Below are 219758 nucleotides of genomic sequence, written 5' to 3'. Positions count from 1 at the left end.
TCTGAATTATGCATCAATACATTTTAAACAGGTACTGAAATACGAAAGTGTTTCAGTTAAATTTATGCAGCGTCACATGTTCAGCAGAACTTCTCAGATGACTGGAGCTGGTTTTTCTCTGGTTAAACCATGAGAATAAGGTACAGCAAAGCGCCCAGATGAAAGGTTATTAAAGTATGTCAATATAAACATGTGGCCATTTGTTTTGGTACACATCAGGCGTCCAGTATTAACGTCTATAGATGTTCAGTTCTTCACCTTTGTACATCTCATCAGCAATAATAGCGACCGCACTCATGATGCAGTGTATCTGTGTACATACATACTCATACAGAGGTATGGTTCTTGTGCTTGCCATCATAAACACTGTCCTCAGTGACTGCGATGGCTGTGGTTCAGATATGGAGCATGAAGGGGACATATGCATGTTGACATCCAGGTTGTTGAACTGCTGCAAACAGATCGTGATAGGAACAACATTGTCAGTGGTGATGATGCCCCCCTTCTCCCCCATACATCCCTCCCCTCCCCATGGCTAATAATGAAAAGGTGTAAGCCTCTACCTACCAGCCAGAAGCACAGCTGCAGGTGGTCCCTAAAATATATCTAACTCCACCACTTTGGGAAGCGACCCCTGAGTGGGCATTTCACTCAGACCAGGAGGAGCTAATAGTCACCTCAGGCACTTCACACGTGACTGCAAACCACCTCAGTGCAAACTGAAGGTCATTGCTCAAAAGCCGACTAAGGCTTCGTCCACACTAGCCCGGATAGATTTGAAAACAGAGTTTTCGCCTGAAAACGCTCCGCGTCCACACTAGTGTTTTCAGTCGTTTTCACAGAGTTGTGCGTCCACATTGAAACCTCCGAAAACTTACGTTCCAGTATGGCGCATGCGTGAAACGCAAGAAGATTCATTTCTGTCTGCCGCTTATTTACTTTCCGGCTCTTTGAAACGTCACGGCAAAATGTTGTTGAAAAGCACCGAGTTTTTTTAAATGGACTAACAATGAGGTGGAGTTATTGCTGCGAGTAACACAAAAGTACAAAGTTGCAAAAGCGACTGAGAATTAAAGAATTTGAAGAAAAGCTATCTGGAGCATGTAAAAACTGATAATAATCTTTAATAGGGCTGTCAAAATTGAAAGCAAACAAAACAACTGCTGTTTAATGCCCTCCGCTATCTTTGTTTAATTGGTCACATGACTGCATCACGTGACTAAAATGCGTCATCGTTTTCGAAGGTCTGCGTTTTCGCTGTCCACACTGCGATGCGAAAGCACTGTCTTCAAATGTATTCGTCTCCGAGAGCGTTTTCGTTGAAGAAATAAACGCCGCCTCAGTGTGAATGGGAGGCCAAAGTGGAGAGAAAACGCATTATCTGCCAAAAGCTGAGGTGAGATCCTAAAACCTCTGAACCCAACACCTTCCACGCCTTGGTTACACCTAGAAATTCTGTCCATAAAAACTATGAATAAAATCAGTGACAAAGAGCAGCCCTAGTAGAGGCCAACACCCACCAAGAATTAGTCTGTTTTATGACTTGCACTACAGTGACGGGATAACTGGAACGGATAAAAACTCTCACGAAACCATGATTACTTCAAAGGTTTACTGATGGCACATAATCTGGATATTCTTATGTTTGGGAAAAATTCTGGATTAAATAGGTTACAGGCTGCTGGGGAAAACAAAACACTGACACACAGTAGGAAGTTTAAAAAGATTTGTGGAATTTTTAATGGATAATGTGTGTTGAATTTTCATTAAAGTAACTGAACAAGTAAAAAAACAAAGCCTGTGTTCTCACGTGTATAATAAGATGTAATAAGTGGTTTTAAAGAGGAAAAACATAAGCAGACAGGAGGTTTTCCGCAGAGAACATCAACAGGAAAAGTAGGTGGTCTGTATTGTCATTGTATGATCCAATGTTTTGCATTTAAAGTGCTCTATTAAAACCCTACGATAAGTCATGATGAGCTAGGAATGTGATCTAGGAATGTGATCTAGGAATGTGATCTCTCAGGCCTTGCTTTGTAAGTTGCGGAAGCTAAGTTGGTGAAATTGGTATCATCTTCTTTTGTTTTATTCATCTCCTGACAGGCTGGGCTGAGAAAACAGCCAGGCCTGTCAGAACATGTGTTCTGAACATGCCAGTGTCATCAAAAGCCATGATATTGTTCATCCATATGCAAAACAGAACATCCAGACTGACGGTATGCCATGAAAATTCTTTGTCTATTATTTGCACATTATCTCATCGGTCCTTTCTGTCATAAATGAATATTTAATATTCACTTAAGCTTTTGTAGTATTTTGCCTCATTTTGGAGTCTTTTTTCTGTGAAATCTCCGCACCATTCAGGTCTTTTCTTTTTATCATGACCACATGTTCCCAGAGATCCTGGGCATCCAAAGCATGTGTATTATTTGATTAACCTCACATCCTTAAAATTCAGTTAGTCAGTTTATAAATTTCATTTTATGCTTTCCCCACTCCAAAATGTTTAGGCACAATTGTGAGCAACCCAGAACCTAATGCATTTTGTCTGGTGATAAAATTAGTAAATATCATCACAGACTCACTACAGTGAGAGTTAGAAGCAAATGTTTAAATGTCTCAGATATGCAAAAATGATCATCAATGTATTTTAACCTCTGCAGAATTCATGTAACCATGAGGTCTTTGCTCAAATCAAATCAAACATAATCCAAATCATATCATAAAGCAAATTTAAAGTGAAAAGAAGCATATCCCCAACACTAATCTTAAAATAAATACAGCAGTATAGATACAAGGAATCAAAGTTGCTCCACACTCCACATGACAAGCCCCTGGCCAATGGCCAGCTTCTTCTATCTTGACTTGAGATACAAGAGATTTCTGATCCAGCAGTTACAGTACAGTACATTGCACCATGACCTGACAAATATTCACACTGCAGCAAAATCCTCCCTCTGTAGACGTATTCTTTTTACGTCTCAGCACCCATCCAGCGTCTTCCCCTTATCCCTTCCCCGAGGCGCGGTGCTGTTTTATGAATGAGCTGTTATGCAAGAAAAAGTGACCTGAATACAGACAGACAAAGAGGAGGGAGGGGGAGAGGAAGGGAAGGGAAGGAGGACTAAAAGTGCTGAGTGGCTGCATTTCAGGTGACATCACTCTGTTACAAAGAGAAAATACCAAATCATATGATTCATTACGGCTGTAATTGTTAGTACTATTCGGGCATTGTTATAAGTACGTGTTTCACCGGCTGGCATAATCCTGCTAAAACTGGAGATTTACAGATGATTATCATAATGTTTAAGGTATAATCATCACAGTGACCTGATAAAGACCAGCACAGATTTCTGTGGTTATCACTGGATTTCTGCCAGGATGCAGTGACACCGGGCTTGGGCCCATGCATCTATTAGTAAGAGGGCAGCAGTTGCTCTTAAAATACAGTTTTTCATTGTAAATCCAAATGAGTGAGAACATGATTTTTTTTTTTTTTTATCTTGAGAAGATAAAGATTTGTCTGTGAAAATGTGGAAATAGATGAGAAGTCGAAGCATCCTTTTTCTGAACTGCTTATCCAGTTCAGGGTCATGAAGTTGCAGGGGCCCATTGAGTTTTCAGAAGGCAAAAGGTGAAGCGCACCCAGGCCATGTTATCAGTCTATCGCAGAACTAAGATGAAACGCTTTGTTCCAAAATCTTCCAAAATGAATATTTGTTTACAACAACTTAGATCCCTGTGGATCTTAGGATTACCAAGATGACAATAAAGCTTCCAGCTTCAGGTGCATAGACACATATCAAAAAACATCCTGCATGGCAGCAGCTTCACCAAAGCTGACAAAAAAAGCCCTTCAGTGTGTATTAGAAACAGCACAGGGTATTATTGGCACAGAAATGCCATCACAAGTGCGTCCTCAAAGCACTCTCTGCATGATGAGGACAGAGGACATCATAAAAGACATTCCACACCCTGGACACCATCTGTTTGAGCTCCAGGTCAATCCTCACACAACCAGGCCGGAGGAAAAAAAACTCCAAATTCTGCAGCATGATTGAACTCCGAGTCTCCTCTATCTGACACGCTTATGTTTTGCTATCACTGAAGTGTGTCCAACTTTTACTATTTGACATGCTTATGTGTACAATGTGATCCCAGCTCAAATACACTTGATACTTTTCTACATCCTGAAGAGCTTAGTTGCATTCCTCTTTTTCAATAGCTGTATTTATACTTTTAAAAAACACTTGATTTGATTTATATCTCTGTATCATTGGTCTCTGTCTTGCCATGTCGTGTTCCTGACTTATTTATTTATTGAAATATGCACTAAAAGTGAGGATGACACAACTGGCTCTTGAATCGTAGTAAATGGACACCTGCTTTTTCTAACTTCAGTGCTTTTGCACTCGCTGTGTTATCTTCCTCCTTATGGCACAACTTATCTCTGATGATTGCGAGAGTTCTGGGTTGAGTCAGTTCTCTGTGCAGACATTTGATTGTTGCGCACTTAACCTTTTCTAAAAGTGTTATGCTAAAATTTTCCTAAGTTATAAACATGGCAAACAATAAAGCTGCTAAATTATTTGCACGTGTCTGTGCCTCACAGACACTAGCACTGCTGTAGACCATAGACTGATAACAAAACATAGATACGGCCACCAAGACATCACCCAGTGGTTTGTGGACTACTTATCAGAAACATCGAGTTGGCATTTTTGCAGTAGCCATTAGGCCATTTACCGAAACACTAGAGCAGTACAACTGCATGGTCATATGATAATAATTAGCCAGACATGAATCATACTGCCTTTTTGTTGATTTTAATCTACATGGGGTCATAAATTAGAAAATTTAAAATCATGTAAGGTTAAAGAATATTAGAAATTGAAGATCATGAACTCATTACCTTCACCAAAGAGGTTATGTGACCGATTCTGTTAGTCTGCCTGTTAGCAGGATTATATAAAATGTTATGCAGCGAGCATGTTCCCAGATCTTGGGACCGGCTCATTTTAAGAAGGGATCCATGCTCAGGAATTTTTGAAACATAACTTCACAAATACATACTAAATTAAAATGTGTAAAACTGGGAGACGTGCTCTTCTCAAGAAAATATCTAACGCATTTAGATCAAGCTACAATTCTGTATCCAGGCACTTATTTCATTTTTTTGGCCAAGAGTTAATCACTCTCGGACTCGGAAGAATAACTCAGACGAATAAACCAGACGAGTGACAACTGTTAATTGATATTGAAGCAACAAGCCAGAACACAGGGGAAGGCCTCACTGAGGGTCAGCAGCAGCTCCCAGTCGATGACTAACAAAGAAAAGGGATCAGGAGCGTGGGGCATCGAAACAATAGCAAATGGGTGTGTGCACCGATAGACGTATAACTGGAAGAAGAATGTTTGACATGTGGTTCAGCTCCTGATATTCACATATATTATTTGCAGTAGGACTTCTTCGTCTCAGATGTTGCATATTGAAGATACTTCAGCTTTATGGTTACTTTTACATCCATCTTTTATATACAGTCTATGCCGCAGTATCCCTTTTTAGTTCTTTGGTTATTTTACAGCTCAATCTGGAAGAAAAATCTGGATTAATCTGTACAGGAAAAATAGATTTTTAGGTTAAAAATTTAGAATATCACTCCTTATCTCTTCCTACAAGATGGTCAAAGGTCATAGGTCAGAATCTCAAGTATGCAGGAGCATACAGATAACTGATAAAATGCAGGCAGGTTGAACGTTTCGTTCACTGCCTGAGATTTGAGCAGTACAATGGGGACACGGAGGAGGATCAGTCTTATTGATCCTGAAAGGGTGAAACATGGAAAACCACTACAGCTCAATTTGTCAAAACAAACGTTGTGACTGCTAAAACCTCACTGTCAGCACTGTCTGGCAGGTTATCGATCAGCACTGTCACCACAAGGATGACTCCCTCTGATACAGTAACACATTATCTTTTAGCACACAGTTGTAGGTTTGTTTACCAGTCTGGGTGGAGGTTACCTTGCCCAGGCCCCATGAAGAAATTCAGTGAATGGAAGCTATTAATTATTTACATTTAGCACTGCTGAGTTGGACTACCAAGCCCCATCTGATTCTATCTATAGTCTATGAGTGGGTGTGCCTGTTTATTATCTGATGAGACAAAATTAAATGAACTGGCACAATTTCAGGGTTGAACTGTTTTGTTCCATTAACCTCAGCTCCAGCCGCAGGGATCTGTGTGTGTTGGAAATGATGAGAAGTTAAACAAGTTCAGGCTCATTTCTGAGCCATGCTCTCCTGTGCCAGTGTCCATGCTATCATAAAGGCTGGCATAAATGTTTTTACTATTAGTTAAAGTATAATGGTGTTACAGGTCACACAATATTTCACAGCCACTACTGCTAAGTCAAAGTGGCATCAATGCACTGGTATCTTGGTTAAATTCAGCGCAAGGCTGTCTTACATTTTGGAGCTTCAGCAATCATTTCAAGACACACACACACACACACACACACACACACACACACACACACACACACACCACTCTTTCTCTGCAGTAGCTGTTACAAATAGATATGTGGAAGGATGGCCTGCAACAGCCTTGTGAGTTATGGATGAAAAACCCACAGGAATAGAAAAGCAATCCGTGTCACTACCTCACACAAACACGCAAACACTCATGGCTGCAGATATACAGTGGGGCAAAAAAGTATTTAGTCAGCCACCGATTGTGCAAGTTCCCCCACTTAAAATGATGACAGAGGTCAGTAATTTGCACCAGAGGTACACTTCAACTGTGAGAGACAGAATGTGAAAAAAAAAAAAAAAATCCATGAATCCACATGGTAGGATTTGTAAAGAATTTATTCGTAAATCAGGGTGGAAAATAAGTATTTGGTCAATAACAAAAATACAACTCAATACTTTGTAACATAACCTTTGTTGGCAATAAACAGAGGTCAAACGTTTACTATAGGTCTTTACCAGGTTTGCACACACAGTAGCTGGTATTTTGGCCCATTCCTCCATGCAGATCTTCTCGAGAGCAGTGATGTTTTGGGGCTGTCGCCGAGCAACACAGACTTTCAACTCCCGCCACAGATTTTCTATGGGGTTGAGGTCTGGAGACTGGCTAGGCCACTCCAGGACTTTCAAATGCTTCTTACGGAGCCACTCCTTTGTTGCCCGGGCGGTGTGTTTTGGATCATTGTCATGTTGGAAGACCCAGCCTCGTTTCATCTTCAAAGTTCTCACTGATGGAAGGAGGTTTTGGCTCAAAATCTCACGATACATGGCCCCATTCATTCTGTCCTTAACACGGATCAGTCGTCCTGTCCCCTTGGCAGAAAAACAGCCCCATAGCATGATGTTTCCACCCCCATGCTTCACAGTAGGTATGGTGTTCTTGGGATGCAACTCAGTATTCTTCTTCCTCCAAACACGACGAGTTGAGTTTATACCAAAAAGTTCTACTTTGGTTTCATCTGACCACATGACATTCTCCCAATCCTCTGCTGTATCATCCATGTGCTCTCTGGCAAACTTCAGACGGGCCTGGACATGCACTGGCTTCAGCAGCGGAACACGTCTGTCACTGCGGGATTTGATTCCCTGCCGTTGTAGTGTGTTACTGATGGTGACCTTTGTTACTTTGGTCCCAGCTCTCTGCAGGTCATTCACCAGGTCCCCCCGTGTGGTTCTGGGATCTTTGCTCACCGTTCTCATGATCATTTTGACCCCACGGGATGAGATCTTGCGTGGAGCCCCAGATCGAGGGAGATTATCAGTGGTCTTGTATGTCTTCCATTTTCTGATGATTGCTCCCACAGTTGATTTTTTCACACCAAGCTGCTTGCCTATTGTAGATTCACTCTTCCCAGTCTGGTGCAGGTCTACACTACTTTTCCTGGTGTCCTTCGAAAGCTCTTTGGTCTTGGCCATGGCGGAGTTTGGAGTCTGACTGTTTGAGGCTGTGGACAGGTGTCTTTTATACAGATGATGAGTTCAAACAGGTGCCATTCATACAGGTAACGAGTGGGGGACAGAAAAGCTTCATACAGAAGACGTTACAGGTCTGTGAGAGCCAGAGATTTTCCTTGTTTGAGGTGACCAAATACTTATTTTCCACCCTAATTTACGAATAAATTCTTTACAAATCCTACCATGTGGATTCATGGATTTTTTTTTCACATTCTGTCTCTCACAGTTGAAGTGTACCTCTGGTGCAAATTACTGACCTCTGTCATCATTTTAAGTGGGGGAACTTGCACAATCGGTGGCTGACTAAATACTTTTTTGCCCCACTGTAAGAACATGCACTAGCTCTTTTTTACTTAAGTCAGCCATTGAGATGATCTGTTTTATGGTGCGCTCTTTGCACCAGTACAGCTAAATGATGATACGAATGCATTTGGGTTAACAATTTCTTGAATGATGTGACAAAAAATGTGATGCACACTGTGACAAATGGTGGTTTAAAGGTAAAATTTGTGCAGTAATGCATTCTTTTGTGAATATAGTGTGTCTCGATGTGTTGTCATAATTTAAGGAGGTCGAACTAGATTCAGAGTACATGAGCTCAGACATGAAGATGCAGCATGAGGACTGATGCTTAGGTATAAGTCTATAGTTCCTTAATACATTTTATTTTAATAAACTATTGGGACTGGAATGTACTGTAAAATTTCTATTCATTGCATACAGTGGATACTGTAGTATATTTTACTGTAACTGTTTAGATTACAGTGAGTAGACTTCCCAGCTGCCAGGACTTTGCCATAATTTATCCATAAAATAAATTACAGTAGCTGTTCATGTACTTTGTTAGGTACGGCCGTGCAACAGCTGATTACCACAAATGTCTAATCAGCCAATCAAATGAGAGCAACTCAATGTTTTTAGGCATGCAGACATGGGTCATATGATGTGCGGAAATTCAAAGTGAGCATCATCATGAAAATGAAAGGTGATTTAAGTGACTTTGAAGGTATAGAGGCTGTTGGTTCTAGACTAGTTGGATCGAATATTTCAGAAACTGCTGATCTTCTGAGATTTCCCCCCATAACCATCTCTAATGTTTACAGAGAATAGCCTGAAAATAAGATAATATCTATTGAGCAGCACTTCTTTGGCTGAAGATGCCTTGTTGATGCCAGTCAACAGAGGAGAATGGCCAGACTGCTTCGGCCTGAGGAAGGAAGGCAACTGTAACTCAAATAAACAACTCTCAACACATTGAAGCAAATGGGCTACAGCACATGACCATAGTGAGTACCACTACCATCAGCTAAGAATAGGAAACTTAGCTGCAATTTCCAATGAATCACCAGCATTTCAATGGCAAAAGATTGGAAAAGACATCCTGGTCTGATGAGTCGTGATTTCTGTTGCAATATTTCAGTGGTAGAGCCAAAATTTTGTGTAAACAACATTGCCTTGTTTGAATGCTTCATGCTGGTGGTGGCAGTGTAATGGCATGGGGAAATCTGGGCACACCTTTGGTCTCTTAGTAACAACTGAGTGTTGTTTAAATGCCACAATGTACCCGAGTATTGTAGCTGACCATATCCATGCCTTTAGGACCACAGGGAATCCATCGTGTGATGGCTGCTTCCAGCATGATAACACACCATGTCACAAAGCTCAAATTATCTGAAACTGGTTTATTAAACATGACGATGAGTTCACTATACTCAAATGGCCTCCACAGTCAGATCTGGGATTTGGGAAGTGGTGGATCAGGGTATCCTAATTATGGCTGTGCAGCTGACAAATATGCAATCACGTCAATATGGATCAAAGTCAATGAGGAATGTTTCCACCACCTTTTTGAATCGATGCCATTAAGAATTCTGCCAATTCTGAAAGCAAAAGTTGTAACCAAAACAGTGTAGATATACAAGTCTACTAACTGTGGGAGAGATAATACTGACTTTTAAAGAACATATGCATTTATAACTTGGTGGTCTCGTGTTTGTAAATGTCTAATCTGAATATCTTGTTCATGTGTGATATAAAGTAGCATTGTGTCATGTCATTACTTTGGACCCACTTATGCTAAATTATTCAGAGCAGCCCACCCTGTCCTGAAAATGAAAACCTGCTAAAATGCCCAGCTGAAACGTGGGTTGATGTAAAAATGAAAAGAACCCACGAAGCTACTTCAGGTTCAAAAGGTTAAGGATTTATAAAACCCAATTATTCAAAAGTGGTTTTAAAAAAAATGCCAAGTCCTAATTTGTATTCACAACAAGCTCCTCTAATCACTGCGTTCATTAATATTCCACTGCAGCTGTCTTGTATAACATCTCCTTTACCTAAAGCTCCTGGTTGGTTTTTGGGTACCTGCAGTGGCCAAAAGGAGGGATTCCCTTTTGGGTAGCCGACGTTTGTTTTTCACGCATGGAGGGTAACAAGAACAGTTATATAACTTCAGGATGGTTCAGGTTAGATGACTCTGACTGCAGTCTCCCTATACTTCATTTGCAGTGGGATAGAGAGGAGGCGTGGGGAATTGGGAAACAGAGGAGGGAAGATGTAGGATGAAATGGGGAAAAAAAGGAAAAGGGAAGGAAGAGGAGGGGAAAAGATAGGGGGCGGTGAAGAGGATAGGGAGAATAAAAGTGGAGAATGAGAGAAAGTTGGAGAAAAAGAAGAAGAAAAGTATAAAGGAGACAACGTAAAGGGAGAGAAGGGAAAACTCGAGGACAGGAAAGGGCAAAGAAAAAACAGGAAGGAATGCAGAAGGAGGATGAAATGCAAGTATTTACACAGTGTGGAAATATGATGAAGAAATGGAAAAGTAAACAGAAAAAGTAAAAGAGTGAGTGATTTCAAAGAAGACCAGCAAACTCACCACTTAGAAAACTGAACCATATCCTCTGAGTACTGACCGACACGGGGTTTGCGTTTCAAGTTAGTGGTGATTCCGATTACAAGCAACAGTCAAAACAGGATGTCTGCCATCACCTGTTGGTTCAACATCACCAGCATGTGACCGGAATGTTTTCACCTGCAGTCAGCAATCCCTGTGAGACATGATCCGGTGTGTCACAGGAGCAGGGCTATGTTTAGGATTTTGGCTCCATGTCCTCTAAAGCAGCAATCACTGTAGATGTAACTCAGTATTGTCACGTGCTTATATCTGTACACTGTACTTAGTGCCAGATTAATGGCCTTTTGTAGTATAGTTGTACAAACAATTGTAGCTCCAAAGTGCAAAACAACAAAACCAAAAACCAAACAAAAAACAGAAAACATGACATTTTGCACAACACAATATTAAAATACCCAACAAACATGTTTGCTGGGCTAATTTTCCCTCCCATAACAACAATTATTTGCGGCTTGGTTGGTCTTGGACTAAAAATGAACACCATTATCTGAAGCCAAGAGCCCGCTGAAGTTTATGCTGCACTGATGTTTCAAATATTTTATCCATACATTATACTCACTACTAATTATGAGGTATCTTTGTGATGCACCTCCAGAATTTACAGATGCATCTTGCTAAGCAGACATGCTAGCATTGGCAGCTAACATAGCTTTCCATTGACAGCCCCAAAATGGCTATGTTCGTCTTTAATAAACTCACCAGCCACTTCATTAGGTACACACATTTACCTGTTCATCAACTCAAATATTTAATGAGCCAGTCACATGGTAGAAACTCCATGGCATGTAGACATGGTCAAGACAGCCTGGTGAAGATCAAACTGAGGACTAGAATGTGGAAAAAGTGACTTTGAATGCAGTAAGGCTGTCGCTGCCAGACTGGCTTGAATGAATTTCATATTTTACTGCAAATCTTCCCGGGTTTTATCCACAAGATCATCTCTCTGGTTTACAGGAAAATGATTTAAAAAGAGAAAGGATCCGTGAGTCAAATAATCACTACAAATCACACCAATATATTTAAAAATCTCATAAGTAGTAAAGTCTTTCAATATGCCCTATGAAGCTAGCTACAACAAACCATAAAATGTGGTTCAAGTAATACAAGGTCATATGTGAGGTGATGATTAACCATGTCTCAGAGTAGTAAACCGGAGAAGGACCCAGATTCTTAAAATCAAAATCAACCAAAATTATATATATATATATTTATAAGAACATGTAATGCTTTTGATGCCGGCATGTTTGAACTCATATGTAAATGTGAGGAATGTGACAAGTTATAATGATTAAGACTTTGAAATCTGACTCCGAGCAGAGATTTTCTGAGGATGACCGCTGCAACAACAAACCCTTCCCTTTCCAGAGACAAATGCCTCTGTAACTAGTTAATGTTTTGCAGAAGCTACAGATAGCAAGAGGGGATCGTTTACTGCACATTCATTCAGAGAATGGCTACATACCCGCCTGAATGACTCACAGTTGTCATATAAACTAAGCCATGGAGTCATAAAACATTGTGAAACATTTTTCACAGGTGATGAAACATGAGGCCTTCAAGACAGGTGACTCCTGCAGATAGTTAAGAGAAACTACTGAATGCATTCCATGAGGTATTCAGATGTTTAAAATACCTGTTAACTCATTCACTGCCATTGACGTCTATAGCCGTCAATTGCAGTGAATGAGTCAATGGGTTTAACTCATTCACTGCCAATGGCTGGCAGTGAATGAGTTAAGATGTGACCAAACTGAAAAGAACACAAATCTTGAGGAAGAAGTCTCAGGCTCCAGGTACCTTTGCTTGTAGCGCCATCTGGTGACAATGGTGATAATATATGGCTGGCTAATACACACACAATAAATGATGATAATAAATTTAAACGATTTTCTAGGCTTTATAAGATGCAATAACCTTTGGATTATGTATACAAACTCTATGCCCACCTATTTATCACAAATCAACCAATCACATGGCAGTAATTCAGTTAATTTAGACATGACATAACTGCTAAAAATGCACATCAGAATGAGGAAGAAAGGTCATGTGTCCTGGTGTGAGAATTTCAGAAACCAGTTGTCTTAAACTTGGACGTTGCTCACAGGGTTTCTGACTCAGTATTTTTGGGTGTGCCCACAGCGAAAAGGTTTTGTGGATGTGCATACTTCTCCACCCCGAGTTATGAGTAAAGAGTTCACTTTGTGTGACTCAGCATGGTTAAATCTGTGGTTGTCTCCCTCCGCTGGACATGAATGGTCCTACTGCTTGCAAAAAATACGAAATGTCTTAAGGATGGAGTATTTAATACGTTGTTCAAAAATTAGCACTCGGTCATCAGAGTATACCTCAAACTTAAAGGGCGTCCAGTTATGAAGCAAAAACCAGTGTGAATCAGTTTCACCTACTGTGGTCCAAAGGAAAGTGACAACATGTGCAGTGGAGAGGCAAGAAAAGCCAGCTACCAGAAAGGGGATTGTTTTACAGGTGTTGGCCACAGATCATTGCTTTCCCTTTATTCTAATGAATTTTTCTCTAGTTTTGTTTTTTCTCAGTGTGCTTGTCACCCGTCAGGGGCCATCCGTGTGTGTTGTCACAAGGTTTGCTGTGTCTCCTGGCAGCAGGGCTGGTAACAAAGTTCCCACACGTGGGACTAATAAAGGTTATCTTATCTTAACATGAAAAACTCATAAGCCTTGAGCTCGTTTTGTGTTTTTTTAGAGTGTAGAATAAATCTTAGCTGTAAGCTTTCAGCTCTGGAAACATCCATCCATCCACACATTAAACAAAGACTCCTCTTACTTACTCAACTCAGTTTATTACCAGAGTGTTTGAAGAGCCATGTATGCAAATGCACTGAAATTACTGACAGAACTTTTTTTTTTTTTTTTAATTCATCACATGGGGAATTGATTATTCACTTTGAGCTCAGTATGTTGATCAATATATTTCAAAAATCCAGTGACTGTTTTTTTTCCTTTAGATTACCATCAAGTCCCTCAGGGAAACAATAAATTAACCAGGTTTTAAGCCGTGCTCCATCTTCCAGGCTTCCGCAAATATAGCAGTTAGAGTTAATATTTCTGGACACCATCAAATCTAAGCAAAGCCTGTGATAATCCAAGAAAAAAAAAAATAAAAAATGAAAAGCTACAAACAGGTTTCGGTCAGTCCTCTCTCAGATGAGCCACAATGAAGCAACATGAAGGGTACAGGCAATGTAGCAGTGAGCCTTTAACGTTATTTGATCTCTTTTAAAAGGAAAGTTTCTATATTTTCTGAAGTGTTCATCAAATTGAATCACACCCTGTGGGATTATCGTACAGTGTGCGTGACATCCATTCTCTTTAGCCAATCAAAAATCCTTTTGAAGTTGAACACGTTTTATTTGTAACACCGCTCTTCCTGCTTCCACAGTGACCAAATTTACCCACGGGAACTGATTAAATGTAAAAGCAGAAAACTCTGAAAACAACCTTGTAATCAATGGCAAGAACTGCAACTTCCCCCTTAAAGAAAACACCCCCTTCACCTCTGGCGTCTAGTTTGAACCGTCCTGTTATCAGCTTGGTTATGATACATGAAGTAACACTGAAAATAAAATCGAAAACAGGCAACAGATACAGCATGGACAGATAGTTAAAAATGAACATAAAACCAACAAGTTAACTTCCTACACTTAAAAAGCTGACGTCATTTTCAACACACGCTACTCTGCTATGATATTTACAGTTTCTTTCAACACTGACCATCATCTGCCTCCCTTAATGTGTTGGGAATGACTTTTTAAGGCTGTGGAAGTACTCCGCCCACCCTCCCCAAACTAAACAAGTTCTGAAAACTGAGAAGGGAAAAAAATGAATAAAAGAAAGATTGAATCAAGTTTCTGAGACTTGTTGAAGCTTTCGGACAACAGGCTTACAACCAATCAGCAGCACTTGGATTACTGCAGGAATCCCCATTCAATGGATTCTAATCAGAACATTTGTGTCATCTTTTCTACACGTCTGACTCCAATGGTAAGGTGTGAATGAATACACAAAACCTGCAGGATAATAGGCACTGACTAAATTCTTTAAAACATGAGCTGTGGCTGTGAAGGAATATGTATTCCCCATTAGCAAACCCGGCACTTACATTAGGGGCAGCTTTTATAAAAGTTTGAGGAAGCATTTCCTGTGTGAAATCCTTCAGATTCACCCCTGCTGTGCATTTAAACTGCTGTTTTTGCTTTTCCCCCCTTCCAATTGTTTTGGGTCCCCCCCCCTCTAAATCAAAGTTTTGGGAACCTACGTTATTAATAGTTTGTGTCATTTACTATTTCTACCGGTGCAGTGCTGAATTAACACATAAAGACATACAGATGTGTTGACAAATAATGCATGTGTTAAAAGAACGACAGCTTTAATGCATGTACACTTTGCAAACGTACCAGTATGTGCCTGGTTAAAGACAACACATTGTATTGTGAGTTTTAAGACTGTAATGGGGAGGGTCTCATTCTCTGTCCATGCATTTAAATAGCAACACAGGGGAAAGAAAACAAACAAACAAAAAAAAGAAAAAAAAAAAAAGAAAAGAAAGAAAAAAAGGCTAACACACATTTAACACGTCTTAACATATGTCACCCAGAGGTCTGCTGCTCATGTCATTTCTTTCAGATAGATTTGGACTTATAATATTTTTTTTCTCTTTTTTTTGTGTCCGTTAAATTCAAATGACAGAATAGGAGTATATTTTGTGGATCACATTCAGACGCCTCGATTCTCTTCTTCTATACTTCACTGTTGCCTGCGTAGAGCCTGGTCCATGTTCGGGCTGAGGAGGAAACAAAACAAGAGGGTTTTGTTTGGTATGAGGGCCATCAGCTGAGTAAATAACAGTAAATAAGTAAAGTGCTGCAAGGTCCCAGAACAGGCAGCAAAAGCACCTGAGAGGTCACAGGACTTCCAAATACAACATTTTAATATTTAGGCTTTTCATTTCTGTGTTGCTTGTTTTTGATGCTTTACATACTTTAAACTTTATTATGTTTAGAGTTTGGATTGTAGATAGAGGAAAACAAGAACATCATGTTGAGCCACGCGAAGCTGATTTCACACAAATAACTATTGATATCCTAAAACAAAACCAAAAAAGGCTTCTGATCTCATTATGTGTTTCTGCTTTTACAGTCAAACCACAAGCAGAATATTTAAATGATGTATTGGTTTGGTTAGTCACAAAGATTTCCATGGAAACTGGCAGAGAAACCCTGTTTTTACAGCCCATCTCAGACTGCCTTTAACAACACGTAAGAATTTGTTTCATGATTGACTGATGCGCATACACGCATGCATTTTATTATCTCTCTTATTTAGCGGGTTTCAACTGATACCATCAAGTGAGTCACGACCGAGGAATTTCATTGTCATTGTACACTCAGAAGTGGCATATCAGCCGAGACAAACCAATCAACTTCTTTTACTAGACTCTCCAACAAGATCATTAGGTGCAGACCTCCATGAGCATCAACTTATTTTCTTAAGCTGACAAAATATATGCTTCACAAAATGTTGGGAGAATAACAAATATATGCAGCTCTCACGTGCGCCATCTGCCAAGCAAACTTGAGAACTGTTACTATCACCTGGCTTTATTTACAGTAGGTCAGCGAGCTGACCCCTCCTACAAAGTCACCAACAGGTTTGTTGTTTTGTTTTCTGGTTGCTATTCTTCTCCTCCCAGGAAATGAACCATAAAGAAAACCATCATCTCAGCTTTGGCTAATTTGCAGCTATTTGTAAAGTGGCTGACAGTTAAGGTCAAGACCTGAGCTGTTGTTTGTTACCATCTGTCACAGCACTTCTCACACTGAAACCTGTGACCACCTGTGGCAGCAGAAATACAGTTTAACAAAGCCCATCCCGAGTGATCTAATAGAAAAAAATAAATCTTCTCCTCACCTGTCTCAATGGCTTGGCTTTCATTTTTCTTCCACTGCTCTGCAACATCATTTGCCAGTGGATCATCTGGATTGGGAGCACTTAATAATGCCTGGATAGATAGCAACACTGTACGGATCTGCAGGGCTGGAGACCACTTGTCTGTGGGAAGATCAGGAAAAAGAGGAACAGGCTGGTGGGTTTAATGGGAAAAGAAACAAATCTGAGGGCAAACCTATTGTCAACAACTTGCTAGTGGCAGAAAAGGAAAGCAGTCAATATCAGGGCTCAGCTGATCAGAAAGGCAAGGTAAAGAAAAAAAACCATATGAGGGAGTAGCAGTCCTTTAGTGCTGATCAGTTTGCTAAACAATCTCTTCTATTTTCCACATTCCCTTCTAAACATATATGCAAACACAGCTGCATGATACATTTTATATACCAATTTGCTTTCCATTACCACATAATATCAAGATAATAAAAATTAAATCCATGATTCTATCATAAGTATAATAATGCTTATGTGCTCAAATAAATTATAAATACATTTGTTTGCTCAACAGAAAATGCAGAGACTTTGGGATTGTCATCATCTACGCTGCATATGATCGTTAAAATAATCGAAAGAAATCAGTGAACACAAGGCACGAGAGAACTGAAACAGACTTGATTCTGCAGCAGAAATCAGTGCACGGGCTCAGGAACAACCACTGAACAAAGTTTGTCTCTGCACTCATAAAATAAAGAGAAAACTCAGCTGCTTAAAGAAAAAGTATTTAGAAGCAAGCTGTCGAATGGCAGCTTTCTTCCTGTGGACCTGAATTGTGAAATTTTATTGCATTTTTTAAATCAAATACACCTCTAAAGAGGAAACACCTCGCTTGTCATCAGAAAAGCTGATGCAAAACAAAGGCTTTGTCTCCAATTATTTAAAATGTGTTACAGATATAAAACTTAAAATGAGCCTTAAAAAAAAAAAAAAATCTGATATATTGTCTTTGCAACAATTTCACTTAAAATAGTTTAATCATAATGAAATCATCACATAAAATATGGCTGTACAGTGTTCCAATCTAATGTTATCTATCCCATCCCCCAAATCCTGATCTAGAACACATGTCATGAATTAATCTTCCTTTTTCTTACAAATACAATTTAAAAACTCATATTTTGACATTAACAATAAATCAGTTCAGTATAACATGAAAATGGTTCGTATTATTTCCACGCCCTACTGAATGTAATCACCTAACTTCATTCTTCTTTCAGACGATGAGTTCTTTATATAAAACCGAAGGCATACTTTTCTCTACAACAGGCTTTAACATGTCGGATGTTCACTGCCTGCTCATTGCAAAAACAGAACAATGCCAATGCAAGTAAGTGTTTTCCTAAAGCATTATTATTATCTCTCTTATTCAGTGGGTTTCCACACATTTGTACTTGGAATTGCAAGTAAATGAACTTGTGACTGCTATAAAGGCATAAAAGCCATAAGCTTTAACAGTTTGATGCTCCTCACTTTTACAAAGCAATAAGAAAAAAGCTGCAATCAAGTCCTGCAGAATGCTGTCAGTGTTGTTTCACACCAACATCAACCAGAAAAAGAAAACAGGATGTAAATATTTAAAAAAAAAACAATCATGTAGATTATTTTTATCTCACGGTTTTCTTACCTTTCAAAATGTCTAAACATATTCTTCCCAGTTTGTCAACATTGGGGTGATAGATTTTGGTCATGAATCGCACTTTGGGAGCTGCCATGGGATACTCTTCTGGAAGAAATAGTTCAAGTTTAAATGTGCCTCCTTCAAAGGGAGAATCTTGAGGCCCTGCAATGAACACATGGAAGTAGCGTGCATTCCCTTCATCAGGCGTAGCAGTGATCCCTGGAACAGGCTCTGCCATCAACCGCTGCGTTTCCTGAGCAAGGTCATAGTGAGAAACACAGTTGTTGACATTTTGAATTTAAAAAGGAAGAAAAAGTGTTGCATGAAGAACTGTAGGAGGGTGTCAACAACAGACTTTTAAGTGCATAATGGTTCATAATACACAATTTCACCCCGCTTAGTCACACAAATACTTTCCACTTTACCCTATATATAGACAAGAAAACATTTCCACAAGTTATTTAAAATGGAAACTAAAGGCAGTCAAGTGTCCGTGCAGTGCCTCGCACTGACAAATAATTCAGTGGCTCCACTTTATTTTAATCTAAAATATTTTTTGAAATTCAACCAATCATTTCACAATACCTAAAACAAGCCTTCTCTCTCCATTGCCTCCTTAATTTCTTGTAGTCTTTTTTCCCTTCCTCACATTGTACTTCTGTTCGTGCTTTAGAGAACTGGTTCTTATCTTTAATATGGAAATATTTTTGTGGCCGAGTACAAACATTTTTTTAAGCAAAAAATACAGTTGCAATAAAGAGTATGTGAGCCAAAAACTGTGGTTTCAGACTGCTCTAAACAAAACTGCAGTTCAAACCTTCCGTTTACGAGGGGCAGCCAATCAGAATCACATTAGCTTAAAGGGAGCTCTTCAAATAGCTTTTCTTGCTAAAACTCTGAGACATCAACAAACAAACAAACAAATTAGCCAATAAATAATCGCTGTTTAAAGAAGCAACCAGTTATCAGATTGACTGCAGATTTTTTTTGCCTGTCAGTCTGAATAAATTTGTCCAGATTACTTTTAGAAACTGTTTCAGTGCAAGGATTGTTCCACTTTACTGGGTGTATTAACAGTGTATCTGCTAAAGAGTTTTACCGCAATGAACACTGCGAAAATGAACAAGGAGGAAGTAGACTATCTATTTAAGATTTCTGCATTCGCTTGAGCAGGTGCACCAAAACATCTGCAATAAACAGGAAGGAAACTGATTCACTCTTAGAATTAGAAAAAACAAAAACGTTTCTTTGCTGTGAATGTAAAGCAAAATGCCACAGGTTTATAAACAGAAGCTGATTCCGGTTTTCCCACTTTGCCTACGGTCGTGTTACTGGTTGTGAAAACCTGTTAAACCTGAGGAAGAGCTGCTAGACGTAGCGGAAAAGGCTGATCGCGCCCACTGCCGGGCCTGGCCCAGCGAAGCTGCGGTGAGGCTAAGGGAGGAGACCGCAGCCCTTAAGGCCTTGCATTTCTGTTTTAGTTCCATATATTTTAATACAAAAACTAAACAAAAGATGACATGGTGACATGCTCGCGTAGTTGGGCTCGAACATATGTTTCGTGAGCACAAGGGCAGCGCTTCACATCAGCATCAGACATGTGTACGAATCGGCAACGCTAAAACTGCTAGCCTAGCTCACTTAGCAAATCCATTCATAGGGCGACTGGGACAAATTTCTACAATCAGTCGAGTCATACTGAAAATGTAAGAAAGCAATAACTTTAACATTGCAAATTAAGCGAGTTAAGAACTCTTCACGTATAAAAAATTCAACCACCGTCACAGCAGAATTCACTAAACGGAAGTGGCAAACAAAACACAGACAAGCGAGCTAGCTCGACAGGAGCTAAATGTGCTAGCCTTGCTAACGCCAGGCTACACGCGAGATGACTGCACGTCTATGTCCATATTGGCACTGAATAACCGCTATAAAAGACATTCAACGGCTCATTATGATATATACATATTGTCCGATGACAGGAGTACCTTTACAATCCTACGAGGCAGACCGGCCATCTTGTGTTAGCTATTATATTTTTAGCCGTTGACTCGCCTTCTCTTCAGGTTGGATTGACTGAGCTGCTGGGGCGGGGACAGATAACTCACGCTTCCGGTGGCTTCAGATGACGTAGACAAGTATGCTGATGTCTAAAGACTTCCATCTAAAATATAAATGCTGCAATACTAAATAAATGAACAAATAAAACATATGAATCTGAAATTTTAGTTAAATGTTTTCAAAGGGTTCTGAATATATATATCTTTTTAATGCTGCTATTACTATTTTAAGAAGACAAAATAAAAGGGCCATTCTACAATTGCAGGAAAATTTCTGTCACACCCCAGAATTTGAAAACAGTCTATGCACAAAATACTAAAACTTTAATTTGTTGTGTAAATCACAGCTGCTCTTGTTAAATAAGTGGTTCACACATATGGTTTAAAATACATAACAGCCTTGGAGACTTCCCCAAATCCCAATTTGTCCCAACGTCTTAACAGCCAAACTGGTTGTCAAGTATAAGATTTTTTAAAAGTTATGAATCAGCTTTCTTTATTTTATGAATGCATGTATCTTGTAATTGTTGAACGACATAACAAAGAAAAAGTGACATATCAAGTCACATGCACACATCACGAGTAGACCAAAGGGCAGTCCACTTTATTATCTTTTCTGACTGCATTGCGTGTATTACCTTAACTAGTGCAACCCTATTGCCATATTACCAAAGGAAGCTAAATGAATTTCAAAGATTTCTTCCTTTATTTGTATAACGACATTCATCTTTGACTTTCACAGTCCATTTCACTCCACAGCTTGCATCTTTTCATGAGAAAACATTAATGCTAGCACAGATTTGCAACCTTGTTACTTATACTTGTTTCCACGCAAACTGCCATAGAGTTCATCTACCAACTGGAAGATAGATGGTTTGATTCTCAGCTCCTCTAGTCTGCCTGTCAAAGAATTTTAGGCACTAAATCCTGAGTTGCCTTGATGCATCTTTTGGAATCTAAGTGTATGGACAGCAGGCTAAAAAAGGTGGAGAATTCAGCTCTGTGGAGTGGGCTTCTTCTATGTTACACTCAACAAGATTGCAAAACCAAGATGTTGTTAAAAAGCCTTAAAAATCAATAGAGACATTTTTCACCCTGGACACTCTATGTTTGACCTGTTGCCCAACAGACTGAAGAACGGTTTTTATCCAAGTGACACATCATAGCCACAGATCTACCAAATGCGGGTCAGATGTGAGGTGCATTATGACATTTGCGTTAAAACTGACACACTCATCACTTGCCACAACCCACTTCAAGCGGGTGACATTCAGGCCACAGTTCACCCACAAAATACATCCTAAAGAGAATGAACTTTTCCCCTCTTCTTCTGCTGCTGTGTTGTACAGGTAGTTGTGCTTTGAAAGTGATTCACTTTCCCCACACACGTTGTCCTTTATGCTAACAGTTAGGTAGCAGAAGTAGTGTCTCTTTAATGGGCTCCTATATTTTTCAGCATAGCTGTTCAGCGTACCTCTTTAATGAGAACTAAATGTCTGCTGAGCACAAATATAGTAAATTTAATTTTCATTCATTATGTTTACATTGCTACAACACTCTTTGGTTGCTAGGCAACACGTTGACATCATAAATCGTTATTCATAATTAAAGTTTCAGGGATATGAACTAGATGCTACCATCATGAAATGAAAATGATACGACACCTTTATAAAAGGTGTTTACATGTGCATAAAGGAGGTTGGTAGGTGGCTGCTAGCCAACATAATGACATCACAATATCTGATATGGATCTGTACACCTGCACACCTGGAAACTCTGAAGACACACGTGTGTGACTTGCCAGGCTACTTGAGAACCCCTGCTTTATATCATCAGTCTAAAGAAAATTCTACTGCAACTGTGATGTCCAGTGTAGTGGCTGCATAAAAAAAATAGTAACTACTAACTTATTATTTAACAGTTTATTTAACATTATAGTGACAACAGAAGGATATCATTTGCTGTTTGGTAGCTATCTGTCCTTCGGTGGGTCCTTATTTATGCGTCGCCTTCGATACCTGTGAACAACAAAACAGAGGACGATCAATACAGAACAACAAGTACAGACGCATTTTTAAAGAGAGAGCACATTTTCTTTCAGCTCTTTTACAGTTTCACAATCATCCAATGAATAAAAACAACAGAAGGAGCGACAGAGTCTCCTCATCAAAGTTGGCAACTCATCTAAATCTGCTGTGCTAACACTGTTAAATCAGCAAACCAGACGAAACAAGGTTGAGTAACCCACTTTCAAGGGAAATTTCTTCAATATGTTATTTCTGACCTCCAGCTTGCCAGTAAATATGGTGATGAAAAGCTTAAGACCACTTGAAAAATTACAAACAAACATGGTTGGATCTTAACAAGGTTCCAGGTAGAGCTTCCACATGCAACAAGAAGAAATGACAGTGAGACAAAACCTTTTTTTGAGCATGCAAAAAAACAAAAGACCTGTAATCACCCCAAAACAGAAAACCCAAACTCAGTAATAAGTAGCTCCACCGTTATTGCTGATCACTTAAAACATTTTTCAAGTGGTCTTAAGCTTTGATCGGGACTGTGCAATACCAATAATACCTGTAACATAGATATATCCAGATAAACAATTTTCTATACATAATTCATCTTGTTGATCCAAATGTAAACTTTGGAGGAATAAATCAACAATAAATTACTAAAGGGAGACCAGATGAAGAACATCGGGGCAAATCTCCCACCAACCTTTTCATCACAGACCTTTGCCTATGTGTGTGCTACTTGTGTACTTACTGTCCAATTGGATAAAAGCGGTGTTTTGTAGTGAAGAACATCTTGCTCAGCTCTTCTATTGTGGGGCCGTTGTCCTTGAGCACCTCCTTGCTGAGGTGGGCCTTTAAAACCTGGTCGTGCGTCTCGACCTGGTTGGCCATTGGGTCTGGTCTTTCTATAGGCTGCAAAGATTAATTTCCCGTTTTGTAAATACACAGTGTTTTATTGCAATCCTGAAGCTTTTTCACTTGTTGTGCACAGAACAGTTACATCATTTCTAATGGCTGTAAGTCTGATACTTCAAGTTTATTTGTTATAAAATAATAACAGGTCTAAAACTATACCCAGAATACTTCTGAAACCTACACAGTAGTGCCTTACCTGGGTAAGCTCATAGGGAATGTCCACAGTGGGATGGTAGCACACTATGGTTTTTCCATCTGAGGTCACACCCATTTCCACATTACTAAAGCCAAAAATTTGAAAGATTAGGATCTATGTCAAACTTAAGTACTTAAGTAGTTGTCACATTTTTTTTTAAAAACTTCATTAATTATTCCAACAACACAACTACAAAAATGTTACATATTTCTGCAGCTACAGTGCTTTGCAAAAGTCTTGAAGTAACAAATTCTTTATATTTTGCTAGTTAAATGGGAAATATGTACACCAGTTTTAAGTTTATACAATTCTAATGGGCTTGAAAGTCATTATTTTGTATGAACACCTTTATTCTTCAACACAGCCTGAACTCACTTAGGCAGCTTTCTTGTAATTTCTTTAATTATTCTTCAGGAATAGTTCTCCAGGCTTCTTGAAGGAAATTCAAAGCTCTTTTTTGGATATTGGCTGCTTTTCTTCCACTAGCTGTTAAAATGATCCCACACTGCTTCAATAATGTTGAGGTCTGGGCTCTGGGGAGGCCAATCCATGACTGATGGTGTTCCATTGTGTGTTTTGCCATACTTTTTCTGCACTGGCAGTGTGTTTGGGATCATTGTCATGCTGAAAAGTCAAGCCGTTGTCTATCAGACTCCTTCCTGATAGTATTATGTGATAAGCCAAAACATTATGACGCTTTTCTGAGTTTGTTTGTTCTATTTTGAGAAGATCCCCAACACCCCCAAACAACGACAGACCCTCCACAGTGGCTGTTGTACTTCTCTCCTGACCTCCTCTGCACATATTGATGATGATTTGAACCAAAGATTTAAAATTTAATTCATCATTCCATAAAACCTGATGCCACAAATCTTCAGTCCAGTTTTTTTGTAATTTGGCATACTTCAGCCTTTTCTCTTCCTTAAGAATGAACTGAACTTCCACTGAAACCATTTCTGATGAGGCACTGGTGAACAGTAGATGGATCGACCGAGGCATGCCGTGTCAAGTCTTTGCTGGATTTTTTTCTCCACTTGTTCAGTTTCCTTCGATCTTTTAAGGATACACTTCATCCCTTGAGTTGGTTGTCTTTATAAGGAATTTATGTTTCCTTATGTCATGCATAAGAAAGGGAGTGAATTTACTGTGAAAAAGGCACCAATGACCAAAGAAAAACTTTCAAAGTTCTTCAGAAAGAAGGAGAACTACCAATTGAGGCCTCTTTAAAAATTACAACACATTACATCTGGCTGCTTGGAGTCAAAATTCAAAGTAATGAAATAAATTGTTGCTCAAGACTTTTGGACAATACAACACGCAGTGCTAATTCTAATCCACAAGGTAAGCTAACTACTTTCGTCTTTGTTCATCTCATCTTAATTTGACAAATACAAACCATTCAGGTCCATCAAGAGAAGTAGTACCAACACTGGACTTCTGGCGAGCTGGGACCAAACAAGCTGCAGCAGGAAAACAAACACAACCAACACAGATGTAACACAAGTCCAGACAACTAATGACACAAATGGACACGGTTCAACTTCTTAGCAATAAATGAAACTCTGAAAGCTTAGAGACCATAACACAAGGATGGAGGCAGCAGCAGGAACTACTAAACACAGATACTAGACATGATGCTGCTACTGTGCCCAACATGTGGTACGTTTACAGTCACTAGGAAACGTGTAAACTTGTAATATATTAAATTATTCGTAGCGAGATTTTGTTTGTTTGTTTGTACAGACACACTGTGCTTTGGACAGTGAAGTCAGACTCGCCACCTAAACTGTCAAGGTTAGCCCGTTAGCTTTCACCGCTACCATCGCTGTTAACCATTAAATCTGTAAACTCGCGTACACTCACATGACCGCCAACAATGACAAATAAAGCATAAAACTTACTTTGTACACACGATAACCGAGTGCGACCGGAGAGTTGCGTTAGGAGACTGGTTAGTCTGCACAAACGACCCGACGCCATGCTTAATTATTTTGTATGTGCAACACTGTAATATTTCCGTCTCTGCTTTCTGACTCTGCTTCAATAGTTCCGCTGCTACACCCATCTCCTTCAATATTTCTACTCTGGCTTTATTTGTAACTCCTGCATTTCACTTCAAATTTCTTTGACATCGAACATGTTTGGATTATTTCAAAATCTCCAAAATGAACTGAACTTCATGCTATTACATAAAATATTTTTAAATATCTTAGAAATGTTTTTTTTAAAATAAAATACAATTGAACCCTGGGATCCCCACAAATACTCACAGTTCAAATTCCCAGTGCGCACATGCATCATGTAGTACTTGTGATACCTTTATTTTCTATGTTTTTCTTTAATATGATTTAAAAACATTGATTGCTCATAGTCTGTTACTACTCAGCCCTGCTGGTGACTAACAGTAAACTGAAACATTTATGAATTCTTACATTTCATACTTTACATTATAGGTGGTTATTTTTCCATATATTCTTAGTATTAGGTCCAGTTTTTAAATGCACTACATTTTAGCACAAAACACCAAAAGAAAGTCTTTTACTTTTTTTTTTTTTAAAGATTATAGGCTAATAATGTACAGTACAACCACATAAATATTTAAACACCGCACATCCATACACATCCTTAATACATCCATCTAGTGGTTCATAAGTGGTTTGAAAACCAAAGAACAAAATCAACACAAATCTAATGAACTGTGTTTATTTCTTGAATATATGAAAGTTGGATGAGTCCATTAATTATTTATTTTTACACTTGAGCCAAATCAAATAACTGTACAGACTTTCCCCCCCAAAGTTTTTATCTATTAGCAGAAAAGGGTATAAAACCACTGTTCAGATCAGTGTGCATGGCTTTCTTGAGAAAGTAATCTAAGCAGCATATTACATTGGTAATGTACATAAAAAAAAACTGCCTTGATTTTAAATTTCACCCAGTCATTCAAAAATCCAAAGAAGTCCACTTATATTAATATAAGAGCAACTGTTCCTCGACTTTCCTGAACAAGTCTTTAAATGTTCTTGTCAGCGGCCTCATATGTGGAAAGAGAGAAGCTGAACTGAGCTCTTTGGTTCCTTTGAGCCTGGTTTTCAAAGGTTGGCCAGCCTCTCAGTGGAGCTTCCACAAAGAAACCTCAAGCATGGCAGCTTGATGTGTTTCCACATTAGCTCAGTTTATCCATTTTAACCAGACTGTCACTAGGAGACCTCCATGTCAGATGTGGCTGCAGTGCTGGATGCCTGTGATCCCGTACTTGCCACCAAGCGTTCTCGACTGCCAAAGACCTCGGCCACTAAAAGCAGTCACAACAACATTATAGCATCATTAACTGAAACAGCATCAAAAATAAATGTTTGCCACTTTAGATAACCACAGAACAAGTCGTGCAGTTGCTTTTGGAACTAACTTCACATGATTTACAAATGATTTAACTTTACCTGCTGCAACATCACTTATATCCCAAACTCGCAGACCTTCCTTCTGTCCCCCAAAGGCATAGATGAAGGGCAGGTCGGGGCAACATGACCCGCAAAACAGCACACCCTGATCACAGGTTACAAAGTCAGGTTAAACATCTTTTAACAACCACTTTTTATACACATGGAAAAATAATCCACAACACACCACAAACTTACCATTTTCATATCCCGCGAGTGCACCAGGTTGGGTTTGTTGCCTAAAATGTCCCAAATCTTAACATGTTTGTCAGCTGAAGAGGTGACCATGCATCCTTTAATCTGGCTGCTGAGGGCCAACCCTGCAGGAATTCAAAGGGGGTTAGGCGTGGTTTCTATAGCACAGTCATTACTGTATCTTTTCAAGAACACAAGGAAAGGAAGGCTCCACTTGGTTGGGCTAAATCACAGAGCCTCAGTGTTACCCAACTGTCTTCATGATTTCCTCCAGAAAGGAAGTGGTTTTGAGATGATGATGGAAAAAAGCCAACCACGAGTTTTCCCACATTTCTCTGGTATGTATGAATAATGTCAAGGAATGCTTTCATATGTTCCCAAATGACTCATTTCCAAGAAAAAAAAAAAAGCCTCTTACAAAAGAAAAGCTTATCTAGAGTTTAAACTGAAAAAAGGGACTGAACACACACACACCTGACACTTCTTCATCGTGTGCCCTCAGTGTGAACACCGGTTTATCTGAGCGTGCATCGAGGCAGTAGACAAAACCATCCTCTGTACTCGCCTGAAAAATAAGAAAAAAAAAAAACAAAAACCCACACGTAAATCACACAGCTTATGAAGAACTGACAAAATCAACAGAATGAGATACGCAAAGTCATTTGCACAATGACCACACACCAGCTGGAGTCACAGCTGCTCAGCCGGGTTTTAAAAGGAATGTGATTTAATGCGGTTAAGCTTTGATGCTTTTGTATAATTTTGTTTTTCATCCTCTGATGAAAAATCAAAAAACTGAGCAGAAAAAAAAAAATCTGTAATTTATTGTCTGGTGAAAACAATGCGACTGAAACAAAAGTGGTTTCCCTAGCATAAACCACATCTCCACATGTGATTATGCTGGTCGAGCTCTGAAAATGACCTGGACGTCAGCCAAAAACATCAATGTGAAGCACCAGTGCTGGGAGAAGGCGTAACAGATGGGTCATTCTGTGTCAGCTGAACAAATGCTTCCCAAGCATACATTTACATTTCCCTGAAAAATTCCAAGGGAGTGACACAGTTCTTAATAGGGAAAATGCCAAATTTATCTCTCTACTGTTATGTCATGTTATGTTATGTCATAGCATAGCAATATTCCAAGTCAGCACCTTTTCAGGCCCAGGCAAAAGCTTCAACTTTGATGTGAGAGTCATTGTTACAGTTAAAAACAATTTGTATGTAAAGAAAATTTAAATAAACTGTTTTACAAACAGTGGCGATGACACTTTGCATATTCAGACATGCCCCCCAAAATTAAACAAATGACATTTAATATGAGCACTGGCACTTTTATGGGAGCTGAGAATAGCACTTGTTTCTTAGAAAACTTGGGATGCTCTGTAAATTGAAATGCATTTTACTGTGTTCTGCACAGCTTGTCTACTAAAGAATCCTGGAGGATGTTTTAAGGACTCACCAGGAAATTGCAGGGTGAAAAGTGGTTCCAGACCAAACGTTCCACTTGTCCACTGAACCTCCACGTCCGATAGCTGCTGTCTGGACTCCGACAATCATAAAGTACAGCTGTCCTGTAAAGAGAACACGTTAAGCCTCCAAACTTTTGTCAATCCAAAATTTTCCTATAAAATCTGGTGGTGAGGAGAACAAATGACACGAACTTGTCGTAAGATCCCGATAGCAAAGTCTGGGCTTCAAACGGGTGGAATGTTAACGTCTGGACCTGAAAGACAAACATGTTTGTTACCCAGCAGCTCAATGCTGTAATTTCTGGGAATGCAACACTCAATATAAACTGTGAATTGTATTTTTATTTCTCATTGAATACCTTATCAGTGTGTCTGCGCAGGGTTGTGGCTGGCTTGCCTTGAGACATATCCCACAAGATAACAGTTTCATCTGCAGAACCGCTAGCCAACACGTTCCTAAGAAAGAGGGGACTGTGTTTCAGGAAAGACCCACTGATGTACAGATACGTACAGTTATACCACATGCATCTAATATAAACAAAGTATATGCACATCTCTCAGCCTCAAGTAAAGGAATTCAAGTATCTCTGAGACTTGTTTACAAGTGGAAGGAAGAGTGGATCGTGTGATTGAAAGATGAACTGATGCAGCATGTTTAAGTCTGTTGTGGTGAAGAGAGACCAAAGTGGGAAGGCAAAGCTGTCAGCTTACTGGTTGACTTGCTTTCCTACCCTCACCTATGATAAGAAGCAGGGGGTAGAGACTGAAATAATAAAAGCTCAGATACAAGCTGAGGAAATGAGCTTCATTTGCAGGAAATCTGGGCTCTCCATTAGAGATGGGTCAATTTTCCGAGAGTAAACGGAGGCCTGTTCATCTCTGTTTAGACTCCTGGCACCGCAGCCCACATGAGAATAGGTGGTAGAAAATGGATGAATGCATATTAATGCAATCTGATACTGACCTGGCCAGCTGGTTCCAGGATAAATCCAGCACTGCATCTGTGTGCCCCTCAACAGGTTCTGCTGCTGCCCCCTGTTATTTTTAGAAGAACAGACAGAAACCGTTAATTACTAACTCAGTCTCAGCCTATATTAAACCCTTCAGAGTTTACTAAATGGACTGGCACTAATATAGTGCTTTCTACTAGAGCTGGGTATCTATTTGATTTCTATAACTGAATCGATTCAATTCAATTTTGACTCAAACAGTCAGAAATATTATAATTATGATCATTTATCAGTACATATTCATATATTTTATATGTACAAAAACAAATCTATCACTTGTGAGACTTCATTAGAGGTGCCAGCATCACAGCAGAGTAACTGAGGATAAAACACAGAAAAACATGAAGATTTTCCTGTCCTGACTTTTTATAGCAGATAACCGCCTTAAAAATATTCTGCAGTAGATCAAAAACTGAAGAAAACCACAAATCAACATATGAATATTATCTGATACTGCTAAAGTGAAGCAGAGCAAGGTTACAGCGGCCGACAGCACTGTACACAACGGTAGACTGGTGCGTAATGAGCAAATGAATAATGCAGAAAATGGAGACTTTTGATGGTAAACTGGTCTCTGAGTACACTGAGAGAGAGGGCTGTGCAGGAAGTGTGAATTTTATCTTGGTGGAAGCAAAACAGTGAAAGTAAGAGGGAATTCATGACAATGTTTTTCAAACGTGAAGCGTAGTTTTGATCTTCTTTGGCTGCTGGTTCAGTAAATTTTGGTCAGAGAGTGACGAAACCTGCAGCTTTCGAATCTGTAAGACGTCAGCTTTCACCTGATGGCGTGTCTATGTACGTGCTGTCGGGTGAACGGGGGGGATCCGCACACATTGTTTACATCTTTTTACCTGCTCTCATTTCCTTATTTAGTTGTTTGGCAGTTGTTGAAATAGTTTTGTGAGTTTTAACCTGAGATTCTGATATTTCTTGTAAAATACATTTACATTTAAAAATCAATTCAGGATTTAATGAAAGCGATAGAAATTCACACACTCTCACTCTGATGGGCATCTGAGGGTTCAATTTCTTGCTGAGAATAAAACCACTAATTAGGTTTTTACCTTTTTGCTCTTCTTTTTCTTCTTGGAGGCTTTTTTGCTCCCCAGAGAGAAGGCCGGCTCTAAACAGTCCACCACATCCAGATCCCACACGTCTATCTGAGGGGTCATGTTGCCCACAGCTGCATAGTTAGCTGCAGGGTAACACACACACACAAACAGGAGACAGTGTTTGCTAAAAGGTCCTATACAACGAAACAAGAGACTTTATCTACATTGCATTTATCATTGATGTTTTCTTACATGTTCCTTCTGCAGGATTTGGGTCAAAATTTAGCCACTCCACACACAGTGGATAGGCTGGCAGCAGAATATCGTGATGAACATAAAGGGAGTCCTCCTCTGAGTTGTAAACTGCAAAGTAACACATTTAGCTTATTTTAAGCCACAGCAGCAGTATCCAATGAACAAAATTTCCTTCTATTTGCTGAAGACAATCCTCTGTTATCTGTCCATTAGGGTCAGTAAATGAAGGCCTTTACCAAAGATTTCCAAATTGCAGCAATCCTTCTCTGCTTTGCCTGCCAGGATCAGGTTGTCAGTGGGTTTGATTTGAAAGTCCTCACGCTCATACTGGTCCTAGGAAGGAAGTTATCCAAAACAATTAACACAAATTTCTTGCACTGGAAAACAAATGAGGGGTTTTAAAGTTTATAGCAGCTCCTCAGGCACAACACAGAATGCATGCACTTATTTTTGGAGGCCACTCACTGTGTCTTTGATGGTGATGTAAGGATCCTCCTCATTAGAGCTGAACACTGTGAGTCCAGCCAGGCTGTCACCAAGATTAGCGGTCACTAAAACAGAGGCAGAGCACCAGAAGATATGGGATGAAGCGGCAAATCTACTCAAATAACCAAAGAGCACCTTGCCCCTTCCTCACCTGCGTCTTCTTCATCATATTTATCCAGGCCATACTCTGCTAGCTCATCCTCCTCCTCCTTTCCTTCTTCACGCTCATCCTGTGGCACTTCAGCAGTATCACTCTCTTCAACAGGTACACCCTCAGCATCTTCTTCTTCGTCCTCAGCTGCCAGTTCCCTGGGGGCATTCAAAGAAGTAAACAAAAAGTACATGACAGCAGGCACAGTGTGATGGGATACACGGGAGCAGTGAGCCTTTAACATACCCCAATTCTTCTTTCGCTTCAGTGATGATTCGCTGGAGCTCCTCCTGGCTCAACTCAACCTAGAGTTAAATTTTAAAAGTGGCTTTATTATTTTAAAATATATATGCCATTTGCTCGAGGTTCAATACGTGTAAAAGTTTGGGCACTGCCATGTTGACAGATTAGCCGCCGGTCGGCTAACATACTAATGTTACTTACTTTATCCGGGGTTTCCTTGGCAACGCCTCGTTTTACCCACCCGATACAAGTAATCTGGGAGCTCATTGCGGATAAACTGTGCGGTTTATGTACTCAAAACTTTATAAACTACACACTAAAAGACTATTTAACCTCAGACACGCACACTGGGGGCGTACATGTGAGTTTCACTGGGTCCTGCGACGCGTCTTGATGGCGTTGGAGGAGCGTTGAAAAATCTGCCTGATCAAAAATGTAGCAGAGAAACTTGACACACAAAGACTTCTGAATTGAGATTTCTAAGAGGAATCCCTCAAAAGCAGAATGTCAAAGTAAGCCCACTTTGAAGAAGTTTAATTATACATGTAACGCCTGAGATTTATATAACAAAAATAGTGTAATTTCAACAGTATGTTTCAGTTTTACTATTTGTTGAAGAAATTCTGCTGTAGTACACGAAAGAAATCTGTCAGCACGACTTAAATAGCAAGAAATAAATAAGCTGTAAATAAGAGTTCTCTTAAAAAAACCCACAAAAACTCTGGACCCATTGCTAACACAATTTCCATAGCAGGTAGTGAAAAAGGGAACTTTTCTGTCATTTGTGTATCAGTTACTTACTTTGGTGTAATACCAATGGCCACGTGGGAGCTATTTATCAGTAGGGAAAACTGTAAAACTTAAATGAAAAAGTAGTAAAAATTCTTAACATTTTCCAAAGCCGTCTAGTAGGCTGGATTGTCTTTGCAGGCCAGGGTCAAGCCCCCCAGCCTTATGTTTGACATCCCTGCTGGTTTTAGAGTTTATTTGGTCAGGTGACCATTAAAATTAAGGATAATTTAGACAGTGCTGTGAGGCGTTCTAAGGTAGCTGCTTCTGCTAAGTATCACTGAGAAGTTTTTGCTGAGTCTTTGATTTTTGCCTTTCTGTTGTGATTTAAAGGTGCACCCCCCTCATCTCAGTATAATGGCCGTGTTTAATTTTACTAACATGAGCACTACACTTGTATTCGTATCAGAGTTGAGGGCTAAATGAAATGTATGACGTAAGACACGAAATATGCTTTTTATAGATATATATAAAAAACAATTTAATGACCGTATAAAACAACAAGACAATAAAGATATTGATATATGATACTGTTACTGGTGATTATACTTACGTTCAGGACAAAGTGGATTAAAAGAGGTACTTTCATGACTGACACGGGATAACATAAAAAGGCCTGAACCATCATTTCAGAATAAAAAATGAAGTGCAGTGGTCATACACAAGACTTATATTCACCAAAGTTTTTTCATAGAATATTATGTTTTCCCCACTTCAACATATTTTTTTATATACAAAACTTGTTGATTATTCTCCTTACTAGAACCCCCACCTCACAAAATAAACACATGTAAAGTTTAAAGGGGACAATCTCCTGCACATTTATGCCGTGCAACATTGTGAGCTCTTTAACAGAGGTGACAAAAGCATTATACCAACACTGCACATCTGCATTTTGCAATATTGGTGATTATTAAATGTGTGTGAAAGCTGTGCACACCCATGTGGAGGAAGGTGGACAGAGTGAGATGCTAAAGTGAGAACTGCTCTAGTCTGATATACCCAAAACAAGCAAAAAGAATAGCATAACTAAAGAAATGCTTAAAATTAATGTATCCTTTGGTATGACTTGAAAGGTCATCTCTGTAACAGCCAAGAAAAATATGTGAAAGAGCTGAAAGAAGGGAAAAAACACTAAACGATTCACAGTTGAAAGCACTGATTTGACGTCCTTACCTGCCTTTTCCCCCCTTTTGAATAAATCCGGTTGCAAAAGTCAATGCATAAAACATACAGCATGGCAATTAATTTAAAATTTAAAAAAAAAAAAATCACCAATGTGCTAAATGTTACATTTTTCTTGATTTTAGTATTTGTGTTTTGGTCTTTAATGTCAAGAGGGATTTGTGTTTTTTTGTAATTAAAAAAAAAAAGATTACAATTCACATTTCTTGAGCCAAAAGTTCATATTCGGCATTCTGCTGCAGCCTTTTCCACCTGTGCTCTTATCTTTATATTTGAAGGGACAGCTAAATTTATTTCACCAGAAAAACAAGACTCTTAAAGTGCGTTTTCACCACCAAACACATCAAGGCAGTCCAGGGCAAGAAAATAGTGGTTAGGGAAGACTACACATCAGTGGTTTTTCTGGTTATTCCGTTCGCCGTCCTGCAGTTCCTCAAGGATGGTGTTTCCTGTCAGGCAGTTCATGCTTTATTAACTTGGTAATCATAATATTATTGTAGGGTCTACATTACAAGATAAAGCCCCTTGAGGTGACTGTTGTTGTGATTTGGTGCTGTATAAATAAAACTGAATTGAATACAGAGAAAAAGAACACTCTTCTTGTGACACACTTAAAAGGTTCTGCTTTCGTGTCCCATCCGTTTTCATCCACCTCCAAGTCCTTCTTTTGTAAATGCTCAGCTTTCAGTTTCAGTTTCAGTTGCCTTTAAACGTTTGGACACCAGCTTCAGGTTGGTCTCGTGGAGGATCACCTGGGTCAGGTATTTTTCCCGTTTGATTTGTTCTTTAACAGCATACGGGACGTCGGGGATTATGTAGGCCAGGATGAACTTGGTAAAATAAACAATGTGCTGCGAACACACACACACACAAAAAAAAGAAGTGAACACTTCCATTGGCATGTTCTTAAATTATCCTTTTCTGACGTGATCGGTTTCTGTTTATTTAGTTTCTACTCACCTCCACAACAATTATAAAAGCCATTTTGGCAGCGATCACATGCCAGTAGAACATGTTGTGTTCGTACTGTTTTCGGTGCCCGGGGGGAAACCGATAATCTCGATACCTGTAAGAGAAAAGTTTTCAGTAGTTTTCTTCAAACCCGCACTGATTTGCCACACATTTGTTTCTGTAGTTCTCAGCTTTAACCTTTTTTTTATGACTGCAGAATATAATTTGTCTGTGCTTGATTATATGAGTATAAGTCAGGCCACAGCTGCTCTTCATCCTTCTCCACTCTTTGGTTCGAGCTCAACAGTTTTTCAGTCGTTTCTGGAATGTTTTGAAGCTCATTTGTGTTCACACGCTACTAAAGCCCGTCTCGTCAACCTCCAGCATTACTCGGTCCATTCCTCAGCTCTGATCTGGACTCTGTCTTTGCCCTGCTGAAACCAAGCCCTGCCCCCATGCCTAATACCAAAATAGCTTTGGTCTGCATTCCTCTCTTGTCCTTAGTCTGTACTCCCTCCCTCAGCTTAGTTATTCTCCTTGCATTTTTCAAGGCTACAGATAAAACTTCTTTTCAGTAAATCTTATAACTGTGATTAAATCAGGTTGTCTTGCACACACTTGCAGGGACTGTTTGCTATTTACTTGCACTTAAACAAACACATATGCGTGTATAGGTTTCTGCATGTTCATGCATATATGATCTAACTAAGGTTAAATAAAAACTCACACTCAACTCACTTAATTGGAACCTTTTTTTTCCCCAAGTTACATACATTCAAATACGCTCACTGGCCACTTCATTAAGTACATATTTTTCAACTCCTAATTAAGGTAAATATCTTATCAGCCAATAACCTGGCAGTAACTTACTGTATTTAGGCATATACACAATATCAAAACGCCCTGCTGAAGTTCAAAGTGAACATCAGGATGGAGAAGAAAGGTAATTTAAGTGGCTTTGAGTGTAATAAGGTTTTTGGTGCCCAATGGGATAATCAGAAACTGCTGATCTACTGGGATTTCCCCACACAACCATTTCTAGCTAGTTTAGAAGATGGTGTGAAGAAAATAAAATATCCAGTGAGCTGGAGGTCTCTGGGGAAAAAACACCTTTGATGTCAGAGGTGACCAGTCAGACTGCTTTAGAGTGCACAAACTCACGATATTGGAAAAACATTTCCTGGTCTGATGAGTCTCCATTTGGAGGGTACGATTAGAACTGAGCGTAAACAACATGAAGGTATTGCTCCATCCTGCCTTTAGATCAGTTTAGGGTGCTGGTGGTGTAATGATGTGGGAAATATCTTCTTGGGACACTGAGCGTCATTTAAATGTTACATCTTACCCAAATATTGTTGCTGTGGTCTTTTCTCATCATAACTAACCATGTCACAAAGCTCAAGCAATCTCAAGCCTAAAAATGACAATAAATTCACTGTACTCAAATGGCCTCCACAGTTACCAGATCTAAATCCTATAATGCACCTTCATAGTGGAGTTGATCAAATCTGCTGTGTGATGTTCTTATGTCCAAATGGACTAACAAACAAAAAGTTTAAGCCCTTGTCCTTCCAGTCCACCTCGCACTGTCTAGAAAGTGTGGAAGCTAATTTTAAATGAAAATGATGATTCAGTCTTTGTACCTGCAAGTGGTTAGGTTAGGAGGCGTGTAGATATATTCATCATCAACTGGGTGAAAATCGTTGGTACTGAATACCGACAGCGAGCTGTTGATGTAGCCCTTCATGGTGTTTTCAGTATTATTTCCGTAGGGGTACACTGAGAAAGACCAGTAGTAGACCAGCCGTGGGATCATGTCCGACGTGAAAGCAATGATCATGGCCTGTTGAAACAGACAAACATCAGGGCACAAAGTTAATGCAGAAAAAGCAGAAAACTGGTTGTAAAAGTTAAAATGAGAGACTTTTGTTTTTGCACAACATTTTTCTTGTTTTTTTGACAAACATATAGTCATTTCGGGCTGCAGATAATAACTGTGGCACAGTTATAGTAGTTAGCTAAACTGAAGGGCTGAGATTGTAATCGCCTGTAAAATGAGTTAAAAAACTAGCGTCTGGGTGTAATTATCAGCTTACATTTGTTACCACAGCCAGGATAGTGATGCCTTGAAGAATGGGCTGCCAGGCTCCTATGTGCTGTGCCTTCTCTGGCACATCACGGCGAAACTGAGTGGTGGTTTTCCAAGCATCAACCCGAATTTCTATTATATTGTTGAGCAGAGCCAGGGCCGGAGCCAGAGGGAAGGAGGCCACAAACAGGGTCACAAAGCCAAATTGGATGGCTGTAAGGAACAAGAGGTTTCCCAGTGCACCAGGTATTAATAAAATAATCGATTATTCTGTATATTCAGGTTCTGTTATCAACAACAGCAGCTGCAAATATAACAGACAAAGTGCCAATAATGTATTGCCATCTCACCCATCTCAAGGTATTCATAGAACAGTCCTAGTTTTGAGCTGGGTTGGAGCTGGTAGTCCTGCTCCCAGCGAGGAATCAATTTCTCCGACGTCACATGGACGCAGTGGCGATAAATTAAATTCTTCAACCACCTTGAAAGGATGGAAGAGATGGCGTAAAGTAACAGTAAGTAAGTATCGTTGCCTATTTATCTAGTCGATTTGAACACTGTTGTAAGCGACATATCGTGTTTATTGAGCTAAATCTTTCTGTGAAGTCACGACCTTTGAAAAGAGACATCCCTTTGTCTAAATTGAAAGAGATGCTCATGCCAATTAGCAATTTTCTGTTCATTAGAGGTTTGGCAGCTGTCCAAATGGCTGACTTAGTTCAAGCTTAAAATACGTAACGTAACAGATAAAAATGTAGTTGACGTATAGACCACATTAGCTCAAATGGACTGGATTTAATTGAAAAGTTCGTAGAATTGTTGAGGAAAAAGTGGGTCCATTCACTTTTCAAGCAAATGCATGTATACAGTAAAAGGACAGCTTTTTAAAAGATGGCTAGTTAGCGTTCAACCTCATCTCAACAAAAACAGGTCCTAGATTCCGAGTCCTTACGGTATCAAGACCTCCTGGATGTTGTTCCAGATGGCTTTTCCACCCATGATGATTGCCAGCTGAGTCGTCAGCTCAATCAAACAACCACCCGGATCACACTGCAAATCAAAGACACACATTGACAGCCATGGATATCTAGCTATTTACTTGGCTATGTAAACACTTTATGGACTAATAGTACCTCCTCATTTCTGTATTTTCCCAAAAGATAAACAGGCTTTCCTGGATGGCCAACTGCTTTCCCCTTTGCAAAGGCGATGTAGAAACATGAGGAGTAATAGTTGACAAATTGAAAGAGGAACATCTTCAGAGTCAAGCTGTTCTCATAGTCCGTCTTGGTTCGTGGAAGCTCTGTTATTGTGTCGGATATGAAAAGACTGTGGATTAGGTTATTTTCCATTGAGGAAAGACAGTACAGTTGGATGTTTAACTCACCGAAGTCTGTGATCCAGATGGCGACCCGCTCATATAGAATATTGAGGATCATGATTACAACAAAGCTAATCAGTGATGCTGTGACAGAAGTGGCCATCTGAGGTGTCACATACTCCTTTATTGGCTCAGCAATTGTCAAGTTTGTATTCCTCAGTTCACGAGAAAAAGTAAAGAAGACAGCCAGGCGGTATACAGTGATGGCCACAACAGATGCCAGGATCAACATTATCTAAAGGACAAAATCAGTAAAATAAATAAATAAATAAATAAATAAATAAATAAACAAAACAAAATTATTACAAATTCTTTCTGACAGTCAAGAGATGTGGAGAAAGACAGCTGGAATAACAGGATGCTTGAAAACATGTGGAGTCAAAGAGGAAACTGTTCCATGTACCCTAACTACTTTTATAGATCAATACTTCCTGCTCAATATTACATTGGTTAAAATGGACATTTTATTTTAAAGCAAAATTTGTTTTTTTGTGAACTGAAACCATATTATATAAATAATAGTATATAATTATTGTAAAAAGGAAGTAGTAAGTGAAATAGTTCCGTACATATCTTGCTGCAGCAAGAGTCCTGACAGGGACTAGAAAGAGAGAGCATATTTCTCCTGTTTTGGCTTCCCTTCATTGGCTTCCTGTTAAATCCAGAATTGAATTCAAAATCCTGCTCCTCACATACAAGGTCTTAAATAATCAGGCCCCATCTTATCTTAATGACCTTGTAGTACCATATCACCCTATTAGAGCACTTCACTCTCACACTGCAGGCTTATTTGTTGTTCCTAGAGTATTTAAAAGTAGAATGGGAGGCAGAGCCTTCAGTTTTCAGGCCCCTCTTCTGTGGAACCAGCTTCTAGTTTGGATTCGGGAGACAGACACTATCTCTACTTTTAAGATTAGGCTTAAAACTTTCCTTTTTGCTAAAGCATATAGTTAGGGCTGGACCAGGTGACCCTGAATCCTCCCTTAGTTATGCTGCAATAGACGTAGGCTGCCGGGGATTCCCATGATGCATTGAGTTTTTCCTTTCCAGTCACCTTTCTCACTCACTATGTGTTAATAGACCTCTCTGCATTGAATCATATCTGTTATTAACCTCTGTCTCTCTTCCACAGCATGTCTTTTATCCTGTTTTCCTTCTCTCACCCCAACCGGTCGCAGCAGATGGCCCCGCCCCTCCCTGAGCCTGGTTCTGCTGGAGGTTTCTTCCTGTTAAAAGTTTTTCCTTCCCACTGTCGCCAAAGTGCTTGGTCATAGGGGGTCATATGATTGTTGGGTTTTCTCTGAATCTATTATTGTACGATCTACTGTACAATATAAAGCGTCTTGAGGCGACTGTTGTTGTGATTTGCCGCTATATAAATACAATTGAATTGAATTGAATATCAGAACAAAATTAATTGGCTTGTAGAACAAACTTTCACTACAATAATTAATTTTTTTCTTTGTGACTTTATTAGTGTCTCACAGCACTGTGGAAGAATTTTGGCCTGCTCTTCTTTACAACATTGCTTCATTTCATTGAGATATGTGGACATTTGCTTGTTTACAGTTCTGTTCAACTCCCACCACCGCATTTCAATGAGGTCGAGGTCGGACTTTGTCTGGGACATTGTGACACCTTGATTCTTTGGTCCTGTGGTTGCAAAACAAGCCCAAACCATCACCCATCCACCGCCATGCTTCACAGTTGGTATGGGGTGTTTGTGTTGAGATGCTGTGTTTGGTTTTCTCCAAACAATTATCTTGTGGATAATAGCCAAACAGCTCCACTGTAGTCTCATCTTTACAAAAGGGATCGTTACAGAAATCATGTGGTTTGTTCAGATACAACTTTGCAAACCTAAGCTGTGCTGCCATGTTCTTCTTAGGAAGAAGATACTTTCTCCAGGCAACCTTCCCAAACAAGCCATACTCTTTTGTCTTTTCTTTGGCTTTTACTTTTATAGTAGCGCTCTCACTTGCTAAAGAGCAGTTAATAGTGCATTTGACTAGCAGCACCTGGCTATATATTTAACCTCTTAATTCCTATAGAAACAATAAGGTTGTACATAGTTTTTCAAATACTGTTTCTTTGTTTGGCTTACTTTCTGTTAAATAAATAATAATCATTTTAAGGCTTTCTAAGGATTAGACGTTTTTCTTTCCATGCTGTTATGTAAAATAATAAAATTAAAAGAAGGGTATACCTTAAAAGGAGTTTATATATTGTTCTCACTATTCCTGTTGTGTATTTCTTCTTCTTTGTAAAAAAAAAAAAAGTAGACACAAAAAAGACATTTAATTCATGACTCACCCAGAAAATGACTGTTGTCATTCCTATCGACACACGGACACATCGTCCACAGGCTGTGTATGGCACATTTTCCTTCACCTAAATAGCAGACATAAATAAAATGAAATTATGAACTTCAGCAACAATATTTGAAGAGGTGAAACTCACTGATGCATTGTAAATGGAGAAAATCAAAACTCAAGCTGAGATTAGCTGGAGAAAAAGTATGTGGGATTTACCCCTGTAATGGGGTTTTTCCTCTCATAGATACATTTGGCTTCATATTCTGGGCGAGGTGGCTCTTCCTGTTCCAGGAACTCCACAGTGTCCCACTCGTACTCCAGCTCTGCCTGGTAGCGCTTCCAGAACTCTAGGAACAAAGTCACTGCACAAAGCGAAACAAACACAGGAAACAACAAGCCAGGCAGTTATAAGAGAAGGAAGCGCAATATAAATAGGGTGTTCTATTAATAATACCAAAGATGATGCAAAAGCAAAGATAATAACAGAAGATAAAATCTGGTAGAAACTGTATCAAACTTACCCCAGACTGACATGAAAACTGCAAACACTAACGTTCCAAAGTTATCAAATATGCAAAGATTCTAAAAAAAGAGAGAAAGAGATAAAATTTCAATGGCAGCTGCAGCTGTGTCACAAAGTAAAACAGCAGCCACACATTTCACTATGCAAATCTGGCAACAGTGCTACCTACTGTGAGGTGAGCACTGTGCTGCAAAGTATACTGAGCAACATTAAAGACAGGAAAAGATGCATTCAAATACAATAAAACAGAACTCACTTTCGAAGTGTTACAGGTGCTGTTTAATGTCCAGTATTGGCACGTGTCACACTGTGGACACATGATTATTTTTCCCCCAATATCAGGGTCGCACACTTCTTTGCTGCAGCATTTCAAAGACACAAGACAGACCATTAAAGAGCTTTTTTTTTAAAAAAAATTTAAAATAATTAAACAGAAATAAATTGTTTGTAGTACCTCCAGGTGCTAGTGTCCCGGGTATAGTACCCGTAGATGAAACAGCCGATCCCAACAACAGCAGCCCAAGTGAGCATTCTCGTGTAGAAACCCAACCAGGCAAAGTAGATGCCAATCTTCTCCCCGTAGTAGTTCCTGTCGATAAAAATAATTAGAGTTATTAATAATTACCACTAATTTTTCTTGAACAAACAGAGAAGACAATTTTTTATGCACAGAAAAAAGATTTACCGTATGAGGTCCAGCGGTTGGATCTTGTAGAAGCTTTTGGGATGAGCCCATTCTTCATAGAGCAGGTATCTTTCATTGGGACACTCTGGTTCTTGGGACTTGACATTGAACCGACACTGACATGACGAGCAGTGAAGCCATTAACATAACATAGTACAGCTTGGCTAAACAAGACAATACGCAGTATGCAAAATAAAGCAGAAAATATTGTGGCTTACATCGTGGATGGGATAGGCTGCTTTGTAAACTCCACTGTCCAGCAGTTTGGTGATGCCAAACTTCTTTATGTTGCCTCGTATGTCATAGGGGGCTCGGCTCAGGATGTAATACGCCTAAGAAAAGAGAAAGAGTCAAAAAGTTATCATTCTACTATTTTATAATACATTCAGTTTGTCAGTGATTTTTTTCTTCATAGACAAAACCATCTCTGTCAATCTAAAAGGAGCTCTTGACTTTTTCAAATCAAATAAAAAACTATAAGATAATTATATAATTTCTAACAACGGATATTTGTTATTTTATTTAAATGAGTGTCTCAAGTGTTCTAGGTTTGGAATCATCACTTTGGAAAAATAAACTAATGAGGAAATTGTCCAATTGCATGCAGTTCTTTCTGTACTGCAGTTGGGGAAAAAACTGGATTCGACAGAGCACCCTGCGTCTCTGACCTCTTTGCATTTAATCATTAGTTATTGTATATCTCTGGCTCTCTTCCACAGTGTGTGTCTTTTGTCTTTTTTCCCTCCTCTAACCCCCAACCAGCAGATGACTCCTCCTGCTTGAGCCTGGAGGTTTCTTCCTGTTAAAAGGGAGTTTTTCATTCCCACTGTCGTCAAGTGCTTGCTCAAAGGAGGTCATCTGATTGTTGGGGTTTCTCTGTATTATTGTAGGGTCTTTACCTTACAATATAAAGTTCCCTGAGGCAACTGCTGTTGTGATTTGGTGCAATATAAATTCAGCTTAACCAGAGCAGATTACCTTCCTCCACCTCTACTCCAACATCCTCCTCTGTCACACAAACCCTCTGCATGTCCTTCTTCTCTATGGTCTTGCTCTTTTCCTCCTGCTTCCCAGCTCCATCTTCAACTTTGAACAATGTGTCCACTATCCCTCCAAATGCAGAAACCACCTTCCTCTCTAGTTTTGTCTCCAAACTGTTCAAACTGAGTTGTCTATTTGACATACTCATTTCTAATCCTGACCATTCTGGTCACTCCAATGAAAATCTGAACATCTTTAACTCTGTTACCTCCAGCTCCACCTCCTGTATTTTTGGAAGTGCCATAGTCTTCAAACCATACATCATATCATCTTGTAAATCTTCCTTTTCACTCTTGCTGCTGTGCTTCTATCACAAATCACCCCTGACACTCTTCTTCACTTGCCTTGTGCACTGCCTGTTGCCTTGGATGCTTGAACCCAGGTATTTAAATCCATGTACATTTAATATCTGGACTCTTTAAACTTTAACATTTCCACCCGTCTCTTTCTCAGTCGCACATGCATTCAGTCTTGGCTCCACTGATCCCTTGTATCCGGTGCATACCTCCACCTCTCCAGAGTCTCTTCCACCTGTTTCCTTACATACCACTTCAAAATAAATTGTTATGGCAGCAAACCATTACTAAATCACACCTAGGAGCATAAAAGTTTTTGTTCTTGGTCCAAACTTGTATTTTCCAGTCCTGCTAACTTTTTCTCCACTATTTTAATGTGTGATTTGTGAAAGTATACGCAATATGTTGTACATAAGACTTAAACCACAAATTCATGGAAAAAGTTAAGTTAAGTTTTAAGATGATTATTATTTCAAATATAGTTCCTTTAAAATGAAGGCATTTTAAGGTTGTCTGTGAACCCTGACTTTAGTGATTTTAACATGAAATCCATAAATCCATTGACATATTTATGTGTAGGGAGAGTTGCAGGCAGCCTGAACTTATGGCAGCTACATGGAACAACCTACCATCCTGCTCCTCATCGATGGAGTGAAGAAGAGATCTTTGTCCTTGATACAGAAGAGATCTTGTCGATCCTTCTCAAAGGGGGCGGTGAAGAACTCGGACTCCTTACTGATCAGTTTCTCATCGGGATAGAAGTGCTTGGTGATGCAGGAGAAAAAGCGCAACGGGGAGGGGCGGGCCGGCATGTCGTTGAGCTGTATGGGAAGCTTGATATGCAGGACCTCGGCATAGGTGCACAGCACATCCCATGGCATGTGAACTTTCAAAAACATGAGTTTTTCATCTAAAACCTGCAAACAAAGAGAGAATTCAGTTAAAGTAAGAGATACGGGGACAGAAACAATAACTTCCAGGCAAGGACATCCACTTACAGATTGTGTAGCCTCCAACTCCATGCCCATCTTCATCAGGCTGGCCTCAAAGTATTCTCGCCGTCTCTAAAGAATAAGACAATAAAAAAATAAATAACAAATGCAAATTAATCGCTGGATACAGCAGATACTTTCATGGCCCCTTTAGTTGACTGATTTATGTATTTATTATTCAAAAAGATGTACTAAAAACTCGATATAATACTGTAATACTGCATCATGTTGCTCTCCTGGTGCAGGAACTGCGCTCTGTCTTCGGTGTATTCATTTGGTGAATAATTTGAGATCGCTAAATTGTCACATTCAGCACCTCATGGACACTTTCAAGGAACTGTTAACGAAGCAAAGCTAAAAAATAGCTTCAGTCTTTATTACTGCTAACTTTGTTAGCAGAAAGATTACTCATTGAGAAACAGGAAATACCACGATTGCATGCGATGTATATAGACAATCATAATAATTCCATTTAACCAACAACATGTGAAAGAACCACGACTTCCCAGCAGTCAGAGCAGAATAAGGTTAAGCAACCTGTGTTTGACCAAAGTTATGCTCTGGAACAACAAAGTTAATCGAGTGACTTCTGCTTCTTCTTGCTGGATTTCTTATGAATATAATGTTTCCTCAGTTCTAACAGACTTAGGAAATTTGATTTCCTGTCATGTGCTAAACAAGGGATCAAAATAGGGAAGATATCAAGATATGCTACAGATTCCAAACAGGAAAGCTCCCAGTAAGCTGCTACAGAGCTAAAGGGATGACTAGACAAATGTTAAAGGGAGACAATAAATGCAAGGAGTAATGTAGCAAGTGGAAACAAGGGAAGTAGAACTAAACATAAAGTGCAAGTGACAAGACTATCAAAATGAAAGAGGAAGCAACTAAACACAGAGACCCTGACATCTGAACCTGACACAGAAAGGAAAGGCTAAAAAAAACCCTCGAGACCAAACCAAACAACCTAAAGCAGAATAGTAACTGAAATCAGCATTAACGGAAACACAGAACTAAGACTCAAGATGTTCAGGAACGAGTCAATCAAGAATAAACAGTCAAACTAAGAAACAAACGCAACATTAACGAATAGAGAGGAAATCTCTAGTCCGGAAACTGAGTCCAAAGCCCAGGACTGTGATACTTCCAGTAACTTTTTAGGCAAATCTTTTCCAAGGAACTCAGTAAAACTGGCTGATCGGCTTTTACGGACTTGGAGCTGGGTTGCAGCTGTCTACACCCACTGCCTGTATTTATTCACAGCTCTCATCTCAATCAAGTGGAAAACATGTGGCACTTCTTTTCTAACAACAGCATATTCATTTCCAAGCATTATATTATATACAAACCTGACTGTAAACCTGTTGTGAAAGAGGACAAACAAGCCTGGATATGCCAGTTCATCCTTCAGTCTAATACTAATAACAGAAACCAGACCAGGAAGAGTTGGTCTTCTTTCTTTCTATTTTTCCTTCTCTTCAGTTACAAACCAACTGACTTTGTTTTGTGGCGGTTTAACATTTTTGCACCACAAAATCTAAAAACATAAATTAAAAATTACTCATGGCCAAACAGATCTGTTCTGATGATGAACTTTGAGCATCTAATTGAAAAAATGATGCTCTTCATTAGCTCTCTCAAGGAATATAAGCCAGGAGCACCTCACAGTCAGAATCTAATGCTTCATATCCTGGATAAATAATATTTACAGACAGAGGGGAATAATATGAAGCCACAGACTGACAGACTAATCCAAGTGCAAACAAAAACTCCATTTACAAATAAGAAACAGACTCTGCCATTTGTATGAGTAATAAATCAAACACTGAGAAAATTTTGGCTATATACATTCGCCTGCATGCACTCTGTGTATACGTTATGATGTTAGATTATTCTATTAGAAGAATGTTGTTATATAACTCATTAGGACAAATAAAATGCAGTCAGATCTTAAAGTTAAAACGAAGGCATTCAGATAAAACCCATTGGGAATCGAACCAGAGAGTCACTGGTGAAAAGAATAGACGCTCAGAGATCAAATGTCAATACTAACACTCTAAATCTAACATCATAACTACTCTCCATGGATTCTGAATGCTGGCATAGCAGGCTGTTTGCAGTCCCCGAGCCTTTAACACCACTGATCACACCGGTCTTATATGACAGGTTGTTGAACTAGGTTGGCATCACTTTTCTTAAATGGTTTTCATTATATTCTGATAGCTAAAAATCATTAATAGCTAAATATTCTCACTAGAAGCGCTTTGGTCCAACTCTCCAACTATCTGCTACTCTCCTGGCCATCTACTTAAGAGCTTTAAAGGCATCTCATATGTTACTATGTTGACGATGACAACCTTAACATTACCATTAACAGTTGGATATCTTTAAATGTCCTCCATTGCAATTCTTTTTCACCCGGACAGCTTCTTGAAGGTCAGTAATCACACTGACATAACAGCTAGGCTTGCCCGCACTCACACGTCACCTCGATTCTTGCTTCCCTTCACCAGCTTCCAGTGAAATTTAAAACTGATTTTATCATTTTATTAATGAGATATAAAGACCCGTATATCCAGGCTCCCACATACATACCAGAAACCACCGTGTTTTACAAAGAACTATGCAAATTAAGCTTTTTATTACTATAATGTCATCTCTCTGCTATGCACTATTTACTCCACTTCGCACCGTTTGCAGTACACCCAGTACCTTTGGATTTAATGGCATGGTGCGTTTTACTAAAATGCTCAATAAGGTTAAAAGAAAAACAAGCTTACCTTGCGTCTCTGGAACGCATGCCTCTTCTCATATTCCTTCTTGTCCTCATCTTCATACGCCAGGACAAAGTCAATCCTCCTAACACCATCATTGAAGAACAGGGAGTCTGGTTTGTCATTAAACTCTACCTGAGGGGAAAAACAAGGCTCACTGGGTAAATCTACAGGATGAAACTCATACTCCTCTTCCTCCATAATGTCATACTTGTTGAACATAATCACAAGTAAATGTCCAGCTTGGAGACAGTCGCAGCAGAAACAATGTTAACGCTGACCTGGACCTGCCTAGTCAACGTGTAACGTAGGTCAACAAACACTGTAACGCCCTGCTCTCCTCTCCCTCCCCCTCTCTCACCACACAGTCCGACCCACTAAGTTTCAGTAAAGCTCATAATATTACGTTAGGGGTTTAATGTTACTTCATTGTCTGTTGACTCACCTCTTGTGCTTTAATTGCGTTTCCTCCTTCTTTGATAGAGTGATAAGTTGGTAAAAACTCCTCTGGGTATACTGCAAAAAAAAAAAAAAAAGAAAGAAGAAGAAGATTGCATATATAAATAGGAATGCAAATGCAACAATGAACAAAGAACAGACATGCAGTTTTGGACAGAGGTTTGCATAAACTTATCATGGGCATGAATATCAGGGAATTTGGGGCTTTTAAGGATTTCTTTGGCTTGTTCTTTCTCCAGAGTGGAATGATGATACAGCATTCATCTTTAAAAACAAGAGTGTGGTGCACAAGTTTGAGTTTCTTTTGGATTTTCTCACAGAGTAAAAATTATACATACAGACTCAAATATTCAGATACTCAAATTAGAGCAGGGCAATATGGCCAAAAATATTTATCACGATATACATTTGAAAATTTGCGATAACAATATAACTGACAATATAATTGACACTAGACAAAATACTTTACAACTCCACAACTTTATTAGTGGAAAAAAAACCCATCAATGTATTTTCACTTAAACAAGCAGCTGTTTTTTATGTGCATTAAAGTTATATAAAAATGTAACAGTGCAAATTCCTTGCTGTCAGTTTAACCAAAATGCATTTCCAGTGGAAATTGGCCGACATATCCTCAGCATAACCATGTATAATATCCACAAAACTTAGAAAGAGGCTATACACACACAATATGATAATATTATGTTGAAGCACAGTACGTATCACTCCGAGAGGCTCCTGCCTACGATAGCCGTAATGCTCCGACAATCCATCAAGCGGTGCGGCTTCGTAGCTTAGCAAAGTCGTACTAAAATGTCTGACAGATTTTCGAGCGCTGTGTACCACATAAAATCGTTTCGAGGTCAGTAAACACAACCAGAATTCATACATAAGGCACACGGGATTATAAGGGGCACTGTCGATTTTAAGAAAAAATCAAAGGATGTATTTTAAGTGTGTCGTATTTTCCAAAAAACACGGTAATAACGACGGCCCGCTAGCATGCGCTACCAAAAATAGTGCTTTGTTGTGTATCTGATGGACGAAAGATAAACCAGTTCCACACCACTAAAGTTGCAGCATTTTTACAAACCAGTTCTGGTTCATCCGTTTCATTCAGTGATCCGCTTTCACTCTTCTCATTCTCCGTCGCCGGCACGCTTTTTTCTCCATGTGCATATGAAAACAAAGGCACTGCGCATGCGTGTTTTACCCATATTCTATCGCGATATTTCATTATTTTATCATTGCCCAACATTATACCGGTATTACCGTGAACGGTATGATATGGCCCAGCCCTAACTCAAATATATAAATGCGCTTCAATCTTTTAATAACTTGGCAGAGGTTATGTGATTGTGATTGACTAGAACTGGTAAATGGACTGGTTGGGTGAATGAGGATTCACCATTCATATAAGCACTTTTAACAGTGGTTAATTGCTTTCTGTTTAACATTCACACTCCGATGGATGCATCATTGAGCAACTTGGGGTTAGTATCTTGCCCAAGGATATTTTGCACATAGACTGAAGCGCCAACCGATTAGTGGATGACCTCCTCTACCTCCTGAGCTACAGCCACCCCAAAATGGTAGTTTCTCTTTGCTAGCACAGAAATTATTTGTTTTTGTCAGCAATCTTGGACCAATACTTAAAACAAAATTGAAGGAACTCTGAAAATCTAAGTGTCACAGTCCTGGGTCAGTGACCCAGTGTTTTGAATTTAGTTTTTTCATTTTTGTTTTCATCGTGGTTCATGACTATTAGGGGTTTGGTTTCTGTTTTGTATTTCTAGATCTTTAGTTCTCCTGGCTTTGTGATTTCTAGTTCTTCGGTTTAATTCTGCCCTCGTGTTTATTCTCTTGTTCCCCTGTCGGTCGTGTCTCATGTCATTCCTGTCCCTGTACTCCGTGTTCCCTCTGTTCAGTATCAAGTCTGTGTCTCTGTGCCTGTCCTGGTCCCACGTCTCCTGTCTGGTCATCTCTGTCCTTATGTTCCCTCTGTACCGTATCAGTATTATCGTAGTGTTAAGCTTGTGTCTCTGAGTCCGTGTCTGTGCGTACATGGCGTATTTCCTGTTTTATTTTGATAGTCTGTCTCCTATGCCAGGGTATCTAGTTTTGCCTTCCCTCGTCTCATTATGTCTGATTTGTCCCAGCTGTGTTTCTTCCTGTTTCCTAATCCTCACTTCGTGCTGTGTTTTCAACCCTCATTTTCCTGTAAATTTCCTCACTCTTAGTTCTGGTTTGTTTCCTCAGGTTTTCTAGTTTTAGGTTTCAGTGCCCAGTTTAGTGTCTAGTCCCGTATTGGTGATTTGAGTTCGTTTGGTGATGTTATTTCTATGAAGAATTTTCCCAGCAATAAACCTGCACTCTGAGTTTAACTCGCTAGTCTTGACACTAAGGAGGAAAACTGTCATTGTCACTAATTGTCACAACTTTGGAAAGACATTTCTAATTAATTGCAGATTCCAAGATCGTGCAAATGCTCCCTTCATTTCCCCAGATTTGAAGGATAGGTCGGGTGTATACTTCGTGGCCCAACCTATCCCAGAATTCATAGCGCGGCCCAGCGCGGCCCTGCTCAGTTTCCAACTAGTTAGTTTTTATATTACTCTTATTATTCTTTCTGGGTCACAAAATAAACGTTTAACATATTTTCAGGCGAGAATGTAGCTGTGTGAACTTCAAATATCTGCTCAGTTTATCAAGACACCACATATTTTCAAAAGCGCTCCGATGTTTTCGGAGGCGTTTGTTACTCACCAGCTTGATAGCTAGCCGGGGCTCAAGGCTCACTAGAGCCGGTGAGAACACCGGACTCCCGGTGTTGTGCCAAAAAGTGATTTCCAATGTTTCCGTGTGTTTTTTATGTGTAATATTGTTACGTATGTTGCTAAATAAACTTCGGTGAACAGGTATTACAAAGGGGTTATATATAAAATTAAAAAATTACCTGTTTCTCAAGTATCTTTGTAACTGTGTTATTGTAATTACATTATAATCAATCACCTTCCTTTTGTCCACTTAAAATATCTTTACAGAACTATTTTTGCATTTGTTGCAATTTCAACTGTCCTCTTGGCCAGATTACTCTTAAAAGAGACATTTTTAAAGTAAACAAGATTTTTTTTTAACTGCATACATAAAGGATACATAAAACTCACTGCCAAAAACTGATTGCAGCTTCTACCTTGTTACAGGAATGGTAACTGGCCTGTATTTGTATAGTGCTTTACTTAGTCCCTAAGGACCCCAAAGCGCTTTACACTACATCCAGTCATCCACCCATTCACACACTGGTGATGGCAAGCTACATTGTAGCCACAGCCACCCTGGGGCGCACTGACAGAGGTGAGGCTGCCAGACACTGGTGCCACCGGGCCTTCTGACCACCACCAGTAGACAACTGGTGAAGTGTCTTGCCCAAGGACACAACGACTGAGACTGTCGGAGCCGGGGCTCGAACCGGCAACCTTCCGATTACCTTCCGAGGTGGCTGTAGCTCAGGTGGCAGAGCAGGTCAGCCACTAATCAGAAGGTCGGCGGTTCGATCCTAGGCTGCCTCCTGGCTGCATGTCAAATATCCTTGGGCAAGATACTAACCCCATGTTTGCCTACTGGTGGTGGTCAGAGGGCCCGGTGGCGCCAGTGTCCGGCAGCCTCGCCTCTGTCAGTGCGCCCCAGGGTGGCTGTGGCTACAATGTAGCTTTCCATCGCCAGTGTGAGAATGGGTGAATGACTGAATGTAGTGTGAAGCGCTTTGGGGTCCTTAGGGACTAGAAAAGCGCTATACAAATGCAGGCCATTTACCATTTACAAGACAAACTGCCAACTCTTGAGCCACCAAATGTTGTTTGTTGCTCAAGATGACTTGATATAATTCATGAGGGATATATTTGACATATGTTTCACATATTATAGACCAACAAGTTTTTGGCAAATACCGGAAATCAGTTTTTGGCACAACACCAGCAAATCGTTTTCAAACCCACGGCCGTCTTTCGCTACTCAGGTTAAACATGATATATAAGTCACTTACAAAACTTAAAAATGTTATTGTTTGGCTTTTTTCAGTATATTATTTGTTCCTGATTAAATCTGTTTGGCTGAGATTAAAGTTATAGTTTTTACACAGCTGAATAAACATCAAGCAGACAATTGATTATCAGAAGTGTGACATGCTTTACGTCCAGTGGATGCATGATCTGATTAGTCGACTAATCGCAAAAATAATCAGTGACTAGTCAACTATCAAAATAATCGTTTGTGGCAGCCCTAGTTAGGATTTTCAGGAGAACATACAAACCAAGGCTAAACACTGCTTTGAACTGGAAACTGCTGGAACACCACAGTAGAGTCTGTTTTGCATTGCCGTTGACTGAGAGGAGGTGCAAGGTCAACTGAAATTTGCACCTGCCCACATGAACCAGATTACGCCTGGCGAAAGGTTTTATGGTCTGAAGGAGAAAAGTTGTATAGCCATGACAGCAATGACAAGAGGTGTGCTTGGAAGAGTAAAGGTGAGGCTTTCAAACCCAAGAACACTGAACACGCTCTGGGGGCTGTTATGCTGCCAGCGTTACTGGTGCATTACAAAAAGTGGATGGAACAATGAAAAAGGAGGACTAGCCCCAAATTCTTTAACTTTACCTCAAATCTGTGGCTGAATTATTGAAACAATTGGGTGTTATATGTGTGTAATTTTCACCATGTGTAACCAGTTCTTGTTTATTTTAAAGCCATTAAATATGCATGCTGTAAAATCATTCCAGTCAGATAATTCACTGAAAGCCTGAAATTATCCATGTCCAGCCAAACATCCAAATGTCCATGATTAAGTGGATGCAGACTAAGTACTGCAGAAGATGCATTACTAGCAGATTATATAGCTTTTATATTGTAGCTTTTTTTCCAGAAAAGATTTGTACAGAGAATGTATGAACTTCTGTTGCATTTATAGCACAGAAGTTATGCTGCTATTATTTCTCTTTTAGTCTTTTATTTGCAGTTTGACCTGCATCTCATGTTTGTCCTAATACATATCTTTGTCAGCCACAACAGAGAGGATGAGTGTGTCTGTACGCCTGCTGGGGCATGCACATAAAAACAGACACGGGTGTTCAAATGTCTGTGAGGAGATTTTGATTTCATTGGAGTTCCACAAGATAAAATCATGGGAGGGCGCAGCTGTGAAGGCAATGGCAGATATGGACTGAAAGCACGGTTACAACGCTGTTCTTTTACAGCGTTGTCATATGGTCATAAACCTGTTATGAAAGGGCTGATGCTCATATACAACTTTAGCAGAATAGCGCTTTATGATTTACAGTTCAGAATGGTCCTCATATATCTCTATATCCGAACTCTCTGTCACTCCAGTGTCTGAAACAGGCCATTTTGGGTCTCGTCCCTTTAAGTTATCTTTGACCAACAGGTGGGTGGGGACAGCCATGACTGAGTGAGGGGATTCCCCTTAAAGTAGAATTAAACAAACATAAAAAAACAGAATAAAAGTGTGTGCCCTAAGCTTTTGACTCATAAGGACTGGATGCACATATTCTGACCTTATTTTGTGAGACTTTTGGCCATGTTTAATGTGACTATCTCTCATACTACAGCAAAAATGTGCCAGAGAATAAGGAAAAGCATGTGTGCCCTTTAAACTAAATGTGTCTAAAATATCAGTTTAGCCCATAAACTACAGTAGGTAAATTATGCTCTCTAATAGGTGTACATATATGTTTATGCATATACTACTGATTATAACAGTTCTGTATAGTTAAGTACAGTACAGTAACTTATAGTTACACTGAGTTAAGGTCCTACAGTACAAATAGTTTAGTCACCTAAGGTAAACAAAGCAAAAGGTAAGATCCCATATATTATATTAAGAAGGTATCTACTTATAGGAGCTTATTGTTGATGGAAATATGCATCAGTAGGCTGAAAGAGCAGTTATTCTTGAACGTTTTTTCTGGCATTCCCCACTTTAGAGCCCAGAAACAGCTCACATACTCCACCCAACCACTTTTTCAGATGCTGTAGAAAACAACTGAAGTTCATTTTCAATTAAACCAGTGAACTCTTGTTTGTTTTGCCTACAAAATGACTCAACTGGAGCTTCATTCCCTATTCCATTCCAGCTTTTTATTCCCCACCAGTCTACAGCATTCTTAAGGACTACTGACCCGCTTTTCTTTAACCTTTGTTTTCCACTGAGTTATAGCTAATGCTCTAGCTCTGCAGTGCTCACTGAAGCACCACAGACTGCTTTTCACTTCCTTTAACATCACACTCTCTCGCTGATTTATTGCTTGCACAAAACGTCCTACTCACCACAATTGTTCTATAATCCCCTGATACAAAATAGAAATTCCGCTGCTCAACATACATACTTTCCCACAACAGACTACGTCAAAAGAAGAAAATACATAATAAAAATAACACTGCAGCCTCTCCTATTTGCCTCATAAATCTTTTGTCCCTTATTTCAAAAAAACAGATGACCTAAAAATCGAATATGGGAAGTCTTGCAGTGTTTCCATATAAAGTGGAAAAGAAAACTAACTGGAGACAGATGTTGTTTTCATAACACAGGCCATAGTAACATGCTGAGGGAGCGTGAGGAAGAAACACTGATCTTAAAATCAACAATTTCTCCTTTGAAAGTCTTCAAGCAGGCTCACGGTCTGACTTCTATACTGCAGTCATCCCACAAAGTGCAGTGACATAACATACAGCCCGGGTTTTAAGCAGTTCAGACAGACACACATTCATCTGAAATCGTCAGTCTCCGAACACAAACGCTGTTACAGAACCTCTGCAACCATAACTGATTCAGAAAGTGTGAGTCATTTGAAAAGCATGCAACTGAAATCTTTTATTTTGTCAGAAACCACTAACCCAGTCGCAGGCTACTTCCTTCCTCAGAGTACATCCGACACATCAATGTACAAAAAAGAAAAAAGAAAAAAAAGGCACATGTAACAATGAGAGGAAAATGGATTATTCCTTAAAAGAAAAAAAACAGCTTTTGAAGCATTGTGGTGCCTAGATATGTGACCTTAAGGCGTACATAATAATAATTTTGAATGGTAAAAATGGTAAATGGCCTGTATTTGTATAGCGCTTTACTAGTCCCTAAGGACCCCAAAGCGCTTCACACATCCAGTCACCCACCCATTCACACACTGGTGATGGCAAGCTAGCCACAGCCACCCTGGGGCACACTGACAGAGGCGAGGCCGAAGATGGTTAAAAAAAAAGTATCTTACGAAACGGCAGGAGTTGCTTTTCTGCTCGATCTCAGGGGAGGTTTCACAACAGATAAGAATCGAGAACCAGCTCTATTGCAAGTCAGGACACAAATCTGGCTGTATATTTTCATGAAAAGTGCTTAAACCTGATTTTCTCATCTTCGTTCGATCGGTTCAGTAAAATGGGTACATCCAGTGCACCTTCAGCAACTGTGTCAAGCCTGTATTGAGATCAAGCATCATGCTTACTGAAGCATAAAAAAGAAAGCTGGGTAAGAAGCCAAAGTGACTGACACCACCTCAACCACAGCCAGTGTGACCATTTTACATTTGACGTTCATTAAGACTACTTTGTTGGTGAATGCACTGACCACCACAGTCCTGTAAAATGATTGTAATGAAACGAACCCTCCATTAGACTAGAGTGCCTTTACAGTGAGATGCTCTTCATGATCTATTTTATGATCTTATCTTATGATCTATTATCCAAGACATCAGTGAACAAAGGGAGAGAGAAAAAAACATGTCATCGATAGGCCTGCGTCACTTTAGATGAGACAGACATGATATAGATTTCATAGAAACACTGCAGCAGAATCTACTCTGGGTACAGAGATGAAGACGAGCCCAGGAGACATTCTGTTCAGCAGCGGAGTTATGGTTTCGGTTTGCAGAGTGTGAAAAATCCGAACAACAAAAGCTCGCTGAGAGGTGTTTCTGTGTGGTAGCAAGGGAGATCTAGGAATACCGAGAAACTATAGTCATTTGTAATCTTGGGTACTTGGATATGTCCGAAGCTGTATTGTGCACCACACCTCCACTGGTGCTCAATTGTCTCTCTGCACATGCCCATTCCTGATCAATCTGTAACACTGCACACCGTCATCTATCCTTGAGCAACACTGTATTTGCGCCATACTGGGACTACATATTATAGAGTAAAAAGTAAATATCTTAACTATACCGGAGTGCAGAATACATAAGAGAAAGGGGACTTTGTTTAAAGGAGTTACAATAGTAATAATTTCTCCACTACAGAGTAGCAAAAGATGAGTTCCCGGAGATAACGTGGCCTAAGAATATCGACAGCTGTCTCGATAAGGACCCACAGCATCACGAGGATAAAACCCAGACCGAGTCCGCGCTCCGGAATAGCATGCAGACAACTGTTGCAAAAGAGCATGTTCTCTCACCAACTTCCTCATCTATCATGCCCAGCTCTATATCCCCCAGATCCTCCATGTCGGACTCCATCTCGAGGATGTCGTGGTCGCTCATAGTCCTGCCGACAGCTCCAGTGTCATCACTTCCCAAACAAAAAGTTTAAAAAAAAACAAAAACTATACACCCGGAAACCAACAAGCGTGCCGATTCTCACTTTGATTTCAAGGCACAGCCTCCGCGCATTCTTGCTTCAGTTCACAGCGTTGGTTCAGTGCGCGTAAAGTTTTCATGCAGTGACTTGTACGAGTGTGAAACGGGTGGGGCTGGAGGGGGGCGGGGGAGGAGGAGGAGGAGAGTGTTCAAATAAAAGTTGGTTATCTGACGCTGTGTAGCTTTCTTCTGGTTTATACCCATCAACATTTTTATAATTAATAATTCTGCGCATGGACCTCAGCTCTCCAGGCCTTGACCAGATACTTGTTGATATAATTCACATTCAATTTAAGAGAAAATCTTCTATCAGTTACACAACTTTCTTTAAAAAAAAGTCTCCAGTGTTTTTTTCCCCTCTAATGAAACCTTTTATTAGCAACTACAGTAAACAATGTCAGCAACTAATACAGGGACAGGGGAGTAAATATGTAATGTAATCTTTTATCATAATGCTCTGTTTCCTTTTTAAATGCTATAAACTGTTTGGAGTGACTGCATTTGGGTTTGCGGATATGATACAGCGCTGCGAAGAAGTAATTCCAGAGCATCTCAACGTGATTTAAGTCCAGATTTTGATCAGTTCACTTCAAAACACTTTATTTAACCTATTTATTTAACCTATTTAACCTACATAACCCAGGTGTCTTCTGGCAAATGTGAGACAAGCCTCTGTGGTTTTATTCTTGGAACTCTTCCATGGATGCCATTCCTTCCCAGCCTCTTTCTAATTGTTGAATCATGAACTCTGACCTTAACTGAGGCAAGTGAGGCCTGCAGTTCTCTTGATGACGATTTTTGTTTTCCTTTTTTTTGTTTTTAAGCCAGTTTGCCAAAAAAAAAGAGAGAGAGAGAGATTGCCAATATTTATATGGGCTTTTTTTGCCCATCCCCAGTGGCTCCCTGTGGCTTTGACTAAAACAAAAACAAAAACCACTAGATATTATACTTAAAAATAAAAATAATAGTATTTACTTTACATTTTTTAAAGACATTAAGCTGCTATATGTTTTGTTTATTTATTAAAGTATCATACTTCTAATTTGATTTCTTTGCACAAATACAAGTTGGATTGAAAGTGTGCCCTTAGATTTTTAGGTGGGCTCTTGAAACAGGGGGCTCAAGGTAGGTGGTGGTGCATATGGTACTAAGGTGTCAGAGATGTAGCTGGGAGGAAAGGCCTTAAAAGTTCCAGTATCAAAAAGCTAAAACAGGAGTGATGTGATCTCTGAGTTCTGCACAGCCTAAACTCATTAAACATATTCTTTTGTTTTCTTTTTCTAAAGAAAAAAAAGGCTGTTAGCACAATCCAGACATGATAGATCTTCAAAGTAGATCTTATTTGTGAAATATATCCTAAGATGATAGAAAAACGATTTGAAGAATTTCACGGTGTAATAATTTTTTTCTCAGGCAGTAAAAGAAGTATATAGACTCTATATTTAAAGTAAAAGTCATATATGACTTTACTGCATTATAATGCAGTAGTAGCATAAATTTATTAGCATCAAAATACGCCTACATTAAATTACAGAGGAATTTGAACAGGGAAAAATTCAATTTAGGGACAGACGATTGTTAGAGAATTGTGGATCAATATGGTTGTCATTGTGTAAGATGATTAGATCTTTAGCACCTTGTTTTCTACACACACACACACACACACACACACTCACATTTCACTGATCACATCACATGCTCACAGACACATTCACTGTTGCAGATACACATGTTCTAAACTATTATAGAGCAAAACAGGGCCCGATGGCTTGGGGATAGAAGCTCCTCTTGAGTCTCTCTGTCCTTGCCCGGATGATGTGAAACCTTCTACCGGATTGCAGAAGTTGGAACAGTTTGTTGCCAGGGTGGGACGGGTCCTTCAGTATCTGCGCTGCTCTAGTCCGGCAAGAGGGGGCCGGGCCAGAGCTGGAGTCATCTGAGGTTGGGTGCAGAGCTTGTAGCTCTGAGATTCCGACTGGGCTCCTCTTGTCCAAGTTAAAACCAACTGATATCTGTTTGTCTTGCTTTGTTCACGGGAATAAGTCTCTGAATCAGCAAGGCCTGCAAGCGCAGACCTAAAAACGATTATGGAAAGTGTGTTATGGAAAGTGTGGAAAGTGTGTCACTCAAACAGTGTTATAATCTCTAGGTGAATACTTCTGGAGTCAGTGCACATGAAAGAAAATCATAGCAGGATGTTGTTTACTACAAATTACAAAATAGGATGTTTTGATACCCAAGGATAACTCTGTTTCCATGCTGTATAGTGTAAAATCAGGCACCTGCATGTATGTATAAGCCAATCTTAACACTAAGTGCCTGCAGTGTTTTCATGAGCATTGCAAGCAACAAGAAAGGAAACAACAAGCCGAACCAACAACCAGCTAATCTGCTGAAAGAGAAAGGGCAATTCTAATGAATATTAAACTGTCCGGGGCAGTACTGGAATCAACAGACAGAAAAGAATATGCATGGCACTGTGTTGGTTAAGAAACAGAAAAAAGTAGGCCTTAAAAAGTTTATTGGAATTTGGTGACCCTGAGAACTGGTCTGTCAATGAGAATTTTAATATATCTTGAAATGCTGATTTACTCAGAAAAAACTCCAGATTTCAGGATACTTGGTCAGTTAGTCAACTTTTGAGAGCTATATAACTCATAACCTTTGAGTTATGAAATTATATATCCTTATATAGTATATATTCTTTAAGTTACATTTAAGTTTTTAACTTACTGATGATGAAAAAGCTTTTTCTTCAGTGGCTTCCATAGAAGATAGAATGAAGAAGAAGAAGAAGAAGAAGAAAACTATACAGTGCACATAAAAGAAGTTTCAGAAGCTTTTAGTAATGACTTTCACGTATTAACACATTCCTTACGTTCACACAAGGGATTATAAACAAAACAATGTCAGACAAGCAAAAACAAACAAACAAAAAAAAAAACAAATAGGCGGGAAAAAAAACTATGCATGTGACTAATAAATCCAGAAGATGGCAGTAATATAGCGCCACCTCTGTGAGCTGCTTTAGAACGTCAAAGAAGAAGAAGAGGCGGAACACCTCTCAACACATTTCCGCCAATAACAAACCTGCTAGCTTGTAGCAACTTGAACTGTATTGTTTGTGTTTTTTTCCCCCAAGTGTCTGCAAAAAAATTGCTAGGCAGCGGTTGTTTGGAAGTTGGTTAATTAGAAGACGTGTTTCCTGGAATTACGCAAATGCTACCATTAACTGTTTAAACCGCCGGTCATAAACGTGAATCAGCAAATAAATGGTTGCGACTGGTGTTAGCTGACAGGCTAAAGTGCTGCTCGGTGACATGCTCTTTTTAGCAGGTCGTTGGACGTTCGCATATTAATTAACATGTCCTGAAACGCGTCAGGATCATCGCGCCGCAGACGGAGAGGGGGTTTAACAGTCAGAGTGTGACCTAGAAAAATACAGATACCGGAGCTTTTCAGACGATTCATGTTGTTTCCAGACCGGGAAGCGTTACCTTCCCAAGGTTTCCACCAGGTGAGTCAAAATAAATAGCTGTAAAACGGAGGTGGAAATTGACCCAACCTGAATATGAACAGTCATAGAGATTTGTTGTAGTAATATATAATCTATGCGTACTTGGTTTAGGTCATATGAGGTCATAAATGTATTCTTTCTAAGTTTAGCGCATAGGTTTATTTCACTCCAAAGACATCTGGGTTGTTTTATCTAGGCTTCTTGGGATGTTTTAACCAGGTTTTGTTTATTAGAAAGCTTGAAGAAGTGTATGTCCCAATTTAGAGATCATTTCCTGTCTTGTGTCTAAATAAGATACAAGACAGGACAAAACATAACAAAACAAAACAACTACTTCTTCTTCTGGGTGCTCATCTTCCATCTCACCCCATTGCTGGCATTCACGTCTGTAAAATCAACCCTTTGTATCGCTAATCCTGTCTATTTTTTTCAATCTCACTTGAAATCTTAGCATCTTCAGTTCTGCCACCTCCAGCTTGGCCTTCTGTCTTTTTGTTAGAACCACCATCTTTGAAAAATACATCATAGCAAGTCTCAATACCTGTGAACCTATCCTTCTCACCCCTGATACTCCATCCACTCCACCCTGTCTGCACACTATTCTTCCTATTGCACTTTTAATTAAAGAAAAAAAACAAGCAGGTTGTATTGGAAAGTGTTGGACTATGTAGAACCACAATAGAGGGGTGTGGCACACTGCCTAAATGTCAAGTGTAGGTGTTTTATACTGCTGAGATGTGGTAGTTGCAAAAGCCATAGCATAATGTCCATGTTAAGGATAATAGTAGCCCCAGATCATGCCAGAAATAGACCCTTCTTGGGTTCTTCTAATCTCCTCACTGTAAGGGGTAGGTTCAGGTTGTTCCTTTAATGTGTCAGGGGCCTACATGTTTCCTAACAAAAATAAACAAACAACAAAATATATAGACAGCTAACATTCCTGTCTGGCTCTGTTTTTCTTATGGTTTATCTCACTCTGCAGATTTGCAAAATGAAGATGTTCTCTGTGGCACACAAGACTGTCTTCGTAGTGGATCACTGTCCCTACATGGCAGAGTCCAGTCGTCAGCAGGTGGAGTGTGATGTGCTGACAAAGAGCCGAGCTCAAGGGGTCATTCCTTTGGCCCCGGTGTCAAAGTCTCTGTGGACATGTGCTGTGGAGTGCTCCATGGAGTACTGCCGGATCCTTTATGATGTTTATCCAAAGGACAAACTGGTTAGTGTCTGTTTTTTATTGTTTGTCCATCTAAGTGATATAATTATGAGACTGGGCATGCTGGATGTCCACCTTTTGATGTCATCCATGCCACTGACATTTTCTGCCTCTTTATTTTCCAGGTTAATTACATTGTGAGTGATTCAGAGTTTCACATACTGAATAGCTGGAGGAGGGAAGATCAGAGCACTCACGAGGTAATCCACTGCACATTTAAACGGAATAAGCTGCCTGAATTGAATTAGTTTCAGTATCTAACATCAACTTTGCCACAATTTGGAGACATTTCCTTTGAACTCAGTGTTTCTCATCTTTCGTCACAGCTCATGTCAGCTCTGGCAGCTGTTGGGCCACCAAACCCTCGCGAGGACCCGGAGTGCTGCAGCATCTTGCATGGCCTGGTAGCTGCAGTGGAGTCATTATGTAAGATCACAGAGCTGCAGCATGAGAAGCGTATCGCTCTGATGGACACAGCTGACAGAGTTGCTAACAGAGGCCGTATTATCTGCCTAACTAATGCTAAAAGGTAAACAGAGGCCACGTGTTCAGTGCTTCAGCTCTTTATTTTGTTTGAGTCATAAGAATAACTTATACAACTGTGTCACTGAAAACCTTGCGCAATGTGAGTTAAAGCTATAATAAAACTCTCATCTATACTTGAATGAAGGTTACCACACAGCTAATACAGTGATGGAAAGCCCATAACAGTCAGCTAGAAAAACAGTCCTTTTACACGCGGGATACTAAAACATATTGGCTTCACTTACCTGCTGAAGAAGCATGTTTTACCAAATGTGCAAGACATGTTGCACTTCTGGCAAAAAGCATTGTCTGCATCAACTCTAGTGAGGTGTAACCAGGCTTTCTAAACACTTATTTTTTATTTATTTTTTGTTTCCTCATTGTCGCTAAGAGAAGAGTATGTGCTCTTCCGTCACAGGCTCAGAGAGAGAGAGAGGTTTGAATGCATCAAAACAGATGCTGAACAGTTTCTGAACTACCCTAAGTCATTTTTTTTTTCAAACCAGTTTTGTCAGGTAATATTTATTTTAATTTTTTTTAATCATAAGAATGTATCAACGGAAGAATTTTGTTTATAAAAATAGAAACTGCATTGCTTTCTCTCTGAGGTAACATAAAGTAACAAGAGTCAGTCTTAGAACCTGCATGTTCAAAAGCTGTCAGATGGATTGGAAGGAGTGCATGTCTGAGGGGGGCTTACATCGAAAATGGGTCCTTTGTCAGCAGATTTACAAACACATGTGCCTCTTTGCAGCCATGTACTCTTGTTACACTTGTCATTTTACTTGTCCATAAATGTCCATAAATTCCTGCTCTTTTTGTTTTTTGTTGTGCAGCGACACACATGTGCGCATGCTGGAAGACTGCATTCAGGAAACTATTATAGAGCAAAACAAGCTGGCAGCAGGCTCAGACAGGTCAGTACGCAGCAAAGAAAGACTTGTCCAGGTGATCCTGACTTGGTTATAAAAAGTGAAACTCTGGTATTGCTTGTAATATTAAAACTCATTGTTGTGGGTTTTAGGCTCATGGCCATCCAGCAGTGCGAGCTGGTTCTAGTTCACATCTACCCACAGGGTGAGGACACACTGGTGTCTGACCGGCCCAAGAAAGAGGTGGGTGAAAAGCTTGACAGTCAACGTTTAATTAAAATCAATCACAATAGAAAGTGAAGACGTGTTAACACTGGATTTCACCCAAACCCCATTTAATCTATCACAATCCAGCTTTTCACTGTGTCCCTCTCTTTGTGTCTCAGATCTCTCCTCTGCTCACCAGTGAGGTGCACAGTGTTCGAGCTGGGAGGCACCTGGCCACCAAACTCAACATTTTGGTCCAGCAGCACTTTGACTTGGCCTCCACCACCATAACGAACATCCCCATGAAGGTAAAGGCCATCTTCGTCCTGCCTTTTATCTGCTCTTGCACATCTTTTGCCAAAATGTTGATTAAAATAACATGTTTGTCTTTCCATTCTGCTAGTTTAGAAATCTTTTTTTAGAATACAGTGCACTTCTCACTTTTTTTTTTTTTTTTTATTGGACTGATTGGTTTTATTATTTTTTTTATCCTCTTTTCTCACTCATATCCACATTTTGTTTCTTTGCTTGCTTATAAAGTGTGAACCCTTGCTTCACTAAAATAACCCAATGCACTCTAGTCGCATCTTTTGTTTGATCTCATCTGCATGTCGATGTGACTGTGAACCTGCTGCTGGTTTCATGCTGTATTTTCTGTTTTGCTAGCCCACATTAAATGTTTGCGAACAGGTTAGTACTCTGATCACACACACATCAAACTGAGGAAGGGGGCAGAGTTTGCATCATGTAGTGTGTATATTTTGAGCGTTAGGGTCATGAATTTATCCTGATGTGTCAGTTGGATCAAGTAAAGGACGGGCAACTCTGGTCTCATGTGGACTTACAAAGTTCAAATGTAGTTTTAAAGGGATTTGATTTGTGGGGAAATCTTTTTGGTCTGATTGTAGAGATTATTTTTATGACAAAAACTAAAAGAAAACTTCAGAATTTGTTGCATTCAAGTGTTCATAAGTGGAAACATCTGTGACCAGCGTTGCCTCTTCTGATTTATTAAATTCTGTCAATGTGTAGATGCCCTAAAAGTTTATCAGACTTCCCCTGCTCTCTATCCACCCCTTGAAAACGGTCTCTCTTCCTGAGATCTTCCATTTAGTGTCTCAGTGTGTTCCATTGTGCTTTCTTTTTTTTCTTTTTTTTTTTGTAACTAGTTTTTGAGCGCATCTATCCCTTCAATCTGGATTCCAGCTTTTCCAGCTATCCATGTACTGACTTTTTTTTTTCAAATTGATAGTAGTGTTGCCCATATTCAGAAGTAAACAAGTCCTATTATCAAAACAAACCTTTTAAACACATCAAAGCATGTTTAAACTGAATAATAATTTCTGCTTTAAAATTTGGGTCATTGAATGAACCAACATTTTTCCTTTTACTTTGTTTATCGTTTTGCCCTTTGGGACATGAAATCAGCAGTGTCGATATGTGTTTGTGCATTTGTGTGAGTTTGAACCTTTTAGGAGCTGACTTCACGCTGACCTTTGTTTGTTAATGTCTCTGTGGGTGGACAGGAAGAGCAGCATGCCAACACATCGGCTAATTATGACGTTGAGCTCTTGCATCACCGAGACGCCCACCTCGAGTTCTTTAAAAGTGGTGAGTGCCCACGTTACAGGTCTGCCTAGCTCTAAATGAGCCAGTTAAACAGGTCAGGAGGTTGAAACTGTTGTTTTCCTATTGTAAGAAATGCTGTTGAAACCTCCAAACCCTGCTACACAAAGTAAAGTATTTCAGAAATCTTGCAAGAATTAGGTGGAGCGTGTGCGTCCTAGCTTTAGTTGGGAGGCGAGGTACAAGCTGGACAGCTCAATGGGCTCCTTGTTGGTGTTTTGAGTTCTTAATCTTCGAAATAAATAAAATATGTCAATGTTGTGTTTGTGTTGTGTAGGAGACTTACACATGGCGGGGACCAGCACTAGAGAAAATGGACTCAAGGAGACGGTTACGTTAAAATGGTGTACTCCACGAACAAACAGCATAGGTGGGAAAAATTGCAACAAAGAATAACCTCAGTCATTCTTCATTTAAAAGGTTTTGCAACACCATGCATTGTTTTTTTTTGTTTTTGTTTTTTTTAAAATCTCATAAACCTATAAGTTATGTACAAAAGTACACAGAAAAAATACCACGTTTAAACTGAGACATGGCTACTGTCTCTTCAAATGAATTCGCTCATTTTCAATTTCATGGCAGCAACACGTCAGTGATACTTAAAAGAACAAGCTGTTTTACAGCTATTTATTTTAACTGACTAACAGGTCAATTTTCAGAAAAATTGTAAAAACCTCCACAGTACGTAAGAACAAAAATATTCCGAAAATGTGGAGAAATCTCTGTGCACAAGAGACGAGGCCCTCAGGAACGCCACTGGTTATCAGCCTTAGGCCACGCTTTCTTGAGTTAGAATATTTATCCTCAAGTCTAATTTAAGCAGCGACATTTGTTCAGTATATCGTTTTAATGTATTTGTTCTGTTAATTTGCAGACTAGGTATACACAGTATATTGGCAAATATTGGGATTGTGGACTGATATTAGCATTTAGGCAAATAAAAAGGCTTTTAGTGATGACAGTGGCTGGTCCTAATATGTTGTCTCAGTGATTTAGAGCTGGAGAAATCAATAAGAACAGAACCATAAGAAACAAAGAAAAACAGAACAGTATCTGACCAGAATTGTACAACCTGTGCATCTCTGTTACAGCGTCCTTCTGGGATCTTGTTATAAAATAACAATAATGGTTGTAATAGACAAATAGTTACCATCTAGGGTAAAAAAAATGAGTCATCAGTGAACGAGGCATTGTTCATGTTTTATGTTGTAATTAATGGTGATCAAAAGATCTGTTTTTTTTCCACTTCAGAGCTACATTACTGCACAGGAGCCTATCGCATCTCCCCCACAGATGTCAACAGTCGTCCCTCGTCATGCTTGACCAATTTTCTCCTTAATGGTAAACTGGATTCATCACAATTTGTTTATTTTTTGTGTTGAAGTCCTATTTTTTGACTGTTCCTGCAAACCGCTGATTATTCCTGTTGATGTGCCGATAACAGGTCGGTCCGTGTTGCTGGAGCAACCGAGGAAGTCGGGTTCGAAGGTAATCAGCCACATGCTCAGTAGCCACGGAGGCGAGATTTTCCTGCACGTGCTCAACAGCAACCGCTCCACCCTAGAGGACCCGCCCTCCATCAGCGAGGGCTGCGGAGGCCGTGTGACAGACTACCGCATCACTGTATGTACAGCTCCCATCAGCTGTTCAGAAATATTCAGCAAAGTTGATCTGATGCTAAATGTTTTTTGTTTTTTTTACATTTTTTCCTCAGGATTTTGGTGAATTTATGAGGGAGAACCGGCTCACTCCTGTGTCAGAATCTTCCCACGATCCCTCAGGGAAGCTGCCAGCTGAGAGGGCCAAAGCTCAGCTGGAGCGCCACACTCGATACTGGCCAATGATCATCTCCCAGACGACCATCTTCAACATGCAGGCAGTGAGGCACCATCCAGGAATACTAGTCTTCCTGATTATCAGTGTTCTTTCTTATTTCTACCAAAGATTTGTCTTTTTCCAGTTGGCCCACATCCCCCTTTAGCACACGTCTGTGTTGTTTTTGCTCTATTAGGTGGTTCCTCTGGCTAACCTGATAGTAAAAGAGACTTTGACAGATGAGGATGTTCTCACCTGCCAGAAGACCGTTTACAACCTGGTAGATATGGAGAGAAAGAACGACCCACTCCCCATTTCCACTGTAGGATCTAGAGGCAAAGGCCCCAAGAGGTATTACCTCAGTTTTGATCATTTTACACTCCCCAGTCCTGGCTTACCAGCGGAAATCAGCATTAATATTTCCACATAATTATTATCTCCAGGGATGAGCAGTACCGCATAATGTGGAATGAGCTGGAAACATTAGTGAAGACTCACGCCGGGGCGACTGACAGGCACCAGCGAGTTCTGGATTGCATCATCGCCTGCCGCAGCAAACCTCCAGAGGAGGAGGACCGGAAGAAGAGAGGGAGGAAGAGAGAGGAGAGGGAGGACAGGACAGAGAAAAATGGCAGCAAGGAGACTGACGACAAAAGCTGGCAGGACTCGGAGAGGTCAGTAGTGCCCAAGAGCCTTCAGTTTGTTTTAGCAAAAATAATTTCGTCTATCATTTTTCCATGTGGATTCACAGCTTATTTTTATTGAGCTTATTGGATACAACAGAGAAGAAAGAGATAAAAGAACCCAACTTTAACATTTGTGATGTATGCTCCTCTGTCTCAAAGACTAAAGGGTTTGATAGATAAAGATGAGCAGGAGTCGGAGGTCATCAAGGATTCCCCAGATTCCCCAGAGCCGCTCAACAAAAAGCCTCGCTTAACCTCAGAGGAGATTCAGCCTCCAGAAAGATCGAAAGGTACCAACAGTTGACACCTGACCTCCTTTCATAATACCATACAGAAGCGCGGATACATTTTCACTCATTTATTGACATTTTATCACAGTATAAGGCACATTTTTAAAAGAAAATAACACCACACAAACTATTTGTATGTTTTTGATTCGCTGTCTTTGCAGGTCCTGTCTCACTCCTCACTATGTGGAGCAACCGAATCACTGCAGTCAATTCCAGGAAGCACCAAGAGTTTTTTGGAAGAGCCAGTTCTGTGAACAGCAAGTTCGAGTTGTACCAGCACCTCAAAGATGAGAACGGGTGTGTTCAGTCATCTGTGAAAGTGTCATTATGCTGAATGAATACCATTCTTGTTAGTGCGGTTTGTGTTCATGCTCAGGATTTTAAAAAACTTGACATTGTCCTTGCTTACAGGATGGATGTTCATGAAAATGGGAAGGCCACCAGATGATGTTTCCACAGCTCCAGTGCGTCAGCCGTTCTGCAGATGAGATTTTGGACCACAGTGATTTTAAGACTGCCCAAAAAAGGACATCAAATTAAAAGAGATGGTGAACTCTTAACAAGGAATTTCTAATTTTTTTACTCCTAATTTTGTAGTTATGCTGTTCACATGTTGCGTAACACAATAAAAACTGCCAGTAGAGAATGTTGCTGTTGGCTTTTGCACAAATCATGCTCAGTTTTATCTTGTCATTACTTCATTTGTCTATAGAGTATTTTGTTTTTCATTGAGGAAAGATGTCTGCAGTGTTCAGTGTAAGACTCTAAGTAGGAATTCATAATACATAAATGTGTGTAACCGTCTGTAAAAGCCAAAATCAGAATAGAATTTGGCCATCTCATTTCTAGGTCATCTCCTTCAAAAAGCTCTGGAAAATAATTTTAGATTTCTCTCTGGAAATCAGGCTCTGACCACTTACACTTTGCCAGAATACCGAACCGGCGGCTTGAATTTAAACCAGAGGAAGAGCAGGAAAGTCACAACGAGAAAAATCCTGAAAGAAGAATGGGTCCTGGGAGTGTTTTAGCTGTTGGATTTGCGCTAAAAAAAACACCCATTCATTCGAAACAACCTGCACATAAAGACTGCCAGGCATTAGGAAAAAGTGGAAGACCACATAGAGGATTCACACAGAGGGATGGTGTCACAGATATGGTGACACTATCGGTTTAAAGAGGTTATTTAAGTGTTGATTCATGAATCACTGATCTTTTGTGATGGGGAACTCTGGGAGCATTCATTCTCTGAATTCATGGATTTATTTGTGGAACTCATTGCAAACCACACAGTCTTTTTATTTGATTAGTGTGGTTAGTCTGATTTGGCCCATTTCTCACAGGCTGTAATATCATAGAAATGAATTGTTAAAGAATCTAGGTTATTTATGCAGCAGTAATGTGGTGCAGATCCAAGATCAGAGGTGGCAAGTTGCTCAGGCCATGTCTGTCTTGGGCCACAAGGAGGAGATCCTGAGGTGCAACTTGGAGGTCCACTTTTAGAGAAGCACCATGTATCACCAAACCATACAGAACTAGCCAGGCAGCCACAGAGCATCCACCTTATCTACTTTTGGATCCAAAAAGGTTTCGGGGGGGATTGTGAAGTGAAAGGGGGAAAAAGTGGTGGAACCGACTGCAATGCTGTCAGTGGGAGCGTACGAGATTATGTTCTAGGTTTCATTAAACACAGAAAATAATATTTATGTGAATATGAAAATGTCTGTGGAGAACATGAATATTTAATGGCCGTTTTAAAAGGCATGAGAAAGTGGGCATGTTTGGGTTTTGGACTGCTGTTGGACTAAAACTATCGAGGGGGGGAAAAAGTCTGTCATTTTAAGCCTCAACAGTTGTGCTGACAAATATCGGAAAACTGAGACATCTCAGGCATGATTGGATAGTTAAACTTCTTTACACTGACGGAAAAAAAGAGTTTCACTGGACCAGCCGGTTGAAGACCAAAGAGGCTGCACGAGTTTGACGTTTCTCCTCTAGGCTCCGTGTCTGAATGCAGTGACCGGCTCCTGAGCAGTAGGGGGAGCCACTGAATCAAAACATCCTTCAGATATTGGCCTTCTACTCCAAATGATTGAAGCTGCACAAGTTGCACTCTGCACTGCTTATTTTGAAAGACTCATCTTTGAACATTGATGAGACTCAAGCCATTTAAAGGAGGTTTGATGAAGAAATGCTGATTGGCAAGACATATATTACAGTAATAGTGAAGCCCTGAATTTAACGTCTGTGTGCAACAACAGAGATGACAGTATTTGAGAGGGGCTACAGTTAATACCACATTTGGAACAGCAGATGTCTCAGGCTGTTCACTGAAAACGCCAGGCTGTGGGGGTAAGTTGGTTTAATTGTCCTCTATCAGGCCTTCCACTCTGTACATGGCTGATTTTGAGATCAAAGGCTCCAGCTCAGTTTGTCTAGACACGTTCAGCTGATCTAATAATGTGGGCAATGACGCATCCCGAACATCAAATCCTGATTTGTCCCAGATGAAACTGAGGTTAGATTATGAATTGTATCAGAGTGCTCATCTGGAAATAGCCGAGTAAGTGGTACATTGTTTGATGATGACAGTGCCTGTCATCCTCTTTTGAAAGTAGATGAGAAGCAGACAGGGTCTGTGAAGGGTGGATTTGGCAGTGTTTTAGTCTTTGGAGAGAAAATGCAACACTTCAGCTCAGCCCCCTACAAACAGAAAGAGTGTAATATTATATTTAACCCTGGAATTTAGACTTTATAGAGTCAATGTTTTTACATAAATTAACACAGAGAAATTGCTTTTAATTCAACTCGTACACCTTGAGTGATTTTTGGAGCGTTCCAGCTGTTTGCTATTTCATCAACTGCTCTCATTTTTTCTTTGGAAAAAAACTAAAAAAAATTAGCTCAACTTATTCCAACATGATCGTACTGTTCATTCACTATTACAGGTTTCACAGCATAGGTTAACTATCATTTTATAACTATTTATTTTATTATAAATCAACATTGAGAAAGACTGCCATCTGTTATTCACCAAGAAAATGTTTGCTGGGAAGTGTTGGAAGATATTTTGTCACTCCTTTGTTTTTCTTTCCCCCTGGCAAACATTTCAATGTTGAATAACTGTAGGCTGTTGGTCTGCTGACATTACCACAACGTCGGTTCAAGGTGGTCATCCACCCATCCCTAACTCTCATGCTGCCATTATAATTACTAGAATAACAACTCAGAGGTGCAATCATAGCTTAAAAAGTGACTGTGTTAGTGTGGTGTTGTAATCAATCTTTATGTGATTCTCAATAAAAAGGCAAGACTCTAACACAGTGATCTGTTTTCCACGTGTCCTATGCTTGTCGTATTTTTCTGACTACATTAGGCCACATATGTCCCTCCATTCATTCATCCACTGAGCTCCATTCAGCTGTGGGCTCTCTTTCAAACAAGGTCAAGTCATTACAACATATGATCTGAATGACTAAGAACCTGGAACAATCCTACATAGTCATATAGAAGTCAACAGCAGCACACTTACCACGTGAACTCACTGTGGATTGGCTCTCTGAGTCAGTGTGGTTTGTTCTGTAAGATTCTGTCTAGAGGGGGGTTTCCATCTTATGAGGTCTCGGGGTCAGACAAGTGGTGAGCGGTTCTCCGCTGATCGCCCTCTGTGGCAGCTTGGAAGTAAGAGGTTGAGGTCAGCGGCAGTGAGGGGTGAATACTGTGTGGTCTACAGGATGGAAACAGTGTTGAGAGAGCTTTGGTATTGCAACTTTCCCCAGTCATTATATGAGTCTTGGACTTTGAAATTGGAAACATGAATTCCTGCCTTTTGGGGTACATTTAGGTAAAAAAAAAAAAAGAAGCAAATATCTTGGGTCTATAGTGTGACTGCAATTTCTTCTGTGCAATAAGTTGGCTGATTGAGAGTTCTTATATTTGCATGGGCAGTGTATGTTGGCTTAGCTAAATCAGACAGTCATTCCTCATCTTAGCAATGAGAAGGCCCCAGAAGCTGAGCAACCCAATCTCCCATGGCATCTTGCTTCTCAGCAAGCTCACCTTGCCTATAAATTCGGGGTTTCTCTTGTTTTAGTAAGTGAAAACAGGGGGACAAAACTGAGGAGCAAATGCAGGCATAATTCAAGAGTCGCAGAATGTCGGCCCAGACGATCCTCTCCCTCTCAAAGCAGGACAAAATGTCTCTATTAGAGACGGAGGCAAAACAAACTTATTTTTATTGACTTTAAATATCTCTGGCAATATTCCAAAGATAAAGTGATGCTACTAAAAAGGATTTTATAATTTCCCACCCTCTTACCATGCTGAGCTCTTCTCAGTCACTCTTTTGTTCAGCATTATCTAATAAAAGTGGGCAGTGCACTTCTCTCCATTGCAAGACACTTTCATGTGGTATCCTGCAATCCTTTATCAAAGGCAGAGCAGATAGACTGTTGGTTTATTGACTGAATATCATCTAGTGGGTCAAAGTGTTATTTCCATCAGCCAGTGATAGCTGGAGGTCAAAGGTAAACTTGATGTTTAGCAGTCTGGGAGACCAACACTTCTGGTTTCAAACCTCCTGGTGATCAGTTAATCAATTAACAGCACCTGGCTGCTACTTACCCTCTTAATTCCTGTGGAAGCAGTAAAGGTGTACCTATTAATTATTTATACTGCATTTAACGCCCATCTACTTGAAATTATATCAAGAAATATTAACATATATGATTGCTTTTTGGTTGGAGTTCTTGCATAAACAACATTGATCATCCCAACTACACTTACCATGGTTATGTTAAGTATGACATGTATCTGTGTGTCTGTCTTTATGTAATGGTCATGTAGCCCAGTTTCTGGAAATAAGCAGAATGCGTAGGAGGTGCCAGGTGCTGTCAGGTGTCAATTTCACACCAAATTTCACACCCTGCTCAACATTTTCTAAAGACCACACATGTAAATAAAAATAAACAGTCTTATAAATCTGTAAGCAAAACAGTTCCTTCCAATATTTTTCATGAAAACATCATTTCTTTCAACTCCTGATAAAATCCTTTTTGGAGTTCATGGCTGCGACTGTATATTCCACTGGCTAAAGATGAGACGAATCTGTCTTGTGTGAATGCTTCACCACATTTGTGATGGTACGAAGTTGCACATGGCAAGGCTAATTAGCACATCCATTAAGGCACCATTAATAATGAATGACATATGCTGTCATCCAGGTAACATCTTTGTTAGAGAAGCTGCTGCTTATTTTCAGCAGGAATGGGAAACAAGGGAAACTCTAGCAGTTGGTCTTTTAAGTTTCTAAATCCTTGGAGTAGTTTGGAATTATATTATATTTAGAGGTACGCAATAAAACAATAAACAGACAAATAGAGTTTGAGCTTAACTTGGGACTTGCTGGTCAAAAATAGAATTTTGCAAAGGAACCATTAATCTTAATAATTAGTTTTTGAGTTTAAATCTTGTTGGCTGCATTTGTATAGTGCTTTACTCAGTCCCTAAGGACCCCAAAGCGCATTACACTACATTCAGTCATTCACCCATTCATTCACACACTGGTGACGGCAAGCTACATTGTAGCCACAGCTGCCCTGGGGCGCACTGACGGAGGCGAGGCTGCCGGACACTGGCGCCACCACCTCTGACCACCACCAGTAGGCAAACACGGGGTTAATATCCAAGGATATTTGGATATTTGCATGCAGCCAGGAGGCAGCCTGGGATCAAACCACCGACCTTCTGGTTAGTGACTGACCTGCTCTGCCACCTGAGCTACAGCCACCCCATGATGAGCGAAATCTAGGCAGTATATAAGATATAGAGTAAAAACAGACAGACAGCACTGTGATATGAGAGCATATGAGAGCTTGCTCCTGTGCTGCCATGATTAGTGTCTTTCAGTCCAGCTTTGTCCAGCCATTGGTAGGATTTTTGGATGTCAGCCACTTCCTCTATCTACCGGTGGTACATACCGCGTAGGGGCTTCCATGATGGTTCTTGGGTTTCTGCTACCTGAGGTATTCACTGAGTACACGGTCGGTTGGGGCCATCTTCCTGACGTATTCGTGGATGTTCGTTGTCTCATCCTGGACTTTGATACTGACATGAAGCCCTGGTCCCTCGACACCTGACACAGACCTTGTTGATCCGGGCGACGTCCATTCTTGGCATCTTATCGCTCATCATTGGGGCAGTGGCGGCATCTACCAATACCTAGTCATTTCTTTCTTCTCATTTTCTTTAGCATCGCTGTCAGCCTGAGCAAGCCTAATCAACAGTTACAGCTGTAAGCAGTTGAAATCAGTCTATGCTTGAACTCTTTAATTATGTAGAAACAGAACACATAAAATGGTGTTGAATAAATTAGATTACATTTATTTTAATCATATATGTTTTCAGATTGGAACCAGACCACGTATGGTTCACCCAGCTCATACGAAGAGGGCAAAGCTGGCATGATCTTGCCAGTATTTGTGGTATGGTTTGGGGGTATGGTAATTTTTCATAATGGGCAGCTCTGTTGTGTCAAATCAAGAGTCTTCATATGCATTGCTGCTAGAGCTTCTATATCTATTCCCAATGTCACCCATAAACATCCATAAATCTAAATTTTAGGCATCAGAAAATGGATTGTTGTGGTGGTTAAGGTTTCAGTCATCCTGTGTGGACTGATGGGAGCAGGCCTTGCTATGACAAGTTCCGTTCATCTGTTCTGGATCGTCAATGCAGACGTTTTGTATTCAATGAGTCCCCCCCCCCAGGTGATATGTATATTCTTCTTACCCTGCTGGGTGACCCGGTACTGGGCCTGTTGTGGCTTTGTGTTGGGTGTATTGCTAAGAACTCTGGGTGGGGAACCTCTGATAGGCCTACCTGACGTCCTGCCTCTGCCATGGGACAACATCCAGGAGGACGGCCATCAATATCACCTGTTTTCTTTTCGCACTGCCATTATGCTCATCAACACTGGAACTATTTTACTAATATCACAACTCACTGAGTGGCTGTATGAGAAGAGCTTTCTGAAAACGAATCCTCATACCGACTACAACATAAACTACACAGCACCAGTCCTGGTGTCTCAGTGTCTCACTGATCCTCTTAAAAGCACTAAAGAAAGGGAAAATTGTTGTGATGCAATTTTCATGGCAGGAAATAAGCACAAGTGGAAAACAGGCCCCTGAAATAAATCATTTGGAGACCTAAGAGTCACATATGTTTCACATTTTTCAAACTGCTAAAATGTACTAATGTTTTTATTATACAGATTAATGTTTCAGAACGACATTTGGTTGTGCATTGTGAATTTCTTTGTGTCTTGTTTTCCTTTGAAAACATTGTGTTGATGAGACAAAGAGAAGCAGCGGATCAGACGTTGAACCAGAGATCAAGAACATCTGTGGAGAATCTTGATTTAGATATTAGATATTTAGATAGTTGACTATTTAGAGATTTTGTTCTTATAATTTGGCTGAACTTACCTTCTGATAACTATACACTTATGAACCCAAATAAAATTGACATTTAAACTTTTGTTATTTGATTTTTACTCAAAGTAGCAACAGCTTTTATTCATTAACAAATAACTTCAGTTTGTAGCTCACACAAACTTTTAAAGTTACCTGTGTGCTAACCGGACTGTTTATGGAATACTAGCTTTACATAGTTTTCAAAAACTTGCCTAAAACCCAACAGATCCCCAGTTTGAGACCAGGAGGAGACACAAAATGTGCCCTCGGTATTACAGAAGTAGCCGAAAGAAACACAGAGTTACATCGTTTCCAGCAATTAAGCTGGTTCTTTAAGCAATAGTGGAGTTATATAAGTGAATGAGAACTTTTAAATTCAACTGCTGAAACTAAAATATTTTACACTGCCATTCTTTTAAAGGAGACCTATTATGCTCATTTTAAGCTCCATATTTTTTTTTTTTTTATCACAGATACTGTTAGAGCAGCTTTGAATGACTTGTAGTTGAAAATATACGTTATATATCTCTGTGCAGCCTCTTAGTTTAGTCACTGCTAGCTCTCTGTTGGCTCCTCTGACTGTTTGCCCCTTGTGGGTTTGCTCTAAATGACATCATAAAGATCCAAGAGAGGGAAAAAAAAACCTCATTGGCGCAAGCCAAGCATTTATAGCAGTCTAAAGCCTGAGGTTTTGGCTTCTTTGTCTGTTTGAACGCTGACCTCACAACTTGAAAATTTGGACAGAAAATAAGTGGTAGCATAATAGGTCCCCTTTAAATCATTTGTGAGTCTCAGCATGTGTTTTGAAAGTTTCCTCTTGCCGGAATATTTTACCACACTTCAAACACTGGAAAGACTTTTTGCTTGAGTGTATCACCAGGTGTCTTTTCTGCGCTCTCAAAGTGCGGAAGGACTTCGGACACAGCGAGCACCTATAAGGACTCTCCCCTGTGTGCTGGCGGGTGTGAACAGTCAGCAGGCACTTTGCGATGAAGCCTTTCCCGCAGTGTTTGCACGTGTACGGCCGCTCGCCTGTGTGAAACCTCATGTGAAGCCTCAGCTCCCCAGAGGACAGAAAAGCCTTCCCGCACTCGGTACACAGATAGTTCTTTTCCCCTCGGTGCATGCGCATGTGTCTCGACAGATGCTGGATTGATGTTTTTCCGCATATGGGACATTTGTATCGGCGGTCTCCTGTGTGTATACGGACGTGCAGAGCAAGGATATTTGAAGACCTAAAGCCTTGACCGCAGTACGAACACAGATATGGAGTCTCGCCTGTGTGAATCCGACGGTGCACAGTCAGCGACCACTTGGAGGAGTACTTCTTGTCACACTTGTCACAGTGGAATGGAAGAGTGTGTGTTTTAATGTGGCTGGTTAGGGCTGATACATCCTTAAAGACCTTCCCGCAATACTCACAAGTGTCCGTTATCCTCCTCATCTTAGGAGTGAACGTTTGATCTCTGACTCTCTGAAAGACACAGTCTTTCCCAGGATCTGTGATGGGATTAGATTCCTGGATCAGATGCTCTTCTCTGATGTGACTGAGAAGTCCTGACACATGGCTGTCAGAGTAGGGACACAGAGAGCAGGTCTGCAGCTGCAAAGGTGCACAATTTAAATCTGAAAATGGGAAGATAATGAGGACTCATAAGAATGTGGAAATTCAATGGAAAACAGTTATTCTCAAAGGCGTCAGTGCTTGCATACCTGAGCAGTATGAAGATGCCATGCCATCGCTTTGTTCATGTTTTAACTTTAGGCCTTTAATTTCTTTCCCACAGTCCTTCACAGGTGCTTTGCAATCAGCTGGCTCTTTGGCCTCACTGTAATCAGACTGTCTTTCATCTTTGCTGCTTGAAAGCTCATCCAGTTGTGCTGAAACATGCTGGAAGTTTCCTTTGGGATTAAACAACAGCTTTGGCAAAAACATATTCTCGTCAGCCTGAGAACAGCCTATGAGAGACAGAAAAACTCACATTAAATACTGATGTGCAGCCTTCCTAATACAAGTTTTGTTGTATTCCAATAGATTTAACTTCTGAATAGTTTTATTTCCAGGCTGAAAATTTAAAACTTGAGTTAATTTTGAAGCTTATTTACTTATTAACAGTTTAGCAAGCCCAGTCAGCTGATCATATTTTAACCAGGGTAGTAACCTATTCACATTTGCTTCCGTTTCCTGACTGTTGCTGATGGAAGTTCAGTAGCGCCTTCAGCTGATCAGGTTCCAGAATAAGCCGTGCACATTCTTCTGTGACAGAGGGAGCGGAGCTGAGCCACTGTGCAGTCTGTGAAAGGTTTGCAAAACACTTCATGAGAATGCGGTGCACAATCAACAGAATAAAGCATGCTGACACATCGCTGATCAATTTGTATTCAGTAGTTTGCTTAAGGTCATGGAGCACTACAGTGTGTGTGTATTGATATGAAAGACCACACATTTAAACCTTACCTGTCTAATATCAGGGATTGGTAAGAGATTATCCAGCCTGGAGATGAATTTCCACACCAAAGTTTGCAATGTGACATCATACTGTTTGCCATAGTATATGGAGAAGACCTCCTAGAACAAACGGGAAAAAGGTCATTTCATCTCACTTTACCAAATTTGAAACAACTCTCCAACTCAGATTTGTCCAGTGGATAAACACTTCTTCACAGGAATTTTGCAAAATGTCTGGATAATCCAGTTAATCAAGATAATCTAGTTTTCTAGTTAAACAACATCATTCTTCCATAATGATAGCAAGGACTGGAAATTTTTGTGTAATTCCTACTAAGACGTGTATCTTTGTCCTGGATGTTTTTCATGAAAGTCTGAGATGGTAAAGTGGAAAGAATTGAACTAACAAACTGAAACATGAACTTGTTGCAAAAACTGAAATGGAAAAAATAGTTGAGCTCTTTCTTCTCAAATAAAGTTCACTCATTACATATTTTTCAATTATGATAACTGTGTTACTGTGTGTCTCACCTTATAAAACCTCTGTCTCTCCTCTGGGTCCTCCAGTATGGCATGAACAACCTCCACAAAGTTGGACTTTGAATTTTCCAGCTCGGTGGCATCCTGTCAAATGGTGTCAAAGACAAACATGTTTAACATGTATATGCTGGGTTCTTTAAACATTAAATTTTTTAATCATTTGATAATTGATAATGGAGTGTGAGAAATGTGCTGAGATCTGGTCAATGTGTATTATAGCTGAAGGACACAGCCCACAGTCTCAGGATCAAACATTTGGAGGCTACTTTTAATTTGTACAGAAATATTAAATAAACAGAGTTTTCAATTTGAATATGTGAAAGTAAACTAGGATTTTAAAAAACAAACAAACATCAAAAGAGTTTATTCAAAGCTCAAAAGCTCAGTGAAACATCAGTAATAAATATGCTATGAAAAAAGCAGGGAAAAAAAAAATCAAAGAAGCTCAGCATAACTGAACAAACATGGGACCAACGCTGATCTTAAATCGGAAAGGCGTGTTCAGTGTCTCAGGCGAAGTATAGACTAGCCCTACTTTTTAAATGTTCAAGGGGGTTAAGGAAGGAATGTTACTTAATTTGAGCAGGCAAAGAGCAAAGGTGCAAAATAGGGGTGCAAAGACTGAATGAATGCATGTTATACACATGTTAATTTACCATTTGATAACAACGGGGCATCCATTTAATGACCACTGTGTTTGCAAAATGGGAAATCGAAATAACTAATGCGACTACTTCTTTGTTGTTTGCTTATTTTCATATTTCACTAAGGTCAGTTGAGAAACACGATTGTTTTTGATTTAAAAAACATGTTGCTCAAAGTTACTAAAAGCTCAAGGCTTTCAGAAAAGAGCTGGAAGCCAACCCAATTTCATCATTTGTGCTAAATTCTTTGGTAAAGACGTTTTTAAAAGTCTGAAAGAACATAAAATGTATACAGAGTGAAACTGTACCCGAGAAACCTACCTCCTGTTCACAGCTTAAGGTGAGGTCTCGGATGACATTCAGGTGGGGCTGGATATTCAGCAGGTCAGTTGTGTTCTCGCTGAGACACAACTCCAGCACAAGCTGAAAGAGACATTTTCAAATGCTAATTAATGATCTACACTAATAAAGTATTTTTCCCCTTAGTTTGTTGTTGAATATTCATAAAATATACTCTAATGTGGGCCTCTCACCCTGGCTCTCAGTCTGAGTAGGAGTTGCACTCTCTCTCTGGTTGTCAGCAGCTCTGGAGCCACCTCCGTCACTAACTTCACCAGCTCCTCCACCTTTCTGTACTGCGCCACATTACAACACTGAACCACCTGCCAGGCAAAGGCGCACATCAGTCGCAGAGTTGGAACCAGGAGGCACAACGAGGAGACGGACAAACGGCAACCTGCAGAGAGAATAAGAAAGACTGAAAAATCGAAATTAACAAACAAACGAAATTGGCATATTTAATTATCAAGCTATTATTTTGTGTCTGTAAAGTCTAAAAAGAGCATGTTTTAAATTGCAGGAAGTGAAAGCGGAGTTAGTGGATTGAGAAAAGGTTAGTTGATGTGTATGAAAGCAGGGGGGGGGCTTTGAGATTTGCTCCCTGGCTTGTTTTTAATTATTACCGTGTTACAACAAGGTTGTTTGGAATTCACAGGGTGAATGCTTTGCAGGAATGCAGCGTTGAGTTTCTATTCATGGATCCTGCATAGTTTAGGTGGAGCTGATCTTGCTTAAGAGGTGTCTTCAGTTGTGGAAGGTCATTTAATCCGTAAACAATTAATTGTAAAAATAACACAAATATTTGATCGTACTGTAACTCACTTTACTGAAAGCTACAGCAAATTTAGTCATCTTGGCTGCGATAATCCCTTCCACACAGAGACCCACATCCCATCATGTTTACTGCAGCTGCCACTGTAAAGTGAATAAACAGGAGCTCATTTTACCCTCCGCTGTGTCAGGTAGGCTCTGCTGTGATGTCTGCAGAGATGCACGCTGTGAATCTCTGACTGGTTTAGTTTCAGTCTCTGTCTTGCTGCGACTGAGGACTTTATCCATGATGGCAAACCATCTGCTTTTTTGCTTTTCCGGGTCTTCCTGTGCCTTGATCCTTCTGTACTTTTGTGTCAGGAGTGCTATTTTCGACCTGCATTGACTCGTGGTCTTATCAAAACCCTGAGTGGCGAGCTCGGAGCTCAGCTGAGCGAAGGCTCTCTCGTTTCTCGGATTTGATCGAAGCTGCTCCTGGACCCTTTCCTCTGCCCATCGACTGAGCAGAACTCTGACTTCGTCTGGTGTCCAAACAGCCCGCAATTTATCTGCTGGAATCAAAAAAAAGAATATAGCAACAGATCACCAAATCTTTTTCTGCACAAAACCATTTATTATTAAGTTTTAAACAACTTACCATCCACGTGCTCATGTTGTGGTGATTTAGGCTTTTTCTGCACAGCGCATGAATTCACCTCTTTCAAAGTCGCTCCATCAGCGTCAAAAACACTATCCAAAATAGCAAACCAGTCGCCTTTAACAACTCCATATGGCTCCATGTGCTTAATTTTTTTGTACTCCTCTTTAAGCTCATTCACTTTGATGCTGCACTGACGTGGTGTCTTGTTAAACCCCACCAGTGATAGCTCACTGCTGAGGTACGTGAAAACCTGATCGCTCGCTGCGGTGAGAAGCTGTTTCTGAATGTTTGGTTGTGCCCAAAGTGTCACCAGCACTTGGACTTCATCAGGCAACCACGGCGTTTCATCTGAAAATGCACAGAAATTTAAGAATTAAAAAAAGGGCATGAATTATGACTTATGTTTACCTAAGAAACACAAAAATATTATTTATTATAGAATTAAAAGTAATCAATTTGAGAGATAACTTGTCAAAACCACAGTTATGAGGACACAGTTAGGTCAATAACTACTCTTAATGGTAGGAGTATAGTCATAGTAGTTTATTTCCAACTTACCATCTGTATCCACATCCAGGACAACGGCCTGTACAGCTAGGGAGTGCACTGTAGAGGAATTCTGCACTGTCTGTGAACGCTTTGCTGTGAGAGCCTGGGAACTGAGGACTTCATCCATAATGGCAAACCACACACTGCTGCTTCCACCCCTGTATTGGCCGTTCTTGATCCTCTTGTACTCCTGCTTTAGCTTTTTGATCTTCTCCCTGCATTTCTTTGGTGCTTTGTTAAAACCGAGCAATGCCAGTTTGGAACTGAGGCAAGTGTAAACTTTATTATTTCTCACATTGAGGAGAAGCTCCTGTTGAACCTCGGGGTTTGCCCAAAGCGTCAGCAATGCTTGGACCTCTTTACTCGACCAACAGCACAAGGGGGTGTCTGTGAAAGTAACAGAAAATTATTTATTCAAGCCGTAAAGCAGCCTTACTTGTAAATATGTTTGGCTTGATAACTACTTGCCTTTGATTGATGTTTGTACAGCAGTGGAGGTGACTGGATTGCTTGTAGAAGGACCATCAAATTCATGAAGCTGAACAGAATAGAAAGAAGATACTTGTGGGGTCCCTGCAGGACAAGCTTTTGGTCTGGGCAGAGTGAGTTGCAGTGAATGGGTGGATGTCGTACAGCTTTCTGGAGTGTCTGTTACAGCGGGTGGACCTTAAAGAGACAAATAACTAATTAAAATTGGCAAAGCTGGGAAGTTAATGTGTTATTCAGTACTGTCCAAAAGTCTTGAGCCACCCTCAGTTTCTTTGTTTTTCTATGTAAGTGCCTTCTCTCTCAAATTCACGCACATTCATAGTCCGATGGATGCATCGGAGAGCAACTTGGGGTTACTCCAAAGACATTTGGCATGCAGACTGAGGATTGATGATTAGAAAGAGTAGTAGCTCTACCTCATGAGCTACAGGCACCCCATATAAGGCATAACAGAGTTTGTACAGTTCTAAGGTGCTTGAAAGTCAATATTTGATATGACCATCTTTATTCCTCAACACACCTTTTACTCTCTTACGCAAGCCTTCTTTTGGAAATTAAATGAAGAAAAAAACTTTTCCTCTGAAAATGGTCAGGTCTGGATTCAAAATAAGTGAAAAAGCAGCCAGTGCCCAGAGAAAAAGTTCAGAAAACCTGGAGAACTGTTGCTAAAGACCACTTTTTAAAAAAATTAAGAGGTGAGGAGTGACTCAAGCCTTTTGCACAGTAATGAGCAGCAAAAACATTAAACAGAAACTATAACAAAACAGCTTGCATCAAGTTCAACAGCTGAGTAAACTAAAATACAACATAACATACAAAAACAAACTAAACAGACAGTAAAATAGAGAAGAGAAGCAAGAATCCATATAAAATCTAACTGCTGTTAGTATTTGCTGTACTTTGCATCTGTATTTAATTTATTTCTCTCCAACTTACTTGCTTCCACATCAGGAACCATGACTTCCAGTACCACAGAAGACAGCCGCTCTCTGCTCTGTGTCCGGGCACTCTTGTCACCCATGATAGTGTCCATAGCATCATACCACCTGAAGGTCTTTGTGACTGCCTCACTCCTTTCACCGTGTCTCCTCGTGTTTCTGTATTCCTGTTTAAGTTTCTTTATCTTGGCTCTGCACTGTTTAGCAGAGCGGCTTATTCCCAGAGCAGCCAACCTGCCTGACATCTCCCTGTAAACGGTCTCGTTTCTGAAGGATTCCTCCAGGTCATGCTGGATTTTCTCCTCTGACCACACACCGATAAGCGCTTGGGTCTCTTCATGAGACCAGTGCACCAGCGGCTCCATGATCTCTCCTTCCTTGCAGTTCAGAAATCCAGAGCAACTAAGAGAAGCTGGGATGTTTTCACTTTTTTTTTTTTTTCAACATGGCGCTCCTTCCTCCTGTCGCCTAAATGACGTCACCTCATTGGAGCCAGTGAAGTAGAGCGTTGCCTGGATACGGCTCGGCTGAGGGCGGAGATAGTGGTTGATTACGGTTTGGCTCGTATAGCGGACCAGAGGCGTGCCATCCTGGGCCAGTGGAAATGCGCGGTTAGGTGCCACATTGGTGACGGAAACCGCCCCGTAGTTATGGACTGAACTGAGACCAGTATTGCCAACTTAGCGACTTTGTCGCTATATTTAGCGTCCTTTTTTCTAAAAAGCGACTAGCGACAAATCTGGCGACTTTTTCTGGTGTTATTGGAGACTTATTTATGACGACTTTTTGGCGTGAAAGCGCGTATCGCTCTTACTCTCAATAAGCAGCGGGTGCTGCGGTGGGCACCTCGCCTGTGCCAAAGCGCTCACAGGCCGAGGATAGTCCTCCCCCAGCTGCTATCAGGGCAGGAGATGTTCACACCTATGCGTCCAAACTGTAAATGACTCGCGCATGAGCGAAGCCGCTGCTCCCGCACTGACTGTAACAGTCAGTTCTTCTTTTACTGTTATGTTGTTTTGTGGACCACAAGGTTTAAAACTACTTATAAACACACACACACACACACACAAGGTAACTCCACCAGAGCGCCTATTTCGGGTCACTTTTACCGGTCCAAGCCCGGAAAAGGAGCAGGGTTGGAATTGTTACATTAAAAAAAAACCAATAATTGCTAAAAGAAATTTAATTTGTAGTTCTAAATAAATTATAAATGCATTTAAGACGTTTTTTTTTTTTTTACTGACTTTATGTCTCTTCCACGATGTTATTTCTCTCTCCAACAGCGTAGGTTACAATACATTAGGATGAACAATTATATTAGCATGACCAATTATGCTAATTAGATGATGACGTCATTTAGCGACTTCTAGCGACTTTTAGGACAGCCAATAGTGATTTTCCTTACTGAGGAGTTGGCAACACTGGACGGCACCGCGACAGGGCGTTTCCATGAAGTTAAAAAAGAGCAAGCGGCATCATTTTTACGATTTGGTTGGAAGTGGCACACTTAAAATTTAATACACATAAAACATTTGTCTCAGGATAAAAGAAAACAGAAAACTAAAAAGGAGTGGCATTTCTTTACATTTTACTAGGTGAATGGGAAACAGTTGCAGCAATTTATTGAAACATATGCAAACATACTTGGTAATATAATAAAAAAAAAAAAGCAAAAAAAGACTTCAGACACAGTCTTGTAATTTCTTGAAGTAGTCTTCAGGAATAGTTTTTAGGGCTTACACATCCCAAGCGTTTGGTTATTACCTTCAAGGTTCAAGGTTCTTTATTTGTCACATGCATAGTTATACAAGTATAACACACAGTGAAATGTAGCCTGACACGCTCCTCGACATGTGCAAAAAAATTGGGGGGGGGTGTAGAGGAAAAACATTATATATATATGTAGTATATACATTGGGTGAATGTGCAGTAGTAGCAGCAAGCAGGTGAATTCTGTACATTAATATGAATAGACATCTGACTATTTTACAGGATAGACAATATAAACATATTTAAAATGAAAGGAATTGAAATGTACATTGTGCCTTGGTTTAGTGTCTGGAAGAGTCCTGTCTCAGTCAATTATAGATGATGTGAGAGGGCGGGTGTGTGTGTTTAGGGCACGGATGGCTTGGGGATAGAAGCTCCTCTTGAGTCTCTCTGTCCTTGCCCGGAAGATGCGGAACCTTCTACCAGATTGCAGAAGTTGGAACAGTTTGTTGCCAGGATGGGACGGGTCCTTCAGTATCTGCGCTGCTCTAGTTCGGCATCTCCTGGTGTAGGTGTCCTGAAGCGGGGGGAGAGCAATCCTGCAGCAGCGTTCTGCTGTACGGATCACTCTCTGGAGAGCTTTTTGGTCCTTCACACAGCTGTTCCCAAACCACGATGTCATGTTCTGTGTGAGGATGCTCTCCACAGCGCCTGTATAGAAAATCCTGAGGATCTTTGGAGAGACCCTGAACTTCCTCAGTTGTCGTAGGTGATACAGGCGCTGCCTAGCCTTTTTGGTCTGGACCTGAATGTGGGCAGCCCATGTCAGGTCTGAGGAGATGTGGACACCAAGATACTTGAAGGACTGCACCCTCTCCACTGGAGCTCCATTGATGATAATGGGCTTGTAGTCTCTGTGCTGACCCCTTCTGAAGTCCACCACCAGCTCCTTGGTCTTGCTGACGTTCAGCTGGAGGTGGTTGTCCTGGCACCACGATGCCAGATTCTTCACTTCATCCATGTAGGCCGCCTCATCGTTGTTGGAGATGGCACCCAACACCACTGTGTCGTCAGCAAACTTCACAATGGTGTTGGAGCCATGGGTGGCCACACAGTCCGAAGTGTAGAGGGAGTAGAGCAGTGGCGAGAGGACACATCCCTGAGGTGCTCCTGTGTTGATGGTGATGCTGTTGGAGAAGCACCTGCCCACCCTCACCACCTGAGTTCTGCCAGTGAGGAAGTCCAACACCCATGCACACAGACGGCTGTTAAGTCCCAGATCCCTCAGCTTTGTGAACAGTCTGCAGGGCACTATTGTGTTAAAAAAAACCTCTATTGGAATCACAGTTTTGGTGAACAAGTTTTGTTTGTGTAACAGTCTGCTAGTGTCTAAAATTCAGTTTAAAATTGTTTCTTTGCTAACGTGTCTGTTACGTGTAGATACAACACTGGTTCATCTCTTGAATTAGGTGCATTTTGATGCTTGAATGACTTGAATTGATGAAGTGGCTTAATGGAAGAACTCATTTGACAATGGTCAGACATGGTCAGGTCAGAGAATGGTGGAAAATGACTGAAAATGCAGCCAATATCCAAACTTTGAAAGTCACTTTAAAAACACTCAAGAAAGCCTATCTTGTTGGAAGCAATGAGGGCTACTCAAGCCTTTTGCACAGTACTGTTTAAAAAAATGTAGCTCTTATACTTGTTTGAATACTTGCAATTATTTTGAAGTGCTGTTTAAAGGAAATCCTTAAAATTCCCTTAAAACTAAAACTACTATAATGGTTACTAGGATATTAAAACTGATTCTATGCATATGGAATCTCATTAGTTATACTTCTACCATTTTCCTTACATTTAATAACATATTCTGCATCTCTTAAAGCCCCCACCCCAACTACATTACATTAAGAATATAAAACAATACTGAAACTAATAAAAAGATAATATATACTTAGTATAGTAGTTCAACACTACTAGTAAGAACTATAATAAATCTACTGCCTGTATATTCAGATACACTAACAGAGGCATATTTCTTTATCATAGTTATTTTATTTTTTTTAAAGCATGTTATTTACATACTAAAGCTATCTAAATTCAGGACATTCAGAAGACTGTATGGTGGGCATATTGTTGTCGTGAATTAAAATTTAACAAAATACACCAGTGAGAGATATTTGTCACACAAATATTTATTTTACTGAAAAACATCACAAAAAATACTGAGAGTAGGTATATTTCTTTGGGGGTTACATAAACAAAAATGGAATTCACAGAACAACCTCATCACATATTTGCATAAGGTTAAATGGTTGTGCACAGATGAAATAAAGGTCGTCTGTTTCTTGATATTACGTGAACACACACACACACAAAACTATCAGTTTTAAATCACAAATACATGAATTATATCACTAAAACTATTTGAAAGGCTTACAGTTCATGTTTCATTTACAAAAAAAAAAAAAAAAAAAAAAGCATGTGGTGGAAGTAGTTTTAATTACTAAAATTTCCACAAGAATAGGACAAGTTAAAATGTTTCGTGGCAACACTACAGCATTTTATTACACAGCAGTTTATCTACAGTCACATGCGCTGAAATACTTTTATTGTTTATATGATACTCATCTCTTAAGTGTTTGCTATATTTAGATAGCCTCTTCAATAGCATGATGCTGGGAAAACATTTTTATCAATGAACATGACTTTTTTTTCTACATAAAATGATTAACAACATTTTAATTCACAATCAGAAATGCTCTTGGCTACCTTAATTTCCAGATAATGTGACATTTTGGCTAACTTCATCACCTAAAGTTAATTTGTCACATTGCCTTATTTTAAGAACATAAACAGTGGATTCTTCATTAAGATGCTCCAGCTAGTCAGGCACTGATTATAGCACGCTATAACTCTGATCTGTAGAGTCAATGATTCCTAACATCACTTTAATGACTCAGTGCCTCAACATTAAAAACACTTATTGAAATGTCAGTGTTTCTGCAGTTAATAATCATCGCTGACCTCCTCTTCCTCATCAAACTTCCTCTTGAGGGAGAGCTTCTTTTGCTTACCCCTGTGCCTCCGCTTACCGGAGAAATCAGGGTTGGCTTCTCTCGTGTGCAGCTGTTCGTGTTTCTTCAGAAGTCCGGGGACAGAGAATCCCTTCCCGCATGTGTCGCACGTCCAGGGCTTCTTGCACGTATGTGTCCTTTTGTGGACATTCAGGTGGGATGCCAGCTTGTAAGTCTTCCCGCACACATCGCAGCTGAAGGGCCGCTCATTGGTGTGCAGCCTGATGTGGACCTTTAGATTGCCAACCTGAGTGAAGGTCTTTTCACATATAGTGCACCGGTAGGGTCTTTCTCTGGTGTGGATCCTCAGGTGAACCCTCAGGCAGTACTTGCTGGAGAATTTCTTTTGGCAGACAGGACATGGGATCTTTGCTTTGGGGACATGGTCCTGCTGGTGTCTCTTCAGGTCAGACAAATAGACAAAGGTCTTTCCACACTGGGAACAGAGATACTGGCGGTCGCCAATGTGGTAGCCCATGTGTCTCTTCAGCAGGCTGGGGACGAGGAATCTCTTCCCGCAGCGCTCACACATGTGAGGGCGATCTCTGGTGTGCCAGCGCTCGTGGTTCGACAGCTTGAAAGCCGTAGGAAAAACTTTATTGCAGTGCTTGCAAGGAAACGTCATCTGGCTTGTGTGGCACTCCATGTGTCTTTTGAAGTAGGTGGACTGCGTGAAACCCTTGTTGCAGATGTTACAAAAAAATGGCTTTTGCCCACTGTGGGCGAGAATGTGCTTCGTCAGGCTCTGGAGTTTTGTGAAACACTTCCCGCACTGCCCACAAGCGTAAGGACGAGATGCGTTGTGGGTCTTGAGGTGGTTGTTGAGGAAAGCCTGTGTTCGGAAACTTTTGTTGCATGCTGAGCAGAGGAAAGGCTTCTCTCCTGTATGAATTCGTTCGTGGTCCATCAGCTTGGACTGATAGGGGAAGCTCTTATCACACACACTGCAAGTAAACCTGTCGCCCAGAGGCCTAAATTGCTTTTTTCTTCTTATGCTTGGCCTTGCGTCATCTCCAGCACTCAGCCTGGGTGGAGGAAGAGGTGGCAGGGCAGGGAGTGACAGAGAGTTGGAGGCTATCTGTGACACCCACTGATGCAAAGTGACACGCTGAGTCTGGGGCTTCTGGCCATCTTTTGTTCCCGCACCATCTGCATTTGGTAAAGTGGGAGCAGTTTTGCACGGCACCGTAACTACCCTGAAAGGGATTGATTTCAAAGGCAGTGGCTGTGGTGCTGGTTTCTCTGCTTCTGATGGTGACGGTTGGGGTGCATTATTCTCTTTGCTCTGCGGAGTTGGAGCAGGCTGTTCTTGTGCAGAACTCTCTTTCTGCACCAAATTCTCCTTTTGAGCTGCTGTTGTGACACTCCTTTCCTTTGATGCAGAGCTATAAAGTGTTTTAAAATCATACCGCCCCCTGAGCGGAGGACTGTAAATGTTGACTGCTGGGCTGTCAGGGTCATCTGAAATTACAGCCACGTCTTCGGTGTCACTGACGGAAGTTTGGTTTGTTTCTTTAGCTGTGACCTCTACTATTTTTGGAGATTCTGGTGGTGGATCAACAGGTTTGGGCCGGAAGGCAAGTGAAGAGAGGACACAGTCGCCCACTGAAGACGAGATAGTGGCTGCACAAAAAGAAGTGCACATTTTTTAAATTGAACTGAACGAGTTATAATACCAACAAGCTTAGACACCCATATATCTGTTGTTATATTTTGATAAAAAAAGGAATAAAAATTAAAAAAACAAAAACATTCAATCTTTACACAGCCTAAAGTATACCTTTAACACCAAGGAGTCCTTTGGCCTGCTGGTGTAGAAGGAGTGTCTTCAGATCCACTGGATCAGGGATAAAGCCTCCACATGCCTCCAGAACACTGGGCTCCGTTGAAATCATGGCACCAAGCTGAAGTTCAGGCATTAAAATTAATTAATGCTTCTTTCAGTTGCTTCCTCATAAGAAAAGACTTGGCACAGTGGATGGATGCACATTAGGGCTGGGCTATATCATACCGTTCACGATAATACCGGTGTAATTTTGGGCAACGATAGGAAAATGAAATATCGCGATAGAATATGGGTAAAACTCGCATGCGCAGTGCCTAGGTTTGCATACGCAAATGGCGGCGACGTAGAATGTGAAAAGCGAAAGCGGATCGTTAAATGAAACGGATGAACCAGAATTGGTTTGTAAAAATGCTGCAACTTCAATGGTGTAGAACTGGTTTGGCTTTCGTCCGTCAGATACACAACAAAGCACTATTTTTGGTAGCGCATGCTAGCGGGCCGTCGTCATTACCGTGTTTTTTGGAAAATACGGCACACTTAAAATCAATCCTTTGATTTTTCTGAAAATCGACAGTGCCCCTTATAATCCCGTGTGCCTTATGTATGAATTCTGGTTGTGTTTACTGACCTCGTTTTATGTGGTACACGGCGCTCGAAAATCTGTCAAATGTTTTAGTACGACTTTGCTAAGCTACGAACCCGCACCGCTTGATGGATTGTCGGAGCATTACGGCTATCGTAGGCAGGCGCCTCGCGGAGTGATACGTACTGTGCTTCAACACAATATTACCGTATTTTGTGTTTATCACCTCTTTTTAAGTTTTGTGGATGTTATACATGGTTATGCTGAGGATATGTCGGCCAATTTCCACTGGAAATGCATTTTGGTTAAACTGTCAGCGAGGAATTTGCACTGTTACATTTTTATATAACTTTAATGCACATAAAAAACAGCTGCTTGTTTAAGTGAAAATACATTGATGGGGTTTTTTGCACTAATAAAGTTGTGGAGTTGTAAAGTATTTTGTCTAGTGTCAATTATATCGTCAGTTATATCGTTATCGCAAATTTTCAAATGTATATTGTGATAAATATTTTTGGTCATATCGCCCTGCTCTAATGCACATATTTGATTTGGCACAGATTTTTATATCGGATGCCCTTTTTGACACAGCCCTTCCAGGGATTTGAGTCTACATTTGTCTACATTTTCACATTAGACAAATAAAAACCTTTAAATAGAGACTTTAAAATTTCTGTTATCAGTGTCAAACAGACAGACAATTAATTTTCTAACTCTGACCTACATTTATGATAAAAAATAATTAGGTGCTCCATTATGCATGGTGTAGAGACGTACAGCAGACACCCTAGCGTGTCTGGACACTTTAATGAGTGTTAAGATGAATAAGAATTATATTCTGCTTTAGTTGTGGCCAATTACGGAACCAGATAAACACTCTGAAAGTCTGCAACAGCATGTTTTGCAACTGAATTTAGATCCTGAGAAAAGACATGTCGGATCTCTAAAAAGTAGCCCACCCTGCTGTGAGAGCCCTGGGATAAATGTCATAAATGTATCACAAAGGCATACCTGGGACAAATTGGGCATAGGAAGAAGTTGCTCCAGCTTGCACACTAAGCCTGCAATCAGAGTCTGCAGTGCTGTGTCAAACTTTGTGCCATACTGAACAGGGAACACTTCCTATTGAGGGAAAAAAAAAATGTTTAACCATGTTGTAAACAGTAAATGGCATATCTCTAAACACTATACTGACAACAAAAGAGGAAATACAAGGGTTACAACCAGTGCCTGTATAATACCACATTAGCATGTTTACCCTGAAGAAGCGCTTCCTCTCAGTAGGGTTTTTAAGCAGATTCTGGACCAGTACCATGAAATTTGTTTGCGATTTTTCCACTTCTGCATCCTTCTGCAGCAGAGGAAACACTTAAACTCAGATTTAATCCACGCATTTAAAAAAAAAATGCAAATGAAACTTTCAAGCAGAATAGTTTTTTCACACCTACCCCTGATAATGTGGAGACCTTTAATTTATTTATAAGAGTCTGTATCGCCTTAGAATCCGGTGGACCGTCTTTACGAAGCAAATCCAAAATGATCTGCAGCACAAGAGCACATTAGTCACCATACAGATTGTATTAACTGCCCCCCGCCACCACCACCAATTGTAGTGTAAAGGAGGCTTGTAAAAAATAAATAAATAAAAAAAAATCACTAATCTAGACTCATACAATTTATGGATTACTCTCAGCTTCATAATCATCAACTAGCATTTGATGCAGACACACAAACAGCTCACCCTTGCTCTCAGCCCCAAGATCAGCTGGGCAGTCTGTTTGAAACTCATGAGGTCAGGAACAGTCTGTACCACCATGGTCACAAACTCCTCCACTTTCCCATACTGCTTAACGTTTTTCTGCCGTACGACCTGCCAGATGTACGAATACGTCAGCTGCAGAGGAGATGCCATAAGGCGAAGGGAGGCCAAGGGAAGGGCACCTGAAAACGAGTTTGAAAACATTACGTTGCACAATGTGGCTCTTACTGTGCTGTTATGAGGCCAATATTAAAAAAATGTAATCTCCGGCATCCACACCCACAAACTTAGCACAAATCCGCCCTGTGTCAGTGATAGCAAATTGGCGAGTTTTGGTCATAGAAAAACTTCAGACGTTGTGCCATTTGTGGGGTTGTGCCATTGCTGCCTGTAGGGGGCGCTGTAGCGCACGCGGGAGGCTTTTGAAGGCTGCAGAGAAGCCGCAGAGGGTCTGAAAAAGTGCACGCCTGCGTGTGCGTGTGCAATAGTGTAGAGAATGAGCGCCAATTTTCTGCAGAGCTGGATTCAAACTTCAAGTAGATGTTGGGCTCATTTTACCGTTATTCGTGGGAGTTAGCGTAAACAATAATATACAAAGACAAACGAGTGCATCCGGAGGATGGATGTTTTAATTTAAAAGCTTTAGCCTCCTGAGCTAGTTAGCCATGTAACTACCTGTCAAACAGCGCTCAAAAATATCCTGAGAGATGTAACTGCATTCAGGGTGGCTATAGGTTTAGAGGAAAGTGTCTGCTTACTGCAACAGATGGATGGCGTTGCATCTTCTTTTCTCACCGCCTGTCTCGGTGGCGGATAGCGACAGATAGCTTACAAGCGTTAGCTTAGCAACTTACTTGTAGTATGAGAGCGTTTTTCCATACTGTGCTCAGGGTGCGTCACCACTTCAAGAGACGGTCAACCGACAGCACCAGACAGACTGTAACAGTTTAAATCGAAATGTAACGTTTTTAAAGTAATAAACCGTCTTTAGCTTGAGCGTCAAGCCAGGAAGAATAATGGCGACCGCTTAGCAGCGGCTTTCCAAAACAAAAGTCCGTGTACATCCGGCGGATGTTCCTAAACAATATAAAAGCACCAAAATCTTCATTGTTCAGGAGGAGGAAGAAAAACTATGAAGTTTCTTTAAATTCTTACATTAGTGAGTCAATTGACAAGGAGGCGAGCTTCATATAATGAATCCAGTGCAGTGTAAACCAGCATTAGGAACAGGCTGTGTATAAATATTTAGTTGGAAATCTTTTTGTTTTTGACTGGGACAAAAGAGAAACAAAACACCCCCCCCCCCCCCCCAAAAGAAAAACCAACTAGCTGTTCATATACACTCACTTGCCCCTTTAGTAGGATGCACCTGTTCAACTGCCTGTTAACCCAAATATCTAATCAGGCAATATAAACCAAGCATTATATTGAGAGTCAACAAAGCAACGTAATATAAGTAACTTTTGCATGGTTTTTGCTACCAGACAGGTTGTTCTGAGTACAGAAACTGCTGATCTGTTGGGATTTCCCCACAAACATCTCTAAGGTTTATAGAAAATGGTGCAGAAAATGAGAGGAAATTTTTGGTACTCGGATGATATAGGGTCAGAGTTTGGCATAAACAACATAAATCCATCCAGCCTTTTATTAACAGTTCAGGCTGGTGGTGGCGGTGTAGTGCAGTCAACAAATCTGCAGTAACTGTGTGATGCTGTTATGTTAATATGAAGCAAAATCTGAAAGGAATGTGTCCAGCACCTGATGAATTATTGCCATGATGAATTAAAGCAGTTCTGAAGGCAAAAGGGGGTTGAATCCAACACTATCAAGGCGTACCCAAGGAAGTGGTGATTTAGCATATACACTATTTGCCCTATAAATTAAAAGGCTGAATAGAATATTTACCTAAAGCTTTTCAATATAACCCGATTTCTGCTGGCCATGGTCTGCAAGTAAGAAAATTAAATGGTCAATTAAAAGTTAATTATTCTATATTATTAGGTGTGTCTTAAAGACATGTAAATGTCAAGTATATCTTGTGTACTCCAAATCTTACAAGATCTTAGGTGCTTTGTTGAAAAATTTAATCATTTATAGTCTAATAACATTTAGCCCAAATGCACTGTTTTGTTGAACATAACTTCATGAATTTGTTTTATTGCAACAGTCACAGAGACATTTTATGGGTGGTAGTGTCGTTTGTGAAGAAAAACAGAATGTGGAAAAATTCTCCAAATAAACCTCTGTCCCTTTGGAATAACAGCATTCTCTCTGAATACAATACTTTGTTCAGAGGTCATGCATGTCGAAATATTCCCCCGAAGAAGAAATAAGAAAAAAGAAAAAAGAAAAGAAAAGAATGGAGGCCTTTTATCAAGCCCAGTGTTAAATAAACTTCACATGCCTGAACATGAAGTCTACCATTTCAATTACAAAGATTTCAGGAAGGCAACAAACTTGGTTCACTTTGATGACAAATCAGAATATACGCACAATATTGGCAGAACATCTGCTTAGTAGCCATTTATATGGATTAGCAAAAATAAAGTTCCTTAAAAAAAAAAAAAATCTATTGCAATGAAAACTACAGTAAAAGGCGACAGTATCGTATACACTTTATGCTAATTACAGATGTTACATCCAGCTTTCCCCCACTTTTGCCTCCTCAGCAACAGAATAACCAAAAAAAAAGGGTGAAAGACACGAGGGAGATGAAACAACATTTTCTGATTATTTCACTGCGGTCACCCTATAGACAACAAACACAGCCACACCTTTACACACCTTTGCAGCAAGGTGCAGCATTGCCAGTTGGCCACTCTGCTTTAACTATGTGCCTCTGGAGGAACAGATGCACAGACATTCACAACACAGACGGAGAGCAGAGGAGAGAGACGGAGGCGTGTAATGTTGTCACCACGTTTCCCCACCCTCAAAGCCAGAAAACTTTTATTGGCTGGGAGTTAAACACCCACTGCTGGAGGGCTGAAGCCCAGAAACCTCCTGAGCACAGCAAAATGTGGAGAAAATAAGAAACTACAAGCAGAGGAGAGTGGAAAGGCTCTCTGCAAATAATTACACTGTAAGAGATTTATAGTAGGTCCAATGTGGTGGCTGACATCTTGTAAAATTTGCTTTCGTCTAGGTATAAAAGATACTGAACAATCAACAATGTTACATGTGAATTATCAATATGAGGGAAAAAAACAGTTAAAATGCTCCTCCCAAGCTGCAGCCATGTCAGTCAGATGAACTGTATAGGTGAAAAACCTCAGGAAAAAACAAAGGAAATCCAAGACAAACAGTTTTCAAATATGGGGACAGTATCTAAATATAGTAATTTGTAAATGTGATCAGACCCCTGCAGTGCAAAATGATGGATTTCTGAATTTGGTGAGAGTTATAACGCGCTTTCCTTTCTGCGTTCACAGTATTTTGTCTAGCTCCTGTACATTCACAATATAATTGGGCGTGTTCATCATTTGCATCACTAAAACAGCTGGAAACATTTTTGTAAGTGAAACACGTAACCAAATAACTTAAATACTTCACACACAAATAACATGTTTTCACAAAATACAAATATGAAACCTTTACAAACGGTTCACTATAAAGACAACACTGTTTACACAAAGTCTACGACAGAAAGACATTTTACCAAAGATATATCCATATTTCATGGGTGTGTTTTGGAAGTTAATCATTCAAATACAGTCAACTGTTATTGAATACTAACCGGGCTCTGTAGGGTGCTTAGCCTGCGGTCTAGAAGGATTCTTAGCCTGTTGATTCATAGGGATCTGTGCACATCAGTCGTGTTTGTAACTGGCATTTCCTCCAGCCTACGGCCAGTTCTTTTGTGACGAGAACAAGCCCTCCTTATGCTTCTCACTGAGCTCATCCGTCCATCCATCTATCAGTCCCTATCTCCCTCACTTTCCCTCGTCCTGTCTGCACTGTCTCTCGCTCCGTCTGTGACACATGCACTACAAGAGCGCTCACACTCGGGGAGTCATGTTCTCATGACTGAACATGATTGACCCAGTGAATAAGGCATTAAAACCTCTAACACACTCACTGCGGCTGAGCAGCAGCTATAGATCACTGGGCAACGGCTTTGAAAATACAATGACTGGATTCAAAGTGCCTCTGGCGATGGCTATCTGCCATCTGGTCAGATCTTTGATACACAAAGTGGGACACTTGTTGAACTGCTCAGTGTGTTGTTTGTGAGTAGCAGGTTTGCAATTTGCGACAGATCGCAGATCATAATAATGTCAACAACAAGTACAGGACAGGCTGCGTGAGATAAAACGCAGCAACAGCATTTTAGTTGTTTGCTTTCAAGATAGCATTAATGTGACTGTACGTCTTTTTCTGCTTGTAGAAATCAGGTTGTTGCGAAGCAGTGAAAGGGCGGTCTTGGCAACCGCCCAGACAGAGTCAACAAGTGGATGACGTGTGATGATTACATGATTTTAAGCTCCAGCGATACTTTTTTTTGATTGCAGCTTCAAAGTGAAGCACAAACCCCTTAAAGATATTAGTCCAGAGTGTGAGGAAAAACAAACTGAATCTGGTTGTCACAAAATAGGCCAGCGGAACCCAAGGCAGGAAAATCTGTGCTTTGCTGGCCATTTTGAAAGATAACCAGCTACCAAAGAAGTGCCGATGGGGAATTTTGTAGTACACCTGCCTCCACAACAGCTTGGGTTTGCTCTTGCAGAGTAGCTGTGGACCCTGCGCTCAGATGAGTGAAAGCAGAGGAGACCACTCATTTATCCAGCTGACTGGAGAGTGAGTTGGTATGCTGCTGTCCGAGTTTTTCCTTCTTTATTAAACGTCCTTCATCCACTTTCATGTTCAGCAATCGCTTCCCGCTCTGGCTGAGCGTCAGCAGCGTGGGTGAGTGTTTGAAGTGGGATGGAGATAGACACAGTTGGGATCGTGTCAGAAGGTTCCATTTGGCTATTTTCAGTGTTGCATACTGGTAAACGCTTTCCAGACTTGACCTAAAAATTAAAAAAACAAGGAAAACAAGAAAAGCACCAAGCCTGTGTTGATCATACAGTTTCATATGACAGAAAGTAAATCTGAAAAGTGGGTTTTATTACGTTAACAGAGTCTCAGATTACTAATGAATTTTTGATGAGCTGTTAACCTTACAACTTCCTTCCTGGAAGTGCTCAATATAATGAGGGCACATTAACAGCCAGGCTTTTTTAGCCTAACCCACAAAGACCAGCAGACGGAAGCCTCAAGTCTAAATTCACTTACCAACCACACTATGAGAGCAACACAAGTGATGAAGGGGATGAGAACCAAAAGCAGGGGAGATCTTCTCGACCAAGCATCCCCACGATTCCCTTCATGAACCCCTGCAAGGAGGACGTTATTGACAATGTAACCAATCACACTTACACCTTAGAAATATGATAGAGGGCAGACCAATCCCCTTATTGAATGTGTGACAGAATACTCTGATGGAAATCAATCTTAGTTACAGCTAGGGACTGGTCATTTCAACACCTTTTGTTTTTGAGAGGTCATCAAATTACTTTTTTTTTTTCTCAAAAAAAAGCTTCTGCCTTAAGGCTGCATATCTGATTACTGTACACAGCTGGAATCCTAATCCTAATTGAATGCCTCCCCCTCCAATAATCTACTTTAGTTTGGAAGCTTTCACAAAAATCTGAACTTTAAATGCAAGTGAGGACTGTACCTGGTGTTTGTTCAGTACTAAGGCATGGTGGTGGCTCACAGGAGAAGTCAGTTGGTCCTTGAGCAGCGGTGTGTAAGAAGTCTCTGATGTAGTCAAAGTAAGGACCAGTCAGTAAGCCATGTTCCTGATAGTGACACTGGAAGCTCTGCATCGCCATTTCCTGTGGGAAATCAGACAACAAGCCAACCTTAAATACCTCAGTTATTCAATTAAATGTTCCTTAAAACAGTCCCTCACTGTCTAGGTTATTACATTAATTTGGCCTAAAATTAAGCTGCAGGGCTTATTTGCAAAACTAGCATAGTGTTAGTGTGTTTCCACATGCCCTGTAGGCCTGAACATTTCTAAGCGTTACCTGATGGAGATATACATACGAGTGCAGGCACCCAACGGTCTGCGCAATATCACAGGTAACTTTGATTTTACAGCATGTTGTGCTACACGCACACCAACACACTGCCAAAAGGGCTTTCTACCTGATCACTGATACTTTAAATTTTACAATCAACAAAGGCACAAATTCAAGTACTGTTTGCAGAGAAGATGAGCAGCATACACCACAGTGTCTGATTACCCACCAGCCTCTCGTGGTCTAAGGTGAAGCGTAAACTCTTGAGCATTGCAATGAAGAGGAGTACGTTGTCTTTGTTGGTGGAGATGGTGCCAAACGTGCTGGCCAGCTTCCGAAGACTTTGCTCCAGTGGATAGATATTTAACACCACCCAGCAGGTGCCAGCCTGAAGACGGAGAAACAGAACTATGAGCAGCTTTGATTCAATTCAAACCAATTTTATATTTGATTCTCTCACGTTGCCTTATACATACCACTTCTTTGGGAATGTAACTAACAGGAATCTCATAATCATAGGGGATATTCTGCTTCTACAGAGGAATTAATGACAGGGAAGGATTTTTGTTTTTACTACAAATGATCAGGAATGGAAGCTCTTACAGAGATAATAATTTAACATGAAGCATAAAACAGAAGTTCATGTGTCAACGCACTATAAATATGATATGTATCAGTCTTGTAGTAACTCACCAATACTGGCAGCTTGTTCACATCATCAGTTATTGGTGACCCAAATTTTCCAGAGCAAAGATTCAAACTTGTTACCAGACTCAGGAGGAGACAAGGTGCTTTCAAGATCTGAGGGGGAAATGTATACCTTACATTACATAAGGTACAGCAATCGACATCTGCTGCGGTGTTGAGTTGTTACTGAGCATTGATTTACCACATCCCTGAAATGAAAGTTGACCAGTTCAACCTCAGTGTTTTGTTTGAGGGTAGTGTGGTTGTATTACAGGATAATCAATTTCCCCCCTTACTTAAAGGTGAGGATTCCAATGTCTTTGCCAGGCATAAAAGCCATTAAATAAAAGGCTGGGCAACATTTTAAGACTAGAAATGGAGCTAAATCTGTGGATCCAATTATTATTTTTAAATTTGATCTATAAACTATTTTAATGATCTGCTTTACCTAGTATAACCTTTTTCTCATTTTTGTCAATATTACAGTAAATTTACGATACATATATTTTTAGACTGTCAGTGAAGTAAAGTGACACTCCCAGTTTAAAACTCACTGCTTCAAACGATAAACAATGAATTAATAAATGAATGCGCAAACTCGTTAGTGTCACATTTAATGCAAAATGCATTTTATCCTTTATAAAAAAAAACCAACAATCTTTTTTTTTTTTACTCCTCTTAGCGTGTCACGTTACTGCCTCTTGAAGAGTGCTGCAGCAGCAGTACGTGCAGCATTTACTGTAGATCTCTTAATAACATTCAACTGCTTTTAAATGCAGCTCAAAAAGGAAGCATGCTTCATAACATGAACTTTTTGATGTAGTCCTGTAATGTTATAGGATTGTAATATTCCCTTTATCAGTTTAGCACTTATCTAATAAAACTGTCAGCTTGAAGAAAACCACAAGGCTACATTTCTTTATAAAAAGCACACAGTGGCATTTCATAACAAGCAAGCAGCTGACAAAAAAACAAAGAATGCAGGAAATATTAATATAAAATAATATTCCTGTTATTTAATGAGCATAGATAAGAAAAATCAATGCCAGTCTGGAAGCATATACAGTTACACATATTACATATGTTAAAAACATTAAAAAAAAAAAAGAAAATTAAAGGACATACTTACTTTCTTCCTCATATGGAGAAAGAATCCCAAGTTTCTCAAATGCAGTGCATGAAATTCAGTTTTTTCAGTCCAAAGACAGAGCTCATCTCTGTGTGTCTGTGGGTGTAATGTCCAAGCGTGTAGTGAAACTTGAGGATGGGCCGGCAGTCTGCTTTCACTTCAGACAAACTGGCGGACTTCTGACGTGTTGGAGTGGCCGCCTACAGGCTGAGTCATTATGTCGCACACTGACGCTGTCTGAGACTTTTCCATAAACTCCCACATATCAATTTGTTCGTCAGGATAAAGTGGGTGCTTGTTCTCTCGAGAGAATATTTCGCTTAGAATATGTCAAGGTTATTCCTCAAGCTGTTGTTTGGAAAGTGAAAATCAGATGAGGTAGTTCAGACGTTCAGCCGTGCTCTTTGATGCAGTACTTTTTGCTGTAACCTATTACCGTTTACATATTTTTTTGATTATTTTGGACATACTTGGGCTCAAAAATACACATTATTGCACGTATAGGTGTTGCATAACCCACTTGTGAAGTGCATTTTTATACATTACATTTTAGAAAGCATGTGTGGACTTGCGTAAATATACTCCAGTTAAAGGCCGATCTCTAACCACAGGGAAACGGCCAGTTGATGACAGTGTAATGATATTTTGATTTGAGGTTTCAATGATATTTTTAACTGCGACTCCCAAACTGAATCACCACCTGAATGGCTCCAGTTCAGAATAGCAGATAAAGAACCTGGTCTTTTCAGAAGCGTCAGACAAACTGATTTAAACAGCAGCCAGGATGAGAAGCAATTTTTGACAGCTATCCAGCCACTAATTTCTCCATTTGTGCCTTGTCCTGCCTCTGACCCGGAAATCATCTCCGCGCACAATCATGACGAACAACGCTATGACTGTACGAATAAGTTAATTTGTATTTAAAAATATTTGTCATTCAAAGAGATCTATTCTCAGTTTGTTCATGACAAATAAATGTATGACATCCATATTCTGTTTTCTTGTGCCATACAAAATGCAAGAACTTTCATCAACTCCATTATGTGACAGCAGTAAGCTAGTGGAGAGAAAGAGACACATTATGCAGCTGTGCATCATCTCATATTTAATTCACATTGGTTCAAACACATAACTAAAGATGTCCCGTTTTGTTGCCACGGTTCCCCTCTTCTTGCTTCACTTGCTCAGATATCAGGTTGGAGGAAAATAATTGAGAGGTAAAAAACATAAGACCGGATTCTTGTGGCGTTGTTTGCGAGATAGCACCAGTTGAATTCCGCAATCTCTCATACAGCAGCTTTAGTCTGTGCCTTGAAGCCATCAGATCACTCATTTATCCAGCAGACTCGTGCCAACAACCGAACAACCTGGAGAGTGAGTCGTTCTATTGCCGTCCAGTTTTTTTCCCTTCCTTCTTATTAATCATGCTTCAGAGAGGCAGTCGGAGTTTGGCTCATTTTAGTAGGTTGCATTTGAATATTTTCAGTGCTGCAAACATGTAAACGCCTTCGGGACCTGGACTGGAGAAAAGAAAAAAAGAGCACCCAAATAATGTTTATCATACAAAAACAGCCTCAAAGTACTGCTGAATTTTTGATGAGCTGTTGAACTTTAGAATTGCCTTCCTGGAAGTGCCAACTAAAATGAAGACTCATTAGGAAATAGGCTTTATTAGACCACACAGGCCAAGAGTCTGTACAGCTGAGTTGAAGTTTTAACACTAAGGGCGATTCTCTTTAGAAGAGGTTCAAAATAGATACCCCAAATTAGGGTTTCTTTTTCCAGAGAGGACCGTGCAGTCCTCTTTGAACCGTTAAAAAGCAGCAGCACAGCTGTGGTCCCGTGCTTTCTCAGCTTGCATTACGGACCATTTCTGCACTAATGCAGTTATCTGCCTGAATAACTGAAAGCCAAGAGTGCACTTCTGGAGAGGTTGTACACAGGAAAAAGAGTTTTGAGCTTAATGCTTATGCCATTGTGCAACAAGCCATCCATCTTTCACTGCTTATCTGGGTTTGGGTTGCAAGGGCAGCAGTCTGAGCAGAGAAGACCAGACTCCCCACACCAGCTCGTCCATCCGGGGGTGACACCAAGAGATTCCCAAGCTAGCCGAGAGATGTAGTCTCTCCAGCGAGTGTTTGGTCTGTCCATCGGCCTCTTCCCGGTGGGACATGACCACAACAACATACCTAGGAGGCCTAGTCAGTAGCTTGAACAATCTCAACTGACCCCTTTCAATGTGTAGCAGCTCTACTCAGAGTTCCTCAAATGACTGAGAGCCCATTCTTAGAAGGAAACTCATTTCTGCTGCTCGTATCCACGAACTCAAACTTTTGGTCACTACCAAAAGCTCATGACAATAGATGAGAATAAAAGTGTGGATTGATCAGTAAATTTAGACAGCTTTGCTTTTATGCTTAGCCCTCTTATTACTGCAAACGCTACTCCCAACCAACCAGACTCGTGGAAGTAATGCTTCCTGTGAAGCTACATAGCATGTCCTAAAAGGAGGTGTTACACCAACATGCACACAATTTAAATACCAAATAGGAATGTCTGGCAGGTTTGTTTAACATATTGATCATATTTTACTGATAAAAGTACACCACTATAAAGTGTTTTCTATCGGTATTAAACTCAAACATTTTGTTGGCATTTATCCATAAGCCAGCATGGATGAATGAAATTGTTGACTCAACAGTACTTGCTGGGAAAACAAAACAAAACAAAACGATTTGATGAACTGTTGCATTCTGTTAGAGATTTTACTCACTAATTTTTTGGGAATTTCAGGGCAAGGAAAGTTGATAAACTTACTGGGTTAGGGATTTGATGGTTTACTCACCAGCCACAAAAACACACAAACAATGACACAAACTGCAATGGAGATGGTGACAAAAATCAAAAGCGTCAAGTTGTCGTCCTCCAGAAACTCTGCAAATGACAAAAAAAATAAAAAATAAAAAATAAAAAAAATAAAATAAAAAATACACTGAGTACACTTTCCCCCCATTATTTTCTAAGTTACATAAGGCACCCAAGTCCGGTGCATTAACTGCATTGACATTGTACCTGGTGTTTGTTGAGTTCTAAGGTTAGGTGGTGACTGGGATGTTTCTTGAGGAGTCGTAAATGTTTGTCGAGTACTTGGGCACGGTGGTGGTTCACATGAGAAATCAAATAGTCCTCGATCAGCTCCACGTAAGAGGTTTTCCATGTAGTCAAAGTAAGGGCCAGATGGTATGTGCTGTTCCCGATAGTGGCAATGAAAGTACTGCATCAATATTTCCTGTGGGAATCAGATAACATGCTCATTTGAAATAACTAAATTACACAATTAAGTGTACAAAAACAAATTCTGCCTAAAACTGAGTTTTAGTGTTTTCTTGCACAGTGAACCAGTGTGCTTCTACAAATTAAACTACATCTCATTTTAAAACTATGCATGTCACAGTCCAAACACTATTTAAAATAAATATGCTGTCAGAAATGCATATAATGAATGAGGTCGATGATTACCCACCACTTTCATATGGTCAAACTTCAGCCACACAGTTTGGAGAATTTCAATAAAAATAAGCAGGCTTTCTCTGTTGGTGGATTTGTCACCAAAATTGTTGGTCAATCTCTCAAGACTTTGCTCCAATGGATAGATATTTAGCACCACCCAACAAGTGCCAGCCTGGAGAGGCATGTACAAAAACCATGAACAACCTTTGTCAAACAAAAATAAAATTAAAAATAGTAAAAGAAATTTGCTCATATTTCTTCATTTCATACATACCACCTCGTTGGGAACATAACTAATGGGAATCAAATAGTCACTGGGAAGATCCTGCTTCTATAGGGGAAATAGGGACCATCAGAGAGGTTTTTGTTAAAAAAAAAAAAAAAATCCAACAGAATTGTGATTAAAAATTAAAAATTTCTTTTATCCAAGCATAGCAGACCTCTTTGGTTATCATATTGTCAGAAATAAGAAAAAAGATTTCTGTAAGTTCTCCAGAGGTTAACTCTGGGCCAAGAAAAGCCCCGCAACATACAACAAATGTGACATACATGAAGCCTGTAGCAACTCACCAACAGTGCCACTCTATGGAGATCGGTTACTGGTGACCCATATTCAAAGCAGAGAGTCAAATTTGTCAAGAGACTCAGGAGGAGACAAGGCACCTTTGGGATGAATATGAAAGTATTGCTACATCATACAGTGTATATGCTTTACATTATGTATAGTCATTTAGAGTTATAAAAATAAATTTGGGATTGGTGACGTTTGTGTGCAGCAGCAGAAATGAGATTTCTCCATAGTCTCACATTTAAGTCTAACAGTCCCAGTATTGTTAAAGCTATACAAATGTGGCTATATATCATTTTTTAGGGTTTAAAACCAGTATAAAACTAGCTGATGACAATAAAATCTTGCTCCAAGTGCCACCCCTTAAATTTACTGTCAAATATAGCATAAATAGTACAGTTTGACATAAGCATGGGCCACTGTTTTAAAAAATTAAATTATAAGGGAATTCAATTAGTCACACTGTAAAAATTTACACAAGCAAAGCTACTGCCAAGTTAGCTGGGATTACTTGTAAGAGTTGCTCTGATATTTTGTTAAAACCAAGATAGCTAGCTCTAGTTTACGTTGAACTTGCCAGCGGGCAAGCTAGCAGCCCATCCCAAATACAGTAGCATCGTTTTAAGTAAGATACGAGATCAAATCCCATCAAACAAGGTCTCACTGCCCGTTTGGCCTACCTTGACATCCATTACCAACACCTGCACCCTCTGACTGACAAAAGTGAGGGGGAGGAGCTGCAAACGGCCTTTTATGGAAACCCTTGGACGCAGGGAGGGAAACCCCATGAAATATACATTACTCTAGTTGCAAGATCTATGCATCAAAAAATAAAAAAATAAAAATTATTTAATGACAATACTGTTTATAGCCACTTTATATTAAATGATTAACCATGTTTTTGTTTTGTTTTTTTGCTTTCTTAAAGCTCTCGTTAAAGTCATTAAAAGAATTTCATTGAATAAAAAAATATTGAAATAATTTAATTTCAATATGCCGTTAACATAATTTGATATTTAATTACATTTTTGGTTATTTTGGATTTGATTAAAGCTATCTTAAATTGTTTGTTTCTTTGTAGTTAGTTAATTTGTTAATATCCATTTCCCTTTTGTATCTATTTTTCCAAAAATTCTCCTATGTCAGTTCCCCAGACTTTGGCAGCTTATGGTTTTTAAACAATTTGCTGTAACTGCTTTCCCTTTTATTACTTTATGATCAAATTTTACTATGAATCATGATCATCAAATAATTAGGGGGCAAAATAAAACCCACTTTTTCAAAACTTCAAACAGGCCAAATCCGCTCAGTCCCTTTCTGCTAGATATGGGCATAAGTGTAATATACTTAAGGTTGAGAGAATGTTAATGTGGAGATCATTCTGGGCTTTGAGAAATTACCACTGACATTTTCCACTATTTTTTCCAACATTATACAGGAATGAATTATGCAAATCAATCAGAAATCAGCTGCAGCCATGTGTCCTTTCACTGTCTTTCCATGTAAGCAGCTTTGGAAGGGAAGTATCCCTTCTTTTGCATACATCTGATTCAACTTCTTCATTCACATTACTGGGATGTATATTGTTAAGATTATTAATTATATGTAGAACTTCTTCATCATTTTATTATTTTGAGCTAATGCAATGAATGCAGGTTTCCAAAAGTCAGGTCTCAACTTCTCACAAGCTTGCGTGTTTCAATTACATGGGAACAAATAACTTCATTCGACTGAACACACAGTGCAGAAGTACTTTGTCTGCTGCAGTTGTAAGAGAAGACGTGGAAGGCATAGTCTGAGCTGAGGCAGGTCATCTAAAGCAGGTCACATCTAAATATAACCCAAACAGCTTAACACACTGCAAAACAAAAACACAACCAGGCTGTGAGCTGGAGACCTCAAGGGGACTTATTCAGATCAACCGGTGAGACCGACTAATATGACTAACATGAAATGCAAGTTAAGGTTGTTGTGTAATTTCCAATAGGACTGCTTTACATTAGCATGCTTATGTCCTGCATGAATAGTGGTGATACCGTGCCAGAAAGTTGCATGCTGTGCAGAAAGCACGATCTACAGACTGATAAGGTTTCTACATTGTATAATTCACCTTCATACTGTACGCAAAACTCCTATTTATGAAAAGAATTCAAGTGCCCCTTTCTCTTGCTTTTGTCTCTACATATAGAAATGGATGACTTTGAACAGGAGGCCATAAATGAAGACTTGATTGAGTTTGCTATTCGAGAGAGCATTCAAGATGCCTACAAGCTGCCATGCTCAGTGCAAACAGATAGGTATGGAAAACCAAGAAGGGTCTTTAATGTTTATTATTAATGAAAATTGACAGTTAGGTCAATAAGTATTTGGACAATCATACAGATTTTGTAATTTTGCCCGCATACAATGTCACAGTGGTTTTAAATGAAACAATCCAGATGTGATTGAAATGCAGACTTTCAGCTTGAGTAGCATTCCCAGTATGCTTCAGATCACGATCTGTTTTCATTCTGAAGCATCATCCAGTCACTTTTGCAGCATTTGGCTGAATCCGAGCAGAGAATACAGCCCTATGCACATAATTCATCCTGCATCTAACCAAGTCAGAACACTGTTGAGGAGGTAGGCGTACCATTGTCAAAGTCTACAATCAGCAGAATGTAAATACAGAAGGTTTACAACAAGGTGCAAACCACTGGTTATGCTCAAGAACAGGAAGGCCAGATTAAAGTTTGCCAGAAAACATTGAAAAGAGCCTGCACAATTGTGGAAAAAACCAAGATTATATGAACTTTTACTATACTTAACCTGTACTTATGGACCTAACTGTATTGTTAGGAGTTGTTTATGTTCCAAATTAACAAAATTTTAAGGCAATCAGCAATCAAAAGTATAATGAAGCTCTATCATAGTGTTTCCAGAGTAAACGCTTTCATTTTCATAGGAAAAACACAAATAGTGTGGAGTTTATGAAGATTATGGCAGCCATTCAAAAAGGTAACGTTCCCTTTAATCATGTTTGCCTTTTGCATGCGGCATTAAGGAAAGACGTACAAGGTGAGCGCGCCTACATTTAAACTCACTGTTGGTCAAAAATATTAAAAATGTTTCCCTATGAGTCTCCTTGTGGCTCTTGTTTGTATCTTGGCAGGTGATGTGGATGCGCTGCAGGAGCTGTCAGGTTGCGCGTCTCCCTTCAGAGAGAGTGACAGCAGGGGCTGGCTGCCTCTGCACGCAGCAGCTGTGCAGCTGCAGCCAGATGTCCTCCACACAGTGCTGCAGGGTGAGAGTGAAAACCAGTGTGATGTCAGCTTGATCAAACTATTTAGTGGAATGTAAGCTACAATTACTGGAGCAGTGGGCTGAGTAGATTTCCACCTTTAATGCAGTCTTAATGGTGTTCTTGTTGCAGTGTTGGAATCCACCGACCTGACCCTGGAGGAGCAGACGGAGGACGGTGATACGGCTCTGACTCTGGCAGCTGAGGCCGGTCAGGTGGAAAACATCAAGCTACTTCTGAAGCACGGAGCTTCACCGCACAACAACAACAGCAGGAATGAATCACCTCTGCTAATCGGTAGCACAACACACTCAGACAGCTGACGCAACACCTTCATTATTATGTTTTTTTTTAATGGAATCATTTTTTGTTTTCCATTTTTGCAGCAGTGAGACAACGCTCATACGACATGGTTCTTTCCCTCATCATGGGCGGGGCCTTCGTAGAGCAGGTGTGTCTCACCAAGTGGAGGGCCATTCACGAGGCAGCAAAGGTGAATGGAGCTGAATCTAAACTCAAAGTTCAGGTTTAAGTACAAAATTGTATTTTTCTCTAGTTTTTATTACCTTTCTTTCCTTCTGTGTTCATGTGTGTCCTATCCCTCACCCCAGGAGGGTTGTGCAGCTATTATGATGCTGTTACTCCGACATGGAGCCAAAATAACAAGCAGAGACGGTCATGGCGTGACACCGCTGGGGATCGCAGCTGAACATGGCAACTCTGAAGTTTTAGACATACTCATACACCACGGTAAAACAGTATATGTTGTATCATGCCTCATAAAAACCTCCTGACGGGTCAGACATTGCTGTATTTTCTCTGAACTCCACTAGGTGGTGATGTGAACGCCCAGGCAAGCAATGGAGACACAGTCCTGTATGATGCAACCGGATCTGGAAACCTGGACTGTGTCAAGCTGCTTTTGGAGCACGGAGCCAACCCAAATGTTGCCAGCTACGCCTGCCAGCTGCCCATCCATAGAGCTGCGTATGAAGGATACATACTGTGAGTTCATGCAACTTTAAGCTCACTCTCAAACCCAATAACATCTGACTACATTCAACAACATTCTAACTAATAATCCCCAAAATAAATAACTTGACCAAAAACACTTTCCTCTAATTTTGCAGCCAATTTGAATGTAAAGCATCTGTCTCCGCAGCTGCAGTGCTTTCTCTGTACTCATCGCCACAAAGAGCCCTCTGTTTATCACTGTTTTTCACTTCTGTCACTGAATAACAGTAGAGCTCACACCACGATCTAATGAACATTTTTGTCTCTGTTCTGTTTTGTGTTTTGCCCCGCTCTCTTCCTGTTTATCTCCCACCCACCCGATCTCTCTCTCCTTCTTTCTCTTCAGAATCCTGAGGACTCTCATCCCTATCACCACAAAGAGAGCTATTCGCCTCTCAGGCCAGAGCCCTGTCCACTCTGCTGCAGACGGGGGGCAGGTTCAGTGTCTAGAGCTGCTTATCCAGAAGGGTTATGATGTCAACGCCCTGCTACATGCACACATCTCTGGTACGAATCAGCTGGATGCGCACGTGCACACAACATCAACTCAGGCCATTTAGTTATCATAGTGAGTTTCTAAATTATGCAGGACTAAAGCGGTACACGCAAATACACACATTCGGTAAATGCAAAGATGCACGCACATGCAAAAAACAAGTGCAGATGAAAACATCTCTTCAGTGACTTGAAGGGTGCTTCAGCCCCCATCACTGATAAAGTTGTGGTTCATATTTGCGACATTGCACTGCAAAAAATGCAAATCAGTGTGAAGTTTATCCATCTGAACACAGGACTAAACATCTATACACTGGACTATATATGTAGAGCAATATGCAAAGTCAATGCTTGGTGATGTTGGGATTTTCTAAAGTGATGAAATTTCCAGTCCTCTTAAAAAAGTCGTTTATATTTGTAAGCACAAGTACTGTAAATGCTGCAGAGAACTACGGGGACCTCAGGAAGACTCCTCTCTACTTCGCTGTGTCCAACGGTGATGTGACCTGTTCGGAGAGGTTGCTGGCGGCTGGCGCGAGAACTGACCTGGATCCACTGCGATGCATACTGGTTGCTATACGTGCTGAGAGGTAAATAGCGTATGTACATACAGTGCTGTAAAAAAGTATTTACCCCCTCCAGATTTCTTTGTCACACTTGCATGTTTCCTATCGTCACACATTTTAAAATTAGACAAAGCTAACCCGAGTAAATACAAAGTACAGTTATTTAACAATGATTTAATTTATTAAGGGAAAAACCTGGTCCAACCAATCTGGCCCAGTGTGAAAAAAGTAATTGCACCTTCTCGGTGCAATTTAACTGTAATTAACTATATTTTTATAGAAAGCTGAATTTAGTCACTATTCACTATTCAAACCCAGGCCCGATTATTATCTACTGAATGAGGAATTTGTGTGAAAAAGTAAAGGAGGCTAAAAGATCTCAAAAATCAGCTCATTGTTTTAAAATTTAAAGAAACTTAAGAACAGATGAGAAACAAAGTCATTGCTATATATCAGTCTGAAAAGGCTTACAAAGCCTTTGTAAAGCCAACATTTCCTGGAGTGCTTGGCCTACCAATATTACTTCAATGATTATGTCATGTTTACCAAAATGTGGCCTAGTCAAAGCCAACCACTTATTAGATTTAAAGGACAATTACTGTGTAAAATATTTAGTGTTTACACAGGTTACCTTTGTCTATTATCTGAAACATGCTCACAGGCAGTGTGACAAATATGCAAAACAGTAAGAAATCAGGAAGTACGATTAGGCAAATATTTTTTTTAACATCACTCAAAATGTAATTTGACTATACAGTACATGTAATTTCTGACTATTATCATTTCTGGTATTGGCAGCGCTGTGTTACAGCAGAGGCATTAAAATCTTCTTTTTTTATTTCTGTAACCAGGTTCGACTTGGTGGAGCTGTTGCTGTCCCATGGAGCAGAGGTTAACTGTTATTTCAGAGTGATCAGCAACACGGTGTTCCCCACAGCACTGCAGTACTGCTTCAGAGACCACGTCATGCTGCGATTGCTGCTCAACAGTGGATATCACGCTTACAAGCACGTATACCTGCTGTGAAATTAGTCGTTATTCAATTTATTTATAGAGGATATGTAGTTCAGATTCATCAATTTCATTGTCAGATTTCTGCAACCGTACAGGTGTTTCCAGTGCGGTCATGGTGACAGTGAAGAATTGGATAGTACCTGGACTGAGCTGCATAACCAAGCCTATCAGATTTACAGTCAACCTAAAGTCATCTCAGTAAGAGGCACTACAGGCAGACACACAGACCATCTGTTAGCTAACCTCTACAATATGTCACTTCCCTTTTCTTTTCTTTTTCAGTTCTGTGAGTTTGTGTCAGTATCATGCCTTGCTCACGTTGTAGGCAAAGTGGTAAGGATGCTACTGGACTACGTCAGCAATGTCAGCATTTGTTTTAAGCTCAGACAAATCCTGCAGAGGAGGCCGGAGTGGGATGAGATTTCTGACATACTGGGTAAAACTGCAGAGACAAGTCTGTAGATAAGAAAAACGTGCAAAACATGCACTCTAAAGCAGAGAAAAACATGACATTTTGAAAAGTGATTTAAATAGCTGGAGGTTATGTGTGTTTCTGTGTCCAAAGGGAAGCCACGGTCTCTGCAGCACTTGTGTCGACTGGTAATCAGAAGTCACATGAGCCTCAGGACCTTGAATGACCCTGAAACTATGGCTGCTGGTCCCTTCCCCCCAAGGCTGATGAACTACCTGACCTACAGAGAGCGTGACCTGTATGGTGACCTGTTATCTGTGTGAAACACGTTTTATTTATACATGTGACTAAAGTGTGAAAACAGCCAAAGTGCTCATTTAATGCAATACCTTATTTCAGTTGTTTTTTTACAGACTGAATTAAAAACCAAAAAATGAATGTCTAGTATATGAAATAGATGTCCCTCACACAAGTGTTTCAGTTCATGCACGAGGAGAGCGGAGCAAGTGTGACCTGGTCCTGGACCTTTGCAGGGTGACGCGTGTTAACCCTTGGATGCACGAGTGACTGGACCCAACATTCTTCCATAAGTGGGTCAAAAATGGCCTGTGTTAATTATGCCGCTTTTGTTATTGTGATTAAAAATAATCATTTGTGTTATATTTTATACTATATTTTGGTTCAGACAAGAATGATTTGATGTTTGAAATATTTTTTTCACATTTTGAAAATCGGAAATGAAAAAAAAAAAAAATACAAACCAGCAACAGAACAATGTCAACATCCATTTTGTTTGTGTGTCGGTATGAGAGATACTTCCTCTCTTTTTATTTTCTTTGTCCTCCTGTCTGTATGAAGTTTTGACCTATTTCTGGCTGTAATCCCTTCACACAGGTACATTGATTTTGTCGCACCGACTGCTGACTTTATGATCTTCGTTACTTGGATCTGAAATCTTGTTGTCTTCGATTGGCTTTTTTTCCTGGGGCCCAGTTGTGACTTTTGTCACTGTGATTGTGGTTTGCCGTTGGGAGCAACCTTCCAGCCGGCTTCTCATATGTGATGCAGCAAGCTCCTTTGAGAGCTCGGTGAGGACGACCCGTCATGCAGTTGCGATACCAGATACCAATGTGAAGCTGCACCACAGCACCATGGGCCACCTCTGTGTTTTACACTGGCAGGTGTAGGTGCCAACAAACCGTAGAATGTGATTAATTGTGGGGTTTTTTTTAATCCTTTCTGGTATTTTCCTCCATGCCGTACCGCTGAATGCAAACTCTGTGCTGTAAACCTCTTCAGAAGACACTGCACAGGAGGCAACATTATCTGTGGTGATGTTGCGTCTTGTCTTTTTGAACCTAGTGCAAAACTGCTGGACCGGGATTTCCCCCAGATTCTGAACTTCTTCCCCTGACTGTCTCCCAATACAAACCCGTCCAGTTCTTGCATAGGCGATGCATGCATCACAGACTCAGAAGAACTTTTGGCTATGACAAGCTTGTTTGGCATCTACTGTAGAAATTTGAACCTCCCCCTGAACAGCACAAGCTGTTTATCTACAGTGACACAATCACTCTAAGTGGTAAATGTGTGCTGCCTGCTAGTTCTTGCTGTTTAAAATAATCTTCTTAACGTGTTACACTCTTTGTGTTCAATAAAATATATTTTCCTGACAGTCGCAGTTGACAATAATCAAAGGTTCCCATGAAATTCCATAGGAAATGATTACGGGTAATTTTTGGCCCACTTATGGAAGCTTGGGGTAGTAACACAAAAATTAAACTTTGTACATGTATAAAAGGTAAGTTAAAAATGTCATTGGCGTAATATCAAAAACACTTTTTTTAAGGAATAGTTGGAACATGAAATTATAACAACTTTTCATTAATTAGATATTGCAAGGAAAAGACCACTCCAGATCCTTTTTGACCCACTTATGTGTCAAAGGGTTAACAAAATCTCAAGCCCACATGGCCATTAAAGAGATGACGGGTAAACCTCGCATTAATTGTTTCATCCTTCTTTTTTAGTGTCTTGACAATCTGGTGTCTTAAAATGTAAACATAAAAGTCATAATATCAGTGAAATATAATAAACTGTGACATTTACAAAGTTGTGTAACCTCTGTGTCTTTATGATCTGATGACATCCAATTACCAAAGAATGAATTTATTGTTTTCTATTTGAGTTAATAGTCAGGAGTCTGTGCACAACCAAAAGAAAAGAAATCAAACGAAATCAATTCGTGCAACTGATATTTTTAAAACCAAAACTTTTAAACAAAACGAGGTTTAGTATTAGCGGACATTAGTGAATGAAGAGACAGAATCGGTGGTGAGCACTCTACTGAATTTAAAGCCTGATTTCATGACCAGTAATACCCACTGTTCACCCCCTAACACAGTTTAATTTTCCTCTAGGTTTGAATTATTGGGAGGTATTGAAAGGCGGGATCTGAGTATCTCAGATCCTGACCTGGTGGTTTAGCACTAACTGATGGGGTTATGTGTGAACTTTCACATTTTCCCCCCTTGCTTGTGTGGGCGTCCTGCCGCAGTCCACAATGTTGTAGTCTGTGTGTTTGATTGTAGTACTTTTGGATTTTGGTGAGATATTTTGACGTTTCGTTATTTTGGGAGGCTTTTTTCCTTCTTATTAGTTTTATTAGTTGTTTGGTTTTGAATTCTCAGTTATTACTAGTGTTTTGAGTTTTCAGTCCTACTTATATTTAAGTGCCATTTGTATTTGTTCCCTAAGTGTTATCTGTCTCATCATCCACTGTCATTTCCCCTAGTTTTAGTTATTTATGTGTCTGCATTTCCTTTCCTATCACCATTCTCACTTCCTGTTTTATTTTTATAGTCTTTTGTCTCTTGTATTCTCTTTCACTTCCTCCCCTGCCTTATAGTATCGATTGTATTCATCACTTGCTTGTTTGCCTTTCTTCCCTTCTTACCTGGTATCTGTGTAAGTTTGCCTTTGTTGCATTTTACTGTTTCCCTGCCTGCCTCTTCCATTGTGCGTTTCAGTTTCAGCATCACCCAATGTTTCAAGCCTAAACTTAAATAAAAGTGTTTTTGAGATAGAGGGTGGGCATTATTACTCTTGAAATTGGGATTTAGCCCACAGAGGATCTTTTTTATTAACCACCTAGGTCTGGCATTGACATATGTGGACATCACATTTTGGGTTGTCTAGACCACAATACTAAATTTTGCTCTACAAGGGCCTGATATCCTCTTACGAGGACATTATACTGTCCCTGTTCTATCAAAATATAAAACAAATGTCCTCATATGTGGATATCAGGCCCTTGTAAAGAAAAATCAGGTAAAAAGATATTTCTTGGTTTTTACATTCATCAGATCCCAATCAGCCCAAATAGCAAAGAGAAATTGATGACATACACCCATCAAACTTTTCCCATTTATCCAGGACCACGCCTCTCTGAAACAGCTCACCAAGAAGGCACCCACTCATCCTAGCTAACTGCCCAAAGCACTTCAATTGGCTCCTATTGATGTCTAAGAACATCATCTTCCACATTGCAAGGGTCCTCCCCATGTCCCCAAGGGAGAGCCCAGCCACCTTTTGAAGGAATCTCAGTGGCCACTACCCAAAACTTGTGGCTAATAAAATATATGTAACATTTTAGGTCCCATTTCTTTGGTGGGTAAACGAACTAAAGTTGGCAGAATTCAATATAAATAAGGCTTTTGTCCCTCACTCAATATGTTTAACTACTATTTTATGTGTTTATAGAATCATCAAGACTGGCATAAAAGAGAAAGAGAACTTTTTGCTGAAGGATATGTAGCGGCCAAGCCTGTGCCATTTTTTCAACTATATGTCATGTGTCTTACTTCTTGTGTTGACTATATGCTGAGCCCAGTTGGCTATAAACAAAGGTGACAGACTACTACATTGACGGGACACATGGTCTCTGAGCTCACAGGCTTTTTGTGTCTCTGCCTCTCAGAGCAGCACCTCCCAAAAAAAGATGCTGCATCATGGTGCCTACACTTTAGTACGTTCCCCTCTGATCCCTCTCTTAAGGCCTGAACAGCAGCTGTGGAGATTAGAGAGGAGAGGCCACGGACACACACGGAGGATCTCCGTCACATAAACTTGGTTGGCCAGGACAGATCTGGTTCAGACTGGAGTGGGCTTCAGTGGCAGAAGACTGGATCCAGAATGTGCAGACAACCTTTTTCTTTGCCATTAAAGACCTGAATTAACTTTGAATTTCTACTAGTTTCATAGTGGACCGTATCTTTTGTTGGAATTTCCAATCCCAAGCGTCTTCATTTTGGGGTCTACACCAGATCATAAGCAAATCAAGAACCGGCCTGTCTGCATTTCTGTGCTTATCACACTTTGGCCATGAGCTGTTTTGGGTATCGTCGAGAGCTGAGTAAGTATGAAGACCTTGATGAAGATGAGCTTTTGGCTTCTCTCAGCGCCGAGGAGCTGGCTGAGTTGGAAAAGGAGCTGTCGGACATCGATCCTGATGCCAATGTGCCCATAGGACTCAGACAGCGAGACCAGACAGATAAGACCCCGACAGGCACCTTCAGCAGAGAGGCCCTCATGAAGTACTGGGAGAACGAGACACGTAGACTGCTGGAGGATGAGTTAGGTGGAGCAAGTCCAAAACTGGTTAGTGTTAACATTTATTTTATTTTTATGTTTTGGTTCTGGTGTTCTATTAGTTTTGCCAAAGAACAGAGTAACTTAAAGTAACATTATTACAAATTCTTCTAGTAAGACGCTGTCCATATCACATGATCCTGCTAGCATTTCAAGATTTTATTAACTGTATTAGTCTAAAGAGATTGGAAAGAAAAGCATCTGGACTTCTTTAGGTTGCTTGAAGACATTTCACCTCTCATCCGAGAAGCTTCTTCAGTTCTAAGGTCAAATGGTGGACAGTCCCAGATTTAAGTCCTAGGGGAGTGTCCCCCAAGAGGGTCATGAACCCCCTGTTGATCCTCTACCTAGATCTGACCTTAGAACTGAAGAAGTTTCTCGGATGAGAGGTGAAACGTCTTCAAGTAACTTAAAGAATCCAGACGGTTTTCTTCCCAAGCTCTTTAGACTACGATGGTCTGGATGACTGAGAACCTTCACAGACATTAACTGTATTAAAATACAGGATGAAGAACAGGAGGAGGACTGTGTGACAGAAGAAACCAGTGAAGGAGAAGAGGACAAAGATGATGAAAATGAGAAGGAGCAAAAAAAGAATGAAAAACAAAGTGAGGAAGAAGAGGAAGCAGAGAACAGTGATGAAGAAGAGGAAGAAGAGGAAGAAGAGGAAGAAGAGACGGCGAGTGAAGAAGAACCTGTAACAGAAGAGGAGGAAGAAGAAGACGAGGAGGAAGAAGAACAAAATAATAAATCAAAACCTGAACCGTCAAAAAATTCAGGGCAGGTGACGTCGTGGGCCGAGAACCTAACCCTACTCAAGCCCCAGAGGGTGGAGCCTATTAGGCGGACTCCTCCTCCTCCTCCTCCACCACCTGCCGACCCGAACACCACTGGAAACCCAACTGTCGTCGATGACGCTCTGCAGCGAGTGCTTAGAAATGACTCTGAACTCACTGAGGTTAATCTCAATAATATAGATGACATCTCACAGGTACAAATAAAATTCTTTCATAACAAACTATTTCACAAAATATCTTCACCAACATGTCACAGGAAATGCAGATAACTATGGTTATAATAACAATAATAACAATTAGCTGCTGACTAAGAATTGCATGAATCACAACATTAGGTTCATTTAAGTTTTGATCCTTCTGTGTGTTGCTTCACTTGTGTTATCATAAGGCAATCAAACAAAACAGGTTTGCAATCAGCTCTATCGTGAGTTAAACAAATTTGTGACTTTGTGAAATTTAAATCTATAAGCCTTGTTTCCAAATCCAGCAGTTTTGCTCAACTTTTAGCTAAATTTCACAACCAGGCAGATGAAGATACAGGAAATTCTTTACAGGAAACTTTGCAGGCCTTTTTTTTAGCAAAAAGGAAAGAACTGAGCAAAATGCTAATCAGCTATCTTCTGATGATGACTACATTTTTTAGCAGCTTTTTTAAATTTATCCACAGTAGCGTCCTAGAAACGAAGTCATGAGATGATCACGTTAGTTTCCAAATTGTTTCTCATTGACTAAAATAGATGCTTGCAGCTGTCACCCTGGCTGAGGCTGGCAAGTCCAAACCACCCATGAGATTCAGGGGTCGGCAATCGATTTTCCTAAGGAACCACATGAAAAACTGAATGTGTTGGAAGGCTTGGAGTGGTGTGGCTTTCCAAAACAGTCCCAGTTTCTCATGTGCTCTAAAATCTGTGTTTGATGCTAAAGCCATTCCGGTGGGTTGCACAATAGAAGCAGGAAAGTTACTCATACAAGTTGCGGCTAATTTTAGTATTGTTGTAACAGCAGCTTGGGACCAAGGCTTTGTGTCAGTGTGGTAAACACTGGCCTTTCTGAAGTGTCAGATGACTTCAGGAATGTCCTGGCTTCTATGTGGTGGTGGCAGTGCTGAAGGGAACAGAATCATATTATCTTTCACTTTTTATAATGCTCTGTGCTTCAAGGTTCTGATATGTCTGAAGAATATAAATACTAATAATTTACTTCTCAGGAAACTCTCATCCGATTTGCTGAAGCATTGAGGTCAAACACACACGTGAGAACCTTCAGCCTCGCAAACACTCGAGCTGACGACCACGTGGCTCTGGCCATTGCTAAGATGCTAAAGGAGAACTCCTCCATCATCAGCCTGAATATAGAGTCTAACTATGTGTCTGGAAAAGGCGTGATGGCTCTGGTTCAAGCACTACCAGGAAACAACACCTTGACGGAGCTCAGGTTTCATAACCAGAGGCACATGTGTGGAGGACAGGTTGGATTTCTTCCTTCTCATTCCTATTCTGTGTCTGTGCTGTGCTAATGACATCATGACATCATCACGAGCAAACACGTCTTGCAGGTGGAAATGGAGATGGTGAAAATTCTGAGGGAAAACTACACCTTGATCAAACTGGGTTACCAGTTCAACCTACCTGGGCCGAGAATGAGCATGACAGGGATCCTCACCAGGAACCAAGACCGCCAGAGGCAGAAACGGCTGCAGGAGCAGAGGCAGCAGCAGCAGAACCAGCAAGGGGCACAAGAAGGAGCTGTTAACCCCAGAACCACTGCACTGGTTTGCGGCTTTACTTTGTCTAGCTGGACAGCATCCCGCAACCCACTTATACTAAAATTTATACTAACATTACTGTTTTCAAAGTTCTTATTTTTGTGAAAAGGAGTAAGATCTTCATCATAAATGTTAACTCCAGAGCCGACGATCACTCCAAGGTCATCGTTGACACCAAACTACAGAAGGAAAACTGGGGATGCTAGAATAATAAGGAAATTTAAAAGAGAATGCAAAAATTAAATGAACACAAAAATCTCCTGAAATCTCATTAAAATGTTCCCTGATGGGTTTATGATTTCAATCAGAAGTCATATTTAATAGGTCATGGTATTTATTTTGCAAATTATGTCCAATTTTAGAGTAAAATAATAATAATGGATTGGATTTATATAGCGCTTTTCAAGGCACCCAAAGCGCTTTACAATACCACTATTCATTCACTCACTGGTGGAGGCAGCTACAGTTGTAGCCACAGCTGCCCTGGGGCAGACTGACAGAAGCGAGGCTGCCATATCGCGCCATCGGCCCCTCTGGCCAACACCAGTAGGCAAGTAGGGTAAAGTGTCTTGCCCAAGGACACAACGACCAGGACAGAGAGCCCAGGGATCGAACCGGCGACCTTCCGGTTACAGATGCGATTCCCAACCCCCTGAGCCACGGTCGCCCGTAAAATAAGCAATAAATCAGGGTATTATTGAGGGTGTAGCTGCCTTGTTATTGATAAATTATTGATAAATTGCTACGTCATCAGTCTGCAGTGATGTCACAGTCTGATACTACTCATTTTCGACACCTAGTTCAAAAACAAAAAAACAACTCACTTTTAAAAGTTGGACGTCACTAACCCCTGGGTGAATGAATTGTTGGCCATTTATTATATACATATTTTTATTTTTCACAGTTCCTCTACAATGCTAAATGAACACCTGCTCAAACTTTAATGCTCACCCTTTCACCTGCACAGCTTTTCCAGAAATATTACTTTTTCTGTTTATCCATTTATTTGTCTATGCGCCTTTCTCTGCCAGCAGAGAGGAACACCAAGTTCATCACCTTACAGCTCACCCAGGGCCTCTCCCTGGTCCTCACCTAAACTGCCCCGAAACGACCTGGCTAAAAAACAGACACCCCCTGCGCCACCTCCTCCCCCACCTCCACCCCCGCCTCCTCCGCCACCTCCTCCTCCACCTCCTCTCCCGCAGCAGGAGAAGAAAAAGCCCACGAGGATGATTGCAGAGGTTATCAAGGCGCATGAAGCGGGCAAGAAAAAGACGGTGAAAACAAAAGGGAAGAAGGGGAAGAAGGGGAAGGTGTCGGGCAATGATGAGACAAATGGCATCCTTAAGGAGCTCAAAAATGCCCTTAGGCCAGTGTCGGTAGAGAGGAGAGGGGAGGAGGGCAGCAGGCCATCAACGCCAATGAGGTCAGCCCATGATCAGCTGATGGAGTCCATCCGCAATAGCAGCATGCGCAATCTGAAACGGGTAAGTGGTGTTAAATTGATGTTTTTCCAGCCCCAAATTTGCTTCTAATTACTAATATTCACATTATAAGTTGTATCAGACTGAAACTTGATTATTTAGAAGTGCACTCAGCCAAACATTGTGTGAGGTTAGAGTGCTTCGAGCTTCAGTGTGAGAAAAGTTCAAAATTCAACACTCAAGCAGAAACACAAGCAGACGAGCAGAGCTCTTGAAGCAAAATTGCAGAGTCTCTCGAAAGCAAACTGAACAAGCGGGGAGTTTAATTTAGATGTGTATGACACAGAGTCAGCGGTGTCTGAGTCATCTCTGTGGCTGACATGCTATGTTCTGTCTGTAGAGGGTAGGCAGGCAAAAGGCTACTTGCTGCCATCCACCACTTTGGCGTGATCACAACGCTTTTACAGCCAGTAAATAATAATGACGGCCAAACAAGTCAAGTATTTTTATCTTGAAGAGGCAGATTAACTGATATGGAGGAAAATATAATAGGACAAACAAGAGGGAACTGCAAATGAACCCATCTGGACTTTGTTTTTCTGCTATTATTCTGAGAGCTAAACTATTTTTACCTCCGAGAAAAGAGATGCTTTTGAAGCTTTATTACAGCTCTTCACATTGTTAGAGTGGAAAATTAGCTCTGCCCTCAGATAGCAGGGTCTCCAAGTGTAGCTGTGAAATTCCAGCCACTTAATGCAGGTATTTATAGAAACTGTTGACTGAAACTTAGATAAAGACAGACACAACACCTTACCAGAACACAACACGGACCAGCAACACACATTTAACACATCTACTGACACCAGCGAGGACGTTACACACATCACTGATGCAATGCTCCAGTTTGTGTTAGTCAGAAATCATAATGACACAATGAAAATGCTGTATCCTGCTATTACAACTAGGAAAATAGTTCATCAGTGGTAGCCAATGCGTCTGGGTGATGAAGCTAATACATGTAGCTAGCTAGCTTAGCATTAGACTGGGGAAGGGAGAAAACATTAGCTAATGTACAATACCAAACATTTCATAAATATGTGAACCGATAAAATTACTTGTCGTCATGAGTTGACCACTAGATTGCTTTAGATGCTAGCAGGTTGCCGCCATAGCCTATAGTGTGCGTGAAAGACAGCAATTTGTCTGCAAACACTTTCTAACTACTTACTGGGTGGTGGCAAACCGTGAAAAAGTGCAGCGCAACCTGGAAACAGAAAACGTTTGCCTTCAAAGTAAAAGTTGTGCATCCAACAGATTATAAAAGGTGGTTTACAGTTTGCGAGGGACTCTTCACAGTTTCACTACTGCTTGTGGAGTAGTTGGCAAGTGTTTGCAGACAAGGTGGCATCTGCCATGGAAAACAGGCAATCTGCTAGTGACCAAAACAACTGCAAGGAGGTTTTTGCCAAATGGTTGGGGAATAAACATTTTTGCCCAGGCATCCAACCGCCGTGCTTTCTTGCTTGATTTGGGTCAAACAAAATGTCAGACAAATGAAAGTCACGTGGTGAGCAGTAATGCGTATTAATACCTCCTAGCTTGATTATATCATTGTCTTTTCCAGGTGGAAGTCCCTCGTCATCTACGATAAAAGTGTCATAAAAGACATCATCTTGTTATCATTTGGATACTGATGACGATGGACTGACCGACGGTGGTGAACAATGACAGGTGAAAACTTGGGTTTTCTAAGGAGGCCGACGTGAATTCTTACTCATAAAAAATACACTGGAAATTTGCACTGCAATGACAGCTTTACATTTTAAAAATGTTGAATTTGTTTTTTTTAAGTATTCACAATAGGAATTAGGTACATGGCATTTGTATTTTAATTTGTGGAAGGAGTGAACTAATTTGTTTACTGACAAGTTTTCTAAATCGCTGTTTTCTTAACTGTAAATATGATTTGTTGTGGTTGAACTGATTTAAATATAGCTAAATATAGCCACCTGCTGTTTACAATACCACTTGTGGAAGGATGCAGACTCTTTTCTGACTCTTTGGTTTCTGGATGAGCTCCATTTGAAAGAAAGGGGTCAGGCTGTTAAAGGGAAGAATGCAGTCAGTCCCACGGAGCCACTGTTTTTGTGTTTATCAGTGAGTCAGCTTACTGGTCAAGCGCCACTGATGCATATTCCCACTTCAACACACTCACAATACACCCACTCAAGATAACACGCATTAAAGCAAGGCTTTTGCGCTCTTTGAACAATTCACAGTGCATGACAAGCGAAGAAACTATGCAAACAAGCGTGATTCAAAATTTTATAATATCAAATAAAAACCGATGAGCCCCATATTTGTACAGCCCAGTGAATGCCAGTGAACGGCACAGCCTATGACCAGTAGCCTAGCTTGGGACGACTAATGACAACTAATGTTTGCTAATGTTAGCCACCTTTAAATAACTTTTTGTAAGTACCAGCTGTTTTTTAGCAGTGTGTGCTGAAATGTATTTTTTGGATGTGTGTTACTTTCTAACAGTTGGTGTTTCTTTTAAGCTACACCGAGTTTCTCCAGAGGTTTTGCTTTTGGGATAGGCTGCCATTGTAAACAAGAACGTGCTCTTCATGACTTGCCTGGTTAAATAAAGATTCAGTTGACTCACTACACCATTTTGTGGTACAAAGTGGTATTGCACAAATGTCCAGCCCTAGTTCAACTTCAGCTGATATCACTTCAACCCAACATGCAGATGTTTGAGATATAAAGTTATAGAGCAGCTTTAGTTAACTTTGGAAGGTTTTAATCCTCTGAGGTGTAAGTCATCATAACCTTAACCTTACCCAATAAACCCTGTTGAATAGATTTTTTTAAAAAGAATTTGAATAAGAAATAGAATAGATTTGACGCATGTCTGTAATTCAATTGAATTCAATTCAGTTTTATTTATATAGTGCCAAATCACAACAACAGTTGCCTCAAGGCGCTTTATATTGTAAGGTAGACCCTACAATAATACACACAGAGAAAAAAAACACCCAAATCAAATGACCCCCTATGAGCAAGCACTTTGGTGACAGTGGGAAGGAAAAACTCCCTTTTAACAGGAAGAAACCTCCAGCAGAACCAGGCTCAGGGAGGGGCAGCCATCTGCTGCGACCGTAAAAAGAATGATTTCTGTTTATCTTGATTTGAAGACTCGGGAGAGCATTTTAATAAAAACAAGAGGTGGCATCATGAAAGTAACAATAAATATTTTTAAATGCAGGAATTTATTGTAATCCTCCGTAAATTTAAAAGAATAATACTAATACAGTGCAAAAGTGGCATAAGTACATTCACCAGTCACTTTGTGAGGTATATCTGACGTGTACTAGACTGAACTCCCTTTTAGAACACTGCCTCAGTTCTCAGTGGTATAGATTCAAAAACCTGCTGGAAACATTCCTCAGAGATTAATAGTCCATATTAACTGTCAGCATCGCACGGCTGCAGGTACACATCCATGATGCGAATCTCCTCTACCAGACCCCAGAGATGCTCTATTGGCTTCTATCTGACTGTGGGGGCCGTTTTAGTACAGTGAACTCATTGTCATGTTCAAGAAACCAGATTATCTGACTTTTGTGACATGGCAACAGTATCCTGCTGGAAGCAGCCATCACAAGATTGGTAGACTGTGGTCATAAAGGGATGAACAAAGGGCAGAATGGATCCATTCTTTAAGGTTGTTTACACCAGAGTCTGATCCTACCATCCGGATGGCGGAGCAGAAATTGAGATTCATGAGAGCAGCCAATGGGTTTTCCAATATTCTATTATCAAATTTTGAGAGCATCAGTTTCCTGCTTTTAGCTGACAGGGATGGTACCTAGAGTGGCTTCTGCTGTTATAGCCAATGTACTCCAAGTTTCAGTTAAATGCAGGCAGAGATGCTCTTTTGCATTTGGCTGTAACAAGTGGTTTTTGAGTTACTGTTGCCTTCCTATGACCTCAAAGCAGTTTGACTATTCTCCTCTGACCTCTAACAAGAAGGTTCTCTCATCCAGAGAACTGCCACTCACTAGATGTTTTGACGTCTTTTGGGTTACTTATATTACCTCTCTTCCCCATTCTGATCCTCAGTTTGAACTTTATCAGATTGTGGTATGCCCTGTTAGAGCAGTCACACTGACATGATAGTCAGGTGCTAGTGAGATGACAAATCAGACATGGAAAGAAGGAATGACGTGTCAAGAAGAAGATCATATGAGGTGGGGGATGAGAGTTGAGAGAGTGAAATCAAGAGACTGAGAATTGTGATCTATTAGTGTCAGCCATCCTAATCCTGGTCTTGTGTTTGTTTATATGTCTTGGAAGAGTTCCTCAACTCCTAAATCCACAGAACAGCTGTTCAAAGACAGCAGTGTCAGGCCCTGAGAGGTGGCAACGGCCAGAAAACTACAGATTTGATCAGGACCGACAGTCTCCAAAGCACCAGTCACTTGATCATTGGGTTTATTGTGCATCAGAAGGCTTAGGTTTCAACATTCAAGATTCAAATTTGCTGAAAAAAATATGTTTTTTATTTCACATATAGCCACTGAGTCTGAAGACTTCTTCTCATTGGTGGAAAACAGGATGGAAGACATAAAACGTATTTCAATAAGCTCACTACATTGCACAAATTTGCACAAATGAAAGCTGCAGAAGTTGCAACAATAATCTAGATGTGAGAAGTCTGAATATAGTTAAACTGGGCTCCTATGGAGGGGACCATTTATACTGGAAACCATTCTATCAGTGGCATCCGATGCACAGCAGCTCAGTATACACAATACTAGCTAAGTGTCCTGCAGTTTAAAAAAAAAAGAAACAACTTCCTCTACTCAAGCACAGCACTTTGTCATGTCTGTCAAGCTGTAAATAGAGGCATTCTTCCATAAAAATCATCGATAAAGAGCAGAGACTTCCTGCTTGTAGATGCACTCAGGGTGGTCACTACACTATCCCATATGGAATTCTTGCCATGATTTTAAGGATGTACACTGGGTTTAATGCTCTGCAGAGAATTTTAAAACCCTTTTCTGAACCACAAAAAATGTTAAGCAGGCAAGTTTTCATGTATCACATATTTTGCCAAAGCCACACATAACCCAGAGCTGTTAGGCCTCTGAGTCACAACATTCGGGTTGTTTGAAATATTAACATAGGCAGCTACTGCTGCTGTTAGAAGAGTACAGTTAACTATTACAATGATGAACTCCATTGATAAAATGTCAGTGGTGAGTCAGGGGTGAGCAACATTTTATTTTTTGTAGGGTCAAAAGCTGACACACGTAGTGCCGAATTATGTTAACGTGGTAGATTATTTTACAATAGACTATTTACTATCGCAGAAAGGCTGACTGTTTAAGGAACACTTTTTAAAACACTTTTATGTGTTATGTGCCAATTCTGATATCCCCGTGTTGGCTTTGTTCTATATCATCATAACAGTGTCGCTCCAGGATCAACTTACCAAGAAATTAGCTAATGGTTTTAGCTTTTTCCACCAGATCTCAAACTTATGACATCACAAGAACATGATTGGTCAGTGGCTTTTAATCTTTTAATCTGGCTTTCAATGCTGAACCAACATTATTATGATATAGAAACAACACCAATGCAGGGATATCAGATACACCGCATTTAGCTGTGCTGTCACTGTGTACAACAATCTGTGGGTTGATGGATGGGAGTATCACATTTAACCTTTGATAAAGGAATTATATTGGCATAAATATAATTGAGTAATTTATCCAGTTTGTCTCATTGGCCAATGAACTTGCCCAACATCCTTTTTGTTTTTTCAATAAACTGGCTCAGGGTCATTGAAATATTAGTTACAGTGAAAGTGGTAAGGACATATTTAGTGGTCCTCTGCATTCACTAACTTAAAAATTCAATATTCAAAGGAAGAAAATGACATAATATCTTTGAAAGCATTCCCATTAAACACACAAAAACTTCACAGAAGTGCTTCTGCTTATATAAAAGCTTTTTCTCTCTTTGTGTGTGCTGGTCTCTGTGGAAGTAGTCTATCAAAGTAGCACACTGATGGAAAGTGCCATACCTGCCCTAATCCCTTTCATAAGCTCAGCACAAGACAGGGAAGATAACAGACCAGCTGATGTGGCTATTTACTAAAAATAAATGACCAAAGCACAGAGCTGTTGTGGTCAATACATGTCTATAAATAACATGGAAAGGCCAATTATTATTTCCTCAGTCTTTCTTTATTGTGTTTGTGTCTGTCTTGTGTGTGTGTATATATAGCTTTCTTCATTTACTTAGAGTATAATGCATTTTGTTATTCATCAAATGGCACCAAATACAAAGAAATGCATGCTTAGATTTACAGACTCCTGTCAAATAAGGTAACACAGCCTCAATGGACTGGACTACTATTATCTTGTTACCTCACATGAGCTCATTCTGTTCACAAGGGGGGAAAAAAAAAAAAAAAAAAAAAAGTCTTATTTTTTTTTTATTTTAAGAATCAACAGCTGAAATTCACAGTCAGGACTGCAGCCATGTTTTGCCCTTTATTCTACCTGGGTCAGTAAAGGCTGTGATAATCCTCTGTCCAGCTGTTTCCAGATCTGTAGGTGATGGGACCTACATTCCTTGCTCACATTACATGCTGGACTGACATGATTGTGATCTCCTTTCATTTTACCTCTTCATTATAGAAAAGGAATGTTACCATGTCTTGTGAGACCTACAACAAAAAATTTTACCAGTGGTTTTGTACGAAAGGCAAAGATTGGAGGAGACATCCATTGTGACAAGATGTGAAGGTTAAAACAAACAACAAACATAGCAACCAGCCCAAATAACAAAATACGTATATATCAACCTTTTATTGGAGTGTACATTGTAAGAGTCATTATTCGTCCAGCCTTTTTGGTAAGACTTGGCATTCACAATGTCTTATTAACCGAGTTACCTACAGAAGCTAACATCAGCAAAACATGGCTAGTTTTTCTCCCAAGAAGTATCTTAGTATTTGACAAAAAAAAAAGAAAAAGAAAAAAAGAGGTCAGTTAGAAAATCAAGCAAGTGGCAATTTGTCTCTCAAAGACATAATTTGAAGGAAATATTTGTTTTCTTAAACAGCAAACAGAAGGAAAGAAGTTATAGTTTGAAAAGCTTTAAATGTTTTCAATCACAGTATTTTTCAAGAAACTTCACGCACTGCGAGTGTTGTATTGGTCTTTTTTTTTTAATTATCCAGAAACGTATTAGCAAAATTATCCTGACTGGAATGCTAATATGCTTTTTTAAGGTTTAGTTACTAAACATGACAACTCATGACACAGCAACAGGTTTTAGATTTTTCCCCCTTTCTTGGCGAGCGGTACTCCTCACCCTTACTTAGTTCGGTTCACTGTTTTCTCTGCCACGTTTATTGTTCTGGCATAAGCAGCTAGCATATGGTTAGCTAAAATTTGAAGCCTGAAACCATACCACTCAGTCTTCATGATGCTTCACTGATTATGTACAGGTTGGAAGTCAGGTTATTTCTATTTTTGAGGCCAAGGGTTTAATGTGTGCTATAAACATATGCTAATGGCTAATGTTAGCCAACAATAACAGAAAATATATTACTTTATGATAAATGTTAACATTTTCCATTTATGGCTGCTGTTAGAGCTAATTTTATAATACAGGGTTTACCAATAACTGTCATTTGTCACCATTGCTCACTAGTAGAAGTGACTTGCCTTCTTTATTTTCCATTATCTGTCATAATTTTGTTTAGCTTTTAAAGCCATTTTCTGCCAATGCAAAAAAACAAAAAAAAAAAAAAAAAAAAAAAAAAAAAAAAAAAAAACTTGAAATTTTGAGATATATTTAAATCAAAATTTTGACAGACCCAACTTGAAATTTTAACTTGATTTGTAATTAAGACCTAAATTTGTAGGAAATAAGCAAGCTATTTCATACATTCAGGAAAAGATGGTTTGTGCTGACGGATAATTTTAACCATATCTTGCAGAACCTTTCAGACAGAAAGCACTAAAGGAAAACTTATCAACTGCTGTTTAGCTAAAGTTGTTATACAATATCACTTTAGAGACAAACGGGTTAGAAGGAATTTGCACAACCATGGAAATTACAGTTCTCTAACAATTAAGCAGATTTTTAACTAGTTGTGACTGAAGTATTTTGTCCTATTTAACATTAAATAAAAAATGTTAAACTTGCTGATAACAGTTTTCCTTTTTTTTTTTTTAGTTCAGATCAAATGACAGCTTGAATCTTTAGTCTTTGTAGAGAACTGTTAACCACAGAGTTCTTTATGGAAGTGATTCCTATGTTACACCTCATGATTTACAGTTAGCTAAAATAACGATACTTGTTAGAAGAATGCCATGAATGCATTTCTTCCTATAGCAGGAAGTACATGATGTTAGCCCTGGTGTTTCTGCACAGTAACTTTGCATATGGACCCATGATAAGCATCAGGGTATGAAAACTAAAATGTCTTTATTCCACAAGTTTTACATGATGAATGACCTGATTTCAACAAACAGGCATTTATTAATACTCTGCTTGCCATTGTAAAAAAACAGAACACAGATTCAGCTGAATCTTTAGTGTTGTTGGAGAAGAAAAAAAAAACAAAAAACAAACCCTAAAAATCACAACAGATAGCCTGCCATAACACTGTGGGCTACCTCCATTCATGTACTCTATGTAGTGTTGTGTGTTTAAAAACAAATGAAATAAAAAAGCTTCATGTTCAGGTGTATTTCTGTCTCATTACCTAAAGCGTATGTAATTTCCATAATGAAGCAGACCTGAAAAATGTCCTGTATTCATGCAGCGAGTCTCCTCTTTTTAATCTGTGCAAAAATATAACAAGACTCAAACTCTGGAGAAAATTTACAGTCCACAACAAATGAAGCTAAATATTCCAAAAATCCTCTTTGTTTTAAGAAAATATGAGTGCTAAACTAGGATCATTTGAATACGTAAAAATAAACTACAGAGCAGTAGGGTATGAAAATAGTTAATTCTTTTCCCTCCTAATGAACAACGATGATACGACTAATCAAAAGATCTGTGGCGACCTGTTTTGTAAGTTACCACCCCAAAACTACATTTAACTCTGAAATTTGAAAGACAAATTGATATAAAATTGCACGTTAAACTGACAACTGGGAACGTGTGCAATGGGAGGCAGCGGATATGAAAGATGCCTGAGTGACAGATGAGGGAGTGATGTGGGGGGGCAAGGGACACTTAAAATGAGAGATGAGACATATTGCTATCAAGAGACAGATCCAGCCAATAAGGCGTAAAGGGAGAAGATGAAGGGCCGACGACCGAAGATGACAATGACAAACATTTACAGATTAAATGAGGTATTGCACAGATTAATAAAAAGGCATGAAGGCAACAAAAAATATACAGCAAATCAATAGAACATTTACATTAATAATTTTGAAATTAACGATTTCTTTTTCCAAATACAATTTTAGTGTTGTGATCATTTGGTTGGGGAATTGAGGAATGGGGGGTTTGGGAAGGGGAGAAAAAGAAAAAGAAAAAAACAAACAAACAAACACTAGTCATCCCACTCATCCTCCTCCTCAAAGTCTTCATCATCTTCATCATCATCATCCTCATCTGTAGAAAGAAAAATCATGTTATCTAGGCTGAAAGAGATGAAAAGTGCTTAATGCAGGCAATAAAACAGCAATATTTACACAGAGGCTATGTATGATGAATTATACTGTTGTTCAAAATTCTCTGAGGGTGACTTTCATGTTTTGTTTTGTTTTTAAATGAGAAAGTGAAAAACAAAAAATCATGAGGATGTTCGACTGATGAGGAAGTGGTTCCACAATTTGGTTGTACGTGTACAATGACAATAAAGGGCTACTCTTTTCCATTGTATTCTTTAAATGTCATCAGATTTAGAGTAAATGACGTTCAGATGACTGCAGTTGGTGTAAACTTGGTGGTGCTGACAAGCCTCTTCAGGGAAAACGCTCCGAGATCGATGACAAGCTTTTTTTTCCTTGTTGTATTTCAGTTTATAAAACAGTTTGATGACTGCGTAGCACAAGAATAGCTTAAGAAAGTTTCATTACTTTGCATTGACTTCATGTGAAACCGTTTTCGATATATGGAGCTGAATTTGTGTGAATGCCAACTAAAAGTGGAAAAACACTAAGAGACTCAAGGCTGCCCTACCTTGTTCCATGTAAAACAGCCAATGAAATTAACTGATAAAGATCACTTCCATTCCTTTTTTGCAGGGTGATTTACATCAGTACTTATTATAGGCTGCTAACAGTGTGTCAGGTAAGCTTGAATTTAAATGCTTTACTAATAAAATCATGTTCAATACGGGTGGAAAACTTGACCTCTGACCTTCAGGTCAAGGCCACTGAGATAGAAACTCATCTGAGATTTTTAGTAGATGCATCTAAGGTATCAGTTTGAAAATCCTACACTGCCTCATAGTCAGTCAGACAGGTTTTTTTCAGTCATCGCATTCACAAATGCCGGGGTCATACCCCATCGGCCTTTTCTGGCTGAGAGGTAAAAATTGGTAGTCAACAGGAAACAAAGATAGTCCTAGTTTTAACTACAGATATATGTTGTAGCGATAGCTGAGTAGGTGATAAAGACTGATATATTTGAAAGTACCTGAAGAGTGAATAGCCCTTTTCCTTTTCTCCATCACCTCCATGAGGGCCCCAACAATGCCTGATGATGGGGCTGGTGTGGCAGGTGCTGAGTCATTATTATCGTCCCTCTGTAAAGACAATACATAAACGTGGTGGTTAAAGCACGCAAAGAAAGCACAGCGGATGGAGAGATGCCGTGTGGGATGGATGAATACTCACAGTTTTAAGTTGGATTCCTTGTCGGATTTGGTCCAGAAGCGCGTCTCTGCCCACGTTGGATGCTGGCCTCTCTTTCTGCTCCACCTTTTTAAGCTGGGTTCCTTCTCTGATCTGACTCAGCAGCGCCGACTTGTTTCCAGATCCCGGCAGGCTGCTGTCCCCTCCGTTAGCTTCTGTGGCGAGTGGAGGAGCTGGGGGTGGAGGGCCAGGAGGAGGTGGCGGGGGAGGAGGAGGAGGTGGTGCGCCAGCGCCAGATGAGGGGGGAGGTGGGGGTGGTGGGGGAGGTGCGACGGGAAGGGATGCGTGGACCGGTGGAGGGGGTGGCGGGAGTGGGCCGCGGCTGGGAGGAGGCGGCGGCGGTGGAGCAGATATGCCTGGCCGTGATGGAGGGGGAGGCGGGGGTGCAGAGACGGGAGCTCTGGAGGGGGGAGGAGGTGGAGGTGCACCTCGTCCCCGTGCGGGAGGTGGTGGTGGGGGAGGGGCGGAGCCGTGATGTGGGGGGGGGGGAGGAGGGCCGCCTCTGGATGGAGGTGGAGGTGGAGGTGCTGAAGAAAAGGAGGAGAAGAAAAAAGTTAAAGCAGAAACTTGTGATTGAACCATTTGTAGTTCACACTGTATCCCCTACAGGTTATTTTTCCTTTTTATTCTCTACATATAATTTTAATGAAGGGCAGAGGAAAATCTGGACAATTCCTAAAGATTTTAAGGAATCTCAGTCAAGAAGTGCTCGTCAGGTCCTCTTGCGCAAAGCCATGCAATTACAGAGTTGAGTGAAGGAGCAGCCTTCTTGCAAATAACTGGTGGGGTTTTTTTGTTCACAAAATCTGTATTGAGAAAAAAAAATGTCCACAAACTTTCAAAGAAAGATGTTAATACTCCCAAATTGGACTTCGTATCCCCATTCCAAGTATGTGAACACCATTTAAAAACATGCTTTCCAAAGCTCAAAAAGCTAGTTTGGCTCTGCTTCACTGACGACTAAAGCCTGGTTAAACAAACGTAAATTCACGTGCAAAGTGTTTAAAACATGACGGGCCAAACATTTACAAGTGTGGCTGAAGTTCATGTGAGAGGTTAGATAGAAACAAAGTATTTAAAGTAGTGTCATTGCAGGACAATGTTTCCGTGAAACAAAGGAAACCTGTCTAATGTGAACAAACAGCTGGTATGTCTCCAGAGAGTCGACAGCACATCCAACTTGAGAACAATCAGGTGCAAAACAGCAAACATCTTACTAAAAAGACTGAAGACCTGAAACAGCTCGGATTCATAGTTTGACTCTACATGCACAGTCACAGCAGGTCATGCACAGAAACCTACCACTCCACCTGGGCGGACCTGGGGATAAAACCACCACACTAGTTAGATTGTCTTTAATTGACAATCAACCCATTAAACACATTTTCAGAGGGTGAGTGTCCTGCACAAACACGCACATACATCAAATTTAACAGTATAGTTAAATTCCTATTTCTTATATCAAGATATGAAAACCCGGGCTACATATTCGTTTCTGTGGCCGTACCTTGTTTCCGCAGCTCATCTTTGACAGCATCTACACCTCCGTTCTTCTCGATGAAATCATAGATGACCTTAGAGGTCTCTTTATCCTTTAGCTGAGCCTCAGAAATGCCACACATATCAAACAGGTTTTTCAGCTCTGGGTCCAAGTTATTCAGCTGAAGAATAAACAGAGATTTAAACATGACATTTAGCCTCTGCACCTACACTTTAGGTTCAGGTTATCCCACAGATAATCAGATTATGTGCAGCTGCAAATGTACAAACAGGAATTTCAGACAAACATCAACTAGAAAAATACCTTTATCGTTCACGGAAATAAGATAAGGAAATATTTTCAAGAAAATATCAAAGAATATTTTGAAGTTTTAGGAGATGCACTCTGAGCCAAATCAAAAGCTGAATGTGAGGAGTAACTTTCTGTCAATGTCATGTTGTTTTGGGGAGACATTTCTAAATAAAAAGCTGAAATAAGAGTGGGCTCGAGAAAAGGCCAGAATATCAGCCGTTATGGTGCCACCTGGTGGTTTCAGTTCTGAGCTACCAAAGGTCTGTGTAGGACTTGTTACAGGAGTAGTGGACTCTGGAAGCAGAAAATGCTCTGTTGCAAGTCGAGATCAAGTTGCAAGAGATGAAGACCTCAATATGACATTTAATCTGGCTTTCTAATAATATGACAGGTTTGACAAATTGATTCAAGCAGACTATTAAAAAAAAAAAAAGACCTTCCCTTTAAAGGGAAGTTCTTTACTTTGAATTTACTAAAAGTACCTGAAGAACAGATTATAAAATATATCCCTTAACCTTTTATGAATCCTCCAATTTGTGCCTAGGTTTTAAAAGCCTGAGGATTTAAGAGGTGAGCAGGTTTTGTTTGACTGACGTCACTCATTTAAAAAAAAAAAAAATCTCCTTGAAAGCATTAACTTATGAGACCAAAATCATCTGAAATTCATTTTTTCATTTACAGGGAGACCAAGTCTCTTTGACCTGTATAATCTCAGAGCTATCATCCAGAGTCCAACAGAGTTACTGATGAAGCTTTTTGGGAACGAGTCCATGGATTATGCAGATGTGGGTTGATTCCCTACATCACCAAAAAAAATGAATAAATAAAAAAAAATCTCCTTGTGTAACACTCCCGATGGCTCAGCCACACAGCTCAGATTAATATTTGGGAGCCAGTATTAAAATTTAAACTATCTGTCAAGAAGAGGGATGCCTACTTGACATATGGATGAGCTACACACAAATGTCTAGAGGTCACATAGCTGACATGTGCAGACACACACAACAAACATGTACGTATTAGTGTTAGGTTCTGTGGATGCTGCTTACATCAAAGCCTGTGTTTGGATCCCATCCTACATGTCCAATGTGCCTGTGAGAAAAGGAGAAGAGAGAGCATGTGAGACATGATGTGTTCAGGAAGGGGGCAGAATACATAGACAGTACATGATGTTTCCTATATTCAAATAAAAAGCAGACATAAAGATCCATTAGCTATTAACTGCAAAGCCAATCTGTGTTTGTCAGGGAAAAGCAAAGATATTTGTGTTTATTTATTCTGTAGGATGGCACTAAATGGATTAGTGCTGCCACCCCCTCACCTCTTCTTCAGATGCAGAAGTTCATCAGTGCAAATGTGTCAAACTTTTATATCAAATTTTAAGACATCTGAAACTCATAGCATAGCTTTAAATGCTACTTTTGACTTTCTCAGAGGACTACCTTCAACGTTAGCGCTGCTTAAAATTCATTTAATTATTCCTGCTGTGTCTTAAAAACCACATTATAAAATACAACATGTGTAATTTCTCCAAGTGCTGCTTAATTAACTAAATGTATTATTTATAAGGGTAAGTGGGTGATTGACTAATGGCTATTAAAATTTTGGAAATGAAGTAATAGTGCAGCAGTTCATGCTGGCTGTGACGTGGGATTATTAGGCTTTGTAAAGAGCAAATTGTCAAAGCGGGAACCAGGATTACAGCTGACCTTTTAAGCTTTTTGTGTTGCTGTAGCGCCACCTAGTGCTGTCAAACTCTGCAGCGCTGCTCTGATTTAATTTATGCATGACAGTCCAATTTGTTGCACTTATGTGAACTCCAGGCATTTGTGTAGGACAAGTATGGCATTCAATTTATATGAAATTCATGGTAAGTGGTAAAAACACGACCTACAAAAAAATACAATACTGGAAAAAGCACAAAGTCCAGGGAAAACAGTTTACCAAGGAGACCAAAGGTCAGCGTTTACCTCTGACCTTAAACAAACAACCCTGGGCTCACTCACTGGAAGTTGCTCGGTGTGCCGATGTCTGCCTTTGTCAACCTCTTCTTCTTCCCCCCTTTGACTTTTTTCTCCCTCTTAGGAAAGGAAGAGTGCACAATGTTGTTCATCTGAGAATTGTTGTGATAACGCTGAACGCTGTTGATCTCTGGGTTTTTGATATCGACAGTCGCCATGGGCAATGCGGGTCCTGGAAAATGAAGAAGACAGTACTAAAGTTACAGCTCATATAAAACAACAAAGGATTTTCCTCCTACATCTAAAGAAGTGTCTTTAAATGCCTAATGCACGAACTGTCTTCAGATTAAAATGCCATAAAAGTGTTTAACAAGCCATAAAACATGACCTGTGACCCTGGCTCTATATAGAAATAGAGTTTGTGCTTTTACTTTATGTGCTTAAATCATCCTTTAATGACTATTACAGACTGTGTGGAGATCTGCACATGTTATTTAAATCTGTTGGTGAGAAAACAATGTCAGAATATTCAGTATATGATAAATAATAGCATTTTTCATACTTCCCTGGGGTATTTAAACTAAATAATCACATTAGTTAAGACAGAGAGATGAAGCTAAACATCATTAAGACTAAAGACTTTGTACATTTTTGTCTAAAACGTGTTCAAAAACTTGTTCTCTTCAGTTTTGGTCCTCATCAATTGTCTAGACAATGGGTCTCAAACACAAGGCCCGGGGGCCAGAATAGGCCTGGGGAAGACCCCAATCTGGCCCATTGGATGACTTTAGAAAATGTGAAGGAGCACATAAATTCTAGACTTTTAACTGTATTTTCACAAGTGTTACACCTTTTCCTGCTAATAAAGACATCCATAATAGCAATACATACTACACTGAAATAATTAAAAAACTGAGACATACTGTTCTTTTTTAATACAGTAAGACATCTCATTGATTAAATGTGTGGCTAATTCTCTGTACACTCACAGAAATAGGAGTTTCACTGCTTCCGCCAACATAAGATTAAAGTAGCCTGTGTTTGACCTGTGAGGTAAAATGAGTTTGACATCCTTGGTCTAGACAGTTAATAGATTTGCTCTTATTATGGATTACATAACCAGGCAGGTCCAAGTGGAGAAGGCATACACAGAACAGAGAGCACACTTTATTTGACCACAAACAACGAAGAATGTTTGTTTACATACTAAAGTAATGAACAAGTTCATTTGTTTTCCAGCTATTAAAATGAAGCAGAATGGACACAGGCAATGCAAGATTACCAATATAGTCAATAAGTCACATGGTAATTTTATCTGCAAACCAGCAGTCACACAACAAGCAAGCACTACTACTGTCTCAACCACAGTGGTTCTCAGAATGGGGATTTGGGAACCCAAAGCTAAGAGGTGTGTAAAAACATTTACCGATTAATGCTAATATTGTGCTGTGTAACTGAAAGCTGCAAAAAACTGTTTCCATTACTCTCCCAGGTTAAAGTAGGGACAACACACTTTCTCTGATATGATGACACATCATGTCATCAAATCACTCACTGCTCTTAGGCTGCAATAAAACACACTTGCTGCTGTGTAGCTTGGACTGTTAATAGCTAACTGGCATCGAAAATCATTTGAATCACTCTGGTACAGTTAAGCCCAAGTCAGCTACATCAGTGGTGGACTTTTCAGGGGTTCCTTAGAAATCGCCTCTCCTTTAAAGGATCCTCAACCAAAGAAACCTACAATCACTGTTCCTAGCCCAGCAGTCAGCATCTCTGATCCCACCGTGCGAAACAACTCCAGCCTTTACAATAGAATTGTACAACTTTCAATTGGCACCTCAAATGAAAGACATACCTCCGACACGCTTGCTACAAGGACTGTTGGGCGTTTTGCTGGGTGAAGGCGATGCGGACCGACTGCGTCGCCTTCTCAGGTTATCCCAAATACACCTGCTGCTTCTTGCATTGCAGGTGGTCACACTGATGTCTACAAGCACTTTGTCCACCAAGTTGCAAGCTCGGTCTTCAGAGCAGATGGAAAGTCGAGCAGTGGGGTCAGAAAGAGATGGGTACAGTTCATCCTGGGGGAGAACCAGGCAATGTAAGGAAGACAGGCAGCTACCTGGGCTCAGCCCTCCACCTCCCATAGTTGCTCCTCTTCCAGAAGCTTCACAATTACGTTCCTCAGAAGGAGCAGAAAGAAAGGTGGTGCAGAACATCATCGTAGTTGTTGGCTTGGCATGAAAGATAAGGCGGGAACGAGGTCGGATTTAAAGGCAGCAAAAAGATCTCAGGTCTTCTTTCTCAATTTAGAAAAAAAAAAAGGTGCAGAAATGTCTGGTGAACAATACGTCTGAGCTATCAATCAAAGACTATCCACTTGTTGCGTTGTGTCAGATGTGAATCCAGTTCAGAAGGATGTTTCTGCTTCCAAAACGATACAAGAAGATGTGATGGATCTGAGTCTTCATTTACTGAATAGATTTCCTGCATCTGGTGATGATTATATGGTTCCTTCCTCAGCTGAAAAGCTAACATCCAACAATGCATTTGGAAAGGGGGAAAGAGCCAAAACTTTGCCAGCCAGCGGCTAAAGCTTATTCATCCTCTTCGACTCCCTACTGTCAAGATTGTAATGCCCGGATTGGCTGGCTGTGATCATTTCACCACCAGTCTGTCCACTACCTCCTCCCTTTTCCTGCAAAACATATCTAATCCCAGCAAGTTATTCTGGATTTTGTGCCTCTGTTTTACGTAACCATTAAAACCCATCCATGTCATAATCCCACAATAATCTCTGGGGTTTCTAAAACATGATGAATCAGTGGAGAGAAAGAAAGGGAGAAGGGCAGGGCGATAGATAAAAACATGAGAGAGAAAACAGACTGATTAAATGAAGAGAGAGGGAGGACAGATGAGGATAACTGATGAGCAGGCAAGTGCTCAACCAGGCAGCAGGAGTAGTGGAGAGGACAGCAAAAACCAGACTAGAGATGACAGTAACAGAGTGATGATGCAGTGATGGGAAAGGAGAGAAAGACAGTTAGGAATGGAGAGGAAATTCCAAAGGGATTTCCTTTGGAAATTGACTAACTTACATATGCAAAAAGTACCTTTCCACAAAAAGAGACCATGCACGGCAAATCCAAGATAGAAATTGGCAGAACCATTTATAGGTGGCTGCTTTACTGGGCACAGGTATATAGAACAAGTTGCCTTTAGAAACCAGTTTTTGAATTGTCATTTCCAACTCTGACCTTGAAAAAGCTGCATATGAATACCAACTCAAAGTCCAAAATATGAATCCTGAGCTGATTTACATGATGTTTATGTATACAATCAGAATACCATCATGCCCAATTCCATTAACCTACCCCCAATCTAAGCATCAGCCAAATACTTGTCTAAGTTAATACCTATTTATGCTGGCACACAAACAAATATATGGGCCAAATCTTCCAGTCAAAAACTACTTCATCACTGCTGTCTCAAACTAGGCTGTGCGTCTTGTGACACATGTCCAGAACACAAGCGTCTGCACATCCACAAATGTATTCCATCTGTTTACTCAGACCATACTAAGCGGCAGAATGACGCTACACCGAGGGCATGACTCCACTACGGGGCAATGTCGTGTCATGTTATGGTTTTGCTCTACATTCCAACACCGACCAGGATTAAAAATACCAAATCAGACATTTCTTAGAAGTTCTCAAGCCTTCATTCAAAGAAAATATTTATGAAACTTCCTTGAATCGCCTCACAAAATGTTGATGTTTCTCAGGCTGTTTTAAAGCTAATTTAAAAGGAGTAAGACAAATAATAGGAAACAGAGCATGTAGTTTCTTTGCTGTGTTTTTGATAACACCCAGCAATGTGTTATTTACTGTATAAACAGTACACAATTTATTATTCATTAAAAAACAAAACAAAAAACAAACAAAAACACCCCCAAATCAAAACAAATAGCAGACAACCATTGTTTATGAGAGAAAAAAAAAAAGACACCCCAAAAAACAAAACAGGCAACATCAAAAACCTTGAGATGATTCATGTCAAACACTTCACTTTTTCTTGAGCTGCTCCTGGAGCTGTTTCACAACTAGTCTTTCCAGCTATAACCAGCTTCTCTATTTACTTTGTACTTCACAAAGGGGAACAGCTCTATGCTGGCAAAATGTTCTCAGGATGCATACTGGCTGTTTTGACTGTATATTATTATCACTGTCATAATACAAGCAGCGAAGCCACTCAATCTTAAAAGTAAGTATTAAGGATTACAAATGTGTTTCAAGGAACTTAGGGGTTTCGTAGAGGAGCTTTGGGTTTCTGGAATTTGTGCTTGTTGGGACTTTTGATAAAATTCTAGTGACATTTCAAGTTTTTAGTTTTCAGGTTTGTTTAGTTTTTTCCCGTGCCATTTTCATTAAGTTAACTGTAGTCTCGCGCTTCTGTACATCCCCTTTTAGGAAGGTCATCGGTTTGGGTAACCAGTGCATGATAAAGGTTTATTGTTTTTGTGTGGGAAGTAAGCAACTCTCCCTCATTGTCACAAGTGTTTGAGAACTAACGTAGCAAAGTATGAATCCATAGTGTCACACATTGAACAGCATTCCTCTTCACTTCTTTTTATCACAACAGAATTGGTACCAAGTGAAATCTGGTTCCCAGCTATGAGCTGGGCTACCGTAATTAAAGACACTTAAACCAAACTAAAACCAGATATCGCCCAACTATGGTTAGAAGCCATAGATCAGGAAAGGGGGAAGCTTGTTGAAAGTTTTGCCCTATGACTTGTCAACTGGCAGGTCATTCCAGCTGATAGCTTAGACCTCAGTCACATAGGCCCAGAGACCAGTTGACAACCTTCCGGCAACCTCTGGTTGCTAGGGAAAAAACCCCAGTATATCCCCTGAGTGGTTGCTGTGTGACATCGGTCGCAAAGTGATCAGTTTTCACCTTGTGACTACTGGCAACTTCCAGTAGCCACTCATCAACTGGTAAGAGAATACACATTTTTCCCAAGCAACCACCAATTGCCAGAGGGTTGCCAATCAGTCTGTAGGCCTGACGTTTTCCTTGTCTGTTTCAGACCAAGTCACCTCTTTTTGCATTTCTTGTCAGCATGAATTTCAGTAAAATAGACAGATGCTATGCTTAAGTCTTTCTATGTGACATATCCCACAGCTTATGTCTTAATAAACTATACAGGTGTATGTAGTTTGCATATGTAGTTAGCATTTTACATTTCATGTAGGCATTATCAGTTAAACTGCAATGTAGGCATGTAGTTTCCTCCACAGTATAAGAAGAAATGAACTATCGTTGAAACCATGAGCTACGCAGAAACCATGAGCTACGCAGAAACCCTGCCAGTATGACACAGTGAGCAGACTGTCACAAATGTTTGCCAACACCATCAGACACAAGTCTGACTCTGGCTTTACACTTCTTTTCTGATCATTTCAGAAAGAAACAGTGGAAAACATACCATTTGCAGGGTCGCGTCTCTTCTCTGTGAACACACAGACAAATTAAGTCATTACACTCCTGTGCTAAGTAGTGGGCTGTGTTAATGTGAAGCGGATGAGTGTGAGCGCGTCAGAGTACAGACGTTAAAAAGAGAAGAGAGCCGATTTGTAGGTTTCGGCGGGATTGTGCGTGTATTGCACTGAATGGAGGGTTATTCAGAAAAAAATAAATTGCCAAGCAGAGTTCAGTTAGTGTGTTTAGAAGGAGTAAATCACACATTCTTACACACACACACACGCACACACCAGCTAGAGTCCACGCTTAAAACTATCAACAACTCAAGAGGGCTTTACAAGAGATGTTGCATCTCATATTAACACTAATACATTTAGTTTCTAGAAGTTCAAAGGTTATTAATTAACATGGGACACACACACACACACACACACACACACACACACACACACACACACACACACACACACACACACACACACACACACACACACACACACACACACACACACACACACACACACACACACACACACACGTTTTCCTGAGGTGGAAGCTCAAAAAGAGGAAGCCTTGTTGATAAGATTAAGCACCGAATGCAGCGGGCTGAGGGGGAAATATGAAAGAGAACGATCGATTCAAAGGTCAGGAAATGACCCGCAGAACAAGCAGAGTGGAGACGGCTCTGTTTTAATCAAGCACAAGATAATCAAAGTTAAGAACTGAGTGCCAAGTCTGAGAAGGCATCTGGTATGGCTGTGGATAAGAATCTCTTCAGTTTCATGTTCAGTCTGAGAGTCTGTGTGGATGACTTTGTCTTTAGGTGGAGAGTTTTAGAGTTGTTGGTGCATGAAGAAATGAACTGAAGGAAAAACTGCCTGACCCTGTTTTGTTTTAATCTGGAGCTATTCAAGTGTTACTGTAAATACTGACACAATAGTTTAGGGGTACAATATTTAAAAACTGGTTTCTCAAACCAATCGCCATGTTCAGTAAATTACAAGAAAGCACTGGAAATGCTCTACTCCTGAGAGATGAAGCAGGAATCGTTGATTGGTTCTGCACATTTCATTCTGAAACTGCAGTGCCCCCCTTGGGACAGTCAGCATATTTCTTCCCCAAAAGCCTGGGTGCAGTATTATGATGCATTTGTTTTGGTTGAAAAGTCATGTGATGGTATTTGTGTCAAAAGAAACATTTGGAAGAACCATTTGGAAGTACGTGGCGAAAACCCCTAAAAGCTTTCAATTTCTGTTAACATGTTTGAAAGTTTTTTGGCAGCACCAACTTTATGAGGTTTCTGTTAAGATGACTCTGAAGATCTGTTTTTTTTTTTTTTAAAATAAGACTACGTCACAGTAGGGCAGTATTCTGATCGTACTCTCACTGAACGTGTTACCAACAGCTCTGAAAACTTTATAAGATGAGGAGAAGAGCAGATGATAACAGCAGACAGACCCAGGCAAAAAAAGACAAAGGAAAAAATTAAAAACATAAGGAACAGCTAAATGTGGCCCCAAGGCACATCTTCCATCAATTGACTACCTCTGATTAAGATTGCCTATGTATTGAAATTTAGACCTTTTTTTGCCCAGTTCTGTCATCCAACAGTTTCAAAAATGACAAGTTTAGAAATGTATTTGATCTTGTGCTCCCACTTAATGATGAATGGTGATGATTTGGCTTGAAATATAATCAGACAAACCAGATTGTTGAGCATAAGACAAAACTTTGCTAATCATGTCATTTTTCTCTCCCCCCAGCAAGTTAGATCAGTAGTTAGGACCTAAGGTGAAGCAGTGATAGCACTAAGTGGGTACCGGTTTTCCTCTGTTTTCTCCCCATTAGCTCTCCCGCAGTGTTCCGGAAACGCTTGCACTCATCTTCACTGGAAAAGTTCAGACCCACTTGGCATGTCTGTGAACACACAAAACAGAAAAGAAATTAAAAAACTGTTATAAATAGAATTTTGGTACTTCTGTATATCTATGGATAGTCTCTGGCAGCGGTCCCCAACCTTTTTTGCGCCACGTACCGGTTTATGCCGGACAATATTTTCACAGACCGGCCTTTAAGGTGTCCCAGAAAAATACAACAAAATAAAACTAGTACCGGTACTGAAAAAAAAAGAAGAGTTATTCATAACACACATGAAAAGACCCAGGAAAACCGAGTTAACGATAAAAATGATAACAAAATAACGCTGAAAACTGATAAAAACCCTGAAAACCACACCTGAGCCTCAACTCTCGTGGCCGGTACCAAACGACTCACGGACCGGTACCAGTCTGAGGCCCAGGGGTTGGGGACCGCTGGTCTATGGGTTTCCAAACACACTTCCATTATGCGTATACTGCAACTGAACAACAGTGCCGTAAAGCTTACGGTCAGCTCAAGTCTAATCCACCGTGCTAACAGTTTGTATTCTCTTTAAATAAAGACGTCTTGTGACATGAAAAGCTTTAGAAGTGACACAAAGCTCAAATTTCTAGTTCCGTAACTTTAATGGTGGTGCCTTTTGGTAAGCACACCTGGAAGTTTGGTCACACATGCTTTCCATGGCAGGTTTCCATCAGAATTTCTGGACTGAATGAAGATTATGATGAAGGAAATATGCTCTGTGGTAAACTTTAACTGATGTAGACATGCTTTCAGGAACATTTGAACAAAAAATAAGGAACCAAAACAGGCTTATGGTTTTCAATGCCACATACTGGCTACAGAAAGTACAACTTGTACCTACTAATTCCATTAAAATGTGAGACTGCATGGGTGTAATGTTTACTCAGCAGTACACAAAAACAGAGCCACACACAGCTGAACAATCCCCCCCCAAAAACAAACAAAAAACCAAAAATCCACATTAGTACATTACTGTGTTAAAGTCTTGAGCCACCCCCCTACTCTAGGTATCGCTAAAACCTTATCGATGTCCTTTCTTGGTCACACACACTGCAGACCAATCTAAATGCTGACTTTCTTTCAAGAGACAATATTTTTCAGCAACACTAACAGTTAACACAAAAGAAATTTAAAGCAGGGGTCTAAATATTATCAACTAACCTGAGGTTGAGAAAGATAAGTAAAAAGACAAATGTAACTGCCGAGGGAAAAAACTTACATCTCCAGCAAATGTGATGAAGTATGGTTTGGGGACACTAATGCTAAAGTTGTTGTACAGCTCCTGTTCATACATCACCTTCCCATCCTGTGGAGAAACAGAAGCACGGCTGAATACACAATAAATAAACAACCAACTAATAAGGCAAGTAGAAAGTTGAAATTTATTATCACGATAACTCAATAAGAAGCCATCTTTTACACACAGAATTGCCCCTTGCTTCCCATATACCTACCCTGATGTCAAAGACCCTGATGAAGTAGGATCGTTGGGGGTTGTCTTTAACCAAACAGGCCACCCCGCAGCATTTCTTGTTCCAGCTGGAGCTCCTATCTGCTGTGAATACCTGGACCACACCTGAAGACAATGTCTGGAAAAAAGGACAGAGGGAGGAGGAGAGTGAGAATCGCAAATATCTGTGTTAATGTTCTATACAAAGCATGTTTTATACAGCCATGTGCCACAGATTTACAAGCTGGATCCTAAAGGAATAAAGCAATAATTAGAAATGAAATACAGATAGAGAACAGAAACACCCCACTTGCCTTAAAATAAGTAAAAAAAAAACAACAAAAAAACCCTGATAGTTTCACTAGTTTTTAATGATATGTACAATATAGACTTGATGCATAATTACTCCAATTATGTATTATGAATATTGCATGCATTTCAGCATCTCCTTAAATTAAATATTCCAAAGAAATTCCAGCTATATTAACGCATAACCCATATACACGCCCAATAAAAGGCATAGAAAAAGGCAAAGAAGCCAACATTTGTTTAAGACAAAAAGGCATCATATGTGCAAACACACTAAAAACACACCTGTAGTGCACACAGAGACATGATCATAAGGCAGGGTTAGACACCTGCAGTTTTTACAGGTTGCTGCAGGGAGTTTCTAACACTGAGGGGGTCCACGTTCACAGCCATTAACACATACATGAAAGCAATACCATCATGACAGGAAATGCCTGGTGAGCTTCTCATCTAAAGTGAGTTCCAGGATGTACTGGAGGTATTAAGACAACATACGGAGGAGCCCTTAGATTATTCTTTGTAATTTAGTGGGAATTAGAGGTTTTGTTAAAAAACAAACAAAAAAAACCCAAAACAGGGCAAGTAAATCACCCTTTTCTAATATACAAACATTTGTTGTGGGGATTTTTTGGGAGGGGGGTATTTTTCTGGCTTTTGTGGTTTTGTCCATATCTTCTTTCTTTTTTTTTGGACAGATCCTCGAAAGTCAGTCACAGTACAAGATCAGTATCATCAGAAAAATTCCTATTCTACATGTAATACTGAAACGGGTAACAACCACACCACAAGGCTCGTCTTTGCAGTACAGCAGACGTCATCATGATGATTCTTGGAATATCTGGATGGACACCTCATTAGCTTCCACTTCCTTCTACCATTGAACTGAAACTAAAAGTTTGATTTTGCAGTCAAAATGCAGATAAATTTTCTTCTGCAGATGAAAAAAAAAAAAAAAAAAAAAGCCCACTGTACTGGGTTTAACTGCTAAAATAAAACACAGGGTACTATTGAGCATTGTTTATTGCCCTCATAATGCCAATTCTGATATCTCTGCAAGAAAAAGGCTTCCAGTCAGTGACTCCACACACCACACTCTTCCTACAAGCTGAGTTTAGCTAAACAAATGGCAGTCCTGGCCTTTCAGAGGAACTGCTGCGATACTGGGCCAAACTGATCTCCTATTAGGATCTGATACTGATCCCATCCTGGTTTAAAAAAAAAAAAAAAAAAAAAAAAAAAAAATACAGATATCTGACAATCTATTCAATTCAATTCTATATTGGTCTGTCTTTATCATGTCACGGATCGGGAGCAGTGACTGGGTCAATAGCGGGAGAGACAACTCAACATTACAATAAAGCATCGACTTAAGTGCAATTTGTGTTGGAGCCTCTCTTTCTTGCTTATTCACTCTCACTCTGGTCACTCTTAGACACTTTCAAAATCTGTTGGAAACCCCACTTTTGTATGAGAATGAGTTTGTACTACTTTTGTCTTACTTCTTACTGAAATCTCTTTTTATGCTTCTTTTCTTAATGTTGTCATGCACCAAGAAATACTTGTCAGCAAACATTTACTGTACTATCATGGCAACATAATGTGATGTCAATATGATTGACATCATTTCCTTTCACCTGTCTCCCATTAGCTCAACTAATAGACTAACAGCAGGGAAAGGTAAGGCTATTGTTACACTCAGTTGCAACAGTATCACAGCAGTATGCAGTATTGTAGTATGACTCAATCTTAGCTGAAATGAGCAAAGTGTAAATTATGAGATGCAACATTAAATTAGGTAAATAAATTCTTAATTTATCATAGCACTTGTTTTGAGCCTGTTGTAATTTATTGTTTTAGTGATGAATGCCAATTTAGTACATTTGTATTGCTGATTGCATTCATTTGATACAGTTTAACTTAAAAAAAATTACACATAAAAGATGATTCACAGTTTCTTACTCAGAGTGAAGAACACAGCTTATTAAATTAAAGCTCCTCTCTAACTGGATACCTCTAGCTTAGCTTAGAAGTCTGTATTGTTCAAACTGGAAAAAGCTGCATCAGCCCATTCCTGAAGTGGCCATGATAGCCACACTAACTGCATGACTAAAACACAACATTAAATGAGACAACAGAAAACAGGCAGTTTTATTTTTCAGCTCGTCTGCAAAAGATATTTTTATCTGTATTTATGTAAACATTACATTTCTTAACACTACAACTCTTGGTGGTTTAGATTTTGATCAGAAATAGCCATGATTGAAAGAATCATTTAAATTCTGTTTTGTAATGCATTTTCACAGTAACAGGGCCTGTGTGGTATCCAAGGTCTGAGGCTCTATGGATTCATCCTCCCATAGAGCGCTGATTGCTCCTGACAGGGCCAAAGGCTGCAGGAAGTGGGGCTCTGACTATGGCGTCATTAAACCCCGGCCAAAAGGACCCTACACACCAAACCATTCTCTAGTGAATTAATTCCCTCTTCTTCTCTCTTATGCACTTATCCTCAAACACTTAGTTTCTACATGTGTACTGACCTCACCATGCAATTGCCCAGGCAGCACACAATCTAATGCAATATAACTATAAACATGGGGTCGATTAAAAGGAAGAAACGAAAGCTAGTATAAGCAAGTAATGACAACAAGTAAAAGATCAAGTAACATAGTAAACTATCTGTATTAGTAACACATTACAATTTTTCCTTTCTATTTTCAATTCCTCAGGAAGCAATTTATGGTTAAAGAGCACTTCCACCCTTGGTGATTGCAGGAATCAAATGCAAAAATTTAACAGAAATTTAATAGAAAAATCAGACCACCGCTGAGATGAATCAACAGGAAAAGAGAAAGCATGTGTAATGTTTCAGAATTTGGTAGTCAGCTATAGTGATAATTAGAGAGACCATGTCACAAACTATCCATATTAGTAAGATACCAACAGTGTATCAACTGTAACTGTATGACAGGTCACCTGTCGAAAGTAAATGCAGCGTATTCCTTTTAGACTGATCCGCCCTCAAAAGTGTGGAGTAATAATTACGTTGTTTTTGTGCCATGTGTGTAACACATGTACAACTACTACAAATTGATTCTGCTGCTGTGTGAGTCTGTACTAATGTAGACTAATAAAAACAACAGAAAGACTTCTAAAAAACAGCAGGAAGCAACAACACTGAGACTCTGCTCCTGTAATTATTTTGTTAAAGCTTTTTCATTATTGTCATTACTAGATCTTCTTCCAGCTGGTAAAGATATGAAGGTAAAGTACAAAAAACCCCAAACAAACAAAAAAAAAAAAAAATCAACATGGAGAGGCCTGTGTCCACACCTCAGACCACTAGGCTCATGTTTATCTGTTAAACTTGGGACAATCAACGCTATGTTTAACGGGGAGTAGGAAGAATACAAGAAATACAAAAGACAGCCAAGGAAAAGGGAAAGAAACAGATGACATAAGACGTAAAGTGAGACTAAAAAGAAGGAAAGAAGAAAAAAAAAAAAAAAATCACAAAAGGGGAAAGGTGGAGTGAAAAAGGAGTCACGTTCCCCTTCTCCAGCACAAATCACCAGAGGAGGCCGACCACGGGACTTCCTGTAGGACAGGACTGCTGATCAAGCAGTCTGTGCATGTGCACATGCACACGCACACACACACAGCGTGAATTGGACGCCTTCCACCTTTTGCCAAGTCAGTGTTGCTGATGGTAAAACAGCACAAGGAATACCAATGAGTAAAACTAATGAGTGAGACCACTGTGTGTGAACCTGTAGGTGTCTCTTTTTCTCAATGCATGATTTTGGAGGATGAAATGTGTTTAATACACAAGGTTATGCTTCAGGTGGTTTCACAGTTTTAAATCAGGGATTTCTACAGTTGATAATCCATATGTATGTGCACCACTTCCATTCTTATTTTGCAAGATTAACCCACTTAACACATATGGCATATTAGAGCTGGGCGATATGACCCAAAATTCATATCTCGATATTTTTTAGCTGGATGGCGATATATGATATATATCTCGATATTTTTTTTAAAGCCATAAAGTAAGAACAAAAAGAGAGTTCTTAGTCAAAGCTGCGTCCCAGATGTCACATAGGCACTTTTATTAACATACAGCATGTTAACATAGAGTTAACCACGCTAACGGCATGGGCTGCATGGCGTTAGCGTGGTTAGCTTGTTAGCGTGGTTAGCTCGTTAACACGTTAACGCTGTCCAGCCCCACGCACGGGGCGATGCGCAGTAACTCGTTAACGGAGATTTGCCGTGTCCATCTTGTCTCTGCCTGCAGGTGAAGCGATGGGGGAGGAGGGGGAGTTGTGTTTAGTGAAGGAAAGAGGTGAGGCCGAGTAAGGTTGCGTAAAGACAAAAGTGGACGAAAGAGAGGCAAACTTGTGGCTCCACAACTATAATTATAACGTAACATAGACTATATCGATATAAAGGATATTGTCACATCTTATATCTCGTATAAAAATATCAATATATTTTTATAAAAAACTCAATATATCGCCCAGCCCTATGGCATATTACAGCTGGGCGATATAAGATTTTTTTCATATCATGATATGTTTTTTTCATTTCAGGCGATAACGATATCTATCACGATATAAGCCAAATAACTATATTTGTAAGATTTAAATGTGCCGTTGCTCACAAGTAAAATGTGAAATAATCAGCAGCTTGTTTTGATTTAAATATTTATTTCCCATAATAAATTCAACAGGGTAGATGTACTTAAGGAACATGAGACTTTTTCAGATAAATAAAGGCAAATATTGCAAACTACACAAAAGGCAGCCACGTTTAAGTTTCAAAATAGAACAAACAAAAAAGACTACTAAATTTTCAATTCCACTTAGAAACAAAATATTAATTCTAAAAATAAATCTTAGTTTGTTTTACAAAAGATCAAAAATGGTAAATGGCCTGTATTTATATAGCGCTTTACTAGTCCCTAAGGACCCCAAAGCGCTTTACATATCCAGTCATTCACCCATTCACACACACATTCACACACTGGTGATGGCAAGCTACATTGTAGCCACAGCCACCCTGGGGCGCACTGACAGAGGCGAGGCTGCCGGACACTGGCGCCACCAGGCCCTCTGACCACCACCAGTAGGCAACGGGTGAAGCGTCTTGCCCAAGGACACAACGACCGAGACTGTCCAAGCCGGGGCTCGAACCGGCAACCTTCCGATTACAAGGCGAACTCCCAACTCTTGAGCCACGATCGCCCCACAAGATCAGACAAAATTGACTAACTTTTGTCAATATCAAATAAACTGAGAACTAAAAGGAAATTCTCAATCTCTCCTTGTTGTATAGCTTAGGTTGTCAAACAGTTTTAACAGTTACTTTAGTCTGACAAAAGCCGAATGACGAATTAGTGCTTCCAGTCAGAGATTGACCATGCACCGCTTTATTGTATTTCCAGACTTGCTTTCGGCACAATTTACAGTGTGCGCTACTCTGTTTTTTTGTCAGATTTGAAATAGCCGAAATACCTTCACACTACGGAACTTCTATGGCTCTTCCTTTCGACAATCTCTCCGGCATCGGAACCATCATCTGTTTTCTCTTCGGTAACCTTCGGTCATGCTCTCGGTTGATTTTTCTCTAGTCGGCACACTCATTTCCTCCATTACCCAGGCGGCACGGCGGCTGGCTGCTTCCCAAACAAATACACATGTGCGGCTTGGCACTTGTGCTGTACGTAACAAGTCACGTGACGTGACGCTGCGGCTGTGATTGGTTCGGCTCTGCGCTACTTAATTTGGATTGGCTGTTCTTTTTTTAAGAGGACAAGAGCGGTGAGGTCTATCGCAGTAGATAAATTTTTCTATCGAGAAAAAGTTATTTCGCAATACATATCGTTATCGTTCTATCGCCCAGCTCTATAGCATATATTACATTTTAAACGTTCATAGAAGCAGGTAAATTCATATTTTAAAAAGGTGTTGTAAGGGAAACAATCTGAGGGAAACTTTCATGCTTTAGATATATTTTATATATAAAAAGGTCTGTTAGTTTGTAACAAGGAATAGTATACAAACAAGGCTGTTACAGATACAGCAACTCTGGTAGGTAAAAGCTGTCTCGATTAGAAAGATGATGGTGCTGAAAAAGGTTAAACAACAGTTATTGTGGTTTTTACATTTTCTGATTAACAATTGTGTTGCATGAGCGCCAACCATTCGGTCAGCCACTACATCACTTGGTGGATATTCTAATTAGATTGAGACACACACAATGTCTGTCTCTTCCAGCCTCCCTCTCCCCCGAGCCTCTCTAACACACACACACACACAAATACACACACACACTTTGTCTCTTCCAAACTCACTCTTCAATGAAAAGACGTGTAGAAACACACAAGAGCGTAGGACTGTGAGGAATGTTCCTCAGTGCACGTCTCTGTCACATGCTGTATGACACAACTGCCAGAAAGCCAGATGAAGCCTGTCACTGGGGTTTAAAACTGGTTACATAGTTGTCAGGCACACCTTAGAAACCTGTGTCTAAGGAGGAGGCGGGACATCCAACCGTGTGACCTCATACAGGCTTGATATACTGTGTCATGGGACAGGAAGTATGGCCTTTCCAAAGCAAACATGTGTGCATACGCACACACAAGCATCTCAAACGGCATGGTTGGTTTAGTGCAGCAAAGAGGAAGACACAGTTGTATGTCAATCAAGCGCAACACCTTTACTATGCACAATTACAGGAAACAATGATTACTATGAGGAAGTAACCCAGGAACAGATTACATGCAAGTCACTAAGAAAGGGCAGTGGAGAATTTAATATCCCTGTTGTTGACCTCGCCTCCCGTCCAGCGCACAAAAACAGACCACTTTATTGAACTGGAAAACCTGGACTTTAAAACCAGCCTCCTCTGCAACGGTAATCAATAACAGGTGAAGGTGTGCCATTCTTTCATGATGAAACCACAGGGTAACATTTGCAACATAGTGGGACCAAACTGCTCCACAGCAATACAAAAAAAAAAAAAAAAAAAAGTATAAATCAAACAGTAAAACTGAAACTCAAAATAACCTGTCATACGCTTAATTTTCAACAATTTTGTTGACCTTAATTAGGAAGTAAACTAAATACTCTTTGCCAAGATTACCCAACTCTGGAGTGTGATAAGTGGTCTAATAGATTAATTTAACAGATAGCAATATGGGTGTGACACTATCGAACATTAACTAAATGTGGGCTGTGGTAAGCCACAGACTCTTTGGAAGGCAAATATCTACTGATCTAAGCCCCCAGTTTCTTTTATGGTCAGCTGATGGCCATTCTGTTGTGTCAGCCCACAAAGAAATGAGGAATCATAATGTCAATAGAATGAGACATGCAACTTTTAGAAGACATGCAGACATTGCTGTGGAGAAGTGAAGGTGCAGCTGCATATCTGTTACTTGAGATAACACTATGATCTACTGGATGTGGGTCGCTCCAAGACATGGTGCTTAATGAGGACATAAAAATGAATCAGCTGAATGCTAAACATGTTACGTAACATTAGGCTATTTTACAACATTGAGTCGTGACACTGCACTAGTGGTCTTGACTGCAGTCCCACCGGTACATCGGGCTACTCCCACAGATTCTCGTCAGATTTTTTGTGACTGACAAGTCCTGCATTACCAGAGGGCTTCTCGGCTCGTCAGCTTTGTCAAGAGCTCAGCCAAGCCTGCTCGGCACATTCTTTTCGGGGGACACACTTCCCGAAAACAACCTAGGTTCAGCCACGTTATGTAATGCCAGTGCAAAAAAAAGAAAAAGAAAAATCATTCCTTTGCCCCGTTTTCCGCTGATGGGTTTAACAGCTCCAATACCCCGACTATTAACTGCACTCTGCCAGTGCTAGGCTCGATGCGGTTAGGCTAATGACAGCGGAATTTCAGGATTTCCTGAGTGATTTCAGGTGTGTCCAGCCTTCAAGATAAAAATCATACCGGCTCAGGCCAGAGGGTAAAATTAAACTTGTCGTTTCCCAAATGTCACCGTCGCAAACGGGACATTTGACACAATCGCTACACCTACTTGCCCTCTCCGGCCGCCTGGACTGTCAAAACAAACCTTACAAGTTAGAAATCCCAAATGTTTCTCAGTCAACACAAACCCTAAAATCAAAACAAAAAACTGTAGGCCATAAACGCACTGTTACACCTAACAGCTAATCTTTATTTTCCTTCTCGGGACGGGATACACGGTGCAAGTTAGCTGCATTAGCCTTTTTTTTCTTAGCCCGCTATCACAGAACAAATTAATGGGAAAACTTACGATGCATTTCCTGCCGAGGTGGTTGAAAAGACATTCATTCTCCTGCGAAGTCAGTAGTGTCGAGCCGACATTTGTTTGCCGCCGTGGCGGCGGATGTCCACTCATTATTGAGGATCAGTTTATAAAGTATATACGGACTCTAACTCGTTAAGAGATCCAAAAAGATACATAAACAATCCCTCGGTCATCCGTGGCCTGGCTCCGACCCCGCACACCGGTTCACTTTATCCCAGGGGTCGGCAAGACTGCAGAAACAAAAAAATATGCCGCTCAGGAATGTATTGCGAGGTCCCCCTCCTCCACAAAATAAGGTCAAAACTAGAGCAACCGAGCGAACACGGAAAACGGCAAAAACTTTCCTGGGAAGTCCGGCCGCCAGAGAGCCCAGCGCCAGTTCCATCCAACATGGCAGTGTTAAGACGAGTCCACTATCCGGGAATGGGGTGCAGACGTATCCCAACTGTGTGCTGCATAACCACTAAAAGAAAACTTTAGAACAACAAACAGGTAAAAGTTTATTTATACATATCTAATTTTTTTTATCATTCACATTTTGGTGAGAGCCCGGTTATCAAATTCTATTTAATGAAATCACAAGTCCAAGCCGTCTACATAGAGATGGTTTAGTCCAGTCCGCCCCTGGTTTTCACGACAGGAATGCGAGTGCAGAATGGGAGGAGAAAAGAAACAAGGTACAAGTTTCACAAATACAATGACATAATGCTGTTTACCAGAGGAATTATTTAGTTCAGAATTAATACAAAGGTTTACCCTACTCGTTAAACCGATACTGATAAGGATAAATAGGTTTTTATTTTTTAAAAATACATTCCGTCTAATGTATGTTTCTAAATTCTTGAAGTCAGAGAAGTAATGCATCCAGTTATTCTGGCCTTATGATGTTAAACATCCAATGGGAGATGATGACCCCCCCTTGAACGGAAACTTTTTAAAGGCAATGCACGCTGGTTTCATCACACTACAAATGACCTATAAATAACACAGGGTAAAATTAAGACTGCTCCAGTTGCTATATATACCCTCAGGGGTAATGCCCAAATTGTGCTTACATATGCTGTAAACTCAAAGTCTGTTCTCTCTCTTCATCCCATGCCAAGTGACTGCCATATGGCCCTTAATGTATGGCAGAGTATGGCACAATAAAAGAAGTCACACTCCCAATAAGCAGGCGGTTTGAAACCACGGTAACTAGCTCTGAACATTGACAGCATGCATGACTTGTTCATATTTTAATAATGCACCTAAGGGGATTTGTTATACTCGTGTTCAGCCAGGCTCATAAACAGGTCTGTCTGCAGTATGGCAGTCCTAGCGAGTGGATAAAAAAAGGGGGAACTACACTGTCATGCAGGAATGCACTCCTGACGCTACTTTGCATTTCTGACGCTTGTGCGAACATCATGTATTTACTTAAACAATTCACGACAGACCTGTAGTTGTGGTCAGACGTTTTCATACACTCATTGTGGGCATGAATATCATGGTCATTTTGACCTTTTAATGATTTCTTTGAATTTTTTTCAGGGTGGAATAAATGTACAGCTTTAATTACTGATTTTCTCTGGGTCACAATTATATATACAGGCCCAAATATGTATGCTCACTTTAATCTTTTAATAATTGGTGCTGGTTCTATAACGGCTTTTAGCTTGACAAGACCAAGGACTATTAACTTCTCATTAGTGATCATGATTGTTCTACAACTGATTTCTTTTTGAGACCCAAACTCTCATATGAGAGTAAACTGGTTAGGAAGTTCAGGAACAACCCAAGAACCATGAAATGGAAATGGCTGGAACACCAGCGTCTCTATCCACAGTGAAGCCAGTTTTACACCGCCCCATCATGCAGACCAAGAAAGAAGCTGCTCTAATACTGACATCTTCAAGCTTGACTGAAATTTGCATGCGCCCACATGGGCAAGCTAACTGCTTTCTAGAGTAAAGTTTTATGGTCACATGAGACAAATATGGAACTACTTGCTACAATGACAAGGTGTGTGTTATTGTGATATTGATACATTGCACAAAGTGGATGGAATAAAGAAGAAGGAGGACTTCTCCTTCATATCTACAGCTAGATGTTTGAAACTTGGATGCACTTAGGTATTCCAACAGGAAAATGATCTCAAACACGCATCAAAACTGCTTTTGGAATGTATAAAGCAGGCTAACATTAATATTCTGGAATGGCGTTCAAAAGCTCCAACCTCAACCCTATTTAAAATTTCTCAGTTATGCTTAAAAGCCAGGTCCATATGAGAACACCAACCAATTTAAATTAACTTCCCCAGTGCTGCCAAGAAGATTGGTCAATTATCCAGCAGGAATTATCCCAGAAGCTTGGTCTAAGGAACTCGGAAAGAATAAAGTGTCTGGAATTCTTAAAGTTGCTTGAAAACTTTTCACCTCTCATCCGAGAAGCTTCTTCACTTCTAAGGTCAAATGGGGGGACAATCCCATAGGGTTTAAACCTGGGAGTCTCCACCATTTGACCTTAGAACTGAAGAAGCTTCTCGGATGAGAGGTGAAATGTCTTCAAGCAACTTAAAGAAGTCCAGTTCAGTTCCAGCTTGTTCATGGTTACCAAATCATCTGGCCAAGGTGCAACTTGTTAAGGTGCATATAAACAAAGAGTAGTGTGGGTGTATGTTTATCTTTGAGCCTGTATGTAAACCTTTATGTAAACTGTGTCAATGAGAGAAAAAAACAACCCAAAATCCAAACTTGTACACCCTATTCTCGTTCTTCTATGTAATTATTCCACCCAGGGAAAAGCCCCAAATTACTATGACATTCACGGCCATGATGAGGCAAGATTTAGGCAAGCTTCTGACTAGAGCTGTGCATATAAAATAATAGTTACATCACCACTACTGGTGATGTACACCACAAAGCCTACACTTTGAAAAGATTTTGGTTAAAATTTTCTCTGGTGTTTTCCATATAACTAATAAATAAAGTTGTTCCAATTTGCATTTTGATTCATATGCAAGTACTTCATATTCACTGGAAATAAAGATCATCCATAATCTCGCTGACTCGGATTAGAAATCCTGTTTGACTCTGATATATGCGTAGGTGGCACAGAACTTTAACTCCTATCATCTTCATACTCGTGTCCTTGTCTAATTGTTGCATTTATTTAAATCACTGCAGATGCCTTCAGCTGTAGAATAACTTAAGCAGTCTGCCTGAGTGGCATGAAATGTAACCTCACACTAAGTTCCTTAAGCATAAACCTTGACAAAACTGTATCTAACCTGGTACTCAGTTTGCAAAAGCGGCTTTTTCGTTTGGACACATTCTGCACGCCTATTCTTGTCATCAACATTACACAACACTTAGTTTTGTTCTTCTCTTCAAAGAAGAACGTTCTGGTTTTGCTCTGAGATTCCTGAACAGGAGTGTGTGTGTATGTTATTGGTTTGTGTCTGCTTGTTTTACTGCATACAAGAACATGTGATTCTTTGTGCGTACGTGTGACTGTGTGTGTGTGTGTGTGAACAGGTGAACGAGTATGCCTTTCAGATTAATCATCCTCTGCCTGGGTCAATGACAGGCTCAATTATCACTGTTGACATCTGCAGTGTAAAGCAAAAAACATAAAATCTGCCTTTGGCTTGCTGTCTGAGTTATGACAATATATTATAGAGTTAAAATAATATGTTTGGTCAATTATTTCACTTTGTAAATAAAGCAGAAGTGATAGCGTCCCAGTAAACTGCGGTAATATAGTGCCACATAGATAAGAACAGTGAAGGAGCTGTTTCTCAGCATAAAACACACCCATAGGTATAACTGCTTTTCCTGTTTTCCCACTCTCTGGTTTCTATTTCCCACCCTTCTTTCTCAATCACTGCTCCAAAATCCTTTTTCCCCCTCTATTTTTTAAAAACGTGTCTGCATAAGTGGCCTATCAACTGAGGGTGAGTCACATATAACACCTCTATTGCGCATTAACCAGAGACAAAGTGGGGCAGTGCTGAGTTTCCTTAGGTGTTTCTGTGGCTGTCAGTCAGGTTTTTCAAGTTAAACAAGAGACTGGTGGAAAGCAAGGAGTTTGTTTTACCCATGTAGAAGCAAATGCAGGTCAGAGCCCATGCAGGACAGGTTGAGTGTGCTCAAGCTGAGGTTTTGAGAATGAATTCATACATTGAGTAAGAGATATGTTATCTATGTGGCCACGCAGCGGACTTAAACAACCACCTTGTGTCTAGGTGTTTCGAGATGACTGATTACATTGCTATCTGGAATCACTCTGAAGATGTGTGTGATGCTTTTGCCAATATGCCAATATGGTAATCTTCAATAGTATAAAAAGCAACCACAGTCTTGCTTACTTTATTGTTAATAAAAGAGAACTCAGAGTTCTTCGGTTCCTTTTGGTTTGTGAGACTTCTGCTTTTAAACTCGTGCTTTACACGTTCAGTCAAGTGCAAAAAAATAATCTAAAATCTAAAATCTAAAGACTGAGTAAGAGATAACATAAGTCAGTATAGTCAAACATAAGGAAGTGCATTCTGCATCTATGAACACGTCAGAATGAATAGACATGCACTATCCAGTTAATTTTACAGAAACTGACAGCTAATATTGGTTGGTATGAACTTGCTCAATAAGACAATTGAATTGGGCAGATCCTGCTGCTGCTTGTGTGAGACACCTTTGGGACATTTCTGAGCAATGCAAACAGGAATGTGTGAAACACAAGCATGAGCAATGCACAAGAAATCAGGTTTATATGCGGGTTTCACGTGGATTTATATTTAAATGTGTATTTTCTCCCATCACCCCCAACCGATTGTAGCAGATGGCTCCCTTTCCTGAGCCCGGTTCTGCCAAAGGTTCCTTCCTGTTTAAAGGGAGTTTTTCCTTCCCAGTGTTGCCAAGTGCTTGCTCAAAGGGGATGGTTTGATTATTGGGCTTTCACTTTATCATTTTAACGCGACTATTGTTGTGATTTGGCGCTATTTAAATTGAATTGAATTTAAAGAGAGAAACCCTTCATTACGTAGGTGCAGTTCTACTTTATTATGCTGAAAGTGCTCTATTTTGTTTATTTTGCTTTGGGGTTTTTTTGTTGAGGGGTATTTCTAGTACTGCTAGTAAACCTTCTAGGGCTGCCCTCCCAACATTTTTTTTGACCCACTTTTTACAGTATGCTGGGAATCGAGGTTATGAGAGAAAGAGGGGGAGAGGACGGCATCAATATTATATTTTGGATTCTGGAGGAAGGCGTTCCCCACAGGCCTTTTTATGAATATTTAACAGAGATGGCCTTTCAACATCCCTACAGAATCTTTAAAATGCAGTTTTAGTTTGGAAATATCACAACGGGGTCAGCTAAACAAAAATATTTATTCAAACTGGCAGGTGTGTTCCGCCGAGGGCTCCGCAAATTAGGCATGGCAGCACACACACGAACTCATGCATGCACACGCATATATATACACACACTCTTAGAGCAGAGTTTTATGGGTCTGATATGACTCCAGGCCTATAAAAACTATTTAAATAAAACAATTATGTTAAAATGCTCACAGTTAATTGGCAGGCAGAGCTGTTATTCATCAGTACTCTGTGCTCAAAGTTAAGTGAGAACTCGTATGCAAACCAAGCACTCATCATACCCATGTTTGTAGGTCCTGCAATGACCTAATAAATGAATTATTTGCATATAAAATGTTAGAAAACTCTCAGAATTTCTTGTTTTGTCTGCAGCTAAATTGTTGTTTTTTAACTTATTAAAAAGAGTAACGAGGGTGCCAGAGCCTATCCCTGCTGAAACAGGGCGTTAGGCAGCGTACACCCTGGATGTGTCACCAATCTATGTCAAGCATGAGTACTCGGGGAGCGTGCAGACTCCACACAGAAAGGCCCAGCCTGGCCAGTGAGTTCAAACCCAAGACCTCCTTCGAGGCAACACTGCTAACCACTGCACCACCTTTTTAGTAAATATTAGAATCATTAAGAATCAGACATTTATAGTTTATTAACCAGGTGCACTGTGAGACTTTGGGAAAACAAGCACTTTTATTACAAAATACAACTGCACAAAACACGACCAATCAAAAGAATTTACTGTGTCAGTACTTTGTGTACATGGATTTCTTATACTGGCCAAGGCCAAACTCTGCCCAAGAAATCCTTTAAAAACAAGCATCAAAGGAAACGCCATTCCATTCACACAGGTCTGGATGTGGGAATTAGGAAGTAATGAGTGCGTCATCTGTTGGAAGAATTTGGTAAATGCTGGTGTGGTGCCAAGCAAGCAGACTAATGAGTCACTCAGAATCCAAACAATCCATTGAAGGAGAAACTTGTATGTCAGACCACAGGCAGCTTTGTTGGACTGTGTGAAAGTGATATAGAGGTGGAGCTTCTTGCAAAGCCAAAGAATCTTTAAGCAGTAGCAGCAATGTTCTAAAAAACACTACCAAAATAGTTGCTGCCATCAGGATGCTCAAGATGATGCAAACAAGCTCTCAAACTGCTTTCATCTTTAAGTAATCATAAGAAGAACTCATGCAGCTATACATTACTGGTGGACCTTGAAATTTTGGATTGCCCTTTGGTGTTCCATAGACAATGATTTACAAGAATGACGCCATAAAGCCAGCCTGCTTTTAACAAAACAAAATCCACGTCAATGTAAAAGCAAAGACTCTTTCGCATGGCAACTTAATTGAGTAGGAAATTTAATTAAAGAATAGAAATAAATGGAAGATTGTTTATTTTGCAGCCTGCATGGACCCCACTGTCCAGAGTTCTGGCATGAAATTGGATGCACATGAGAATACATTTTGCCTTTACAGCTTCATCACTTACAGACTGGGCAAGAAGAATGTAAACTGTTGTGTGTAAAGCCCATGTTACCTGTCTGAGACTCCATGTCTCTTCTGCTATGTATGCAAAAATCAATATGAAAAATGAAAACAAATACGCACTTGGTAAAGCTGTAGTCTCCTCAATGTCCCACCTCTACCGTGTCTGTTTTAATCCATACAAGTGAGGACTGGTGCTCATCGATAATTACTGTTAACACTGTAAGAGACAGATGAGAGCTTTTACAGCTACGCCACAAGATGGCAGCACTCAACTAGCTATTATGTTACTTAAGCGGCACATTGGTTATTGAATCATGACACAGTACATTAACCAAACATGCATGTCAGGATGCATTCCATGCTATTCTGCATACATGCATCGTCATGGGAGGCTAACAAGTGGATGAGATGCAGTGATGCAGTTGCTTTGTCTGGAAGGAAACAATGCAGCTTATGCAACTGCTCAAAGCCTTTGGTAGACATGGATCTTACGGTTTGGAGCTCCTTTAAACTGGTGGGCTGTTCTTGACAATGACCAGCTGCACATACCTTGGAATAAGGAGCTCTCCTGTAGCTGCCATTGTGTAAACCTACTGCCCACGGCATCCACTTCAAGGATTACAGTGTGAAATAAAAATAGTGGTAAGCATGTACTCTGTTGAATGCTGTTGAACCTTTCTATAGAGCAGCTGGTTTCTTATCGTGAAGAAATTCATGTAATACCATTTTCCTTGATATAATTTATCAAGGAAAATTTTATGATGTAATGGGGATGTGAAAGTGGCCTGTGGGACATAAAATAGCTTTCCTAAAAATCCTTTCTGGCCCACAGGATGGGTTTAAAGAGAGTAGAAATCACAGAAAAGGAAAGTATGATATTTGACAATTTCACTGTAGGAAGCATTGTGCTGCAAGTTATTTAATGGATCACAGCCTTTTACAGCCTCCTTTTCACTCCTGGCTTTTCACACCACACCAGGGGCGATATTAGCCCCTTTTTCGGGGTGCTTCAGCACCCCTAGATACCCCCCCCCCCCCAAAATGGTTTATTCCAGCTCGCCTCTCCCCTGCTCTGGCTCTAGCGCCCTTTCTGCCAGAGCGATGGTGGCTGAGCGGTGGTATGAGTGCCTGGCTTAAAACAGGACATAGTAGCTGCATTTAACCTTCAGTTACTCTTTATATAGTTAGGTAGGAGTCAGACCATGTTTCTTTTTAGCTGAAAAACATTACACCCAGGTAACCTGCAGTGTGGGAAACGTGTTTTCCGACAATGTTTGTTACCTGCAATTCGTCCTTGTGTAGTAAAATCAGCGACATTTGACCGTCCTGTTGCTCCTATTCACATTTATAAAGCCTATTTAAAATCTAAAACTTAAAATTGTCCGTAGCCTGCTGTTGTTACCACTGTCCTGTTTGAAATGGAATGAGAGAAGCCGGTTATTTTGTCATATGTTCCGATATTAAACCCAGGAGCCACATTCAGGTAAAAGTGTAAGAAATGATCCGTCAATAGAGGATAATGTTGGATCAGTGTTTCAATATTTATATCTTTTATTAGATGTACATGTGGTTTGGTTATTTGCCTTTTGTTTGAAAGTACACTGAGAGAGGACTTTTTATTAGTGGTCTTAATAGTATTTTTTTTTTTCATATTAATGTAATTTTTTCATCCAATTGAATACAATCTATTTTTGTATGATTGTTAGTCCAAAGAGAGAGAGAGAGGAGGAAAGAGGGGAACATGAGGAGAAAATACAAGGTCATGAAGAACCAGGTAAGGAAACAGACAGGGAATAGTGACAGGCAAAACCGAAACCGTTAAACTGCTTGAGAGAGTTGACCAGCAAAAGTAATTTGCCAATCTCAAGGTGAGGTGACATAGGTTAAAATAAAAGAAAAAAAATCTGCAGAGCCATAGTAGTATCTGCGGTAAAGATCTTTTCATACATTGTATACATTGTACCATAGGCAAAGTTGCCTCCATTTTATAGTGTTTTTATCAATATTTTGTACATTTGTACATTTCAAGGACTCTATTTTTGGAGTGTATTTTTATGTATCTGTATTTTATTATGCATACATATTAAAAGTGAATCTCTGTCGAGTAAATGCACTCAGTTTACTTCTTACTCATTATGATCATCATTCATCATTTCCCCCCAGTAATTAAGGTTACCATATGTATTTTTTTTTTTATTCCAATCCATTCTTCTTTTGCAGCATTTAAATAACCTTTATCAGATTTGATGGGTTTTTTTTACAGACTTTAAAAAAAGTGCTTTTCTTTTTTTTCACAAATGTGGGGATTGTGTTAAAATGTACAAAACAATGCTTTCATGTTTTGAGACGAGGACCCAGGCACAGAGAGACTTGATAAATTTAAGAATCTTATGATTTAATAAAGAAATTTGCAGATTTGCACAGAGATGGTAAAATTATGATGACTGATAACGGAGATGAAGACAACAGACGATGAGGACAGGGAGGAACAGGGGTTTAAATGCACCAAGGAGACAGTCAGAGGGAACTCGGGACAACTGGAGGCATTTAAGGATCCAGGGACTCACAGAGACAGAGAAGAAGTATCATCGTGACGAGTAAAGTTTATCTTGCCTGGCTGGGCAGCTCTCTGGGTGCTAAGCACCCCCAAAGCTAAAAACCAGCTTCTACCAACTACGCCAAATTTCGAAGGCAATGCCTTACCTACGACACAAGGACCTTGAAAGGCTCATTCATGCTTTTATAACCTCTAGACTGGACTATTGTAATTCTCTTTACTTAGGCCTCCAACTCTCCCTCATCCAACGCCTACAATTAGTCCAGAATGCCGCAGCACGCCTTCTAAGCGGCACTAGAAGACAGGATCATATCACTCCTATTCTAGCTAACCTCCACTGGCTTCCTGTCAAATACCGTATTGTTTTTAAAATTCTTCTATACACTTTTAAAATCTTAAATAACTTGGCACCCAGTTATTTGATTGACCTTCTTAATTTATATATCCCTACAAGGGCACTCAGATCCTCTAATCAGGGGCTCCTAATGCAACCAATGTCTCGACTAAAGACGAAGGGGGATCGTGCCTTTGCTTTTGCTGCACCAAAACTCTGGAACAGCCTGCCGGTTGATGTCCGTGCGTCGGAAACTATTCAATCTTTCAAATCACGGTTAAAAACCCATTTGTTTAAGCTCGCCTTTCAAACTACTTAGCTTAATTTCTTCCTGGTTCGTGCTTGTTGCAATATTACCATCCTATAACTGTATTTCTTTGTTGTTAATTGTTTTCTTTTGCTGTAAACCTGCAAGTATGGCTCGTCTGTGAAGCACTTTGTTGTACCTGTGACTTTTAAATGTGCTACAGAAATAAAATTGAAATTGAAATTGAAAGCTCTGATCCTAGACTCACCCCTGCACCACACCAAAGCAAGATGGTCAGGCCAAGAAGGCAACAGCTTCCTTTGATTTACAGCAGCAGTGTTTCTTTGTGATGACAGAGAACTGACTCTGGAAAGTTGAAGACGTATTGTTAAAACTGTGCTTACGTTTCATGCTTTTCATAATCTGTAAATGTTTTGAGAATGTGATTTTCGATCTTTTCTTTATATATAGGGGTGCAACGATACACAAAATTCACGGTTCGGTTTGATACTTTGGTGTCACGGTTCGATATATTGCCTTTTTAATTTGTTATTTATTAAAATTATAAATATATATTTTAACTCAGAAGTACAGTTTTTAAATTTAATGTTGCTGAAACAACAAAACAATAATAAAAAAAATCTGATCGAGAAATCACTCATCTTTGGAAAAGAGAGTTTATTACAGAGAAATGGCTCTTTCCGAAATAAAAGCTATACTATACGCTTCTTCTGGGGTATACTCTCAGCAGCATATTAAACATATCAGGTCCCCATAAGGAGAATCATGTGCTAACGCAGACCTTCCCAAAGTGTGGGGCCTGCCCCCCTAGGGGGGGCGCAGAGCCATTGCGGGGGGCGGTATGCCAAGTGGAAGAAAAAAAAAACAATGCTTGGACACTGCTAGCACGGGGCGCCCACACAAACGCAAAGCAGGAGATGAAGCATAGCTGAATATGTTTCCAAACCAACTTCTTTCTAAGCCAAAGACTAGAAGATATGGTGAAGCATATTTTCCCTTTGGTTTCACCTGCACAAGTGCCAAGGTAGGTCTCTCCTGCATAATTGGTTTTCCCTTAGTCGGGAACATGCACTGGGGGACAAACAGTATCCCACATTCTTGATTTTTAGTTTACAAACACTTGTTGTAATGACTAATTACTCCTGACATTTTGGAGATGTTAGCTCTACATACAGTAAAGTTACAGTGGGATACAAATAATATTAGGCTGATCCTGCCACAATTTGTTCCCCCTGTCAAAATCACGGACTAACAGTATCCCACAGTTGTTTAAGTTTTTAAACCCCTTTTGCACAGAGAGGCTGTTAGATTTGTGTTCTCACGAGTAAATATATTAATTTATCTTATGTTGTAAAAACTGTTTTCTGATTGTCATTTTATTTTGGAAATGATTTTATTTTGGTGATTATAGGTGACTTCACTTCCTGTTCCGTATGTTGTGAAGGGCGAACTGCTAAAAATGAATGTATGGTTTTCCCTCCGGCGTTGCTGTCAATAAAAGAAACGGGAAAAGTAAACAACAAACAAAGGGTGTGCATTATTGAGAGAACATGGCCGAAGAAGAAGAAGAAAACTCTTCGAGCTCAACAGAGGCATTTTTTGAAAAATGTATTGATAGCAATGTTGAATATTATTACACAGGAAAAAAACAACTACATATATTTACACCATGATGCCTCTGCCTTTCTAAACAGAGGGACAGTAACTGCGTGTGTATAAGTAAGCGTGTATAACCTGAAGATAGAGACAAAATACTGTTAATCTGTCATTCTGCAATTCATCTCATGTAAACAATAACATGGTGCACAGCGTGACGTTGCCTGACCAACTCTGTATTCCTCGTCCACATGTAAACGCAAAAAAGGAGTTTTAAAAAAATCTCCGTTTTCGGTGATTCGAAACGCCGTTTACGTGTGGACGAAACAGCTGCGTTTTAAAAAATACCCGTGTAGGTGTGGACCTAGCGTAAAAGAGTTAATGGTGTATTTCCTTACTACCTGTAATTTATTGCAGATTACTTGTATTTGCTTAATTGTTTACTAAATGTTTGAGGTGTGAAATAAACCGCAATGGAGCAAAATATGGGTGTGTGTGGTTGGAGGATGTGTTTGTGCTGTGTGTGGGTGGGCAACATTTTTTTTTGTAAAACAAATAGTAATGGGATTTCCGGCTCTTTTTAGAGAACCGGCTCTTTCGGTTCGACTCACTAAAAAGAGACGGCTCTTTCAGCTCCAAACCGGCTCTTCAGGTTGTTTTGTTGCTTTAATTAATTTATTATTAACAATAATATAAATTTATGCACAAAAGGAATTACTAATGTAAAAAAAAAAAGTGGTTTATTTATATATGTTTATATATAAATATATGCGGTGGCCCCTAGAGACAAAACACGTACAAACTCCAAAAAGCACATACAAACTCCAAAACACATTTCTAGCATGAACTGAACTTCCAAAACAGACCTACCTAGATCACTTAAATTACACAATTGAAAGCATATGTGTATTGTTTGTGTATTTATACACAAGCATTCATATATAGTCAAATAATTTTTTAAAAAAAAGTTCATTTACCTGTTATTACCACACACCAAATCCGGTCATTGGTACTTGCTGGCTTGTGTAGCCACTAGGTAACAAAAGCTCAACACTGCGCCTAGCATCCTGGAGCACTTCTGTTGTGTTTTGTACGTGTTTTGAGTTTTTACGTGCTTCTGAGTTTTTACGTGTTTTGGAGTTTGTACGTGCTTCAGAGTTTGTACGTGTTTTTACTTTTTTTTTGGAGTTTGTACGTGTTTTGGAGTTTGTACGAGTTTTTACGTGTTTTGGAGTTTTCATGTGTTTTTACGTGTTTTGGAGTTTGTACGTGCTTTCAGGGTTTGTACGTGCTTCAGAGTTCGTACGTGATTTGAAGTTTGTATGTGCTTTGTCTGTTGGGGCCACCGTAAATATACTTTTATTTATTCACTCCACATAAAATGTAATAAATAAATCATATAATACAAAAATTAACTATTCACATTTCAACTTTTAACTATTTAAATTTTCAGCTTTTTCCTTTTTGCTCTTTCTCTGTCTCTCCCTCCTGCTCTGTTCCTGTGCTACTGAGTGTAACTACCGCCCCTCCCCCCTCTTCCCAGCATAAAGCACAAGGCTGCATGCTGAGTGAAGCGGAAAAAAAGTGTGAGAGAGAGAGGGTGAGAGAAAGAAAAAAAAAAACCAAAACCCCACGGCTCGCGATAAGGAGCCGGCTCGCGTCGTTCACGTCAAAGATCCGGCTCTAAGAGCCATTTCGTTCGTACGGAGCCCCGCAGGGGACATGGGAGAAAAAAAATTAAGATGGACTTTTGCGAGATCTCGCAAAAGTTTTGCGAGATCTTGCAAAACAAACTCAGGATCTCGCAAAACTTTTGCGAGATCTCGCAAAACAAACTCGGGATCTCGCAAAACTTTTGCGAGATCTCGCAAAAGTTTTAGCCGCATTCTTCGGCCTTCGACCTTCCGTTAGCTCGAAGCTAACGGGAAGTCGAGACCTACTACAGCCGGGAGGAACACCGCTTTCCCGGCACATCGTGCCTCGACCTCCCGGTCGGCTTCGAGCTGGCGTCCGAAGAATGCGGACACCTCTTAATCTTTGGTATATGGCGAGGCGCTGTGGACATCCAAGTTTGTGATTGTGTAGATTTTTCAAATCAATACCATGGTTGCATCTACTGAAAATCTCTGTGAAGCTTAAATCTCAGTGACCTTGACTTCAAGGTCAGAGGTCAATTTTTTTGAAAATCGGAGGAGTTTCACATTTATAACACAGGTATGTCTACTAGGAGGCTGAAGGGTAGCACTATATATTTATAAACAATCAAAAACAACAATTTATTTCCAATTTGTATGGAATTTATTTCTGTAAACATGGTGTTTTAGGTCGGATTAAAGGACTGATGTGATGGTAAGGTGTCCGCTGCTCTGCTTTGAATATTGGTAGGCTTTTTTTTTTTTTTTAAATTTTCACAAGAATTGCTACTTCCCCTAGAGTTTTGGCCACCCCAGCAATCAGAAGATTCCCTATGAGCAAGCATTTAGCGACAGTGGGAAGGAAAAACTCCCTTTAAAAAGGAAGAAACCTTCGACAGAACCAGGCTCAGTGAGGGACAGTCATCTGCCGCGACTGGTTGGGGTGGGGGGAGTGAAAGTTAAAAAAAAAAAAAAGCCAAAGTGATAATTATTGGAGCAGCTTAATTAATATTTCCAGTGTAATTTGCTGTTAATATCCTTTTCCAACCCCAGTTTGTGTTTTTATCACTTTTGTCCAGGGTGGAAGATGCCATGCTGGAGATTGACTCTGTATGGTTTTTCAATGTTGATACTTGGGAACCTGTTGGAGAGGCCAGGGTTGAAAAAGGGATGCCGGAGAACCTGAGAGGGTGTTATCCGCTGGTGTGCATCCAAGGCCAACATCTCTTTAATTAGGCTGACAAATAAGCGTTGGCCATCTTCTGGTCCTCGTCTAAACATCATTATTTGTTCGAGGTCATCCAGACGTGTCAGTTTTATGTATCTTGTCTCCAAAGATTCATATCCTGTCTCGTATTTAAATTGTTGGGCGGTCTTAAATGTCCAGCGTTGTTGGTTGTAGTAGTAGTTGTCTTTTGTGAAATAGTCTTCAGTGTACACGCCAGGATCGAGAACATGATCTGGTGGCTGACCCTGAGTCTCTATGATGAATTTCAAAACATCATAATATTTTTTTCCAGGGTAGAGTGGCACCCCTGTAACAAGCTCCACAGCCACCAGCCCCAGAGACCACATGTCACATGCTTCGTTATAAGGAAGGCCAAGCATAACCTCAGGTGCACTATAACCAACTGTCCCCACACGGTCACCAGGCATCACTGCAGACGCAGGACATGCGAGGCCAAAGTCTATAAGTCTGACTTTGACTGGAGACTCATAGCGATTTACAACCATGATGTTTCCAGGTTTGAGGTTAGCGTGCACTATTCCCAAAGAACCCAGGTGGGACAGAGCATTTGTGAGCTGACCTAAAATTGGCCTCACTTCGCTTATGGGGAGACCCTGGTTTTTCCGGTCCCCTATATAGTCCCACAGGCATTGATCAAGGAGTTCGAACTTTAAGCAAACCCGCTCTCCATCGTGGAAAAAGCCGTTCCATTTAACAATGTTGGCGGCATCTGGATCCAACCTTCGCAGCTTCTCCAGGATGAAAATTTCCAGTTTTGCCTGTTGCAGAATATCAGGGCGGCTCTTGTTGACTTTAATAGCCACAGCTTGGTTGGTCATGGTATCACGACATTTGGCTACAATACAAAAGCCCCCTTCTCCAAGGAAAGCCTCTACCTTGTAGTGGTTTCCCAAAACGCTCCCTTTAACTATTCCAAGCTCATTTGAGCGGAAGGATGGGTTAGCTGACATGGTGAGATGTGTCGGCTTGGTCAGTGAATTGCTAAGTAATGCGAAATTCTCTCAAAACTCTCCAAAAGGGTTTGCTTACTGTCAGGTCAAGGTCCGTTGAGCAGCAAAGTTTAACAGAGCAAAGCTCCTACTTAAGGGTTTTTTTTCCTCAGCAAGATGATGACATCACAAAGGATCAAAGGCATTCTACTTTGGATCAAAGGCATTCTAGTTTTGATCAATGGCATTCTATTTTTTCCAGTTGAAACACTGAAAAAAAATAGTGTTTCAACAGTGCAGGCTGGCGCCCTGTGGGAGGCAGAGGTGATAGGGTAAGGATGCAGAGGATAATATCCAAGAAAAGATTTACTTATCTGTCAGCTCATCAGCGAGCAGCTGCAGAATCACAGGTGCAGCTTGGCAGAGGATGGACTCAAGGTGAAGAAACAAAATCAATAATGACTTAAGGCAAAGTTACAGTCTCAATGTTATTCTTTATTTTTTCTCAGTGTCTTCTTGAGGGACATTATGTGTATATGTGTACGTGATATTAAAATGACATTAACGCCATAATGCGGCAAATCTCCATTAACGAGTTACCGCAGATCGCCCGTGCGTGGGGCTGCACGGCGTCAACACGTTAACAAGCTAACTGCGCTAACGCACTAGTTCCCACCAATTGAGCATTGCGTGGCACATCTGACATACTGTTTTACTTTTGTCCATGACGCGCTTACCATCAGGGTCATACTTCACATGAAAACCAAAATAGTTCCAAACACCAGATCTGAATGAGGGTGGGGGAGGTTCATTTTCAGGTAGCGTTGAGGCAGTTGCCATGTTGCAATGAGCTTAGCTTCTGTCTTGCTAGCTTGCACTGCGCTCAGTGGATCTGCACTCGACAGTGCAGCCTAGGTGGAGTAGTCAAATGCAGATCCACTGAGCACTCAACACAGACAGCATCGTCAGAAGAAAAGTTGATAAAATAAATAAAAATTTTTGTATTGTTCGATACATATGTCTACCGAACCGAAAGCACTGTATCGAACGGTTCAATATCGATACGAGTATTGTTGCACCCCTAATATATATATAACATGACCAGGCCCACGTCATATCAAATTCAGCTCTATGTGGCTCTAAAGAAGTCACAACTTTAACAAAAACACACGTTGTGCGTGTATAGCATCTGTATGTGTGTCAAAGAAGTACCTGTGTTTACACTGTGCCACTAACGTGTGAAATAACTACCACCAAATGGTGTATTACACATGTCTGTCTAGACACATAAATACATAGAGCACATACAGAGTAAACAGGGTTAACATTTGTAACATGGAGGCAAAACAGTGTAGCCGTCAGTTACATTTTTCGTTATTTGTTCCTGTAAACTTCAATGATTGTGCCCATATATTTATTTATTTTTTTTGCCTGTGTTTCCTATTAGGAGAAATGTGTCCTAATATTTATTTATTACTCTTCTCTTGGCACTTGGGTGTCAAACTTTTGTGTCTCCTCACTGCAGGGACAGAATGAGCTGCTGGTCATGATAGCATTAGTGTGTTATGCTTTTTTAGTTTTTTTTTAAACTAGCTTGCTTATATATTTACAAGTAAAAATAAAAGTAAAGCCAGTAAACACTTTTTTACTTTGCCTCAATTCTGTTCTCAGCATTGGATCAGTTTTTTACTGTATCTTTACAGTATGCAACCAACAAAGCTCACACTGAAAAACACATGACGAAACCCCCAAATCAAACGAGATGACAGCGTATTTTCATTTTTTTTTTGTTTTAAATGTATATTTGAGTTATGTACCTTTGTTTCTGTTGTTTTAATTGTTTCATTATAACTAACTCAAGGTCATAAGCAGCCTAAGCTGTGCATTGAAACACTATGCGTGCACTATGAAACATGGCACGCTCCTTAACCTCACACCCAGGTGTTCCCCCTTTCTGCTCCAGGTCAAACTTGGCACTGGGCGGTCAACACATTTTCTTGTCTTTCCTGAGTCTATCCCGGTACACAGCGATACTCATCATGTTACGCCGCCTCCTTCATACTTCTGTTTATGTCTTCCACCTTCATAACATCGGTGCCCTTCTTGTAAGGACGTTCTCACTCTGTGAGACACATGCAAAGCTGGGACATTTGGATAAAGGCATGTCCAGGTACTGTGCTTCTGTTCTTTACATAGTCTAAGTCAGCCTTGAGCTTGTATTTTGTGATTACTAGTCTATTTATATATGTAACAGAAATCATCATGCATAGAAGTAACATGCTTTGCAGCTTGAGGTTATTTTTAGCAAAGTAAGGGGATTAAAATCAGGCCAGGTTTGTCAGGTTGGATTAACATTTGGGAGACTTCTATGCTGGAGTTATTAGAGAAAAAATTTGATCCATGCTAGTACTGACACTGATAGATGTGCAGAATTAAAAACAGCCTTGACATATTCATGAATACAGTACAGTAACTAAAGAAAGTGTAGTAGCCACTCAGAAAAAAGTAGACATTATGCACAGAACTGTGCTCTGAGCATCTTAGTGAAATATGCACTATACTGATTATATATTAATATTGTGGGGTATGAGTGTTTCTTTTGTTTATGTTCTGGTTTTAAGGCAGGTTAAAGGATGGTTTCAGTTGCACAAAGCAGCAGAAGATGTGTGCTGTTGCTTCTCTTTCGTACCCGGTCAGTCTTTCCCATCTCTTTCTTCACATTAGCGTTAGCAGCCCTGACGGCGCCAAAAACCGTGGCACTTCCTGCTGCTGACATTAACAAATCAATCTTAATCCTGCCTGCTACCATTTCCACTCTTTCAGTGGAAAAATCTTACAGCGTATCACAGTCCTACTCAACCTTCTCTTCTCCTGCACGTACCCCACAAACTTTGTCAAAACTCCCAATCAAGACTGACTCAAATGCCAAGTCCTCTACCTCTGAAACATCAGTTCAACTCATCAACCCAGCACCCCACAGAGATGTTGCAAACTCACTTATAACTTCTAAAAATATCCATCTGTTTGGCAAAGAGGTCTCTCCTAGTCCTTATTCAGGCCATTGTCGCCACACATTTTTCTATCCTGTTCAACCCCTAAAACAAATTTCATGGTTGCCATCTAACCCCTGCAAACATCTGAATTTGTCCCACAAAGCTACAGCACCTTTTTTGCACAAACACTCTCAATCACCTCACACCAAGAGCTGCCTGTATCCTCTTTCTACTGGAAAAGTTCATCTTCAACTTGCGAAAACTTCTAAAACTCAATCTCCTTTGCCGCCAGCCTCACTGTCTCCCCTTTCCAACTCAACCTCACCTCAAAGTGCTTTAAAAAAGCGTCTGGCCCCTCTTCCAGTGTCACCCCTTTCCGCAGCTTTAACCTTCAAAACAACACTGCCTGCCCTTTCTAAAACATCACCCCTCCTTCCCTACAACACCACGTCATCTCCTCCGGAAGCAACAACCCCTCGCCTTGCACCTGCCCATCTTCCCCACACCGTAGGCCCGCTGTTTGAACACCAGCCATTCATTGTTACTTGGAATATCCCTGATCTAGTGTGTAAAAGGTATAACATCTCACTGGACACCTCAGCCTTTAAAGGAGTAGCCACACCTGCCAAGGTAAGAGTGAAAAGATGATGGATAATCAGCAGCTGTTGTGTTTTTATACAACCTTTAGGAGGTTATAAAACTGTCTTAAAAGGCAAACTTATTTATGAGTAGTGGAGATAAGTTTATTGGGTCTTGTTCCTGCTGCAGGTTCCAGGGCAGTTTCTGTCTCTGTTCTACACAGATCGACTGGGTCTTTATCCACACATAGACCTCAAAAGTAGGAAAGAATTCTACGGCGGGATCCCTCAGAGAGCTAACCTGAAAGCCAGCTTGGAAAAGGCCAGAGCAGATATTAACTACTACATCCCATCCATGTAAGTAGGCCAGAGTATACTGTCTTTGCCCCTAGTGACACATTAAATGCTGATATTGACCTCCATCACCCTCCTCATTCCTTCCAGGACAAACCGAGGCCTGGCTGTGATAGACTGGGAGGAATGGCGCCCCCTATGGGACAGAAATTGGGGAACCAAAAGAATCTACCAGACTTTGTCAGTGGCCCATGTAATGCAGGCTAATCTCTCCCTCCCAGTACAACAGGCCACAGTAAAAGCCAAACAGCAGTTTCAGGTCAGAGCGCTTTGCTTGAGGCTTAATGATAAATTATATACAATACAGAGCTCAGAGCACCTATTAATTATTCATGCCATCATTCCTTCACTCCTGGCTTCCTTCCTCTTAGGAGGCAGCAAGGAATCTTATGTCAGGGATGTTGGCCTTGGGCAGAGCTATGAGACCCAACTATCTTTGGGGCTTCTACTTGTTCCCCAACTGCTATAATTATGGCTGGAAGGACCAGCACTACACAGGCCAGTGCTCCAAGGAGGTGAGGAGGCAAAATGATGAGCTGCTCTGGCTATGGGAGTCAAGCACGGCCCTTTACCCCTCTGTTTACTTGCAGGTTGGTGATTCTCCTATATGGATGACATACTTCTAATATTATTATTTTAAGCGGTAATTTTCCCTGAATCTGTTTCAGACCTCTCTAGCAGACAATCCAAAAGCCGCTCTGATGGTGAGAAACCGCGTCCAGGAGGCTTTGAGGGTGTCTGCCCTTCCTGGATGGAGTGCTACTGCACCCGTGTTCGTTTACATGCGTCCTGTTTTTGTTGATGACAACAAACGCTTCCTCAGCCAGGTAACAAAGACTATTTAAATGTGGATTTGTTTAACACTTTATTCATAGGCACATTACGTAATAGTCTGCAGCATGACTTTCTGACCTGGTTGGGATGTTCTTGGGAGGCATTTGCAAATGACAAGCACTAAGCATACAAATTAAATGACTTTGCAGCTTAAACAGATTGCATCTTTTCCAGTAACTCATTAGAGAGTAAATGCAAGCACACTTGACTAGATTACATCTTACATCTTAGGTTACTTTATACATCCCTAGAGTGGAGTGTTTCCAGCCAGGAGGTCCAGTTTTAAGGGGAGTTCAGTTTCTTTGGTGTAACAACATCCTTCTCAGGTGGTAACCGCCACACGATGTTGTAATCCTTATCTTCTGTTCTCATTTGTGTGAGCATGCTGCAAAAAAACTCAACCCAAAACCATGATGCAATTCTTTGCAAACCTTTTTAGTTTAAAAAGTGCAGAGAAAGCAAAAATTCTCCAGCATTTTTCACCAACACTGGGGCGCTCAACAGTTTGGGCATCATTTGCCATATTTTTAATTTCATAATGTCCGAAATGCTTTCAATGATTGCAAGTATAGGCCAGTTTAGCACCTGGACTGCTTTGCTAACAATCAAGTACTATATAGAACACTAATTTGATAATGGTAATTTTCATACCAGTAAAATCTTTTTTAGGGAGGTTTAAGGACATCTCTGTAAACGGTAAACAGTAAAATTCAATGTGTTTTAAAACCTCTTTAAAAACTGAAAATGGAAAATTGCTTAACTTTGAAACAGCTCAACATTCATCAAATCTAATCTTACATTTTTAAATATTGGCTCAGTCTTTTTACATGTGTAACGAACAATTAGTGAAGATGATTAACTATTTGCGTCCAGGGGGATCTGATCAGCACCGTCGGGGAGAGTGTGGCAGTGGGGGCATCTGGCGCTGTGCTATGGGGAGCCAGCGGTGACTATGATGACCAGGTAACATCACACCACAGGCCTCCATTGGACTGCTGAAAGATATAACAATGTATTGATGTCAGTCAGACGGAACAAGACAAAGACTTTAATTAGACGATACAGGAAGCGGTTTATCTCTTCAGCAACTGAAAATATCTGCTGAGTGATTGTGGCGGCTGGTTTAGCAACCACAATAGTTAATCCACAACAGCAAAGCCTAAATTAAGCAATGATGGTACATTTAACTGGATGTTTAAATTGCTCTGACAGAGACCTCAGCATGTAATTAATATTCTTGTAGTTACATATCTTAATTGCCTTCTATTACATATTACATGCTGTTAAATAACTGTATTACATGTCCTTAGTGTCTGCTATTCAGTGCATTAGGCTTTTTATAGCTGCAAGATATTTTTTGTTAATTCTGCCTGTTCTGCAGTTAATGAACTTCTTACTCCACACATTACAAACCTATCAAAACAATACTCTCAGTCAGGAATAGCTGGTTTTCTAATATGTAAATATGCTAGTTTGTTTTCTGTTGATTATATCAAAAGGTAATACCACTGATACAGTTAACAGCTGCTTAGCTTATCACAAATATTAGATTTGTAACATTACAGATCTATCAAAATAGTGCTCTCACACAGGAACAACTGTACATTTTATAATATGTATGCTAGTTCAGCCCGTTCTCACTCCCGAGGCGTAACATGCCGACATTTTGTCACGTCCCGCGGCGTTCCTGAGGAATGCGAAAGGAGACCTTCGGCGTTCTTATGGTACGCGGCGGGTTATGGCTGAAATCCAGTGCAATGACGCTCCCGCGGTAATAGACGTTCCAGCCCTGTATTCCAGCCCTAAACCTAACCTTATCCCTAGCCCTAACCATAACCTTTTTCCTGATCTTAACCAGGACTTTAATGATGTTAAATAGCGTTTAAGCGATTTGAAGAAAAAGAGCGAACATGTGTAGATTGAGTCCATACGGTTGTCATATTTCCTCATTTTTCTGAAGTCGTCATTTAGGAACGTGGTGGGTAGCCGAAAACGTAATATGTTGACGATTTGGCACCTAGCGTAAAATGTTATGCTTTGGGAGTGAGAACGTGTTGGCTAGTTTGCTTGCTCTTGAATGTATAAAACAGTGACACTGCTGCTACAGTTAGCAGCTGCTTAGCTTAATTCTCTGCAGAAACAAACTTGCCAGATCTAGCCTTGTGAAATTTTTGCATTAAGTCAACATAAAGTAAGAAAATCAATAACATCCTATGCCTCATTAGAATTAATCTGTCCATGTTATTGAACCACTCCAATAAACGTCAACCGATATAGTGTCTTCAGTCTGGTCTTAACAAAACTGACCTAACACCACCGCCACCGTAGCCCACTAATGTCATTTAGTAATCATTAAGGCTAGCTAAACAAAGCTAAGCTAGCTTTAGTCTTGTTTTTAAGGAATAGGTATGCAAGTGGTATTGATCAGTTTTTTGTTTGTTTTTTTTTCACGTGGACATGTTAATACAATTCACGGTCACTGAATTATCGTGATGCTGTCCTCTGTTTTAGGCGACACAATTGTGGTCAGAAGTTTAAGGTACATGCACACATCACGGGCATGAATATCATTGTAATTTTGAACTTTTAATGGTCTCTCTGAACTGTTCTTTTTCCACGGTGGAAAGGGTGTACAGCATACATGTTCAGTGACGTTAAAAAACAAGAATTTGCGTACACAAGTTTACATTTATTTTGCCTAAAAGCTGGACCAGGAAACCATCTAATTTAAATAAATTCTACCAATAATGCCAAGAAGAGTGGTCAAATAACCAGCAAGAATTATACCAGAAGCTTGTTGATCGCTACTGAAAGGATCTGGTTGAGGTGCAACTTGCTAAGGAATATTTGACCAAATATTACTGGGGATGTATCTATTGTAGTCTGGAAAAAGAACAGTTGAAAGAAGTCATAAAAAGCCTGAACTTACCGTGACATTCATGCCCACGATGAGTGCATGTAAATTTGTGTCCACAACTATAGTGATCTTATTTATTCCTCTCTCTATTTCTCCTCTCCAGCTTTCTTGTGAAGCCCTCTCCTTCTACCTCACCTCCACCCTGAATCCTTACATCACCAATGTCACGACAGCTGCCCAGCTGTGCAGCGACTTCCTGTGCCGAGGAAATGGCCGCTGTGTCAGAAAAAACTACAAGTCCAGCCATTACCTCCACCTAAACCCTGAAAGTTTCAGGGTTGTGAATACTCAGAAACGCTACTTTGTTCTAGGAAGTCCAAGCTTGGCAGACCTGAAGTCTTTAAGCAGGAGATTTAACTGTCAGTGCTACAAAGGACTGAAATGCACTCCTAGGACATACAAAGAGCTTGCCAAGGCCCTGATGTTCAGTGTTAAGCGAGGGCAGTACCAGAACTCCCCCACTCTGAGAAAAGTTGGATTAGATGACACCGAGCAGGCCAGCACCGCTAAAGATAAAGTTAATAAGAACTTTAATGCAGCTGACAATTAAATTTGGTGATTACAAACTAAATTGTTAGTCTGGTCTAGAACCCAGAATCAAACTTCTACTCGCATAGAAGATGAGCTTATAGTCATTTATTTATATATATATATAGCATAATAATATATATAATTATTATATTAATACTCAGCTGTGTCAGCAAAAAACGACTCAGTAAGCATAGGGCTACTTCATGTACTATGAATAAAACCACTGACAGAATCTATAAACTACAAGCACAATACCAAATCACAGATGTGTCACCTGTGCCTGACAATATTACAGCCAGTTGGTATTTGAATATGATTTGACTGCATATGCAAATGGAAAAAAAAAGAAAAACTGCAGCAGTTTTTTATTTCTTTCTCTGCAATGACAAAGTACTGAATGAATGAAAACATTTTTCATTTTAAATTCTCAGTAATTTATTTAATTTATCTCGGCTCTTTTAAAAATGTGTCTGTGTATGCAAATGTATAGCGAATATAATTTGTGTGAGAAAAATAAACATGAATCAGCAGACGCACTGACCTTTATTCCAGTTTAGATCGTTGTCAGTTGCTTTTGATTGCTTGAGAGAAAAAGTCTGACAAGCAGTGGATTATTTAAGTCTGTTAATGACAAATGAGGAAAGTGCTGGAAACCTTCCTCAGAGAAAGTTTCCTGTACTTCTATGACAGCATTACACATAGCATCACAGAGTTGCTGTAGATTTATCATTCGATCGCATTCCAGAGGTGCTGTTGGATTGAAATACGGTGGCTGTGAAGGCCATTTCAGTACAACGAATTCACTGTCATGTTCAAGAAAACATTTTGAGATGATTTGAGCTTTGCGAAATAGCATGTTGTCCGGCTGGAAGAAGCCATCAAAAGATTGGTGGTCATAAAGGGTCTTTCTCGGCTCAAAAAAGCAGCAAGTACTTGGATCAGGATGCTTTTATATTGATTATGCCAGATTCTGAACTTACAATCAAATGTTGAAGCAGAAATCGAAGCTCATCAGAACAAGTAATGTTTTTCCAACCTTCTACTGTCTAATTTTGGCGAGTCCATGCAAAATGTAGCCTCAATTTCCTGTTCTTAGCTGAGGAGCGGTACAAAATGTGGTCTTCTGCTGCTGTAGCCCATCTTTAAGTTTGTTGACCGTTCAAGATGCTTTTCTGCATGGCTTGGTTGTATCAAGTGGTTATTTGAATTATTGTTGCCTTCCTATGAGCTCAAACCAGCCTTGCCATTTCCTCTGACCTCTGACATCAACAAGTCACTTTCACCCAGAGAATTGCCGCTAACAGGCACCAACAAACAACTTACATTCAAAGAGTCACTTAAATCATCTTTCTTCCCCATTCTAACGGTCAGTTTAAACTCTCTGTCACCATGTCTACTTGTCTGAATGTACTGAGCTGCTGCCATGTGATTGTCGGATTAGACATTTGGATTAATGAGGACATAAACAGATATGTAATGTGGCGACTATTAGAGAAATATCAATTAATGGAATTTCCCGCTGGTCTAGTAAAGTTTTAAGGACCATATTATGTTTTATTATTCAGGTGTTGGAAAGGAAGTTGCCATAATAATCAAGCCAACTGTTCAGTTTCACTTCCTAGTATTAGGTACCAAAAGATATGTTGAAAATGCATGTTCATTTTTATAAACAGCAGTCACAGATTACTTCTGATTGAACGTGTTAATGAGGCTTGGTGTATGTTGCTCCCATTGTGATTTACAGTAAATATTGTAGGTCACTGGTGTATTCACTCAGAGTCCTCTGGGTGGTGTGTGTGATGTCTAAATGTTCGTATTTGCTTATGTCACAATGATCTCCATGGTGTCGCGGAGAGAAAGAGAGGGAGTGAGAAAGTGAACACAACTATACAAAAAACCCCAGCATCACATAACTAAAATTTTAAATGAATTACATTGCTTTTTTGCAATTTTCTCTGTCTTATTTGATTTATATCAGTGCTAACTCAATCAGAAAGCAGTAATTACAGATAACACACATATTATCAGGTTGTGCCAGGAACTATTATCTTATGCACTAAAGAAAATGATTTGCAGCCATAAAACCAAGATTGCCTTGATTCTGTTGCTTGTGTGCCTGGACCTGCTGAGATTTGTTCAAGCTTGTGGTATGGAAAACTACAAGTATTTCCTATAGTCACCAGTGTCTGGCAGACCTTTTTTGTTCCTAGCCTTTTAGCAGAATGCAAACACCAAGTCAGTAAATAAAAAGAAACCGCACCCTCCACAGGGCAAAACCTCTGTATAAGGGTTTGATTTACCCTTTCACTTTACGCCTGGACTGCTTTTAACTTTTAACCTTGACTCTTCAACAGGAAGTAAATATTTCCATAGATATGGTGTAATTGCGCCTCTGCTGAATAATGCAAATGTTAAAGAAATGAAAGAATACCAGCTGTGTCACAGGAAAATTGTATTTTTATTTAAAATTCTAAGTCATACAGTACATGCCATTGCAAGTTAGAGATATTTTTTTTAGTTATTGTGCAATTTCTTTCAAACGTTCTTTTTTTTTTTATAGCTTTTTAAAAGTAGTTTGGTCATTTTTTTAAAATCTTCAAAAAGTGCACAGCCAAACACGAAAGTTAAGTATGATTAAAATACAGTTATTCTGTCATGGAAAAAAACTGTAAGTTGTACAAAGTTATTCATGTGGGACAGAGTGTAAATGTTTAAGAACACCAGTGTAGCTGCCAGGTTAAACAAGGAAAAAAAATCAGTAGCCAAAGTATTAGGCTGAGTAGGGTTCAGTTCAGCTCTCAGTGCTAATCATATCAGTAGAATTTCACAGGGCTTTAAAACTAAAAAAACAATTAATATGAATATTTGTTAATAAACAAAATAATAAAATAAAGCACCTGTGCAAAGTATGCTTCTAAATTTGTATAGAAAAAAAATAATTTGTCACCTAAATAATCAATCAATCCCAGAGAAGATCATCGTGTTTCTAATTCTAAGTGCAAAGTGACTGATTCTAATATTTTAATGGTGTTCAAAAAGGTCACAGAGCAGAATCATTTCTTTGCAGTTCATTGAAGCATATTACTTCTAATGAGGCAGCATAGGAGGTTAATATCTAGAGAATATAGATGATACAGGTGATACATATAGGTGACTGGCTGCTACAGTATGTTGGTGAACCGGTATGGCCTATATTATATCAATATTATATTAACCCATATATCACTAAGTCACATATTTTGTATATCAATAAAAAAATCAATATTGACATTGGCCCCCAAAATCCATTTTCAGTCAGGCACTTCCTTTCGACCCACAATTGTAGCACTTGCAGATAAAAAGCTGAGTTTTTTTTGTGTCACTTGGACTCAGTTTGCACAGGAAGGCACTCGAGCAAATCAGTGTTTGGGTCATGAAAAAGAAACTGCAACATCTTGTCTCCTCATAATCATTTAGCTACAGATTCCTCTGCTACATATACCACTGGGTTTATATCAACTCTAAGAATTGCCATGCATTGCTCTGTGATCATGTTAACAAGCTGAGTGGATGCAGTTTGTTTTGAAATGTTAAGGAGTAGAATAAAAAGGTGAAAAATTAACAGATGACTCTGTCTTAAAAATACTGACTTTGGAATATTAGTTGATACATGTGAGTTAGTGAATAAAAGAAAGCTTTACTGGTATTTTAGCATGCAGATAGGACACTTAAAGCATGCTGATGTATAGGTGAATAACGTAAGCGATCAAATCCAAAACACATCTGCCATATGTGAAGAACGGGAAATCAGTCACTGCAATCCATACAAAACTGAATCTTCACACTTTCAAAGTCATGAGGACATGTAAAAGTTGTTCATGTTACAATTGTATTTTCCACTAAATGGGTAAAAACGGCAGTAATTGAATTTAAACAGTTGGGGTCCAAAGTTTTGAATTCCTTGCTGTACCCTAAAATATCAGGCAGAGCAGAATAAAAGCACAGGTAACGAGGGTTGGGGTCAACTCGTAACTTCCAGAAGTTATTACCTCCACAGAAAATCTTGTTGAACACACCCATCTTCACCTGCCTGAAGAAAATGAAACGTATTAAAAAATCTGATAGTATTTTATAATACAGAGCGCAGCTAAGAGAGCAATAACTCTAGAATTAGAATTGGTATGCCAATGTATTTTATCTGAAATGACAATGTTATTATATTAATCTAGATATAATTAGTAGTAGACTCATTAGAATTAGGGGTAATAATTCAAGCTTTTACAGGGAAGAAGAAATAATTATACTGTATATAATTTTAGGTACTGCATGAATGATAGTGGTAAACCCACAAATGATAATTATTTACCTATAAGTACTTAGCAGGAGATAAACTAGAATTAGAGCTAAAAAGTCAAGTTTTTACAGGAAAGAAGAAATAATTATAATTTTAAGTAGTCTATTATGTTCAGGTATTTTCTTTTTCTCTGAGTTTAACCATCTTGTACTGTAAATATGCTGTACTTTTTGCATTTTTTTCTGGATTATATTCAATTTTCCATTTATATTACCTATAAAAGTACCTTTCCCACTTAGAAGAAAAAACTAAAAGTTGCAAATACTGCAGGCCACACAGGTGGCCCATGTGATCTTTTAACAATAGAGTAATCGGGCTGGTGTTTACTTTTCCTTGGAGTCCAACCTAGAAACAAAATTTCAATCCTATCACACTAGTATCAATCCAACACCAATACTAGCTTCGGTATTATATCTAACAGTATTTAGATTGATCCGCCCACTTATACTCTGAGGCACACCAATGCAATTCACAATGTCAATATAAAAAGTAGAGCATAAATATAGAATAAAATTTGGATCTTTTTTTGTTCACTAAAATAGATGGAAATAATACACTACTTAAAATGATTGATTTCTATCGTATTTCCTGTAAAATACCCAGATGTTGTGCACTACTTAAATTACAAATGCAGTACTTAAGAACATTTTTCTGCTTTCCTGTAAAAAAAAAAAAAGTTGAATTATTACCTTCTTATTCAAGTTTGTCTACATGTAAATTCCATTTAAGTCTATTACACCCTTGATCGTGGACTGTATTATAAAGTGCTACCAATATTTTGATATATGGACAAATGTTCATTTTTAGAAGGTGTAACGTAGACTCAGATTTTTGTTGTTTACTGCCTGATAATAAATAGATGTCCCTTATTAAATTAGAAAGTTGTATTTCTTCCTCACTTATATATTAGTTTGCAACCATCAAACTTAGAATTAAAGTTGCTTTTTGTTTGGCTCCAGTTGTCCATTGACGTCTCCATTCTCTTCACTTAAATCATGCACATCTTTGGTGCACTTGATTCTCAGCAGGACATTGGACAGCACGTCCTGATAGAGACTCAAGCAGATCCACCCGGGCAGGTAGAGCAGGGTGATAAGTCCCATGAAGTTGTGAGGATAGTGGGAGTAATCCCACGAGCAAGCGTTAAACTGCCTCAGGACCAGACCCCACGAGAATTCCCACGTGTAGATGAAGCAGATGTAGATGGGGAGTCGTCGCCAGGACCCCCAGCCCAGGCTGAAGTGCAGGTAAAGGTAGAGCTTCTCCACCACGAAGCTGCAGCTTCCGTACATCAGGAAAGACCACAGGGACGTGTGACCGCTGAGGGTCCTGTCAGACTTCTCCACCAGGTTGAACAGAGAGGTGAAAAGGACCTCGTCCAGAAAGCCGTGCATCCCGAAGAATAAGAAGCGCGCAAAGCCGGGAAGACCGTGCGGGGGTCTGCCTTCCAGCTGGAGGTCGGCGGAGAATGATGGGCGATACTGTAGATGTGACAGCTCTCTGTGAAACACCTGAGAGAAGTAGAGAGCCAGGATGTAATGCACTACCAGCTGAGTCCCAGAAACCACCCTCACTTGCTCGGCCAAAGTGTTAATGTTCCCGATCAGAATCTGCAGCCCGATGTAGATGGACGGGTAGAAAACAAGATGAAACACCACAGGCCGACCTAGGAAGCACCTCTTCTGTGAGTAGATCTTTTCCAGCGCAAAATGGGTCAGCGAATGCATGATGCAAAGATACGGAGAGGAAAAGCCCATCAGCTTAGGGTCCCGTGAGTGCAAAAGCCCCTGTAAGGATGACAGCAGGACATCCAGAGTCACGCCGTGCATCCCGTAGAAGTAAAGCCGCATCCATCGCGGCAGTCCCCGCGGCGGCTCCGTCGCGTCCCCGGTGTCTGAGCCCGGTTCTTGCTGCTGGCGGAGCTTTCGTGCCGGTTTGAGGCCACCGTCCTGCTCTCCCGAACACACGCGAGCACCGTCGCGCCACCGACCGGCCATGATCACTCTGTGTGGAGAGCTCCAGCTGTCCCCTTCCTGTGCATTGTTTTCTTTTATGTTGTGCTGCAGACGCGCAGTGAGCGAGCTGCGACTAAAAGCATCTCCTGCAAGAGTACGGAATGCTGCGTTCATGTGCTCCCCAGAAGAAACAGTTTTCTGAGTACACTTTGACAGGGTTTTAGTTTTCCTACGTACCATAAATGTGCTGTTTACGCTTACTTTTTCTCATCAAGACGCCCTTTCCGCGGGCTGTACTTGAGGTTTAACTAATTTGTTTAGCGGATTTCCTTCCCGATAAGGCATTTGCAAATCCAACTTTGAAAATGAATTGTTTATACATGTTAATTACCCGCCAGTCTTCTCCTTTCCTTTGTGGGCACAGTGATATTTTTCAGCATAGTACATAAACGACAGCTGAATTACAGACCAGAATGAAGCCAGTGGTGGGATGTATGTCCTCGATGTGTGTTCTTTCTGTTGTTACGGCACGAATAAAACATGTACCCACTTATGAAAACATGTCACAGTAGGCCTACATTTTAAAAGGAATGCATTGGTTGCTTTAATTTACAAACTGTTTAAAAGAGATGTGAAAAAATGTACAGGTGTACATTCACATTCACTACAATGCAACACTGAAAATGTCATGAAGAACCCACATTTTCCAATATTTTGCAAGGAAAATAGGAAACGATTCCAGACATTTATTAAAACACGTACAAACATACATAGAAATACGGTCTATAAGGCAAAAAAATAAATAAATAAAAAAACCCGAACAAAACAAAAGCGGATTTTGTACAATTCTAATGAGCTTTAAAGTCACCGTTTGGTATGACCACGTTTATTCTTCAACATACCCTGAACTCTCATAGGCAAGGTTCCTTGTAATTTAAGATGCCCCCATTTGTTATGTTTAGGCCTCCCACTTCTTATTTTTGTTTTCCACTTGTTTCAGTTTCCTCATTTTTTTTAAAGGCCAAAATACAAACAATGCCAAGAAATCAGAATCAGAATCAGAATACTTTATTGATCCCTATGGGAAATTATTTTTTGTTACAGTGCTCCATTATAAACAAACATTAACAAAGACAGACAATACCCTAACTAAGAATAGCACAATATATACAGGCATATATATATACATAAAAGTCACTTATTAATAAATAGCTGAAAAAGAACATGTGCAAGAAAAAGAACATGTGCAAGAAATGGCAGATTTGCAGCTTCTTGTTGGTTCAAAAATACTAATTTATGTCTGTAAAATGTGTCACTTTTCAAGGTTTATCTAAAAAAAAATTGTAATAAATTACATGTTTCTGTGACAGACGGCTAAGTCATTTATGTCTACATAAAACACTGTCTTGTCACTTGACTTTGTTGCTTAATAGCTGATCAATTCACACGTCAGTGTTTGGTGCCTTAAAAAAGCAGTGTCCAGACACAAACTTTGAAAGACCATTAGGCCAGGGGTAGGAAACGTTAGTCCTCGAGAGCCGGTGTCCTGCAGGTTTTAGATCTCACCCTGGGTCACCACACCTGAATCAAATGATTAGTTCATTACCAGGCCTCTGGAGAACTTCAAGACATGTTGTGGAACTAATTTAGCCATTCAAATCAGCTGTGTTGGATCAAGGACACATCTAAAACCTGCAGGACACCGGCTCTCGAGGCCTGGAGTTCCCTACCCCTGCCATTAGACTGTTGCTCAAGATCACTTTTAGAGAAATGAGGGGTGATCCAAGACTTTTGCACAACACTCCATTTGAACAATAATAGAATAAAATATGAAACCAACTGTATACAACAAAAACGCTACAACCCACAGTCATGCTAGAAATTATAAATATGATGATCACGCAGTTTGATGCGCAGCCACTGATGTCAGTGAAGAAACACAGTGCTGATTTAGCACATTTCCAATAGCAGCTGAACGCAACACGAGCTGATGGAGAAGGCAGCATGGCTGCAGACGTGGTTAGTAATTGAGCTCACGTCCCCCTGCGACGTCCTGACGCTGTATAATTACGACTCATTAATGATAATTACAGCCGATTACTCTGCTGTTGTGCTAGGCTAACTAAACTCATTTGTAAAAGCCACACAGTAAAGCAGTGTATTGAGGGATTGAGGGATAACCTTAATCCTAAATCACGTGTTCAAATTTGTTTTATGTATTTATTTATTCTTACATTAGAGTAAGAAAACAAAACAAAAATGCAGTCATTAGATTCAGGACTGCATGCAGACTAACCATGATGTTTCTCTACTTCCTCTTGAGGCTTCCTTCACCGTTTCGTTACTGCTGCACTGTCGTGATCTTTAATCGATAAAAAGATGGGTTAAAAACGTCTTTCTCAGTCGTTCAGAGGAATAGATTAAATCGAATTATCACCCACTACTGCAGCAACAGTTAGACTCACGACATAGCAAACGTGATAGTGACCACAATGATTTTATAACTGAACTTAGTGGAAATATGAGCAATAGGCTACGTGATAACCAGTAGACACAAAAATATACGCTCTCAGCTTGCACTATGCTGTCGAAATGCCCACAGCCTTCGCAAGAGCTTCGCGCACAGTGAGAAAGCATTTTAGGCTTTCAACTTTTCGATCAGGAAGTGAAACTTGAGTTTATGAGTCGCATTTAACCACGCTGTACAGGCCAGAGGCAGGCTGCACTAATCCTACATGTAGCCAGCACCCACCGCTGGTCTATATGCTGGAAAACATTACATTTGATGACATTTTTTTAATGCAGGAAAAGATCCTTGGGTGATTTAAAAATGGTGTGATCACATAGTGTGTCCAGCAGAGAGGCTTCAATTCTCAGAGACTTGTGTAAAATGTTAGCGAGACAACTTTAAATCGCAATCCCTTGCAAAGCCTTCAGTGTTGTACAATGCATTATTTTGGTCTTATGGTCATATACAATGCAATAATGTGCTCGGTGTCCCTGTATGACCACACGGGGGCACTGCTGAGCATGTTACTGTGGAGCTCATGTTCACCAAAGAGAACTGAGTGCATTTTCATCGCAGGCTTTGATGTGAATCCAGGCGGTGTGGGTGACACGGTGCAACAATTGTTGACGCAACTACAAAAAGTCTCTCGTGAAAGATGCCGCGGCTCGCTTATCTCTTCTCGAGATGTGTGTTTTCATTTGAGCCCTGACTGTTTCTGCCTGGGGTGCTTTACTCAGAGGACGTCTGTGTGTGTTTGTGTGTGTGTGCGCCTGCTGAGACAGAATGAATATGCCACTGTTTATATTCCACCTATTTCAGCAGTCATGGTTTCACAGACAGAAAATGCAAAAAAAAAAAAAGATTCAGCGCAAGTTGTTTGTGCTGAGTGATTTCTGGGAGTGTCGGCATGCATCTGTAGGTTGCACTTTTGGGAAAGAAGTGTATCTGTTTATGCATGTGTGTGTGTATTTGTGCGCACGCACCCGCACAGGAAATAGAGATATCAGTGGTCTTTTTGGGGCACAGAGATAACGGCGCTCCTCTGCTGGCTTAGTATTATCTCAGTCACAGAATAGTGACAGCAGATTTAGAGGCGAGAAAGCAGAACACATTTCAAATAGTCTGGGTCAAATATATATACCAGCAGAGAGATATCACTCCCTCTATTACATACCTCACTCCATTACCTCTTCTTTAACAGTAACACACCCTCCTAACTTTATGTGTAGAATGGGAGCTGCCAGCTTTCAGACCATTCTTCTATGGAGCTAGCTCTCAGTTTGGATTCAGGAGACAGACGCCCTCTCTACTTTTAAGATTTGGCTTAAATCTTTCCTTTTTAATAAAGCATATAGTCAGGGCTGGATCAGGTGACTTCAAACCCTCCTTAGTTATGCTGCAATAGGTCTAGGCTGCTGGACCTATTGCAGCCTAGACCTGCAATAGGTCTAGGCTGCAGTGGAATGATGCTCTTGGTTTTTCGTCTACACTCACCTTTTTTTCCATTCACTATTTGCTTACACAACACTCTGCATTTAATCATTAGTTATTAGTATTAACCTCCTAAGACCCGAACTCTTCCACTGCATACATTTTTAATTTCTCTTTGATATTTGGGCATATTGGGGCCCAAGAACGTCAAAACAAAGAATTACCAGATTTTTTTTTTACCTTATTTTTGTTTTTAAGAAAAATAAGAGCCACATATGAGGATATTCGTTTAAAAATTTGATATAACAGTAGCAGTATAATGTCCTCGTAAGTGGATATCAGGCCCTTGTAAAGCAAAATTGAGTATTTTGGTCTAAATAACCCAAAATGTGATGTCCACATATGTGGATGCCAGGTCCTAGGAGGTTCACCGCTTGTGCTCCTTCTGGTGCTTGATACTTCTCGAGCTTCTCTTGTTCCTTCTTTCATGTTGCTATCACTTGCTATAGCTACATCTATCACTATACGGCCGTCTTCCACATAGCAAAATTGGTATGGCCTGGATCTGGCCCACACAATGTGCTTACAGATGGCCCACATACCGCAAAGACTGACGGCCCTTTGGTGGCCCAGATCTGATGATGTGGCCCACACATGGGTCAGCACAAGGCCAGTTGCAGACACACTGCTGGCCCTGTGCTGGCCCAGAACAGTTTCAGCTCTGGCCCAGAACAGTTTCAGCTCTGGCCCCAGATGTCAGCCTAATGTGTACCTTAATCAAGCCATGTAATAACAACATGCGACGGAACATAATAGTGCAAAAGTAACATGATGAAACTCTGTTCAGACACTGAATGGACTGATTCTCATATAGCACTTTTCTACTCTCCCGGATTACTCAGAGTGCTCTATACAACATGCCACATTTATACACTTTCTCTAAATTGAGTGCTTCTTAACTACAGCCACACACATTCTTACTCTTGACATGCAGACTGGAGGAGCCATGGATCGAACCACTAACCTGATTAGTAGGTGCCCTGCTCTACCTCCTGAGCTACAGCCATCCACCGGCAAAGGTGAGTAAACCGTCACTAGGTTTTGGATAAAGTGCACACTCACAAACCTGTCAAACCTGCATTTGAAAGGTTGGCTACCATAGCAGTATAGTATTGCAACATGGCATTTGGATCTTCTAACTAAAATAGGAAAATAGGAACATAGACAGTGCCATCTATTCCAGGCCTGGCCCATATCTGGATGACATACCACTTACCATGCCAGAAGTCAGCCAGCAGTGCCGGCTTGATACCAGATCTGGGCCAGACCAGCTTGCTATGCGGGCTTCCTCTGCTCGTCCACCACTTATCTGAAGTCCACAGGATCTTAGCTTGGTCATTCTCCATCACCCTAGTCGGTGTTTCCCATTTTGACCTCAGGACTTCCAGGTCATACTCGGCACAGATTTTTCTCTTACCTATTATCTGCTGGATTGTCATTCAATCCAGCTTTGTCCAGCCACTGGTAAGATTGCTTGACATCAGCCACTTCTTCTATCTGCTGGTGGTACATACCGTGTAGGGCCTTGTCCTTCCATGATGGCGCCTCTTCTTGCTCTTCATCCTTCTCAGGTTATATTTATATGGGGAAACCTCAACCCTTTCCCAGGCCAGCCAATGAATGTAATATCTCCAGCATGCCCTGGCTCTATGCTAGGGCCTCCTCACAGTAGGACATACTCAGCTGGAACACTTTAACCAATAGGCAACACCTTTAGCCGTTTCCTTTCAATGTAGAGGACTAGCTGCTCAACTCTGGACCGCTCCATAATTACTGAACTCCTCACCCTATGGCTAGGGAGAGCCCAATCACCTTTTGGAGGAAGTTAATTATAATTTACCAGCCCTGGGCATCAATTAAAATTCTAACAATTAGATTAAATGCCTAGCAAGTCCAGTACCGACTAGTGACAGCAACAACGATTAGTCGGCTAGTCAGCTAGTCATGCACATCCTGACAGACAGAATAAGTAGAAAGAGTGCAGTGTGCCTTCAGTGCATGAAGAAAATTAGAGATATTTATTGATTAAATAGGCACTTGCATTGATCTCTGCTCTGAATCTTGATGCTACATTTAACTAACTTGGTAGGTGCAGCTCAGTAACAGATTGCTGTATAAACTTAGCGACTATGTAAAAAAAGAAAAGAAAAGAAAAAAAGACTCAAAATCCATTCTGATTTACACTAGTTGTTTAACAAGTCTTGGCTTTTGACAGACTGAAAAGTTTTTTATTCAGTAGACTTTGTGTTTGCAGGCAGTATATTACAAATATACGGACCATTCTTTAATTAACAAGGTTATATATAAGCCAAAGGCTCAGCATGATACTGTATTATATTGTAAACCTCAGTGCGAAAGATCCTGGTAATAGAAATCAAACTGAAAATGATTTTCTTCATATCATTTCTGGATTTTCGAATATTATTCTGTGTAGTGAAGCTTCCATTTGATCTCATCTGAGTCCACAAAAGAGATAGAAAACGCCAGCGCTGCCTCCTATATTGGATTTCTTTGTATTTCTCCATGCTCTCACTCATATTTTACAGTTTAATTTCATTTATCGGAGAACACAGAAAAGCAAATATTTGTTCTATCATGAGAAGAAAAAAAATAGATGAAAGTTCATTACTAATCCAGATAAAAAATGTTTTTGTGGGGTTGTAAATGATCTCAGGGTGTTGCAAAATTATTTTGAGTAATCCTCATTTATTACAGCTCCAGCACATTTGACGTTTCACAATGCCTTGGTTATTATAATCATGCACATAAACTATTCAGTGCCATACTTCACTGAGGAGTCAAACAATAAAGCTGGCTTCTTTCCCCCATGAGCAGTTGTCATTTAAAATCAGTCCAGCAAAACACATTCCTGCAGATTTATGAGACTTAAAAGAAGTGAGTGAAATGCCTTTGATCTGGATGCTTCATGCAACCATTACCACACTTCAGCCTGTCCTTCAGTGACCTATCAGCGTGTCTGATGTCCAGCGTGTCCGTGTTTAAAACTCTGTAGACCTTGAGCTTATGTCCTACAGTCTGTCAGTCTTGTCTCTTTTGTAAATATGGTGCATTTTAATGCTTTTTCAGGAGAATCCTAGTAAGATAATAATAATAAAATAAAAAGGAAGACAGAGGAAATGATGTAGAAAGTATAATGAATATGATTATAAAAGGGTGTGTCAGCACAAAACATAAATATAGCCTGTCATGCTGACTCTAGAATCTGACACAAGTTGTGTGGTTTTTTGCCTGTTTAATGAAACATATTCCAGTTATAGATGTATGATGGACACGGACATAATGTGTAGGCTCTCAGCTTTCATTTGAGGGTATCCATATTTAAATTAGATGAAGGGTTTAGGAATTTCAGCTCCTTAACATGTGCCATCCTCTTTTTAAAGGGACCAAAAATAATTGGACAATTGACTCAAAGGCTATATTATGAGCAGGTATGGGTAATTCCTTTGTTATGTCATTAATCAATTAAGCAGATTAAAGGCCTGGAGTTGATCTGAGGTGTGGTGCTTGCATTTGGAAGATTTTGCTGTGAACAGACAACATGCGGCTAAAGAATGAAACAAGCCATCCTTCAGCTGCAAAAACAGAAAACTCATATCTGAGAAGTTGCTACAATATTACGAGTGGCAAAATCTACAGCTTGGTACATCGTGAGAAAGAAAGCAAGCACTGGTGAATCAGCAATGCAAAAGACCTGGACGTCCACAGAAGAAAACAGTGGCGGGTGATCACAGAATCATTTCCATGGTGAAGAGAAAGCCTTCCACAAAAGCCAACCAAATAAAAAACCAGAGGTAGGGGTATTGATATCCAAGTCTACCAAGACTGAAAATAAATACAGAGGGTTCACTGAAAGTTGTAAACCATTCATAAGCCTCAAGAATAGAAAGGCTAGATTGGACTTAGCTAAAAAAACATCTACATATGCCAGCAGAGTTCTGGAAAAACATTCTTTGGACAGACGAAAACAAGATCAACCTCTATCAGAATGATGGCAAGAAGAAAATATGGAGAAGGCGTGAAACATCTCATGATCCATAGCAACTGCATCATCTGTAAAACAGGGTGGAGGCAGTGTGATGGTTTGGGTGTGCATGGCTGCCGGTGACGCTGGGACACTAGTGTTTGCTGATGATGTGACACAGGACAGAAGCAGCCAGATGAATTCTGAGGTGTTCAGAGACATACTCAAATCCAGCTAAATGCAGTCAAATTGATTGGGCGGTGTTCCATAATACAGATGCACAATGACCCAAAACGTTTAGTCAAAACAACCCAGGACTTTAGTAAAGCAAAGACGAGGAATATTCTTGAATGGCCAAGTCAGTCACTTAATCTTAACAGAACTGAGCAATTCACTTGTTAAAGAGTAAACCTTGGACAGAAAGGCCCACAAAAAACAGCAACTGAAAGCTGCTGCAGTAAAGGCCTGGCAGAGCATTAAAAAAGAAGGAAGCGCAGAATCTGGGGCTGTCCATAAGTTCAAGACTTCAGGCTGTCATTGCCAGCAAAGGGTTTTCAACCAAATATTAGAAATTAACATTTTATTTTCAGTTGTGCAAAGCACTTTGAGTGCTCGGAGTAGAAAAGTGCCACAGAACCAGTCTATTTATCACTGATTTAATTAACTTTTACTTTTGAGCCCCCGAAATGAAGGAATTGTGTTAAAAACAATTTATTTCCTCATAGTTTTATGCAATCTTTTTGTTCAGACCACTGAATTAAACTGAAAGTCTGTGCTTCAAATACGTCTGAGTTGTTTGATTTAAAATTCATTGTGGTAATGTACAGAACCACAAACAGAAAAAGCTGTCCCTGTCCCAATTTAAGGGCCCTAACTGCATCTTAATTTCAGAATGCATTTCCTCTCTCTTAATGCCACATGAGATCCTTCGCTCTGCTGCTGTTTTCCATCACACCTTACCTTTTAAAGTGCATATTTATTGTGGATTTAGTGACTGTTATGTGTAATGTACATTTATAACTTAACTTTGACTTGACTTGACTTTACTAATGTTCAGAGATTTCAAGTATTTAAATGACACACAAGCAACAACATGCATGCATGTCATGAACAATAACTTGTCTATTATTATAACCAATATAATACCAAAATGCAGCACCACCAATGCAATACCTGTACATATATATGTATATATCCCTATCCTCTTTGTGCTGCTTCAAAATATTGTCTCTTTGGAATTACACACTAGATGGCAGCAGTGTGACACAGACTCCCATGGCTTGGGTGGGCCCCTCTGACACCAAAATGTTTTTCTTTTAACCCCCCCCCCCCCAAAAAAAAAAAACCAAAAACACAAAACAAAAACATGATGTTCACCCTCCTGGGCACGTATGGCTCAAATAATGGCCAAACGCTCACCGCACTGTGCTGGCTGGAATCATTCTGCTCCTGCTGTCATCGTACAGGACGTCACTCCATTTGAGGCGCACAATCCAAATACGTTCAGTCCATCACAGGACATTTCTAGCACACTCGCTTCACATGAAAAAGGCGCTTGTAAATGAACAAAATGGACACACCAGGTGTTTGATAGCCTCTCTTCAATTGGGCAGAAAAAAAAAACATTTTCTCGTCCCGTTAAGCTCGTTACAGGTTGTGAATGGCTGTAAGATGAAACTGCGCTACGCCTGATTGATGTGACGCTTGACCCCACCTCCTACCCACACCTCCGCCTCTGTCCCACAGGAAATGAATGCGAATCTCCAGTCATGCACTTAAAATGAGAACCTGAAAATGTAATTTCAGAACCCATTTCCTCCAATTTGAGCTGTTATTGAATGGACTGCTGGCCCTATGTTCTCATATTGTCTCACATGGTTAGGTTGGGTATAGTGATGTGTTTGTGTATCTAGCCTGCACGTGCATGTGCATTTTTCATTTTATACTTTTCTCATCTCGAGATTTCAAAAGCAGGCCTGTGCCTGTCGCTTAAATGTGGAAATCTGCATGAGTACATGGGAATTAGTAGTGCTCCTTACGGAGTTGGGAGAAGGGGGAGAAAGGAGGTAATAAAGATCGTCTAACTGATTGGAGGTTTGCACCGTTCCCGAGTGTCGTGGCAGCTTTTTTTTGCAGTTTCTTCCTCATTTGAAATTCTGTGCAACCCTGAGACCCTCCGGGCCTCACCTGGTCACACAGCAACATAACAACCTGACTCACCCTGTGTCACCTTGCTTTATACCTCTCTGCTCTTGCTGCGTCTACCTCTGAATGCTCGCTCCTCTCCTCTGCTTTTGATATTCTAATTCATTTGTGACTGACTCACACTCGCCCAACTGGTATTCACTGATTGCTTCTCCTCCGCTACAATTTTATGAACCACATCTTCTCCAAGGTTGATGGGCAATATTATTTAAATATTCATTTAACGCTTGCTACATAATTCTATTGTTGGAGACTTTCAGCTTTCCTCACCTTTCTCTTCCAAGCTTCCTTTATTTTTGCCTTCTCTTCTCTTCTCTTCTGAGTAACTCCCAGTAGATTTCCTAGTATAATTAATCTGTGCTTCCTAACCATCATCACCCATCACCCTCTCCTCCTCTCTCTGCCCCGCCTCTCCCCCTGCTGTAACCTTAGTGACCCCTCCTTTACCCTTGTCTTAAATAGCCTCCCTCCACCCTTTTTCACCCTTAACCTCATCCTAACCTTTGTTTTCCTTTTTTTGTTACCTGTGCATAGCTTTTGCATTTCACATTGCTCTTTTCTTCTTTCATGTTTGTTAGACTGATATTCTACTGACTGTGGCAGTGCTTGTTACCTCTTCTCCTCATCAGGATTTTTCTTCCCTTGCTGTCATAGACAGAGTGTAAACAAGTGCTCCTCGCTGTCAGGATAACGCTGTAAATTGTGGCTCTCTACTTACATTATATATATTTTTCATGTCTTTCTATTCGTCAAAGAAGTAAAGAAAAGACAAAGAAAGATGTAAAAGCAGCACTGCTACAAGGTAAATCTTTTTAGTTAGGCAAAAGCTGATAAAGACGTGAGACATCAGCAGGACGAATCGCACAACTGTGACAATCCTGATCCTGTTATGTCCACATTTGTAGGTTTTAGGCCAATTACCCACCACTTCATTAGTTGCACCTTCATAGTACTAGTTTGGATCCCTTTTGGGCTTCAGAGCTGTTTTAATTCCTCTTGTCCCCTTACCCTCAACCAGTTGTGGCAGATGGTTTCGCCTCCCTCCTGGTTTGCCAGAGGTTTCTTCCTGTTAAAAGGGAGTTTTTCCTTTCCACTGTTACCAAAATGGTTAATATAACTGTTGTTTTTTCCTGTTTTCTTTGTATGATTGTAGGGTCTTTGCCTTAAAATAAAAACAAACAAAATTGAAATGAATGCATTCTTCTTAGCACAGATTCCATAAAGCAATGGAAACATTACACAGAGATTTTGTTCCATATACTGACATGACAGCATCATGCAGTTGCAACAGATTTGCCGGCTGTACATCGATGAGGCAAATCTGCCACATCCCAAAGGTGCTCTACTGAGTTGAGATCTGTTAAGCTTTGGAAAGATTTACTCAGAGATTTAGGAAATTCGGAGTGTGCTTTTCTTCTGTTTACAACTTCCTACGATAACTACTGTAGCTTGCTAACACATACAAAGTGTGGTCAAAAATTTCTGGGCTTCTACAAATACAAAAACTTTACCTTATTCATATCATATTTGTGCTCCCTGACCCATTTCTACTCATATTATGGGGGCAACTATTTTCTCCTCCAGTGTGCACAGCTTTCAGAGTATAAAGCTGTTATTACTGTCATTGTGAGCTTGCCGATATTAGCATTTAGCTTAGAGCTCTACTGTGACAATATACTGAATTTGCAGTGTGTGATTTGAAAAACATGAACATACGTCTGTGTCTTTGTGTTAGCCCTGCGATAGACTGGTGATCTGTGTGGGGTTTACCCCACCTCTCGCTCTATGAAAGCTGGGATAAGCTCCAGCCATGCACGACCCTGAATTGGATTTAACGAAATGGTTGGATGGATGAAACACAAACACTTCTTTCTTTACAAGCATTATAGCCTAAGATTCTCTTTTGTCAACCCGACTGCTGCATGTTCTTCGTCTCCCATTTTTTTCTTTTTTTGAGTGACATTTCAAAAGTCCCTTCAAAAACTCGCTCAGCACTCATAGTAACATTTTCAACCTTGAGTGCTTTGCTTTGAAATCAATAAACATGTTATGGCCTATGTGAAGTGGGTTGTTTTTCCCCCTCTTCCTCTGTCTTTCTCTCTTGTGTCTCATGGTGCTGGTGGTTCAGGTCCAGCTGACTCCACTCAGCCATCAGCTCAGCAGAGAGGGGGCACGGCTGATGTCAGTGGACCATTGTTTTTGCCAGAGTTTAAGCTGCCCACTCCTTTCTGTGGAAAGGAGCGCTTGCTTGTTTGGCTTACTCCTTCTGTTGACCTGCAGACCAGGTTTTGCGTATGCGTGTGTATGTGTGTGTATGTGTGTGTGTTTTTCCTACAGCCACACTTATGTAAGCTGTTTTAAAATGTTGATAAACCTCTTGCTTCTTTGTCTCGTTTTCTTTCCAAAACACTGCAGTTGTTTTCCCCCTCATCCCAGTTGAATCTTTTACAAAGACTTGTGACTTTGCCGTAACCCTTATGTATTGTTGCAGATTCAGTTTGACCTGGTTTGACATTTGACAGCAGCAAAAATAGTCCAAATTTCTTTTCTTTTAGTCTGAAACTTTAATACTTTTCTTATAGTGACCCGAAAAAGCCCACAAAAATCAAAATATTTTAAGGTTTTAAACAGTTGTACATGCTGTTCTGGGTCAAATTTGATTCACAAGTATTGCAGTGGATTTTAGATGCACCAGCATCAGTCAATTCAAAGGAAATTGTGTTTTTAGGAAATGTCTGTGTGTATTTTCCATGAGACAGTGGTGGCAAGATTCAAGGGGGACCTTGATTCAATCACGAAAACTGTCTGTGCTTCAACCACATTTGCTCAGGTTCCTACAGATGTGGTCGCCTGATGGTATCTGGAGGATCATGGGATCATGGGCAAAATCTCCAAACAGTGAAATAGTAGCAAAGCGTAGAAGTGATCATATGTGGTGCACATAAGGAAAAGATGCCATACAGAGTATCTGGAGTGGGTTTCCTCCAAGTACTCCAGCTTCCTCTTGCAATATAGGGTCATAGGGTTAAATATGAAAGACAGAAACAGCCTCTCTAAAGTTCAGTATGCATCTTTCATAGCATAGCAACAGCAACCTCTCATACTTCGTCTCCATGCTAACTTAAAAATGTAAACATCATTTCTTATTGCCCAAACTCTATTTCAGACTTTGACTTCTCCTCTTGTGTCAGATAATTTTAAATTTCTCCCAACCTTTGTGGGATTTCTGGCCCCGCGTGGGTGTTTGTTTATGTAGCTCTTCGGTTGCAGCGGGCATTTTTCATTATTTCTAACTTTCGGCTTTATTTAATAAAAAAGAGACTCTTTTTTTAATAACATGACTTCTAGGGATGGGTATTGATAAGATTTTCACGATTTCGATTCCATTTTCGATTCTGTTTAACGATTCGATTCTTTATCGATTCTTTTTTAAAAAGGAGAACACTAAGGTCGATTAGCTTAGAACTTTGTTTTATATCTTCTCTTTGAACAAGATAGATATTTAGGAGTAACATGGCCTTACAAACCCAACAGTGAGATCTTAAGAGATCCACAGCCTACGGCTCTTAAATGGGGTGTCACAGGGTCCCCAGGAAAAAAATTGTAAATGTAAAATAATAAAATAAATATTCTTCTGTAGCAATAACAAAGTATAACATAAATTATTCTCTAGCAATTACACAAGAATAGGGATGGGTATCGTTTAGGTTTTATCCGATACCGGTGCCAAACCGGTACTTTTGAAACGGTGCCGGTGCTCAAACGGTGCTTAAACCGGTGCTTAAAGAATGGAGAACCCAAAATTGGTCCAAAAACCTCTCATGTTCAGCTGTTTTTTTTGTAAAAAGATAACAATGTTAGCCTTTTCTGCAGCTATAGGGGATTTATGGCATCACTCTTGGCTGGAAGCAGTGCTTAAACAATGGAAAAAACACAAACTTTGTCCAAAAACCTCTCATGTTTAACTGTTTTCCACTTTTTCTTTGGTCATTTTAGTCTTTTTGGCCAGGGTGAAGGGAGCATCTGCCATCAAACAAGAAGACAGCCGCATGTAGCTATGATGATGTTTGCTAGTTCACCTTACATGCATTAATTTAATAAGTGGTTAGCCTACTCAACGTAAATTACACACGAACAACATTAAGCTACTCACGCAGAGAAGAACGGCTGCTGCTGCCGTCATCATTTCTGCTACACTGGCAGGGCTAGGGGCCAGGACTCTCCTCTTCGTGTTTTTGGGGGATGTTGCTAACTCCGGGTCCGATAACAGGCAACCACACCCGCAGTAGATGTGCTCGGTGTGAGGTCTCGCAGCAAGCTATCAAATACGGCGCATTTCTCGACTTTTAAAAAAAACGCTATGCGTCGCCAGGTGTTTCATCGGATTTGAGGTGTTACCTCCTTTGACAGTATCACAGTATCAGCTTAAAGCACTTGTTGCAGGATGCTGAGTTTGCATATTTTGCTGTGAAGTACAGCCAGACTTTTGACCGCTTTGCCTTGGTCATTTTTAATCTGTAGCTCTGCTCTAAAAGAATGTACGTACCTGGCCCCGCCTACTATCCTCGGAAACGTAAAATGATTGGCTAGAATCTAAAGTGTATCACAGCTCAGGAAAAAAAAAGCACCGAAATAAAGCACCGAAATGTGCGCTGCTTTTCGGTCTGGTTACTACCGTTTATGTCAGAACCTGGTACCCATCCCTACACAAGAATATCCAGTAATGTCCCTGCCTACAATTAAACACATTCACTTACCGAAAATCGGGGGCATCTGCTGTGGCAAATGGGTGCAAGCCTTTGACCACAAACTTAGTCACTGCTCAGTGACATTCGTCTATCCTGGCCTGAAAGGAGATGCTACCGGTAGACTGCAGCGACAACTGCCAGCATCTGAGCCAGCCAGACTCTGTCTGTCTCTCTCATCATGGTCACCTAAATGCACAGTAATGGCAGGTTTTGCAATAAGGCAGATCGCGCTAACATAATATGCACTGTTAGTTGATTATTTACCTGCTGCATTAATGGGAGAGGACGTGCAAACGTTACCGCTGCTGCTGGGTTGAGATTCACGAGTCCGGAGCGGAATTAAAAAACACGACATTCATTTAAGGTCATCGCGTGTTTTGTGAGCAAATGCTTTTGCATATTCGTAGTGTTTCCTCCCTTAAATGAAATATCTACTTTTCAAGTATTGCAAGTTGCCCTGTTGTCATCCGTTCTCGTAAAGTATAATCAAACTTTTGAGCGTTTGAGCTGCTTACGTGCCGTGTTTCCTGCCAGGTAAATGATGCTGCGCAACGTGGTGACGTCATTCAGGGCGACTGGAATCGATAAGGGAATCGTTTGCAAAAATGGCAAACAATTCCAAGGAATTGAAACAGTGGGAACCGGTTCTCAACAAGAACCGGTTTTCGATACCCATCCCTAATGACTTCTGTTATATTGTTGGCAGAGGCTAAGCTAAAGGATAACTAACATCATACACACAAACAAGAGTAGCCCACATTACCTGCTCTTACGCATATTTTTCACACTGCTATATCTCTTTTTTCCTTCCTGCTCTTTGCATATCTGTTGACTCACTCTGACAGTTACAAGTCTTTTTATCCTTCCTTTGACCTTTGCTCATCCTCATTATTACTTATAATGAGTACCAAACAGTCTCTGCTCTGCGTTCCTCTGGTTTTTTTATCCGGACTTCTCCAACTCTTTCTGTGTTTCTCTTTCTTTGTCTAGACAGCCAGGGAAGAATCGGATGGCATGATTTAATTTTAGCTGCCCTGGGAAAGAGCTCAGGCTATTGGTGGGACTACTTCTGTGGTTATTTTCAGGGATGGAACAAAAGAAGGAGGATGGATAGTAATGGACAGACAGACTCTGTTATGTGTTGCGTATTGTAAGCCTGTGTGAATCCTGTCAATTTTGTTTACCATCCTCTGTAAGCCACAGGGGAGGTCTGGAAAATTGCAGCCATGGGATACTGAGACTCTATGAATGTATGTCATGCTCTGATTGGTCTAGCCTTCCACCAGCTGAGGCATGTATTAGACCTGCAGTAGAATAGATATGGATCATTTATGAAGCTCCTTTTGTGTCACTCTCCAAGTCCTTTGGTTTTGCCTTTGTCTGAATCCTCAGCCAAGCCTGCTTCTCAGCTGTGTTTACAGACAGCGCTATCCCTGCCTGTGCTGTTATCCACATACAGACAGACAGAGTGAGACAGGCAGGGACTGAGTGATCACATGAGAGAGAATAAATAAAGATATAAGAGCGCTAGAGTACAAGAGGGAGCTGTCGGGTCAGTGCTTGTGTGTGGATGTGCAGTGAAAAAGCAGAGTGTAGGATGTTGTTTATTAGCTATGGCACCAGAAGGTAAACAGGAGAAAGCCGCAGGTGGCTTGTCTGCCAGGACATAGATGACCTCTGGCCTATATGACCTAATTCAGCATGAGCTGTTCTTTATGGAATTTCCATGTTCTTTGACCTGGCGATGGAGCTAAGAGATGATAACAGGTGATTAGGGTTGTCCTTGGCCACCTCAGACTAAAACCTTGCTAAAGCCTGATTGGAGGTTATGAACATACTCTGTATACTGTATAACTGGTGTTAACGCCGGTAACAGGGTTTTTTTGGGAGTCCTTACTCATCCATCCATCATCCATCCATCCATCCTCTTAAACCAGAGTCAGGTCACAGTGGCAGCAGGCTAAGGAGGTTACTCCAGGTGTCCTATTCAGCCAGTTTCCAGTTCCTCCTGGGGGATTCCAAAGTGCTCCCGATATACAGATAGATATAGAGCATAATCTCTCCATTGTATTTTGAATCTACTCCCAGTTGGGCGTGCCCAGAAAACCTTCAAAGGTTAGGCACCCAGGAGGCATCGTAACCAATACGCATGAGCAGCAGCTCTGCTCTGAGAGGTATCTCAGAGTCTGAGCTCCTCACCCTAACCCTGAGGCTGAGCCCAGTCAACCTACGAAACAAACTCATTTTAGCCACTTGTACCTACAACATTATTTTTTCAGTCATAACTAAGATTTCACGTGGCAGTTTTTTGACTCAGCACCAATCCGTTGGCCCCACTCACATCTCCATCTTCCCTTCACTTGTGAATAAGTACTTGAACTTTGCTTGAGGCAGACTCTCCGCCCCAGCCTAGAGGAAGCATTCCATTTTTTCCCAGAAGAGAACATTGACCTCATACTTGGAGGTAGGGACTCTCATCCCGCTCCAGTGAGTGCTGAAGCGCAAACTCTAAAGAAACCAAGAGAACTACCGCAAAACAGAGGGATGCTATTCTCAAGTTCCCAAAGTGGAGACCCTTCTTACCCTTGCTATGCCTCTCCACAAAGATCAAAAACAGGTTTGGAGACAAAGGGAGTTCTCAAAGATTTTTGTGCTCATTTGGGGAGCCAGCTTGTGATTGAAGTTGGTGGCAGACCTGCAGGTGCTGCTGGATGTGCATCACTCCAAATTAGCCTCACCTTTCCTGTGTTGTTCTAAACACACCTTTAGTAACACAAAGCTTTTGTTGGAATAAACCGAAGGCTCAGATGTCAATGAGGCCAGCCTTGACTGCAGAACAAAAACATTCAGCATCATCTGCAGCAAGCACGTCAGTCTGAGCACTTAAGAGCAAAGATGTCACTTCTGCAGATGACCTCAACTTTTATATCTCTGTAGAAGCTGATGAAAGGAGGAAACCCAGTGAGTGTAGCATTATCAATTTCCATTTATAGCAGTGTGAGGTCTTTAAATAAAAAATGCCACAAAATGAATATGAATGAATTGTTATGATTTGGCACAATATATTACAAAAAATGTAACTTTACCGAATTACGAATTATGTTGCACTAATGCGCTTTTTTTCTTGACAGAACTAATTTAGCACCTACACAGGATGCCACAGGATACAGACACTGGGTCTAGTGAAAGATAAAGCCATTTTACCATTAAGAATCACTTTTCAAGAGAAAGCTCTCTCTATTGTTGCTCTGTAAAGCCTATTCTTGGCGTCTTTGATAAGCATAACAAAAGCTCGGATATGGAAATAAGACACCGTGCTCAACTCCGCGATGTCAAAATCCCTCCGAATCCTAAAATAAAGATGTTAAACTTAAATGAAGGTGGTTGTCAAGATGCTTCCTTGCTGTTGATGGAAAAAAATTTCAATGAGGGGAAAAACAAAAACAAAACCTTTCCCCCTTAATGAGGTCCCAGGGTGGCCTGCCTACATGGGTTAACAAAAGAAAGTCTCCAGTGGGTTTACTTGAATGTTTCACCCTGAAACTTGAATGCTTTACACTTCATTTGTTTAGCAGGAGCAGCCATAAAGGGGGTTAGAAAGAGGTCATATTCCTATAGACCTCTATACCTTAATATACTAGTTATTTGCTATGGTTACTAAATGATATGATCATACATTGATATTTTAGGTCAATTAAAAAACAGGGAAGAAAATCTTTTGATTTACTTTAACATAAATAAATCAGTAAACCGGAAAACTCTTTATAGTATATTTCTATTGGCTTCCCATTCATTTAAATTGACTTCTTGTCTGATTAAAAGCAATGTGCAGCTGCAGGCAAGACTCCAACAGCGCCTCATTGTATTAATATTATTCACAAATGACCAAGCTTTTTCAGATGAATCGCTGGGGCCAATCATTACTTCTGGTATAACATAATGATTGTCATTAAAATGATTGCTTCAAAGTGAATGTAAATCACGCAAGCTGCACTCTAATGTGTTTCCTTACAGGTGATTTCCTGAAGGAGTCTGCCACTTTACAGATAATCAGCATGACGTGTCTTGAGCGTTCCCTGTCCCCAAGGAGCTAATGTTTATGCCATGTATCTGCCTGTGAGAAGCACACTCATTTCCTCATCTGTCTTTCTTTCCTTCTGCCTCCAGTCACCCTTCTTTCTTCTGTCAGATACCAACAACTCCTCAATCACCACCCCCACCTCTCCCACTGTGTCTGTTTTTCTCTTCATTCTGCTTATTGCTCTGTCGCTCGCTCCCTCTCTTGCTCCTGAGGGTCAGCTGTGAAATTCAGCCTCCCCTTTGTTACTGTTTCCTCCAGAGAAGATGAATGTTTAAGAAGATGCAAATGCTGCATGACTGTATTTGCATACAATTTGTATGGACGTCATCAATTTAAAAAAAATCTCTTTTTTAATTTCTTTTGCCTTGTGATGTTGCTTTTTTAATTAAATGTCCATCCATCTATCCATTCTCTTCTGCTTATCCAAATTTAGAGTTGCAGAAAGAGAAGACGAAAAGGTAACAAATCAACACATCGCACTCCAATTTTTTCTTCCTTTTTTCAGGTCAAACTTTTATCAGTGATAGACACAGCTGGTCGTACACTCACAAGCCGCTTTATTAAGTCCACCTGTTCAACTGCCTGTTAACACAAATGTGTAATCTGCTAATTACTTGGTAGCAATTCAGTTAGGCACATGGACATGACCAACACTTCTGACAGAAGTTCAAAGCGAACATCAGAATGGGGAAGAAAGATGATTTATGTGACTTTGAATGGACCATAGTTATCGGTGCTCAAAGCCAAGCCTGTATATTTCAGAAACTGCTGATCTGCTGGGATTTTACCATGCAATCATCTCTAGGCTTTGCAGAGATTGGGGGAAAAAAGAGAAAATATCCAGTGAGTAGCAGTTCTCAGGTAAAAATTCCTTCTTGATGTTTAGGAGAGAATGGCCAGGCCATCACTCACAGTCACTCAAATAACCACTCATTAATGTTGCCTGCAAAACATTACTCCAGTCTGATGAGTTTCGATTTTTCTTGCGACATTCAGACAGTCCAAATTTGGTATAAACAGCTGCTGGCAGCGTAATAATGTGAGGTAGGTACCCAATGATAATTTAAATGCCACAGTGTACCTGAGCATTATTGCCGGTCATCTTCTTCCTGCTTCCAGCTGGATACAGACCATTTCACAAATGTGAATCTGGTTTCTTGAACATGATATTGAGTTCGCTGGACTCAAATCGCCTCCAACAGTGACTAGACCTCAATCCAAACGGGCACCTTTGGATTGTGGAGAAACAGGAGCCTCTGTATGGATGCACGGTGTACGAATCTGTAGCCACTGTGCAATGCTATCATGTTAATATGGACCAAAATGAATAAATGCTTCCAGCACCTTGTTGAATGTAAGCCATGAAGAATTAAGGAAATTCTTAAGGCAAAAGGGCGTCCAGCCTGACTTCAAAGTCTACATCAGAAGGTAGTTATACTACAGGGCCTTCTACATGTCCTGTAGGGGGACCGCTTGAAATGTCAAGCGGTCCCCTTTAAGGGGGACCGCTTGACATTTCAAACAATATAATATGTTACATTGTTTTTCATTAGTATTACATTTGAAACATACTGAGTCATAGTTAGATCAATACAAGATCAGATTACTTTGTGAGTAATGAGCAATGTTGTTGCAACGCCACCAGGTGGTAATGTAGCAACTCACCAAAATATGACCAAACGCTCTGATTGGAGGGTGACCGCAGGCTACACTTGAGGATGCTCCTCAATTGTAGCCTCCGGCATGTTTAATGCTCATGAATGAGATTAAACATGCGGTGAGCAGCTCATAATGCACAATATCCAAACATCTTATGTTGATGATGATAAAATGATAACAGACCCATTAACTTGATTGCTTCATTAAACACAACAGCACGGCACTAAGCTCCCAGCTTAGTGCTGTTCCACTGGTTTCCTTGTCTGCGAAGGAAACCAGTGGAACAGCTTGATCTATCAAATCTACAGTAAGTGCCTCAAGTGTGTTTTCAGATGATATAAGTAGATTGCCAATCACAGCCGACCCACAGGCAACTGACCCTCATTATTCTTATATTTCTGAAAGCATATGAATGCAGGAAAAATCCCTGTTAATGTAGCATGTGAAAATATGTGAAAAGTTTTCTTAACCAGAAAGATGAACTTATGGCCTCTCCACTGACAGCAAGGGCACTGACATGTTGCTCTGCTACAGTACTGATATAAAAAATATGTTGCTGAACTCATTGACCAGCCTTCTGTGAAAAACTTCCCCAGATGGTTACTTGACCTCTGGCCGCAGTCTCAGCCTGCGGCCACTCCAGCTGAGGCAAAACAGTAATTAGCACACTTTTCCATATGACATCCTCATTTGTTGAAGCTTGACAGACTGGATAAAATGTTTAGGCTAAGAGAAAAGTTCAGGAAATGCTTAAAGGCAGGCTTAGCTATCTCTTTGTTAGCTGTTTTTATCAATGAGGAAAAAAAAACACATCTGTAGTCTAAGCACAAAAAAAGCACCCACAGTAAAGCACAATCCAAAAATCCAAAACTCTGGTATCCCTGGCATTTTTTTCCTCCTTTGTTTTTCTTTTATCTTTTTTTCTTTCCCTCTGAAGCCTATCACAGAGTTTCAGGTGAAGTCGTGGATTGGCATTTTCTCACTGATCTGCCCGTGGGCAGAGCTTCCCCTTCCCAGGATTTCCTTCCAGTACCTACTCTGATTAACTTTCCAGGCTCATGATATTTAAAAGCTGGCTTGTGCTACTGCTCTCTGCCAGATTGTTAGTGCCAATATGGTGGTAATCAGGACCACTTTGAAACCAGCAAGTTTTTGTGCTTTTCGTTCTGTAACTCTCTTTCTCCATCTGCTTTCCTTTTTACCCATCTGAAGCCAGTTTGACAAGCCTGTTCTCTTGGATCCAGTTTCTCTGAGGACTTTTACATTAACCAGCTACTCTTACCTGAGCCTAACCACTGATCTCCATACCTGCAAAGGAGAATGCTTACCTGAAACGTATCCTCCTGCCCACTCTCCACCGTTGCACTTCCAGCCATTTTGAAATTCCACCTGACTGCTAATAACTCCTATGGAGCCTCCGCCCAAAAAGACAAGTAAGGCCTTTGAATCAAGTTGCAAATTCAGCATTATTTCTTCATACTCACCAAGGTCAACTCCTACTGTAACATATTCACTCTTCTCTGGCAGAGCTCCTGCTGAGAAATCTTCCTCTTGAGGATATTACCTCTTCCGAGAAAACTCGCCCTTGCTTTACAACAAGAACTATAAAACTGGAGTTTGTCATTTGAGAATGTTTTTGAATCCAATTTGAGGAAAAACGTGACAAGCCGTTCTCCAGGGGCCATAGAGTGTGGCAAAAACATTTGAAGAAAAGTGCTTGAACAAGCAAAATCTGTATATAGGAAGGTACAATTTCTCAACAACTGGAGATAAACATACTCACGGAAGATCTTTGGCTGCATATGTTTTGTTTCCCATTTTATTATTTTTTTCAGTAATTTCCCAACTTTCACCATAAATAAATATCTTTATTATTTAATTAAAATATACTTTATCTATCCTTGTCTTAAAACACAAGAAATGACCGAGAGGTCAGTATAGATGGCTGTCCCCCCCTGAGCCTGGTGTCTTCCTGTCAAAAGAGAGGTCTTCCTTCCCACTGTTGCCACTGCTTGCTCACAAGGGACTCGCGGATTACTGGCTTTTCTCCCCATCTTTATACTTTATCTTGAAGTGACTGCTGTGGAATAAAACAACAACAACAAACAAAAAAATTAAATATAGCAACTGGCTGACTGATATCAAAATAGCAGGAGCACAGCGTAAAGACTGAAACAGGCTTTCAAAATAAAACAAGAAACAATGGAAATATAGGAATGATACGGTTGGGATTTACACTGATTACGCTGATTGATTGGCACCCACTATCGATGCAGGCCAGTGATGCAGGGGCTGCATGGTGTTGTGCCTCTAGCACAAAATGACACAAGCGACCCAAAGGAGAAAAAATATTAAAATATAATTCATATATCAATCAATTACCTTCAGGTAAGTGGGACGTGTCTTAATAGGAAAAGTCATCAGCCTGCTCAGCTGCTCTGCACAAAGCCCTGACCCCTGTGAAGAACACCGACAAGGTCGTGTTGTTCTTTGTTGACATAATGGATTAGAAATGTTCTCATTCCAAATGCTAAAGAAGTGGGAAGCTTTCATTATCATAATCATTCCTGTCATTATTGTAAGAATTTAAAGAAGTGCAGTAGAGGTCTGCAAGTGCATTTAAGCCATAATGGCCCTGTTATCGTGCTGCAAGAGACAACTGTGAGGACAGCACTACCCATGATTGTTGCTGGGGGGGTTGGTAGGAATCATATAGATTCTAGCATGCATACAGTATATTGATACACCGACCCCCTCCACCCCCATCCCACCCAAAGCACCACGCTCACTACAATCTCAGTGACTAAGTGGGTTAGGGGTGGGTACAGGGCATTTCAATGTGTATCCCTGACCCGCATTAAGTTCCATCCTTTTCCCCTGAGAGAGGATATGATCCTCTGTGTCACTGGAAAATGAAGGGTGAAAGGAAGTAGTGGGGGGAGGAGGAGAAACAGCAGATACAGTATGTTAGAGTGGAGAAAGAGGGAGCTTCCATATGAGGTATGACAGAAAAAGGCAGACAAACACAGGGAGTCCTAGACAGTGACAGAACGAGCTTCAGAAAATATACATAAATCCCCCGAGAAGAAAACTGGCACAATTTTTGCACAGATTGTTGCGTCTTTTAAAAAAAACGCTTTATATGTCTGATCTCAGTCTCAGTCACATTTGCTTTTAATTAACATGCATTTTGAAAATCTGGCTTTTTACATCACCCCTTTTCCTGCCATGCTGGACTGTTATAGCAATTACATGTATGTGTTAATTACCTCGTGGTTGTGTCCTAGAGTTTTATATGGCCTGCCATGCATAGGAGGATATGATGGTACCTAACAGGCCAATCATAATCGATGGTAGCTGCGTCGATGTGATGTGTAGTTCCATTTCTAAGAATGCGGACATCAGCTTTTACTGTAAGAATTCAGATGAGTTTGCTGGTTTCTCATGGTATCAGTTTAACACAGAGCAATAAATCCCCTTTAAAAAGTAGGATGAGTAGGAGGGTCTCTGGATGTCTGGAGCCGGATCTCCTCCATACCTGCTTCATGACGGGGCTGTGGCTCCCCACACCCTCTAGCAGATCATTACATGAAGGAACCTTTTGAATACGAGCGCGCTCATGCTCACAGGTGTACACACGAGTGCTCACAGACACAAACTACACCCTTTTTGGCTCCTACCTCAGAGTTGTGCGCTGTCGATCCTACGTGCTGCACAATAATATTCAATATTTAGTATTTACTGTTATATTCACATAGATTATTGCGATGATGTTGTTTATTATATTGCTCTCTTTTCTTGCTTGTTTTCTCTTTTTTCTTTCTCAACAGGTGATCCAGGTGATTGATATATTTATTTTTTGTCTGTTTGTTTTGTTTGTTTTTTGCCCTTTATCACCGTTCCTCTTCCCTGCTGTTTTTCTTTCCCTACCTCTCTTTCTTTCTCCCTTTTCTTTCCCCGAGTCATGTCTGTCCCGTGTGTAGCAAGTGAAAATAAAATAAAATAAACAATAAAAACAAAGGTCAATCAAATGGACCAATACAGCAAGGCCGGGATGGCATTTGGTAAAGTAAATCCGTTGGGCATCTTTCTTGGCCTTTAGACAATAATTCTGATGGCAAAAGAACCAAACGTGTAAGGGTGAAAAAAAAAGAAAAAAAGAAGAAAAAGAAGAAGAAAATTAAGATGAAAGGATATATAGTGGTCCTCAATCTATTGACGTTAAAGGAGGGGTCAGAGGTCAAAAGTGACATGATATACATGTGTACAAAATTTTTATATGGTACTTTCTATATGTTGACAATACACACCACATTTGTAAATGTCAGAGTTTCTAAGTTGCAAGGCTTTTTGTCAGTTTTGACGAAAATTTCATTAAGTTGACTCTAAAGACCTTGGAGGGTGTTAGCCAGATTTTATTGGATTTTTAACAAGATCCCACTGTACACCCCTTCAAAGTTTTGCCAGATTTTTCCCCAAACATTTTGAGCTATTGAGTTTACAAGCAGAAAAAATGACACACGCACACACACAATCACTACTAAAAACATAACCTCTTTGGCAGAGGTAAAAATCCTCCCAAAACACAACAGAAGTGTTATTAGGGAGACAATGTCAGCTGTGTTTTGTGCGCTTTTGCAACATATTTCTGATTGTTGGTGTTTTCTTAAACTGCAGTGTGTGTGTGTTTGACCTCTTAGGGTCATTGTACTATGGTTTCAAGGCATCAAATACACTTTAACTCAGTGAAGCCTGGAGCTTCTGACAAACACAAGCTGTAGTTTGACAATGGCACCTTGACACACCAGTCACAGCATTCTTGTATGTTTAAAACCCACGGTCCATTTTCTAACAGTGTCCAAATCCTTAGCCAGAGTCAGCCAACAGACTCTCCTCATGCCCCATATGGAAACTTTTGTTTTTCCATTTCTTTTTACTTTTGCTTTCACGTGCTGTTTGGTCAGATTTAGCCTAACCAAATTGCAACAGGTAGTTGAATTTTATTGTGAAAGTCTGCGTGGAGCTACACAGTGGTTTTACTGCTGTCGCTTGCCCGTCCCTGCTGTGGTTATTTTAATAAGAACTGTTATTAAGATGGCCACTGCAGCTTCCAAAGGACACCCTGCGAATCTCTGTCTGATATCAGCAGGTTTGAAAAAAAAAAAAAATGCCAGTATTTTAAAATCAGAACCAAGTGAACTTATAGAGCAAAGTGTAAACAAAATCACCAATACTGCACAGTAAAAAACCAAGTGTCAATTTTACACTTACAGAGTTGATTTTAACTCTGCTTCAGATAACATTTGGTTCCACTCAAAATTAGAGTTAAATTTACTCTATGGCCAGTGTTAACTTTTCAGTGTTAATTGTACTCAATTTAGTGTCAAATTAACAACAAAATGTGTAAAAATATTTAACACTGAGGGTTATTCACACTGTTCAGAGTAATTTGATTACACTTTATAGAGCTATTTTTACTCCAAATTTAGTTTAATAATAACACTCTGATGTGTAATAATATATCATTTTTATTTCTCTGTAGTGTGATTTTTTTCATATTCATCGTATGATGCTATATTACTAAATAACTGTGATCTATCCTACATTATGGAAATAACAACAAATATACAGGTTTAAGTAACAGCATTTATTATGTTTCTCATTTCAGTGTCATTTAATTAACGTAACAAACCTTTACAATTAACAGTTCTATGATGCTCACTAGAGAAAGCAATATGACATTTCCCCAATGTCGTAGTTGTTTGCAGAAAAGTAAAAAAGTTGGTCAGGGATGAACTGTATGATGTACCAAAGACATAATGGGCCCTAAAGAGTTCATCAAGGGCTCCTACTGAACCTGTCGCTTTACATGGAAGTGCATGCTTCTCAATCACAATGAAGGTGTGAATGCTGCTTCTTGTGGATCCCTGAGTAAGAAGGTAGGGCTGACTGCTCCGGGTGACGTTGTCTAGCTGCTGCTGTACACTGGTTCCAGCCTACAACAACACATTAAACTAATGTGTTAATTAAGTCACATTAAATTAAGTGACTATCCTCTGACAGTAGATTAGCTCAACTCACTGTCCATGAAAATAGAGGTGATGGAAAGTATATTTTAAATAACATACCTTTGGGAATTTGATGAGGTTATTGACAGCTTGAGATGCAGACATCTTTCCTGGTCTCTTTTGCCCTTGTGCAGATTGTGGTAGCAGATGTAGCAGCAGCAAGATAGTAGACAAGTCACTGTCCCAGCCTACAGACGAATAAACAAAGAACTATTCCAAAAATACATTGAATTGACAGAATTACCTATATAACCAACAATGGCAAATAAAAACAGTCCTAATCATACCATTCTCAACTTCAGTACCGGACTCAGCATTGCACATTAACTCCAAGAGCTCTGAGGTGGGGACAAGTCCATGACAACCTTTGCTTTGAGATTGATGAGCCATCTCTCCAAGAATTTGCTCCCAGTGACCTCACAAAACAGGAGTCGGAAATCTTGTTCTATCTGTAATGCAAAAATACAGAACATAGAGAGGTGTTTGATTGAATCCTGCCTACAAATTAAATCAGTATCATTTAAATGATAAGTGAACTTACATTTGGGAGATTTGCAAACTGAGACGCTTCTTTCCTCCACAGCTTTTCTTTGAATGGTCTTCAACCGCCATGCAATGTATCCTGAACCGCTCTCTGGATCGTAGTAATGTTTCTATGTAATTAAATAAACGAAGAAGGACTATGTTATCAACATTTCTGAGGGCAATTATGTATTTAATGTTGAAAGGTTCCCTTTACTTACATATCCATGTTGTGAATATGGGTCTTCCAGATATGGAGACAGAACAATGCCCTGCGTATACATCACTCTTACGCTTTTAGGGGAAGATGTCCTAATGTATAAATTCAATAATTGGCATTAAACATCACAATTAAAAATAATACAATGTTAAAAATGTTTCTTTATATCTTACATTTTTGATTCTTACCCGTGTTATTCTGTCATCTCAGCCTCAAGTATGTTTCTCATCCGTCTTCTGGTTGCATCTCTCAGAGACTTGGTTTTTGCATACTCTTAAACCTTTCTATAAAATAGAAACATTACTTAAGTTAAAATCAGTTAATTTACACAAAATACATATTTCTTACTAAATAATGAGCAAAACTCTAAAGTAGTGTATGCGTTTGGCATTTGTTTAAAATAATATAAACCAGTAAAGTTAACGTTATGGTAATGTTACCCACTTTTTCTGAAAGTACGTTCGCTTATGTAAGCTAATTAGCAATTATTAGCTTACTGATAAACAGTAATTTAGTTGTTCAAACTGTGCGATTTGACATGTGACAATGATATTATTTAGACAGCATTTAGAAGAAATACATAGTTAAAATGTTTTAGGTTCATATTAACGCAGTGAGAAGATAACGAACATCTTAACTTTTAGCAATGGCTAGTATGTAGCTACTGGAATGTCATTAAACCTGTGGGTAAATGCTGCTAACATGTCCTCACTCGACATCAGTGAAACTATAAAGAGCTATTTAGTTTAAAAATACCTTTTAAACAATGTTACCAGTATGGGAATGTTAACTTCACTTACCTGACTGTGGCAGCTCTTCGGAGAAAATTCCATGCGCATTAGAGCTCTGAGGCCGCACACGCCTGCGGACTGGTAATAATCAACACTGTGTGGAGTTAAGTCTTCACTGCGTGACTAACAAACTTTACACTGACTTTTAACTCCGATGTTAGAGCTGGTTTACTCCTCATAGAGTTGTAAATACTCTATCTAGGTTAAAATAGGTTTACTCTGAAATATTGACGCTCCATTTTTTACTGTGTGGAACCTATATTTTAATGAGATGCACAACTTGGCTACAAAGGAGAATCAATGAATATTTAAGACATGCGAAGGCAACTGGATTACATTCCATTCATCCTGGCTGATGAAGAAGCCTTTGGCTTATCCAGTTAGAGCTGGGGGGCTTCTGCTGGGAGAATAACGTTAGGTACTTCTTTATCTCTGTGTCCAATTTCCTCTTTCCTTCCACGACTTCTACCTTTGCTCTCTATGGTTCTTTGTTTTGCTGTCGGCCTGTAACTCTCCCTCTTTCTCCCCTCCTCTTGGCGTCTCCAGCTCTGCCGCCTCTACTGCATTGCTTCGACCTCTCCCACACACCACCCACACCCACTGCTGTCTGCCTGTCTGTTCAGGCCCTGTGAGCACTCGCACATATTCACACACAGATACACGCACACTCACACTTTCAGCAGCTGAAGCTCTTTTCCAGTGAAATATCAGGGGACTGCTAAGCTAATGCCAACCATTAGATTCTACCAGCATTCAGAAACTGGCAGACCATATGAGTGTGCACATAAGCTAAAATATGATAAGGATGCATGTGTGTGTGTCTGTTTGTGCCTGTGAGAAAATGCCCATGGGTGTGTGGATGTATGAATGTATTATGTGTATATTAATATCTGCCATCCATCATCTATCATATTTGTCATGGAGGTCAGAGGCAGAACGACACAATGTTGGATGAAGAGATGAGAAACAAAAGATGTGTTGAGTCCCTGAACTCATCTTTTTCTTTCTTTTTTTCTTTTCCTCCTTTCAAATGGTCAGAATGATTCTTTATTTCAGTATTTCCCCAGGTGATGCCCTGCTTCAAAGAAAAGAAAAGAATGAGCTGAGAAATCTGCATTCTTGTTTGATATACCAAAATGACCAGAGTGGTGTCATCATGTTGCCCTCTGTGCAATCAGTAGATCGTAAAACTTCAAAATGTAGGGACAGATCCACAGAGTTATTTTAGTTTTTCATGCGACAGAGATAAAACATCTGTGTGTAGCACAACCATTTTATAAGGTGGGAATGCACATATACTGTATCCACTGAAGTATTTTTAGATGTTATGTTATTTGACGTTCATACTATATTAAATTTCAAGTTGGTAGACAATTAAATCTTATTATTGATAAAAAAAAAAATCAAATCTTATGGCAGCAATAAAAACACATTTAAATATTAAGCGGGAATGCGTATAAGCACTGTCATGAATAACGTGTGCTAAGTGTCTTCTGATCTCCATCTGCCTTGGCTCTTGCTTCTTGACATGTGACAGCTGATAAACTGGAAATGATCCAGTGCATGTCACAGGTGTAAAATAAATCTGATTGCTCTAATGTTTCACTGCTGGGGAAACCAGAACAACCGGTAAACCTTTTTACTAGTGAGGATCTGTCTTCTTGAGAAATTAGTCATAAAGATAATTTAGATTCTGGAATTAATTTGTCAAAGATATTTGCATCATAGCAGGATGGGAAGTGTTCTTCTATTGCTAATGCAATCACAATGAAGGCAGGCGGATGGCACATTTCTTACACAATGCTATCCATCCGAAGAAGGGTATGCTGTGGTCAGCAGCGACACTCGGGTGAGCTCTGCCATTTCAAATGATGCTCAGTTTGTACTAAAGTGTCCAAAGTTTGCTAAGAAAATATCCCCCACACCATTACACCACCAGCAGCCTGAATAGCTGATCCAAGGTGAAATGGATTGATGCCAAGTTCTGACCCTACCATTTGAAGCAAAAATACAAACTCATCAGACCAGGCAACGTTTTTCCAATCTTCTGTTGTCCAATTTTGGCAAGCCTATATGAGGTGTAGCCTCAGTTTCCTGTTCTTAGCTGATAGGAATGAAACCTGCTGTGGTCTTCTACTGCTGTAGCCCATCTTCTTCACGGTTCAGAGATGCTCTTCTCCAGATGTTTTTGCAACAAGCCGATATTTGAGTTACTATTGCCCTACGATCAACTCTAAGCCATCTGGCCATTCTCCTCTGACTTCTGACATCAACAAGGCATTTTTCTTCCTAGAGAATTGGGACTGGCTGGGTAGTTTATATTTTTCAGACTATTCTCTGTAAACTCTGCAGTTGGGTTGGCAGAAAAGTACCAACAGACCAGAAGTGGCTGAAATACTCACACCAGCAGCTATGCCACCTTCAAAGTCACTTAACTCACCTTTCTTCCCCCTTCTGATGCTTGGTTTGAACTTCAGTAGCATATGTTGACTATATCTATATGCCACACATTAATTCCTGCAATGTTATTGCCCCCTTTTCCTTGAGCCTCTTATATCAGCAGGTTTCACCTTCAGCTGCTTCTTCTGCCAAACCACAAAGAACTGGAGCAACAGCCAGGTAAGTCAGACAGGAAAAAAACGAATGCTAAAAATACTGCAGCTGAGATAACTGCCGCAGGGAGTGAATGTCGAGGCAGCAAACAAGAAAACAGGTAGATAGGAAGATGTGCTGAAGCCAGAATCAGGCCACTGGTGATTCTGCAGGATTTATTCCAAGTGTAAAAATTTGCAAACACATATGAGCTTTTTATAGGTGCATTACACAACTGCATTGTGACTTGCCAGATTTCAGTTGAAAATTACTGTGGAAAAACACAATAGCTGAAGCACCAGGAGATGACCATGAAATACAGCACAAACTTTGGAAAATGGGAATTCTGGCAGATATTTAACAAAAGTCTGTAATAGCTAGATGTACGTTACTTTAAGCTAGAAATCCCTCATTAAAAGATTTAAGGTTTGAGTCTGGGTTTCTGGAACAGGAGCTCCACTCCAACAAAGAAAAGTAGACTCAGCAGTCACAGCTGGAGAAGCCAGTGGCCTGTGCATGAATGCATCTGTTTGTGGGTGGTAATTTAGGACAGCTCTAATGACTAAATTATAATTCAGCTCATGCACACAGGCAGGAGAGGCACATGGTCTCAGAAGCGTACGCACACTCAGATATAACTGTGCGACTCAGTGTTCGCCCATGTTTGTGAGTGCGCGTGTGTGCACATGCATTAGTATGAGTACGGGAGCGCATACCGCACGTCGATCTGTCTGCATACCCGTTCCCTGCCTGCTCGAGATGACGAGGTCACTGGGCCGAGCCTCTTAACTTCACAGTTCAATTTGGATTTGCATAATCCTGCCGTTAATTTCCACGGGGTGCATTCATCCAACATATCTCGACAGGTGACGGGGGGTTAGACAGCTATCCCGTGTTCCGCTGCTCCACCGACAGAGCGGAGCAAACAAACATGCAGGAGAAGAAGAATGCAAGAAACGAGGGATAAAGAAGCGCTGATGATTGATCCTTGGAGTCAAACAAATTCTGGAAGGAAAACTCGAGCTGTGAAGTGAACGATTAAATTGAGATCATGTAAAATTAAAAGACAAACAGTGGAAGGAACAAAAATAATTATTACAGGATAATACATTGCAAATAAATCAAAATGTTAATTCTGGTTTATAAGCGCACACAGTAATGTGCAAAAATCTTGAGTCACTACTCAAGCTGACAAGTTATCTTTTTCTTTTTCAGCATTTGTATGTGTCATTCTGTCTGTCTGTAAATATGATATTGCAAAACACTTTGAATGAGTTCTGATAAAACTTTGTAGGCGTGTAGAGTGGGGTCATGTTAACAGTCCAATAAAAAGGTCACCTTAATGAATTACTGGTGGAAAATTAACAAAAAAAAGCCATATAACTTACATGATGATTATTACAAGTAAAGTGTGTATTGTCAACATGCGAAAAGTACCGTATTAAGACTTAAAATGTCATGTCACATTTGACCTTTGACCTCTCCTTCAAGGTCAATAGACTGATCTGAAGGTCAAAGTGATAAGCATATGAAATGACACTGTTATATAAAGATTATAAACATCACATGATAGTTTACATCCAAATATGATGTCACAATTGAGCTCTGACCTCACTTTTACCTACAACTGCATTTCTTTCCCCAAAAATGTGTTTTGTCTTTATAAAGAAAGTATTGTCAAGAGAACAAAAACGAGCTGCCTAGCTATTTGATTTTTTACTGCACTAAAAACTCCTTAAAGTATTTTTAAAAGAACAAAGAAACAGGACTATTTACAAAATACAATACTATCCCCTTAAACCTTCACCAAGGCAGATTTTGAGCTGCCTCGCTGAAGGTTTGCATTCTCAGAGTGCTTTCTTTTTTGCTAGAAAAATGGGAAATAGGTGAATGAATTTATCAAAACATGTGCAAAAGTAAATGGACATACAATATGCAGGCAAAAAAAGAGTCTATAAACCTTTTGGGAACATTGTCATGGTGAACATGGTATGACATGATGTTTGAGTCTGTGTTCATAAATTCTATGACTACTGACTGACAGCTTCAAACCTCCATCGAGCCTCCATCGTGCTTTACAGATGTCTGTAGACACTCCCTGTTGTACCTCTCTCTTGAGCTTCTCTGTTGATTTCAGATCTGAATTCATCACTCCATGAGACCTGTTAAGTCTGATCTACAGTCTGGTTCTTGTGTAATTTTGCATACTTCAGCCTTTTCTCTCTTTTCCCCTGACTTCTTGACCCCCTTTCACCGATTTCTGATGCAGTTTCAGTGAACAGTTGATGACTTGACTGGAGGTCCAGCTGCATCGCTCAAGTCCTGTTTTCAGGTCTTTGTCGCATTTGTTCTCATCATCCGAGAACAAATGCGACAAATTTGAGGAAACTTTTTCAGTTTCCTCAAATTTTATAAGACACACTACACACCAAGGTTCCAAGTTTTTAGTACCGTCTTGATCCAAAATTATTATCATATCCCTGCCAACTGTGGTGTTTTTTTTTTTATTTTTATTTTTTTACATTTTTCATAAGTTCAATTAAAGAAACAAAATATGTGTTTTTGGGACACTATACTAGCAACAAACTGCCCAAATATACAATTTAAAATTGCCTCATTGCTAAGTTGTCTGATATGTGTAGACTCAACCGTGGATCTGTGGATTTAGGCACTTTTATTTTTTTTAATCATTAACAAGCAAGTTTTAAGTGGCTAACAAAGAACCAAATAAACAAACATTCCTCGGAAAATGGTCAACGAAAAATGCACTCCACTGTTGGCGACAGTGTTCATTTTTTGCTGCACTCATGCACGAAGGAAGAATTAGAGCACGTATTAAGGCTTTGTTTAAAACTCTCACTCTCATCCCTGTAAGCTGCTCATTTTGCCAAATTTTGGCTCAAAACACAATGAAATTCATGAACATAAACATATTGATACACAACTTCAACAAGGAAGTGTCATTTCACAAATCATTGAGAACCTCTATAGCAAACAGTCATATACTATGCCAGTTCATGGTTCATGGTTCATGGTGAGTCATTATGAAACATATTGCAGACCATGTTTTTAAGATGAATCATGTCTGTAATAGGTTTTTAGTGCATGAATGCATTAGTCCAGTAATAAAATAGTTTTTATCCTTCATGCTCTCTCGAAGTCAAAAAAGTTTGGACACGGTTCTAAAAATGAAAGAAATCTTGCTTTCCATTGCTTTTATTAGCCCCCACGCACTGATTGTCAATTGCCAGTTCTCCACACCCTGATTATTTGGGCTCACATTTTTCTTAAAAGAACAATTTACCACTAAGGCAAAAATGTACAAAGTTCCTTAAATGCACCTTGCAGTCACTTTAAAGCTCGCTAATTAAGTTGTTATGTCTCATTTCCCTAATCCCAAACAGAAACGTGAAAATAATTTGTTGCATTAGAGAAGCGTATATTTCCTAGTGAAAGCAGCAAAGACTTCCCAGGGTCTTGCCGTCACGATGTGGTTGCACCGCACAAAAACAAACTGTAAAACTGCCAACTCACTCTCAAACCACAAATTGCTGTTTTTTTCTCTCTCTTTTTTTTAAAACCAAATGTGATAAAGAAATTAATTAGTGTGCTTTAGAGATGTTGGAGTGGAGTGCAAGGCTGGCTGTCTTTACTCTAAAGTAATTTTTCCTCCTGGCGCTGGCTTTACGTGTGATGTGCAGAGAATTGGTTTTGAATCTTCTCATCTAAATCTCAGCAAATAAACCACCAGGTGTATTTTCTGTAACGCTGAACAATTCCTTTGGTAAAAGTCATTATTAATAGGCTGTGAAGAACAGTACACCATGTCCCTAATTAGCCTCACATTGCCAAGTAAAGTAGAGGAGGGCACATTTATTACAGTTTTGCTTCTTCGCTCAAAATCCGTATATGTCTTGTTGACTTCGCCCTCATAACTCTGAAAGTCGGTTCAAATTCAAGCCAGTAAATCCTCTCCGCATCAATAGCGATTGCTCTTGATGGCAAGTGCTGATCTCGATTAAACACGCTTCATCAGATTCCGTTTGTCATCACTTCACCACAAATGCAGGAGAACTGGAAACCTCCCATTTGTTCCAAGATGGCCGCCCGCAACAGTCTTGAGGTTGACCCAGTGACACACTTCCCGTCCCATCTGTCTGCATGACCCAGAGGAGGGGAGGTTCTCACTGAAAACGAGCAGGAGTTTGTGTGCTCATCTGCGTTTCTATGTCGGCTTAATGTTTGCTCAGTGAATAATTCAGTCTGGTTCATGCACACACACACATACATAAATTTGCCTTCCCAGTGGCGCCGAGTGTGTGCTGACAAACCATGTTGATAATTTGTACCAGACATGCCAAAAAGAAAGAAAAAAACTGCAGATATCTCGGCTGCCCTTCTTGTTTTGTACTTGCATCTTTTTCTCCTGCTGTCTCTTTGACCCCCCTTATCTGCTCTCTTTTATCTTACTCTCTTTTTCTGCTTCATCTTTTTCCACATCTCTTTTCCTCTGTTTTGCTTTCATGCCTCCACCTGACTTTTTCCCATCTCCCTCTCTCATGCATAGATGAGAAGCAAAGAAACACTTTTCTCTCCTCGAAAGTTCTTCATTGAGGCTTTAAAGATGCATAATTGAGTGGTCTGGAAAGTGAGCCACAAAGAAAGGAGACCTGGCTGTGTGACACGCATGTCACAGAAGACTGACAAAGGTGGAAAGGATAGGAAAAATGATGCTATTTAAAGATACTGTGAAGTCACAACAGTGTCAATCATGGGTGGGAATGAGAATAACGCACGATTCGATAGAATGTTATCACGATTAGCTGTGTGTGCTCATGACAACCAAACAGACAGTTTGATAAGACAATTAAAAAAAGCAGCATCTAAACACAAGTAAAGGGTTAGGAGAGACAATCAGAATTTATGGGAAACAAGTAATTTTCAAAATAAAATGGGAAGCGGGAAAAAGGGAAGATAAGAAATCTAACACAGAGGGAACACCATAATTAATATCAATTCAATCAAAAGAGGTCACAAGACTTTAATACTGGATAGGAAACCACGGCTGTTTGCAAATTCAGTATGTGTTTTATAGTATTTTTTTCCCCCATTTTTATGATGAGTTCCTTTAATTCAATAACACTTTGATTTATTCTGTTGTTTACGCTGTCTTGTCTGCCATTTTCCTTCTTTAGGTTTCTTCTTCTTTGGTACAAATGAGTTAACTTCTGGTATCCTTATCCCTATTCATTTGATTAGAGCCAGAAATAAGTTATGTGTTTTTTCTAGTAAGACAAATTAGCAGAAGAATTAATTTAGAGAGCTATTTTTTCATATTTAGCATTGGTGTCCATATATATATTGTTATATAAATGCTTTTTCTTCTTCTAGTTTACACTTAACATCTGATAATGTGTTATTATAATCTGACCTTTATGCCATTTAGAAGGCGCTAGACCTAAAACCACCTGGTCATTGGTTTGGTCGATTGGATTGTCATGGTCACCCATACTTGGAAGATGCTCAATTATCTGTAAAGAGTTACTAACCAAGCACTGTGTGGTAGTGATACTTGAAAAAAGTGTGACGAAAATCGGGAACTGAGAGCATTTGCCTTCAAAGTAAGAGTTGCACCTTTTGAAATGTATTGGTTTAAAAGCGGTAAAAGACAATTTTCATTTTTAATGGCAATTACTTTCTACTTTGACTTTACTCTTCAAAGTTTTATTACCACTTGCAAGTGCTTAGCAAGTGTTTGCAGAAAAGTTGGCATAGTTTTTTTTTTACAAAATAAACGTGACTGTGACAACTTTCTAGCAACCAAAGCAATCACAAGACGTTTTTCAGCACTATATACCATCTACTGGTCATTTCTTCTAATGACTGGCAGCTGACGTTTGCCAACTGGTCAGGGAATTTATATTTGTCGCTAGCAACCGATGGTTAACCAGTTCAACTGTGTGACTGGAGCCTTAGCAAAGAAATCTTCTTAAAATAAAGGCGGCTGTAGTTACAGGTCATTATTTGTCACATTGTCATAACAATTTTGAATATTGTTATCAAATATCGCAAAGCAGGCCTGTATGATATAATGAAAATGTACTAACTAATCGTTATAGAGGTCTGTTGACATAGTAGCAAAGCTACTCACAGCTAAGCTAACGCTAATATGCCACAACTGCTTCCATAGGCTTGCTTTGTTATCTTTTTACCCCTTTATTCACTTTTCTTTCATTTTCATTTCATAAAGAAAATTTATAAAGAAACATTTGCACTTCATTTTGTTAACCTCACCTGCTTTTAGGGTTTAAATAGAGCATTGGTAATATTCACATTAAAAAATATAAATAGCTTATTCAGTCTGTTCACAGAAACACGAGTATCTAAATTCCGTTAAAGTTCTATTGTTTTAGAAAAAATCTTATTTAACTCTAACTGCAATAAATATTATTTCTCGCCTCAAAGAATATTATTGTGCTCTGAATTGATTATCAATGCTATGTCTGGATGGAAGGAGACAAAGGAGAAGCAAGAAGGGAAAACAGGATGAAGAATGTAAGAAAAAAATTCAGACAAGACAGAAAAAAGGGTGATCCCATTTTCAATGTCTCTCCAGCAGCCATGCTTATAATCTTACAAGCCTCAGAAATCTGATAAATCAAAGTATCATTCTCTCATCTCCTGTTTGTTACCTGGAGATGAAATCAAGGCTTAAGCGTGAGTCTGTGTGCATGCGTGTGCGCCCACTCTCGTTTCTCTCTCCTTCCAACCATCCACCTACTTCTTCAGTCCATGATACAGCAAAAAATGCAAAATGCCTCAAACCATTCCCTTCATCCCTTATTTATTCCTCCTTTCTCTTCTGCTTTCTGCTCTGTAGCTCTCTACAGTCCATCCAACCCTCTATTTTGCACCCAGCAACAGAGAAAAAAAATCGAGACTGAGCAGTTTACTCAGCTTCACAATGCTACACTCTATTTATAGCCACCTTCACTTACTGTACTGTAAGTCGAAGTGCCTAGATATGTTCTGCATGTGTGCTGGCCCTCTCCATTGTGTGTGCACACGTGGTCATAATCGATGTGAGTACCTTTGTATGCACGAGAGGCTTTCTGTGTGCCACACTTGGTCATGCATAATGAAAATCCCTCGGTCTTGTCTGGACTTCCCCGTTGTGATTGGGTGTAATTGATTAAATGGTTACTTTATGATGATCTACGATTATACATGCTGTCTATACAGCCATTCTTTGGTGTGTGTGTTTGTTTGAATGTGTGTTTGCTCTGCATCTATACGCAAATATAATACGTTTTAACAGATATGGGTCTGTGAACAGTAAGTGTGTGTGTGTGTGTGTGTGTGTGTGATGTATTCCTGTCCAATTAGCCGGTGACCCAATTTTTTGAGTGCGTCTCCGAGTCATTCTGTGGTTGTAATGGATTCCCTCTGTCATCATATCCCATCTTCCTGTCTGCATTTCAGTGGAACGCCACTCAATTGAATGTGCACACGGCGTTCTTCTTACCAAGGACAGTTCAATCAATGACTGGCTGTGACACCTCCCATCAGGAGCCAGTTAGAGCTACAACTTAAGGCCTTTACACCCCGGATGATCTGTGCAAATGTTTTGTGTGTTGGAAATATTTTTTCATATTCACCCACTTTTAATGTGGTGCTTCACATCGACTGTGTATTTTCTCATGACAAATTTAATGCTGCCACAGAGACATTTATTTTTTCAGCTCAAGCTCAATTTTTCTGATTTTTCACATTGAATAAACAGATCTGACCAATCAGACTCCATTTGACAACAAATGCGAAATAATACTATTTTGCTTCAGACAAACAGCTAGATGCCTCTCCAGGTCAGTCAGCTCTGACTTCTCAGACATAGTCCCAAATTTGCCTAAAAGACATCAAACTGCACCACTGACATTGTGCGTTTTTTACCCTTGGTGTGTACATATATATATGTGAAAAGTAAAAAATTCAGAATTTAGTGTTGTTGTTTTTTGCAACATGCTTCAAAATTATGTTTCATGCATCCACAGTTACAAACGTGCCAACACATCCATCACCATAACTAGCAAATACTTCCACAAGGCTTTATTTTAAACAGATGCTTAATGTAATGTCCAAGCAGTACACGAATACCTTATTCATGCAGTGCCAACACTTTAACATCCATTTCCCCCCCACAGCAACGTGACCAAACAGTATTTTCTGTTTCTTCCTCAATCATATTTACTACAGGTTCCATTAATTTAAGCTTATCTTGTATTACTGTTAATACCTCACGGATAATAAATTCTGAAGTGAACGCTCTCCTCTGAGGAGTGTTCCTTAATAGAAAGAGAATTGGAAAACACACCTAGGTACTTTATATTAGTGAACTTATTTTCTTCTGAACTTCCAGCTGTGGTGAGAAAAAATAATGCCACTAACATGTAGGGGTGCAACGATACTTGTATCGATATTGAACCGTTCGATACAGTGCTTTCGGTTCGGTACGCATATGTATCGAACAATACAAAATTTGTAATTTATTTTATCAACTTTCCTTCTGACGATGCTGTCTGTGTTGAGCGCTCAGTGAATCTGCGTTCGACTACTCCGCCTAGGCTGCACTGTCGAGCGCAGATCCACTGAGCGTTCAACACAGACAGCATCGTCAGAAGGAAGAGCGCAGGGCAAGCTAGCGAGACAGAAGTTAAGCTCTCCTTGCAACATGGCAAATTGAACCTCCCCCACCCTCATTCAGATCTGGCGTTTGGAATTATTTTGGTTTTCATGTGATGTATGACCCTGAAGGTAAGCGAGTCATGGACTAAAGTAAAATAGTATGTTGGATGTGCCACGCAATGCTCAATAACATGGGTG

General features: G+C 40.1%; 13 protein-coding genes and 1 long non-coding RNA gene across 24 annotated transcripts; 4 read left to right on the top strand and 10 right to left on the bottom strand.

Moving 5' to 3' along the window:
- Window positions 1-13695: 13695 nt before the first annotated feature.
- On the bottom strand, window positions 13696-20610 carry ube2nb (ubiquitin-conjugating enzyme E2Nb). The gene is made up of 4 exons (XM_040035233.1): window positions 20479-20610; window positions 18497-18743; window positions 16843-16983; window positions 13696-15715 (listed from the first exon to the last, which is right to left on the bottom strand). The coding sequence occupies exons 1-4, from the start codon at window positions 20506-20508 to the stop codon at window positions 15672-15674; spliced, it is 462 nt and encodes a 153-aa protein (XP_039891167.1). The 5' UTR covers window positions 20509-20610; the 3' UTR covers window positions 13696-15671.
- Window positions 20611-22457: 1847 nt separating this feature from the next.
- mrpl42 (mitochondrial ribosomal protein L42) lies at window positions 22458-25714 on the bottom strand. The gene is made up of 5 exons (XM_040035234.1): window positions 25581-25714; window positions 25076-25139; window positions 23680-23764; window positions 23320-23480; window positions 22458-22568 (listed from the first exon to the last, which is right to left on the bottom strand). Exons 1-5 carry the CDS (start codon window positions 25657-25659, stop codon window positions 22523-22525), a joined length of 435 nt encoding a protein of 144 aa, XP_039891168.1. The 5' UTR covers window positions 25660-25714; the 3' UTR covers window positions 22458-22522.
- Window positions 25715-26366: 652 nt separating this feature from the next.
- pwp1 (PWP1 homolog, endonuclein) lies at window positions 26367-32387 on the bottom strand. The gene is made up of 15 exons (XM_040035232.1): window positions 32182-32387; window positions 31984-32042; window positions 31738-31895; window positions 31566-31651; window positions 31337-31433; window positions 31098-31208; window positions 30858-30988; window positions 29748-29818; window positions 29143-29239; window positions 28976-29037; window positions 28774-28885; window positions 27789-27879; window positions 27318-27439; window positions 27120-27225; window positions 26367-26974 (listed from the first exon to the last, which is right to left on the bottom strand). Exons 1-15 carry the CDS (start codon window positions 32245-32247, stop codon window positions 26880-26882), a joined length of 1464 nt encoding a protein of 487 aa, XP_039891166.1. The 5' UTR covers window positions 32248-32387; the 3' UTR covers window positions 26367-26879.
- Window positions 32388-33209: 822 nt separating this feature from the next.
- Window positions 33210-56192, bottom strand: ano6 (anoctamin 6). The gene is made up of 20 exons (XM_040035231.1): window positions 55913-56192; window positions 47447-47517; window positions 47008-47136; window positions 44234-44299; window positions 43865-44152; window positions 42117-42230; window positions 41899-42014; window positions 41668-41802; window positions 41470-41572; window positions 41212-41272; window positions 40907-41052; window positions 40689-40766; window positions 38382-38610; window positions 38128-38297; window positions 37947-38044; window positions 37345-37475; window positions 37002-37207; window positions 36549-36748; window positions 34915-35020; window positions 33210-34805 (listed from the first exon to the last, which is right to left on the bottom strand). The coding sequence occupies exons 1-20, from the start codon at window positions 55995-55997 to the stop codon at window positions 34632-34634; spliced, it is 2706 nt and encodes a 901-aa protein (XP_039891165.1). The 5' UTR covers window positions 55998-56192; the 3' UTR covers window positions 33210-34631.
- A 2949-nt stretch (window positions 56193-59141) lies between these two features.
- On the top strand, window positions 59142-67517 carry ints13 (integrator complex subunit 13). The gene is made up of 17 exons (XM_040036042.1): window positions 59142-59610; window positions 60593-60826; window positions 60949-61023; window positions 61150-61352; window positions 62185-62265; window positions 62373-62463; window positions 62607-62735; window positions 63954-64038; window positions 64331-64423; window positions 65305-65394; window positions 65498-65676; window positions 65768-65932; window positions 66065-66219; window positions 66312-66542; window positions 66714-66844; window positions 67006-67141; window positions 67256-67517. Exons 1-17 carry the CDS (start codon window positions 59563-59565, stop codon window positions 67290-67292), a joined length of 2163 nt encoding a protein of 720 aa, XP_039891976.1. The 5' UTR covers window positions 59142-59562; the 3' UTR covers window positions 67293-67517.
- A 6069-nt stretch (window positions 67518-73586) lies between these two features.
- LOC120736115 lies at window positions 73587-82448 on the bottom strand. 3 transcript variants are annotated; one of them, XM_040036093.1, is made up of 12 exons: window positions 81674-82448; window positions 80717-80914; window positions 80258-80635; window positions 79697-80047; window positions 79236-79610; window positions 78483-78685; window positions 78271-78372; window positions 77297-77389; window positions 76775-76885; window positions 76487-76610; window positions 76030-76275; window positions 73587-75942 (listed from the first exon to the last, which is right to left on the bottom strand). In XM_040036093.1, exons 1-12 carry the CDS (start codon window positions 82038-82040, stop codon window positions 75095-75097), a joined length of 3396 nt encoding a protein of 1131 aa, XP_039892027.1. In that variant the 5' UTR covers window positions 82041-82448; the 3' UTR covers window positions 73587-75094. The 3 variants fall into 3 exon arrangements, with proteins under 3 accessions (XP_039892027.1, XP_039892028.1, XP_039892029.1); XM_040036094.1 differs by having other exon boundaries at window positions 79236-79607; XM_040036095.1 differs by lacking the exon at window positions 73587-75942 and having other exon boundaries at window positions 76161-76275; window positions 76479-76610.
- A 3786-nt stretch (window positions 82449-86234) lies between these two features.
- On the bottom strand, window positions 86235-91834 carry si:dkey-14d8.1 (zinc finger protein 37). 3 transcript variants are annotated; one of them, XM_040035219.1, is made up of 7 exons: window positions 91448-91834; window positions 90576-90775; window positions 90283-90375; window positions 90093-90182; window positions 89846-89956; window positions 88246-88369; window positions 86235-88088 (listed from the first exon to the last, which is right to left on the bottom strand). In XM_040035219.1, exons 1-7 carry the CDS (start codon window positions 91470-91472, stop codon window positions 86398-86400), a joined length of 2334 nt encoding a protein of 777 aa, XP_039891153.1. In that variant the 5' UTR covers window positions 91473-91834; the 3' UTR covers window positions 86235-86397. The 3 variants fall into 3 exon arrangements, with proteins under 3 accessions (XP_039891153.1, XP_039891152.1, XP_039891154.1); XM_040035218.1 differs by having other exon boundaries at window positions 90093-90185; window positions 91448-91833; XM_040035220.1 differs by having other exon boundaries at window positions 90093-90185; window positions 91352-91463.
- An 884-nt stretch (window positions 91835-92718) lies between these two features.
- LOC120735688 lies at window positions 92719-121188 on the bottom strand. 2 transcript variants are annotated; one of them, XM_040035229.1, is made up of 15 exons: window positions 121178-121188; window positions 120398-120399; window positions 103239-103272; window positions 102561-102653; window positions 102265-102321; window positions 102004-102162; window positions 101553-101769; window positions 101326-101414; window positions 98481-100000; window positions 97358-97465; window positions 97141-97197; window positions 96894-97052; window positions 96316-96475; window positions 95871-95971; window positions 92719-95605 (listed from the first exon to the last, which is right to left on the bottom strand). In XM_040035229.1, the coding sequence occupies exons 9-15, from the start codon at window positions 98490-98492 to the stop codon at window positions 95441-95443; spliced, it is 762 nt and encodes a 253-aa protein (XP_039891163.1). In that variant the 5' UTR covers window positions 98493-100000; window positions 101326-101414; window positions 101553-101769; window positions 102004-102162; window positions 102265-102321; window positions 102561-102653; window positions 103239-103272; window positions 120398-120399; window positions 121178-121188; the 3' UTR covers window positions 92719-95440. The 2 variants fall into 2 exon arrangements, with proteins under 2 accessions (XP_039891163.1, XP_039891164.1); XM_040035230.1 differs by lacking the exons at window positions 92719-95605; window positions 95871-95971; window positions 96316-96475; ... (2 more) ...; window positions 97358-97465; window positions 120398-120399 and having other exon boundaries at window positions 99560-100000; window positions 101553-101733; window positions 121178-121182.
- On the top strand, window positions 103727-112424 carry asb15b (ankyrin repeat and SOCS box containing 15b). Of its 2 annotated transcripts, XM_040035222.1 has the most exons (14): window positions 103731-104482; window positions 104747-104855; window positions 105503-105555; window positions 105710-105841; window positions 105971-106135; window positions 106225-106331; window positions 106450-106588; window positions 106672-106843; window positions 107199-107359; window positions 107793-107937; window positions 108765-108920; window positions 109023-109125; window positions 109210-109363; window positions 109493-112424. In XM_040035222.1, exons 2-14 carry the CDS (start codon window positions 104749-104751, stop codon window positions 109660-109662), a joined length of 1764 nt encoding a protein of 587 aa, XP_039891156.1. In that variant the 5' UTR covers window positions 103731-104482; window positions 104747-104748; the 3' UTR covers window positions 109663-112424. The 2 variants fall into 2 exon arrangements, with proteins under 2 accessions (XP_039891155.1, XP_039891156.1); XM_040035221.1 differs by having other exon boundaries at window positions 103727-104482; window positions 109023-109363.
- On the top strand, window positions 113309-120845 carry lmod2b (leiomodin 2 (cardiac) b). 2 transcript variants are annotated; one of them, XM_040035223.1, is made up of 6 exons: window positions 113309-113998; window positions 114495-114980; window positions 115994-116254; window positions 116342-116557; window positions 117583-118038; window positions 119600-120845. In XM_040035223.1, exons 1-6 carry the CDS (start codon window positions 113723-113725, stop codon window positions 119624-119626), a joined length of 1722 nt encoding a protein of 573 aa, XP_039891157.1. In that variant the 5' UTR covers window positions 113309-113722; the 3' UTR covers window positions 119627-120845. The 2 variants fall into 2 exon arrangements, with proteins under 2 accessions (XP_039891157.1, XP_039891158.1); XM_040035224.1 differs by having other exon boundaries at window positions 113311-113998; window positions 117586-118038.
- A 3655-nt stretch (window positions 121189-124843) lies between the features above and the next one.
- Window positions 124844-150523, bottom strand: waslb (WASP like actin nucleation promoting factor b). Of its 3 annotated transcripts, XM_040035225.1 has the most exons (12): window positions 150099-150523; window positions 141485-141619; window positions 141250-141336; window positions 139949-140045; window positions 138133-138156; window positions 132684-132870; window positions 131727-131769; window positions 130393-130546; window positions 130188-130205; window positions 128868-129412; window positions 128668-128776; window positions 124844-127638 (listed from the first exon to the last, which is right to left on the bottom strand). In XM_040035225.1, exons 1-12 carry the CDS (start codon window positions 150201-150203, stop codon window positions 127577-127579), a joined length of 1566 nt encoding a protein of 521 aa, XP_039891159.1. In that variant the 5' UTR covers window positions 150204-150523; the 3' UTR covers window positions 124844-127576. The 3 variants fall into 3 exon arrangements, with proteins under 3 accessions (XP_039891159.1, XP_039891160.1, XP_039891161.1); XM_040035226.1 differs by lacking the exon at window positions 130188-130205; XM_040035227.1 differs by lacking the exon at window positions 138133-138156.
- A 14997-nt stretch (window positions 150524-165520) lies between these two features.
- Window positions 165521-173820, top strand: LOC120736092 (hyaluronidase PH-20-like). Its single transcript, XM_040036058.1, has 7 exons — window positions 165521-165524; window positions 169251-169443; window positions 169531-169699; window positions 169812-170030; window positions 170109-170267; window positions 171148-171237; window positions 173295-173820. The coding sequence occupies exons 1-7, from the start codon at window positions 165521-165523 to the stop codon at window positions 173739-173741; spliced, it is 1281 nt and encodes a 426-aa protein (XP_039891992.1). The 3' UTR covers window positions 173742-173820.
- A 2003-nt stretch (window positions 173821-175823) lies between these two features.
- LOC120736125 (transmembrane protein 229A) lies at window positions 175824-180989 on the bottom strand. Its single transcript, XM_040036108.1, has one exon. The coding sequence runs from the start codon at window positions 180248-180250 to the stop codon at window positions 178988-178990; it is 1263 nt and encodes a 420-aa protein (XP_039892042.1). The 5' UTR covers window positions 180251-180989; the 3' UTR covers window positions 175824-178987.
- Window positions 180990-205887: 24898 nt separating this feature from the next.
- Window positions 205888-209498, bottom strand: LOC120735601. Of its 2 annotated transcripts, XR_005696311.1 has the most exons (5): window positions 208296-209498; window positions 207497-207779; window positions 207295-207406; window positions 206814-207202; window positions 205888-206681 (listed from the first exon to the last, which is right to left on the bottom strand). It is a non-coding gene; the product is annotated as an uncharacterized LOC120735601 (long non-coding RNA). The 2 variants fall into 2 exon arrangements; XR_005696310.1 differs by having other exon boundaries at window positions 207295-207779.
- Window positions 209499-219758: the final 10260 nt, after the last annotated feature.

Source organism: Simochromis diagramma, unplaced genomic scaffold (genome assembly GCF_900408965.1).
Source record: "Simochromis diagramma unplaced genomic scaffold, fSimDia1.1 OVJJ01000816.1, whole genome shotgun sequence".
NCBI classification, from domain to species: domain Eukaryota; kingdom Metazoa; phylum Chordata; class Actinopteri; order Cichliformes; family Cichlidae; genus Simochromis; species Simochromis diagramma.
Note: the sequence above shows the minus strand (reverse complement) of the source record. Positions and strands in the feature narration are given on the sequence as shown.

Excerpts from the sequence above, each read along its gene's own strand:
- LOC120736115 (XM_040036093.1), bottom strand. The coding sequence starts at position 82,040 with ATGGAGCCGCTGGTGCACTGGTCTCATGAAGAGACCCAAGCGCTTATC. Across the intron at positions 80,915-81,673 it reads GGTTCCTGATGTGGAAGCAA|GTCCACCCGCTGTAACAGAC; the intron begins GTAAGTTGGAGA and ends TGTCTCTTTAAG. Across the intron at positions 80,636-80,716 it reads TGTACAAACATCAATCAAAG|ACACCCCCTTGTGCTGTTGG; the intron begins GCAAGTAGTTAT and ends TTACTTTCACAG.
- ano6 (XM_040035231.1), bottom strand. The coding sequence starts at position 55,997 with ATGAGCGACCACGACATCCTCGAGATGGAGTCCGACATGGAGGATCTG. Across the intron at positions 42,015-42,116 it reads CAGCCTATCCCATCCACGAT|TGTCGGTTCAATGTCAAGTC; the intron begins GTAAGCCACAAT and ends TCGTCATGTCAG. Across the intron at positions 41,573-41,667 it reads CGGGACACTAGCACCTGGAG|CAAAGAAGTGTGCGACCCTG; the intron begins GTACTACAAACA and ends GAAATGCTGCAG.
- LOC120736125 (XM_040036108.1), bottom strand. The coding sequence starts at position 180,250 with ATGGTACGTAGGAAAACTAAAACCCTGTCAAAGTGTACTCAGAAAACT.
- pwp1 (XM_040035232.1), bottom strand. The coding sequence starts at position 32,247 with ATGAGCTCCCAGATTACTTGTATCGGGTGGGTAAAACGAGGCGTTGCC. Across the intron at positions 31,209-31,336 it reads CTGCAATTTGGAAATCTTTG|TTTACAACTCAGAGGAGGAC; the intron begins GTAAAGGCCTTC and ends GTTACTTTGCAG. Across the intron at positions 29,819-30,857 it reads AGAAAAAGAAGAGCAAAAAG|GGGGCAGCAGCAGAACCTGT; the intron begins GTAAAAACCTAA and ends TAAAAATAACAG.
- ints13 (XM_040036042.1), top strand. The coding sequence starts at position 59,563 with ATGTTGTTTCCAGACCGGGAAGCGTTACCTTCCCAAGGTTTCCACCAG. Across the intron at positions 61,024-61,149 it reads AAGATCAGAGCACTCACGAG|CTCATGTCAGCTCTGGCAGC; the intron begins GTAATCCACTGC and ends CTTTCGTCACAG. Across the intron at positions 61,353-62,184 it reads TGCCTAACTAATGCTAAAAG|CGACACACATGTGCGCATGC; the intron begins GTAAACAGAGGC and ends TTTGTTGTGCAG.
- ube2nb (XM_040035233.1), bottom strand. The coding sequence starts at position 20,508 with ATGGCCGGTCTGCCTCGTAGGATTGTAAAG. Across the intron at positions 18,744-20,478 it reads TGCCTCGTAGGATTGTAAAG|GAAACGCAGCGGTTGATGGC; the intron begins GTACTCCTGTCA and ends GACCTTGCTCAG. Across the intron at positions 16,984-18,496 it reads ATGTTTAGACATTTTGAAAG|ACAAGTGGTCTCCAGCCCTG; the intron begins GTAAGAAAACCG and ends ATCTTCCCACAG.
- LOC120736092 (XM_040036058.1), top strand. Across the intron at positions 169,444-169,530 it reads AACTACTACATCCCATCCAT|GACAAACCGAGGCCTGGCTG; the intron begins GTAAGTAGGCCA and ends CATTCCTTCCAG. Across the intron at positions 171,238-173,294 it reads GCGGTGACTATGATGACCAG|CTTTCTTGTGAAGCCCTCTC; the intron begins GTAACATCACAC and ends TCTCCTCTCCAG.
- waslb (XM_040035225.1), bottom strand. The coding sequence starts at position 150,203 with ATGAGTGGACATCCGCCGCCACGGCGGCAAACAAATGTCGGCTCGACA. Across the intron at positions 131,770-132,683 it reads GGCACACCGAGCAACTTCCA|GCACATTGGACATGTAGGAT; the intron begins GTGAGTGAGCCC and ends CTTTTCTCACAG. Across the intron at positions 128,777-128,867 it reads AAGGAATCCAACTTAAAACT|AGGGACGATAATAATGACTC; the intron begins GTGAGTATTCAT and ends TTGTCTTTACAG.
- asb15b (XM_040035221.1), top strand. The coding sequence starts at position 104,749 with ATGGATGACTTTGAACAGGAGGCCATAAATGAAGACTTGATTGAGTTT. Across the intron at positions 106,332-106,449 it reads CCATTCACGAGGCAGCAAAG|GAGGGTTGTGCAGCTATTAT; the intron begins GTGAATGGAGCT and ends CCCTCACCCCAG. Across the intron at positions 106,844-107,198 it reads GCGTATGAAGGATACATACT|AATCCTGAGGACTCTCATCC; the intron begins GTGAGTTCATGC and ends CTTTCTCTTCAG.
- LOC120735688 (XM_040035229.1), bottom strand. Across the intron at positions 97,198-97,357 it reads TGAACAAGCTGCCAGTATTG|AAGCAGAATATCCCCTATGA; the intron begins GTGAGTTACTAC and ends ATTCCTCTGTAG. Across the intron at positions 96,476-96,893 it reads CCTTAGACCACGAGAGGCTG|GAAATGGCGATGCAGAGCTT; the intron begins GTGGGTAATCAG and ends GATTTCCCACAG.
- mrpl42 (XM_040035234.1), bottom strand. The coding sequence starts at position 25,659 with ATGGCGTCGGGTCGTTTGTGCAGACTAACCAGTCTCCTAACGCAACTC. Across the intron at positions 23,765-25,075 it reads TCTCTTGATGGACCTGAATG|TAATGTGGAAATGGGTGTGA; the intron begins GTTTGTATTTGT and ends TTTTGGCTTTAG. Across the intron at positions 23,481-23,679 it reads TTCCCTATGAGCTTACCCAG|CCTATAGAAAGACCAGACCC; the intron begins GTAAGGCACTAC and ends TAATCTTTGCAG.
- si:dkey-14d8.1 (XM_040035218.1), bottom strand. The coding sequence starts at position 91,472 with ATGGAAAAACGCTCTCATACTACAA. Across the intron at positions 89,957-90,092 it reads AGAGGAAGCGCTTCTTCAGG|GAAGTGTTCCCTGTTCAGTA; the intron begins GTAAACATGCTA and ends TTCCCTCAATAG. Across the intron at positions 88,089-88,245 it reads AGGACTCCTTGGTGTTAAAG|CCACTATCTCGTCTTCAGTG; the intron begins GTATACTTTAGG and ends CTTTTTGTGCAG.
- lmod2b (XM_040035223.1), top strand. The coding sequence starts at position 113,723 with ATGAGCTGTTTTGGGTATCGTCGAGAGCTGAGTAAGTATGAAGACCTT. Across the intron at positions 116,558-117,582 it reads ACCCCAGAACCACTGCACTG|CAGAGAGGAACACCAAGTTC; the intron begins GTTTGCGGCTTT and ends TTTCTCTGCCAG. Across the intron at positions 118,039-119,599 it reads GCATGCGCAATCTGAAACGG|GTGGAAGTCCCTCGTCATCT; the intron begins GTAAGTGGTGTT and ends TGTCTTTTCCAG.